The sequence below is a fragment of the Barbus barbus genome (assembly GCF_936440315.1).
Source record: "Barbus barbus genome assembly, chromosome: 22".
Taxonomy (NCBI): Eukaryota; Metazoa; Chordata; class Actinopteri; order Cypriniformes; family Cyprinidae; genus Barbus; species Barbus barbus.
The window spans coordinates 12950127-13192823 of record NC_136750.1 but is presented as its reverse complement, the minus strand read 5'-3'; the positions used below and the strand labels follow the sequence as shown (position 1 = coordinate 13192823).

The 242697-nt window shown below is 42.6% G+C and overlaps 6 protein-coding genes and 3 pseudogenes across 11 annotated transcripts; 2 read left to right on the top strand and 7 right to left on the bottom strand.

Annotated features, from left to right (window-relative positions):
- Positions 1 to 57550: 57550 nt before the first annotated feature.
- On the bottom strand, positions 57551 to 135438 carry LOC306888648 (extracellular calcium-sensing receptor-like; annotated as a pseudogene). Its single transcript has 7 exons — positions 135227 to 135438; positions 134869 to 135042; positions 60013 to 60142; positions 58993 to 59820; positions 58657 to 58856; positions 58430 to 58553; positions 57551 to 58335 (listed from the first exon to the last, which is right to left on the bottom strand). The product of its transcript is annotated as an extracellular calcium-sensing receptor-like (transcript).
- Positions 61671 to 118717, top strand: LOC306888238 (1-phosphatidylinositol 4,5-bisphosphate phosphodiesterase eta-1-like; annotated as a pseudogene). Its single transcript has 17 exons — positions 61671 to 61750; positions 62322 to 62430; positions 64002 to 64163; positions 95430 to 95492; positions 96403 to 96488; positions 98881 to 98978; positions 99175 to 99354; positions 103431 to 103537; positions 103692 to 103816; positions 103908 to 103992; positions 104098 to 104191; positions 108499 to 108573; positions 110504 to 110583; positions 111377 to 111452; positions 112356 to 112697; positions 116365 to 117648; positions 118413 to 118717. The product of its transcript is annotated as a 1-phosphatidylinositol 4,5-bisphosphate phosphodiesterase eta-1-like (transcript).
- LOC306888237 (extracellular calcium-sensing receptor-like) lies at positions 120055 to 126786 on the top strand (the record flags this gene model as incomplete). Its single annotated transcript, XM_079446439.1, has 5 exons — positions 120055 to 120245; positions 121540 to 121816; positions 121940 to 122773; positions 123808 to 124017; positions 125668 to 126786. 5 exons carry the CDS (start codon positions 120055 to 120057, stop codon positions 126784 to 126786), a joined length of 2631 nt encoding a protein of 876 aa, XP_079302565.1.
- Positions 128742 to 132477, bottom strand: LOC306888236 (extracellular calcium-sensing receptor-like; annotated as a pseudogene). The gene is made up of 5 exons: positions 132361 to 132477; positions 131999 to 132226; positions 131705 to 131829; positions 130686 to 131609; positions 128742 to 128840 (listed from the first exon to the last, which is right to left on the bottom strand). The product of its transcript is annotated as an extracellular calcium-sensing receptor-like (transcript).
- A 4998-nt stretch (positions 135439 to 140436) lies between the features above and the next one.
- Positions 140437 to 144040, bottom strand: LOC306888517 (extracellular calcium-sensing receptor-like; the record flags this gene model as incomplete). Its single annotated transcript, XM_079446872.1, has 6 exons — positions 140437 to 141559; positions 141654 to 141777; positions 141881 to 142108; positions 142243 to 143070; positions 143308 to 143599; positions 143820 to 144040. The coding sequence occupies 6 exons, from the start codon at positions 144038 to 144040 to the stop codon at positions 140646 to 140648; spliced, it is 2607 nt and encodes an 868-aa protein (XP_079302998.1). The 3' UTR covers positions 140437 to 140645.
- Positions 144041 to 149617: 5577 nt separating this feature from the next.
- Positions 149618 to 153104, bottom strand: LOC306888543 (uncharacterized protein). Of its 3 annotated transcripts, XM_079446907.1 has the most exons (6): positions 152976 to 153072; positions 152487 to 152574; positions 151782 to 151836; positions 151103 to 151245; positions 150655 to 151026; positions 149625 to 149991 (listed from the first exon to the last, which is right to left on the bottom strand). In XM_079446907.1, the coding sequence occupies exons 1-4, from the start codon at positions 153055 to 153057 to the stop codon at positions 151105 to 151107; spliced, it is 366 nt and encodes a 121-aa protein (XP_079303033.1). In that variant the 5' UTR covers positions 153058 to 153072; the 3' UTR covers positions 149625 to 149991; positions 150655 to 151026; positions 151103 to 151104. The 3 variants fall into 3 exon arrangements, 2 of the variants coding, with proteins under 2 accessions (XP_079303032.1, XP_079303033.1); XM_079446906.1 differs by having other exon boundaries at positions 149618 to 149991; positions 150655 to 151245; positions 152976 to 153104; XR_013785756.1 differs by lacking the exons at positions 152487 to 152574; positions 152976 to 153072 and adding an exon at positions 152245 to 152478 and having other exon boundaries at positions 149618 to 149991; positions 150655 to 151245.
- A 33532-nt stretch (positions 153105 to 186636) lies between these two features.
- LOC306888520 (extracellular calcium-sensing receptor-like) lies at positions 186637 to 189996 on the bottom strand (the record flags this gene model as incomplete). Its single annotated transcript, XM_079446875.1, has 6 exons — positions 186637 to 187550; positions 187641 to 187764; positions 187935 to 188162; positions 188290 to 189117; positions 189216 to 189507; positions 189776 to 189996. The coding sequence occupies 6 exons, from the start codon at positions 189994 to 189996 to the stop codon at positions 186637 to 186639; spliced, it is 2607 nt and encodes an 868-aa protein (XP_079303001.1).
- Positions 189997 to 219586: 29590 nt separating this feature from the next.
- On the bottom strand, positions 219587 to 223158 carry LOC306888533 (extracellular calcium-sensing receptor-like; the record flags this gene model as incomplete). The annotated part of the gene is made up of 6 exons (XM_079446889.1): positions 219587 to 220500; positions 220594 to 220717; positions 220873 to 221100; positions 221237 to 222064; positions 222427 to 222718; positions 222968 to 223158. The coding sequence occupies 6 exons, from the start codon at positions 223156 to 223158 to the stop codon at positions 219587 to 219589; spliced, it is 2577 nt and encodes an 858-aa protein (XP_079303015.1).
- A 13198-nt stretch (positions 223159 to 236356) lies between these two features.
- On the bottom strand, positions 236357 to 239899 carry LOC306888518 (extracellular calcium-sensing receptor-like; the record flags this gene model as incomplete). Its single annotated transcript, XM_079446873.1, has 6 exons — positions 236357 to 237270; positions 237359 to 237482; positions 237657 to 237884; positions 238022 to 238849; positions 239022 to 239313; positions 239679 to 239899. The coding sequence occupies 6 exons, from the start codon at positions 239897 to 239899 to the stop codon at positions 236357 to 236359; spliced, it is 2607 nt and encodes an 868-aa protein (XP_079302999.1).
- Between the last annotated feature and the right edge of the window lie 2798 nt (positions 239900 to 242697).

Sequence of the window (242697 nt, the reverse complement as noted above, 5' to 3'; positions counted from 1 at the left end):
CTGCAGTTCCAGGGCACAGCAGGTCCCAGCGAGTACTATCCTCAGGTTCTACCGCCTGTGATCTCAGCGGGCCTGAGAGACTCGCCCCAGCCGCCAGACTACGCGTCCCCTGCCGGTACGCTCCAGCAAGACAGCGGTCTGGCCGCTTCTCTAACACCAGAGGTCAGTCTCGAGAGACTGATTCCCTTAGTAGATCGTTTGGCGGCCTGGCAACGGCTGCCGAACGTGTCTCTCTGGGTCCTGCGCACGGTAGAGGCTGGCTATTCCATCCAGTTCGATGGGCCGCCCCCGCGGTTCAACGGGGTCTGCGTGACTACGGTCCGCCCCGAGCAGGCTCTGGTCCTGGAACAGGAAGTCAACACTTTGCTGAAAAAGGAAGCCATAGAGTTGGTTCCACTTCACGAAGTGCACACCGGCTTCTACAGCCGGTACTTCATTGTTCCGAAGAGGGATGGAGGGCTCAGGCCCATACTGGACTTGCGTCTCTTGAACCTCTCAGTCAGACCGCTGAAGTTCAAGATGTTGACGGTCAAGCAGATCGTGTCCCAAATCAGGTCCGAGGACTGGTTTGTCACGATAGACCTCAAAGACGCCTATTTCCATGTGTCCATCATTCCCTCTCACAGGAAGTTCCTGGGGTTCGCTTTCGGGGGCAAAGCGTACCAGTATCGGGTTCTTCCCTTCGGCCTAGCACTCTCACCCCGCACTTTCACCAAGTGTGTGGATGCGGCACTGGTCCCGTTGCGACTGCAAGGCATCCGCATACTAAATTATATCGACGATTGGTTGATTCTTGCTCAATCAGAGCAGTTGGCAGTTCGGCATCGAGATGTCGTTCTTGCCCACATGAAAGATTTGGGGTTAAGACTAAACGCCAAGAAGAGTGTGCTTTCTCCAGCTCAGAGAACCACTTATCTAGGCGTGGTGTGGGATTCGACCACGATGCAGGCTCGTTTGACCCCTGCTCGGATCGAGTCGATCCTCACGGCAGTCAGGAGAGTGCGAGAAGGCCAGCCATTCACTGTCAAGCAGTTTCAGAGGCTGCTTGGGCTCATGGCAGCTGCGTCCAGCGTGATTCCTTCTGGCCTGCTGTACATGAGGCCCCTACAGTGGTGGCTCAAGACCAGGGGGGTCTCCCTGAGGGGAAACTCGCTCCGCGCTGTCAAGGTATCACGGCGCTGTATCCGTGCCTTAGACATGTGGAGGAAACCCTGGTTCTTGTCCCAGGGCCCGGCGCTGGGAGCTCCTTGTCGCCGCGTCTCGCTAGCGACGGACGCCTCCCTCACCGGTTGGGGTGCGGTCATGAGTGGCCACCCTGCCCGTGGTCTGTGGAGTGGTCGCCACCTGACGTGGCATATCAACTGGCTAGAGATCCTAGCTGTGTTCCGTGCTCTCAAGCACTTCCTCCCAGACTTGAGAGATCGCCACGTGCTGGTCCGCACCGACAGCACGGCAGTGGTCTCTTACATCAACCACCAAGGAGGTCTGCGGTCGCGCCCCTTGTACAAGCTGGCACACCAGATCCTTGTGTGGTCCCAGGGCAAGCTCCTATCATTGAGAGCTCTGCACATTCCTGGGTATCTCAACGTCGGAGCAGACGTCCTGTCGAGACAGGGGCCGAGGCCCGGGGAATGGATGCTTCACCCCCAGGTGGTGAAGCAGATTTGGAAGGTCTTTGGCCAAGCACAGGTGGACCTCTTTGAGACTCGAGAGTCTGCGCAATGTCCCCTTTGGTTCTCTCTAGCTCCTCCAGCGCCTCTGGGACTGGATGCTATGGTACAGACCTGGCCGAGGCTTCGTCTGTACGCCTTCCCCCCGATCGCTCTGCTCCCGGGAGTTTTGGCGAGAGTGCGCCGGGACGCGGTAAGCCTACTGTTAGTAGCGCCGTTCTGGCCGGGCCGAGTATGGTTCTCGGATCTGATTTCCCTCCTCGACGGCACCCCGTGGCCGGTACCGATCAGGAGCGATCTCCTCTCACAGGCCGGGGGCACCCTTGTGCACCCCCGCCCGGAGTGCTGGAGGCTGTGGGTGTGGCCCCTGAGGGGGCACAACTCATAGCTTCCGGTCTGTCAACCGAGGTTGTCGAGACCATCCTCCAATCCAGAGCTCCCTCTACGAGGAAACTGTACGCCTTGAAGTGGAAACTCTTCACTTCATGGTGCGGAGACCGCCAGCTCGACCCAGTCAACTGCCCGATCCGCGCAGTTCTGGAGTTCCTGCAGGCCCGCTTCTCCGCAGGGTTAACCCACTCCACTATTAAGGTCTACGTGGCAGCTATCTCGTCGTACCACGCCCTTATCAGTGGCCAGTCAGTGGGCAGACACCCCCTGGTTACACGTTTCCTCCGCGGTGCGCTGAGGCTGAGGCCGCCTGTACGGCCCCGTGTCCCCACGTGGGACCTGGCGGTGGTACTAGAGGCTATGGGCAGAGCACCCTTTGAGCCTCTCGGGGAGATAACTGATAGACTCCTCACGATCAAGACCGTCTTCCTGCTGGCTATCACCTCTCTGAGGAGGGTGAGTGACCTCCAGGCCCTATCTGTGGCCCCTTCGCATATCGACTTTGCGCCCGGTTCGGCGAAAGTCTTCCTCTACCCCCGTGCGGGGTACATACCGAAGGTTCTGACGGTCGTACCACAGCCGGTCGTACTCCAGGCCTTCTGTCCTCCTCCCTTCAGGGAGCCCGACCAGGAAAGGCACAACTGTATGTGTCCAGTGCGAGCACTGGACGCATACATCCACAGAGCTGCCCTGTGGAGAAAGACGGACCAATTGCTCGTGTGCTTTGGTCCGCCTAAGAGGGGTCTTCCAGCTTCGAAGCCCACTCTTAGCAGGTGGATAGTGGATGCCATCAATCTGGCGTACGAGACCTCTGACCTTCCCCCGCCGCTGGGAGTCAGAGCGCACTCGACCCGAGGTGTGGCGGCCTCCAAGGCCTTCTGGGCAGGTGTCTCCATGCAAGACATCTGCAACGCTGCTGGGTGGTCCACGCCCCTGACATTCGCCAGGTTTTACAACCTCGACATCAGAGCCACTCCAGGCTCCTCCGTCCTTTCAGCCTGACACTAGGCAGGGACTTGTCAGTCTGGCGGCGCTGGTATTGCGTTCCCATAGCGTCTTCGGACGTAGCTCGAAGTTCCTGGAAGGGAACGTACCAGGTTACGTATGTAACCCAGGTTCCCTGAAGGGAACGAGAGCTACGTCCCGAGCCACACTTCCGGCATCCCTGCCAGCGCTTGCTTCATGACTTGAAGCTGATGCCGGCTCCGCCGCACGTGCTTATATAACTTCCTGGTCGTGACGTCACCCCGCCCGTGACGCCTCGCCCATCCATTAGACTGTTGTATAAAATATTCAGAGCACCGGTTACGCTGATAGCGTTCCCATAGCGTCTTCGGACGTAGCTCTCGTTCCCTTCAGGGAACCTGGGTTACATACGTAACCTGGTACGTTTTATCACCACTTGAATGCACATAGGTTTCATCAGAAATACAACAATTTGGACAAAAAACGTAGTGCATTTTCAAGCAAAATACATTCAAATGTCTTATTCTTTCACCTGTAAATGATTATATGAATAACTGAAATTGCATTCAGTAAACAGAACAGACAGACAAAGACACACACACACACACACACACAAACACGTTTATATACAAACACACACGTATACATACAGGCTACATACATACATTTACATACTGTACATTCATACGCACACATGCACACACACACACAATATATATATATATATATATAGATCAACAAGCACACACACACACACACACACGCACACATTCAGATTGATGGGTTATCGGTCAATACACAACTAGAGATGTTTCTGTGTCTGTAAAGGCATCTCTCTCACTGACTACTTCGTCCCTATCAGATTCAAAATGATCAAAACATGATCTACATATACATGATCTACATATATGACCTATACTTTCTCTGATCCTTCCATTTATGCCGATCGTCTTGTATTCAGACCCGGAAGACCCGGAAGTCCCATAACTCATTCAGGACATGCACTAGGGCTTTCCTTACCATAATATACCTAGAACACGGATTGCTGTAAAAACTCGTCAATGGCAGGGAAGCGTTGTCTCTTAATTGACGAAATATTGCGTCAATGGCGGGGAAAGAGAGTTAACCCTCTGGGGTCTGAGGTGATTTTGAGATGTTTTGACATGCCCTGATATTTGTGCTTATTTCAGCTACTTATAACATACTATTGACCAACATGTATTTTTTTTTTGTATTCAGCACAAACTATGGTACAGTAATAAGTGACCAAGATGGATGTACATTAGGGACGTCAATTTTCGATCATTTCCACAATCGATCGTCGTTAAATTAATGATCAATTAATCGACTAATCATTAAGCTTAATACTGCAAAATGCATCTATTGCAGTAGCATATAGTCACCGGCTTGACAGGATGTGCAAATGCCACTCAAAACTCCAGCTTCCTCACCCGAATGAAAGGGGTTTTTAGTCTAAGTAAAAGGCTAGTAGCAGGATCGTAAAATTAATGAATGTGATTATGATCCATTATGATTAAGAGAGTGCGCCGTAGTTACGCACGGGATCATTATACTTTGTGGGCTGTTTCATATTCTGTCAAGGATACCGCTGAATGCACCTTTTTAAATGGTTTCATGGTGCTCATTGTTTTATTTTAAAACATCGTCGCAATGTTTGCAATTGACATTATCGGGATTTAAAATAAAATGATCCCAAACAAACGCAAGTACGGTGCGTGGGGCTGTGATGTGCGGTCAGTGATCCGTTTTTAGAAACCACCGGCGTTGCATAGGCAAAACACACTGTTACCCATTTGAAACATTTTAATGCGAGTATTATGACACAAGTGAGGTACAAAGCTTTGTTAATAAGATAAATAATTGGTTAGCAGGCAAATGTTACATCACGACCATGCTTTTGGATTCATGCCGTTCGAGCACATACATTTAAATCAAGCCATACGCGGCTTTGAGTTCTGTTTTGCTAGATGGTCAAGAATTTAATATTATTTATTGTTTCTTTTTAATCCTCACTGTCTCACCCTCTAGATTCGCAGGTTTATTTTATTGTGGTTTTATTGTTGTTTTAATCGCATCTCTTACTGTGGTAAACATGTGGGGGGAAATTAAAGATTTCGTGGTCATGAATTAAGAATTCGTTACTATGACTTAAATTTCTCCCGCGTTTAAATTCATGGGTTCTCTAGGGAACAAATTAATGAAACCTGGACAGTGGCCACAGATTAATATGTCGTAGAAACGAATTAACAAGTTGTATGAATGAATAGCCTATAGTATCTGTCCTGCTAACATGCGCGCAGCCTTGTCAAAGCGAAGTGCCCGATATGCAACAACTATCTAGGGAAATTATAATTGAACATGACTTATTACATCATTTCAATATAAAATAACTTTGTATTGTATCTGTTTTAATGTACTTTTTAAAGTTTGGATCCCATTAAAAGCGTAGTTTGTACCAATTATTTTCGTGTAAGACCCAGCTCCTTCACCGTCACTTACAGACGTTTGCACGTGTTTTGCGCATGAGCCGCACGCACCCCAAAATGAAACTGCTTAAATCGATAGCTTTTATCGATTACATCGCTTATCAACAGTTAATCGATCGTCAATTAATCGTTGACATCCCTAATGTACATGTTTGCATTTTTTAGAAAAAAAATATTATGCGTGATTAGTATGTAATGGGAATTTTTTTTTTAGCTGAAATAAGGCCATAAAACCCACACTAAATATTCCTGAATAAGACTTTTGAGTAATCAGTCTTGTAGGCTAGAATATTTACTTTTTTACAATTATGTGAAAATCATTCTGCTTACTCCTTCACAGAAAACAATATATTGATTTAAATGTTTTAAGACATGTTGAGTGATTGAAAGCCTATATGTGAGGGAGTGTCAATGGCCTTGCATATTTTCACCTGAGAGACAAAGGGCCCTCCCCTAATGGTCCATAATGGCCCATCAGTGTGACTGTGACTTTGAGGCAGGAAAGAGAGAATGTGAGGAGATTGATTTTTTTTTATTTTTTATTATTTGTATTTTATTTACAACACAGTATAATCAAAACATACATAATGAAGATCAAAGACACATTATTGTGTACACTGATCTAACCACAGAGATGTGAACAGACTTTGTCATTCCTGCAACAGATTCTGTTCATCAAGTGAAACAAGTAAATCATGCCTGATATATACATGTGTTATTGAAGTGTTTCTGCTTCTTTCCATGGATTCAAGAAGAAAAAAAAACATAATCAGTAGTCAAGGATTTGTTTTGTTTTACCATAGAATATCAGTGTAGTTGAACATCTGATGTTGGTACAGTGCTCTCAGAGAAAAACAGTTTGAAGAAAGTCAGCAGGATTCATCTGTGGTTCAGGTACCTGATTCAATAAAATACAAACAACCAAAAACATTTGTGAGCATGCTAATATCAGGAGCATATATAAATACAGTATGTATCTATATATATATATATATATATATATATATATATATATATATATATATATATATATATATATATGTTTTATAGACTCACGCATGCTTTGTACTATCGTAAACAAAAAAGGACATTTTATATCTGAGAAACTAATTATTATTGTTTAGAAAAAACAACTATGATTTTGTAGTCATATAGCCTAGTATGTATGATTTTATAGTAGCTGTTATGTTCTGTATTGATAATTCACTCGTACTGCGTCGCTAGACGCTATGGGGAAAAACTCCTTTTTCTCAGAGGACTGAAGACTTTTTAATCACGCAGTGTGGCTGCACGGCCATTGGTTCGTGCAGTGATATAAAAATGAACCAGTGGCTCATCAGCGGTGCTGCACGAGCCTATGCCCGCCAAAAGCCCGCCAGAAGGGGCGGGGCCATCTGGCTATATAAGCGGGCGCTTTGCAATAGGAAATCAGATCAATTCTCCTTCAGCGACGACTTCTTCTCTTCGCTGATCTCAGGACTCCAGACGCTCGCAGCCTCGCTGCGGATTGAAGCTGTCTTTTCTTCTGGGCCTCTTCGCTGTTCCAGCCTGCTCATCCGAGCCACTTCAGCAATAGAAACAGACGCCAGCTCGTTCCCTGCTGCCATCCGGCGATCCTAAAAAGAGCTTTTTCTGTCTAAAAGAGCTGCGGAGTTGTTCCAAATGCCGCGCCGTCATTGCATGCCGTGCAGAATCTCTCTGCACGATAGTGACGACCACTAAGAGTGCGTTTCCTGCTTGGGTAAACCCCACGCAGAAGCTGCTTTGACCGAGATGGAATGTTCACATTGTGTGAACATGAGTCTCGTCACTGCGCGCTCGGATCGCTTTCTTTTCAGAGAGCGAAGCCGCTCCTTGCGCCCTCCCGTTTTCTTCCCCCCAGGGATCTGTGGGGAAAAAACGCCGGGGCAAAGGGATTAAGCGCTCAGCGGTGAGCGAGCTCACGCCGGCTCAGACCCCACGTGCCTCGCCCCTGCCAAGCAGAGAGGATTCTCCCGTCCTCTTCGAGCACGCGGATCAACGTCCCTCGGCTGGTGCGAATGACGTGGTCTCGCTCGGTGCTGTCGAGGACAAGCTATTATATGACAGCATCAGATACGGAGGAGATGTCGGGCTCTATTGTTGACCCTGCCACTTCATCGGCTGCCGAGCCTAGAGACTTGAGGCTAGGGATGGATGCCGAACTTTTCCGCATACTTATCCTCTCTAAGGCAGTCGACGAGCTGGATTTGGAATGGTCTACGCCTGAGGAGCCCACTCGTAGTCGTCTGAACGAATGGTTCCTGCCAGGGCGCCGTTCGGCCCCTCATCAGCGAGCCTCTCCGCTTTTCCCGGAGGTCCATGACGAACTGACGAAGTCGTGGCGCACTACGTACTCAGCTCGCCTTCGCTCTAACTCTTCTTCAGCTCTCTCCTCAGTGGATGGCGCCGAAGAGAAGGGCTACGAGAGGATGCCCCCTCTTAACGAGGCAGTGGCTGCGCACCTTTGCCCGCCCTCCGCTATCGGATGGAAAGCAAAGGTCGCTCACCCCTCCAAACCCTGCAGGACGACTTCTGCCCTCGCTGGACGAGCTTATTCCTCTGCCGGGCAGCGCTTCATTCCATGGCTGTGCTCCAGGTCTTTCAGGCCAAACTCCTCCAGACTATGGATGAGTCAGGAACTGATGCCGCGGCTTTCAGAGAGCTGCGCAGTGCCACCGACCTGGCTCTGAGGGCCACTAAAGCCACAGCACACGCCATAGGGAGGTCAATGGCCAACCTAGTGGTGTTGGAATGCCACTTATGGCTAAACCTCACCGAAATCAAGGAGGCTGACAAGGGCCCTTTCCTAGACTCCCCTTTTGCCAGCAAAAATAATTTGATGGCAAAAGGAGCTATAGAGATGGTTCCTCCAGCTCAGAGCTCGTCAGGCTTCTACAGCCGTTATTTCCTCGTCCCCAAAAAGGATGGCGGCCTCCGGCCCATCCTCAATCTCAGACGTCTGAACCATGCCCTCATGAAACGGCCGTTCAGAATGACTACACTGAAGCAGATCCTCTCACAAATTTGCCCAGAGGACTGGTTCTTTTCACTGGATCTGAAAGACGCTTACTTTCACATCCAGATAGCCCCCTGTCACAGACAATTCTTGAGATTCGCCTTCGAGGGAGTGGCTTATCAATACACGGTCCTGCCCTTTGGGCTGGCTCTGGCTCCCCGCATTTTTACGAAGTGCATAGACGCAGCTCTCTCCCCTCTGAGACAGATGGGAGTCCGTGTCCTGAATTACCTAGACGACTGGCTCATTCTAGCACAGTCGAAGACCGAGCTAATAGCCCACAGGTCTCTCCTTCTCAGTCAAATGGAGCGCCTGGGATTCAAGATCAATTTGGCCAAGAGCTCCCTGTGCCCCAGCCAACGAGCTTCATTCCTGGGGACAGTTTTCAACTCAGCCTGCATGAGGGCGGAAGTCATGCCAGATCATGCTCTGGCTATATGGCAGCTCGCGGCTTCCTTCAGAATTGGAGCCTCCTACCCACTCAAAGCGTTTCAAAGGATGCTGGGCCTCATGGCCTCCGCATCGCCAGTTCTTCGATTGGGCCTTCTCAAAATGAGACTCCTTCAGTACTGGCTGAAACCTCTAATTCCGCCCCATGTGTGGCATCATTGACGCATCCGCGTCAGAGTGGACCAGGCCTGCGTGTCGGCCCTGGCCCCCTGGAAGGACCTACAGTGGTTCGAGCAGGGCGTGACAATGGGTTTGGTTTACAGAAGAAAGGTTGTTACGACAGATGCCTCCAACACAGGTTGGGGGCTCTGTACGATGGCAGACCAACCTTCGGCTCCTGGACGAACGCGGAAGGCCAGCTACACATCAACTGCCTAGAAATGACGGCAGTATGTCGAGCTCTTCAGGTCTTCCTGCCAGTCCTGAAGGGACACCACGTGCTAGTCTGTTCAGACAGCATGACAGTGGTGTCATACATAAATCACCAGGGCGGACTCACTTCGAAACGCATTTTCGGGATGGTGGAGCGCCTCTTGGTATGGGCACATCTCAACCTGCGTTCATTGAGAGCAGCTCATGTGCCTGGCATACTGAACCAAGTTGCAGATATACTCTCTCGGAACAACGTCCCATCAGAGGAGTGGATGCTCCACCCACAGACGGTTCAGAAAATCTGGCAGATCTTTGGCAGGGCAGAGGTCGACCTCTTCGCCTCCAAAGACAACTCTCACTGCCAAACTTACTTTTCGAAGAGCGAGCATGCGTTGGCCCACGAATGGCCCAACCTCCTACTGTATGCTTTTCCCCCGATCGCTCTGATTCCCCAAGTAATCAGGCGAATCAGGGAACACAAGCACAGAGTGCTTCTGGTGGCCCCACTCTGGAAGAACCATCATTGGATCTCAGAGCTATCTCAGCTGCTAATAGCGGCTCTGTGGCCCATTACCCTGAGACGGGACCTCCTCTCTCAGGCGAACAAAATGATCTGGCACCCCCAGCCCGAGCTGTGGGGCCTGCATCTATGGGCTCTTGATGGGAATCAATAGATCTCCCTGAGAATATCCTATATACCATCTCGTAGGCTAGAGCCCAGTCTACGAGATGCCTCTACGCCCTTAAGTGGTCGGTTTTCTCCACCTGGTGTGAAGCCCACGGCGAGAAACCAACGACATGTGACATATCAGTGATATTGTCCTATTTACAAGAGCTGTTGGATAAGGGCCACTCCCCTTCCACGCTCAGAGTTTATGTGGCAGCTATAGCAGCTTCTCACGCTCCTATAGCCGGACAGTCGGTGGGCTGGAACAACCTGGTTGTCCGTTTCCTGAAGGGTTCTAGCTCCATCCGCCCCGACCCCTCACAGTCCCTACATGGGACCCACGGTCCTGAGAGCCCTCAAAGGCGCCCCCTTTGAGCCGTTACAATCTGCAAGCTTAAAAACACTGTCTGCTGCTGGCGCTAGCATCGGTGAAGCGAGTAGGTGACTTGCAGGCTCTCTCTGTAAGCCCCGCCTGTCTTGAGTTTGGGCCTAAGACTCTAAGGTCGTCCTAAAGCCAAGACATGGTTATGTCCCTAAGGCGCTCTACACTCCATTTAGGGCCCAGGTTATTACACTCTCTGCACACCCCCCTTCTGAGGAGGACCAGGAGTTTAACCTTCTCTGCCCGGTCAGGGCATTGAGAACTTACATCGAGCATTCCGCGCCTTTTAGGCAATCGGAATAACTCTTTGTCTGCTTTGGCGGTCACACAAAAAGGTCTCTGGTCACAAAGCAGAGGATATCTCGATGGTTAGTTGATGCTATTGCACTAGCATACTCCTCCCTGGGCCTCCAGAGCCCCATTGGAGTAAGAGCCCATTCCACTAGAGGCGTGGCCTCTTCCTGGGCGTGGTCTAGTAGTGTGTCCATGGCAGACATTTGTGTGGCGGCCGGCTGGGCCTCGCCGTCCACTTTTTCCAGGTTCTATAACTTGGATGTTCCGGCCTTACAGGCTTAAATTTTGAGTCTATTCTGTATAGACTCACTCACTTATATGGCACACGCCTGCTTTAAGCGGTCTTTTCAGGCATTGCCTGATTCCTCAAGAACGCTCTTGGCCCTATTACTAGTGCCGAGGCGTGAACGATGATCTAGGTTGGACTGACCTCTAGGAGTTTAGTCCTCTTGCCTCCTGCAGGATTCTTCCTGCTCATAATTGGTCCCTCTGAGACTTTTTGCTCAAGGCAAGTTTATATAGGTCGTTCCTCTTCATGGCATGGCGGGATTGTATTTGTTCCCCATAGCGTCTAGCGACACTGTACGAGTGGAGTATCGATAGGGAACGTACTCGGTTACTAACATAACCTTGGTTCCCTGAGATACGGGAATGAGTACTGCGTACCGTGCCATGCCATTCAGCTGCACAACTCAGGTCGTCGCTTCAGTCGAATTGATCTGATTGCCTATGGTGAAGCGCCCGCTTATATAGCCAGATGGCCCCACCCCTTCTGGCGGGCTTTGCTGCCATAGGCTCGTGCAGCACCGCTGATGAGCCATTGGTTCGTTTTTATATCACTGCACGAACCAATGGCCATGCAGCCACACTGCGTGATTAAAAAGTCTTCAGTCCTCTAAGAAAAAGGAGTTTTTCCCCATAGCGTCTAGCGACACAGTACTCGTTCCCTCATCTCAGGGAACCGAGGTTACGTTAGTAACAGAGTACGATTCTGCAGCCATAGACTCATGCATGCTTTGTACTACAAAAGGATGTTCTTTGTACTGAAAAAAAGGATATTTTATATCTGAGAAACTAATTATTATTGTTTAGAAAAAAACAACTATGATTTTGTAGTCATATAGCTTAGTATGTATGATTTTATAGTAGCCTATGTTTTATTCTGTATAGACTCACTCACGCATGCTTTGTACTACAAAAGGATGTACTTTTGACTATAAAAAAAAGGATATTTTATAACTGAGAAACTAATTATTATTGTTTAGCACGCTATTAAATCTATTTGTGAACATTAAACATTCTTCTAAACATTCTTAGATGCGTAGCATTCATCATGTTGTCATTTGAGAAAAACCCAACTAAACGTGTTCAAGTTTGTCACAATAACACGCTAACTAATGCAAAAAAGAAACATTACTTACTCATCAGATCGATCTCCTCTTCTGGGTGAAATTTTGTTCTTATTTTGAGGGAAATCCAGCGTTTACTCAGTGTGTCTTTTTCCAGAAACAAACAGTATCCACGATGGGCAGACTCCTCACTCTTTGTTTATGTTGGGCGTCTCCATGTGCGTGGGGCTCACGTGGTTATATACATATGAACGGCGCGAGGGGGCGGGATCGCATAAGAAATAATGAGTTACACGGGAAAGACTGAACATCGTGTTGGTTTCATATGGATTACTTTATCACAGAATGCTTGTTTTCGATAAGACACTTCAAGCTTTCTATATATACAACTCCCATGTTTCTGTGTTGAGTGTTTGCTGAGTTACACTTAATTTTAGTGATGTGTTTCAAAAAGCAGTTCGCAGAGACGGAGAAGACAGAGAGCGCACCCTGTTTGTTTTCTTTTTTTTTTTTCCAAAACCACAAAGTTTTGTTGTAATCGTGAGTGCACACACAAAAAGTAGACACTTAACAGTTTCGATTGATGTATAACACTTATTTGTGTGACCAAAATTAACAGAGTATTTTTAGTGTCTTTTGCACTGATCTTAAAAAAAACGAGTTGGTATCGTCAGCGATACAGCCGACCCCATAGGGTTAATGTCTAAACCGCTGGCCACAAAAGTGAGTACACCCCTAAGTGAAAATCTCCAAATTGGGCCCAATTAGCTATTTTCTCTCCCGGTGTCATGTGACTCATTAGTTTTACAAGGTCTCAGGTGTGAATGGGGAGCATGCATGTACTGGAAGTTTAACATGACACCTCATGGCAAAGAACTCTCTGAGGATCAAAAGAAAAAGTATTGTTGCTCTACATAAAGATGGCGTAGGCTATAAGAAGATTGCCAAGACCCTGAAACTGAGCTGCAGCACGGTGGCCAAGACCATTCAGCGGTTTAACAGGACAGGTTCCACTCAGAACAGGCTTTGCCATGGTCGACCAAAGAAGTTGAGTGCACGTGCTCAGCATCATATCCAGAGGTTGTGTTTGGGAAATAGACGTACGAGTGCTGCCAGCATTGCTGCAGGGATTGAAGGGGTGGGGGGTCAGCCTGTCAGTCCTCAGTCCATACACCGCACACTGCATCAAATTGGTCTGCATGACTCTCATCCCAGAAGGAAGCCTCTTCTAAAGATGATGCACAAGAAAGCCCGCAAACAGTTTGCAGAAGACAAGCAGACTAAGGACATGGATTACTGGAACCATAGCCTGTGGTCTGATGAGACCAAGATAAACTTATTTGGTTCAGATGGTGTCAAGCGTATGTGGCGGCAACCAGGTGAGGACTACAAAGACAAGTGTGTCTTGCCTACAGTCAAGCATGGTGGTGGGAGTGTCATGGGCTGGGGCTGCATGAGAGCTACAGTTCATTGAGGGAACCATGAATGCCGACATGTACTGTGACATACTGTAGCAAATTAGCTTAAAGGGAAAATTTATTATCACTTATAACTGGTTATAATTAATAATAAATATTTAGATTAGATCTTAGAATTGACTGTAGCAGAACTGATATTGAAATTACTTGATCTGTCCGTCCACCGAGCAGACAATATAATCAATATTATATTCAATCAATTCTAGGAAAGATTATTTTCCTGGCCAGGAACAATAACCCTCCTACTTATACAGTGCTAGCAGTAGTTTAGCATGTAGCAAGGAGCAGCATTCAGTGACTTTGAATCGTGAGCAGAACACAGACAAATCAATTGTGAATATAAGGGATTTAATAAATGAAACTATAGCTAACATACAACTAAACTAAGCAAAACATACTTTCCTTGATTCTATGTAAATATGTAAGGAAAAGAGAGAGAAGAGCAAAAGAATGACAGTATCTCAGATCAATTAACGACAAACCAAATGAGAATAATCAGAGAATCACAATTCACCTTAAAAAGGGGTTCAAACTTAAACACGCATCTAAAACAGTTGTAAACGGTTACTTGCATTGGTGTTGAAGCTGAATGAGAGTCTTGATGCGGTAAACAAAAGGTTCTTGATGATTTCTTTAGGAAGATATTCCTCTGGTTCTTCTGAAGATAAGAAGTTCCACGACAAGTCCACAAAGTTACTTGAAACTAAAACTGCCAGAATGTTAACTCAAGAGGAGAGTTTGGGAGCGTTTCCGTCTCAAGAAAAAGAGTTTCTGAGCACTGATTAGTCTGAGTTCAGAACTTTTGATAGTTTGTAGCCGCACCCACTTTTGGGGTGGAGTGACCAATCAGAGGCATGATTTTTTGGCGGGAGAGACATTCTTTGTCTCCGTTTATGGCACATTTCCATTTTTATTGCCGGTCTGGAGAGTTGGTGCAGTTTTACTTCAAAACATAGTAACAATTGTATGATGCAGTTCACGACCACATAGTGTACCTCATTGTTCCAGGAACAAAAAGAAGATCATTTTGATACCAAGAAAGTAACCTATAGAAGATATTAAAGCAGAGATACACTCATACACTTGAATATAGGCGTTTAGAGTCTAACTAATATAAGTAAAGGGTTGTAACTAGGTTAACATAATAGGGGAATATACATACAACACATGCATATACCAGATACATTTATAACTGCTTTATTATGGCCTAAATAAAGCAAATGTCTTTGTGTGTGTGTGATGTGTATTTGAAATTGTGGAGACCACTGGTCTAGTCAGGCCGTTGGTGCCTGGCACAGGGGGGTCATTCACTCCTTTTCAGAATGTGTTTGAAGTTTGATAGGGAGACCAGAGAGGTGACCTGCTTAGTTTCTTTTGATAGTGGGGAAAGACCATTGGCAATTTAGCACCCATATAAATGTAAATGATGAGGCCAGATCAGTCATTGATATGCCGATGTCAAAGGCTAAAAGGGTCTCTTACAACCAAGTGTAATCAACCATCAGTGAGCTTATGCAGACACTACAATACTGAAGCAGAGACTGGTATTCCAACATGATAAAGATCCCAAACACACCTCCAAGATGACCACTGCCTTGCTAAAGAAGCTGAGGGTAAAGGTGATGGACTGACCAAGCATGTCTCCAGACCTAAACTCTATTGAGTATCTGTGGGAAAATGGGAAATCCTCAAACGGAAGGTGGATGAGCGCAAGGTCTCTAATATCCACCAGCTCCGTGATGTCGTCATGGAGGAGTGGAAGAGGACTCCAGTGGCAAGCTGTGAAGCTCTGGTGAACTCCATGCCCAAGATGGTTAATGCAGTGCTGGAAAATAATGGTGGCCACACAAAATATTGACACTTTGGGCCCAATTTGGACATTACTCAATTTTGTGGCCAGCGGTTTAGACATTAATGGCTGTGTGTTGAGTTATTTTGAGGGGACAGCAAATTTACAGTTATACAAGCTGTACACTCACTGCTTTACATTGTAGCAAAGTGTCATTTCTTCAGTGTTGTCACATGAAAGATATAAGATATTTTAAAAAAATGTGAGGGGTGTACTCACTTCTGTGAGATACTGTATATAGATTTTATTTTAGGCAAGTTGTGATGATTTGAGGAGGTAAAATTGATCAAACAGACTATGATCAACTCACTGTCTGCTGCTGGCATTTTTCTAAATTAACTTAATAAAAAAACGAAACAAAATATAATCACTTTGCCATTACATACAAAACTGAATTATTTTAATAGCTGAAATAGTAGTGTAAGCTGTTTTGGGAGAAGGGGGAAAAAAAAAGGGCTCAGGTCGGACTCGGGCCGGTAATTCTGATAAGTTGTCGGACAAGGGCCGGGCTAGGGCCTGAGTGTCTCAGGCCAGGGCCGGGCCTACATTTGAGGCCTGTGCAGGGCTCTACGTCACATACCCTCGCCACAGCTGCTGTACCATCGCTGAATGGCCGGGTCCCCGGCTCGGCTCCTTAGCGAATAGCTGAGCATGCGTTGCACCTGCTGCCTATTTATACTTGTGATGTGATCAGCAGCAGCTGGATGCAATCATCGCATGCCAATGTGCATTGGCTTGTTTAGTTTACACTCGAAGTAGATTGGTCTCTCTAGCGAGATCCCCAATTCATCAGTCGACGTGACGTCTCCATTCCCTCCTTCAGGGAATGAGGGTCAAGTCAAGTCAATTATTTGTATAGCGCTTTTAACAATGCAAATTGTGTCAAAGCAGCTTTACATCGGCTTGATATAAAGCTGGGTGGCTTTATATCAGCTTTACAGTATTTAGACGGGGAAACAGTTTGTCGAAATAGCATCATTCTCCTCTGGCCAGATAAAATCAGCAGTTTAAATCTAGGCTAAAGCAGAATCAGATTGTGCAAAGGACTCATCTGGTCCCTGTGGTCTTGTCCCAATGGCCTTCTTGGAGACAGGGTCTTCGCTGGGGATCAGTCTCTGGGGCTCATCTAGGTGTCCTGGCTGTAGAGGTCATCTCTAGGTGCTGATCCACCATCTGATCTGGATACAGTCTGGATCTGGGTGGCTACGGTGACCTCGGAATAAGAAATAAACAGACTAATATTAGCGTAGATGCCATTCTTCTAACAATGCAACAAGTACATCAGGTGTTTTGGGAAGTGTTCCCGGTTCCGGTTGACCTAATTAATGCAGCCTAACAATCCTTTAATGGATTTGAATTATAGAAATGCAATAGTGTATTATGTGTAAACCAGGCTAAAGAGATGGGTCTTTAATCTAGATTTAAACAGACAGAGTGTCTGCTTCCTGAAAAGTGTTAGGTAGATTGTTCCAGAGTTTGGGCGCTAAATAGGAAAACAATCTCTCACCCGCAGTTGATTTTGATATTCTAGTTATTCTTATTAAATGGCCAGAGTTTTGAGATCGCAGCGAACGTGAAGGACTATAATGCGATAAGAGCTCACTCAAATACTTAGGTGCCAAACCATTCAGGACTTTATAGGTAATTAGCAAGATCTCAAATCTCCCTTTTCTGTCAAAGATTCTAGAAAAGGTAGTATCCTCACAATTATATTCCTTCTTAAAGAAAAATGATATCTGTGAGGATTTCCAGTCAGGATTTCGACCATCCCATAGTACTGAGACTGCTCTCATTAGAGTTACAAATTACCTGCTCTTATCATCTGATCATGGTTGTATCTCTCTATTAGTGCTACTGGATCTTTGCGCTGCGTTTGACACTATCGATCACAACATTCTTTAGAATAGACTAGAAAACTTTGTTGGCATTAGTGGAAGTGCATTAGCATGGTTCAAATCGTACTTATCTGACCCCCATCAATTCATAGCCGTGAATGAAGAGGTATCATATAGATCACAAGTGCGGTATGGAGTACCTCAAGGCTCAGTACTAGGGCCGTTACTTTTTTACGCTTTACATGTTACCCTTGGGAAATATCATCAGGAAACACGGGGTTAGCTTTCACTGTTATGCTGATGATACTCAGCTCTATATTTTTCGCCCCCCCCGGTGAAACACACCAATTTGAGAAAGTTATGGAATGCATAGTCGATATAAAAAACTGGATGAGGAGTGATTTCTTACTGCTAAATTCTGGAAAAACAGAGGTGTTAATTATCGGACCTAAAACCCCTAAAAGTAATAACCTAGAACACTGTCTAAGACTTGATGGGTGCTCTGTAAATTCTTCGTCATCAGCCAGGAACCTAGGTGTGCGTTTTGATAACAATCTCTTCTTTGATAGCCATGTTTCTAGCATTTGTAAAACTGCTTTTTTTCATCTTAAAAATATCTAAACTGAGACCTATGCTCTCAATGTCAAATGCAGAAATGTTAATTAATGCGTTTATGACCTCAAGGTTAGATTATTGTAATGCTTTATTGGGCGTTTGTTCTGCACGTTTTCCATAATTCTTGCATGAAAGGGTTAAACTTTTGTGTTTCTCTTCCCATGATGGCATTTTTAGTGTTTCTCTCTGGATGTAAAAGGATGATGTAGCACTTTGGGGCAAATATGGCCACCAGTAAAATGGCAAAAATCTCTACAGCTACTACATATTTCCCTGGTGAGCTCACATATGCTGCAACAAACGCAATCCAGACAGCACAGAAAATCAACATGCTAAATGTGATGAACTTTGCTTCATTAAAATTATCTGGTAGATTTCTCACCAGGAAGGCTAACAGGAAGCTTACTGCTGCCAACAGTCCAATGTATCCCAGCAGAACAGAAAAAACAGCCACTGATCCTATAGCACATTCATATACTATATTAGATCGAGTGTACTGGTTGTTTTTATGTGGTGTTGGAGAGGCAGCTGATAGCCAGACTGCACATATCTGGCTAGTGCTGTTAGGACCAGAATTGTGCATCTTTGTTGAACTGCTCCAAACCATTTCATCGCCCCTTTACGCTAAGTTCAAGATGACTTGAACACGGCTATTACCACCATAGTCTTAAACAGGATGCTGGAGATGCACAGGACAAAGCTTATGCCAAACACAGCATGTCTTAACTAGCATGTCCACAGTTGCGGCCGGCCAATGAACAGCAGCACACACAGGAAACACAGTTTGAGTGATGACAGCAACAGGAAGCTGAGCTCTGAATTATTGGCACGCACTATGGGAGTGTTATGGTGAAGAGTAAGGACGATCATCACAAGACTGCAGAAGCAAGTGCCAAGCAAAGATGCAGTGGTCAGAGAGATGCCCAGAGGATCCTCATAGGACATAAACTCTACTACTTTGGGGACACACTGATCCTTATCTGGATTGGACTAAAAGTCATCTGGACACTTTGTGCACTCAATAGAATCTGTGATTAAGTAAGAGAGAGAAGGTAAAAATGTAACAGGGAACGGAGTTAATTTCCAAACTCTCAAACATAATCTTCTCAATAAAATAAACACCTGTTCTGTTTGAAATCTCCTCATCTCCTCATGACAGGCAGTCAAAACAGCAAACAGGAAAGCCCTTGCGTATAGCTTGTCTGGTTCCTGGGGGGGCAACTCTCACTGCACACAGACCGTGGGGGCTGAAAGATACATCATCTGTTATCATCTGTCTTTCTCATCTCATTTACATAACGAAAATCTTGGCCTATATTAATTATTGTCATTTGTCTTATCATAGTATTGACTTTTTTATTATTTAGACTGTATATCTGCACACAGGATGACATTAACAAGCAATGTTAGTTACTTTTTTGGTCTCAAAGTTCCAATATATTGCATCCTCATCCAGTGTGAGCATCATCCCTGTTTTCGCTCCTTCATTTACTACACCAACTGTGCAGATCCTTATTGATCCATCAGAGCTTGGCTGCCAGTTCAACACATCATAGATCGCCAGAGCATCTCCATTCTGATCAAATTACACATGATCCCCAAATTCTGTGGTGAAGTTCACTTGCTGTAGGTAGTTAACCAGCTGTACAGTTTTTAGACAGGACATGTATTATATATTTATTTGAAATTTGAATTAACATACAGCAAGTATATTGCTTTTCCACATACAGCTGGTCTATATGCCTAAAGAGAATCTTTACTATATCTGTGGGTCTTACCTGCCAGAGTTTCAGGTTTGTTATGTCGGCACAGCCATTCCCCACTGAATGGCCTTCTCCCTTTCTCACACTGCATTAGGTTATGAAGTGCATGTGCCAGGGCATAAACTTCCTTATAGACATTGTATGGTGCTCTCAACCCAGAAACATGAGTGTATGGTGTGTTTGTGGTGCTTAGATCCTCCTGTCTTGTACACACCTTTTTCACTTGCTCTCCATCTTTCACTCTAGCCCCGGTTTCATAACTGCACCTGAACATGTTTTCGCAGAAGATCCTCAGCATATTATTTATTGAATCATTGCTGGAATGAGTATATAGCAAAAAGTCATGAAGCCCCTGGATCTCTCCACGTTTAACAGCAATGCCCAGTGTACCCCCCAGGAAGGACAGTAAACGTGGAGTGTGGTATACAGGTGCAGTGACCCATGTGGTATACAGGTGCAGTGAATTCTGCGACACCACTTCATCCATCAAAGGTTTTCCTGCTTTTTCTTTTTACTTTTTCCTGTCACTCAAACAGGAGCAGGTGGCGTAGTAACTAACCTAACAAGTTAGATGGGAAGAGAAGACATTACTTACAAAATGGCAGCGCGCACAGACGCAGCGGCTTCTCTCTCCCCACAGAACGGTGTTTTCGTGTTTTTTGTCTTGTAAATGGCAATGTTTTTGTACATCTTCGTCTCGTCTACCTGTCTTTAAGCGCGCATACAGTCGTGAGTTTCTGCTCGATGTCGGCAGAATCACATTTTTAGAGTTAAACTCAGCACACGCCGAAGAGCTGCGGGACCTCGGACTGCTCCGAAAGCCTACTCCATCACCGACCCCCACTACTGCACCTCGCCCACAGCGGAGGTGCTACAAGCGGCGTGAGAGGAAGCAGAAGAGGGGTAAGCGCGGAGGTATCCGAGCTAGGCTAGCGTTCAACCCACACAAGCCAGCTATCCCTACCATCGTACTGGCGAACGTACGCTCTTTGGACAATAAACTGGACTACATCCGACTACTTCGCTCTACTCAGAGGACTGTAAGAGACTGTTGTGTTTTTGTGTTTACGGAAACATGGCTTAACAACAGCGTACCGGACTGCGTCATACAGCTCATACAGGGAGGTAAGATCCGCGGCGGCGGGCTTTGTGTTTACATCAATCATGCATGGTGCCGCGACGCTGTTGTGGTCTGCAAACACTGCTCACCCTTGGTGGAGTGTATGATTATTAAGTGCCGGTCGTTCTATCTACCAAGAGAATATACAGCTATACTGCTCGTTGCTGTATACATCCCTCCCAGCTCCAACAACAGCAACAGGAGTGAGGCACTAAATGATCTGTACCAGCACACCAGTGAGCAGCAGACAGCCCATCCAGATGGTTTTCTCATCTTGGCTGGGGATTTCAACCACGCAGATTTAAAGAGTGTGTTCCCAAAAATACATCAACACACAGACTTTCCAACAAGGGGAAAAAAATACTTTGGACTTTGTTTACACCACTCAGAGAGGAGCCTACAAGGCCCTCCCCCTCCCCCACCTCGGAGCCTCAGACCACATCACTGTCATGCTAATGCCTGCATACAGACCGCTCGTTAAAGTCATCAAACCAATACACAAACAGATACAAGTGTGGCCGGAAGGGTCGTCAGAGGCACTTCAAGACTGTTTTGACACCACTGACTGGAATACGTTTAAACAGGCTGCAACACACAACAACACTACAGACCTCCAAGAGTACTCAGAAACTGTCACTGCCTACATCACCAAGTGCATTGATGATGTAACGGTCACAAAGTCCATCATTGTCAGGGCCAACCAGAAGCCGTGGTTTACAGACTTCTAAAGGCTCGGAACGCTGCCTTTAGAGCTGGAGATGAGGAGGGCCTGAAGACAGCTAGGGCCAACCTATCCCGCGGCATCAGAGAGGCCAAGAGACAGTACTCCAGGAGGATAGCCCATCGTTTCAGCGACAGCAGAGACTCTCGGAGCTTGTGGCAGGGGATACAGACCATTACGGACTACAAGCCCACACCACAGACCTGTGACAGCACCATCCCCCTGCTGAACGAGCTGAATGCCTTCTTTGCTCACTTTGAGGCACAAAACAGCACCACTGCACAGAAGACTCCACCTCCTCCCGGCGACCAGGTGATGACGCTGTCCCCGGACAGCGTGAGGAGGTCCCTCAGCAGGATCAGTGCACGCAAAGCTCCGGGTCCTGACAACATTCCTGGGCGTGTACTGAGAGACTGTGCAGTGGAACTCACTGATGTCTTCACAGACATCTTCAACATTTCGCTAAATCAGGCCGTTGTCCCCACATGCTTCAAAGCTACCACCATCATTCCAGTCCCGAAGAAGTTATCTCCATCCTGTTTCAATGACTACCGTCCAATAGCACTCACTCCTATTCTCATGAAGTGCTTTGAACGGCTAGTCATGCACCACATCAAGTCTGTCCTCCCCCCCTCCCTGGACCTCTTCCAGTTTGCATATAGGTCCAACCGCTCGACCGATGATGCCATCGCCACTGCCCTCCACCCAGCCCTCACACATCTGGACAAAAAAGACTCATATGTCAGGATGCTGTTCATAGACTTCAGTTCAGCATTCAACACAATCATCCCTCAACAGCTCACTCACAAACTGGTCCAGCTGGGGCTCAACACCTCTCTGTGCAACTGGCTGTTGGACTTCCTGACCGGGAGACCTCAAGCAGTACGGGTTGGCAGTAACACATCCAGCACCATCAAACTGAACACTGGGGCCCCCCAAGGATGTGTGCTGAGCCCCCTCCTCTTCACTCTGCTGACCCACGACTGCACACCGTCACACAACTCCAACCTGTTCATTAAGTTTGCGGATGACACAACTGTGGTGGCTCTCATTAGCAACAGAGTTGAGACAAACTACAGGAGCGAGGAGAGCCGCCTGGCCGGGTGGTGCAGTGACAACAATCTCTCTCTGAATGTGGAGAAGACGAAGGAGATTGTTGTTGACTTCAGGAGAGTACACACTCAGCATGCCCCTCTGACCATCAACGGTGCGACTGTGGAGAGAGTGAGCAGCACCAAGTTCCTGGGTGTGCACATCACAGAGGACCTCTCCTGGACTAAAAACACTGTAGCACTGGCCAAGAAAGCACAGCAGCGTCTCTACTTCCTCCGTAAACTGAGAAGAGCCAGAGCCCCTGCCCCCATCATGTGCACCTTCTACAGAGGCACCATCGAGAGCATCCTGACTAGCTGCATCACTGTGTGGTATGGCGCTTGCAACGCATCCTGCCACAAGTCACTTCAGCGCATAGTGAGAGCAGCTGAGAAGATCGTTGGTGTCTCTCTCCCCTCCCCCCAGGACATCTACAGCACCCGTCTCACCCGCAAAGCCCTCCGCATTGCAGGTGATCCCACCCACCTGACACACAGCTTCTTCAGTCTTCTGCCATCTGGGAGGAGACTGCGGAGTCTCCAGGCGAGGACCAGCAGACTGAAGGACAGCTTCATACATCAGGCTGTCAGGAAGCTGAACTCCCTCCCGTCCTTGCCCCCCCTCCCCTCTTTTACCCCACGCAACACTGAACTTTGACACTATGAGCCCCCCCTCACCAACCTAAAAACTGTGACCAGCACCTGTCACTTGTGCAGCATTGTACTGATCACTACCTCATCCAGCATTGACTGCAAACTACCTCTTCGGATAGTCTGATATAAGGACTGTTCTCCCTACTGACAAGCTCTTCTTGCACTACACATATATCTGCACAGTTTTGTTTTATTTAACTTATTTGCACTCTATCTATTCTGCCATGTGCCTTATGCCACTTTATCTCTTTTTTTATTTTTCTACAATGTCCTCAGATTGATAAGCTCGTTGCACTACAAATATATCTGCACAGTTTTGTTTTTATTTAAGTGGTTTGCACTCTATCTATTCTGCAATGCGCCTTATGCCACTTTATCTATTTCTTTATTTTTCTACAATGTCCTCATTTGTATAGCTGTATAGTTGTATGTACATATGTTTAAACTGTATTATCTGTATTTGAACGTGTTTAATGTTAACTGTATGCACCAAGGGTCTGAGAGTAACGCAATTTCAATTCTCTGTATGTATGCGCCGTACATGTGGAAGAATTGAAAATAAAGCAGACTTGACTTGACTTGACTTGAAGACATGAAAAAAAATACAATAAAATTAATAATTACAATATTAATAAAAATAGAGCGATCAACAAAAATGATCAGTGCTTTTTTTTTTTTTTGCACATGCCGATGATAAAGTAATTTCTGGAAGAAACAGATCAAGGATATATATAAGTGCAACTCAAAAAAATTGAATATTGAGAAAACGTTCACATTTCAAAAAGTGAAACTTTCATATTTCCTAGATAGTAAACTTCTAAATAGTTATTTTCTATTAATTTTGATGATTAGACCTTACAGCTCATGAAAGTCAAAAATATTTTGGATTTGCTTAAAATAAAATTTCAAGTTATTTAAAGTATGTTCATTTCTGCACTCAATACTTGGTTGGGGCACCTTTAGCACAAAATCCAGCATCAGTGAGGAGTGGCATGTAAGCAATCAGCCTGTGACACTGCTGAGGCACTACTGAGACTTCAGCTCGTCTGTATTGTTGGATCGACTGTTTCTCGTCTTTCTCTTGAAAATATCCCATAGATTCCATATGGGATTCAAGTCAGGCATGTTAGCTGACCAATTTGTGTTTTTGGCACTGTGGAAGTGACCTTGGAAGTGTTTTTGGCACTGTGGGCAGGTGCTAAAGTCCTGCTGGAAAAGGAAATCAGCATCTCCATAAAGCTTGTCAGCAGATGGAAGCATAAAGTGCTCCAAAATCTCCTGGTAGACGGCTGCATTGACTTTGGACCTGATAAAACACAATGGACCAACACCAACAGACGTCACAGCACCCCAAATCATCACTGACTTCAGAAACTTCACACTGGACTTCAAGCAGCTTTGATTATGTGCCTCTTCAGTCTTCCTCAGACTCCAGACCTTGATTTCCAAATGAAATGCAAAATTTACTTTTATCTGAAAAGAGGACTTTGGAGCACTGAGCAACAGTCCAGTTCTTTTTCTCTTTAGCCCAGGTAAGATGCTTCTGACATTGTTTCTGTTTCAGAAGTGGCTTGGTAGACCTTTTACTGAAGACGTCTGAGTGAGTGACTCTTGATGCACTGACTCCAGCTTCATTCCACTCTGTGTGAAGCTCTTCCAAGTGTTTAAATCAGCTTTGCTTGACAGTATTCTCAAGCTTGTGGTCATTCCTATTGCTTGTGCACCTTTTCCTACCCAATTTCTTCCTTGCAGTCAACCGCCACACCTTTCAGCAATGACCCCCTGTCATTTACTCTCTTTGTGGAGGGTGTCAATGATTGTCTTCTGGATCATTGCCATGTCAGCAGTCTTCTCCATTATTGTGGTTTCAAAGAACAAGAGATTCCCAAAATTTATACTGTAGGGATGGTCATTTATTGAAACTCAAATGTAAATATTCTAATATTTTGAGATACTGGATTTTTGAATTTCATGAGCTGTAACATCTGATCATCATCAAAAAAAAAACTTTTGAAATGTTTTACTTTACATGTCATGAATCTAGAAAATATGAACTGTAATGCCTTATCAGGATACCACACATCTAGTTTCAACACATTCCTGATGCATTCCAGCGGAACCCATCGCTCCGAACTCCCCTTTTCTTCCTGGGATCATAAACCAGGGTCCAGCTCAGGAAATTCACGTTTTGGCATTTTGAAAGAAAACAGAACTCATATTCCCGGAGCCTAACTTTACTGGCGCCAGAGACTCCCCTGAAACTGCCGTAATTCAAAAGAAAATAAATGTCTGGAAGAAGACTTTTTACGAGTAACTCTGACAACGGACAAATTCCAGAGCTCCCCAAGAAGTGACATTATGACCTCGCGTTTCGCCCAAGAAAGGAATGCGTTTTTCCTGTTGCGTTCTCTAAACCAACAGAAACGGACAAAGGGAGCCACAGCTTGGCTTAAGGATATTGTGTGTTTTAAAAGGGAACATAAGTTACACTAAGTTTCTGTGACTGAAATTCTACTAGAAAAGAAATACTATATACAATATATCTATACAAATATTAAAGGACGTTTCTGTTTGTGACATTTATAAGCTGTTGCATTATTTTAAATCTATGGTAAATCTGTTTCCAGAATGTATAAGTTTACCTGATCACTAGATGTTCAGTTCACCTGCTATTTGTGTCGTTTAGAATTTGGGATGGTTTAATCAATGTATTTAACCCAGTAATATCCTCTGTGGTCACGTGTATTTTTGTGCATATCAAAATATAAGTGTTTGGTTTCTTTAGAAAGCTAACCTTATGAATAATATTATGGTTGAATGAAAATGATCCGTTTTATCAACCCATGATTACAATAACGGATAGAAACTTGCTTGCAATAATTTTTTTGTTATGTGATGAATGACTGAACAAGATAATGTATGCAAAACACGCAACTGTGCAGGGCGGGGCTCCGCCCACAGAAACACTTGCGATTGGATAAAACGCCCCACAGAAACACTTGCGATTGGACCACGCGCCCAAAAGGCGGACCCCAAATCGGCCCGTTAAAACGGATGCACAACCATAAAAGTTTGGTTGGAGTTGAAAACAAAAGGAGACTCACACACGTCTCGCTCGTCTCTCGTTCTGCTGCAAAGCGCTTCTGGCCTCTAACATCACGGCGAAGGCATTGCACAGCGATCAAAGTTAAACTTCTAAGACCTGAATAGACTTCCTGAAAGCTTCCTCACGTCAGAACGAGATCCTCCAATCAGTGAAGAGCAACCGCGTCACACGACCTACCGAGCAGCCAATCCACACGCGTTCCGTCTCGACCAAAGCAAATGACGGAAATCACCTGAAGAAAAGACTCTTTGAACTGAAGGAAAGACTGAGTTGAACCGAAAGCAAAAGACAAAGTAAGGCAAAATCTCTTTACTGACTGAAACCGGGATACCTCTCTGTTGTTGTTTAAATATAGCATAGTTCTGTCTATGAGTTTCCTCAGGTTGAAAAGCTAGCATTAAAACCTAAGTCTCTCTCTCTTCAGATATAAACAACTCGCTCCCATTTGTGTGTATGTTAAATCGTCTGTTTGTGTGTCTAGTCAGTAGTGTATTAGAGTTAGTGAATAAAACTTTGACTTTATTAAGAAATCTCTTGTCTGTGCTATGAATTTTACATGTCGTAATTATTTGCCAAAAAGATCGCGTTTTACCTACGCTCATGAGTCTGAGAACTAGGTTAACTATTTGGTTATTTTAATCGTTGGCCACGAATTAAATAAACAAAGCGTTAAGAAATAACTTGCTGATATTAATGCTTGCTGGACAAGTCGTTAACAAGGCATAAGTTGGACATTCTGATTAATATCAATTAATCATATGAAGATCAACTCTTAAGAGTGATTCCCTAAAAGCTAAATAATAATAATACATATTTGTGAAATGATTAATTTCCTACAGTTTTGGTGGAGAATGCGGGCATTAGTTTGATTTGAAAATTCATAACATATTAATAATTTGTGTATTGTTCTATTTTTAACCGGAAAGAAATAGTTCATACACAGAGAGTCAAAGTTGGTTTCACTATTCTGTACTTACTTGTGGCAATGTGTTGGAATGAAAGTGCAATGTGTATTGGTGTTGTTTAAGAATTAGAGAAAAAACTGCAGTAAAATTAAAAAGTGTCCAGTGAGACATTGTACGAAGGAGAGAATAAAAGCGTGTCCCTTTAATTCTCCCTCATAAGGCCTTCATAGTGTTGTTATAGTAAAGTGCGTGTCCCATTTTCTATTCCACCAATGGTTAAAAATAAATCTCCCTGGCGAAAACATTAACTTAGCTACTTAATGCATTTTCTGCCATTTGTAATTCACTAAAGAGTGAAATCAGCGTGTGAACTCAGAAGGAGGGGCCAGATCGCGTCTGTGAGGGGGTATTTTATTGTATCTGATTTTTTAAGTGTGATAAAATAATCCACTGTGTTTTTTCTGTGAGGTCACGGGAAGTGACACAGGAAACTGGCCCGCCGCGGTCAAACTGTTAGATTGATAATTAATCCGTGGGTTAATTTGATTCGGTCTAAATAAATTGAGATTGTAGTGCTAGAAAGAAAAGAATCTCAAATAGCGCTTGTAAAGGCTGTTTTGGTTGAAACCCATAGCACTGGGTGTGTCACCACGGCAACAGCCTGACCGGAGGTCATCAGAAGACTCTCCCGGAAATGTTGTAGTGCGCACGCGCAGCCGCGAGCGCCATTTTGAAGCTATTGTAAACAAATAGCATAGCATTTGAAGCTAGTGGGTAGCATTGAAGGCTAGCGATTAGCACATAGCATTTTGTAGCCGTGGGTTCAACGCAGTGTGTGTGTGTGTGTGTGTGTGTGTGTTACCCAGTTAACCCTTTGTCTGCTGAACTTCAACTCACACTGAGTGTTCACGTCATTCCTCCCTCTCTTGTGCATTATTCATGCTATCTCTCCTCCCTTTTGAAAAGATTTTAACAAATACAGACGTCGATAAACTATTGTTAAACAAGGCAGTTAATTTTATAGGAATAAAGGCATTTTATTCAGGATTGGTTTCCTCCCTTTGGAGTTAGACACAGTTAATATCAGACCTTAACTTCATTCACCTTGATAAAGGATAATTAATTCAATTATAAGTGCGCTCATGATTTTAGGATATCAGTGGGTGAATCGCTATGAAATATTTGAAACTGATAATTTAATTTCATCCCAGATTTGAAATTAAACTCATTTGAAAATAATTTCAGCTCCGGATTCCATATAGACTGATTGAGATAATTATGTGTGCTCTGATAATTTAACAATAACATTAAGATCATAGTTATTAACTATTAATGTGTTTGATTTTCAGGTCCTGAAAATTTTAAATTTCCTTTTAGAAATGGAGATTAATTTGTTCTGAAGGTTCTGATGACACAAGGAATTAGTAACCTGTCAGATTTAGGGATGTGGAAGTTGTAAATTAATTTCATAATTAATTACGAATTTGAAAATTCTAATTTAATTTCATAATTAATTACAGTTCCTGTTTCATATGGGTTTCAGTTGCAATTGTCCTTGTAATTTTAATGACAAACCTCATTAAGATCTTGATACTTAACTGTCAACTAGGAAGACCATTATAATATTAGAATATTATAATTAAATATATATCCCTCTGAAAAGTTAATCTGAATCGATCCTATCAATTTTAATGATGACATCATGAAAAATTTAAGTAGGAATCTCTATTTATAATTTGAAATTCTAAATTCAAATTGAAATTAAGTTTGTTCTGTCTACCTTATTCTCAATCCTTTAGTTACTTAATTAACACGGGAGTTAATTTTAAATATACTTTTGCTTAGGTCTTTCTCAATACTTAGACCAGTATATTTTATCCTACTGAAATTAGTAAGCCAAACCCTTAGGTGTATCGACTCAACAGCACCACCGTGCGGCCATACTTGTTATTAATCTTGATATTGGGAGTAAACCCTCAATCTTCCTTTTTCTCTTTTCTCCCTGCCACTATCTTCTGATTTGACTACTGCTACTGGTTGCTGGGATTTTGCCTGAGGGAAATCATAAACAGAACTATAGCTATCAAGCAGGTATTTGAAAACTTGAGAATGGCGTTTCAAAATTGTTTTCATTTTGCCTTCCTCTTTGTGAAATCCTACCCCACTAGGTTGAAGCAGGTCAACGAAAAGGTAGGCGTCAGCGAGATTTCCAACACACACGAGGAACACGCTAACAGGCGTTGCGGTGTCAATCTTGCCATTACGGGACCAGTGCTGTCATTGTTAGGATTTTCCTTCACCCTGGAGAAAAATATTAGCAATCACAGACTTACAAAAAAAAAATTTTCCTTTCATAATCCTCTGACTAAGAAGCAACCTTCTGATATCAGATTTAACAAAAAAAAAAAAGGAAATATAATATCAGAAAGATATATTTTGTTTGTGTCCCTCTCCCTCACTTTGGCTTAGCTTAACCTTCGCCCTTGAAAAAAAAAGAAGGGCTTTCACAAGAAAAGGGTGAAGCACCCGATTATCACCCTGTTCCTCGCTCTGTTGGTGTTTTTCCTGTCTTTATCTGTTCTCTAGCTGTTCTATCTGTGTGTGTGTGTGTGTGTGTGTTCAATTTCTCCCACAGAGGCAACGAATTAGAAGCACACACCCCCCCAGAGGATCACAGTCACAGAGAAGCACACTCACCTGTTCTAGTACACACTCAACACATACCTACACCCCTTTGTTTGTTGATTTGTTTGGTTTGTTTTGGTTTTTCTCTTCAAGGTCTGTGTCAGTTGCGGTTGGAAAACTTCCCTCACCCGTCAGAACATGTCTCGCGCAACGGAACATGTCGGTCACTGGGAGGATCTGGAAACATGGCTAAGTGCTGCAACCGACAGCCTCCTGCCTAAAGCCGCTGAAGCACTGAAACACCAGACACAAGACCAGCTGGATGAAAACATCACAAGTCTCATGGCACAAGACCCAAATCAAAGCTACAGTCACAAAGAATTAGCCAAGATTACCGGCTCCTTAAGCCACACGCTCATCGCGACCCTCAAGTTGAGCGACAAGAACGCTGCACAGCTCCAGCAGGAGTTGACACGCGCACAACGGCGCATCGAGCAGCTACAACTGGAAGCTCAGGAACGACGGGAAAAACCCGATGAGGTGAACCAAGGCGCTGAGGAGGAAATCAAAAGGCTAAAAGAAACCCTAGCAGCTACTAACAAAGAAATGTAACAAGGCAGACTACGCTGATCGGTCCGAAAAGCTACAGTACGCGGAACAGATGCTGGCGAAAGCAAAGGCCGACTTCAGGGACAAGAACGGCAGAATCAAAGCCCTTGAAGCTCACCTGGATGAGTCAAGAAACGAGGTTAGCCGTCTAATATATCAGCTAGACTATGTCAAAGAAGAAGCTGATAGTTTCCAAGAGGAACTCAAGCATACTTATGAACTGCGCCGTGAGCCATCAAGGACACAAGACGCACCGACCTCACCCCTGCCAAGCGGGACTGGGTCACCTGTTCCTGGGCTGACACGTGAGAAAAATATGGAGGGCGTGTAACGGAAACCTTCACCACCTGCCTCTAGAGAACTTTACCTCACTCTACCTCAGCCACAGCATCTGCGGCAGCCAGCCACAGATCATCGCACGGCTTGGACCTAAAAGACCTCGACAAGCTCGCCAGGAACATTGGCAAATTCACTCCGAGTGTGCCAAAATGTCCAAGCGTATCTCCAAGACATCGATTTCCATCTGGACATGCGACCTAACGTTACGGACAAAGATAGACTCTATTTGCTCCGAACAACATCCAGTTCTGAAGTTCGCAGCTTCCTGGACAGGCAGCCTGCTTACACAAAGACTGATTACCAACTGCTCCGAGAAGCCCTCATTAAAGAGTTCTCCGACCCTGAGTCCGAACAAGGCCTAGTGGCTGCCCTGGAGACAAGACAAGGACGTCACGAACCTCCTCAAGCCTACTACAGCCGACTCAGACGACCATACTTTGGAACTCGTAACGAACCTGACATGGAAGATGAACTAAACTTCAAAACTCTCTTCCTAAGGAACCTTCACCCCGGCGTAAGCCACCATCTTGGCGTTCTCGCATGTCCACGAACAATGACTGCTCAGCAGTTGCGAGATTTGGAGCAGAAAGCCTACGGCAAACAGAAGATGGCCTCAGAAAAGAGCGGCAAAAGCCCAGCAGTTCTTGACTTCAACACTAACAGTCAAGGCCTGGCTCTAGAGGGCGCCCAACGCCAAGACAGTGCCAAGCCGCCACCCAGAGAGTGGAATGCACCCTCGTCCAACAAAGAACGAGACTCCCACGCCGGTACCAGATCTAAACAGAGGTATGAACGCTGGGATGAACCGCGTGGACGTCAACGCTCACCTGGACGGCATTGGGAAAAGACATGGGACCAGCCAAGGCCTCATGAGAGTCAATGGGAAAGATCGTGGAACCAGCCAAGCTCGTTTGGAAACTCAAGAGGAAAAAACTCATGGGAATCCAACGGAAACGCCAAGGGAAAACGACAAAGTCAACCTGGAGCGACTAGCCCAAGGAATCGACGAAAGAATTCACAACGATTCCAAGCTGACTGAGCTCAAACTGAATCCACGCAAGAACCAAAGAATCCACGCAACCACCATAGTTGCAACTCTTGAGTCATCAACTCTTGAGTCATCCCGGTTTGAGTGAACGCTGGCGTGTCTGTCTGCCGCTGCTCCCGGGTTAATTCTTTTAAACATCATACTTATTTGGATCTACTTACACGTTTGAAGTTTTTGCCTGCTTTTCCTATCCTCAAAATATTCAAATAACTATTTTATGTGAGTTCTGGCGTTTGCGGTGGATGGACTAGTGAGGTTCGCGAGGCTTGACGCACGACGGCTCGGGATCTGCCGCTTTTGGCTAAATGCGGTGCCGCTGGACGCGGCGAGGTTCGACTCGTGACGGCCTGGATACTGCTCTCGGCTGAATGCTGTGCCGCTGGACGCGGCGAGGTTCCACTCGTGACGGCCTGGATACTGCTCTCGGCTGGTTGGTGTGCCGCTGGGTGCGGTGAGGTTCGACGCGTGACAGCTCGGGATCTTCTGCTCTCGGCCGTTTGGTGCGCCGCTGGGTGCGGTGAGTTTCGACGCGTGACAGCTCGGGATCTTCTGCTCTCGGCCATTTGGTGCGCCGCTGGGTGCGGTGAGGTTCGACGCGTGACAGCTCGGGATCTTCTGCTCTCGGCCGTTTGGTGCGCCGCTGGGTGCGATGAGGTTCGATTTCGTTGCGGCCCTGGATGCTGCTCTCGGCCGGCTGGTGTGCCGCTGGGTGCGGTGAGGCTCAAATCGTACCTAGTCAGTGCTGAGTGAGGTATTTTGCAAGGATGAAGTCTTTCTTACTCACTGCTCTGGTATGGTGCACATGTGCTACTGCTTTTAGTTCTCCCTATCTTGTTGCTTCGGATGTTGATTATTATACCTGGGTAGTTATGACTATTTTCTACTCATCCTTGGATTTGCATAAACTGAACTGTTCATACCCTCTTCCCACGGACATTTTTAAATCCTGTGCTTCCTTGAAAGTTCTGCGCCGTCCCCGATATGTCCACCGAGGATCTCGTCGCAGTATTTGTAAGGGCGCGCAGTTCGCCTCCAGTATCCCAGTATTAATTTCTTCACATCGTTCATCATCAAAGACGGAATCCCGGTCTGTAAATCCACTAAATCTCTGTTCAGTTAAGTTGTCATCGTCAAATGCTGTAAGTGCTGTAAATACTGTGCCACGGACGGTGAAGATGGCCTTGCTAAATGCGAGGTCTTTATCAAACAAGTCATTTATTTTAAATGACTTTTTCATTACAAAGTCGCTTGATTTTTTTATTTGTGACTGAGACATGGCTGCAACAGAATGATTTTTTATCTCTTGGTGAACTTGCTCCTCCGGACTGTGAATTTTTTAGCACTCCACGACATACTGGTCATGGTGGTGGTGTTGCTACTGTTTTTAAAAATCATTTTAAAAACAAAACATTACACACTGATGTGTACTCCAGCTTTGAGGTACAGTTAATGAGAATTGATATAGGGGGTCCTGTGTTATGTGCACTGGTTTACAGGCCTCCAAAATACAACAAAGATTTTATTCAACAATTCTCAGAGTTTCTTGCTGATATCGTGTCTCGTTGTGATAGATCGTTGATTCTAGGAGATTTTAATATTCACCTCTGTTGTCCATCCAAACCCTTGGTGAAAGAGTTTTTACTCCTTATTGATTCCTTGAATCTGTCACAATTTGTGTCTAGCCCTACTCACAATTTGGGTCACACATTAGATTTAGTGCTGTCGTATGGCTTCCCAATAACAAATTTGAGAGTGATTAATGCTGCCTTTTCAGACCATTTGCCAATTGTGTTTGAATTTGTCTGTGTTTCTACCATCCCTACTTGCTCTCAGTCTGTAAGCTACTCTCGTTTTATTCAGCCACTCACTGCCAGTTTATTTTCAGAGCACTATCTAGCAAACTTTGCAGATGCCGCCTCTTTCGACAAATTAAACACGGAAGAGATGTTGCAGGTTTTTACTAATTCCTGTTCCATTTCTATTGATTCTGTCGCTCCCCTTAAGCCAAGGAAAGCGAAGAGAAACAACATTTCTCAGCCTTGGTTAAATGCAAACACCCGTGCTCTCAGACAGGAGTGTCGTAAGGCAGAGCGAAAATGGAAAAGGGACAAACTCCTAGTCTCATATCAGTGTTTAAGGGCGTGTTTAGCTAGTTATCAAAAATCAGTCAAAGAGGCTAAGTTTGAATTCTTTTCTAAACTTATTACTGAAAATGTGAATCGACCGAGGATGCTGTTTAAGACTTTTGATCTGCTACTAAATCCCGTACCTGCCCCGTCTCTTGATCCATCTCTGGAGACCTGTGAAAACTTTTTAAAATATTTTGACAACAAAGTACTGGATATCAGAGCTTCTATTAAGCCATCGATATTTGATCCTCCATTGAGCTGTTCACCTACAGAGTTGTTAACCTGCTTTCACCCCATTTCCTCTGTACAGCTAGCTGGTATTGTTTCTAAGGTTAAATTGTCCACCTGTCAGTCTGATGTCATTCCAGCTCATCTATTTAAGGAAGTGTTTGCAACCTTGAGTCCGGCTGTAACAGCTATCATTAATAACTCTTTGGAAAGTGGAGTTGTACCTGCTAGTTTTAAACATGCTATAGTCCATCCTCTGCTAAAGAAACCTCATCTTGACCAATCTATTTTCAGTAATTTTAGGCCTATTTCCAAATTGCCTTTTATCTCAAAATTGTTAGAGAGAGCTGTCTACAGTCAGTTGGATTCCTACATTAGTGTGTCCAAGGTCCTGGACACTTTCCAGTCGGGTTTTAGATCACTACACAGCACTGAGACTGCATTGTTGAAAGTCAGTAATGACCTTCTGCAAATTCTTGACACTGGTTCTCATGCGGTACTTGTTTTGTTGGATCTTAGTGCGGCGTTCGACACAATTGATCATAGTATTCTGCTACAGCGGCTGGAAAAGTGGGTCGGTATTGAGGGTACCGCTCTCCAGTGGTTGGCCTCTTATCTTAAAAATAGAACCTTCTCAGTGAATATTGGGAATTTTTCTTCTTCATCGGCTCCTTTGTTATGTGGCGTGCCCCAAGGTTCCATCTTAGGCCCTCTTCTCTTTTCACTATACATGCTTCCTTTGGGAGCCATTTTTAAGAAATATAAGATCTCTTACCACTGTTATGCTGACGATACACAGTTTTATCTTCCAGCAAAAACTGACAGCAGTGGCTCTTTGGATGTGCTTGACGACTGTTTTGAGGAGATTAAAGGTTGGATGGCTGATAACTTTCTACAATTAAACGAAAGCTAAAGTGAAATTTTGATTTTAGGTCACTCTAGATATTCATCTGATTTTAATTTAGGGTCCCTTTCCGCTAGTGTTCAACCCTATGTAAGAAATCTTGGGGTTACATTTGACTCGTTTCTTAAATTTGATAAAAAATTAGTACAGTGGTAAAGGGGAGCTTTTTCCATCTTAGATCCATTGCTAAATTGAAACAATTGTTGTCTCATAAAGACTTGGAGACTGTAATACATGCTTTCTTGACATCTCGCTTGGACTACTGTAATTCCCTTTATTGGGGACTGCCTCAATCGGCGATTTCTCGCTTACAAACTGTCCAGAATGCTGCAGCGAGGCTTCTTACTGGAACAAGAAAGAGGGATCACATTTCTCCAATCCTAGCATCTTTACATTGGCTCCCTGTAAAGTTCAGAATCGATTTTAAAATAGCTGTTTATGTGTACAAGGCGCTAGCGGGCCTTGCACCAAAATATATCAGTGACCTTCTGATTGCTTATTCTCCTCAAAGAGCTCTTAGGTCCAGTAATCAGTTTCTTTTAACGGTCCCACGTTGTCGCTGTAAAACCAAGGGTGGCCGGGCTTTTTCAGCTGCAGCCCCGAAACTTTGGAATAGTCTGCCTGTAAATGTGAGACTCGCTCCTTCACTAGCTAGTTTTAAGTCTGCTCTTAAATCTTATTTGTTCTCCCTGGCTTTTGAATAATGCCTGCTTAAGGCTCTGTTTTTTTTAATTATTTTATTATTGCTGTATTGTATTTGTATTTGTTGTACAGCACTTTGGTGCAACTCTGTTGCTTTTAAACGTGCTATAGAAATAAACTTTGACTTGACTTTGACTTGACCACCGTGTTCCAACTCACAAAAACTGATGAAAATGATGATGAAAGAATTCTTCCAACGGAAAGAGGAAGATCGGAGATGGGAAAAGAAAGAGAAACCAGATTCAGCCTGACTAGCGGCCGGACGAGAAGGCAGCGACCAGCTGGCCTAACCAGCCATGGAGAACAGCACTCCTTCATCTCACCCTCAGAGAACCGCAGTCACAATAACCTCAGATGGACACGAAACCCCATCTGAAAACCCAGCAACAGAGTTAGACATTAACTCAACACTCAAACCTCTAGATCACCTCTAGAACCACTCAAGTTCCTGAAAGTGCTGTCTTGGTCGTCTGCCACTCCTCCGAAGAACACCACATCAGCCCTGCTATCCTAACCGTTTCCTCCCAAAATCCAGTCCCTCAACTCCTAGGCGATCTCATTGAGAAAGGTATAGCGAAAAAGTTTTACCTCTCCATCATCATTGAACGACACATCAGAGTCGAAGCCCTTCTTGACACGGGAGCCGACATCACTTTAATGTCCACCGAGCTCCTCAAAAAGGTCCAAGAAAGAACAAAAGGGACTAACAGAACTCTCAGACTCCAGAGATGTGAGCTGGACCTCCAAGCATATTCCCACACGGGCCTCCAACTGAAACATGTGGCCCCAATCCACCTAACGGTTGGATCAATGGATCTCGTCCATCCAGTATACGTCTCACCACTCAAGACGTATCCACTTCTCATTGGGAAAGATCTGCTTAATCGCTTCGAACCGCTGATAGACTTCAAGCACCTAAAGATGTGGACACAAGTCCGCGAGCCTCTGCCCTGCCAGTCATTAGACTCCAACGAGTCGCAGTGTCAAGTCACAGACACCACCCGCAATCCAGCGACTGATGATGCAGTAGCAAAGCCTGTACCTGGATCAAGCACAAGCAACAAAGACCAGGACCCTCTCCTATGCTCACTGCAGAAGCCTGAATCAAACACAGGCCCCCTTCGAGTCATGACTGCAATAGATGTTCAAGGCACATCAGTGTCCGACGCGGCACTAGCCCTGTGGGCAGAGAACTCAGCCATCAGCCTGAAGCTATTCAGCACAGTGAAGCAAAGACATCAGAGCCTACCACAGGTCGCTAAGCACAGCCGCTTCCCTCTCAGTCCCTGGGCGACAACCATGGCCACCTCCAAGATCATCTGCGCTCTGGACATACGATGGAACAACAGACATCTGAGTCACTACTTCCTCGTCATTCCAGATCTACCGCATGACATCTATATTGGAGCGGATATCATGGTCCGGCTCAATGCTTACATTGACACTGTGAACGACATCATATGGGCTCCTCTGTCACACCAACTGACAACTGCAGTCAACCTCAAGAACCTCCAATCTGGTCAAACCATGCCCGATGCATGCGCTATGATCACGGAGCAAGAAGCCATCATACCTGCCTACAGCAAGAGTGTCAGCGTCCGCCTCAACATGCGACCTGGCCAAACTCTCAACAGTAAGCTAAGCTTATTCCAACCTTCCAGGACCTGCCTGAAACTGGGACTGACCCTGGAAGCCACACCTCTCATCGAAGTGTCATCTCGTGCTGTGTATGTGTTATTCAACAACTGTACGGCCCAAGACATCCACGTTCCCAAAGCCAATCACCTGGGATGGCTCATCAGCCAGACATTCCATGACTTTGAACTGATGGTACCTGTCATAGGCCCTATACCAGCACATCTAATCCCAGACGAACACGAATACGACGACACCGTAATGTTCACAAAACCTCATGGAATCATTGCCATCACTTCCATTCTGCCGGTGTCCAGAGAAAGCGTCTGTCGATCAGAACTAACAGATGACACTCATCTCGCTGTCTATGCTGTCTCAACACAGCCTGCGACGGAATCACCTCCACAGGTGAACACCGGGGTCCAACGCCCCTCACATGACTTAACTGCAGAAGAACCCTACACCGGGTTCAACGCACAAATTCAGCAGATCCTGAGTGAGGCGGATGCCCTTCACAACGTAGTGGATCGCCAAGGACTCAAAGACATTCTGCACAAATACCGAGACTCTTTCGCAAAGGATTCTCTGGATTGTGGACTGACGAACATCCACACGGTGCGCATCCCGACAAACCCGAATGCGCCACCCACATTTGTGCGACAATACAAGATTCCAATAGCGTCATATGAGCCAGTGCAAGAAATTGTTGACTCCATGCTGGAAAAGGGGGTCATCCGGCCCTGCAACAGCACATACTCTGCCCCGATATGGCCAGTCCTAAAACCTAACGGCAAATGGCGGCCCACCATCGACTATCGCAAGTTGAATCAACAAGTACCACTGTCACGATGGCCTATGACCCAATTGGATCAGGAAATCCCAAAAATCAAAGGCTCGACGATCCTGTCAACACTGGATGTCGCCTCCGGGTTCTGGACGATCCCTGTCCACCCCGAGGACCAACACAAGCTAGCGTTCACCTTTGGCAATCGACAGTACACCTTCACACGGTGTCCCTTCGGCTATGCCAACTCACCAGCTGAATTCAACATCTTTCTAAACAAAGCATGCCCTGACGCCAGAGCTAGAGGCAACCTTGTTTATGTCGATGATATTTTGATGAAAAGTTCAAATGTTCAAGATCACCTTAAGGAAATTGATCACGTCCTAAACCAGCTGACAACGGCAGGAGCCAAAATCGCTCTTCACAAAGGACAGTGGTGCAAAACCAAGGTAAACTATGTTGGACTGCTTGTCGGAAGAAACGGCATTGAGCCACAGTCTAACCGCACTCAAGCAATCCAAAGCATAAAAGCGCCGACTAACATCTCTGAACTGCGGAGCTTTCTGGGAGTGTGCAATTACTCGTGACAGTTCATCGAAGACTACGCTGACATTGCCCGACCACTAACCTCCCTCCTGAAAAAGGATGAAACCTTCGTCTGGACGGAAGCCCAGGACACCGCGATGAGCCAGCTCAAACAGCGCCTGTGCTCTGCCCCGTGTCTGGCTTACCCAGACCCCAGAAAATAATTTTACTTGGATGCTGGATTCTCCAATCATTGCCTCAGCGCAGGCCTATACCAGCTCCATGACAAAGACAAGCGAGTGGTCGCTTATGCCAGCAAAACGCTGCTTTCCCCAGAATGCAAGTACTCAGACTGCGAAAAAGCTTTACTTTGCACTGTGTGGGCTATCCAGCGTTTCTCGAATTACATCGGTGCACAGAAAGTCATCATCGAGACTTGTCACCAACCTGTCACCTTCCTCAACAGTCAACGCATCAGAGATGGCGCATAGCTACCTGGCTAATGACACTCCAAGGACGGGACGTTGAGGCACGATACGCCCAAAACTACAAATCATCATTGGGCAACGGGCTAGCAGCCTGCCAAAACTGTTCAACGGACATGCTGCACACACCAGCGGAACCCAAAGAACCACCACAACCTCAAATGACGAATCACAGGTACTTCGAGGAGAATGTGTGTGAAGGAATGCCCACAGCATATGTCGATGGATGCTCCTACAACCACAAGGGCAACTTACAAGCTGGAGCGGGAGTGGTCTGGCTCAACAACGACCCTTGCCCACAATTCAACTTAGGCCCTCGCTCATCACAATATGCTGAAATAGCAGCCATCCTCATTACACTGCAAATGGCCGCATCCCACAACATCAAAGAACTCCTCATCTGTACCGATTCAAACTACGCCCGTCTCAGCTTCACCTGCCATTTAGCTGGATGGAAACAGAATGGATTCAAGACAGCTAACAACAAATCTGTCAAGCACCAGGAACTCTTCCAAGCAAGCGATGCCATTGTCACTGAACACGACATTATCGTTTATTGGAAAAAGGTTTGAGGTCATTCACGTCAACCAGGACAAGACAAAGACTTCAATGACCAAGCCGATGCCCTCGCCAAAGCAGGAGCATTACACGGAGAGTCCTGGACATTTCAATCCCTCCCACCCAACCCAACGGTGGCAGCCATAACCCGCCGCCAGCACGCCACTGGCGTTCATACCCCCACCCCCTCCCTCGTTACCCTATCACATCAGTTCGCTACTGACGATCTGCTCACCCTCCAAACAGCGGATCCCACTCCGCGAACTATTGCGGCTCACATAGCCGACCCATTATCTCATCCTATTTCCACTTCCGACCTAACTGCTTCCTCTGAGCTCCGCACGCTCCACTCAATCAAGCACATGCTGCATCTGAGAGACGGTGTTCTCACATATGTCCCTGAGCCTCTCACTGCGCCAAAGCTCGTAGTGCCTCAAGGCCAAAGGGGGATTTTGCTGACACACGCACACGATGCACCATGCGCTGGACACCACGGTGCCAAGGCCACATACGAAACCCTCAAGCAAGTAGCATACTGGCCTGGCATGCAGCAGGATGTAGCGGAATACGTAAAAGGATGCCTGGTGTGTTGCCAGTTCCAACCGGCAAACCCAAACCACCGAGCCCCACTGCAAAGAAAGGGAATGACCTTCCCATGGTCGGACCTCCAAATAGACTGGGTAGGACCCCTGCCACGGTCAACACGGGGTAACAAATACTTCCTCACCGTGGTCTGTGAATTCACAAAGTGGATAGAATGTCTCCCAGCTCTCAACGATACAGCAGAAACAACAGCCTGCCTGTTAATGAACCACATCTTCTCAAGATTTGGACTGCCTGTAAGGGTCAACTCTGACCGTGGAACCCACTTCACCGCTGCAATCATGCAGGAAGTGTGGAAACTCCTGGGCATACAGGCCAAGCTCCACATAAGTTTCCAACCAATGTCCTCAGGGCAAGTCGAACGTGGCAATCGGACAGTGGTCAGCATGTTAAAGAAGTATGTGTCCGCTAATCAAAAGGATTGGGATATCAAACTTCCACTGGTATTGATGGCCGCTCGAGCCACCCCTCACCGGTCCACCGGAGTACCCCCGTTCACATTGATGACAGGGAGAAACATGACGCTACCGCTGCATCTGCTGTACCAACCCGGTGACCTGAACCTTGTCACCGCCTACACCACTCACCAGTACCTGGAAGAGTTGCATCAGCACCTGAGAGCGACTTTCGCCTTCGCGCAACAGCAACTGCAGCGAAGCGCAGAAGGTCGTAAACCTACTATGACCAAAAGGCCTCTCACCATGAGCTCAGTGTCGGAGACAAAGTGTGGTACTACCGCTTTGCCCAACCAAAGCAGAACACTTCCCATCGCCTGGCAAAAAAGTTCTTACCTCGCTGGACAGGACCCCATGAGATAGTAGACAAGCTCTCACCTGTCGCCTACCGAATCAAAATCAGCCAAGGGCGCAGCGAGCCAATACTTTGATGGGTCCATCGAAACCAGATAAAGAGGCACCAGAGCTCCAGCTGACAGGCAAAGGGGGAAGATCAAACCCACTGACACAGACCGACACCCATACGCTCTACATCACACTAACATAATTTCTGTTGTTTAGGAAACATATAGCGACCTCGCTTAAACACAACACATACACTCTCTCCTCAGCTGCACTACTAGGGCCAACCTCTAGTAGAGAGGAGTTACTCCACACATGTGACACTCGTTTGCGGCCTCACCTCATTCAGTGTCCTTGTGTCTCTTTGTGTATCTCTTTTGTTTGTCGTGTCTCTTTTATGTTTTCCCGTTTTCCTTTTCTCAATCCAATTTCTCTTCTCCTCTAGTCCCCTCATCAGGAAACCCCCTCTACAAATTCCTTAAAATCCAGGTCCCGAAATTGAGATTGACTCCCCTTTAATAAGTAGTTGTAACTCGTTGTGAGAACCGTGGTCAACCGATCCAGGTGACCGGGCCATTCTCCTCAGTTTAACCATTATCGACGCTAATAACATTTACCGGCTCAAAGATGTAGTTAATGTGGGATTTTGGCAAGGGAACACCTATGTCAAAATCCACACTCCTGAAGTTGTTGCGTATCACGATAACAACGAACAGTTGTATCTGGCCCCAAACCTAAAGATGTGTACGCTCACGAAGGACATTCACTTCCTTTGCCCGAGTAAGCCTTTTATCCGCGATAATACTGAGGGCATCTGCGGCCTAGAATCCATAAGGCCCGACACTAGCTGCCCCGCCAAAGCGACACCACGTTCTCAAGTTGAGGTAACGCAAGCCGAAATTATCGGAAACCGATGGCTGGTCAACACCCCAGCGCGAACGGCTACCCTCACATACGATCAACACGACACCGCCACACGCATTATCCTACCTAACCAAACTCTATGGATCACGGTCCCTAAGGGCTCGATCCTCCATATTGACGATTTGGCGCTGTACCACCTTACCGACGACGAGTATCAGGCTGAAATCGAAATATCACCTTTCTTCAAGCAGCACTCCTTCACCCTTGATCCAGAATTGGGAGAAAGGATCAGGGAGGAAGGAACACAGCTGATTGATTTAACCCCCGTTGATACAGCTTTAGAAGCTATCGCTCGCCTTCCGCCCGCTGGCGCGCCAATTATTCGGTCTTGGTCTGCCGCTGACACAGCGCTTTGCATCTCTACTATTGTAGGATATGTTGTGACTTTGACCCTGGCCTTCCTCCTACACAAACGAGTGAACGCCGGTCAAGAGTCTTGCAACAAATGCACGTCAGGCGTCCCGCGCATTTTCCGATGTGATAAAACTGACCAAGAACCCGAACCGGAGAACTCAACTAACCTGATTGAGATCACGCCTATACCGCCTCGTCGATCCCCGGACAACTAAACCAATCAAAATAACCCCACTTCCAGTAACCCAGTTGTCTTCTCAAGTTTCTAACCTGTACATTCCAAAATTACCCGGCACCAGGATTCAGTCAGTGATAGAGATGTTGTTTGTGTCTTGTGTGTGCCTGTTCTCCCCAATTCTCGTTCCAGTTCTCGCCGACGTTCACAAACGGGAACCTCACCGAGCAAAGGGGGAATATGTAATGCCTGATCAGGATACCACACATCTAGTTTCAACACATTCTTGATGCAAGGATGGATCAAAGCTCCCATTCCAGCGGAACCCATCGCTCCGAACTCCCCTTTTCTTCCTGGGATCATAAACCAGGGTCCAGCTCAGGAAATTCACGTTTTGTCATTTTGAAAGAAAACAGAACTCATATTCCCGGAGCCTAACTTTACTGGCGCCAGAGACTCCCCTGAAACTGCCGTAATTCAAAAGAAAATAAATGTCTGGAAGAAGACTTTTTACGAGTAACTCTGACAACGGACAAATTCCAGAGCTCCCCAAGAAGTGACATTATGACCTCGCGTTTCGCCCAAGAAAGGAATGCGTTTTTCCTGTTGCATTCTTTAAACCAACAGAAACGGACAAAGGGAGCCACAGCTTGGCTTAAGGATATTGTGTGTTTTAAAAGGGAACATAAGTTACACTAATTTCTGTGACTGAAATTCTACTAGAAAAGAAACACTATATACAATATATCTATACAAATATTAAAGGACGTTTCTGTTTGTGACATTTATAAGCTGTTGCATTATTTTAAATCTATGGTAAATCTGTTTCCAGAATGTATAAGTTTACCTGATCACTAGATGTTCAGTTCACCTGCTATTTGTGTCGTTTAGAATTTGGGATGGTTTAATCAATGTATTTAACCCAGTAATATCCTCTGTGGTCACGTGTATTTTTGTGCATATCAAAATATAAGTGTTTGGTTTCTTTAGAAAGCTAACCTTATGAATAATATTATGGTTGAATGAAAATGATCCGTTTTATCAACCCATGATTACAATAACGGATAGAAACTTGCTTGCAATAATTTTTTTGTTATGTGATGAATGACTGAACAAGATAATGTATGCAAAACACGCAACTGTGCAGGGCGGGGCTCCGCCCACAGAAACACTTGCGATTGGATAAAACGCCCCACAGAAACACTTGCGATTGGACCACGTGCCCAAAAGGCGGACCCCAAATCGGCCCGCTAAAACGGATGCACAACCATGAAAGTTTGGTTGGAGTTGAAAACAAAAGGAGACTCACACACGTCTCGCTCGTCTCTCGTTCTGCTGCAAAGCGCTTCTGGCCTCTAACATCACGGCGAAGGCATTGCACAGCGATCAAAGTTAAACTTCTAAGACCTGAATAGACTTCCTGAAAGCTTCCTCACGTCAGAACGAGATCCTCCAATCAGTGAAGAGCAACCGCGTCACACGACCTACCGAGCAGCCAATCCACACGCGTTCCGTCTCGACCAAAGCAAAGGACGGAAACCACCTGAAGAAAAGACTCTTTGAACTGAAGGAAAGACTGAGTTGAACCGAAAGCAAAAGACAAAGTAAGGCAAAATCTCTTTACTGACTGAAACCGGGATACCTCTCTGTTGTTGTTTAAATATAGCATAGTTCTGTCTATGAGTTTCCTCAGGTTGAAAAGCTAGCATTAAAACCTAAGTCTCTCTCTCTTCAGATATAAACAACTCGCTCCCATTTGTGTGTATGTTAAATCGTCTGTTTGTGTGTCTAGTCAGTAGTGTATTAGAGTTAGTGAATAAAACTTTGACTTTATTAAGAAATCTCTTGTCTGTGCTATGAATTTTACATGTCGTAATTATTTGCCAAAAAGATTGCGTTTTACCTACGCTCATGAGTCTGAGAACTAGGTTAACTATTTGGTTATTTTAATCGTTGGCCACGAATTAAATAAACAAATATGAAATAACTTGCTGATATTAATGCTTGCTGGACAAGTCGTTAACAAGGCATAAGTTGGACATTCTGATTAATATCAATTAATCATATGAAGATCAACTCTTAAGAGTGATTCCCTAAAAGCTAAATAATAATAATAAATATTTGTGAAAGGATTAATTTCCTACAGAACGTTTCCACTTTTTGAAATAATTTACCAAAAAAAAAAAAAAAAAAACTTTCACTATATTCTAATTTTTTTAAATGCACCTGTATGGTTGAAAAGGTGAGGTGAGGTGAAGTGACATACTGCCAAGTATGGTGACCCATACTCAGAATTCGTGCTCTGCATTAAACCCATCCACCGTGCACACACACACCGTGAACACACACCCGGAGCAGTGGGCAGCCATTTATGCTGCAGCGCCCGGGGAGCAGTTGGGGGTTCGGTGCCTTGCTCAAGGGCACCTCAGTCGTGGTATTGAGGGTGGAGAGAGCGCTGGACATTCGCTCCCCCCACCTACAATCCCTGCTGGCCCGAGACTCAAACCCGCAACCTTTGGATTACGAGTCCGACTCTCTAACCATTAGGCCACAACTTCCTGCAAAAGAACACAACATATAACTGAAAAGTCCAAAAATATGCATACAGTGTATTTGTACTCTTTTCATTCCATCTTACTATAGGTACTCGAAATAGTCCCAGAATGCTGGAAATTTGTGTGTGCTGCTGTTCATTGGCCGGCCGCAGCTGTGGACATGCTAGTTAAGACATGCTGTGTTTGGCATAAGCTTTGTCCTGTGCATCTCCAGTTGAACTTGGATCCCCCACAATACCAACTACTGGCGGAAGGCCAGTACAGTTGAGGTTGGAGTTCTCAGTCCCACTAACTAGGGATATGGCAGCCCAGAATGCCATTCCTAATCTCACACAGTTGTCATAAAGATGATAACCAAGAGTGATTTTAGGCAGTAGGTTTGGATTCTTATTGATCTCATCTATTGCGAAAGCCATGGTCTGTGCCTGCTGGAAGCTTTCCATATCAAATCTAAGAAAAACAAAAGTTAAATGTTCATATAAACAGTGGTTTCAATAAAGTTTTCTTTTTTTGTCAAGCTTTTGAACAAGGCAGAATTTGAGCAAATTAACTGAGGTAAAAGCAGGCAAGGAGGATATTCATATTTCTTATTTCTTATTATTTTTAATCTTTCTCTCTCCTCATTTATAGTTGTATAATTCTGTTTTGAAGCTCAGATCTGGAAAAAACTGAAGAAATTAACCATAAACAGGCTTCCAAGTAGAACATCTCCATCCTGGTAAATGCTGTTCAACCGAAAGCGCCCCTGGAGCTGACATGTGTCTGATGTGCGGACTGAAGCTGCAGAAATACAGTTAAAGAACAGGCATAGAGAATTATATAGTGTGATCCACATCTCTTGCTTTTTCTGATCCACCGACCCCCTCAGTTTACTAATTTATAATGAAGATTGTGTGGGGTGTTATTTTAAAAGCGGGTGGTGCCAAATGGACATACCTGGAAATCAGAATGTCATCTTCCAACTTTTTCATTATTTATTTTTATAATGAAAAATTACAACAAATTACCTTTGTTTTTGTGTTTACTTTGCTGTCAGGGTAGTATCGATGTTTATGTTATTTTTCTAAATCAGTCCTTTAACTGGGACTGTCCTCCTCAGTTCACCACCCCCCCCTCCCCCCAAAAAATAAAAATAAATAAATAAATAAACTAAATAAAAATGCAAACATATATACATATTATATGAGTATATCTTCTGTCCATCTCTTCCGCCAGACAGTGAGTTTTTTCAGAATGTCCACTAGATGTCAGGCTTTCTCTGAGCAATAAAAATAGAAACCCGTGTCAGTGCCAGTATACAGTGATACTATCAAATGGTAATACAAAGAAGAATGCTCTGTATAAAACTATGCATATTTTTTGTCTACTATGTGGTATCAAAAGCAATAAAGTGTGGTTGTAAGCCATTAACCTGTTAACCTGCTCCCCCCCGAGACTCCCACTTGAAAAAGACGTACCTAAATTAAAATGGTAACAGTTCCTGACAACAGTGTGCTACACACACAATTTAAGTATCTTTGGAAAGAAGACACTTTAGGCTTTATTATCCATCATCCAGAGTTGATAGTACTCAAAAAGATAAAAAGTTATAGACACTGGAGTGCCTTGAAAAATGTATTGCCACACTGAATATTTTTTTTTATTTCATATAAAAATACATGAAATCCCAACACCCCCCCCCCCCCCCCCCCCCACAACCCTGTTTAAGGAAAATTAACCACCAAATGTATCGAAGAGTTCCACAACCAATTTTAGTCACTATACATACACTGCATAGTTTTTTCAATTGTACAATAATAGACAGAATCTTAGACATCATAGAAGTGATTTATTTGAGCACTAGACAAATACAATAAGCATAATTTGAGTAATGAAATGCAAAAAAAAAAATATATATATTTCTATGTAGTACATACTCAAGTACATACTCTGATATACACTTATATGCCAGACATTCACACTGATTGCTGGTCACACAGTCAGTAATCACCCGCTGATGTGGGGAAGTCGTGGCCTAATGGTTAGAGAGTCGGAATAGTAATCGAAAGGTTGCGAGTTCGAGCCCCCGGCCGGCAGGAATTGTAGGTGGGGGGAGTGAGTGTCCAGCGCTCTCTCCACCCTCAATACCACGACTGAGGTGCCCTTGAGCAAGGCACCGAACCCCCAATTGCTCCCCGGGCGCTGCAGCATGGCTGCCCACTGCTCCGGGTGTGTGTTCACGGTGTGTGTGTGTGTGTGTGTGGATTTGTTCACTACTCACTGCTGTGTGTGTGCACTTGGATGGGTTAAACGCAGAGCACCAATTTCGAGTATGGGTCACCATACTTGACAATACGTCACGACTTTTTTTTTTTTTTTAGGAACATGATGAAATGACATGGCCAGGAAATCATTTTGCCGAGGTAATGAGTGACATCATTATGTTGTGGCCATAAGATGTCAAGTCTCAAGATTGAGACAACAACATCCTTTTCTTGTGGCCAGGTCTTTGTATGTTGAGGGAACACATATTTTCTTGTGGCCACGAGGTTAATGCATAAACAAACCTGCATGACCATAGCGACCTGAGATTATCAGAAATTAATAAATTATATTTTACTTTTAACTAACCCTGCTGAAAAAAACTAAACAAAAAACAATAGCAACACAGAATTTGCAATGGTTTTACTGGGTATAATGGGAATTGTATTGGTTTCAATGGAAACTGTAATGGGCTCTGTGGGTCCCATACTACTCTACTTGTAATCTGTCACCTATTGGTGGCTTGTTAAAACCACTAAATCCTAATATGTGTTACGTTTCTGTGCTCTATAAAGGGCACGACACAAGAGTAATCCAATAAACAGGCTTTTAATATAATCCACAAAGCAAAAACACAAGGAATTGAGGAGCTGGGGTAGCACAACACGCAGACCCAAATAATAACCGGCGAGGACAGAACAGAAATGGGGAGAATTTATACAAAAGCTAGAGAGAGACTAATGACATAATTGAATGAACACAGGTGAACAGAATGACTAATTAAACAGACTGGGGAAAACTAGGTCACAGAGGAAACAAAGAGACAGAAAACAGCAGACATGTAACAATATGTACCAAAACACACTACATGAAAACATTTTTTAAACGTCCCATATTGTCAAAACTGACATTTCCTGGCTTTTTTCATGATAACAGAGGTCACAGTAAAGTGCACACAGCCTGCATAAAGTAGCTGTGCTTTTGCACGATCCCTTGTGACTTGTAAAAATGTGACGTCCGATATACTCAGTCACTTTTGCCAATCCCCAGACAGTTTTAATGGTTAATAATTGATGATTTGTAATGGTACATGTAGCGGAAACCATTAGACATTCTGTGAAGATTTCTATAGTTTTTTTCAGCAGAGAAGAATGAAAAAAAGTGTGAAATTTAGAAATTATTATACCAGACTAGACTACTATATAATGTAGTCAGCGAGTAATCTAGAGCGAGTGATGCAATGTGCATATTCGTTTCGCATCTGGTGTGAACACACCATAACAGTTGTGTGCATGGGGGGGTTGGGCGACTGTTAAATAAACTTAATTTCGTGAGGTACCTTCATGTGCAAATGCTGCCTGCGATTTGCACATGAAGGTACCTCACGAAATGATGTTTTATTAACAAAGTTCGGGAGGAGCACGTTCAGATAATTAACACAAGAGGAGAGCACTCAGCAATCAATGGTAAGAGGTATATATATACACTCAGCAGTCTCACCTAATTCCATTGACAGTTTGCAGCCATGTCTCAACGTCTAAGCTCTTCCTCCGACGAAGAAATAAACTTTGCCAGGGATGCACCTGCGCATTCCACCGGTCCCAAGACCATACCTCCTACGCCGGACGTCGCACCTGAGCCCCAGGCTTCTTCACGCGGCCGCACACCGGCCCGAACAGCCCTGCACTCACCAAGACGCCGTGGCCAGTCTTCACCGCCCCCGGCAAGACTTCCATCTTCTTCTCCGGCTTCCTCCCGACGATCCCACCTATCAGGAATTGGACCGTAGCTGGATTAAAACAAGCACTGGGGAATTCAGACGTACAAGCTTCGTGGAAAATGAGCAAGACGGAGCTGTATGATCTGTACATTTCCTTACAGTCAACTCCCAAGACGACCCACGGGCAGAGCAAAGCCCGCAGGGCCCAAAAATCGCCTGCCCAATCACCACCATCATCTTCCCACACAGGATCCGGATCGCTTCGCCCATCAAGACGCAGCAACAAGCCTTCAGCGAGCCTGGGCCGCGCACCAGATTCCGCCATGGCACTCCCACCTCTCAATGAGGCCCAGCCCTCCACCACGGCTTCTGCTGCCACAGCGCCGCATACAGCTGGGCCCAGCGGCCTCCACACAACCACTCAGTTTCATACTCCCGATGTTTATAAACCTTTTCCTTTTCAGTGGCCTCCAGCTCCTGTCACAGACACTAGCGCGAGGCTATCACCGCTAGCAGCACAGGTCCAACCACTCCAACAGTTTCACCCAACGGGTTACAACCCTGCACACTTTCAGTGGCCTGCAGCTCTAGTAGCTCAAACAAGCACGGGCCCGCCTCCGCTTGCAGCTCAAGCCCATTTTTCATCATATAATCCTTCCATTCCTCCATATCCTCCAACTAACTTTCCTTTTCAAACCACAGCAGGTCATCCAAGCGTGAGGCCGCCGCCGTCATTTGCAGACCCGGCTTATACCCTTCCCAGTTCTGTGTTACAACAAAAATCACCTTATTCTCTGTTCACAGCAACACCGATGCCCGTTCCGTCCAACGCCGTCGCCATGGAACCACCAGCAGTATCCCAAAACATCCGCGCACAGATCCTCTCAGGTGCGGACGTAGACCTTTCCTCTCTTCTCTCTCTACTCCCCGCAGCTGAACCAGACCGCCAAATAGATTGCGGGGATTTCTCCGTTACCCTAAAAAACACAAACACTCACTCATCTCGCGTTCTTTCATTTTCTGAATTTTCAATTGCTTTTTCCCGTTACACTGAAATCATCTGTTCAGCTTTCCCCCACAGGCGGTGCGAACTGAATGATTATCAAGCAATCATAGCCGAACTCGCGCTGTCCTATGGGGGTAGGCATTTCTTTACATACCATAAACTTTTTTCAGCCAAAAGTGCCGTGTGAGTCGCACAGTGGAACCAGTGCACATACTGGGGCGCACTCGACCAGGATCTCCACAGCAGGGTGTTTTTAGGTTGCAAAAACATTTCTTGCGTGGTCTGCAGGTCAGTAGCGCACATGACCGTGTCGTGCCTGCAGGTTAACCCTTCCTCTCTTCCCTACCCGGGATCAAACACCTCTAAATCCACCAGCTACGTGCCTCGTGCAGCAACCACCAGCGCAAACCAGGATTCCGCTTTCGACGAAAGCAGACATCCTTGTAACCATTTCAACACGGGTAAATGTAACAGATCGCGCTGCCGGTTCATGCACATTTGTAGCTTCTGTGGCGGCGCTCATGCCCGCATTGTATGTCCAGTTTACAAATCTGTGAATAAAAAATCCAAAAATTATTTGGCGACTCCTGTAAATACTTCACGCATGCAATTCGAACTAGCTCATCACCCGGACGTTGAATTTACTCATTATCTGCTGTCAGGTCTAAAAAACGGATTTAAACCCGACTTAGAATGCCCGCTCTGCCAAAACATCACATGTAATAATCTTCAATCCGCCCTTATAGAACCTGAAGTTGTAAGCAAACTGATCAAAAAAGAAGTTGAGTCAGGCTTCATGATTGGCCCGTTTGACAATCCTCCATTTAATCTGTTTCGTATTAGCCCCATCGGAGTGGCTACAAGAAAATTCTCAGGTAAAAAACGCCTAATAATCGACTTGTCAGCCCAGCACAATTCCCCGTTCCCAAGCATAAACAGCTTGATCCCTCTCGATGAATTTTCGCTGAAATACCACAACATAGATCAGGCTATCGACATGATCAAAATCGCAGGTCGGGGTGCTTGGCTTGCAAAAATTGGCAATACATCTGCTTTCAAAGTAATGACCATCCATCCAGATTCATGGCACCTATTTGGAGTTCGCTGGCTCGGGAAATATTATTTTGCAGTGCGTTTAACTTTCTGATGCAAAAGCAGCCCTAAAATTTTCGACATGCTATCAGAAGCCGTCTGCTGGATTTTGTCAAACAACTACACCATTCCTCACCTCATTCACCTGCTAGATGATTTTTTAATAATCTCGTCTCCCAATGCCATCCCAGCCGCGCACATCCTCACGGTCCAAAACGTTTTTTCTGAACTAGGAATTCCTATCGCAGTGGAAAAAACCATGGGCCCTGCAACATCCATTGAGTTCCTAGGAATTAATTTGGATTCAGACAAATTCCAAGCATCCCTGCCCAAAGACAAAATTGATCGAATAATTCTCGTCTCTTCTACTCTCCTTGAAAAATCAAATTGTTCAAAACGCGAACTCCTATCTGTCACAGAATGGCCCGTCTTCCCCGTCACTCATCACTGTCACCTGTTTATCTCCAATCATCACCCACACCTGCACCTCATCAATCTTCTATCACCACACTCATAAAAGCACTTCCCTCAGCTCACTTCTTCGTCCGATCTTGAAGTGACGTTACAGCACTACACTGTCTGTTAGGATTGCTACCTGGACCGTCTCTACTCCCCTAAAAGCTGAGTATAGATACCTGTGAATACTTACCTGTCATTACTCACCTTCTGCCTTGTCCTCTTCCAGTCATCCTCCTCGTCTGTCCCCGGTGGCTTGTTTGAATCCTTGTGTGTCTCTGCCGCTCTGACGCTGCCAATCTCTAGGATCTGTCAAGACAGAGAGACTTACTGTGACTGACATTCCTCTTACTTGAACCTCACGGATTGATACTCACCACGTCCGAAGAATCTTCACTTTTGCTGATTGCTGCTCACCTTGTAAATAAACACCTTGTGATTTCACTTACCTTCTGTGTCCTGCAGTTCCATTACACTATCCCTGCTCGGCCATTTAAACTTCGCAATGCGCATCATTCCTTCATATCGCACCTCCTCTCACTCGCGTCCTCCGTCCACTCGCTAGAGGACCTCATTTCTATAACTCAAGCATGTCGCGACGAACTTAGGCTATGGTTAACATTTCTAAACCAGTGGAACGGCCTATCCTTTTTCTATAGCAACCTAGTTTCGTCCCCGACCGATATCCAACTGTTCACAGACGCCGCCCCCTCAATCGGTTTCGGGGGATTTTTTCAAGATCGTTGGTTCGCGGCTCCGTGGCCACCGCAGCTCCAGGATATATCTCAATCCTCAGCTCTATTCGAGCTTTACCCTCTCGTAGTAGCAGCTTTTCTGTGGGGGAAAGAATGGGCTGCTAGTAGCATTTTAGTGCATTGCATTAACCTGTTAGCCTGCACCAGAGCGACCTCGCACTGAACGCTCTTTGTTTGCATGTGTCATTGTTTTCTAATAGAATAAATGAAACGGGACAAAGTTAATCTTGTCAAACTCTATATCATTCTGAGGGTCTAAGCCTCAAGCATCGACGACAGATCGCTGTTTTTCGATGGAAAGCTTATAAGGAATGAGTGGCACAAATTTGCTACATTTGTGTAAGCAGTACACATCCAAACACGCAGAGTAAAAAAGCCGTACGTACCTTTATCATTGTAATAACGAGCCACAAACGCGTCCACTGCTGAAATCCCAGTTTAGTTAGAGAGGTAAGGGTCCACAGAAAAACATCCCAGCGAGCACTTTTAGTCCAGCGAAACAATAACGTTGTAATAAGGATGAATATTCCTTTGTTTACGTTTCATTTCTTCAGAGAGTTATTGTTCGCGTCCGTTATGGAATAAATTACGCTCAAAAACAGCGTCTTGGTGGTAAAAAAACAAAACGATTTTGTAGAATACGGTCTTACAAACATAATGAGACCGTCTACGGAAAAAAAAGTCTCAGAAAAGCGGAATATAGATTATTTGAATTTGGCGCTCCCTCCTGCCGGCAGTGACGCTTCTGTGACGCACGCTGTCATCTGAGCGGGGCATAACTTAGCGATCTGCTTTATCCATAAAAAACTGTTTTTTTTTTCTTCTACATTTTTTATATGTGTGTGTGTGTATTGTGTGGGGAATGTGGCCGTGTCTGCATGATTATAATCTGTATGGACGCACATCAGCGTGTTTATTAGCGACTCTATGACGGCTATCATTGTGATTCATTGATCAGCTATTATTGATTATATGGCCCATCTGTTTGATTATAATCTGAATGGAAGCACATCAGCGTGTGTTTACTGACTCTATGACCATGTCTGGCAATATCACTTCACGTCTGGCAGTGATATTTATCATTGTAATAACGAATACCGAAGAATACTTCAGTATACATACTATATACAAAGCATTTTTTTCTATTTTTTTTCCTTTTTTATTACTCAAATAATTATTTTTGTATTTTTTAGTGCTCAAATAAATCTGTCTATTATTTTATAATTGAAAAACTATGCAGGAACATGTATAATGACTAAAATAGCTTGTATAATTCTGCAATCCATTTGGTGGTTATTTTTCCTCAAACAGGGGGGTGGGGGGACTATAAATAGTTTCAGAAAAAATATTGCAGGAATCTCATTTTTCATGGTATCTTCTTCAAATTTGAAATATGAACTGATGAGACACATGGCTTTCGATCCATTACTTTTCTGGATTGCTCCAGGACTTATTTCATGTATTTGTATATGAAATAAAAAAACATTCAGTGTGGAAAAATATTTTTCAAGGCACGTCAGTGTCTATAACTTTTTATCTTTTTGAGCATTATCAACTCTGGATGATAGATAGTAAAGCCCAGAGTCTCTTCTTTCCAAAGATACCTAATTTGTTTGTGTAAGCACACTTTGTCACAAACTGTTACCATTTTAATTCAGGTAGGTTATTTTCACCTGCGAGGCCCTAAATGGGGTTGAAGGTTAAAGTGTTAACAAAGGCCGTTCCCATTCACCTGCTCTGATGCCACTCTTAAGGCGTCTCACCTGGATTTCAGCTTGCGACCAATTCATCATAATTGCTAAACACATTCCTGGGTCAGAAAACCAAATCGCTGACTCCCTGTCTCGTTTTCTGTTTCAGAAATTCAGGACGCTGGCTCCAGAGGCGGATCAATTCCCAACTCCAGTACCTCGCTATTCAGAACTAATATTCCCGTAACCCACCATGTTTCAAAACATTCCATGTCTCTTATAACATGCCTTTCACTGATTTTTCTATTCTTTCAATCACCTCTTTTATTTCCTACCTTAATAGCGTTAAGGGCCTTCAAGTCAGGTCCATCAAAGGTTACTTGAGCGGCATCCAGTTTTTCCATAAATTGATGTACGGCGCTCCTTCCCCTGAGATAAACAATTCACAAACCTCCCTCCTGATCAAAGGGATTCAAAGATCCCAGCCCACCCGTCCCGACGCCAGACAACCCATAACGCTAGACATTCTCAACAAATGTATTCACGGCCTCCGCACAGGCTACCAGCCCATCAGTACCGCTCGCACACTCGACGCCATGTTTATCCTAGCCTTTTTTGGTTTTCTTAGATGCTCGGAACTCGCCATCACTTCCAAATTCGACCCAAAAATCCACCCCACCATCTCAGACTTATCAGAACTAGATGGTGAAACAATTTCATATTTGATTAAACAAAGTAAGACCGACCAAACCAAAAAAGGTCATTTCATCTACATCTTTAACCTCTCATCGCCAATCCAACCATACCAGTCAATTCTAAGCACTAACATAGTAATTCTAAGCACTTACGTAGGGGGGGGGGAGTACTCTGGGTTCGGGCCGAACTCCGAGCTCGGAGCCCTCCCCCCAGACAGCACGCCAAATACGCATTAAACTTACCCTTTCAAATTATATGTAAGTGTGAACTCGTGAAATTAAGTTTATTTAACAGTTTAGGAGGAGAACGCTCAAGTAATCCAACCAATCAGTGCAAGAAGAGGCTGGTTTACTACATAGCCATCCCGTACCTCAGTCTAATGACAGCTTTACAGGATTTGGCCACGCCCATTTGTTGTCATGTCTAAAATTGAGCGGCCTACACGCTCCACTTCATGTACGCCAAGACGCCATCTTCCTCCACGTCCACCTCCAGTCCGAGAAATGGACTGTCAAAGGGCTGAGACAAGCCCAAATAAACAGATTAAATAAAGCAGAATTACACAATCTGTACGTTTTTCTCCAGTCTGCTAATCTCTCTCCTTAAGCTTCCATCTCATCTGCCTGAGTGAGCAAAGCCCGCAGTGCCCCAACCTTGTGTTCTGCAGCTTCTCCACACTCCTCCCGCGCAGTGTTGGGTTCTTCTTCTGCATCACACCACCACAGGCCCTCAGCAAGCCCGTAGGAATCACAGTCCAGGGGCACCTAGGTCAGACTGAAAGAGCACTTGGGGCTTGAGCCACCCAACCCCCCCATGCACGCAACTGTTATAGTGTGTTCACACCAGATGCGAAGCGAATATCCACATTGCGTCACTCGCTCTAGATTACTCGCAGGCTGTTTTTCGTGTCACTCGCGCGAGTAAACATAGTACGATCAGCCATGGTGGAGATAACTACAATTTCTGTTTTGTACCTATTGTGAAAGTCTCAAATACGATGGAAAGCCAAATGCTGACGTGTCTGTGTTCACAGCACCATCCAGAGGAGGATGAGTAACGTTAGGCTATTGATCCTGCATTAATGGTTGTGTTACATTTTACTACAGTACATACACTGATATTATTATTATTATTATGTATTATTGATAACAGCATCTCTGAAGCCATGCTAAAAAAATACACCTACCACTAAAACATCATGATTTTAATTGTTTTCTATGCTCCAGACCTATAACAGACGGCTATAATAATGCTCTCTTCCATTTTCTGCTTCAAGCAGATGTGTCAATAAGCTCTTCGCTGATTGGCTTGTTCGAGAACGTGTCATGCAAATTTTCCCCTTGAGTTGAAATTTTTGAACTTGCGTGAAAGACGCAATTGAGGCGAATATCGCGCGTTCACGGCAAACGTGACGCGCATTTCATGTCATTCATGATGCCTGGCACGAATTTGCTATGGGTGTCGAAATTAATCGTTCCTACAATGCATCGTGATGCAGACGAGGACGATTCAGTATCAGTTCAGTAATAGACCATAACCGATTATAACGTACCGACGCTTTTCTGACGTCAGTTGTCGCATACGTGCTTTGTTGCGGTAGCATACAATGGCGGAGGGAGGCAAGACGTGAGTGCGAGTAATTAAAAATGATCCAACTACTTTAAAAGCCGACATCTGGGCACATTTCGGCTTTTATGCACAACCTGGTAAGCACGACCTGGAGAAGACGTCCTGTGTCCACGCTGTGTGTAAATCATGTCACACACAAATAAATTATTCAGGTGGTAATACCACTAACTTGAGAAATCACATCAGACGTTTTCACCCTGAGCTGTTAACGCCTGTCAGTGCCAAGGCGGACCCAGCTCATCCAAAAATGATACATTCAAGAAGCATGTTTTCTTTGAACAGGTAAAATTAAAGGTTCAGTTCAGATATCTGACTGCTTGTATTTATTGACAAAATTGTATACATGTGAAGTCAAATTTAATTTTGAGGATGCAGTGCATAGTCAATGCATCGTGATGCATCATGATCTCGAATTGAACCAAATCAATGACATGATAATCATAATCGAACCGAACCGTGAGACCAGTGTAGGTTCACACCCCTAGAATTCGCCTCTATACGCATCTTTGTATCGACTTTGTAATTATTAGTGCAAGTAGATTACATACATTCGCGTTTGGTGTGAACACACCATTAGTCATTCAAGAACTAACCAGACCTTACCTTTCCCTCCTATCTTTTTCTCTATCAATGGATTCCAGCCCCAGGTGCACATGCTAGCATGAGGATGCCTCCACTAGTGGCACAAACCCTGTCATAATTTGCTTATATTTTGTATTTATTCCTTTTTTTATTATGCATATGAGGGAGATGCTGTCCTAAAATAATAATAATAATAATAAGAAGAAGAAGAATTAAAAAAAAAAAATTGCAATTAAAAACTAGTAAAAAGCATACATTAATTTATTTTACAGTTTAATGTTACTTCAGTGAATACAGTATATCATGTTTCAATACGGTATGAAAAACAGGCATTGCATGAGTCATCTGCATGTACTGTAAGTCAGTTGTTTGAATTACATACAACTGAAACTAGAAACACTTACACACGTCTACAAGCAGGGCATTGATTGATTGATTATTTTGAAGGTTCATACACAGAGATATGCAGGCAGGATGTTAAACTAATTCTTTTGTGTTTCTCTTCCCATGATGCCATTTTTAGTGTTTCTCTCTGGATGTAAAAGGATGATGTAGCACTTAGGGGCAAATATTGCCATCAGTAACCCAAAAGTAGAAGCTAAAATAGCAAATATCTCCCTGGTGAGCTCACATATGCTGGAACAAACGCAATCCAGACAGCACAGAAAATCAACATGCTAAAAGTGATGAACTTTGCTTCATTAAAATTATCTGGTAGATTTCTTGCCAGGAAGGCTAACAGGAAGCTTGCTGCTGCCAACAGTCCAATGTATCCCAGCAGCATAGAAAAACCAGCCATTGAGCCTATAGCACATTCATATACTATTTTAGAGCGAGTATACTGGTTGTTTTTATGGGGTGTTGGAGAGGCAGTTGATAGCCAGACTGAACATATCACAACCTGAAGTGCTGTTAAGACTAGAACTGTGCATCTTTGTTGAACTGCTCCAAACCATTTCATTGCCCCTTTACCCTCAGGTCGAGATGACCTGAACACAGCTATTACCACCATAGTGACACACAGGAAACACAGTTTGAGTGACAACAGCAGCAAGAAGCTGAGCTCTGAATTATTGGCACACACTATGGTGAAGAGCGAAGACGATCATCACAAGACCACAGAAGCAAGTGCCAAGCAGAGATGCAGTGGTCAGAGAGATGCCCAGAGGATCCTCATAGGACAGAAACTCTATTTCTTTTGGGACACACTGATCCTTATCTGGATTGGACCAAAAGTCAGCTGGACACATTGTGCACTCAATAGCATCTGTGATTAAGTAAAAGAGAGAAGTTGAAAATGTAAGATGGATCAAAGTTACTTTCAAAATTTCAAACAACAATTTCCTCAATAAAATAAACACTTGTTGTGCTTGAAATCTCTCCATCTCCGCATGACAGGCAGTCAAAACAGCAGACAGGAAGGCCCTTGCGTGTAGTTCGTCTGGTTCCTGGGGGGCAGCTCTCACTGCACACAGATCGTGGTGGCTGAAAAAGACGTCATCTGTTATAAGCTATGTCTTTCTCATCTCTTTTACATAATGACAATCTTTGCCTCTATTAATTATTCTCATTTGTCAATGTTAGTTACTTTTTTTGTCTCAAAGTTCCAGTATATTGCATCCTCATCCAGTGTGAGCACCATCCCTGTTGTCGCTCCTTCATTTACTACACCAACTGTGTAGATGCTTATTGATCCATCAGAGCTGCCAGAGCATCTCCATTCTTATCAAATGACACATGATCCCCAAAGCCTGTGGTGAAGTTCATTTTCTGTAGGTAGTGAACCAGCTGTACAGTTTTTAGACAGGACAGGTATTATATATTTATCTGAAATTTGAATTAATATAAAGCAAATATATTGCTTTTCCACATACAGCTGATATATATGCCTAAAGATAATCTTTACTATACCTGTGGGTCTTACCTGCCAGTGTTTCAGGTTGGTTATGTCGGCACAGCCATTCCCACTGAATGGCCCTCTCCCTTTTTCACACTGCATTAGGTTATGAAGTGCGTGTGCCAGGGCATAAACTGCCTTATAAACATTGTATGGTGCTCTCAACCCAGAAACATTAGTGTATGGTGTGTTTGTGGTGCTCAGATCCTCCTGTCCTGTACACATCTTTTTCACTTGCTCTCCATCTTTCACTGTAGCCCCAATTTCATAACTGCACCTGGACATGTTTTCCCAGAAGATCCTCAGCATATTATTTCTTGGTTCATTGCTGGGACGAATACGTAGCAAAAACTCATGAAGTCCCTGTATTTCTCCACGTCTAACGGCAATGCCCAGTGTACCCCCTAGGAAGGGCAGTAAACGTGGAGTGTGATATACAGGTGCAGTGGCCCATGCTTCACTCGCAATCCACTGCCTGCCTGTCATATTCTTCAACACCACTTCATCCATCAAAGGTAACAAAAAGGATGAAGTGGAAAAAACAACCACCATTCTAGCTGTAGAGGCCTGAATCATTCCTATTATTTTCTGAATATCTCTGGGGTTGTTATCATGGGGCAGGATTTCAGAAAAAGCAACACAATGTCCAAACAGCTGCATTTCCTGCTGGAAGGACTGAGCAGCATAAATGCCATAGTCATCATCACTGTAGATGAGACCAACCCAGGTCCATCCAAAATGCCTCAAGATCTGAACCATAGCCCGCACCTGGAAGGCATCACTGGGGATTGTTCTGAAGAAAGAGGGGTACTTTTTCCTGTCACTCAAACAGGAGCAGGTGGCGTAGTAACTAACCTAATAAGTTAGATATCAACAAAATGATCAGATGCTTTTTTAATTTTTTTTCAAGCACAATCAAATAATAAAGTAATTTCTGGAAGAAGCAGATCAAGGATATATATATATGGTTGAAAAGGACACAACATTTAACTGAAAAGTGCAAAAATATGCATACAGTGTATTTGTACTTTTTTCATCCCATCTTACTATAGGTACTCGAAACAGCCGCAGAACACTGGAAATTGCAATGGAAGGAGTTGAACTTGGATCCCCCACAATACCAGCCACTGGCGGAGGGCCAGTGCAGTTGAGGTTGGAGAAGGACTTCTCAGTCCCACTGTCAGAAAGACCACCCGGAACAGAAAATAAGCAACGGTTTCTGACGGACTGATAAAGTAGTTGCTACTTCCAAGCTTACTGGCAAGAGCCAGCTCTGAATGTGCACTCCCCATTATTGTTCAGTGTTGTGCGTTATGTGAACAAATGTGATTAATAATGTAAATATTACCTAGTTAGCACATTATAGTTATTATTGTGAATGTCTGACGTTCTGTTGGATGTTTGAGATGTGTAATGACGATCGCGATGTGATCGCGGATAGACGCTAATCCCGTTAGCTACGTTAAGCTGGGCTCACACTGTGCGATTTTTAAAAGTCTTTTGCGATTGTTGCTTGTCACACTGTACGAACATGATCCCCATGTCAGACTGTAGGATCTCAGTTGTCTTAATGTCAGACTGTACGACAGTCAAGACGCGATAAAAACGGACGTACTCAAGAAGACTTGTCCGGAGTTTTACGTCATCAATACGTGACCCGCGTTCTCTCGCTATAATGGTAGCTAGCAAACAACAGCAACGTGTAGCGTTAGTTTTATTAATTACATGCCTTGATGTTAAAAAAAAAAAAAACAACGAAAAAGACGACGTGTGTGGAGCAAGTCATGGCTGGGCAAAAGAGGACTTTATGGACTTCCAGTTCTACAGAGCGAACTTGAGGTAATTTTGTTATTCGAGTTTAAACATCCTGCCCCTTAATAAATAAACTTTAAGTAAACTTTACCTTGTACATGTATTGTTTTTACAAATAATGAATGGTTTGAAGTTGTCGCGCTAATTGCGTCATCAAGTTCAGTGCTCCTATTGGTTCTTGGTTTGACGGTCGTCGTAGGAGATGTCACACTGCAGGAAACTTGAGGAAAGTGTCTGAAATCTTCTGACACTGCCAGAATTTAATCGGAGGAAAAAAATGATCGCAACGGCCATTAATCGGCTGTCGGTGAACATGTCAAACCAGCGATCTAGACAACCGATTTTAGCCTAGGATTATAGGAATCTTTTAGGATTATAGGATTTTCAAAATTTGTCTCAGACGAACAAATCGTGGCCAAAATCGCACAGTGTGAGCCGGGCATTAGTCTGATCACGTTGTGATAACATGTTGTTAGTATTACATGCTGCATCATGCCATCTATTGGAGTTTACCTTATAATTTCATATATTATATAACAGTTGAGTATTCCTTTGTGATGTCTAATTTAGTTAGTTATTGATACATTCGGTGGTAATTTGTAATGAATATGTACAATTACATTGTATTCATATTGTATTCCTTTATTTATTCTACAGACCACAACACAATTAATAACCTGTCAAATACTGCCACCTGATCTGTAATGACTCCCAACGATGTTATTTATGGATATCAATGCCTGACAAGTACTATTAAAGAGAAGTTTGAAGATGACTTACTTCTCCCCTGCCTGATTCTCTAATCGGAATCAATGTCCATATGTGTCCGCCAGTAGAATTAAAATTTAATAAGTGTGATAGGAACTACCCTGTAACACCCACTAACTAGGGATATGGCAGCCTGGAAAGCCATTCCTAGTCTCACACAGTGTACTCCTGACAAAAAAAGTGAAAGCAAACAACAGTATACAGGGTAACCTCTCATATAAATATCAAGACCATTTTGATTTCATGACCCTTTTGAAATAAAAAAAAATAAAAATAGAGAGAAGAATGAAACTGTGCAACAGATAGGCTACTTAGTGTGACAGCATCTTAAAGATTAAATCTACGGTTTTGTCTTAAGCTGTGACAGAAGAGTACCAGCACTTTATGAGAGTTGTCGGTACACAAGAATCAAATGAACGCTGCGACACTTAAGAATAGTAAGTAATTAGGGAGTTTAGCGACTTAACATATAATAATTAAAAAATCCTCTTGTGTGGCTCTCTTCTATCATTTTGTATCCAGATAAGTACTAAACCCGTTGAATCTGTCTGGACATTGATATTGTATGTATCAGCGTCAATCCAAACGTACAAAATGCAACTACACAAATACCTTATTAGAATTACAAATCAGATCATGTTGCGCTATTAAATGTTAAATTTTTTCACTTTTCCACTACTCAAGCTGTTGTTTCACTTTCTCCATATGCTGCCACCTTCTTTTCACACGTTATCACCTCATCTTCATCTCTCTCTGCTTCTATGAAAATCTCTCAGTTTTGATGGAGCCAGTATTTTGTCTGGCTGCTTTCTCACACCATTCTGGCTCACAGTGAGCTGTTGGTGTCAGTCTCTAAAAGCTGATCAATCACAGTCCAAACTCCTGGTGAGCTTCTGTTTGCGTGGAAACACCTCTATATAGGCAGCAGAAAGTGTGTGACAACATGGCCATTTGCCAAAAGATCCATCCAGCAGCGCTGCCATTAACAGAGACTCCTTTATAATCAGTCCGGCGACAATTTTGTTTGATGCTGGATATTTAACACATTCATTTATTTTCCCAGACTAATTTATTAACAACAAATTGTTTTCTATGTAAGTATTCTTGTCTTCTTGAATGAATAATGCTTTAATAGCATTTTTATGTACCCTTGCAAAATATTCATGTTGCTTTGTTAGAAATAATTAATGTTTAATGATCCACTCAGACAAGTCATTGCTGGGAGCCAATTAAAAGTTTTTTATGCTTCATCTCATTACATGCCTACTTAAATGTGTCAGGAAATGCAAGAAACACGGTGCCCCTGCTGTATGTTTAGGGCCATTATGGCTGCTTTTTCTGAGGACAGATTTTTAAATCAATTTACCTGTTCAAATAAAAAACAAAACTGAACCTCTTTTTTTGCATAATTGGCTTTTATAATACTTAGAACTCATCCTTTATTGTTCTCTCAGATCAGTATGTCAGGCTTTGATTTTTAATAAAATGACTCATGAATAGCCATTAAAATTGAGAGAGAGAGAACACACATCGATTAGGCCTCTTTCACACCGTGCAAGCAGTGCATATTTATTTTGGTACTCATAATAAAAAGTTACAGAATTCATATTGCATGTGTACCCCTGTAAATAAATTGAGTGCTCTGACTAACATACTAAAGCATTGTAAAGTATTTGATTTCAGTTTCCCATAAATGCATTCTGCTGTTCACCTTAACCATATTACAAAGACAATACCTGTAATTATGAAATTGCATATAAAGATATACTTACAGTCCTTACATTTAATTTAATGGCAATTAAAATCCAAATGTCTGAAAACATTACATTCAGTTAAATTTTTTAACTATATCATTTCCTTAAGTACTCTTAAGTGTACTCTATTTCTTAAGTGTACTTTACAGAACGACAAAAGATTATTACCGTAGATCATAATGCTTTAAATATCAGAAATTATAAAAAAAGTGCAGCTTTTTAAAAGTGTACTTAAGAGTCATTACTTTTGAGTACACTTAAGTGGTTTGCAGTACTTCGATGATTTAAAGTATACTAAAAGTTCACATTCAATAAAAATACTTATTTTTCACAATTTTTCTGCATAGCAAATGTGCACATGGAAGAAAAGTTTCAGTGTTGAGCCTATTTTTGTCGTAGTCATTTGAAAACACATTGAAAATTATCTATAAACCTGATTATCAAGGCTTTTATGAAGCAACATAAAACCTAGAGCTATTCATCAATTCTTTTGAGGAAAAAAAGGAAAAAGAAAAGTTTGTATCAAGCTTTATGCTAGATAGAGTTTCTGTTCTGTAAATCTCATTTATTAAGGCAGTTAAGAAGTTTATATCTTAAGCTTGCTGTGTGGAAGTTCTTCCTAGAAATAATGGATGCTATTTTCTTTATTAATCTCTTAAAAAGATTACTGCAGATTTTGACACTATACTTACTGAATTTCAGTCCAATGGGTCCAATCAGCACCAGGTGGAGTCCCACATCAGGAAGAAACTAGACTCACTGATGATAGAGTCTCAAATCGGGGATAAAGAGGACACAGACAGTTTCTCTATCCGAGCGCTGCTCCGTGCCACCCATGAGGGCATCCAAAGAAACCTGCGTAAGGTAAAGTAGCTCTAACTGTGATTCTACATTCTGATATCTGTGTGGTCTCCAAATTCTGTGTAAAGAGATAATGTTGCATGAAGCTGCACTTAAAACAATAAGACACAAACCCATTTCAGCCCCTACTGAAATAGGCAGAACTAAAGAACGAAAGAAAGAAAAAAAAAGGAAGAATTAGAATACCTAATCAGTGTGCACACATTAGTCTTGCAATCCAGAAAAAATACATGGAGCATCCCTTAATTAGCATTCGTTCTGCCTCTTTTCTTGTCCTATTATTAGACTTTGCACTCTCTAAACATTCATTTTGATGTGCCGTTTGTAATGCGCAGAGGGATTTTCTCTCCCCTCCAGTGTTCCTGCATAATATTTATGAAAAAACAAACAAAAAAACTGAGAACCGTTTGCGCAAGCACTGATTAGATACCTTTTAAAGAAACAGTTCAATCATAAGTGGGAATGAAGACATCATTTACAAACCCTTATGTCATCACAAACCCATCATTATCTTTTTACAGTGGAACACAAATATTTTGTATAATGAACAAGCTGCTCTTTTGCATGCTGTGAAAATAGACAGTGACCACTGGATATTATCCTATTCCTTACATAAGGATATTGTTTTTTGAAGGACTTGGAAACTAGTCAATGGCGTTTCTACACTGTAAAAAAAAAAAAAAAGTTGAGCCAACTTAAAATTTTAAGGCAACCAGCTTCAGCAGATTTTTGAGTTTTCTGAACTTGTTGTTTTAAGTTTATACAACAAAAAGTTGAGAATCTCCTACAAAAATAAGTTGAGAGAACTCAAAAATCTGCTGAAGCTGGTTGCCTTAATTTTAAGTTGGCTCAACTTTTTTTTTTCTTTTTTTTTTTACAGTTTAGGCATAAGCCAGGGGTCTTCAACTTTGGCCCTCGAGGTCCAATTTACTGCATACTTTCGTTCTAACTCTAATGAAACACCTGGAACAAGCTAATCAAGGTCTCCAGGATTGCTAGAAAGTTACAGGCAGTTGAGTTTGATGAAGGTCGAAACTAAACTCTGCAGGAAAGTGAATCTTGTGGGCCAGAGTTGAGAACCTCTGGCATAGGCAGACTTGATGGTTGACTGGGGTGACAAGAGGGTGCCAATGCTTCCACCCCTGCATTTTAGCAAATAATTTGTGACCCATTCTGGCAAAATGAGTCGGAATGTACACAGTCTAATTTTGAGCTATACAGAAAAAAAAGAAAATTTTTTCAAAGTTTTCAATTTTCGTCGAATATCAGGTTTTCACAATAATTAGTTAATTAAGCCCTCTTCTAGCGATTCTCAGAACTGACTTTGCTGACTTTGTTGACTTCAAACAGGTGTAGCTCAGTCATTTTTCATCCAATTCCAAAAAATCATATATCATTTTGAAAGTATTTTAATGTACTATTTCACATATCTTTATATACAAATTTTTATGTACTAATTTGTATAACCCTTTAACGCGTACGATCACACCGGTGTGATCAGTCTTGGCTGGTCCCTGGAGCGTACGATCACACCGGTGTGATTAGAACCTTCAGTGAATCACGTCATCAACTGCTAAATTCAAATCTGCTTTCGCGCGTTGGCTGTCGAGCGCTTGTCATATTATCACACATATTCAGTGTTTTCAACCATATAATGCTTATTTTAGGTTTCAGACATTTAAATACACATAAGTACTAGCAAAACCATACATTTATAGTTTGTAAAATACACGCTGATGTCTATGGAAGCAGCAATAATGATCGTTACAAATATAATCTGACAACATGTTTTATTGATATCATATACAGATTGTGTAGATAACTTTAAAGTTTACTCTGCTCTTCTCCCAGTTTAACCGGAGACTTACTTTAAGGTTTTTCGGGAAGAGAGGATGAATTTACATGGTCTTATTCCCACAGCTCGGATTCAGCGCGAACAAACATGTCCTCACCCGGTATAGATCAACTAACACGCGGTCATTATAAAAGTATTTAAACTACCAAATACATTTACTTGCACATATTTGAGAATCGGAATATCAGCTATTTCATAATATTGTGAGTATGTTTGTGAATATTAATAATAAAAAAAAGGAAAAAACGAAGTAAAAGCGATCCATGTGTCATACAGCGCTATTGCTGCTGCCGTGTGTCACATGACAAGCACGACGCGTCGCCATGGAAACAATAAGGCTATACATTCTAAAATAACGGTCGCCTGAAAAAACTCACGCTAGGGGCTCAGCTAGAATATTTTAAACTCACGTATGAAAAGGTTAAGAAAGAATATATGTATATACATATATATATATATATACATATACACTCACCTAAAGGATTATTAGGAACACCTGTTCAATTTCTCATTAATGCAATTATCTAATCAACCAATCACATGGCAGTTGCTTCAATGCATTTAGGGGTGTGGTCCTGGTCAAGACAATCTCCTGAACTCCAAACTGAATGTCAGAATGGGAAAGAAAGGTGATTTAAGCAATTTTGAGCGGGCCGGTCTGAGTATTTCACAATCTGCTCAGTTACTGGAATTTTCATGCACAACCATTTCTAGGGTTTACAAAGAATGGTGTGAAAAGGGAAAAACATCCAGTATGCGGCAGTCCTGTGGGCGAAAATGCCTTGTTGATGCTAGAGGTCAGAGGAGAATGGGCCGACTGATTCAAGCTGATAGAAGAGCAACTTTGACTGAAATAACCACTCGTTACAACCGAGGTATGCAGCAAAGCATTTGTGAAGCCACAACACGCACAACCTTGAGGCGGATGGGCTACAATAGCAGAAGACCCCACCGGGCACCACTCATCTGCACTACAAATAGGAAAAAGAGGCTACAATTTGCACGAGCTCACCAAAATTGGACGGTTGAAGACGGGAAAAATGTTGCCTGGTCTGGTGAGTCTCGATTTCTGTTGAGACATTCAGATGGTAGAGTCAGAATTTGGCGTAAAAACACAATGAGAACATGGATCCATCATGCCTTGTTACCACTGTGCAGGCTGGTGGTGGTGGTGTAATGGTGTGGGGGATGTTTTCTTGGCACACTTTAGGCCCCTTAGTGCCAATTGGGCATCGTTTAAATGCCACGGCCTATCTGAGCATTGTTTCTGACCATGTCCATCCCTTTATGACCACCATGTACCCATCCTCTGATGGCTACTTCCAGCAGGATAATGCACCATGTCACAAAGCTTGAATCATTTCAAATTGGTTTCTTGAACATGACAATGAGTTCACTGTACTAAAATGGCCCCCACAGTCACCAGATCTCAACCCAATAGAGCATCTTTGGGATGTGGTGGAACGGGAGCTTCGTGCCCTGGATGTGCATCCCACAAATCTCCATCAACTGCAAGATGCTATCCTATCAATATGGGCCAACAATTATAAAGAATGCTTTCAGCACCTTGTTGAATCAACGCCACGTAGAATTAAGGCAGTTCTGAAGGCGAAAGGGGGTCAAACACAGTATTAGTATGGTGTTCCTAATAATCCTTTAGGTGAGTGTATATAGGGAAAGGGAAGTGGTGTGTGGCCAAGTATGGTGACCCATACTCGGAATTTGTGCTCTGCATTTAACCCATCCAAGTGTACACACAGTAGTGAACATACACCCGGAGCAGTGGGCAGCCAACCCATGGAGCAGTGGGCAGCCAACCCAGGGAGAAGTTGGGGGATCGGTGCCTTGCTCAAGGGTCTCACCTCAGTCGTGGAATTGAGGGTGGAGAGAGTGTTGATTATTCACCCTTCCCACCTACAATCCCTGCCGGACCTGAGACTCGAACCCTCTCTATCCATTAGGCCACGACTGCCCCCATATATATATATATATATATATATATATATATATATATATATATATATATATATATATATTGTAGCAAATTAGCTCAAAGTAAGATGAACAATTTATCATAACGGATTGTTATCAATTATATATTCATCTTCAGGAATTAACTGTAGCATTAACAGTACAATAAAATGATTTGTTCGTCCGCAGTACGAACAGTTTCAGTCGTCTATTGACTAAGGAAAATTATTTGTCTGGTCACTGAAAATAATCTCCTTCTTAACACATCGCTCATTGAGCGTGTAACAAAACCGGAACGTTAAAGTGACCTCGTTCTGTGAGCTGCAGACACAGACAACCAAGTGTGAATACATATGGATGTTTATTAAAGTACACTAAAGGGGTGCATGTAACATTGAACTAAACACAAACATACACACATTAAACAGATGCCAACGGAAGGAAGGCATGGAGATTATTTTGATTTTTAATAATAAACTTTATTCAATCATAATTATACCAAACAAATTTCAGGTCCACACAGGATCAAAAAATAATTCCTCCTCCACCACCGTACAGAAAATAGAATTATAACACCACTGTAGTCTAAAAGTTTCCATATCTTTCATTGCTTTATAATACTTAAATTCCACAACAATCCTTGATTTAACAAAAGCCTTAAATAGAGATGTAATCTCTTGACCACACCTATTCTCCATTCTGTTTTTCCTGGTTTTATAAATTACAAGTTTTGCCTGCCCAAACAAAAAATTGAGCAACTGCCATTTCACCTTTTGTTTCTGATTATACCCCACCCCCAAAATAAAACCAACCGGTGTAAACTGTTCCCCACATTTAACACATAACAAATCCAACAAGTTAAAAAGCACTTGAAGCCTTGCACATTCTAAAAAACAGTGAAAAATAGTTTCTCTAGATCCACAGAATACACATTTATCATCAACATTTGGATTGATGACTGAAACAAATGCATTAACAGCCACAGCCCCATGTAATATTCTCCATTGTAAGTCACCAGATCGCTTTATCAATGGTGGTTTGTACAGCACTCTCCAAACTGGCTTAATTTCCTCATTCAACCCAAGTTTATCCCTCCATACTGTATCAGCCCTCCCATTTAGAGTCCCTTTATTAAAGATCTTCACAAAACATTTATACATCTTTTTCCCTTTCACCTCACCCAACTCTAAATTGTCTAATTCACTGAGATCCAACAAAGGACCTGACATTCCTTTCAAATCTGGTGTAATCCCCAGTCTCGGAAAAGAATCCGCTATATCCAAAATTATATCTCCATTCTTGAAGTCCTTTAATAATAACAATTCTTCATTTGTCAACCTAGTTTTCCACATATTCAACATGAGTCGTGTGTGACGAGCTGACTTCTGACCCAAGAAAGCAGCAACTGCATTTCTATCGCTCAGCTCGGGTCCGGCCACATCAGCTAGATGCTTTAGTGTCACCAACTTTGAAGCACACAGTATCTGCATCAGTCCTGGAAAACTCCCACCAGCAATGTCCATCCGTGCTCCTTTGATGAGGGGCTCCTCTAGTAACCAGTGCAAAGATTTTATCCCCTCCAACCTGCAAACATTGAAAAGTCCCCACACTTTAAAAAGTCCACAATAAAATTGAGGCAGTCCAGCCAAACGTAGTTGTTTAACATCCATTAAGAACAGTCCCGCATCCAGTCCAAGTCCATCCACTGTATGTAAAATTGCTTCTGCCATCTTTCTCCACACCAGATCCAAAGGACCAGTAAGGAATCTCTGAATGAATTGCAAACGAAAGGTTGCATGTCTACTTGGAAGGTGCACCAAACCTTGTCCCCCATCCTCTTTCGGAAGGAAAAGGACACTTTGAGGAACCCAGTGTAGACCTTCCCAAAAAAAATCGTCTGTAACCGAGACAGTAATCCAACAGGTGGATCCACACATGATAATCTATGCCACAATGTAGAAGTGACCAAATTGTTAATTATTAAAACTCTTCCTCTAAATGATAATTGCGAATGAATCCATGTCCATTTCTTTAATTTTCCTTCTACTTTGTCAATCACCCCTTCCCAATTCTTTTGTTGGATATTTGAATCCCCAAGATATACTCCTAGATATTTAAAACCTTCCGTCCTCCAAATCATCCCACCAGGCAAATTTGGAAGCCCCTTCTCCCATTTTCCAACAGCCAGTGCTTCACTTTTCTCCCAATTAACCTTTGCAGATGAAATTTTCCTAAAATCATTAACAATAAAAACCAGCTGGTTAATATCTTGTTGCCCATTTATCATAACCACTACATCATCAGCATAAGCTGAAATTTGATGCTCTATACCGTGTTGCAATAATAAACCCTTAATCCTAGATCTTAAACTATGCAGCAAAGGTTCAATAGATAGGGAGTAAAGCATGCCAGACAGCGCACAGCCTTGTCTGATCCCTCTGCTAACTTTAAAAGGGGCACTCAAACCACCATTGATTTTCAGTAAACTCTCAGTGTCCTGGTACAACACTTTTATCATATTAATAAAGCCAGAACTAAAATTAAAGGCCTCTAAGGTATCCCACAGGTACTGATGCTCAACTCTATCAAATGCTTTTTCTTGATCTATAGAAATAAGCCCCAAATTTACCCCTAAAAGACTAGAGACACTTAAAACATCCCGTATGAGACAGACATTATCTGTAATTGAGCTGCCTGGCACACAATACGTCTGGTCAAGATGAATGACCTGCCCCATCACCTTTCTCAGTCTATTGGCCAGAGTTTTAGAAAGGATCTTAAAGTCTGAACATAGCAGACTCACAGGTCTCCAGTTCTTGATCTCCTGCAGGTCACCTTTTTTAGGTAGTAGTGTGATCACTGCTCTCCTGCAACTCCGAGGCAAGGAGCCATCAACCAAACTTTCATTTAGGACTGCCAGCAAATCCTTGCTCAGCACAGCCCAAAATTCTTTATAAAACTCAACAGGGAGTCCATCTATCCCAGGAGTTTTTCCACTCTCCATGCCCCTCAGAGCATTCAGAAGTTCCTCCTCAGAAAGGGGTCTCTCCAGCTCTGCCTTAGAGTCCTCCAAGACATCTGGCAGACCTTCATAGAAACCAGCAGATAACACCTCATCCTTTCTATATTCACTCCTATACAATTTGTCATAAAACTGTACAGCACATTTTCTAATATCAGATGTCTTTGATAATTCTTGCCCATTTTCAGTTCGTAAGGAGTTCGTAAGGAGGTTCAGATAAGATGGCGCCGCTGTGTTCGGACGCCGTTAGGTTCGCTCCACTGAGAATTTGCTTCTACCTTCCTTTTTACTTAGTTTTACTTTCTCTTTTTACACATCTCACGTCGGCACTGATCACCTACAACATAGAAACACTTTTGGACATTGGAAACCGCTACACCAACCTGTTTCAGGACACTTTATCCACGAATCCTGCGTGGCCTCTGGAGATTCTTCGGAACGCGGAGATAAACAACACCCCCCCGAGGCGACGGATCAAGAAACACCGCGGGAAGCGCGCTGGAATTCGAGTCAGACTCAGGAAAAGGGCTCACAGTCCTACTCTCCCAAGCATTCTCCTCGCTAATGTTCAATCCTTGGAGAATAAGATGGACGATCTTAGAGCCAGGATTAGTTTCCAACGGGACATTAGGGACTGTAACATCCTTTGTTTGTCAGAAACGTGGCTTTCGTCCTCGGTCCCGGACACTGCTGTAATGCCGAGTGATAACTTCTCTGTCTTTCGGGCGGACAGAACAGCAGAGGCCGGTAAATCCAGGGGTGGAGGAGTATGTTTCATGATCAACAAGAAATGGTGTGACCCCAGGAATATCTCCATTCTGTCGCGTTCCTGCTCACCTCATCTGGAACATCTTTCCATTATCTGCCGCCCATTTTATCTGCCCCGGGAGTTTTCATCGATCATTGTTACTGCTGTGTACATTCCACCACAGGCGGACACCGGCTTGGCTTTGTCTAAACTTCACGATGTGCTCAGCGGCCACATTAACAAACATCCTGACGCTGCCTTCATCATCGCGGGGGACTTTAACAAAGCCAACCTCAAGCAGGTCATGCCGAACTTTTATCAACATGTATCCTGTCCAACTAGAGGACCAAACACACTGGATCATTGCTACACTCAGTTCAAGGATGCCTACAAAGCCCGCTCACTACCGGCTTTTGGCAAATCGGACCATGCCGCCATCTTTCTAACACCGAGATACAAACAAAGGCTCGTTCAGGAACCTCCGGTGCAGAGAGTAGTGACGCGCTGGTCCTCCCACTCAGAGACTATGCTGCAGGCGGCGCTTGATGACGTCGACTGGGACATGTTCCGGGCGAGTTCTTCTGACGTCAGCGAGTTCACGGATGTAGCATTAAGCTTCGTAAACACGCTAACCGAGCAAGCTACAGAAACAATAACGATAAGGACATTCTCCAATCAGAAACCGTGGGTGGACAGAACAATCCGTGCCGCGGTTAACACACGCACCGCCGCTTACAATGAGGCTCTTCTGTCTGGGAATACGAGCGAGTACAAAGCATCGTGCTATGCTCTCCGACGCGCAGTAAGAGCCGCCAAACACAGATACAGAGAGAGAATTGAGTCTCATTTCCAGCTCAACGACTCTCGACGGATGTGGCAGGGACTGAGGACCATCTGTGACTTCGGAAACAAATCCTCCGCGGAGGTGAGAGCAGATCCGTTGCTGGCCGACGAGTTAAACATCTTCTACGGCCGCTTCGATGGCAACGGCGGTGGCGCGTTTCTGCCGACCAGCGCGTCTGGAAGCAACAGGCAGAGCAGCGATGATCCTGTAATCACCGTGTCGGAGGATGAGGTTCGGAGGGCGCTGAAGAGAGTGAACGTCAGGAAAGCAGCCGGACCTGATGGGATAACCGGCCGTGATCTGAGGTCCTGCGCCGATCAGCTCGCTGGTTTGTTCACTTCTATCTTTAATGAGTCCCTTGCTACCGCCGTGGTTCCCACCTCATTCAAAAAATCCATCATTATCCCTGTGCCAAAGAACAATAAACCCTCTTGCCTGAATGACTATCGCCCAGTTGCCCTCACATCCATAGTCATGAAGGTTTTTGAGAGACTTGTAAAGAGCCACATTTGCTCCTCCATCCCTGATACTCTGGATCCTCTTCAGTTTGCCTATCGCCCAAACAGATCCACGGACGATGCCATTTCTCACGTTCTCCACTCTTCCCTCACACACTTGGATAGCAACAATGGAAATTATGTAAGGCTGCTATTCATTGACTATAGCTCAGCTTTCAACACTATAGTCCCCATCAAGCTGGCATCTAAACTCACAGACCTCGGCCTAAACTCCTCACTCTGTGACTGGATTCAAGACTTCCTCACCGGCAGACCTCAAGTGGTGAAAGTTGGCCAGTTCACCTCAAACTCCATCACTCTGAACATAGGAGCCCCGCAGGGCTGTGTCCTGAGTCCCCTGCTCTACTCTCTCTACACGCATGACTGCGTGTCCTCTCACAGCTCCACATCGATTGTCAAATTCGCTGATGATACTGTGGTTCTGGGCCTCATCTCCAACAACGATGAGACCGCATACTTGGACGAGGTAGAGAGACTCACATCTTGGTGCCAGGACAACTGTCTCTCTCTGAATGTGAGCAAAACTAAAGAGCTGATCATGGACTTCAGGAAGAGACAGCAGCAGCCCTACACTCCTCTTATGATCAGTGGGACCCCTGTGGAGAGGGTGAGTAGCTTCAAGTACCTCGGTGTAAACATCTCCGAGAACCTGACTTGGACTACACACATCCAAACTCAGGTAAAGAAAGCCAGGCAAAGACTGTACCATCTGCGACAGCTGAGGAAATTCAGGGTCTCACCAGCAATCCTGAAAACTTTCTATTCAGGGACCATAGAAAGTGTATTGACTCAGTGCATCTCAGTGTGGTATGGAAACAGCTCCAATCAGGACTGCAAAGCACTACAGAGAGTTGTGCGCTTAGCTGAGCGCATCTCAGGGTCTGCTCTCCCCTCTCTGCAGGACATCTACCTCAAACGCTGCAAAAATAGAGCTGTCAAAATAATCAAGGACTCAAATCACCCTGGTAACCATCTATTCACTTTGCTTCCATCTGGTAAGCGCTTCCGTAGCCTGATGGCAAAAACTGAGAGACTTAGGAGGAGCTTCTTCCCCCAGGCCATCAGGCTCCTAAACTCTAACTCTGTGTCATAACATCACTTGTCTCCATGTAATATCACCATATCAATAAGCTATTCATAATTTTTCTCTACCTCATATTGCTGCTATTATATACCCTGTACAACTTTTTTGCACATTATTTTGCACATTCCTCTTAGTACTATTTAAGTCAACAACATACTGACCTGCACATTTATATTTATATTTTTTATCTATCTTTTTATTTTATTCTTTTATTTTATTTTATTTATTTATTTTTTTTCTACTTTTCTTCTCTTAATATTTGTATACTTTATAATTGCACTGTCCTTGGAGCGGACCTGACCTACATTTCACTGCTGGTTATACTCTGTATAATTGTGTATGTGACAAATAAAACTCTTGAATCTTGAATCTTGAATATAGCGACTCTGACCATTCTTTTTTTCCAGATTAAAGAAAAACTTAGATGGGGCATCCATTTGCGTTAGATTCTGAAAACGAGATCGGACCAGAGCCCCTTGTGCTTTAATGCCAAGCAAGTCTGCAAGAAGCGATGTCTTAGTTTTAAATGTCTCAATGTGTCCTTCCTCCCCAGTAGCCTCCACTAACCCTTGTTCCTCCATTATTTCAGATTCAAGTTTTTTCATTAATCTAGTGATGTCCCGAGAGACACTGAAAGTATACTGCTGACAAAGTAATTTCACTTCAACCTTTCCACAGTCCCACCACTGGCGTAAATTTTTAAAACATTGCTTTTTTAATCGAAAATTTTTCCAGAAAAAACAAAGACATCTCTAAAATTCACTGAACAACGAAGTATTAAGATGCCAGTATGCACTCTTTGGCTTCACATTGGCTATAAACACATTACATGTGACAGGACAATGATCAGAAAAACCAGTTGGGGTAATAAAACAACCTTTCACAATATTACAGTGATGTCGAAAACAATAAAACCTATCCAATCTGGCGAAGGAAATAAAATTTCCCCTATTATGTGCCCATGTATATTGTCTTACATCATTATTTAAATCCCTCCACACATCACATAAACAATGCGTTTTAATCAACACCTTTAAAGCAAGACTTGAGGGAGCATGAGGCTCCAAATGATTTCTATCCAGTCTGTAATTCTCTGTACAATTAAAATCCCCACCCAAAAATAAAACTTCATCAGAACTACAATTCTGCAGTTTTACATTAACATCTTTGAGAAACAGTACTCTTTCACTACCACTTGTAGGAGCATAAACATTAACAAAAACAGCCTTGAAATTTTCAAACTGAACCCTTATAAATAAAAGTCTGCCAGGTATCACATGTTTAACCTCACAAGAAAAAGGCAAAGCCTTTTTAGCAAATAGGATCGCCAACCCCCCTCTAGTAGAACTCATGTGAGCAAACACTACTTCACCCTCCCACTCCTTTTTCCAGTCACTTTCATTAAAACAATCACTGTGAGTTTCTTGAACATACATGACATCAATATTTTTTTGCTTGATGAGCTCAAAAAGCAGTGCTCTTTTATGCAAATCTCGGCCACCATTCAAGTTTAAAGAACCCACCCTCAACACACTCATAAAAAAATAAATATGAGCGGAAACAAAACACTCAAAACCATAAGAAAAAAAAGATTACGTGGTTTCAAAACCATCTTCATTTTGTAATTCTAATCTTAGCTTGGAAACAAGTTTCTTCAGTCTGTATATTTCCTGTACTGTAAATTGTTCCCCTCCTTCACCTTTCATTAGCACTGTCACTGAATTGATAAACATCCTTCTGTCTGCAAAAAATTCCTCAAACTGAACATTCTTTGCATTCTTAGTTTTTTGCAGAAATGATTTTATTTTGTCAAAATTATAATCACTGCGTCGACTTCGTCCTGTCTTACTATCCACTGCTTCACTGTCAGAATCATCAATCATGCTGCCTTCAGAGTCATCAAGCTTTACAGATCCTGCTGATGTTGGTCTGTTCATTTTAACCATTTCCAAACTCTTCCTTGCCCTTTTCCTCTTAGTATTAGGTATTTTAAAAAGTGTTTCATCACTAACAATATCTGTCACCATCTCTTCCTCCTCCACAATGGATTCAGCCACATCAACAACATCAGCAGCCACATAATTTTCTCTCTCCCCACTTTCTATATTCCTTCCCACAACATCAGCAGACACTGCATCAGGTCCTATCTCCCCAATGTTCAAAAACTGCCCTGCGGTACTACTGCCGTCATCTCCGACAGCAGAACTCTCAGCAAGCATTGCATTGCCACTATCGTGCACTGTTTCTCTACTCAGCCCTGGCTCAGAATCATTTACTCTCTCAGGACACGCACGCCGAACGTGCCCTTCCTGCCCATATGAAAAGCATGTCATCGTATCAGACGTTGCAAAAACAACATAATCAAACCCATCAACTTTAAATTTAAAAGACAAGTTCAACTCATCCAAATCGTTCTTTAAGATCATATATAACTGCCGTCTGAAACACACTACATGCTTAAGCAGGGGCGATTTACAGCCTAAAGGAATCCTTTTCATTTGGGACACGATTTTACCATGTCTAGACAATTCATTAATCAAGGTCTCATCTTTAATAAAAGGTGGCACATTGGATAATATTATCCTTTTTGCTGGCTGAACCAATGGCATTACCGGAGTGAAGGTGTCCTGAATTACTACTCCACTCTGAACTACACTGTTAACTTTCTCAATAGTATCAAGGAAGATAACAACAGCACTGTTCATTCGCGATGCAGACATTATGCTGTCAAAGCCAACAGCTTTGCCCACAGCTAGGCTGCAATCCTCAACAGAGCAGTTCACCACAGGCGCGAGTTTTATTCCATGCCTGCCTGAAAGCTGCTCAAACTTTGTTTGGCTTGCACCCGCCATTGCCAACCAGCACAAAGCTGGCTGACAACGTACCACAAGACCAGGTCCTCCCTTCTGAAAATTCTTTACTACTTTTACAAACAATCTTTAAATCAGAGACAGTATAAAAGAGAAAGAAAAAGCAAACTCACTCGTACCGCAACACTCTCACTCACACACGCCGACTCCGCCCACTCACCCGACACATGCGCACAGAGAGAGAGAGAGAGAGCGCTTTCGTGTGCGAGAGAGAGAGAGAGCGCGTGCGAAAGAGAGAGAGACCGCATAATGGCAGGAGTTGCACATCAGCTGACACAACCTGTTAGAACCATCAAAGAATTACATCACCTTAATCAAAAGTGGTCGAAGCCTAGAAGCGCATCTAACAGTTATCAAGCGGTTGCTTGCACTGGCTTGTTGCAATGTGTTTCTTAATTCTTGATGAATTCCTTTAGGAGCGAAACCTTTGTCATTCCAGCCACGGGTTGATTGGTCCGAAGTTAAGTCGCCAAAGTTACTGAGCTCAAAGCTGCCAGGAGCTCGGACTCCCCCCGAAGGGGAGTCGCTAAGTTTCCACTGTGATATGCGTGTCTCTAGGGCACCCAAGGTAAAGAGAAGAGAGGGTCTTTTGGGTGTGGAAGAAGTTTTATCTGGATCCAGCAACGCCCATTTCTGGTCAGTTCGACCAGTAACAACACGCATAGTTTCGGCGGGAGAGTGTTCCTTTGTCTCACTTACACCTAATTTGCATGTTTTATGACTTCTGCTGGATCAGTGTAATTCTTCCCACAGTACTGTAGGAATATTATGATGCATTTCACGAGGTCACAGTGTACATCATTGTTTGAGAAATGAAGAGCAGATCATTTTAATATCAAGAAAGAAACATCTAGCATATATTAAACCAGAGATACATTCATACACCTGAATATAGGCGTTTAGAGTCTAACTAATACAAGTAAAGGGTTGTAACTAGGTTAATATAATAGGGGAATATACATACAACACATGCATATATCAGATATATTTATAACTGCTTAATTATAGCCTAAATAAAGCAAATGTCTTTATGTGTGTGTGTGTGATGTGTATTTGAAATTGTGGAGACCACTGGTCTAATCAGGCCGTTGGTGCCTGGCACAGGGGGGGTCATGCACTCCTTTTCGGAATGTGTTTGAAGTTTGATAGAGAGACCAGAGAGCTGACCTGCTTAGCGTCTTTTGATAGTGGAAAAAGACCATTGGCAATTTAGCACCCATATAACTGTAAACGATGAGACCAGATCAGTAATTTGTGTGCCGATGTTCAAAGGTTAAAAGGGGTTCTTACAAATTGTAATCAACCATCATTGAGCATACGCAGACGCTACAAAATCCCCCTTTTTGGCTGAAGATGTTCTGGACGGAGACATCATCAGACAACAATGGATCATGATGGTTAGATGGCAGGTGGATCATGAGGTTAGATGGCAGGTGGATCACGATGGTTAGATGGCAGCTGGATCACGATGGTTAAATGGCAGGTGGTTTCTAATTTTCCTCGGCCTTCGGGTCCTCAGCTTGGGTGTTAACCTTAGTCACGTTCAGCATTGTCTGCGCCTGGGTCGCTCTTCTCCGGTGTTTCCGTTCGGAGGTCTGAGGAAGTGCAGCCGTGCACCTTTTCATAGACCTTTGTCTCTCAGGACTGGATGTGGGTCTGAGGTGGTGTTACCCGTCTCTGTCAGTCACGTGAGCTTCCACTTCTGGATATCTTGGCCTTCTGCAGCGTTCAGTCAAACTGGGTGACATTTTAGCCAGTTTGTCAAGGTATTTAAGAGTCGTCTCATGTGCAGTTTCAGGGTCTGCATGGAGGGGCTTTCTTCTTTTGCTAGAGGGGAAGAGTCCTGTGATGAGGACTGGCGATGCTTTGTTTGTGGCCATTCACTTCTTCCGTTATGTAGCAATTATTGGATGGGGGACCCCGTTCTGCTTAGTGGTGGTGATGCTGATGAGGGCTCCGCTTTTCTTGGCTCTAATTCCTTTTCAGGTGGTCTTTCAGAGCATTTGTTTAAGGTCAGTTTTGGCTTTCTCTAGTCGCTGTTCTGCAGACTGTAGATGTCTTCTCATGTCTTTCTGTGAAGCTTTTAGTTCTCGTCGGTCATGTTCAGCAACTGCAAGGGCTTCTTGGAGCTGTTCAACTTTTTCCTTTGTTTCCTGCTTCGCTCTGTCTAGTTCCTTGAGTTTATCCTGGGTTTTCACTTCGAGCTTGTCTGTGCAGCATGATATGTGCAATAGCTCTCTCAGGAACTCAGTGGTCTGATGTCTGAAATCATCTTGGACTTTCACTGTCAGCTTGTCTATGTGACTTTGGGCATGTGTCAGCTCCTTCTGACGATGGGTGCTGTGCTCGTCGCTTAGGGTTAGCCGAGCTGTGAAAGCGTAGCTTAGGGAACTGATGGCCTTGTTTAGCTCCCTGTGGTGGTGATTCTGGGTTGAGTCGTGTGTCAGGAGTCTCTTCTGAATCGTGACTATTACTCAGAATATTAAAAGTTCAATGGTCTTGTGAGTAAGACTATGTGTAATGCCTCTTAGCCAGGTGTTCACATCTCCTCCTTGGGCAATTGGGGAAGTCGTGGCCTAATGGTTAGAGAGTCGGACTCGTAATCGAAAGGTTGCGGGTTCGAGTCCCCGGCCGGCAGGAATTGTAGGTGGGGGGAGTGAATGTACAGCGCTCTCTCCACCCTCAATACCACGACTGAGGTGCCCTTGAGCAAGGCACCGAACCCCCAACTGCTCCCCGGGCGCTGCAGCATGGCTGCCCACTGCTCCGGGTGTGTGTTCACGGTGTGTGTGTGTGTGCATTTGTTCACTACTCACTGCTGTGTGTGTGCACTTGGATGGGTTAAACGCAGAGCACCAATTTCGAGTATGGCTAATGGGGTCAATACGTCACAATGGCTAATGGGGTTTGCAGTCTGTGACATGCTGGCAGACTGGAAAGTGAGGGCTGACATAGATCTGTATGGTGTTATAGGCCCATATGTGGTGAAACAGCTAAGTGTCATTTCAGTGATTGCGAACCCAAAGTGAGTGTGTTGTAGTGGACCTTATGGTTCCAATTTGCTGTTCAGAATTGACAACAACCTGACATGCACTGACATATTATATCTTGCTCTATGCCAGCCCCGTATGCCACTTGTTTTAGTGTCTCTTAAATGTCTCTGGTACTGTGGTGTCCAGCACATGGTGTGTTGTGGGCATACATTAACCTGACCCCCCTTTTGTCACTGTTGCGCCACAAGCTTTGGCGCAGTGTGGTCATCAGGGACATATTATAGAATGTTGCTCAGCACACGCAGCATGTGTTTGATGTCATGCAGCAGATTGAGGGCTGGAGCAGCAGCTAGTTGAGCCACTGTGATAGGGTGGTTGGAGGGTGTCAGAGAGGTGGCCAAGAATACGTGTCATTGATCAGTCAGATGTTTTTTTTTTCAGGCAATGCCATTCATGGATAGTCATAAGTTAAGCATCAGGGCTGTGAGTTGGGTACTCTGGAAGTAAGGTAGGTCTCCTGTTGGTTACGGCTGCCATATCATGGGTGGGTGGGTGGGTCTTAGTTGAGACCATAGCTCTCCACGCAATGCACTTGTGATGTTGTTGCATGTCTAAGACGGGTGTTGGTGCTGGACTGGCTTGTCCTAGCCAAGGAGGTGGCATGTGAGGCTGATCTTGGCATCATTTGAGTCTGTGTAAATGAGGAGTTCTCTGATGCAGTTCTTGTGAGCCAATGCGATTTAAAGGGTGATCAGGATGGCTGTCACTTGTACTGTGATGACTGGGAGTCCAGTTTGGGGTGTTGCTGTGGGAGAGGTTTCCTGTTAACCCACAAACACTTGCTCTGGACACACCATGCCTCCACATTGCATCCTTAAAAGGCCAGTGACCATGTGGCTTTCGGTGCGTTGGTCCTCTGCACCGCTGCTTTTGCTGTTGAGGGCCGTTACAGGTTGGCGGCACGTCTTTGTGATCACTTTCATGTTCTGTTGAACTGGAGAATCTCTGGGTGGTTCATGAAGTGCAGAGCAGGGCTCTTTTGTCATCTGAGTAGTTAGTGCTCTTTTGGGAGCAGTGTTCTGCTGAAATGGATAACCCCCCTTTAGTTCTGGCCATTTGTTGGTGTAGACCAGGACTAAGGCAGTAGTTGGTGAATCCAACTGTCAGATGAAACTCCTTGGGATTAGAGTAAATCAGGCATGGTGTAGAGTGCAGATGCCATTTGAGTTTAATTATGTAATGTGGTCTTGAGTGAGTCCACATGGTTGACGTTAGCTCTGCATCATTGCCTCTTGTGATGAGCAGCTTAGGCACTAGCAGTTGTCGGCAGATGCAGGATGTCTCTCAGAAAAGGGGGTGTGGCTCAGAGTAGGGCTAGGTTGCCTCCCTTCCTTTGAAGGTGTGTGGTTGAGGGTTTGGCCACGCTGTCCGTGTGTCACACTGTCGCTGTCCATTGCCCTTTCGAGTATGCTGGTATTGCAGTCTCGTATTTTTACCAGAGTAAACGTCTGGTGTGCTCTGGATGGAAGTTCTTGCACTTTACAGGGCTTCCTCAGGGGGTTGCAAGGTCTCATAGGAAACGTGTGCACTTGCTTGTGAAGGCCGGTCTGGTGTGTGCTCAGTGAGTGCCTTGAAGCGTGTGAGGCTTCAGGTCTTGTCCTCATGGCTGGCTGTGAGATTTTCCCGTGACCTGACAGTCTGTCTGGGTAACTTGTCTGGCTGGGGTGGCAGAGGTTCTCGCACTTCAGCCTGGGGTTTCAGTTGTCTCAAAGTCAGCAAAGGGTCAATGTGACCCAGCGGCTCTTTATCACTTAGAAGGTGGTATGCATGCGTTGCTGCATGTTCAGTGCACACCTTTGGGCCTTAAGAGTTAATTTCTGTTTCTGAGCATCAGCTTGGGGTAAGTGCCATAAAAGTTGGATTTAGTCCAGTGTCACCAGATCTCTAAGTCTCGCCGTGTTTTCCAACATGCTGTTTCCTGGTTTCCCTCCTTTTCAGTTGGGTTCCTCAGGAGTTTTCGTACCGGGTTTGTGTGGTGACCGGTATGCTGACAGGTGTCGGATCATCCTGGATGTGCAGCCATCAGCTGAAGTGGCTGGGTTATGCCATTACTCGGCGATGTGGCTGGTTAGCAGAGATCTGGGTGAGTGTTCAGCTGGCGGGCACCTTGTGTGGTCATCCATTTCAGTTCTCACACTTATAAGGAGTTTGTACTGTCCATTTTTTTTTCTCCTTTACGGGGCCTTCTCTGAATGAGCTCCTTTAGAATACTCAAGATATCTACTGTCTCAGGTGTTGCCACACTGTTCAACACTGAGAAGAGCTGGGATGTGTCAAGAGGGTTTCTGCTGGAGAGATTTTAGGTTTGTTGCTCAGTGCTCTGTCTGGTGCTTGGGAACGGCACCATCACGGATATGCTGTTGCTGCTGGTTAGGAACTGTGTTGACTTTCTGATGAAGCATCTATCACAGTGATGTGCCTTTCAAGATGTAAGAGCAGAAGGAGTCTGGGTCGTGGGCTGGTCTGACCTTGAGACTGAAGTCTCGCAACCAGCTGAGATATCAGGCCTGATCTTTGTGACCTGGCATTGCACTTCAGATGAGTTGGAATGAGTGGAAATGTGAACGGTCCCGCACTTGAGGCAAATTCTATGAATGCTTAAAGTCCACTGGGCTCAAAACCATGTGGCAGTTCCATGCTGGTGAAAAGAGAGCCTTTGTCCATTTGGGTTATGTACACACGGTGTACAGTCTCAGGGAGCTGATGGTCAGGCACAGGGGAGTTGGCCGTGTGTGTATTTTGGCCTGTCATGGGTGATCAGCTGTCTGCTGATGTGCTGTTTGGGTGACATGACCATCTGGCGTCAGGATGGACGTCTCTGTGGTGAGAGACTGTTTGCCAAGATCTGGGCATTTCTCTTAGTAGAAGGGCTTTCTGGTGGGTTGTTGGTTTCTCATGCCACTCGTAGTTAAAAGTCTGATAGTCTGATATATCCTGTTTGCCCTGCTGGGGAAGCCACTCTCAGGATCAGTTTCTTTTATGTCCTCAGGATCTCTGTTGCTGGCCTGTGTGCTCTCCAGAGTCAGGTAGGATTTTAACAGTCTTTATGGAGGCAGCATTGTGTTCTCCGTAGGCCATATGGGCTGCATTGCGCAGATGTCAGGTGGTCACTGTGCAGGGGAAGGCCATGGCACTTGGTTGGTGACCCACAATGTGATGCAGATTTCGGGAGGAGGTAAAGTTCTGGAGTTGAAGCCTTCCTCCCTTGTGGCCTGTTCTGTCGTCTGGCATAGACTCAAAGCTGGCTGTAGCAGGCTTCTTGTAGTCTGTGTTATCCGCTTTGACAATTTCAGACTGCTAGTGCAGGCTAGAGGTGTTCCTGATTGGATAGTTTCATGTGGTCACATTGGGCAGAGTTCAAGCATAACAGTTCATGTTTTGCAGGCAGGCAAGTGTGGTGGCCTTCTGCAGTCTCTAGCCAGCTTGTTGGGGTCTGTGGGGCCACACGGTGTGTGTGTATGCCGTGATCCCCTGTAATTGCTGGCTGGTGACGTGTGAACAGTGGGCTCTCGCCCCCCCTTCGCAGGTTTGGACTCTTGGCTGGGGGGCCTGGGCTGGCTTGTCAGGGGAAATTCTGTGCTGTGTTTCCCCTTCCTGTTCACCTTGTGGTCTGCAAGCCTATTTTAGTTCATTTGTGACGTTGAGTTCACCTTGACTTGGTTGGTTGCAGTTGCAGCGTTGCTGAGCAGAGACTTGGATTTCAACTCAGACTGCTTGCAGGTGGCATTCACAGACATTGTTTTGGTTCGCCTGGGTCAGTACTTAAGAGAGCTTCAGCCTGCTGGAGCCTCTCTGGCTTTTATTCCAGCTGCTCTCTGTGCTCAGTGTCTGTGTGGGTTTTGTAGAGGCATGTTGAAACTTTCTACTTCCTCTTGTAGCTCCTCGACCTCTTCATCCACTGTCACTTGCTGGTCTGGCAGTTCTGCACACGCTTCCGGTCCTCTGGGCCTCCTTGTGGTTGAAGCATCTTTCGCTCAGCGTTAAATGGATGATGCGGATGTAGGCAAGAACACCGATGATCCTGGCTGGCTTTTTGTGGCTGTAGCCTTGGTTTGATCATGGTCTGTCTGCCAGTTCAGGTTGTCATCCAGCTGTTTCGCTCAGGTGCTGTAGATCAGGAGTGGTCCCGGACCGGAGGACATCTGTTGCAGTGCTCAGCCAATCCTTTGGCTGATCAGGTGGGTGGCAGGGGCTGGATGACATGGACACAGGTGGAACACAGGTGGAGAGGGAAAAGCACAACGAAAACCAATGCAATTTCATACAGATTTATTGAGCTAAAATATTTGGGGCTATGTGTTGCGTGGTTAACTGGTGTGATCAGTTAGCGACGCAAACTAAACACTTAAATATCGTGGCTGATAAGGCAGGAGGGGATAATTGGTGTGAGTGAGCACCCAAAACTATGAGTAACACTGTTGATGGATGATAACCTAGGGGGTCATTTAATGACTTAGGCTATTCGGTTTATCAACGTTATTATAAAGTATTTTCTGATGGTTCAAACAGGTTAGGTCTCCAGGCCCACAAAAACAACTAAAACAGACAGAACCGAAATTAATAAAATAAATCAAAGTTCAAACCTAGAAAGGGATAGTTGGAAATCAAGGGCTTACTAGCACCTCTAGAGGCAGTGATGAGAAAGATAGCTGGACAGACCGAGCACACTATAGCAGAGAGGCTCTCTAGTCCTCTTCAAGTTTCATATTGAGTGAATGGCAATATCTTAGGTGTCATTAGGCTTGGTAGTGAGCTGAGGTCACGCAACTGCTCCCGAGCACGCAACTGCAGGGGCTCCTGATCACTCGCACTCATGACACCTGGTAGCAAACACTCAAACAACAAATGACTTGGCACAATGTTGCATCACTCAAGTGAGGGAGGGCCAACAACTAGCTGGCACAGCCAAAATTGGGTTTCGCCTGTGGGTCCCAAGTTACACGGACCCCCCTTTTGGGCCTCGAGCTATGGATGAGTTCGCTCCTCTCAAGAGGGTGGACCACCGTGTAACTTCACAGGGTAATTAACCAAAATTGCCCTTATGTGTCAGTCAGTACGGCCGATACAACACCTGAGGTACCCCATTGCTGATGTCATGTTGCGTGTTGCCTCCCGGAGTATAGGGTCAGAGGTATCTGAGGCGCCCCCCCCCAGTACATGTCGGGTAGATCAGGCAGAGGAGTCCAGTCACCGAGAGCTCCCATGGATGATTCATCAGCTCACTGCCCAAGCCCCAGGGGGCATGCTACCTAACAGGGAACATTGAGAGGGGACACCAAAAAGATTAAGCGTCTAGGATACATGAAACAGCTTGATGCCGGTTTGCGGTGGGCCACTAATAGATTTGAGGGCTCATTGTGCACCTGCGGTGGCTAGAATTGCCTATGCTTATGCCTATGCCTATAGGGGAAGGAGAGGAAAAGGGTAACTAAGTAGAATTGAAAATTAGAAACAAAGTTAGAATGTCCTAATTGCTTAGGAAAGTAAATGGAAAATTGTTTTAAATAGATTTAAAATCTAAGTAAATTCAATTGTCCTCAATATATGTAGCTAGACTTAACTACAGACTGGAGTAGATTAAATAAAATAAGCCCAAATAAAATAAATACTGCAATTAACACAGTAAAAATAAACTACACAAATAAACAAAAGCATGTGGGGGAGACCAAAGTATTTGACAGCCCAACAGAAGATGGAACAGAAAGAAAGTGTTGAGGGAGGAAGGGAACTGTTACACTTTACACACACTGTCTCTCTAAGTATTAGTCAGATGCTTACAGCTGAGGTAAAGGCTTTAGCTTCTACCCATGTAGGGTCGTTAGCGCGGTAGCTTTGGCTACCTGCAGTGGTCTGTTTACATTAGTCTGTGACGTGTGCGCCGTCTTGAGTTTGAACCGGAAAGGCCTCGCTATCACCTTCCGGGGTCAGACGTTGCTAAGAAACCGATGCACGCTTAACAGCCGGTGTGCGCGGAGCACATGAGCTGGATGTAAGCACGCATGGGAATCTCGCGCTCAGTCTGTCGTTCACACTTCATTCATAACTTACACAGTGCGTTCACTTCACAGACAATGGCAAAGCATTACACCATTAAATCGACCATCAATTGCATCACATCAAGGGATTAATATGAACGCAATGATACGCGACAATAAACAGACGACGTACCAAAAACTGTAATGAGACTTTTCTTCTCATCACACAGCTAAACTGAAGCCGCTATCCTGAAGAGATTTTATCTGTTCAGGAGAGACTTACGCGGTTTAAAACAAAACCCCGGAAGTGGGGGTTTTCTTTGCCCAATATTAAATAGATTTAATCTAAAACTCTGCGCTGCCGATCTGAGAGGTAGTCAGATATGGGGCTTATGCTGTTCAGAACTGAAAGTGGGGATTTCTTCGCCCGGGATCAGTTAAACTTAATATAAACCTATTTATACGCGCTGCCGATCTGGGGTTTCTTCGCCAGATATACGGGGCTTATACGGTTGTTGCAAAAATTACTTGATCAAGATTTTGACTTCCAGTTATCATTAATCCGACAGTGACCTGCAGTATTCTAAGATTAATTTTGCTCCGTGATCGGGCGAGGGGGCATGCATTAGTTAGCTACGCTAATGATTAAACCCACGGCAGTAATAGTCTAGTTGTATGGCATTGGAACAATGGCATAACTCTAGCTATACATGTTGCGAAGGACCAGACGGAGTTAGATCCATTTGCAGCTCTTTATTCGGGATAGTCAAACAGGCAGGGTCAATCAACAGCAAACTGAGCAATGCAGGCGAGGCAGAGACAGAGTTGTGAATACAGGCAGAAGATCGGGGCAGGCAGCAAGAATCAGAATGCGAATTACAATCCAGGTCAGGGCAGGCAGCAAACAATCAATAACGGTAAACAGTCCAAGGTCAAAACTCACAGAAAACAAACACGGGAAATAACGCTCAGAAATGACAGCCGGGGCAAATCAAGACTTCGCGGAGTGTCTATGTGATGTGGCAGCTTATATGTGTGTGTGTTAATGAGATGCAGGTGTGTGAGTGCAATCAGTCCCAGGTATGAGGCATTATGGGAAATGGAGTCCGAATCAAAATTAATACTCAGGCGATGGCTCCCTCTGGTGGTGCATAATAAGGTACATAATAAGTCCTTAATTTTAAGATAAGCGAAGAACATCGCTCGCTATCTTCTTCGCGCTAAAAGAAGTTTTCTTCGCTCAGTTTAGGGCGGATAAAATAGCATTAAGACACACTATAAAAGGTTTAGTCGTTTTATAGGGTCTAATTTATAAACAGCAGTTAGCTTGAGTCATTAACAGTGGCTGGTTTCTCAGTGAGAAACTCGAGGACTGTTAAGGCACGGAAAGTGGGCGTGTAACCTACACATTCAAAAGACGCAGTTGGATAGTTTGAATAAACACACATAAGAAACACAATGTTACTGGGTCTGCTCACAGAACCAGATTTAAAACGTTGCCCGCATTCTCCACCAACTGTAGCAAATTAGCTCAAAGTAAGATGAACATAATTTATCATAACAGGTTGTTATCAATTATATATTCATCTTCAGGAATTAACTGTAGCATTAACAGTACAATAAAATGATTTGTTCGTCCGCAGTACGGACAGTTTCAATCGTCTATTGACTCTAAGGAAAATTATTTGTCTGGTCACTGAAAATAATCTCCTTCTTAACCCATCACTCATAGAGCGAGTAACAAAACCGGAACGTTAAAGAGACCTCGTTCTGTGAGCTGCAGACACAGACAACCAAGTGTGAATACATATGGATGTTTATTAAACTACACTAAAGGGGTACATGTAACATTGAACTAAACACAAACATACACACATTAAACACAGATGCCAGCGGAAGGAAGGCATGGAGAGAGAGAGAGAGAGAGAGAGAGAGCGCTTTCGTGTGCGAGAGAGAGAGAGAGCATAATGACAAGAGTTGCACATCAGCTGACACAACCTGTTAGAACCATCAAATAAGTGCATCACCTTAATCAAAAGTGGTCGAAGCCTAGAAGCGCACAGTTATCAAGCGGTTGCTTGCACTGGTTTGTTGCAATGTGTTTCTTAATTCTTGATGAATTCCTTTAGGAGTGAAAGCTTTGTCATTCCAGCCACGGGTTGATTGGTCCGAAGTTATATCGCCAAAGTTACTAAGCTCAAAGCTGCCAGGAGCTCAGACTCCCCCCGAAGGGGAGTCGCTAAGTTTCCACTGTGATATGCGTGTCTCTAGGGCACCCAAGGTAAAGAGAAGAGAGGGTCTTTTGGGTGTGGAAGAAGTTTTATCTGGATCCAGCAACGCCCATTTCTGGTCAGTTCGACCAGTAACAACATGCATAGTTTCGGCGGGAGAGTGTTCCTTTGTCTCACTTACACCTAATTTGCATGTTTTATGACTTCTGCTGGATCAGTGTAATTCTTCCCACAGTACTGTAGAAATATTATGATGCATTTCACAAGGTCACAGTGTACATCATTGTTTGAGAAATGAAGAGCAGATCATTTTGATATCAAGAAAGAAACATCTAGCATATATTAAACCAGAGATACATTCATACACCTGAATATAGGCGTTTAGAGTCTAACTAATACAAGTAAAGGGTTGTAACTAGGTTAATATAATAGGGGAATATACATAAAACACATGCATATATCAGATATATTTATAACTGCTTAATTATAGCCTAAATAAAGCAAATGTCTTTGTGTGTGTGTGTGTGTGTGTGTGTGTGTGTGATGTGTATTTGAAATTGTGGAGACCACTGGTCTAGTCAGGCCGTTGGTGCCTGGCACAGGGGGGTCATTCACTCCTTTTCGGAATGTGTTTGAAGTTTGATAGAGAGACCAGAGAGCTGACCTGCTTAGCGTCTTTTGATAGTGGAAACAGACCATTGGCAATTTATCACCCATATAACTGTAAACGATGAGGTCAGATCAGTAATTTGTGTGCCGATGTTCAAAGGTTAAAAGGGGTTCTTACAAAGTGTAATCAACCATCAGTGAGCATACGCAGATGCTACAATATATATACAGTATCTCACAGAAGTGAGTACACCCCTCACATTTTTGTAAATATTTTATTATATCTTTTCATGTGATAACACTGAAGAGTGAACAGCTTGTATAACTTGTAAATTTGCTGTCCCCTCAAAATAACTCAACACACAGACATTAATGTCTAAACCGCTGGCCACAAAAGTGAGTATACCCCTAAGTGAAAATGTTCAAATTGGGCCCAAAGTGCCAATATTTTGTGTGGCCACCATTATTTTCCAGCACTGCCTTAACCCTCTTGGGCATGGAGTTCACGAGAGCTTCACAGGTTGCCACTGGAGTCCTCTTCCACTCCTCCATGACGACATCACGGAGCTGGTGGATGTTAGAATCAGAATCAGAATGAGCTTTATTGGCCAGGTATGTTTACACATACGAGGAATTTTTTATAGTGACAGAAGCCCTACAGTGCAACAGAAAGTCAGCAACAGGACAGGACACAGATAATAAAAGAATAATATACAAATTTACAAATATGCAATTTACAAAATAGCAAAAACACAATATATAATATAGACAATTATGTACAGGTCTGATATGTACAAATTTGAAATGAAAAAAAAAAAGTATGTGTGGTGAATAAATAATGTATAATAGTGTTGTGTGTTCCACGTTTAATGTCAAGTGTTCATGACATGGATTGCTTGAGGGAAGAAACTGTTTCTGTGTCTGGTCGTTCTGGTGCTCAGAGCTCTGTAACATCAACCAGATGGCAACGGTTCAAAGAGGGAGTCTGCTGGATGTGAGGGATCCAGAGTGATTTTCTTTGCCCTTTTGCTCACTCTGGATAAGTACAGTTCTTGGAGAATGGGGAGGGTTGTACCAATGATTCGCTCAGCAGTCCGGTCTACCCTCCGTAGTCTTCTGAGTTCAGATTTGGTAGCTGAGCTGGACCAGACAGTTATTGAAGTGCAGAGGACGGATTCAATGATGGCAGAGTAGAACTGTTTCAGCAGCTGCTGTGGCAGGTTGAACTTCCTCAGATGGCGAAGGAAGTACAACCTCTGCTGGGCTCAATATGATTGTCCCACTTCAGGTCCTGCAAAATTGTGGTGCTCAGGAATCTGAATGACTCCACTGCAGTTCATGCTGTTCATGATGGTGAGTGGGGGGAGAGCAGGGGGGTTTCTCCTGAAGTCCACGATCATCTCCACTGTTTTGAGCATGTTGAGCTCCTATTTGTAAGCAGACTCGTCATCGGCCTGGATAAGGCCGATCATTGTGGTGTCGTCTACAAACTTCAGGAGCTTGACAGAGGGGTCTTCAGATGTGCAGTCGTTAGTGTAGAGGGAGAATAGCAGTGGGGAGAGAACACAGTCCTGAGGAGCTCCAATGCTGATCGTACGGGTGCTGGATGTGTATTTTCCCAGCCTCACTAGCTGGCGCCTGTCTGTCAGGAAGCTGGTGATCCATTGACAGACGGAGGTGGGGATGGAGAGCTGTGTCAGTTTATTCTGAAGGGTGTCCGGGATGATGGTGTTAAAAGCGGAGCTGAAGTCTACAAACATGATCCTCACATAAGTCCCTGATCTGTCCAGATGCTGCAGGATGAAGTGCAGTCCCATGTTGACTGCATCATCCACAGACCTGTTTGTCCTGTAGGCAAACTGCAGGGGGTCTAGTGGAGGCCTTCAGATAAGCCAAAACCAGTCTTTCAAATGATTTTATGGCCACAGACGTTAGAGCCACAGGTCTGTAGTCATTAAGTCAAGTAATTTTGGGTTTCTTTGGGACGGGGATGATGGTGGAGCATTTGAAGCATGAGGGGACTTCGCACAGCTCCAGTGATCTGTTGAAGATCTGTGTGAAGATGGGGGCCAGCTGGTCAGCACAGGTTTTTAGGCAGCCTGTCACCAGGCTGCCTAAAAACCTGTGCTGACCAGCTGGCCCCCCATCTGGGCCTGGTGCTTTCCTTCTTTTGTTCTCTCTGAAGACCTGGCGCACGTCATCTTCACTGATCTGAATTGCAGGTATGGGGGAGAGGGGGGTTTGTGGGGGTGTTAATGGTTGTGTGGAGAGGTGTTCAGGGCGGGTGTGTGGTGTTTTTTCAAACCTGCAGTAGAACTCATTCAGGTCATCTGCAAGTTGATGATTCTCCACAGTGCTGGGTGATGGTGTCTTGTAACTGGTGATATCTTTCATACCTTTCCACACTGAAGCAGAATCACTGGAAGAGAATTTGTTCCTTAGCTTGCCAGAATAATTCCTCTTTGCCACTCTGATCTCCTTTTCCAGTGTGTATTTGGCCTGCTTATACAAGACTGTATCCCCCTTTCTGTAAGCATGTTCTTTGGCCTGATGGAGCTGTCAGAGTTTTGCAGTTAACCTTGATTTGTTGTTGTTGTAATTTAGATGAGTCTTGGTAGGAATGCACATATCCTCACAGGAACTGATATAAGATGTTACAGTCTCTGTTAGCTCGTCCAGATCGTTTGCAGCAGCTTCGAAAAGAGTCTAATTAGTAAGGTCGAAACAGCCTTGTAAAACCCGCTCTGTTTCATTAGTCTATCTTTTAACAGTTCTTAATACAGGTTTAGCAGATTTAAGTTTATGCCTGTAGGTCGATATGAGATGAATCAACAAGTGATCAGAGAGTCCTAAAGCTACTCGTGGGACAGAGTGATATGCGTCCTTTATCGCTGTGTAACAGTGATCCAATATATTACTGGTGGGACATGTGATGTGCTGTCTGTATTTTGGCAGTTCGCGGGACAGATTTGCTTTATTAAGCAAATTTGCTTTATTAAATCTAACAGAGTCCGGGTGTTTTTGTTCTCTCTCTGTGATCTGATCAGCGAGTTTCTGTAAAGCTGATCTCGCGTTCGCTTGCGGTGGAATTTAGACACTAGTGAGAATGAACGAACAAATCTCCCACGACGAATAGAACGGATTGCAGTTAATGAAGAGGATTTCAAGATCTGAGCAGAACACCTTCTTTAACACTGTTACATCTGTACACCACCTCTCATTGATGTAAAAGCACGTCCCGCTGACGCGCGTTTTCCCCATTGATTCTACGTCGCGATCTGCTCTGATCACCTGGAAGATAGGCAGATGTAACACGCTGGCCGGTATGGCATCATTCAGCCAGGTTTCCGTGAAACACAGAGCAGCAGAGTTTGAAAAATCCTTGTTTGTCCGGGAGAGCAGGAGGAGTTCATCCGTTTTGTTGGGTAGAGAGCGGAGATTCGCTAGATGGATGCTAGGCAACGGCATTCGAAATCTGCGCTGACGAAGCTTCACAAGCGCGCCGGCTCGCTTCCCCCGTCTGTGTGTCCTGAAGCGTTTGACCAGAGCTACGGCTCCGCCAACTGCAATGTCCAGCAAAACGTCCGAATAATCAAAATCCGGTAAAAGATTTTGTGGTGTGTTTTGCCGACTGTTCAGCAGGTCATCCCTGGTAAAACTGATTGTGTTTGAGAAACAAAAAACAGGAAAAACAAACAAAAACAGTACAAACACTGAAGAGCAAATCACTGTAGCTGCCATCTGTGGCGCCATCTTAGAAGAGATCTTGCGCTCCTCCACCTTCCATTTGAGGATGTCCCACAGATGCTCAATAGGGTTTAGGTCTGGAGACGTGCTTGGCCAGTCCATCACCTTTACCCTCAGCTTCTTTAGCAACGCAGTGGTCGTCTTGGAGGTCGTTATCATGTTGGAATACTGCCCTGCGGCCCAGTCTCTGCTTCAGTATGTCACAGTACATGCTGGCATTCATGGTTCCCTCAATGAACTGTAGCTGCCCAGGGCCGGCAGCACTCATGCAGCCCCAGACCATGACCTGGTTGCTGCCACACACACTTGACAACATCTGAACCAAATAAGTTTATCTTGGTCTCATCAGACCACAGGACATGATTCCAGTAATCTATGTCCTTAGTCTGCTTGTCTTCAGCAAACTGGTTGAGGGCTTTCTTGTGGATCATTTTTAGAAGAGGCTTCCTTCTGGGACCACAGCCATGCAGACCAACTTGATGCAGTGTGCGACGTATGGTCTGAACACTGACAGGCTGACCCCACCCCCTCCCCCCCTTCAACTTCTGCAGCAATGCTGGCAGCACTCATATGTCTATTTCCCAAACACAACCTCTGGATATGACGCTGAGCACATGCACTCAACTTCTTTGGTCGACCATGGCGAGGCCTGTTCTGAGTGGATCCTGTCCTGTTAAACCGCTGTATGGTCTTGGCGACCGTGCTGCAGCTCAGTTTCAGGGTCTTGGCAATCTTCTTATAGCCTGTGCCATCTTTTTGTAGAGCAACAATTCTTTTTTTCAGATCCTCAGAGAGTTTTTGCAATGAGGTGCCATATTAAACTTCCAGTGACCAGTATGAGAGAGTGAGAGCAATAACATCAAATTTAACACACCTGCTCCCCATTGACACCTGAGACCTTGTAACACTAACGTGTCACATGACACTGAGGAGAGAAAATGGCTAATTGGGCCCAATTTGGACATTTTCACTTAGGTGTGTACTCACTTTTGTGGCCAGCGGTTTAGACATTAATGGCTGTGTGTTTAGTTATTTTGAGGGGACAGCAAATTTACACTGTTATACAAGCTGTACACTCACTACTTTACATTGTAGCAAAATGTCATTTCTTCAGTGTTGTCACATGAAAAGATATAATAAAATATTTACAAAAATGTGAGGGGTGTACTCACTTCTGTGAGATACTGTATGTCTCTCTCTCTATATATATATATATATATATATATATATTAGTGCTGTCAAAATTAGCGCGTTAACGCAGGCGATACATTTTTTCTGATTAATGCGTTAAAATTATTTAACACCGTTATCACAGGGGCAGAGCCTAGGGTTGGCCACCCCACTCATAACTGCTGTTTCTGTTAGTTTTTTTCTTGACAAGAAGTGCATTTCAGTCGCAGAACGTCTTTATGAGCACATCAAACAGGAGACGTTTCAGACGCGCGCTTCAACTTCACTTCAGCGTCAGGCGTTATATATGAGTTACATTAAGAACATGTCTCTAAAACGGTTTTCAAAACTGTCCTGGAGCATCTCAGCACTGTCTCCCTCATCTAACACACCCGATTCAACTCAGCTCATTAGTAGAGACTGAAATATGTCCGACCTGAAAAGGCTCAGAAAAGGTGATGAGAGTTGAGAGAAAATACGGTGCATGTCAGATCCGCGTCACGTTAAGCAGCAACAGCTCTTAAAGAAATAGCAGCCAAAAACAACCTAATAACCAGCTGCTGTGATGTCTGTTCATCTAGAATAAAAAAAAAAAAAAGAGGAAATCAATAACTTTGTGAATTTATCTGTATTTAGTTTAGAATTTAGTGTTTGATAACTTCTGTTCTAGTCAATTTCTGTATATTTCTGCTCAGGTAGCCTAGCTATAACATTTATTATAATGGGTTTATGTGAAGATTGTTTTAAGTTCACTTAAAATGTAAGTTATTTCTAAAGTCTAATAAATGTTAAAATTGATAGCTCTTAATTATAATGTAATATTTAATGGCTATAGTCAATGGTTAAATATTAGGGGAATTTTTTAAATAGGGAAATCAGTATTACTTGGTATCAGTGATACTGGCCTTCAGTCATAAAAAAAGATGCCATTAAACAAATATTAAATATGTTGTTTGTACATTAATTTGAAGATTGAATGTGAAATTATTGCAATATAAAAGTATATTTAAAAACTTTAATGTTAGGTGGGATTAATCGCGATTATTTCAGAAAATGTGTGTAAGTAATGATTTTAATTATTAATGATTTAAAGCTTTTTTTTAAATGTGTTAATTTAATTTACTTTTATTTGATCCACATAATGTTACAAAACTTATTTTTCATTTAATACATCTTCCATTCAACAAATCATCTTTCATTATTTATTTAAATGTATTAAATGCATTATTTAAATGCATTGTGTATTTAAATGTAAATTTATTTTTATTCAAAACATCTTGCAATTAGTTTTTTTTTTTTTGTATATCAATATGAACCAATAGGGAATACTGTAGGGCACCAAAATGGTCGGATACAACCCTGGTCCATGAGTCATATGGAACACTCTTATGCCACTTATGATGTTTTTTGTCCTTTTTGGAGCTTTGACAGCCTCTAGTCCCAATCTGCTATTTTTTTTAACAACTAAATAGCAGCTTAATTAGACATTTTGTTAAACATCTAATTTTGTGTATTATGCATTTTTAAATTATCTGTGAAATTATTATAATGTATTGTGTTTGTGTCTTCCAGAATTCCAAAGATGGAATGAAGAAATCCCAGAGCCGCTCCTTCATTAGCAACCTCAAGCACAAGGTCAGAATAAAGACAATCTTTTTCTGTCTTTCTCCCTCTCGCTCTCTCTCTCACTCTCGCATTGCTGCTCTCAGAACAGTCCCAGCAGGCAAATATGCTTTTGAATCTCTTTATTTTAAGTGTATGAATTTACTGAATTCATACATTTGATTAAACACACCTGTTGACTTGATAGTGATTTATCCCCCAAGATCATATTATGATTGTATACATGGACAATGACAGCTCTGAGCTCATTCTCTTACATTCTCATATTTCGTCCTCTGCATAAAAACTCGCTGAATGCATTATTAAACTCCAGCTCGTTTATTGAATCTGGTTGGTGTGTAATTCAACACCTCAATAGCAAATCAATGAAGCGAGTAAACAAGGCTTGTGGTCGAATCCCCATAAGTTTGATCGTCGGCTATTGTATTTGAGCCATCTATTGATTTTTTTATTAAAATGCAATCAGGGTTGTCAGAGTTATGTTGTGGTTTCTCATCTCCTGTAGATCATATCCGTCTTCTCTGACATTCCTACAGGAAGCAGGCAGGCACACCTCTCATTTGCACATGATATTTCCTCCCACTCTCGACATTTGTCTTTGTGTGTGTGTTTATGAGGTCTCATAGGCTCTTCTTTTGTTAGTAATCAGCCTAAAGCCTGTAATTACTCTAGCTGTTATACACACCTCCTCATGGCCCTAAAAAGTTACATCATTTGGACACTAGTCACGTCTGGAAAGTATTAATCCTTGCTTACACACACACTGATGTGGTTATGTTAAGCATGCCCTTTAAAACAGGCCAGAGCTATTCTATTCCTCTCTGTTGTGTGTAGGAGGAATTTCATTACCTCCCAAAGCAAAGGAGTAAACATTCGCTCCATGTACTTATTTAGCTTGCTGTGCGTTTGTGTGTTTCCACAGAGGCACTCCAAATCAAGGCTGAAATGTCAGAGCGTTGAGACAGACGATGGTGGGCAGCAGGAGCCATCAGTTGGACAGTTTAACAGGTGCGACTGTATTTATGTCCTCTTTTTTGATGGTTTTTAAATAATTAGATTGTGTTTTGCATTTAATTTTATATTTTTTTAAATGCCTCATTTACAAAATTTAAATTAACAAATTAACCAGTGATGATGGCAAAGCTGATTTTTTTTATTTATTCAGCAGCCATTATTTAAGTCTTCAGTGTCACATAATCCTTCAGAAATCATTCTAATATGCTGATTTGGTGCTTTAGAAAAATTTTCTGAAGCACTGTATGCTAACAAAAAGCCATCACTCCACCACTGCGATTCAGACTTTTGAATCAGTTCTTAATTTCAACATTATTGCTGCCATGATTGCTAGAAAAAAGTGTAAAAACATATAATAACATCACTTAAAATTATATTACCACCCGTGCTAATCGGCAAATAGACCTGAGTTTTGAGAATAAGTCACTATGATCTATAATAAGTCTAATTTACATTGCAGGAGTGCTTGTGCTGAAAAGGTTTACATTGAAATGCATTGAAATATTTGTAAACACGTGATACAACTGCTTCGTAAATTCACCTCATAATGTGGCAGTCATTAAGAAATTGTTAGTGTCTTATGTTAATGAGAATTTGCCATCATTTGTATGCTTAATAGGCTACATTAACACCATGAGGAAAGTCATTTGTAATGAAACCATCACTCTGCAAGGGGCTTTTCTTATCTTTATTTTCACACTGATTTCCTAGTCTAGGCATGTGCAGTAAGCATACAGTGATTGATTAAACAGGATGCTGTTAGAGTTTGAGCTTATATTGTCACGGATCCGGAAGAGAGATGAGGCGAGGACTCAAGTGCAGGAAAATGGTGGGTCTTTTAATAATAAAACGAAACAAAAACTGAACAAAAACCAACTCGAGGGGGAAAAACAGGCAGGCAGAGAACTGCAGTACCTGTACACAAACCCACACACGACATTACGCATCCCACATGAAGTGAAGAAACAGCACAGGACTGCAGACACCAGTAGAATAAATGGGGAGACAAACGAGGAGGACACAGGTGAAGTCACTGAAACAATAATGAGATAACAAGGAGGGCGGGGTCAGACAATAGACAGGAGAGCACATGGCACAAACCACAAACAACAAGCCATGTGCTCAAACAAACACACAGTGACATCTGGTGGCCAATCAGGGCACACCAGCAGGACGTGACACAACCCCCTCTCTAAGGAGCAGATTCCAGATGCTCCACAGTAAAACTGAAATCAAAAATGTCTGGGAAGGAGGTGGGCCAGAGGTGGATCAGGGGGAGGGATGGTGGGCCAGGCCCGTGTAGCAGCAGAGGGCCTGGAGACACCTCTGTGCCAGGGTGCCAGGGTGGTCCCGGCAGAGCAGGAGACCAAGGCGGGGCAGGCAGAGCAGGAGGATCGTGAGCAGACACTGCCGCTGCCTCGGAAGCGCTGTGAGTGTGCACTGCCGCCTCGGAAGCGTTGTGAGTGTGCACTGCCGCCTCGGAAGCCTTGTGAGCGTGCACTGCCCCTTCAGGAGGATCGTGAGCAGGCACCGCCGCCTCGGAAGCCTTGTGAGCGGGCACCGCCGCCTTGGAAGCCTTGTGAGCGAGCACCGCCGCCTCGGAAGCCTTGTGAGCTAGCACCGCCCCTTCAGGAGGATCGTGAGCGTGCACCGCTGCCTCGGAAGCCTTGTGAGCGTGCATCGCCCCTTCAGGAGGATCGTGAGCGGGCACCGCACTTCGGAAGCCTTGTGAGCGGGCACCGCCGCCTCGGAAGCCTTCAGAGCGTGCACCGCCCCTTCAGGAGCATCGTGAGCGGGCACCGCCGCCTCGGAAGCCTTGTGCGCGGGCTCCGCCGCCTCGGAAGCGTTGTGCGCGGACGTGACAATATTTGCATTTCAAAGATTCAAACTGCATGTGAAGTGTTTGAAGATGCATTGAAAAATCAGTTTTGAGTACATTTTCATTTGTTTATAGTATATCACATGTTTGAACTTAAAATACCTGTTTTCTGTTTGAATATATTTTAACAATTCATTCCTGTGATTGCAATGCTGAGAATTCAGCAGCCATTACTGCAGTTTTCAGTGTCACATGCTTCTTCAGAAATCATTGTAATATGGTAATTTGGTGCTCAAGAAATATTTCTTATCATTATCAATGTTGAAAAATATAAATGTTTTTTATGTAACGCGTATTACATTTTGTAGTGCATTTGTGTTTGTTTTTATCCGTTAAGGTTGTCTCTCTGTTGTGCTGGTCTTTGATGTCATTTCCTGTAAAATAAGCTATTTCTTTAGTCACCGTTCCTTCTTATCTTTGTACTGTGTATCTGACCTGGAGCATGTCATTACATCTAATAGTCAGACGTTTCACAAACTGCCTATATTTTGTTGTGTCTCTTTGTAGAGGTGGAAGGAGAAGGAAAACTATAAAGCTGAGTAGAGATCTATCAGATCTGGTGGTGCTCACCAACTCTGTGGCCTCTCAGGAGTGTTTAGATGAGGGTGAGAAATTTTCCTATTCTACCATGTCTGATTATCGATACCTGCTGTCAAGGCTTTGCAATATAGATGTTTAAAAAATTGCTTTCACTATAAAAATATGGTGTGAATGATGTCAACCCACCAATTTCCACTTTTCGGCAAAGGCTGTCTCAAGAACATTGCTCTAACCCAAGCTTTCTTTCACCTTCTTTCTCAGGATCGCCCTATAATGTTTTGTCGTTTAGTGAGACACAAGCTCAGCACCTGGTGCACCATCGGTCTGAGCGCTTCTTGAATTTCAACCAACGACAGCTCTCTCGGATCTATCCCTCTGCCTACCGGATCAACTCCAGTAACTTTAACCCACAGACGTACTGGAATGTGGGATGCCAACTAGGTGAGGAACAACACACAGACGTCCAAACACTCATGAAATTCACATAGATACAAACATGCATACATACAAAAATCTTCATCTGTTGATGCGCATGCATATTTTCAAAGAGAATGAATTGTAACTCTTTGTAACTTTGTATACTGACAAACAGTAATTATTGTAGAGTATATCACAGAATGCTTACAAAAAACAAATATCAATATTAATGTGCTCAGAGGCATCATGCCCATTCAAAGTGAGGAGGCACGTGCCCCCTCAGATTTTTGAGCCAAGTGGATTTTGAATGCAGCTTCCAAATGAGAAAAAATAGCAGATTAATATTTTCTATATTTAAAACAATCACTCCGGTGTCATTAGATCGTTCAGCGCGTCATATCATCAGCTGCTAAATTCAAATCTGTGTTCGCTGGCTGGCACTGAGACAGACGTGTTTTTACAGCACTGCGCATTATAACCAATCACACACGATTCTGTTGAGCTTATGAATGCAATGACCGATCAGAGGTGTTCAGATGAGTCATCGCTTAAATGCCGGAGTTTTCTTCTCTCGCGCGCTGACTGAATACCTCTTTCTGGCGAATTCTCTCTCAGAAACAACAAAGTGAAAATGTGTGTCCGAATCTGTAAGATATTAATTTCATAGTGTAAACAGATTCAGTGATTTTAATGGGAGTTTTTGAGAGTGCTTGAACTAGACTCAGTGAAAATGTTCTTTGATAATGTAAATGTTCTTTGCTCTCTTTCTGTACAATGAAAGTGTTATGATTAGTAGCCTAACATGCAATGATTTTATTCACATTAACTTTCAATGTTAAATTCACATTAAAACTATGTTATGGCATGACACCCATAAACAGACAGGTTTTTATGCATAGCCTAGTTAATAATTACATTATTAGACCATCGTCCACTATTGATCAACATAATCTATAAAGGTGAATCAAGATATTTCATGATATAGTTTATGCGTTTGGGAATGTTTCGAATAAAAAGGAAAAAAAATATAAAACATAAGTGCTGTTCTGGCTGCTGTGTGTCACATAGTGAATTGTTTTGAGTTTGTTTTGTAAGAAATCAGCATCCGATAGGAATCCCACCACCTCTCCAGTGCCATGCGATAACTTACCTTAGTTTTTATATTTTATATAAAGTACTGTATGTGTGCCTCCTCAGCATATACCATATTACTATTAATTAAATTTCTGTATGTAAGGCAAGGACTGAGGGAGTGAAAATACAGGTAACCCATTAGTAATTAATAAATAATTATTAGATAATTCTTCAAGAATTACTTAGAACCTGAAACAGTATTCTAAAGTGAAAACATAGGGAGCCCATTAGTAATTAATAAATAATTATCAAATAATTATGGCAGGACTTATTTTGAACCTGCAAGAGTAGGCCTATTCTAAAGTGAAAATATAGCGAAACCTTTAGTAATTAATAAGGAATTAATTACTTATACGGGAGCTGGGCTCAGGGAAACTGCTGTTAACTAGGCATTAACACAACACAAAAACTACCTAAGACTAAAAAACAAATATGACCCAACAGCTTCATCCCAGTGTTTCAGAAAATAAATTAATTGATTAATTAACAAACCACCATTTTACAGAGTGTACTGTATCTGTAGTAAGTTGGATAGTTATGGCAAGACAGTTGAGTCGCGGTTCTTTTCCGAAGCAGATTTCCTACAGAACAAGGAAATTATTTACCATACAGGCAAAAACATAAGGGGTGAGAACCAGAAAGGCTTAAGTGACATTTCACTAACTTTACAGGAGGGCCAAAACAAAAACTTACCATAGGTTGATCTGACTTTGTGCACTGATTTCAATCGTTTATAATAAAAATTTGTATACTCATGGATGACAGTATACTTTTGCCAGTATAGTGAAGTGACATTCAGCCAAGTATGGTGACCCATACTCGGAATTTGTGCTCTGCATTTAACCCATCCAACGTGCACACACACAGCAGTGAACACACACACACCGTGAACACACACCCGGAGCAGTGGGCAGCCATTTTATGCTGCAGCGCCCGGGGAGCAGTTGGGGGTTCGGTGCTTTGCTCAAGGGCACCTCAGTCGTGGTATCGAGGGTGGAGAGAGCGCTGGACATTCACTCCCCCCACCTACAATTCCTGCCGGCCCGAGACTCGAACCCGCAACCTTTGGATCACGAGTCCAACTCTCTAACCATTAGGCCACGACTTCCCCACATTAAATATATCCATTTCACCCAAAATGTCACTTACGCCCTTCTGGTTCTCACCCCTCGTTATGTACAATTATAATAATGAGTGTGCAGCAAACAATGTGCAGCAAACAAAATGCATATTTCATTTCCATTATAGGCTAATAATAGTAGTAGTGGAATGTAACAAAGTTGGTACTATAGTGTCCTTTTATCAAGTAATTTAAAAAAATTAATAGGCCTACTTATAATTTTACTGGATTAATATTTTATTGGGTATCTGTACTTTTGGTCAAGTACTTGATTTGTGGGCCACAACCTGATTATTATAGTGACTATTTGCGTATAATTGTTCAGTAGTAGTTATTTCATAGTTATTTTTATTGAACCTTAACTAGTAGATAATTAATAGTAGTTCTTCAGGAGGTGTGACAGAATACATAAGTTATTGTTTAGCTAACTGTTACTTAACACAATCATAAAATTGTATTACATACTGATTAGTTAACACATCTTCCTTAGTAGTTAACAGTAGTGAGTTAGGTGTTAATGAATCATTACCTGTTAGTTCTTCAATAATTCCTTATTAGTTATGCAGTAAGTAAGAAACAGTATTCTAAAGTCTTACCAGTGATTTTTTTAAGCACACTAACTGGTATGGTGTGTAAAAATTTAGATCCATAAAATCTAAATTGCCAAATGTACCTATGACCCAGTTGACCCTCTGACCCTACTTTGTCAGTGTATGCGCACAAGGTGTGTGTTTTAGCAGTATCCTCTGTAATACCATATGCTCCCTGCTGCACATACCATCTGGGTCTTGGTTGTGCAGACAAATTGACAAGTTGGACCACTTGTCCAATTCTACATATGCAAAGTCATGTAAGAAAATGCACATATGCAATTTTCAGATGCACACACAAGCACTATTGATGAGAGTGTGACAAAGCTTTTACATACATAAACACATATTGTGTGGTGCAAAATTATCAGAGCCTATTAGTGAAAGTGTATTAGTTTTGCATTCCTATAATTTACATTGGTATCCCAAATTATTAGACCCCTGGTATTTTCACCAGTGCTGTAAAATGAGGATGCTGTCAAAAATAATGCCATAAATATATTTTCTTTATCTATTAACTACATTAAATCAACATTTGTTGTGAACATCCTTTGTGTTTAAAGCAGCTTTTGCTCTAGGGACACTTACGCATCATTTTTCAGGTAGCTTTGCAGGTAGGTCTCTTGAAGCATCTTGGAGACGTTGCCACAGTTCTTCTGGATTTAGTCTGTCTCCGTTTGTTCTGATCTATTGTAGAAATAGCGTAGCAGATATAATTATGTTTTCATTTTACATAATACCATTTCTTTTTTTTCATATAATTTTGAGCATTTTGAATGTGAATGATGAGGCAGCTAACAGAAAAGAAGTAGCGATGAATCATATAGACAAAAAGAAAGAGGGTGAAGAAAGAAAGTAAATCAGAAATTAACCATGACAGGAAAAAGTTGCAAACGAGGATGCAGAAGCTTCGCAAATGCAGATGTGTGTGTGTGTGCCATCATAAGGGTCCAATAAACAACAGTAAATTGGAACTCGTGGAGCCGCAGCTGAGTTCTGCCCCCTGATTGTTTATTGAATAAAATGTTTACCAGGCCATGATAAAACCTCATAGTTTGTTAGACATCCAGTTTATTTAGCTGTACACGGCTGAATAAATACATGGAATTGTTTATATGAAAATCAAAATCCTAAATAAATGAAGGAAGGATGGAAAGATACAAGGAAAGAAAGAAAAATGGACTAAAAAGTAAGTTAATAAAGGTTTGGAAAATAGAATGAAAGTTTTTCTTTCTTTTTTTTTATTTAACCCACAGTGGCATTAACTACCAGACTGATGGCCGTATCATGCAGCTGAACAGAGTCAAGTTCATGGTGAATGGAGGCAGTGGCTATGTGCTCAAACCCGGCCTAATGTGTAAAGGTACACTTATGCATTCAAAATTCTGGTATATCACGGTATAATACCACTCTGTCATGACTTAAAGACTTCACTGTAAGAATTGCTTAACACTTAAGTGTCAAATAATTCTTCAGTTACTCTAGGTATTGTGTTGGTCTCTGAAAATCTATTCCAGGCTCCTTCAATCCACTGAATGATGATCCGCTGCCGGCAAATCCGAAGAAACAGTTGGTGATAAAAATCATTAGTGGACAGCAGCTGCCCAAACCTCCCGATTCAATGCTGGGAGACCGTGGTGAGGTAAGCAGGTGCCGGCTAAGAGTACATTTCCAATCGGGTTCAGAGTTGAAATGGAGTTAATACATTTGACGTTTGTGGACTTCATCCATAGATCATTGATCCCTTCGTTGAGTTGGAGATTATTGGCCTTCCGGTGGACTGCTGTAAAGAACAAACCAGGGTTGTGGATGATAATGGTACAGCTTTGTTCTCGTGTCCTGGGATTTGTAGAGCTTATTTGAACAGAAATAAAGTTTTGGGGCATTAACCCTTGTTAACTTTCTGTGTAATTGTTAATGCAGGATTTAACCCTGTGTGGGAAGAGACTCTGTCTTTCACACTTCACATGCCTGAGGTGGCTCTAGTATGCTTCCCTGGTTTGGGATCATGACCCCTGTGGGATTACAAATTTATTAAATGTTTAATTTAGGTTCCAATACAATAGTATATAAACTGAGAAAGTTTAGTAGACTGAATTTTAGCATTTGAAGTATAAATGATAATTACTGAGTTTCCAGCAAGAGATTCCTGCCAGACCTGTTTTCTCCATTGTAAATTAAATGAGTCATATTACGGAGACTCTCACCTTTTGTCCTTAATGGCTTTTGGAGCCTGAGCCCCAGCCCCAGTCGTTGAATAGTTAGGCTGATTGGATTAGCATTTATACAGTTGAATAGTTATGCTGATTGAATTAGGACTGGTAACACTCTAGAGTCTGGGGCGGGTTCCTAAACCTGTATACTTCATTTCCGAGTGTATCCACCTCTATGTAAATCCCTCCCCCTTGAAATGTATATAAACTACAATGTATACTGTTTGAGTAAGACTTGGATGACTACAGCGACTACAGCGAGTTCTCAATAAAGAGTAACTTATCCCAAAGTCTCCTGGTCTCTGCTTTGACGAAGGAAAAAGTTTCCAACATGCCGTGACCCGGATAGAGCTCCTCACCTGAATCCAAATTGAGACTTCAAGCTCAAAGATCTGACTGTGTTCCAGACTGAATCTTTCTGTGAAACCAAAGGGTTGGTGAGTGCCACTCTATCCAAAAGAACCTTTAAGACCAGTACAAATGTATTATCCTCTGTGCCGTCAGAGAAGAGTTAACAGACAGCTGTAGGGTTTGGTTAACTAAGTTATCCTCTAAAGTTTTCTTTTAGAGAGGAAATTTATCCTCTGTTCAGGCAGGGAAGATTAGCATTACATGTTAATATTCGTTATCCTCTGTCTAATCAGGGAAGGTTGTTTAACAGACTAGTTTATCCTCTACGTTGCTAGAGAAGGTTTATCCTCTGTACAGTTAGGGAAGATTTATCCTCTGCTTTACCAGGGAAGGTGATTTATCCTCTGTGTAGTCAGAGAAGATTCATCCTCTGTTCAGGCAGGGAAGATTAGCATTACGTGCTAATATTTGTTACCCTCTGTTTCGGCAGGGAAGAATTGGTTATCCTCTGTTCAGGCAGGGAAGAATTTGTTATCCTCTGTTCAGGCAGGGAAGATTAGCGTAAAGTGCTAGTAATTTGCGTTATCCGTTGCTCTGGCAAGGAAGGTTAACAATAGTTGATGTGTTAACAAGCATACCCTCTGTTGAACAGAGAAGTTTTAGTGTTTTGATTGTGTGGTAACAAAGAAACTCACAATATGTTTAGAAAGAATGCTAGACTGATCCCCACAACTGAAAAAGGTGGTCTAGCGACTCCTTTGTGGTCAGATAGCGAATTCAAATCACTGTTAGGAGTACAAATGAACCTAATAGTCACTGAGAAAGTTAGACAAGAACTAACGCAGAAATATGAGATTCATCCAGACAAGACTTGGTCAGTAGATGAGTGTAAAAAGGTACTAGGAGCATGTATTCGCAAGAACAACGTGAAAGGCATTATATGCTGCCACAGAGAATTTGGTTTAGCGCTAGCTACACAACAGTCTCAGCGTAACTCAGAGCTAGAGGAACAGAACAAAGAGCTCCGTGCTAGAGTATCCTCTTTGACTAAGAAATTGAACCGAAACAAAGCTTCAGCAAAAACTGATGTGGAAGAAGTTAGTCAGCCTGATAACAATTATCCTGACTTAAAAGCTTTCTTTGAAACAGATGTAACCATCCAATCAGTAACTGATGTGCCTGTAGATTCAGTGAAGGTATGTGGCGCTAGGAGAAGATCTCAGGGAATTGAGGGAACTGAAAGTGTTCCTCCCAACTCTTCTGTTGTCCAAATACAAACTGTTGCCAAAGTGCTAGGACCTAAAGATATAGAGAGACTATCCCAGAGTTTACCCTCAGCACGCACAAATTTTTCTGAATTTAGAAGAGCATTGATCAGCAAAATGCGTCTCTATGACATGTCCTTGGCAGAAGTCACACAGCTAATGTCAGAAATTCTAACTGAATCTGAATTCAACAGTTTTGAGTCCGCTGTTACTTCTGAACTACAACATGCCAGTAAAGGCGATTTGAGAGAAGGTGTTTTGAAAATTCTAAAGAATATCATGGGACCCAAAATAGACTGGTCCAGAATCACTAACTGTGTGCAAAGGCAAGAAGAAACTGTAAGTGAATACACGGAAAGGTTTTGTCAGTCAGCTGCAGCATACAGTGGAATAGCTGACACTCCAGAGAAGGTACTGGATCATAAAGGACCACTAGTTCGAACATGGTTTGATGGCCTTTTATCAGAGCACAGATCTGCTTTGCCATTCTTAGATCTCACATGGTCCACTGGAAGCCTGCAAAACAACTTGGACAGGTTAGCTACTTGGGAAAGAGACTCTGATGTTAAAGCCAGAGTAAAGATTGCAGCAGCATCCTATAAGGTCAATACCGAGAACCACCAGAAACGTAAATGTCCTAAGAAGGAGGGCAGTTGTCATTACTGTGGCAAAACTGGACACTGGATGAAAGAGTGTAGGAAAAGTAAAAAGACATTAGGAGAAATTAACAGCTTTACTCAGCTCCTACTCAGTCTACTTACTTCTCTGAAGCAGCCCCTCCCCACTTCACCGAACTGTTGGAGCAGCTTGCTCAGGTGTTAACTGTTAGGGCTGTGAGTGCTTAACTTCACTAGTAATGTACAACAAAGATGAAAGATCTTTTGTAATTTAAATAACAGGAAGGTGACTGTCACTTCCTTCCATTGAGAGAACGCTAGCTAAGTACACTCACAGCCTTCAAAGCTATACTACAGCACACTCCAGTCACTCACCTATCCTCTCTGGGTTATGATGTTTGTTATGACTGATGTTCCATTAGAGGATGGCGATGTCGCACAGTAAAGTTCGTACACCAACTACAAGGACAGACTAGGACACACAGACCAGTGAGAGCCCAGGGAAGAACCGAATGCAACAGGCTTCGGGGGCCAACCCTGCGGTGAAGACTCCCTCATAGGCCTTCCCCATCCACTAGTCCATTCTTACCTCACTGTTCCTTAGGTGTCGCAGGAATTAAGAAATAGGGAAAGAAGGAACAACAATAGCAGACTCAGATCGAACAAAGGACACAACCCTAGTGTTTGCAATCTTTTAGAACAAATACTGCTCTGTCGTCTTTTGTTTTCTTTCTTACTCTGTGCAGATACCACTTGATGGCTGTCCCGAGACCCATACGTACCGACCTCCTCACCTGCGTATGAAGCCACAACCTCTAAAAGACTAATAGACCCACTGCCGAGCCAACTGTCACGGAAGACAGAACAAACAAAAAAAAATACACAACGCAGAGACTCACATACGGGAACTTCAGTCATCCATCAACATGATCAAGATTGTCATACTACTAACAAAATCCAACAAGACATTGTTGATCTTTCAGAAAAAATACACAAGATGACTGAAGATAATTCTTCATGGTTCGGAAACTTAGGTAAACCCTGGCTGTGGATCAAGGAAATAGCAATTCTTCTGTTGTTTCTCCTACTGGCGTACTATCTATGCGTCCACAGTATCAAGTGTTTCATTCAACAAATGACTCACGCGTCTCACGAGAAAATGACAGTTCCAACCAGAAAAGACTATTACCCGTAAGAACTTCACGGACCTTAATTGCATGTTTGTTTCTGTGTCAGCATGCAATTACAGAAAATCAACACAGAGCATGTGCTATGTGCCTGTAACGATCACAAGTTACACGAATGAACTTTTAAGTGTCTAAATTTGTATTTTGTGAGAGTTATTAGAACTCTCAAAGGGGGAACTGTGGGATTACAAATTTATTAAATGTTTAATTTAGGTTCCAATACAATAGTATATAAACTGAGAAAGTTTAGTAGACTGAATTTTAGCATTTGAAGTATAAATGATAATTACTGAGTTTCCAGCAAGAGATTCCTGCCAGACCTGTTTTCTCCATTGTAAATTAAATGAGTCATATTACGGAGACTCTCACCTTTTGTCCTTAATGGCTTTTGGAGCCTGAGCCCCAGCCCCAGTCGTTGAATAGTTAGGCTGATTGGATTAGCATTTATACAGTTGAATAGTTATGCTGATTGAATTAGGACTGGTAACACTCTAGAGTCTGGGGCGGGTTCCTAAACCTGTATACTTCATTTCCGAGTGTATCCACCTCTATGTAAATCCCTCCCCCTTGAAATGTATATAAACTACAATGTATACTGTTTGAGTCAGACTTGGATGACTACAGCGACTACTGCGAGTTCTCAATAAAGAGTAACTTATCCCAAAGTCTCCTGGTCTCTGCTTTGACGAAGGAAAAAGTTTCCAACACCCCATTGGACGAGACTTTGTGGGCCAGAGAACCGTAGCTTTCAGCAGTCTCATGCCAGGTATGAGAAATTCTATGTGTGGGTTCAACTATCAGTAATGTTGGACCTGTGGACCTTTAAATGAAATGAAATGAAGATCCAAACGTAGGTTCAGGAGGAGCCTAATCTTTCATATACATGCAACCTATTTTTTGGAACTGTTTTTTTTTTTTAGTGCTTTTCAAACGATTAATCATGATTAATCGCATCCAAAATAAAAGTTTTTGTGTACATAATACATGAGTGTGCACTGTGTATATTTATTATGTATATTGTGGCGGGAGGAGCAAACAACAGACACAGTGGGCGTGGCGTCAAGCCTCGGAGAGGTTTTTATTAAACAAAATATTAAAATAAAGTGTCCAAAGGGGGAAAAGTGTCCAAAATAAACAGGGATCTGGTGTCCTCGTTGTGCTGCGGGGCTTGTGAAGGAGGGCAGTGTTCAGGAGGGAAGGGTCCAGGTAAGGGGCAGAGTCCGGCGGTCGCACGTGCTCCCGTCTGGAGGTCCCGGGGCGCGGGTGACGGCGGCTTCTGTGGCGGCTTCGTCCAACTCCTTAATCCCCGGGTGCTCGACGGGATTTCACGGCCCGGCGTCCTGGCCCGACGGCCGTTTCACGGGTGCGGTACCGACCGGACTGCGGGTCCGGCGGCTCGCGTCTCTGGCGGCGGCGGGTAGTTCCCTCTACGCTCCCTTTCCTGGACCCACGAGGACACCAGCGTGCATGCACGGGGAAGAGACCGGTCTCCCGCAGAGAGGCGCGCTCGGTGTTTAAACAGCGGCGGTGATGAGGCTCTATTCTCATCAGGTGCGCCTCATCACACGCCGCCAGCCCTGGCTGTTTCAGCGCCCCTCCTCTCTCACACACCCACTCCCGTCGGGAGCCTGGTGAAGGGCGGCGAATAAGGGACGAGGTGGTGATGATGGACAGGGGGGAGGCAGCCGACTCGTCACAATATATAAATACAAACACATGCATGTATATATATATTTAAGAAAAATATGTTGTTTGTATATGAAATGTATTTATATATAATATAAATATATAAATGTATGTAAATATTTTCAAAATATATACTGTATGTGTGTGTATTTCTATATACATAATAAATAAACACAGTACACATACATATATTATGTAAACAAAAACGTTTGTTTTGGATGCAATTAATCGCGATTAATCGTTTGACAGCACAATTTTTTTCTTAATCAATAAATAATGTTAGAATTACATAATATAATTAATTACATAATATTTTCACATTGTGTCAATATCGCAGTTGAATGAAAATAACATTTTCTGTTCACAAGTGATATTTACCTTTCATCATCATCACAATCATGTTGGTTGCGGTTTGGGTAAAAATATATTGTACATTATATAAATCAATTATATACATTTTAATTAGTTACTTTTATAAATAAATAATGGTTTAATTATTTGTTTGTTGTACTTTATGAATTATTATTATATTATATAATTCAATTATATGCATATTAATGAATTACTTTTATATAATAAGTTTATTTATTTATATTCATGTAACAAAATTCCAAAACTGGTGTAATAAACATGGGACATAAATGTGCCTGTAGTTTAAGAAACAGATATAAGTGCCACATGTTAAGTGCCACATTATCAGCTGATTAAATAACTGATATAATCAGATTAAAAAGACACAAAAGTAAAAAAGCATGTCATTAGAGTAATGGAGGCCTGAGGTGCTGCCTTTGGACACGTCTGCTGCTGAACTCTCTCTGCCCTCACATAGACAGTCACACGGTCTCACCGATGAAGACATGCTTCTGTGCTAAAGCTATGACACCATGTCTTTCTTCCTGTTTTTTTTAAATATTTTTTTTAGTTGCATTCACTCTCTGAACATTCTTGCAAATGCAAAGCCTTTCTTCCATCCCATTTTCAATCATTCTTCCTCTTTCCCACTCCTGCAGGATATAGACACGTTTATTTGGAAGGAATGACAGAGGCATCCATTTTTGTCCATATCACAGTGCATGACATCTATGGGAAGGTGAGCTTATAACTACACAGACAGCTGTATGTAATCAGTCTGATAAAGATCCACAGCCATTTCCACTGGGCATGTTACCAATTTAAATTCTACTGTCTATTTCTTCATTCATTTAGCAATTAGATCAGTTCCTACCCTAGTAAGAAGTAATATATTTACAATACATTTATTTTATACTTTTTATACTAAGTATAGTTCAAATCTATTAACATATTTACTGACAGATAACCCGAGACTTACTGATATTAAGTCTAAAATGTGTTTTAATGTCACTTTTGATGAGGATTGTATGATCTTTGGATAGTATCGGTCTTTAAATGCAAAATATTTAAAGTGTACCTGAAGTATACTTTCAATATTTCCACTTTAGCACTCATTCAAATAGATTAAGTATATATTTAGTTGGACTTCAGCACTACTTCCGCACAATTAAAGACTTTAAGTATACCAGTTCAGTCTACTAAAAGTACAATTGCAGGGCATTTGAATAAGTACATAAATATGAAAATGTGTTTTTAGTATACTTAGCATGAAATAAATGTATTTCAAATACATTTAAGTATATTTGTTTTTCACTAGGGTATTCATTGCTAAAGCACCATTTTCCAGGAACTGTGGAAATTTGATTGAATAAAAAGGTGTTAAAAAGCTCACCAAACACATGTGATTGTGACATTTGTGCCTTATTTCCATCTCAAAACAGAAAAACGGATCTCAAATAGCAAAATACCTTTATTGACCCCCCCCCCCGTTAACATTTTATTGAAGCTCCTCCAACCTTTTTACTTTCCAGTGGAGTCCTTTAGTCCTCAATCCAAGCTATACCATAATGCACTTGCTAGGAGCTAATAAGGCACCCTGGCTATGTAGTGTGCTGCATGATACTGCATGAGCGTCAATGTGATATCCTGTTCTTGCTCAGTGAACACTAAGCTGTTGTAAATGTGCTTTTGTATGGAAACGCCTTTTAAAGTTAATTTTGTCCATCTGTTTTTATTTTGGTTAGTTCTGTCCTTGGTGTTAAAGCTGGATTTGTTTATTGTAAAAAAAAAAAATAATTTTGAAGGCTAGAAACATGAAAGATGGTCGAATGAATCAATGGTTTCAAATTAATATGCTGCCATCTGTTGGATTTAGTCAGTAATGAAACTGTTTGTACAATTGTTCGTGGTCTATACAAAGATTGTCCCTGTGAGGTTATGTTGAAGTCGACTGTTTGAAATGAATATATGTGACATTGCATGTATGTGTTTTTGTCTGTGAGAACAGTTTGATTTATCCTGGGACCCAGCCACACATTTTCTTTTCTTTTTTTAAATTAATTTCTTTGACATCACATATGTAAATATGGTTTAATTTATAGAAGACATCCTGGGATTTTTAGAATATAATATGCTTTCCTTTTCCTCATCTTGAGTTTACAGAAATGTATTTATTTATTTATTGTAATGGATCAACTTTGTAAATATACATGAACTCATTATAGTTATTTTAAGAAATATATCATTTTGTTCTACAAGGAAAAAATAAAGGAAATCATGTGTTACATATGTCTTGTTATCTGTAGACAAGACAAGACAAGACAAAAAAAAATAAAAAAAAAATAGATACATATAGGTTGGAAACACACATTTTTGTGTGTCACATTAGCAAGTAAAACATTTATCATTTCTCATTTTTTTTTGGTCCCAGAAGTTTAAATGGCTTAATAAATATCATATGCTGAATTCTCTCTCTATCCCTGTCTGTTTCTCAGGGTCGTCAGCTGTGAGGTTTTAGAGGCTTATTTAATAAAAGTTCCAAGTCCTCAGTGGACACACATATTGGAGTTCCACCTCATAAGCGATCCATAACCGACAACCTCGTTCGGAGGACTGCCAGTGCCCCTGCTAAGGGTCGCAAAAAAATAAAGATGTCACTGACTGAAGCTACAAGTGACAGAAAGCACAGCACTGGGGACCCTCAAACCACTTGTGTAGAGAGGAGAGCAGGAAACAGAAAAGCCCTCCAACACTGCCCAGCATCCATGCCCCTGGATAAGCTCCTACATAGTCACCTCAGCATGTCCAAACCAGATCGGGAGGGTCCTGATCCTGGAGCTGACACAGTCATTGGTCAGTTCCTTAAATAATTCCCTTGACATCCCCTTTGTTACAGAAGAGGTACGCAGACGGAACTATGGTCAACAGGTTTGTTTATTAGAACCAGCAGTGAGGCAGAAGCAGTGGAATTGAGTTGAGTACTTGACTGGGGATATCGAAAGGATAAGCTGGAGGGTAATCTTCGGTCTTGCTTACAGGAATCATGGAGCAATAGACAGATCGGCGGAGACACACCGCAGTCACGGAGCTGAATCAGAGAAGTCACTGGAGCAGGTAGCCGAGGAATCCTAGGAGCACACACACAACAGGTAAGTAAGGTAACAGGTAAGTATCACGGGCATGTAGCAGAACTAGGCTTGGGTTAACACTAGCAGTCCTCTTTGAATTAACGAGACCGGACGTCGAGTGTTTGGCGGTGTGTGTCTTTATAGGAGGCAGTGATGAGGAGCGTGACGAGGAGCAGGTGAGTGTAATCAAAACACAGGTGAGAGTGATCGCTGTGATTTTGTGGTGGCAGAGCCTGGCAGATCTGTGACATTAGCTCCCCCTTCCGGAAGGTGCGTCCCGCACCGTAATAACTACATTGGGGAAGGAACGTCCTGAAGGCCGATGCAGGGCAGGGACACAGGGGAAGCCTCCAGGCTGGGTCCAGGGACTCGTGGCGGATCAGGAGGCTCGGGGAGCCGCGGCGGATCTGGCGATTCGGGGAGCCGTGGCGGATCAGGAGGCTCGGGGAGCCGTGGCGGATCAGGGGGCTCGGGGAGCCGTGGCGGATCAGGGGGCTCGGGGAGCCGTGGCGGATCAGGGGGCTCGGGGAGCCGTGGCGGATCAGGGGGCTCGGGAGGCCATGGCGGGACTGGAGACTCGGGAGGCCACGGCGGGACTGGAGACTCGGGAGGCCACGGCGGGACTGGAGACTCGGGAGGCCACGGCGGGACTGGAGACCCGGGAGGCCACGGCGGATCAGGAAGCCCGGGAGGCCACGGCGGATCAGGGAGCTTGGATGGCCACGGCGGATCAGGGAGCTTGGATGGCCACGGCGGATCAGGGAGCTTGGATGGCCACGGTGGGTCAGGGAGCTTGGATGGCCACGGCGGATCAGGGAGCTTGGATGGCCACGGCGGATCAGGGAGCTTGGATGGCCATGGCGGATCAGAGAGCTTGGATGGCCATGGCGGATCAGGGAGCTCTGTGGCCTTGGCCCCCGGCCCGGCCAACCTGGGGAAGTTCCCTGTGGGGCGCTCTGGAGGAGCGGGCACTTGAGAGCGCTCTGGAGGAGCGAAACTGGACCGGTCCAGTGGAGACATAAGATGGCGCTCTGGAATCGCGGACACCAGAGGGCACTCGGGAGGCGCGAAGCTGGACGGGACCAGCGGAGACACCGGAGGGCGCTCTTGAAGCATGGACTCTTGGGGGTGCTCGGACAGCGCGGACTCCCGGGGATCAGGAACGGCACTCCTGGCCGGGGTCTGAGAACTGGATTCTCGGGTTTCGGGATCGGCAGTCCTGGCCGTGGCTTGAGAACTGGATTCTCGGGGTTCGGGATCAGCACTCCTGGCCGTAGTCTGGGAACTGGATTCTCGGGATTCGGGGTCGGCACTCCTGGCCGTGGCTTGAGAACTGGATTCTCGGGGTTCGGGATCGGCACTCCTGGCCGTGACCTGAGAACTGGATTCTCGGGGTCCGGGATCGGCATTCCTGGCCGTGGTCTGGGAACTGGATTCTCGGGACTCGGGATCGGCACTCCTGGCCGTGGTTTGGGAACTGGATTCTCGAGGCTCGGGATCGGCACTCCTGGCCGTGGCTTGAGAACTGAATTCTCGGGGGCGCTTTGAAAGCGCTGATTCTCTGGGGTGCTCTGACAGCGCAGAGCTGAAAAAGGCAAGCGGGACTTATCTTTCCCTGGCGGCTTGCCTTGGCCGCGACCGGCGGCGGGGTAGAGAGACTAGGGGAAGATTTTAGCGCTGACTGGACAGATGTTACGCATGGGTCTAATACCTTAGACCCCAGGTCAGCGCTGTTGGAGACCCATTTTCGGGCATGCGGGAATACCAGGGGACGTGGGCTATTGACTTCTGTGGTCTGGCATGGGGAAAGTGGGTTACCGCTGTCTCTAGGGGTAATCTCGGGAGAAACTCCGACTCGGGATCGAAGACTCTCCAGCCACCGGATGACAGTTTCCTTCCAATCCAGCTGGGAGGTGTCCGGGAGCTTCATGGGATGATGGTAGAGGATCCCGAGTCTAGGGTACTGGAGAGGGCGAGCGGCACGAATGCACTTATTAATCTCAGCGGGTCAGGACTCGAAAGGGCTAGGGAAATAAATTGACTTCGGTCCTCCATGCTGTATGTCAGGTGTAGGGTCCGGTCTTCTGTTACAGAAGAGGTACGGAGATGGAACTATGGTCAACAGGTTTGTTTATTAGAACCAGCAGTGAGGCAGAAGCAGTGGAATTGAGGTGAGTACTTGACTGGGGATATCGAAAGGATAAGCTGGAGGGTAATCTTCGGTCTTGCTTACAGGAATCATGGAGCAATAGACAGAGCGCCGGAGACACACCGCAGTCACAGAGGTGAATCAGAGAAGTCACTGGAGCAGGTAGCCGAGGAATCCTAGGAGCACACACACAACAGGTAAGTAAGGTAACAGGCAAGTATCACAGGCAGGTAGCAGAACTAGGCTTGGGTTAGCACTAGCAGTCCTCTTCGAATTAACGAGACCGGACATCGAGTGTTTGGCATAGTGTAACAGTTTGAATGAAAACTGTTACACTATGCAATAATTTATATTATTACTCTTGCTATGAGGCATAAATAGAGTGGAAGTTGACAGTTGCTTCTTCTTCACTTTCAGTCAAATCCAAATATTATGTTTTATGATAAGAAACATTTTTCCCCCCTTAGCCTCTGCTATTATCTCAGAGAAGAAATTATATGCAAATTTTCATTATTTTTCTACAGTTTCACTTCTACTAATATTTTCATTGTTTATTTAACACTTTCACATGCTCTCTAATGTTTCACAGTCCTTTAAAAGAGATAGTTCACCAAAAAATATTAATTCTGTCATCATTTACTCTGTAACAGAAAACAGCTTTGTTCCAACCCTTTATGACCTTCATTCCTGTGCAATACATTAAAAAGATAAGATATTTTGAAAAAGTAAAATCAAATTTGGGTGAACTATCCCTTTAAGTATTATATTTAGATCCTCTACTGGTTCCTTTGAAGTATTCAGACATGCAGGCTTTTCTTTCTTTAATACCTTAACTTGCCTTTGTCTTGCTCTGTCTTTACTGTTGTGCTTCTCTATAGTAGAAAACTGACTAGGAAAACCCCTGCAGGTAATCCACAAGCCATACTCGGGTTGACTCACCTAAAACATTCAAGTTTTAAGCCATTGCACCAATGTTTTTGAACAACTTATTTTGTTTCATTAAAAAAAACTAATTCATCTTTAAAAAAAGAGCAACAAATCTTGGATGTTCAACAAATACCTGGATGTTCCCCATGCACCTACACAGTGCCATTATCAAACTTCCTTCTCACAGTCGTACTTGGTGGTACATTCCATTTGTCCTGTGTTTAGAGTGGTGTGTGTTGGATTTTGGTGTTTGAAGGTCAGTGAGGGTGTTTTTCTTTTGTACTGACAATCATCTCCTGTAAAATGTTTTCCACAGATTCCTTCCTCAGTGAGAAACCCAGATCTATCTCAGTGGATCTCCTCTTTGAAACTTCTGCCTTCAAAGAACCTGATGTCCATGCACTTTCAGCTGACCACATTCAAGACTGTAACATTGAGCCCAAAGATACAAAAGAAACTCCTTACCTGGTCATTGAGGGCAGTAGGGAAAGTCTGGGTAATCCTCACCAAGAACACTCAAGAGGTGGTCTCACCCAGACCGAAGCTGATAAATTATGTTCTTCCAAAGGGCCAGCAGACCACTTTTCAGGTCCTACAGATCAGTGTAATGGTGGCAGTAGCTCACTTAGTGAAGTAAGTCATAAAGAATTAAGCTAGTTGGAAGCCCCTAGAAAGAACATTCTAACACCCAAGGCAGTACTCACGTACTCCTCGACTTCCACTTCTTCCTCATCTTCAGGAACCATCACCAAATCGCACACTCCTAGAATGACTCTGCCAGACCAGAAGAGTCAAGTGTCCCTCCAGGACAGTGCTCTCTCTCACCTTATTGATGCTGTTTCACTAGAGAACGTGTATGACACCTGTGGGTCCATATCTGCTCTGATTGGCCAATTTGAGCTCACTGCTGAGCAGAGCTCCCTAATTCCATCCAACTCACAACCCATGAAAAATTATCTTCCTCCATCTGACCTTCTTCGTCTCAACACTGAGCTTTCCAGCACTCCACTAAAGGTTATCCAAAAATCTGTGTGCACAACCTCAGAGCTAACCGAGAGACCTTCTAGTCCTGAAACGACTGAACCTGCAGTCTTTACCATCTTGCTTTCTCCTGTTCCAACAAACACCCTTTGTCAAACCAACTTTCACAATGACTTGGTTGGTTCTCCTGTGGTCAGCAAGGGATCCTCACCCAACAAGATGCCTGTAGAATGGTCTGCACATGTAAATTTAAAGCAAAACTATAGCAGTGAATGCCATTCCACTGGTTCCTTCATAAACTTTGCATTTGGAGGATATAGAGAATCCTCAATCAATAGCACAGCCTCAGACCGCTTCTTGCTGTGCCAAGACTCTGAAAGCAGCAGTCTGATGGAGGTGGAGATCAATGTAGATGGGGATCCCTTAGACAACACACTGACCCCTTTGAGTCCTTTTCACGATTTCATAAGTGTTCACAGCTTAAACCAGACCTCCCCCAATCATGTACAAAGACTTGAACCAATCCATCTCCACAAACCCTCATACAATCCCTCTCCTATTCACTCATACTCCAGAGACACATCACCCTTTCACAGACACTACCAATATCCACACCAAAGTCTGAAATGTAACACCTACCTTACTAACAAATCACAGCGAAGGAAGTTTAACTGTGATAATGACTCCGGGAGATTTACACTTGGTGACCACCAGTGTTGGGGGTAACGCATTACAAGTAACGCGAGTTACGTAATAATATTACTTTTTTCAAGTAACTAGTAAAGTAACGCATTACTTTTTAATTTACAAGAAAATATCTGAGTTACTTTTTTCCCATTTATTGACTGACAGTGCGCTGTCATTCTTTTACTGTAGTTCTAGACTAAATGTGAATGTGCATTAATTCATCCCACTCGCAAAAAACTGATTTAGTATTCATCAAAATTAATTAAAACAGTGAAATGCAAACTCAGAATATGACGCAAAAATATGCATCAGAATATGATCCAGTTCAACCATACTAAGCAGCAAAAATGACTTTAGATAAACTAACAATTGTACTTCATTGTTTTTTTTTATTGCTGAAGAGTGTTGAACCTTCTTCTCCTGCGTTCTACTGCACAGACGTGAATTTACTCTTCCTTCAGCCTGAGGTCTATTCATTACACTTGTTGGTGTGAAAGGGCTTTTACATTTGCTATGATTAGAACTTTCTTGTATTAAAAACAAGCCCTGCTCTTATTTAAAAAGTAACGCAAAAGTAACATAACACATTACTTTCCATAAAAAGTAACTAAGTAACGTAATTAGTTACTGAAGACCCTCCACCATTTCTGTCAAGGCAACTGTCATCCCGCAGTCAAAGTCGTGTACGTCATATAGCCAATCGTGCACGTGAGAGACAACAGGAGGCCTTCAAACACAGGCCTGTTGAGGGTGCCATGGAAGTAGTTCTCCGTAATAAGCCAGTCTCTGCCCAAAATCCTCCTCCAAACAGGCATTCTACAGGCTCCTATATCGCTGGTTACCTGGACCAGCTGGGTCCTGAGGCCCGAGGCTTACCTGAAGGCGCCTGCACCTCACTACGCTATGGATACGGAGATCGCTACTATAATGATGATTCTGTACTCACTCCTGACTGCTCTAACTCATCAGAACCTGAGGTCTTCTTCCTACTTAGGCTTTGACCTTTCACTTCACCTGCTGTTTTTGACTGTGCATGTATTTCCTAGTAAAAGTTGCAACTACATGTAGCAGGACACTTCCAGAACTGTGTACATATGCTATATAACATGGTCTCCTACATGTGCTACTCCTGCTGTATTTAACTAATTATTTTATATACATGTGGTCCCTGTCATGCTTGAAAAAAATATTGTTCAAAATGTGTGTTGTCTCAAGGTTTAAAAAAATAATAACAGTAAATAACTGAAATGGGTATTTCTTGCAGACATTTTTGTTGTTGTCATCTATTTGTTCTTTTTTAAACTATGAAGTACAACAAAGTCATGAAGGGGCTTCTCTTTTTATTCAGTCTTCCAACATATTATGTTATTTGTATGTCGGTGTAGTTTGTACATATGTTGGTACACTCTTCTTCATATTCTAAAGCTGTATGGTTAAAGTTTTATTTTTAGAATTGCTTTGATACAGAGAGCAAAAATAACATTTGTTAGACTTAATATTTAGTTTTCTTTTTAAAGAGACAAAATAACAAACACAAAAACAAAGCTTTTTTTCAACTCCTCTGTGCTTAAAGGCATCTAGTCTGTTGTTCTTTTTATTGTTGCTCATCGAAGATGAGTGTAAGCATTTTCCTACCAATGCAATACAATTATTAAATGTTTGCTATGAGGAAAAATATATTTTTGTGTGGTTTCTCTTATCTGCTTGTCTAATAACGATATATCCAATTGTAATTTTTATTCTTTATTCTTTCATTCTCTGTTTTGGCATTGCTTTACATATATTTACCTCCTAGATGCAAATGCCCATTCCTTTAAGGTTGCAAAAAGTTGTAAACTATGTTGCTGTATTCCACGATAGTGTTAGTCTCTGAGTAACAGCAAACACAAAAACAGCCTCATGCTGATGTTAGACAGGACTGTTTTGTCAGTAAAACTCAGATGATAGTTTATCATTAAAGATCAGGCTTTCTCGCAGATGGGGCTTTGTTGTTTTAAGTCTGAAGATAACTGTGTCTCACTGCCCCACAATTCTAAGAATACTGAATGTCCCTGTGCAGCTCTATCTAACCGTGAACGCATCAACAATTATTGTGTAATTGTCTTTAATTCTGTAACTCAGAGGAGGTGCAATTTGGCCCCATGTTGTTTTCTCTGGCCCTTGTTTTTCTACTGCTCTTTTGGGACTCTGGTCAAAAGAAAAATCTCTTCTTGCCCTATACGCACAAGGGTGCAGGAAGAGCTGGTAACGCCAAACTTTGTCAATGTCTGTACAAGTCCTATTGTTGCTCCCACTTTCTGTGCTGGTGCTTTTACCGTGTGCAGTGTGTGGGGCTGGGATGGGGTTTTCTGTGGCAGAAGAGACTCTCCAGGAAAAGTGTGTGAACTTGGATGCTGCACAGAACTTAGACAGTGATGGTTTCTACCAGGATGGTGATGTGATTATCGGTGCTCTCATTAATGTTCATAACCTTGCTGCAACTCCTGACCTGAGCTTCACCAGAAAAACTGAACTAACGCCATGCTTAGAGTAAGTGATATGCCCTTTTTCATTCTCTTTCCCATCTCTCTCCACACCTGTCAAATACATGGAGTCTGTGTATTATTGTGTTTGGCAGAATAATATTTAATAAATGTTTACCTAATTTGTTCTTTGAGATTTTCTCTGCTGTAGGATTTTAAATACGAAGAATGTATTTATTTTAATTTTATTTTATTTGGGTTATGTATTACAGGTGCTTATGTTTAAGGTTAACAGGATTGTTAATGAATATCCTTTAACTCAGAAAAGTGCCTATATATGTAAAATTGTACATGTACAAACATATTTAAACACAATGTGCTCATGTTTATTGGTTTATTGATGTTTGCAGAATTAAGCATTATACAAGTTTGTATTGTTTCGTTTTATTAATTTTTCTATTCTTATTCTTATGTACTGAATGGATGCATATAATGTGTATTCAATAATTTACTCAAATGTACTAGTAATATTTTACAATAAACGTCCTTAGTTAACATTAGTTAACTACATTAGTTAACATGAACTAGCAAGAAAAAAAATCTTCTTAAGCATTAATTAATCATAGGTAATAGTAATTTCATCATGTACTAATACATTACAAATGTAATTGAAATCAAAACTTGTATCTCTTAATATTTAATGAACCTGAACTAACAATGAACAGGTGTTGTTTTAATTAACTAACATTAACAAATATTCATAAATACTGTAACCATTGGAATGTATTGCTCGTTGTTAGTTAATGTTAGTAACTTTATCATTTTAAGTACCTTTTACCCATGTGTCATTTTAAAATATCTTGATCTCAAGTTTTACAAAATTTACAATTCAAGATTTATGAACATTTACATTTTACATTTATTCATTTAGCTGACGCTTTTATCCAAAGCGACTTACAATTGCTATATATGTCAGAGGTCGCACGCCTCTGGAGCAACTAGGGGTTAGTCTTGCTCAGGGACACATTGGTGTCTCACAGTGGATTCGAACTCGGGTCTCTCACACCAAAGGCATGTGTCTTATCCACTGCGCCATCACCACCCTAAATAAATGAAGATTTATCTTCACCTTTTTAGGCTTTTTTAAAAAAACAAAACATGCTAACGATGTGAATTGTGAACATAGTGATGTTGTTAACACATTACTAACCCATTTATGTTGTGTGTGCAGAATGCTCTCTCTCTCTCTCTGTTGCATGTTTGTGTGTGCATTATATAATTTATATATAACGTTTTCTCCAAGTTATGCTTTGTGGCACCACTTCACATTATTATACTGGAAATTGTTTGTCTGCTGTCAGTTTTCAGGAACATTTAGTGCGCTGGGTTCAGGCGATTGTATTTGCAGTTGAAGAAATTAACCGGAGCCCCTCTCTGTTGCCGGGGGTCCAACTGGGTTATCACATAATGGATAGCTGTTCCCGTTACCCCCACAGCCTGATGGCAGCTATGTCAATGATCAGTGGAGGAAACAAAACTTGTGGCACCACTAGACCCGCCAAGGTCATCATTGGAGATTCTTCTTCTACTCAAAGCATTCTTCTGTCCAGGACCCTGAGTCCCCTGCAGATCGCAGTGGTGAGGTTATTTTACCCACCAAGAAATGCTAAAATGCTAGAATTGATGTTTGGTTTTTTGTAAATATGCAATATAACATTTAAGTGCATGCTCTGTCAAACATAGTTTGAAATATGCTTTCAGATCAGCTACCTGGCCAGCTGTCCGTGTCTTAGTGACAGGCAAAAGTACCCAAATTTCTTCCGCACTATCCCCAGTGATGCCTATCAGGCACGCACCATGGCACAGATGGCCAAACGCTTCGGCTGGACCTGGGTTGGAGCCGTGGTTGCCGATAATGACTATGGACGCGGGGCTGTGCAAGCGTTTGAAGAGGAAATCAAGGGCACGGGAATCTGCTTGGCCTTTTTTCACACACTCTACCGAGAGCAGTTAGCAAAGGATGTGGCCCGTGCCGCCGCAACAGTCCAAGCCTCTTCTGCCCGCGTGATCCTGGTGTTTTCTTGGTATTTTGATGTGGAGGTGTTTCTTTTGGAACTGATCCATAGGAATGTGACAGACAGGCTGTTCCTGGCCAGCGAGGTCTGGAGCACTAACCCCTATCTTTTGGCAAATCCCCAGCTTTACACCATCACTAAGGGAACACTGGGTGTAGCTTTAAGAAGCATGCCCATACCTGGTTTTGATACGCATCTTCGGCAGCTACATCCTGCCCGCTACCCTGATGATGAATTCTTGAGGACCTTGTGGGAAAATACATTTGACTGTAGCCTTACGAAAAGCACTTCCAAGGCTTTTCAGAACGCCCTGCCATCATGCAGTGGCAGAGAGAGTCTGGAGGGGGTTCAGAGTCCATTTACCGATACTTCTCATCTGACAGTGACGTATAATATCTATTTAGCAGTACATGCTGTTGCTCATGCACTTCATTCTTTGCTGGCGTGCACCCCACAAAATAACTCTGATCCTAAAATAAAATTAAAGTGCTCCTCTCCAGACAACATCACTCCAGCACAAGTATGCATTACATGTGACTTTTTAAAAAAAATATGTTTATAAAAAGACATATTTAAAAATGTATGAATGTCATTGCGTCAGATAACAAAATATTAACACAACTAACCAACTGGCATTTATTTTAAAGAAAGTAAGCACAATTTTCAAACAAGATATTTCACAATAAGAAGTCTTTTTACAAGAAGTTTGATGTTTAAAATATCTTAGGGTTTTTATATTTATTTAAATATTTTATTTTAATCAACTGAAAATCATACTCTTTCGGTGTAATTTTATTTAAATAATTTATTATCAGATTATTCAGATTATGTCTAAAAACATTGTATGTATAAGGTTAAAAGGACTGTTAAAGAATGAGCAGTAAAAAATTGCCAGCTCAGAACATATATCATTTCAGAACTTTAATTACATACTTATTCAAATGAACACAATTTGAGTGTTTGTTTTATATGCGGCCACTTCTTCTAAGTAAGTGGACTTTTCAGTTAAAGCGTTTATTTATTCACATTTAAGTATTTGCTATTAGTTTTAAGAATCTGGATTCAAATTCTTCATTTTAAGTATTGGTATATATTTTTTCACATCATTATCATTTAACTCATTTAAGCATACTTTTAAGAACTTCATAATCAACAATGTGAACATTAATGTTCATCTATCTTGATAAGCTGCTTTTTATATTTACTTTTTATTATTATTATTGTAATTATTCATTTATTTCTTTATTTTTTATTATTATTTTGTATAATTTGTTGTTTAATTGTATTTTAGAGAGTTGTTTATAATTTTTGGTTATATTTTGTTGTTATTGTTTTTATTTTTTGTTTGTTTTATTTATCTTTTTTTGGCCTAATAACATCTAGCAAAGGGACTACCAATGAAAACTAGCCTCTGGGCTTATTTGGGTACATTTACCTTCATGAATGTTCATTAATGTACACTGTCCCTTTTTGTGAAATAAATAAATTAACAAACAACAATTTAATGGTTGTTCCAAACATATTAAATGTTCTCTCTTTTCCTGATATGTTCAGCTTTTACAGCACATTGGACAAGTTCATTTCACCACTCAGTCAGGAGAGGAGTTTTATTTTCTGGACGGCACCATCCCACCTGTCTATAACCTGGTGAACTGGCAGAGAGCTCCTGATGGTTCGCTTAAGTATGTTTCCATTGGACGAATGGATGGGAACCAGCTCATTATTAATGAGTCGGCCATTTCATGGCCTGGAGACACTGGGAAGGTGAGATAGGCTTCTAATATAAATCTAAACAATTATATATACAGGTCCTTCTCAAAAAATTAGCATATTGTGATGAAGTTCATTATTTTCTGTAATGTACTGATAAACATTAGACTTTCATATATTTTAGATTCATTACAACACAACTGAAGTAGTTCAAGCCTTTTATTGTTTTAATATTGATGATTTTGGCATACAGCTCATGAAAACCCAAAATTCTCAAATCTCAAAAAATTAGCATATCATGAAAAGGTTCTCTAAACGAGTTATTAACCTAATCATCTGAATCAACTAATTAACTCTAAACACCTGCAAAAGATTCCTGAGGCTTTTAAAAACTCCCAGCCTGGTTCATTACTCAAAACCGCAATCATGGGTAAGACTGCCGACCTGACTGCTGTCCAGAAGGCCATCATTGACACCCTCAAGCAAGAGGGTAAGACACAGAAAGAAATTTCTGAACGAATAGGCTGTTCCCAGAGTGCTGTATCAAGGCACCTCAGTGGGAAGTCTGAAAACGCAGCACAACGAGAAGAGGTGACCGGACCCTGAGGAAGATTGTGGAGAAGGACCGATTCCAGACCTTGGGGGACCTGCGGAAGAAGTGGACTGAGTCTGGAGTAGAAACATCCAGAGGCATCGTGTACAGGCGTGTGCAGGAAATGGGCTACAGGTGCCGCATTCCCCAGGTCAAGCCACTTTTGAACCAGAAACAGCGGCAGAAGCGCCTGACCTGGGCTACAGAGAAGCAGCACTGGACTGTTGCTCAGTGGTCCAAAGTACTTTTTTCGGATGAAAGCAAATTTTGCATGTCATTCGGAAATCAAGGTGCCAGAGTCTGGAGGAAGACTGGGGAGAGGGAAATGCCAAAATGCCTGAAGTCCAGTGTCAAGTATCCACAGTCAGTGATGCTGGTGTTGGTCCACTGTGTTTTATCAAGGGCAGGGTCAATGCAGCTAGCTATCAGGAGATTTTGGAGCACTTCATGCTTCCATCTGCTGAAAAGCTTTATGGAGATGATTTCATTTTTCAGCACGACCTGGCACCTGCTCACAGTGCCAAAACCACTGGTAAATGGTTTACTGACCATGGTATTACTGTGCTCAATTGGCCTGCCAACTCTCCTGACCTGAACCCCATAGAGAATCTGTGGGATATTGTGAAGAGAAAGTTGAGAGACGCAAGACCCAACACTCTGGATGAGCTTAAGGCCGCTATCGAAGCATCCTCGGCCTCCATAACACCTCAGCAGTGCCACAGGCTGATTGCCTCCATGCCACGCCGCATTGAAGCAGTCATTTCTGCAAAAGGATTCCCGACCAAGTATTGAGTGCATAACTGAACATAATTATTTGAAGGTTGACTTTTTTTGTAATAAAAACACTTTTCTTTTATTGGTCGGATGAAATATGCTAATTTTTTGAGATAGGAATTTTAGGTTTTCATGAGCTGTATGCCAAAATCATCAATATTAAAACAATAAAAGGCTTGAACTACTTCAGTTGTGTTGTAATGAATCTAAAATATATGAAAGTCTAATGTTTATCAGTACATTACAGAAAACAATGAACTTTCTCACAATATGCACATTTTTTGAGAAGGACCTGTATATAAAAAAGGTCTAATCTATTGTGTAATATGTGTTTTCAGATGCCTGTGTCCGTGTGCACATCTGAGTGTCCCCCTGGGACACGTAAAGCCATTAAGAAGGGTCTTCCAGTGTGCTGTTTTGACTGCCTGCCCTGTACGGAGGGGGAAATCAGTAACATTACAGGTCATTCTCTAACACTAATTTATAAAGTCACTAAATACCATAAATCTTTAATGTTCCTCTTTTTATTATTTTTTTCCCTAGGCTCAATAAAATGTTATCGCTGTCCCCAAGAGTTCTGGTCTAATAGTTTCAGAAATGAATGTGTGCCCCGTGAGACTGAGTTCCTCTCCGTTAGAGAAACAATGGGCATAACGCTGATAAGTGTTGCTGTTTCGGGTATCATCATCACAGCTACAGTGGCTGTGATTTTTCTGTACCATAAAAGCACTCCGATAGTTAAAGCCAACAACTCAGAGCTCAGCTTCATGCTCCTTCTGTCTCTCAAACTCTGCTTCTTGTGCTCGCTGGTGTTTGTAGGCCAGCCATCGCTCTGGTCATGCAGGATTCAACAGGCTGCGTTTGGGATCAGTTTTGTCCTATGCATCTCCTGTATTCTGGTCAAGACAATTGTGGTTCTAGTTGCTTTTCATTCCACTAGACCTGGATCTTCAGCTCTTATCAAATGGTTTGGACCAGGTCAGCAGAGAGGAAGTGTCCTGGTCTTTACCAGTGTTCAGGTGGTTATCTGTGCCATTTGGCTCTCTGTCAGTCCACCTTCACCTCACCGTAACTTTGGAATCCATGGGTCAAAGGTCATCCTTGAGTGCACAGTTGGGTCAGTTGTGGGATTCGCCTGTGTTCTGGGCTACATTGGCTTTCTGGCTGTTGTCTGTTTCCTGCTGGCCTTCTTTACCCGTAAACTTCCAGATAATTTTAATGAGGCAAAATTCATTACTTTCAGCATGCTGATCTTCTGTGCTGTGTGGATTGCATTTGTGCCAGCATATGTCAGCTCGCCGGGGAAGTACAGTGTAGCTGTAGAAATTTTTGCCATATTAGCCTCTAGTTTTGGACTCTTGTTTTGTATCTTTGTCCCAAAATGTTACATTATTTTACTCAAGCCAGAAAACAACACTAAAAGGTTTCTTATGGGAAAAGCATACATATACATGTGAGTAACTTTCTTTTCTGTTTTGTGATTCTGTTTCCCTATAATAAAGCTGTTCAGAGTCACAGCCATGTTTGTTTCTGTTATTTATTTAGTGCAAGTGCTTCTCAAATCTGTCCTGAAGATATTGTCCAATTTTCAAAAGTAAATTTTCAAAACGGACAAAATTAATATTAATATTAATAATAATAAAGCTAATTGAAAACCTGCTATGAATATGTCCTAAAACACAGAACTTATAACTTATATTATAGTTAATAACGTTCAGTTGTAAGTCATTTTTAAGTGATTAGTTAATGGAACGGAAAGTAAAATATTAAACGGAAATATTTAAACATTTGAAATTTTCATGCAGAAAAAAAGAAATAAAGTTATTGAAAACATCAATTTCTTTAACCAAACACTTGAACAAACAGAATTATCTAGTTTTTAATATATTGCACATCTCATATTTAATAAAAAGTGACATTTCATATACAGCTGTTGCTCTCAGGCAACATTGTACCATCGTGGATCACAAGTATAGCTAAACTTTCATATCTGCTGTCATACCAAAATATTATATTCAGTGTTGTTTCAAAGTAAACAAATTTAAATCATCATAACCTTATACTAATATGCACTTTATCCTTACAAGCATGCACATAGACACACAAGCACATGCATGCAAAATTTCTTACTTCACTAATGATACCTCGCTGCTTGTGAAAGCCGAGGAAACAATTAAGATTTGAAGAATTAAATTGCAGCAGACAAGAGATTTCTTAATATAATCAAAGTTTATTTACTACTCTAACACACTACTACATTAAACAACACAAAACAAAAGACATAAACACACACACATTCGTTGCAATGGATTGTTCTGATCTGAAGAGAGTCTTAGGTTCTAATGCTCGTTTCAACCTGAGGGAAATCACACGCAGGAACTCTTTATCCTTACTCTAAAAAAATAGATATAACCAGTTTCAGCCAATTTAAGGAGGTTTGCTTGCATTACTGTTTCCTCAGTTGTTTCCGATCGAGCTCAGTCTTTTTTTGGTTGAAGACGCCTCGGCTTCAACTTTGCTCTCAGTTGACGGACCGTGCGTTGATTGGCTGCTTGGTAGGTCGTGTCACGAGGGTACTCTTCAGTGGTTGGAGGGCTTCGTTCTGACTTGATGACGCTATCAGGAAGTCGTTCGGTTCCTGGCTTCAGATGTTAGTTTCTTTCAAAGTTGAACTTTGATCGCGGTTGCAATGCTCAGCCGTGATGTTAGTGGCCAGAAGCGCTTTGCAGCACGTGCAGAACGAGATACGAGCGAGGCGAGCGTGAGCTCTTCCTTTTCAGTTTTCAACTCCAACCGAACTTTTCAGTTGCGCATCTATTTTTAACGGGCCGATTTGGGATCCGCCCACGGGCGCCTGATCCAATCGGATTCTTCCTCTGGGGCGTTTGCTCCAATCGCAAGTGTTTCTGTGGGGCGGAGCCCCGCCCTGCACAGCTGCGTGTTGTGCATACATTATCTTGTTCCATTGTTTTGTCACATTAAGAACTATTCAACAGCAGATTTCTATCCGTATTGTAATCATGCATTGATGAAAACAGATCATTTTCATTCACACCATAATATTATTCAAGACATTATCTTTCGTCTGAAACCAAACATTGGGCATTTGACATGCACAAAAATACATATCCTTTATATTCATTACGTGGTTAATGCATTGATTAAACGATCCTGAATTCTAAATAATCACATCGAGCATGTGAACTGACATCTAGGGACCAAATAAATTTATACATTCTGGAAAAAGATTACCATAATACCATAAGTTCAAAATAACGCAACAAGCTTTCACATGTCACAAAAACATCCTTTAATATATATGTTGTAAATATATGGTATATAGTGTTTTTGTTTTCGAGTATAATTTCAGTCGCAGAAACTTAGTATAACTCGTTCCCTTTTAAAAATGTCTTTAGCGGATCCCGAGGCGCATTCCTGAGAGGTGCTGATAGCGCGAGATCATAATGTCACTTCTTTTGGAAAGTCTGGAGTTGTCTTTGGTTCGAGTCGGCTGTAAAAACATCATCTTCAGCTGATACCACCCTTGAATTACTGCGTGAAAGTCAGGGAGTATTGAGGGAGTCCGTGTTAGAACCTTTTTTTCCTTCAGACGCCGAAGTCTTTATTTATGATAAAACCAGCCAGGCGCTTAAAATTTTATTCTTGAAAGACATCCAGATGTTACTCTTCCATATATCCCGGGTTTATGGTCTCAGGAGATTAGGCAGTTAATTCCAGAAGACGCCAGCTTGTCTGGAAATTGGGTATGTGTTGAAAATAAGTGTGTGTGCGTATCCTGATTTAAGACCAGGTCTTACACTATGTAACTGTAAAGACACAAATCTGTGTTGTAAAACGCGCTATATAAATTATGAAACTTGACTTGATTTGACCTGGACGAAGGTGAACAAGTCGGAAGGCTACAGATTTTTCTCTCTGGGCCACTTTTTTTATTCACCAAAAACCAACTGTCCACTTATGTGGACATCATGCAACAGTGGAGTCAGATTGCATAAAGTCTGATTTCTGTAACCTGCTAGTATATCTAGTCTATTTTTTCAAAGATGTTATGAATTGTCTTATATTCTATTAAAACAGACATTTAACAAATATATCAACATAACCATTTAAAATGACATATTACAGCATTAAATGACAACTTTACACACATATTTTGCTTTCCAAACAGGGACAGCGTAGGTCAAGGAGTGAGTACAGAATAATAGAGAATATCCCAGAGGACAGTGGTGTCAGAGAGTCACCGCAGTCTCCACCAAAGACACTCACCAGATCCCAATGCCCTTATTTCTGATCACCGTCACCTGTCAGCACTAATCCGCAGCACTATAACTCTGCACTCCTCCCGTTCACTCACTGTCTGGTCTCAAACATTCTATGTTGACTAACCTGACCCACTTACCTTTTGTCTACCTACCAGTTGCTCCTGTGTTCCTATCCCCATTCTCCATCGCTCCTGTGCTCCACCGTCTCCACGCTCCGCTTTTCCCTCTGGATCCCCTAGATTAGGAAACAAGGACATTTACACTCAGATAAGCCCCAAGAGACTTTCCCATTCCTCGCCTGCTTACCCGGACTTACTGGTCATCTAATTCCTCTCTGCTGCTTTTCAATAAACCTGTTGTTTGTATTGCACTTTCATCTGTGTCCCGTGTCTATCTGCTGAAAAGTGGAAGTGCCAGTGACAGCAGTGAATGTTTTCCATGATTTGCCCATATTGTTAATAGGTTTCCACATATATGTAACTACTCTTATTGTTCCCACAATATATGTTTTATTGTTATTATATTGTTTTTAATAACTGAGCTAATATAAATAGCAAAGCATGCCATTAAAAAAAAAAACAAAAAAAAAAACACAATGTTCCGTATTGTCAGCTGTGGCTTTATGTCCCATTTTATGCCTTTGTTGCATGGTCAAGTCAAGTCACCTTTATTTATATAGCGCTTTTAACAATACAGATTGTGTCAAAGCACTTAACAGTATCAAATTGGATGATAGAGTGTCAGTAATGTATAGAAATAAGATTAAACTGAGCTAGACAATGACATCTTTGAATTCAATAATGAAATGCCTCAACTGAAAATTGAGTGTTTAGTTTAAATAGTATCTGCAAAATCAAATTGACGATAATCACTAGAAATTAAGTGTCCCCAAATGAGCAAGCCAGAGACGACAGCGGCAATGAACCAAAACCTCCTCTATGACAGAATTGAGAAAAAAACCTTGGGATATACGTGGACAGTTAAATAATTTTAAAATAAAAATGAATTTTGAAAATATGAACATGGATTTCAATTTTAGCATCATATTAAAGTAATAAAAAAAATCCTGATACTGTTTTCCATAATTCTTGCATGAAAGGGTTAAACTTTTGTGTTTCTCTTCCCAAGTTGGCATTTTTAGTGTTTCTCTTTGGATGTAAAATGATGATGTAGCACTTTGGGGCAAATATGGCCACCAGTAAAATGGCAAAAATCTCTACAGCTACTGCATATTTCCCTGGTGAGCTCACATATGCTGCAACAAACGCAATCCAGACAACACAGAAAATCAACATGCTAAATGTGATGAACTTTGCTTCATTAAAATTATCTTAGGTAGATTTCTCACCAGGAAGGCTAACAGGAAGCTTACTGCTGCCAACAGTCCAATATATCCCAGCAGAACAGAAAAAACAGCCACTGATCCTATAGCACATTCATATACTATATTAGAGCGAGTGTACTGGTTGTTTTTATATGGTGTTGGAGAGGCCGCTGATAGCCAGACTGCACATGTCACAACCTGAAGTGCTGTTAGGACCAGAACTGTGCATCTTTGTTGAACTGCTCCAAACCATTTCATCACCCGTTTACGCTAAGATCAAGATGACTTGAACACAGCTATTACTACCATAGTCTTAAACAGGATGCTGGAGATGCACAGGACAAAGCTCATGCCAAACACAGCATGTCTTAACTAGCATGTCCACAGCTGCGGCCGGCCAATGAACAGCAGCACACACAGGAAACACAGTTTAAGTGACGACAGCAACAGGAAGCTGAGCTCTGAATTATTGGCACGAACTATGGGAGTGTTATGGTGAAGAGTAAAGACGATCATCACAAGACCACAGAAGCAAGTGCCAAGCAAAGATGCAGTGGTCAGAGAGATGCCCAGAGGATCCTCATAGGACAGAAACTCTACTTCTTTGGAGACACATGATCCTTATCTGGATTGGACTAAAAGTCATCTGGACACATTGTGCACTCAATAGAATCTGTGATTAAGTAAGAGAGAGAAGGTAAAAATGTAAGAGGGAACTGAGTTAATTTCCAAAATCTCAAACAATAATCTTCTCAATAAAATAAACACCAGTTCTGTTTGAAATATCCCCATCTCCTCATGACTGGCAGTCAAAACAGCAAACAGGAAAGCCCTTGCATATAGCTTGTCTGGTTCCTGGGGGGGCAACTCTCACTGCACACAGACCGTGGGGGCTGAAAGATACATCATCTGTTATCAGCCATGTCTTTCTTATCTCATTTACATAACGAAAATCTTGGCCCATATTAATTATTGTCATTTGTCTTATCATAGTATTGACTTTTTTATTATTTAGACTGTATATATGCACACAGGATGACATTAACAAGCAATGTTAGTTACTTTTTTTGTCTCAAAGTTCCAATATATTGCATCCTCATCCAGTGTGAGCACCATCCCTGTTTTCGCTCCTTCATTTACTACACCAACTGTGTAGATCCTTATTGATCCATCAGAGCTTGGCTGCCAGTTCAACACATCATAGATTGCCAGAGCATCTCCATTCTGATCAAATTACATATGATCCCCAAATTCTTTGGTGAAGTTCACTTGCTGTAGGTAGTTAACCAGCTGTACAGTTTTTAGACAGGACAGGTATTATATATTTATCTGAAATTTGAATTAACATACAGCAAGTATATTGCTTTTCCACATACAGCTGGCCTATGCCTAAAGATAATCTTTACTAAACCTGTGGGTCTTACCTGCCAGGGTTTCAGGTTGGTTATGTCGGCACAGCCATTCCCACTGAATGGCCCTCTCCCTTTTTCACACTGAAGGACAGTAAACGTGGAGTGTGGTATACAGGTGCAGTGACCCATGCTTCACTCGCAATCCACTGCTTGCCTGTCATATTCTGCGACACCACTTCATCCATCAAAGGTTTTCCTGCTGGAAGGACTGAGCTGCGTAGACACCATAGTCATCATCACTTTTTCCTGTCACTCAAACAGGAGCAGGTGGCGTAGTAACTAACCTAACAAGTTAGATGGGGAGAGAAGACATAAAACAAAAATACAATAAAATTAATAATAACAATAATAATAAAAATAGAGCGATCAACAAAAATGATCAGTGCTTTTGTTATTTTTTTCTTGCACACGCCGATGATAAAGTAATTTCTGGAAGAAACAGATCAAGGATATATATAAGTGCAACTCAAAAAAATTGAATATTGAGAAAAAGTTCATTTTTTTGGTAACTTATTTCAAAAAAGTTAAACTTTCATATTTCCTAGATAGTAAACTTCTAAATAGTTATTTTCTATTAATTTTGATGATTAGACCTTACAGCTCATGAAAGTCAAAAATATTTTGGATTTGCAAAAATATTTTAAATTATTTTCAAATTTCAAATTATTTAAAGTATGTTCATTTCTGCACTCAATACTTGGTTGGGGCACCTTTAGCACAAAATCCAACATCAGTGAGGAGTGGCATGTAAGCAATCAGCCTGTGACTCTGCTGAGGCACTACTGAGACTTCAGCTCGTCTGTATTGTTGGATCGACTGTTTCTCGTCTTTCTCTTGAAAATATCCCATAGATTCCATATGGGATTCAGGTCAAGCATGTTAGCTGGCCAATCAAGCACAGTAATATCATGGTCAGCAAACCACTTGGAAGTGTTTTTGGCACTGTGGGCAGGTGCTAAAGTCCTGCTGGAAAAGGAAATCAGCATCTCCATAAATCTTGTCAGCAGATGGAAGCATAAAGTGCTCCAAAATCTCCTGGTAGACGGCTGCATTGACTTTGGACTTGATAAAACACAATGGACCAACACCAGCAGACGTCACAGCACCCCAAATCATCACTGACTTCAGAAACTTCACACTGGACTTCAAGCAGCTTTGATTCTGTGCCTCTCCAGTCTTCCTCAGACTCCAGACCTTGATATCCAAATGAAATGCAAAATTTACTTTTATCTGAAAAGAGGAATTTGGAGCACTGAGCAACAGTCCAGTTCTTTTTCTCTTTAGCTCAGGTAAGATGCTTCTGACATTGTTTCTGTTTCAGAAGTGGCTTTGTAGCCCTTTTACTGAAGATGTCTGAGTGAGTGACTCTTGATGCACTGACTCCAGCTTCATTCCACTCCATGTGAAGCTCTTCCAAGTGTTTAAATCAGCTTTGCTTGACAGTATTCTCAAGCTTGTGGTCATTCCTGTTGCTTGTGCACCTTTTCCTACCCAATTTCTTCCTTGCAGTCAACTTTGCATTTAATATGCTTTGATACAGCACTCTGTGAACCGCCACACCTTTCAGCAATGACCCCCTGTCATTTACTCTCTTTGTGGAGGGTGTCAATGATTGTCTTCTGGATCATTGCCATGTCAGCAGTCTTCTCCATTATTTTGTTTTCAAAGAACAAGAGATTCCCGAAATTTATACAGTAGGGATGGTCATTTATTGAAACTCAAATGTAAATATTCTAATATTTTGAGATACTGGATTTTTGAATTTCATGAGCTGTAACGTCTAATCATCAAAAAAAAAAAAAAAAAATTGAAAAGTTTTACTTTACATGTCATGAATCTAGAAAATATGAAAGTTTCACTTTTTGAAATAATTTACCAAAAAAAAAAAAAATTTCACTATATTGTAATTTTTTTAAATGCGCCTCTATGGTTGAAAAGGTGAGGTGAGGTGAAGTGACATATTGCCAAGTATGGTGACCCATACTTGGAATTTGTGCTCTGTATTTAACCCATCCAACATGCACACACACAGCAGTGAACACACACACCGTGTACACACACCCGGAGCAGTGGGCAGCCATTTATGCTGCGGCGCCTGGGGAGCAGTTGGGGGTTCGGTGCCTTGCACCACTGACGTGGTATTGAGGGTGGAGAGAGCGCAGTACATTCACTCCCCCCACCTACAATCCCTGCCAGCCCGAGACTCAAACCCGCAACCTTTGGATTACGAGTCCGACTCTCTAACCATTAGGCCACGACTTCCCGCAAAAGGACACAACATATAACTGAAAAGTGCAAAAATATGCATACAGTTTTGCATACAGCATTCTGGGAAATAGTCCCAGAATGCTGGAAATTTGTGTGTGCTGCTGTTCATTGGCCGGCCGCAGCTGTGGACATGCTAGTTAAGACATGCTGTGTTTGGCATAAGCTTTGTCCTGTGCATCTCCAGTTGAACTTGGATCCCCCACAATACCAACTACTGGCGGAGGGCCAGTACAGTTGAGGTTGGAGAAGGACTTCTCAGTCCCACTAACTAGGGATATTGCAGCCCAGAATGCCATTCTTAATCTCACACAGTTGTCATAAAGATGATAACCAAGAGTGATTTTAGGCAGTAGGTTTGGATTCTTATTGATCTCATCTATTGCGAAAGCCATGGTCTGTGCCTGCTGGAAGCTTTCCATATCAAATCTAAGAAAAACAAAAGTTAAATGTTCACATAAACAGTAGTGGTTTCAATAAAGTTTTCTTTTTGTCAAGCTTTTGAACAAGGCAGAATTTGAGCAAATTAACTGAGGTAAAAGCAGACAAGGAGAATATTCATATTTCTTATTATTATTTCTTCTTATTATTTTTAATCTTTCTCTCTCCTCATTTATAGTTGTATAATTCAGTTTTGAAGCTCAGATCTGGAAAAACTGGGAAGAAAGGAACCATAAACAGGCCTCCAAGTATAACATCTCCATCCTGGTAAATGCTGTTCAACCGAAAGCGCCCCTGGAACTGACATGTGTCTGATGTACGGACTGAAGCTGCAGAAATACAGTTAAAGAACAGGCATAGAGAATTATATAGAGTGATCCACATCTCTTGCTTTTTCTGATCCACCGACCCCCTCAGTTTACTAATTTATAATGAATATTGTGTGGGGTGATATTTTAAAAGCGGGTGGCGCCAAATGGACATACCTGGAAATCAGAATGTCATCTTCCAACTTTTTCATTATTTATTTTTATAATGAAAAATTACAACAAATTACCTATGTTTTTGTGTTTACTTTGCTGTCAGGGTAGTACCGATGTTTATGTTGTTTTTCTAAATCAGTCCTTTAACTGGGACTGTCCTCCCCGGTTCACCCCCCCAAAAGAAAATAAATAAATAAAAATAAAATAAAATAAATAAAAATGCTAACCATATATACATATTATATGAGTATATCTTCTGTCCATCTCTTCCGCTGGACAGTGAGTTTTTTTCAGAATGTCCTCTAGATGTCAGGCTTTCTCTGAGCAATAAAAATAGAAACCCGTGTCAGTGCCAGTATACAGTGATACTATCAAATGGTAATACAAAGAAGAATGCTCTGTATAAAACTATGCATATTTTTTGTCTACTATGTGGTATCAAAAGCAATAAAGTTTAGTGTGGTTGTAAGCCATTAACCTGTTAACCTGCTCCCCCCTGAGACTCCCACTTGAAAATGACGTACCTAAATTAAAATGGTAACAGTTCCTGACAACAGTGTGCTACATACACAATTTAGGTATCTTTGGAAAGAAGACACTTTAGGCTTTATTATCCATCATCCAGAGTTGATACTCAAAAAGATAAAAAGTTATAGACACTGAAGTGCCTTGAAAAATGTATTGCCACACAATGTTTTTTTTATTTCATATAAAAATACACGAAATCCCAACCTGATGTGCGTTTACAGATTAACATACAGAGTCACATTCCCCACAAAACACACACATATATGAAAAATGTAAAAACAAAAAAATAATTATTTGTGCAAAAAGCAGATTGACAGCTTTTTCAGATGACAGGTGCGTCACAGCGTGTGTCACGAGCCATCACAAATTCATTGAATTCAAATAAACAATATTCTGCATATCTGTGACATTTTTTTTAGTGGATGGTCTCATTCTGTTTGTGACACTGTATGCTACAAAACCATGTTGTTTTTTTACCATCAAGACGCTGTTTTTGAGCATAATTTATTCCACAATGGACACAAAAAAAATAACTCTCCCAGAAGAAATGAGACTTCAATCCATCCATATTACAACGTTATTGTTTTGTTGGACTAAAAGTGCTCTATGGGATGTTGTTCCATGGACCTTTGCCTTTCTAACTAAACTGGAATTTCACCAGTAGATGATTTTGTGACAAATTATTACGATGAATCTGATATGTACTACATTTTTATTATGCATGTTTTGATGTGTACTGCTTACACAAATTTAGCAAATACATTCATAGCTTTCCATTGAAAATTAGCGATCTATCGTCGATGCTTGAGGCTTAGACCATCAGAATGATGTATAGTTTGTCAAGATTAATTTTGTCCCATTTCATTTAATCGATTTAATTGCGACGACTATGACTGCAACTGATAACAATAGTGAACGGGAGGTGACATGATAACATGCCATGACCACAAGATATTAATTAGTGGAAATGCCATATTAACTGGTAGGAACATGATAAAATGACATGGCCAGGAAATAATTTTGCTGAGGTAATGAGTGACATCATTATGTTGTGGCCATAAGATGTCAAGTCGTGGCCTCAACATCCTATGTTGAGACAACAACATCCTTTTCTTGTGGCCAGGTCTTTGTATGTTGAGGGAACACATTTTCTTGTGGCCACGAGGTTAATGCATAAACAAACCTGCATGACCATAGCGATTTGAGATTATCAGAAATTAATAAATTATATTTTACTTTTAACTAACCCTGCTGAAAAAAACTAAACCAAAAACAATAGAAACACGGAATTTGCAATGGTTTTACTGGGTATAATGGAAATTGTATTGGTTTCAGTGGAAACTGTAATGGGCTCTGTGGGTCCCATACTACTCTACTTGTAATCTGTCACCTATTGGCGGCTTGTTAAAACCACTAAATCCTAATATGTGTTACATTTCTGTGCTCTATAAAAGGCACAACACAAGAGTAATCCAATAAACAGTCTTTTAATATAATCCACAAAGCAAAACCACAAGGAATTGAGGAGCTGGGGTAGCACAACACGCAGACCCAAATAATAACCGACGAGGACAGAACAGAAATGGGGAGAATTTATACAAAAGCTAGAGAGAGACTAATGACATAATTGAATGAACACAGGTGAACAGAATGACTAATTAAACAGACTGGGGAAAACTAGGTCACAGAGGAAACAAAGAGACAGAAAACAACAGACATGTAACAAAATGTACCAAAACACACTACATGAAAATTTTTTTTAAAGGTCCCATAATGTCAAAACTGACATTTCCTGGCTTTTTCATGATAACAGAGGTCACAGTAAAGTGCACACAGCCTGCATAAAGTAGCTGTGCTTTTGCACGATCCCTTGTGACTTGTAAGAATGTGACGTCCGATATACTCAGTCACTTTTGCCAAACCCCCAGACAGTTTTAATGGTTAATAATTGATGATTTGTAATGTTTGTAATGGTGCATGTAGCGGAAACCATTAGACATTCTGTGAAGCTTTCTATTGTTTTTTTCAGCAGGGAAGAATGAAAAAAAGTGTGAAATTTAGAAATTATTATACCAGACTATAGGACTAGACTACTATATAATGTATTCAGCGAGTAATCTAGAGCGAGTGACGCAATGTGCATATTCGTTTCGCATCTGGTATGAACACGCCATAACAGTTGCGTGCATGGGGGGGTTGGGTGACTGTTAAATAAACTTCATTTCATGAGGTACCTTCATGTGCAAATGCTGCCTGCGATTTGCACATGAAGGTACCTCACGAAATGAAGTTTATTTAACAGTTTAGGAGGAGCACGATCAAGTAATCCAACCAATCAGTGCAAGAAGAGGCTGGTTTACTACATAGCCATCCCGTACCTCAGTCTAATGACAGCTTTACAGGATTTGGCCACACCCATTTGTTGTCATGTCTAAAATTGAGCGGCCTACACGCTCCACTTCATCTATGCCAAGACGCCATCTTCCTCCACGTCCACCTCCAGTCCGAGAAATGGACTGTCAAAGGGCTGAGACAAGCCCAAATAAACAGATTAAATAAAGCAGAATTACACAATCTGTACGTTTTTCTCCAGTCTGCTAATCTCTCTCCTTAAGCTTCCATCTCATCTGCCTGAGCGAGCAAAGCCCGCAGTGCCCCAACCTCGTGTCCTGCAGCTTCTCCACACTCCTCCCGTGCAGTGTTGGGTTCTTCTTCTGTATCACACCTCCACAGGCCCTCAGCAAGCCCGTAGGAATCACAGTCCAGGTGCACCTAGGTCAGACTGAAAGAGCACTTGAACTTGAGCCACCCAACCCCCCCATGCACGCAACTGTTATGGTGTGTTCACACCAGATGCGAAGCGAATATGCACATTGCGTCATATTCTATTCTATTCTATTGTGAAAGTCTCAAATGCGATGGAAAGCCAAATGCTGACGTGTCTGTGTTCACACCATCCAGATGAGGATGAGTAACGTTAGGCTATTGATCCTGCATTAATGATTGTGTTACATTTTACTACAGTATATACACTGATATTATTATTATGTATTATTGATAACAGCATCTCTGAAGCCATGCTAAAAAAATACACCTACCACTAAAACATCTGATTTTAATTGTTTTCTATGCTCCAGACCTATAACAGATGGCTATAATAATGCTCTCTTCCATTTTCTGCTTCAAGCAGACGTGTCAATAAGCTCTTCGCTGATTGGCTTGTTCGAGAACGTGTCATGCAAATTTTTCCCTTGAGTTGAAATTTTTGAACTTGCGTGGAAGACGCAATTTAGGCGAATATCGCGCGTTCACGGCAAACGTGACGCGCATTTCATGTCATTCATGATGCCCGGCGCGAATTTGCTATGGGTGTCGAAATTAATCGTTCCTACAATGCATCGTGATGCAGACGAGGACGATTCAGCATCGGTACAGTAATAGACCATAACCGATTATAACGTACTGACGCTTTTCTGACGTCAGTTGTCGCATACGTGCTTTGTTGCGGTAGCATACAATGGCGGAGGGAGGCGAGATGTGAGTGCGAGTAATTAAAAATGATCCAACTACTTTAAAAGCCGACATCTGGGCACATTTTGGCTTTTATGCACAACCTGGTAAGCACGACCTGGAGAAGACGTCCTGTGTCCACGCTGTGTGTAAATCATGTCACACACAAATAAAATATTCAGGGGGCAATACCACTAACTTGAGAGACCACATCAGACGTTTTCACCCTGAGCTGTTAACGCCTGTCAGTGCCAAGGCAGATCCAGCTCATCCAAACATGATACATTCAAGAAGCATGTTTTCTTTGAACAGGTAAAATTAAAGGTTCAGTTCAGATATCTGACTGCTTGTATTTATTGACAAAATTGTATACATGTGAAGTAAAATTAAATTTTGAGGATGCAGTGCATAGTCAATGCATCGTGATGCATCATGATATCGAATTGAACCAAATCAATGACATGATAATCATTATCGAACTGAACCGTGAGACCAGTGTAGGTTCACACCCCTAGAATTCGCCTCTATACGCATCTTTGTATCGACTTTGTAATTATAAGCGTAAGTAGATTACATACATTCACGTTTGGTGTGAACACACCATTAGTCATTCAACAACTAATCAGACCTTTCCCTCTTATCTTTTTCTCTATCAATGGCTTGCAGCCCCAGGTGCACATGCTAGCATGAGGATGCCTCCACTAGTGGCACAAACCCTGTCATAATTTGCTTATATTTTGTATTTATTACTTTTTTATTATGCATATGAGGGAGATGCTGATCTAAAATAATAATAATAATAATAAGAAGAAGAAGAATTAAAAAAATTAAAAACCAGTAAACGCATACATTATTTTTTTTTACAGTTTAATGTTACTTCAGTGAATATATCATGTTTCAATACAGTATGCAAAACAGGCATTGCATGAGTCATCTGCATGTACTGTAAGTCATTTTTTTGAATTACATACAACTGAAACTAGAAACACTTACACACGTCTACAAGCAGGGCATTGACTGATTGATTATTTTGAAGGTTCATACACAGAGATATGCAGGCAGGATGTTAAACTATTTCTTTTGTGTTTCTCTTCCCATGATGGCATTTTTAGTGTTTCTCTCTGGATGTAAAAGGATGATGTAGCATTTAGGGGCAAATATTGCCATCAGTAACCCAAAACTAGAAGCTAAAATGGCAAATATCTCCACAGCCACTGCATATTTCCCTGGTGAACTCACATATGCTGGAACAAACGCAATCCACACAGCACAGAATATCAGCATGCTAAAAGTGATGAACTTTGCTTCATTAAAATTATCTGGTAGATTTCTTGCCAGGAAGGCTAACATGAAGCTTGCTGCTGCCAACAGTCCAATGTATCCCAGCAGCATAGAAAAACCAGCCATTGAGCCTATAGCACATTCATATACTATTTTAGAGCGAGTATACTGGTTGTTTTTATGTGGTGTTGGAGAGGCAGTTGATAGCCAGACTGCACATATCACAACCTGAAGTGCTGTTAAGACCAGAACTGTGCATCTTTGTTGAACTGCTCCAAACCATTTCATTGCCCCTTTACCCTCAGGTCGAGATGACTTGAACACAGCTATTACTACCATAGTCTTAACCAGGATGCTGGAGATGCACAGAACAAAGCTTATGCCAAACACAGCATGTCTTAGCTGACATGTCCACAACTGTGGCTGGCCAATGAACAGCAGCACACACAGGAAACACAGTTTGAGTGACAACAGCAGCAGGAAGCTGAGCTCTGAATTATTGGCACGCACTATGGGAGTGTTACGGTGAAGAGCGAAGACGATCATCACAAGACCACAGAAGCAAGTGCCAAGCAGAGATGCAGTGGTCAGAGAGATGCCCAGAGGATCCTCATAGGACAGAAACTCTATTTCTTTTGGGACACACTGATCCTTATCTGGATTGGACCAAAAGTCAGCTGGACACATTGTGCACTCAATAGCATCTGTGATTAAGTAAAAGAGAGAAGTTGAAAATGTAAGATGGATCAAAGTTACTTTCAAATTTTCAAACAACAATTTCCTCAATAAAATAAACACCTGTGGTGTTTGAAATCTCTCCATCTCCGCATGACAGGCAGTCAAAACAGCAGACAGGAAGGCCCTTGCGTGTAGCTCGTCTGGTTCCTGGGGGGCAGCTCTCACTGCACACAGATCGTGGGGGCTGAAAAAGACATCATCTGTTATAAGCTATGTCTTTCTCATCTCTTTTACATAATGACAATCTTTGCCTCTATTAATTATTCTCATTTGTCAATGTTAGTTACTTTTTTTGTCTCAAAGTTCCAGTATATTGCATCCTCATCCAGTGTGAGCACCATCCCTGTAGTCGCTCCTTCATTTACTACACCAACTGTGTAGATGCTTATTGATCCATCAGAGCTTGGCTGCCAGTTCAACACATCATAGATTGCCAGAGCATCTCCATTCTTATCAAATGACACATGATCCCCAAATCCTGTGGTGAAGCTCACTTTCTGCAGGTAGTGAACCAGCTGTACAGTTTTTAGACAGGACAGGTATTATATATTTATCTGAAATTTGAATTAATAAAGCAAATATATTGCTTTTCCACATACAGCTGATCTATATGCCTGAAGAGAATCTTTACTATACCTGTGGGTCTTACCTGCCAGGGTTTCAGGTTGGTTATGTCGGCACAGCCATTCCCACTGAATGGCCCTCTCCCTTTTTCACACTGCATTAGGTTATGAAGTGCGTGTGCCAGGGCATAAACTGCCTTATAAACATTGTATGGTGCTCTCAACCCAGAAACATGAGTGTACGGTGTGTTTGTGGTGCTCAGATCCTCCTGTCCTGTACACACCTTTTTCACTTGCTCTCCATCTTTCACTGTAGCCCCAATTTCATAACTGCACCTGAACATGTTTTCCCAGAAGATCCTCAGCATATTATTTCCTGGTTCATTGCTGGGACGAATACGTAGCAAAAACTCATGAAGTCCCTGTATTTCTCCACGTCTAACGGCAATGCCCAGTGTACCCCCTAGGAAGGGCAGTAAACGTGGAGTGTGATATACAGGTGCAGTGGCCCATGCTTCACTCGCAATCCACTGCCTGCCTGTCATATTCTGCGACACCACTTCATCCATCAAAGGTAACAAAAAGGATGAAGTGGAAAAAACAACCACCACCCTAGCTGTAGAGGCCTGAATCATTCCTATTATTTTCTGAATATCTCTGGGGTTGTTATCATGGGGCAGGATTTCAGAAAAAGCAACACAATGTCCAAACAGCTGCATTTCCTGCTGGAAGGACTGAGCAGCATAAATGCCATAGTCATCATCACTGTAGATGAGACCAACCCAGGTCCATCCAAAATGCCTCAAGATCTGAACCATAGCCCGCACCTGGAAGGCATCACTGGGGATTGTTCTGAAGAAAGAGGGGTACTTTTTCCTGTCACTCAAACAGGAGCAGGTGGCGTAGTAACTAACCTAATAAGTTAGATGGAGAGAGAAGATATAAAACAGAAAAAAATAAAAAATAAATAGAGTGACGATCAACAAAATGATCAGATGCTTTTTTCATTTTTTTCAAGCACAATCAAATAATAAAGTATTTTCTGGAAGAAGCAGATCAAGGATATATATGGTTGAAAAGGACACAACATTTAACTGAAAAGTGCAAAAATATGCATACAGTGTATTTGTACTTTTTTCATCCCATCTTACTATAGGTACTCGAAACAGCCCCAGAACACTGGAAATTGCAATGGAAGGAGTTGAACTTGGATCCCCCACAATACCAACTACTGGCGGAGGGCCAGTGCAGTTGAGGTTGGAGAAGGTCTTCTCAGTCCCACTAACTAGGGATATGGCAGCCCGGAACGCCATTCCTAGTCTCACACAGTTGTCATAAAGATGATAACCAAGAGTGATGTTAGGCAGTAGGTTTGGATTCTTATTGATCTCATCTATTGCAAAAGCCATGGTCTGTGCTTGCTGGAAGCTTTCCATATCAAATCTTGGAAAAACAAAAGTTAAATGTTGACATTAACAGTTGTTTCAATACATACACACACACACACACACACACACACACACACACACACATACATACATACATACACACATACATACACACACATATATATATATATATATATATATATATATATATATATATTCAACAAATTAACTGAGGTAAAAGAGCAGAGTATTCATATTTCTGCCTCTGGACTCACTTTTCGCAGTATGGCGGTTCTGGTTCTGTTTTGAAGCTCAGATCTGGGAAAACTGTGAAGAAATGAACCTGAAAAAGGCCTCCAAGTATAACGTCTCCATCCTGGTAGACGCTGTTTAACCGAAATCGCCCCTGGAGCTGACATGTGTCTGATGTGAGTACAGAAGCTGCAGAAATACAGTTAAAGAAGCAGTATAGAGAAATATACAGATTGATCCTCATCGCTTGCTTTTTTCTGAGCCACCCACCCCCTCAGCTCACTAATTTATAATGAAGATTGTGTGGGGTGTTATTTTAAAAGAGTGGGCGGTGCCAAATGGACATACCTAGAAATCAGGATGTCACCTTCCAATCACTTTATTATTTATTTTTGTAATTAAAAAACACAACAAATTATATTTGTTTTTGTGTTTAATTTGCTGGGTAGTACTGATGTTTGTTATTTTTCTAAATCAGTCCTTTAAAGCTGCAGTCCGTAACTTTTGGCTCTCTAGCAGTTAATAAACAGAATTGCATGTGTCTTGCGGAAAGAACATTGTAAGTTTATGTCTATGACGAAGCACGCAGGTACTCTGCTGTGGTACCTACCCAAACCAGTCTAAAATAGTCTGAATATAAACACTTATTATAGGTGTACTATAGTGGTTCAGGATAAGCCAAAAACACGATTTGGAAAATGGATTCATGATGTACATGCTTATTATGTAAATATGATCAAAGAAGGCTGTGAAAATTAATCTGCATTGTTAATCCTTTTGATCTTTTATTAAAAAAAATAACAAAAATCTAACCTTTCATTGGATAATAAGAATTTAAAATGGGGGTAAATATCATTATGAAATAAATGTTTTTCTCTAATCCACATTGGCCACAATTAACGGCACCCTTTTATTCAATACTTTTTGAAATCTCCATTTGCCAGTTTAACAGCTCTGCATTTTCTCCTATATTGTCTGATGAGGTTAGATAACACCTGACAAGAGATCAGAAACCATTCCTTTATCCAGAATCACTCCAGACCCTTTAGATTCCCAACTCCATGTTGGTGCTTTTTCTCTTCAGTTCACCCCACTCATTTTCTAGAGGGCTGGAATGGCCATAGCAGAAGCTTGGTTTTGTGCTCAGTGACCCATTTTCGTCTTGTTTTTGAGGTTTGTGTTTGGATTATTGTACGGTTGGAAAATCCAAACATGGCCCATTACAGAGTCAGTCACTTATTGATTTTTTATCTGTTGGTATTTGATATAATCCATGATGCCATGTGTCTAAACAAGATGTCCAGGACCTCCAGCAGAAATATAGGCCCACTACATCAAAAATTCAGCAGCATATTTCATTATACACATGGGGTACTTTTTATCCATGTGTTCCCCAAAGCCATCTTGAGTGTTTGCTGCTAAAAAGCTAATTTTTTAGTTTCATCTGACCATAGAAGCCAGGCCCATTTGAAGGTCCAGTCGTGTCTAATGACTGAATATGCTGGAGTTTGTTTTTGGGTGAGCTAGGATATTTTTTCTTGAAACTCTCCCAAACATCTGGTGATGTCTGACAATTTTTTTAAGGTTTTCTGACCACGAGACTCAGTTATTTTCTGCAATTCTGCAGCTGTTTTGTAACATTTTATGTTGATTGTAAATTCTTAATTATTGCCCTGATGGTGGAAATGGGAATTTTCAGTGCTCTAGCTCTTTTCTTAAAGCCACTTCACTAATTTGTGAAGCTCAATTATCTTTTGCTGCACATCAGAAATATATTCTTTGGTTTTTCTCATTGTGATGGATGATTAAGGGAATTTGGACTTTGTTTTCCCTCCTATTTATATTTCTGTGAAACAGGAAGCCATGGCTGGATAATTTCATGTTCATAATCACCCTGGAGTGCTCAAAATTGTGAAGATGAATGGGAATATAATTTACTCCTAAAATACTTAATTTACTCATAAGAATTTCTAGGGGTGCCAATAATTGTGTCCAACGTGTATTTGAGAAAAAAAACATTTATCTCATAATGATATTTCCCCCCATTTTAAATTCTTATTATCCAATGAAAGGTTAGATTTTTGTGAATTTTTTAAATAAAAGATCAACGGGATTAACTATGCAGATTTAATTAATTTGCACAGCATTCTTTGATCATATTTACCAAAAGTGCCGATATTTTTGGCCATCACTGTATTAACTGCCACACATTTCACAACTCAGAATTGATGCTTTTGTATAATTAATGCATTTAGTCTTATTTTATAATTTATTACCACAGAAAATATTTGATATATTGTGAAAGAAAACTGGATATAATATTTGAATGTAAGACTAATGCTGCCTTCACGTGCTATCGGAATTATCGTAAATACGAGTTTCCTAATCGGAAATTAGACGTGAACGGCCTCTCAAGTAATATTTTCTACTGGGAAATTTGGAAATAATTTTGATACCCGAGTTTCAGAGTTGGGCGGGTCATAAACTTTAAACATGGTGGAGAGGACAGCCATTGCTCCTGTCAATGCAGTTCTCGCAACAACTACATCTCTTTGTCTTGTCACTAAAGTAGTGTATTTATAGTCAAGTCACCTTTATTTATATAGCACTTTTTACAATGTATATTGTGTCAAACCCAGATAGCAAAATTGCTGTGGCCCAGATCCGGCCCACACTTGACACTTTCATCTGGCCCACATACCGTATGGAATGATGGCACTTGGGCGGTCCGCTCCTGTTTGCCAGATTTGGGCCACAATTAAGCCATAGCAATGCCGCATGTCAGCCGTAAAAAAAACAAATGAAGCAGAACTGGCCCACATCTGGCCCAGACACCAAAATTGCTGTGGCCCAGATCCGGCCCACACTTGACACTTTCATCTGGCCCACATACCGCGTGGAATGATGGCACTTGGGCGGTCCGCTCCTGTTTGCCAGATTTGGGCCACAATTAAGCCATAGCAATGCCGCATGTCAGCCGTAAAAAAAACAAATGAAGCAGAACTGGCCCACTTCTGGCCCAGACACCAAAATTGCTGTGGCCCAGATCCGGCCCACACTTGACACTTTCATCTGGCCCACATACCGCGTGGAATGATGGCACTTGGGCGGTCCGCTCCTGTTTGCCAGATTTGGGCCACAATTAAGCCATAGCAATGCCGCATGTCAGCCGTAAAAAAAACAAATGAAGCAGAACTGGCCCACATCTGGCCCAGACACCAAAATTGCTGTGGCCCAGATCCGGCCCACACTTGACACTTTCATCTGGCCCACATACCGCGTGGAATGATGGCACTTGGGCGGTCCGCTCCTGTTTGCCAGATTTGGGCCACAATTAAGCCATAGCAATGCCGCATGTCAGCCGTAAACAAAACAAATGAAGCAGAACTGGCCCACATCTGGCCCAGACACCAAAATTGCTGTGGCCCAGATCCGGCCCACACTTGACACTTTCATCTGGCCCACATACCGCGTGGAATGATGGCACTTGGGCGGTCCGCTCCTGTTTGCCAGATTTGGGCCACAATTAAGCCATAGCAATGCCGCATGTCAGCCGTAAAAAAAACAAATGAAGCAGAACTGGCCCACATCTGGCCCAGACACCAAAATTGCTGTGGCCCAGATCCGGCCCACACTTGACACTTTCATCTGGCCCACATACCGCGTGGAATGATGGCACTTGGGCGGTCCGCTCCTGTTTGCCAGATTTGGGCCACAATTAAGCCATAGCAATGCCGCATGTCAGCCGTAAACAAAACAAATGAAGCAGAACTGGCCCACATCTGGCCCAGACACCAAAATTGCTGTGGCCCAGATCCGGCCCACACTTGACACTTTCATCTGGCCCACATACCGCGTGGAATGATGGCACTTGGGCGGTCCGCTCCTGTTTGCCAGATTTGGGCCACAATTAAGCCATAGCAATGCCGCATGTCAGCCGTAAAAAAAACAAATGAAGCAGAACTGGCCCACATCTGGCCCAGACACCAAAATTGCTGTGGCCCAGATCCGGCCCACACTTGACGTTTTCATCTGGCCCACATACCGCGTGGAATGATGGCACTTGGGCGGTCCGCTCCTGTTTGCCAGATTTGGGCCACAATTAAGCCATAACAAAGCCGCATGTCAGCCGTAAAAAAAAAACTAATGAAGCAGAACTGGCCAAGTGTGGGCCGGATCTGGGCCACAGCAATTTTGGTGTCTGGGCCAGATGTGGGCCAGTTCTGCTTCATTTGTTTTGTTTACGGCTGACATGCGGCATTGCTATGGCTTAATTGTGGCCCAAATCTGGCAAACAGGAGCGGACCGCCCAAGTGCCATCATTCCACGCGGTATGTGGGCCAGATGAAAATGTCAAGTGTGGGCCAGATCTGGGCCACAGCAATTTTGGTGTCTGGGCCAGATGTGGGCCAGTTCTGCTTCATTTGTTTTTTTACGGCTGACATGCGGCATTGCTATGGCTTAATTGTGGCCCAAATCTGGCAAACAGGAGCGGACCGCCCAAGTGCCATCATTCCACGCGGTATGTGGGCCAGATGAAAACGTCAAGTGTGGGCCGGATCTGGGCCACAGCAATTTTGGTGTCTGGGCCAGATGTGGGCCAGTTCTGCTTCATTTGTTTTGTTTACGGCTGACATGCGGCATTGCTATGGCTTAATTGTGGCCCAAATCCGGCAAAAAGGAGCGGACCGCCCAAGTGCCATCATTCCACGCGGTATGTGGGCCAGATGAAAACGTCAAGTGTGGGCCAGATCTGGGCCACAGCAATTTTGGTGTCTGGGCCAGTTCTGCTTCATTTGTTTTGTTTACGGCTGACATGCGGCATTGCTATGGCTTAATTGTGGCCCAAATCTGGCAAACAGGAGCGGACCGCCCAAGTGCCATCATTCCACGCGGTATGTGGGCCAGATGAAAACGTAAAGTGTGGGCCAGATCTGGGCCACAGCAATTTTGGTGTCTGGGCCAGTTGTGGGCCAGTTCTGCTTCAATTGTTTTGTTTACGGCTGACATGCGGCATTGCTATGGCTTAATTGTGGCCCAAATCTGGCAAACAGGAGCGGACCGCCCAAGTGCCATCATTCCACGCGGTATGTGGGCCAGATGAAAACGTAAAGTGTGGGCCGGATCTGGGCCACAGCAATTTTGGTGTCTGGGCCAGATGTGGGCCAGTTCTGCTTCATTTGTTTTGTTTACGGCTGACATGCGGCATTGCTTTGGCCTAATTGTGGCCCAAATCTGGCAAACAGGAGCGGACCGCCCAAGTGCCATCATTCCACGCGGTATGTGGGCCAGATGAAAGTGTCAAGTGTGGGCCGGATCTGGGCCACAGCAATTTTGGTGTCTGGGCCAGATGTGGGCCAGTTCTGCTTCATTTGTTTTGTTTACGGCTGACATGCGGCATTGCTTTGGCTTAATTGTGGCCCAAATCTGGCAAACAGGAGAGGACCGCCCAAGTGCCATCATTCCACACGGTATGTGGGCCAGATGAACATTATGGCACTTAAGGCAGTCCACTCCTGTTTGCCAGATTTGGGCCACAATTAAGCCATAGCAATGCCACATGTAACCCAACAACAAACCAAATAAACCACACCTGGCCACAGTTGATTTTTATACAAACCCTGGTCTTTCCCAACATTCCTCATGCAGCATGGAATGGTGGCACTTTTGCAATGCACTCCTGTTTGCCAGATCTGCTCCACAAGTAGGCCAGTTGTTCAGCCACATGTTAGCCAAGAATTACATAAATAAACCATAACTGTGTGTTTTTGTGTGTGCATGCTGTGCCATATCATTGACACTAAGAGATATAAACTAAAGAGAAATTTAAAAATGCCCCCTTTTTATGTTAAGAGAAGTTACAACAGATGATTTAAACACATTTCTGAAAACATTTGCATTATTTATTAATATTGTCAAAGAACAACCAAGTGCAAGTTTCCATTTTCAAAACTGGAAAGCAATCTAAAAAAAAAAATAGCAATAATAATAAAAACACAAAATATGTGCATATAAAGCATCTTAGAACTAAACAAAAAAACAAAACAAAACATGTTTCCAGTTGGTCATCCAAAAAAAAAACAGACAACGCAGAAGTAAACACACTAGAAGACATTGGCAAATGGAGCCATCCAAAATTAAAGAATTTGACCACCTTGGCTGGGCCATCTGCGTCATCATGGCAATCTTGCAAGCCTTTATTGGATACACACAAAAACAAAATACACTGTTGAATGCTGATTTTACAATAGTGTTTTAATAGCAATAGCACATTAATACTGAATGGGGAAAAAATGGACTGGAACTACCAGTGTATTAAACAGTTTGGTAACTCTAAGGCCTTAATTGTTAACATTAATTAATGTATTAACTAGTATTAACTAACATGAACTGCATTATTTATTAAGCTTTTTTAATGTTACAGTCATTCACTGTTTGTTCATGTTAGTTCAACCATAAGTTTATCAAGCGACGAGAATACTTTTTGTGCGCAAAAAAACAAACAAAAATAACGACTTTATTCCACTATTTCGGCTGCTTGTTGTTTTTGTTTTATCGAGTCAGGCAGAGTACATCAAAATTATTATCTGTGATCATTTCATTTACAATAACTGCTTTGGGTGCGAGTGATCTAATATTTAGGAGCGCAAGCTTTAAAAATAGTTTTTGTTCGTTTATTTTGCGTTTTTCTGGTTTAATCACGGTCAGATTTTTTCTAGATCCTGCATTAAATTTATATTTAGACCTCGCTATTCGGGGAACAGACACAGTCTGTATAGATTGGACAACGCAAGTACTTCTATCATTTAAGTGGGTAGAACAAAAGTCCTCATGGCAGTTATTTGAGAATTGTCTTACTAGTCATATGGAGCGTAGCTTCCTGGAGATGTTGTCCGACAGGAGTTCCGCTCCGACTCTGCTGGGGTGCAGGTCATCAGCACGGAAAAGCCTAGGACGCTCCCAGAAAAGATTCCAATTATTAACAAAGAGCAGTTTCTGTTCTTTACACCATGACGATAACCATTCGTTTAAAGCAAACAGTCTACTGAACCTTTCGTTTCCTTGTCGATACGTGGGAAGCAGTCCTAACACGATGATCGTCGCCGCGGGCGATGTGCTGCGTACCGTCTCGATCAGGCTCCTGTAGTCCCTCTTCAGTGTCTCCATCTGCCGCAGCTTGATGTCGTTTGTCCCCGCGTGCAGCACGACAGCACCGATGTTCTCGTTGCCCTTCAGGATCGCGGGTAAACATTCGCAGAAACATTGAGAACACGAGCACCGGGGAAACAGTGAGTGTGCACTCTACCTTCAGCTGACGTAGCACGGACGTGCCGGACGATGGAGCCTCCGACGATCACAGCATCGCGTTCCGTCTCGCGGAGGGGGGCGAAGCGGTTTCGGGTGGAGATGAAGGACATCTGGGAAGATCGCATTCTGGGTGCACAGGGTCTGTGCAGAGAAACACACGGAGTAGAGGTAGACTAACAAATCTAAGATCAGATTCAATCTCTTTTAGTAGTGACACAATGTCATCATGGTCAGAGTTTGAGGCCGAACAAGTAATAATGTTAGTCGAACGATTTTGGAAAATAATCTAAATGTGTTTTTTATTTAAAAATTATTTTTTTTACTTTTTTTTTTTTTTACTAATAATGCGATTTAATATACTAGTTGTTTAAGCTCTTTATCTTCTGTATTATTCAACAAAGACAAGCAATAAATCATTGTATAATATGGCTGGGAACTGGGAATCTTTAGTCACCTCATGATCATGATTGAGTCACCTCAAAAAATTTTTTTGGATGGAATTACATACTGTATGTATTTATAAGAACTGTTTAAAAATAATAATTACACTTTAAAGTTTTAAGTTTTACACTTTAAATTACACTTTTAAATTGTAGCTTATATAAACGAACAAAACAAAAAAAAAATTCCTTGATACTTTTTTATTTTGTACCACATGAAATGTATCAGCAGCTTACCTTAATGGTGACAGTGAACTCTAAACTGTAGCATTTTATTCCCACCAGCAGTTTTCTGTAGCAAATCACATCAATGTGTTATTAAGGTGAAAAACATCCTGACTCAAAACATTAAATGAAAAAAAAAAAAAAAGCAGGCAAACTAATTTTAAAATTACTAGGGTATACTAAAAATGTGAAATACATAGAGTAATAATACCTGAACCAACTTGCTCAATAATATCTATTAGGCTATTGTTACTTTGTAATCATCTCATAAAAGCTTTTATTGTAAGAAAAAGCATGTAGTAATTTGTGCATTATTGCTAGTTAACGAAAAATGCTGTCACAAAGTAATAAAACTAGTGCAGTTACTACAGTATTACTGTATGCCCAATGTATAAACATGAATGAAAAATTACACTATAGGCTATTATATATACATTTTTCATTGTTGTGCCAAAATAAGACAAGAGTTAAATACTTTCACCGTGCAGAACTGACTGAAGGTTGGCAAGATCGGAGCAACATGAGCAAATCTAAATGTATTGGCGCGCCGTTCAATCGATACTTGTTCATTTCGCATTCGATAACCATAATAGATCTACCTTAGAGCTATAAACTGCCAAAATAATGTTACTTCGAAATTAGAAGTTATTCCATTAACTCATACAACATGGATATAACGAAGCAATCGCTAAGAAAATATAAATGTATCGATCTTACCTTGATTGTTTGTTTGCAGTATTCGTCCTCCCTCCAACCGACAATCCTCTGACCTTCTGGTTTCGAGCGCCTTTTTCGCGCCTTACGGCTGTTTAAATTTAAAGGGCCGAATCAGTTTGATTTTTTTTTTCAAAGACAACTTCAAATGCAGTAAATATTTTGTTATAAACAAAATAGAGATCGTATCTCTAATAAGTAAGTAAGCTGAAGCAAAAAAATGTGACAATTTTTTCATGAATGCAGAGGGCTGAAAAAGTTAATTATCAAAATAATAATATTTTCTCACAAGAGCTTTGTCGTTCATTTAATCGTATTTCATCAATTATAATGTCAATTAAAATTATATATTTTTTATCTTTAAAACAGATTATTTATAGCCTAAAAATGACAGTTGTATAAATGTAAATTATATTAAGCCAGAAATGTGGGCGTGAGACACACGCAATTCAACCAGTTCACACGCTGTACGCCACGCCGTGTATTTCTCACGCTGAAAAGGCAATGCCAACCGGGGGCGATTTCGGATACAGCCAAAGTGACGTTTCCTGCTGCCAGCACGTGTAGGCAACATAGATGCGCGAACAAAGTTGACGGAACATTCTCGGCCACTGTACGTTCGTTACTAGGCAACCAACAACATCGCGCGAACACACGTCCTGATGGAGATAGGTTTGAACAAAATCAAAACTAGAAACAGGTTGGCTCTGGACGGAACACTGTCATCCATTATGACAGTGAAAATGTCTGGGAGACCCCTACCCCTGTTATCAAGGCATCAAAATGTGCAACAAACACTTACAACACAAAACACTTTTCATAAGCTGGAGTGTGTACTCTTGAGCAATTTGTTATATTTTTGTAATTTGTGTATATTTGTCATTTTGAAATATAACATTAAAGAGTATTTTTGATGTGATGAATTGCTCTGTCATTTATCAGATTTACCAATTGTTATAATTTCAATTTGTGCTGGTTAATTATGAACAATGGGTAAAATTGGGGCTCCATTAGGGCTCCCCCCCTAACCGCATCAAGATTTTGATAAAACTTGAGAACCCTGAATGTAATAAAATTAAATGTTTATTTGTTTATTTAAAATATGTTTATTTCATTTTTTAAATATTATTTTTTTAATATATTTTCAATATTTGAATATTTGAATTGGATTATTTTTAAATATTTGAATATTTTAAGGGGGTTTCAAATATTACCCTTTGTGGGGTCACTTGAGACACATAGGAACAGTGAATCACAACCTTTTTGACTTCAATGTCTCCTTATAGTCCTATTCTCCACAACAAATCCAGTACATTTGTTATAAAAATAGCCAAATAATAAGAAATATCTTGATTGACTAATTTGTCATAATTTTAACTCATCTTGAGGCCTCATTGGAAGTTTATCCGTGTCTGCTTTAGAAGTTAGGCCTATATGACACTGCTAGCAAGCAAGCAAGGTTTCACCGAGTAGGCTACAACATGTTCCTGGCTCAACATCTTTATTGATCCTGGAACAGCATTCATATCGACCAATTAGAATTGAAGTTTGAAGTTATGCCAAGTTTAGGCTTTCAACCATGCTTCTAGATCAGTGTTATTATCATTTCCCTCTGATTGTAGGGTTAGGGTTAGGACTATTTTTATGGACAGGAATGATGTTCCAAGATCAACAAAAATATGTTGATACAGTACTTGGCAAAATCATTGTGCCCCAAGCTTTGCACAAACAGCAACTAAAGTATCTTCTTGCACATCCCAAAACCATAAAAAACTCTTCATAAGTTTGAACTTAGACACTTGAACTTTTCGAGACACTCTACCTACAAAACATATGTCAGCAATAGCATATATGTTATAGATGTAAGTACATGTAGCCTCACATCCAGCCTAAGGACATGTCCACCAAAGCGTTTTTAGCCAGCCGAAAATGCTATAGGCAATCTACTGAAAACACCTAGCTGTGGGCGATTGAAAGTGTTTTGGCAGTGCAGCGTTTTTGTTGTTGTTTTTTTTTTTTTTTTTTTTTTTTGAGACGCTTTGTTGCTATACAGAATATCCGTAGCACAGTTTACTTGTAACTGATTTCGCTGATAATTTGTATAATACTAATAATGTTTGTATAGTACGGATGTCATATGGTATAGACACGTATGTTCGGAAACCAGAAATATAATTTTTCCATCTACTCTGCTATTTGATGTTGTACAGAAAGAATGTTGTGACAGTTGGTCGGTGTGGTATTTTTCCCGCCCCTCCTCCATTGTGATTGGACGGTCTGGTAGAAAGTGACAGTAATGAGCGTTTTAACCAAAGTTTAACATTCTTTAACTCTCGCCGATCTATAAAAAACGCTGAGTGTTCAGCGCTTTATAGCCAGAAAAATGCATGGCGTTTTAAAAACGCGGCACTCCCATTGAAAACAATTGAATAAACATACCAATCGCGTGAAAAAAAAAACGCATTGGTGGACACGACACACAGCCTAAGTGCCTGCTGCATCTATACCAAAAAATATTGTTAAATGTTGTTAAAAAAAAATTCAAGGCAGTTTCAAAGTCTGTCCTTTTTAAGCTAAATTAGCCATTGTCAGAAGTGTTGCATCTAAGCCAGAAATGGACTTACCACGTAGGTTTACATTTTTGGGGGGCATATTTCGAATGTGGGCCAAGTTAGACTTACACCCTGATTAGCCAATGCTGACTGTGCCGTATATTTTCCAAATGTGGCCCAAATTATTATGAATTATATGGACCATATTTGCCATGCCATATGGGTGGCACTTTCGGCTCACACCTGAGGCAGTGCCACTGTAGCATATCTTTGCCAAAACTGGCCCAAATACATTCTGAGATAACTGTGCCTTTTTACAGCGTTATATGTGGGCCACTTTTGGCTCACATCCAGATGAGCCAGTGGTCATTTAGCCATATCTTTGCCAAACCTGGCCCAGATGTGTTATAAGATAACTGGGCCACATTTGCAACATTATATGTGGGCCACTTTTGGCTCACATCCAGATGAGCCAGTGGTCACTCAGCCATATCTTTGCCAAACCTGGCCCAGATGTGTTATAAGATAACTGGGCCACATTTTCAATATTATATGTGGGCCACTTTTGGCTCACATCCAGATGAGCCAGTGGTCACTCAGCCATATCTTTGCCAAACCTGGCCCAGATGTGTTATAAGATAACTGGGCCACATTTTCAATATTATATGTGGGCCACTTTTGGCTCACATCCAGATGAGCCAGTGGTCACTTAGCCATATCTTTGCCAAACCTGGCCCAGATGTGTTATAAGATAACTGGGCCACATTTTCAATATTATATGTGGGCCACTTTTGGCTCACATCCAGATGAGCCAGTGGTCACTGAGCCATATCTTTGCCAAACCTGGCCCAGATGTGTTATAAGATAACTGGGCCACATTTTCAATATTATATGTGGGCCACTTTTGGCTCACATCCAGATGAGCCAGTGGTCACTTAGCCATATCTTTGCCAAACCTGGCCCAGATGTGTTATAAGATAACTGGGCGACACTTGCAACATTATATGTGGGCCACTTTTGGCTCACATCCAGATGAGCCAGTGGTCACTCAGCCATATCTTTGCCAAACCTGGCCCAGATGTGTTATAAGATAACTGGGCCACATTTTCAATATTATATGTGGGCCACTTTTGGCTCACATCCAGATGAGCCAGTGGTCACTTAGCCATATCTTTGCCAAACCTGGCCCAGATGTGTTATAAGATAACTGGGCGACACTTGCAACATTATATGTGGGCCACTTTTGGCTCACATCCAGATGAGCCAGTTGTCACTCAGCCATATCTTTGCCAAACCTGGCCCAGATGTGTTATAAGATAACTGGGCCACATTTTCAATATTATATGTGGGCCACTTTTGGCTCACATCCAGATGAGCCAGTGGTCACTGAGCCATATCTTTGCCAAACCTGGCCCAGATGTGTTATAAGATAACTGGGCCACATTTTCAATATTATATGTGGGCCACTTTTGGCTCACATCCAGATGAGCCAGTGGTCACTTAGCCATATCTTTGCCAAACCTGGCCCAGATGTGTTATAAGATAACTGGGCCACATTTTCAATATTATATGTGGGCCACTTTTGGCTCACATCCAGATGAGCCAGTGGTCACTGAGCCATATCTTTGCCAAACCTGGCCCAGATGTGTTATAAGATAACTGGGCCACATTTTCAATATTATATGTGGGCCACTTTTGGCTCACATCCAGATGAGCCAGTGGTCACTTAGCCATAACTTTGCCAAACCTGGCCCAGATATGTTATAAGATAACTGGGCCACATTTGCAAAATTATATGTGGGCCACTTTTGGCTCACATCCTGATGAGCCAGTGGTCACTCAGCCATATCTTTACCAAACCTGGCCCAGATATGTTTTGAGATAACTGGGCCAAATTTGCAACATTATATGTGGGCCACTTTTGGCTCACATCCAGATGAGCCAGTGGCCACTGAGCCATATCTTTGCCAAACCTGGCCCAGATGTGTTTTAAGATAACTGGGACACATTTTCAATATTATATGTGGGCCACTTTTGGCTCACATCCTGATGAGCCAGTGGTCACTGAGCCATATCTTTGCCAAACCTGGCCCAGATGTGTTATAAGATAACTGGGCCACATTTGCAACATTATATGTGGGCCACTTTTGGCTCACATCCAGATGAGCCAGTGGTCACTGAGCCATATCTTTGCCAAACCTGGCCCAGATGTGTTTTAAGATAACTGGGCGACACTTGCAACATTATATGTGGGCCACGTTTGGCTCACATCCAGATGAGCCAGTGGTCACTCAGCCATATCTTTGCCAAACCTGGCCCAGATGTGTTATAAGATAACTGGGCCACATTTTCAATATTATATGTGGGCCACTTTTGGCTCACATCCAGATGAGCCAGTGGTCACTTAGCCATATCTTTGCCAAACCTGGCCCAGATGTGTTATAAGATAACTGGGCGACACTTGCAACATTATATGTGGGCCACTTTTGGCTCACATCCAGATGAGCCAGTTGTCACTCAGCCATATCTTTGCCAAACCTGGCCCAGATGTGTTATAAGATAACTGGGCCACATTTTCAATATTATATGTGGGCCACTTTTGGCTCACATCCAGATGAGCCAGTGGTCACTGAGCCATATCTTTGCCAAACCTGGCCCAGATGTGTTATAAGATAACTGGGCCACATTTTCAATATTATATGTGGGCCACTTTTGGCTCACATCCAGATGAGCCAGTGGTCACTTAGCCATATCTTTGCCAAACCTGGCCCAGATGTGTTATAAGATAACTGGGCCACATTTTCAATATTATATGTGGGCCACTTTTGGCTCACATCCAGATGAGCCAGTGGTCACTGAGCCATATCTTTGCCAAACCTGGCCCAGATGTGTTATAAGATAACTGGGCCACATTTTCAATATTATATGTGGGCCACTTTTGGCTCACATCCAGATGAGCCAGTGGTCACTTAGCCATAACTTTGCCAAACCTGGCCCAGATATGTTATAAGATAACTGGGCCACATTTGCAAAATTATATGTGGGCCACTTTTGGCTCACATCCTGATGAGCCAGTGGTCACTCAGCCATATCTTTACCAAACCTGGCCCAGATATGTTTTGAGATAACTGGGCCAAATTTGCAACATTATATGTGGGCCACTTTTGGCTCACATCCAGATGAGCCAGTGGTCACTGAGCCATATCTTTGCCAAACCTGGCCCAGATGTGTTTTAAGATAACTGGGCCACATTTTCAACATTATATGTGGGCCATTTTTGGCTCACATTCAGATGAGCCAGTGGTCACTGAGCCATATATTTGCCAAACCTGTCCCAGATGTGTTATAAGATAACTGGGCCACATTAGCAACATTATATGTGGGCCACTTTTGGCTCACATCCAGATGAGCCAGTGGTCACTGTGCCATATCTTTGCCAAACCTGGCCCAGATGTGTTATAAGATAACTGGGCCACATTTGCAACATTATATGTGGGCCACTTTTGGCTCACATCCAGATGAGCCAGTGCCACTGTGCCATATATTTGCCAAACCTGGCAAAGATATGTTTTAAGATAACTGGGCCACATTTGCGACATTATATGTGGGCCACTTTTGGCTCACATCCAGATGAGCCAGTATTCACTGAGCCATATCTTTGCCAAACCTGGCCCAGATATGTTATAAGATAACTGGGCCACATTTTCAGGATTATATGTGGGCCACTTTTGGCTCACATCAAGGTGAGCCAGTGCCACTGTGCCATATCTTTGCCAAACCTGGCCCAGATGTGTTATAAGATAACTGGGCCACATTTGCAACATTATATGTGGGCCACTTTTGTCTCACATCCAGGTGAGCCAGTGATCACTGAGCCATATCTTTGCCAAACCTGGCCCAGATGTGTTATAAGATAACTGGGCCACATTTGCAACATTATATGTGGGTCACTTTTGGCTCACATCCAGATGAGCCAGTATTCACTGAGCCATATCTTTGCCAAACCTGGCCCAGATGTGTTATAAGATAACTGGGCCACATTTTCAGGATTATATGTGGGCCACTTTTGGCTCACATCAAGGTGAGCCAGTGCCACTGTGCCATATCTTTGCCAAACCGGGCCCAGATATGTTTTGAGATAACTGGGCCACATTTTCAGGATTAAATGTGGGCCACTTTTGGCTCACATCCAGATGAGCCAGTGCCACTGTGCCATATCTTTGCCCAACCTGGCCCAGATATGTTTTAAGATAATTGGGCCACATTTGCTGAAACATATGTGGGCCATATTTGGTTTACATCCAGATTAGTCATTGTCAATTGTGCCACGTTTTTGCCATAGGTGGCCCACATTTGGTTTGTCATATTTGGGCCATGTTTATTATCTATCATATGGGCCACTTTAGGCTCAGATTCAGATTACACATTGTCATGAGTGCCGCATCTTTGCCTAAAATGGCCCAGATGTGATTTACATTTTTTGGGCCATATTTGCCATTTTACATGTGGGCCACTTCAGGCTCAGACACATTTGGTGCGGGCCATAAGAAGGCCACCAGTGCCGCATCAATGCCTGAAGTGGCCCACATCCGTCTGCTATCTGGGAAGCAACTGCACAATATCAAAAAAGGAAAATAGTGTGTCAATTTTCAGTTAAATGCATTTTATTATTGAATTTAGTGATGTCATCATCCAGCTCAGTTCAGTTTAAATAGTGTCTTTGCAATCAGGTTGACGATATCGCTGGAAATTAAGTGTCCCCAACTAAGCAAGCCAGAGGCGACAGCGGCAAGGAACCAAAACTCCATCGGTGACAGAATGGAGAAAAAAACCTTGGGAGAAACCAGGCTCAGTTGGGGGGCCAGTCCTCCTCTGGCCAAATGAACCAGCAGTTCAATTCCAAACTGCAGCAAAGTCAGATTGTAAAAGTCAGTGGCTCAATTGGTTCCAGTGGTCTTTCCCGATGGCTGTCTAAGTGGCGGGGTCTTCACTGGGGATCTGTCTCTGGCGCTCATCCAGGTGTGCGGCCTCTGCCGACGATCAGGGCCACATAAATCATCTCCCGGCGCCGATCCACCATCTGATCCGGACACGGGCTGAGAAACAGAATAGAAACAGACAAATATTAGCGTAGATGCCATTCTTCTTATGATGTATCTCCCGGCTCTCAGCGAAGGCGGACGCTTTTTCTCTTCTCTCCTCCCCTTATCTTCCCTGCTTGCTTTCTCGTCTAGTCTATTGTCTAACACTTGAGAGACTCTTTCTGCACTGCTCTCTAAACCGAAAAATCATGGATTTGATCAACTGGTCTCTCAACGCAATTGACACCATCTTTTCTACGAGAAGCCTGGGTTCGGGGGAGCCCAATTGTCCGGCCGGAACGTTCGCTACTGGCTACACGATGGACTCATGGGAGAGATGGCGGGTCGTGTGTCTGGCGGCTCTTTCCGTGGAGGACATTGAAGACATACCTATTCAGAATCATGATAACGGGTTTTCTGCTGATTGGATTAGGCTTTGCCCTGGGTTATCAGAGAATTCAGAAGATGGGAACAGCTGTCCAAAGCCTCACAAGGCTGCCCGTCATGATTGAAGCAGTGGGAAGAGCGGTCAGCACTGAGACTGAGATTATCAACCGCAATATGGATTCTATCACGGAAAAGCTCACGACAACCCCCCGGAAGAGCACTGCAGTGAGACGCTCTTGCTTCCTGCCCCCTTCCACAGACACCTGCTGATTGTCGACTCCGTCTGGGTCTCGATCAAGGCCATTTCCATGGCAATTGCTGTGTCGCTATCACAATCTGCAGACTGAGACAACTTGTTTTGAATACCAGCGTGGCGGATCTCCAGGCCTACAAATACACAAACTCACATGCACACACACATACACACATATATACAGATATGCATTCACCTCCCAAACCCCCATCCAACGCCTTTGCCGCTTTGTACCGCCAGTCTGACAAGCGGGTCTGTGATTAGCGCTGAGAGGCTGCAGGACCGGATGGCTGCTCGTCTGAGCTGGATAACCCCCCCCCTGTTGCAAGTCCTGTGTCTCTGTATTGATTGTGTTTTTTTTGCTGAGGTGTTTTTGCTGTTCTCACACTGTACTCCCGAAGGAGCATAGTATGGGGATTATTTTTTTCTCCTCTCCTTCCTCATGTTATGCTGTATTCTTCTTCTCTATTGTATTTCGTTGCCTTGTACCCACATGTGCAATGACAATAAAGTTGAATCTAATCTAATCTAATCTAATGTAACGAGTACATCATGTGTTATGGGGAGTGTTCCTGGTTCCGGTTGATCTAATTAATGCAGCCTAACAATGCTTTAACCTGTTAACGTTCACCAGAGCGACGTCGCACTGAACACTCTTTGTTTGCATGTGTCATTGTTTTCTAATAGAATAAATGAAACGGGACAAAGTTAATCTTGACAAACTATATATCCTTCTGAAGGTCTAAGCCTCAAGCATCGACGACAGATCGCTGTTTTCCGATGGAAAGCTTATAAGGAATGTATTTGCTACATTTGTGCAAGCAGTACACATCAAAACAAGCAGATTAAAAAAGCAGTACGTACCAGATTCATTGTAATAACGAGTCACAAACGCGTCCACTGCTGAAATCCCAGTTTAGTTAGAGAGGTAAGGGTCCACAGAACAACATCCCAGCGAGCACTTTTAGTCCAGCGAAACAATAACGTTGTAATAAGGATGAATATTCCTTTGTTTACATTTCATTTCTTCAGAGAGTTATTGTTCGCGTCCGTAATGGAATAAATTACGCGCAAAAACAGCGTCTTGGTGGTAAAAAAAACAACACGGTGTTGTAGCATACAGTTTTACAAACAGAATGAGACCGTCCACGGAAAAAAAAGTCTCAGAAAAGCGGAATATAGATTATTTGAATTTGGCGCTCCCTCCAGTCAGCTCTGACGCACGCTGTCATCTGATCGGGGCGTAATTTAGCGATCTGCTTTATCCATAAAAAACTGTTTTTTTTTTTCTTCTACATTTTTTATATGTGTGTGTGTGTATTGTGTGGGGAATGTGGCTGTATCTGCATGATTATAATATGTATGGACGGACATCAGCGTGTTTATTACCGACACTATGACGGCTATCATTGTGATTCATTGATCAGCTATTATTGATTATATGGCCCATCTGTTTGATTATCATCTGAATGGAAGCACATCAGCGTGTGATTACTGACTCTATGACCATGTCTGGCAATATCACTCCATGTCTGGCAATCAGAATACTTCAGTATACATACTATATACAAAGCATTTGTTTTCTATTTTTTTTTCCTTTTTTATTACTCAAATAATTATTTTTGTATTTTTTTGTGCTCAAATAAATCTGTCTATTATTTTATAATCGAAAAACTATGCAGGAACATGTATAATGACTAAAATATCTTGTATAATTCTGCAATCCATTTGATGGTTATTTTTCCTCAAACAGGGGTGGGGGGACTATAAATAGTTTCAGAAAAAATATTGCAGGAATCTCATTTTTCATGGTATCTTCTTCAAATTTGAAATATGAACTCATGAGACATGTGGCTTACGATCCATTACTTTACTGGATTGCTCCAGGACTTATTTCATGTATTTGTATATTAAATAAAAAAACATTCAGTGTGGAAAAATATTTTTCAAGGCACGTCAGTGCCTATAACTTTTTATCTTTTTGAGCATTATCAACTCTGGATGATAGATAGTAAAGACCAGAGTGTCTTCTTTCCAAAGATACCTAATTTGTTTGTGTAAGCACACTTTGTCACAAACTGTTACCATTTTAATTTAGGTAGGTTATTTTCACCTGCGAGACCCCAAATGGGGGTGAAGGTTAACAGGTTAATGGATTTGAATAACATAAGTGTATTAGTGTTATGTGTAAGCCAGGTTAAAGAAATGTGTCTTTAATCTAGATTTAAACTGACAGAGTGTGTCTGCCTCCCGAACAGTATTAGGTAGATTGTTCCAGAGTTTGGGTGCTAAATAGGAAAAGGATCTGCCGCCCGCAGTCGATTTTGATATTCTAGGTATTATCAAATGGCAAGTTTTGAGAATGCAGCAGACGTGGAGGACTATAATGTGATAACAGCTCGCTCAAGTACTGAGGAGCTAAGCCATTCAGGGCTTTAGAAGTAATTAACAAGATTTTAAAATCTATATGATGTTTGATAGGGAGCCAATGCAGTGTTGACAGAACCGGGCTAATATGGTCGTACTTCCTGGTTCTAGTAAGGACTCTAGCTGCTGCATTTTAGCTGTTAGTTTCTCAATTTGGTGTGTTTCACTGGGCCGCGAAGAAATATACAGCTGAGTATCATCAGCATAACAGTGAAAACTAACACCATGTCTCCTGATAATATCTCCCAAGGGTAACATGTAAAGCGTGAAAAGTAACGGCCCTAGTACTGAGCCTTGAGGTACTCCGTACTGCACTTGTGATTGATATGATACCTCTTCATTCACTGCTACGAACTGATGGCGTTCAGATAAGTACGATTTGAACCATGCTAATGCACTTCCACTAATGCCAACACAGTGTTCTAGTCTATTTAAAAGAATGTTGTGGTCGACAGTGTCGAACGCAGCGCTAAGATCCAGTATAACTAATAAAGAGATACAAGCACGATCAGATGATAGAAGCAGGTAATTTTAACTCTAATGAGAGCAGTCTCAGTACTATGATATGGTCTAAATCCTGACTGGAATTCCTCACAAACACTATTTTTCTCTAAGAAGGAATATAATTACGAGGATACTACCTTTTCTAGTATCTTAGGGCTGCGTGCTAAGCTAAGGCTAAACCCACATCGACCAGCTCTGCCCAGTATCTTCCTTGCCAATGTACGGTCTCTGATGAACAAGATGGACAAACTAAAGATCTGGACCCTCACACAGAAATGGCTTATGGACTGTAATGTTATGTTCTTCACTGAAACATGGCTCTGCAACGATGTCCCAAACAGCGTGGTGCATATGGATGGACGCTCTCTCTTCAGGGCTGACAGAGTAGCAGCAACCTCTGGTAAAAACAAGGGTGGTAGAGTATGCATTTATGTAAATAAATCATGGTGTAAAGACTCTGTCATTGTTGATACCTACTGCTCTGCTGAGCTGGAGTTCCTGATTATCAAGTGCAGGCCATTCTATCTACCACGTGAGTTCACTTGCATTGTTGCTGCTGCAGTTTATGTACCTCTGGACGCTAATGCTAACGTGGCTATGAAAGAACTTTGTGCTGCTATTAGCAAATTACAAACCCTGCACCCGGATGGAGCCTTTATCGTTGCTGGGGACTTCAATCACTGCACTTTTAGATCTGTTCTCCCTAAATTTCATCAAAATGTCTCCTGCACTACAAGGGGACATAAAACATTGGACCACGTTTACACTAATGTGAGTGATGCCTACAAAGTCACACCCCTCCCCCACCTGGGTCAGTCTGATCACCTCTCTTTGTTCCTGCTCCCCAAGTATACCCCAGTCATCAAACGTGTGAAACCTACAATAAGGACTGTTAAAATCTGGCTGGAAGGTGCTGACTCCACTCTTCAACATCAATTCCAGCACACAGACTGGAGTGAGTTTGCTGCCTAGGCCACCACAAACTCTCAGATTAACATTGACATTTATACCAACTCTGTCCTGGAGCACATCAACAGCTGTGTGAGCAGAGTGACCACACACAAAAAAATAAAAATTTTCCCCAATCAGAAGCCCTGGATGAACAGAGAGGTTCGCCTCCTGCTCAAAGCAAGAGATGCAGCCTTCAGGTCTGGAGACCAGGAGGCTTACAGCTCAGCCAGAGCCAACCTGAGGAAGGGTATCTGCCAGGCCAAACTCACACACAAACAGAAGATTGAAGATTACTTAAATTCTTCAGACCCCCGGCGTATGTGGCAAGGCATACAATCTATCACAGATTACAAACCACCTAACTCTGTGCCCCCCTCCAGCTCTGCCTCCCTCCCAGACGAGCTCAACCACTTTTATGCTCGTTTTGATCAAAATAATAAGGAGATCTCACTCAAAGCTGAGCATCAACCCAGTGAACTGCCTCTCACTCTCTCCACATCAGATGTTTACTCCACTCTGCGCAAGGTGAATGCACGGAAGGCAGCTGGCCCTGACGGAATACCTGGTCGTGTGCTTAAAGCCTGTGCGGAGCAGCTAGCTGAGGTCTTCACGGACATTTTCAATCTGTCCCTGGCCCAAACATCTGTCCCCACTATCTTCAAAACCTCCACCATCGTACCAGTACCGAAACACTCCACTGCCTCGGTCCCTAACGACTTCCGTCCTGTTGCACTCACCCCCATCATTGCCAAGTGTTTTGAGAAACTGGTTGCATCCCACTTAAAATCCTGTCTCCCTGCTACACTAGACCCATTCCAATTTGCCTATCGCCACAATAGGTCAACAGAGGACGCCATCTCAACAGCACTTCACTCTGCCCTCACCCACCTGGACAGTCAAAACACACATGTGAGAATGCTGTTCATAGATTTCAGTTCTGCATTTAATACTGTAATCCCCTCCAAGCTCAGCCAGCTTGGAATCAGCACACCCATCTGCAATTGGATTCTAGATTTTCTGACTAACAGACCTCAGTCCGTTAAGTTAGATAACCTCTCCTCCTCCATCATCACCCTGAACACCGGCGTGCCACAGGGCTGCGTACTGAGCCCTCTCCTGTACTCCCTCTTCACCCATGACTGTGTTCCTGTTTATGGCTCCAACACCATAATCAAATTTGCAGATGACACCACGGTGGTAGGTCTGATCAAGGATGATGATGAATCAGCCTACACGGATGAGGTGCAGCACCTGGCTGTGTGGTGTGCCACCAACAATCTAGAACTAAACACCCAGAAGACAAAGGAGATCATTGTGGACTTCAGGCAGACTAGGAGTCATGCACACACCCATCTACATCAACGGAGCTGTAGTGGAGCGTGTGTCGAGTTTCAAGTTCCTTGGCATCCACATCTCTGATGACCTCACCTGGTCCCATAACACCTCCACTCTGGTCAAAAAGGCACAGCAGCGCCTTTACTTCTTAAGGAGCCTTAAGAAAGTTCACCTGAATCCCAGGATCATTGTGGAATTCTACCGCTGTACCATTGAGAGCATACTCACGAACTGCATCTCAGTATGGTACAGCAATTGCTCCGCATCTGACCGCAAAGCACTCCAGCGGGTGGTGAAAACTGCTCAACGGATCACCGGCACCCAGTTAACTTCCATTGAGAACATTTATCATAAGCGCTGTCTGGGCAGGGCAAGAAACATCATCAAGGATGCCTCTCACCCTAACCATGGACTTTTCACCCTCCTTCCATCTGGCAGGCGTTACAGGTGCTTACGCTCTCGCACTAGTAGGCTCAGGAAGAGCTTCTTCCCCGAGGCTGTGACACTTCTGAACGCCACACCACTAATCTAACTCCTGCACCTGCTTATTATTACTGCACTGGTCACAGTACTTTACACACATGCATTTGCACTACTCATATTTTGCACAGACTGCACATTGTTAAAGTTATTACAATATAAACTGTCTAAAGTTGTTACTGTACAAAGCACAGTAAACTATTTCTATAAAATATTGCACTACTGTTATTTTGCATAGAATACATTGTTCTATCAATACTTGCACACACTCATCCAGCTGTATTTATTTATTTATTACCATTGTTCTCACGTCTCTGCTGTTCATAATGTGTATATATAATCCCACATTGCTCTGTTCATAATGTACATACAATCCCTACATTGCATTCCTATTTATATTCTGTATATACTCCGCTCAATACTGTATATAGCAATTCCACTGTACATTCTGTAAATCATATCTTCATTTACTCTGCACTTATATGTATATAAAACACTATATTCTTGCACTTCTGGTTAGATGCTAACTGCATTTCATTAGCTCTGTACTTGTACTCTGCATAAATGACAATAAAGTTGAATCTAATCTAATCTAATCTAATCTAATCTTTGACAGAAAAGGGAGATTTGAGATCGGTCTGTAATTAACTAAATCGTTGGGGTCAAGTTGTGTTTTTTTTAATGAGAGGCTTAATAACAGCCAATTTGAAGGTTTTGGGGACATATCCTAATGACAGTGATGAATTAATAATAGCCAAAATAGGATCTATGACTTCTGGAAGCAGCTATTTTAGTAGTTTAGATGGAATAGGGTCTAACATACATGTTGTTGGTTTAGATGATTTAACAAATTTATACAATTCTTCCTCTCCTATAGTAGAAAAAAGTGCTAGCACACAGTTGGTCTGCTTCCTGACCTGGGCCCCTGTTAGTCAAGTACGAACTCTAAGACTATGTGCCATATTTCTAGAGAGAAGAGCGGCACCACCTCAGGAGGGATGAACACCATCTCTTTTCAACAGGTCAGGTCTGCCCCAAAAACTCGTCTAATTGTCTATAAAGTCTATGTTATTCTGCGGGCACCACTTAGACATCCAGCCATTGAGTGACGACAGTCTGCTATGAATCTCATCGCCACGGTAAGCAGGGAGGGGACCAGAGCATATTACAGTGTCTGACATCATAGGCATCGACATTATAGGCAATATATGAACGATCATTCGAAGCATATTGTCTCGTCTAAGACCTTCCAGAGGTTCGCCTTTGATTGTTACTCATCTGAAGTCTACTTACCTGTTGTTTGTTTGCACTCCCAAGTCTCCGATCTCCAGTGTCCGGTTCCTTATCTTCAGTCGTCAGCTCTGTGTCTCCATCTCCAACTGTCGTTCAATCTTCCTACAAGAAAGAAAAGTGTTTACCTCTTCATCAAGTCCTCTAAACGTGTGTATGTGTGGCTCTTCACCTGTGTCAAGTTCCTCCTGCTCCATGTGCTATGCTGTTAAATAAAGCCTGTTTGGAACGTTATTCATCTCTCTCTGGTCTGTGTTCTCGTGACAATAAGGACCTTGAAATCTATTACGAGTGAGACAGAGAACCATGTCCAATACTATTAGCTAGCTTGTTGTTGACATTCTATTTTAGCTAGCTAATGTTAGCTAGGTCAACATAAGTCAAAATAATATGATATTACATACAAGTCTATGTCATTGTTGTTAGACAGAAACCTTGTATCTCCACATTTCTTCACTTTTTAATTTTTTGTCATAAATCCGTGCTGTTGGTCACCCTTTATGTCTGTCGGTGTTCCTGAAAATTAATAGTTTTGGACATACAAGGTTTCTGTCTGATATTGATAATATATAATTCACGAGTTCACACTTACATCTAATAAATAGAATAAAGTTTATGCGTATTTGGAGTGCTTTCTGAGGGGAGCGCGCCAAGCTCGGAATTTTGGCCTGAACCCAGAGTACCCCCCCTAAAGGTTAAGACAGGAATAGTTGTAAGTGTGGAGAAGGGGCGGAGGGATCCTGGAAAACTGCCAATGAACAGAGGTAAGTCTGCTGTGTATATATACACTCCTCTTGTTAATTAGGTTAATTATCTGAATGGAAGCAGCTCACGCGCCGGGCGAAAGGACCCTACCGGTTGGTGGCGTCCGATGGGAGTTCAGTATTCTCTGTGTCAGATGGGTAAGCCTTGTTGGTAGACGGACGGAAAAGCCAATGTTTCCTGACAGAAAGGCACTTGCAGCGTCTGACGAGAGTTCAATACCCACTGTGTCAGATGGGTAAGCCTCATTGGTATACGGACGGAAAAGCCAATGTTTTCCTGACCGGGAGGCAGTTGCAGCATCTGACGGGAGTTCAATACTCACTGTGTTAGACGGGTAAGCCTCGTTGGTAGACGGACTGAAAAGGCAAGGTTTGCTCGACCGGGAGGCTCACGCAGCATCCGATGGGAGTTCAGTACTTGCGGCATCGAATGGGTGAGCCTCGCTGGTAGACGAAAGAGAACATATTTGCTCCAACGGGAGCGCTCTTGCAGCATCTGACAGGGAGTTCAATACTCTAAAAGGGTAGATGCTATGAAGATTACTTTGTGTAATTGTTTGACAAATCCAATAAGCTGCTTCTGATGACACATCAGAAAATCCTGGTGCTGCTTTGCATCCGAAAGTTAAGCGCACAAAAAAATTGAATTTCTTGTGCCAGCGTACCCCAAATAAGTGCCATGAATCTGGATGGAACGGCATAGCTTTGAAAGCTGAGGTGATGTCAACTTTTGCCAGCCAGATTTCATCATATTTATTGCATGATCAATGTCCTACTATTGAGAGAGATTTCGTCAAGAGGAATCAAGGTGTTTTATGCTTGAAAACAGGGAGTTATGCGGAGCTGACAGATCGGTTAGAAGGCGTTTCTTACCCAAGAATTTTCCTAGTAGCCACTCCAATGGGCTAAAGCAAAACTGAGAAGGCGGGGCGTCGAAAGGGCTGATCATGAACCCTCATTTAATTCACGCCACCTATGGGGAAATCTGAACAGATTATTTCTGTGAAACGACTGAACTCAGAAAAATGGCAACTTTTGATGTCCACATTCAAGGATTTACAATTTCTGTAGCATTTGTCGTAAAGAAATGGCCATATATAAAAAATTAAGTGGACATTTGAATTGAATGTGGTTTAGCCAAACGACGATTAAATGGCACAGTGACATGTAAAAACGATCGTCAGGCCATTGGTGCTCTCTGTAGGCTTTGATACAATGCGTAATGTAAAATTAAGTTTTGTTCAACAGAACCATATTGTTACTGTAACAGCACGGCCAGGCTCTCCCCCCACTCAACTTCCACGATCAGCCTCACCTGCGTTCTGAACCACTCACACCTGCACCTCATCACTGTCATCATCAGGAGCACTATAAAGACACTCACCAGATTCACCCCAGCGTCCGATCTCGATGTTTCAATGTGGATTCCTCTCCTACGTCTCCAGAAGCCGATGAGTATACCTACCTTCAACTTACCTGTTTGTCTAACCTGTTGTTCTCCGTCCCGTCTGTCTCCCCTGTCTGCAGTCTAGCCACTCTTGGGGACTCATCTTGTCTGGCTCCGGCTATCCTCTCAAGTCTCGTCCTGTCATACCTGTGAAGCAAAGGACAATATCAGTTCAGTCGTCAGATCCCCTGTCATCCAACCTCAAGTTCACCTACTCACTTCTCAGCACGATCTCCAGCACATTCACTGTAAATAAAGGCACATTGTTATCACTTACCTCCGTGTCCGCCTGCTTCTGTAACAGAAGATCGGACCACACAGACGACATCATGAGCACTCACGATCCATTTCAAGAATTGGTAGACACCTTAAAGAGACTTCTCACCCAAACTGCACCTCCGGCTTCACCTCCCGAATCCACCAGCCATCAATTCTTCTTCGCCTGTGTTGTTCGCCAGTCCCATGGCCACCCCAGCACCCTACTCTGGTCAACCGGAGGAATGCAACGGCTTAATTATTAAATGTTCTCTAATTATTGATCTTCATCCTCAGATGTTCACCACCGAACATTCCAAAATCGCCTTTGTCATCACATCCCTCACCGGTCCAGCGCTGAAGTGGGCAGAGATGATTATGCCCCAAGCCGGTCCTGCTACTAACTAATTTTCACAATTTATAGCTCATTTTCGTGAAGTCTTTGGTCTATCTCCAGGAGATTCCACCGTGGGCGAACAGCTGCATCGGCTGTGACAGGGCTCATCCACAATCCATGAATACGCTCTCAAATTTCGCACCCTAGCGGCGGCGAGCGGATGGAACGAGCCTGCACTCCTGACAGTATTCCGCCAGGGATTGAACCCCTCTGTGCGTCTACACCTCACGGCGTATGATGACAACTATGGCCTCGAGAAGTTCATTCAAATGGCGATACGATGCTCCAACAGAATGCAAGCCTGCGTTGAAGAAACCCACGAAGTGTTGAAACCTAACGCTCCGCCCGTCTCGACATCCCCTACTAGAGACTCACCTGAACCCATGTTCACTGACTCGTTTCACCTCACGCCTGCTGAAAGGCGCCGCCGTTTGCAAAAGGGGTTATGCCTGTATTGTGGAGACAACACCCATCGGATCACAGAGTGCAACATCCGTCCATCCCTGCTGATGGTGAGTGGTATTCGACCCAAATTTCCCAAGATGAAACCCCTTACCACTCATGCCCAACTGATCATTGGTGCTCACTCCCTATCAGTCACCGCCCTCCTGGACTCCGGCTCTGTGGGGAACTTTATCTCAGGACCCCTCTGCAAACAGCTCCAGCTCCAGACCATCGCCACTGAAACCTCCTATCAAGTCCAAACCATAACAGGTAAATCCCTGTCCCGCCGTCTTGTTAAACGCTGTGTTGGCCCATTACAATTACGAGTGGGAGTATATGACATAGAAGAAATTAATCTCCTTATCCTTGAAGAATCTGGTGTTGATATCATCCTGGGCCTACCATGGTTCGTCCAACACAACCCAATCTTATCCTGGCACACTGGCGAAATATTAAAATGGGGTGACTGCTGTTTCCCGCGATGTTTCCCACAGATTCCTCAGCCTAAATCAGAGAACTCACCATGTCTGCCCATCTTTGCCACCACCATTGAAAGCCCTGTCGCCCTGCAGTCTGTAGACATTCCTGAGGAGTACCGGCAATTCAGTGACATCTTCTGCCCACAGAGAGCCTCCCAATTACCTCCACATCGGCCATGGGACTGTGCAATTGATCTGCTACCGGGTGAGTCAGTACCGAGAGACAGGATTTACCCACTTTCACTTCCCGAACAGAAGGCCATGGAGGAGTATATTGAGGAGGCTTTACAGCAAGGTTACATCACTCCATCTACCTCCCCTGCTGCTTCCAGCTTCTTCTTCGTGGCCAAGATGGATGGTGGTCTCCGACCCTGTATCGACTATCGTAAGCTGAATGACATCACCATCAAGTATCGTTACCCTCTTCCTCTTGTCCCTGCAGCCTTGGAACAACTACGCGGCGCCACCATTTTCACCAAACTGGACCTCCGCAGCGCCTATAATCTCATTTGAATCCGAGAGGGGGACGAGTGGAAGACTGCTTTCGTCACACCCACTGGGCATTATGAATATAGGGTTATGCCCTATGGGCTCGTCAACGCCCCCTCAGTCTTCCAAGGATTTATGAATGAGGTGCTCCGGGAGTACCTCCATCGATTTGTCATTGTCTATATTGACGACATTCTGATTTACTCTCGGAGCCCGGCCGAACATCGCCAACACGTTGCAGAGGTCCTGCAACAACTCCGGAAGTACCATCTCTACCTCAAGGCTGAAAAATGTACCTTTCATCAATCCAGCATTCAGTTCCTCGGATATCTCATTGATAGTGGTGGCGTCCGCGTGGACGAGAGGAAGGTGGAGGCCATCTCCTCTTGGCCACAACCCACCACGATAAAGGAGCTCCAAAGATTCCTAGGTTTCTCAAACTTCTACCGACATTTCATTGCCCATTACAGCACCATTACAAGCCCTCTCACAGACCTGCTCAAAGGTGGAACTAAGATCCTGGCGTGGAACGATCACGCCACGACTGCCTTGAGGAATCTAAAGGAAGCCTTCACGACCGCACCTCTCCTGGTCCATCCTGATCCCAATCTGCCTTTCGTTGTAGAAGTTGATGCATCCACGACAGGGGTAGGTGCGGTTTTGTCCCAGCAGCAGGGGACGCCTCCCAAACTCCATCCATGTGCCTTCTTCTCACGCAAACTCAGCCCGGCGGAGAAGAATTATGACATCGGGAACAGAGAATTATTAGCCATCAAACTCGCCCTGGAGGAGTGGAGGCATTGGCTGGAGGGGGCCTTACATCCGTTTCTTGTGCTGACTGACCATAAAAATCTACAGTATTTACATGACGCCAAAAGGCTGAATCCTCGTCAAGCCAGATGGGCTCTCTTCTTCACTCGCTTCAATTTCAAAATCACCTACCACCCCGGATCACGAAACTTAACCCTCTGGGCCCTGAGGGTGTTTTGGGGGCCTGGAGAACTTTCGACATGCCCTGACATTTGTGCTTTTTTCAGTTGCTTATAAAAATATAAATGGCTAAAGTCTAATAACACTGTAAACAGCACAAACTGGGCTACAATGTTATGTTAGCAGCATTTGTGTACATGATTGTGTTTTTGAGAAAACAACGTTTATGCGTGGTTAGCGAAAAAGTAAAATTTTGAAGTCACTGAAATAAGACCATAAAACACATACAGAACAATTGTTTACAAGACTTTTGAGAACCAGATCTTGTAGGCTAGAATATTTACTTCACAATTATGTGAAAATTATTCAGCTTACTCATTCACAGAAAACAATATATTGATTTAAATGTTTAAAGACATGTTTTGTTATTGAAAGCCAGTATGCGAGGGAGTGGTAATAGCCTTGAATATTAAGTGATTCTTACCTAAGAGACAAAGGGCCCTCCCCTAAAGCTGCTAATGGCCCATCAGTGTGACTGTGACTGAGACAGGTAAGAGAGAGAGTGTGAGGAGACTGAAAAAATTGGGTTTTTAAATGATTTGTATTTTATTTACAACACAGTATAATCAAAACATACATAATGAGGGTCAAAGACACATTATTGTGCACACTGATCTAACCACAGAGATGTGAACAGACTTTGACTCGTTCCTGCAACAGATTCTGTTCAACAAGTGAAACAGATAAATCATACCTGATATTTACGTGTTATTTAAGTGTTGCTGCTACTTTCCATGGATTCAAGAAGAAACTGTTGAACTTCTGATGTTGGTGCAGCGCTCTCAGAGGAAAACAGTTGGAAGAGACTGAAAGTCAGCAGGATTCATCTGTGGTGCAGATGTCTGATTCAATAAAATACAAACAACCAAAAAAAGAGAAAAAACATTTGTGAGCATGTTTATATCAGGAGCATCTATATATATATATATATATATATATATATATATATATATTTATATAGGTTTTGTAGTCATAGACTCATTCATGCTTTGTATTATCGTTAAAAAAAGAGACATTTTATTTTTGAGAAACTAATTATTGTTTAGCATGCAATTATACTCTATTTTTGAACAGAGTAGGCTATTAATCATAAACATGTTCTAAACATACTTAGACTCGTAGCATTCATCATATTACAGTGTACTCTCATATTACTTTTATTGTTTTATAAAGAGCATGAAAGCATACTCGCGCCGTAAGAAATTTAAATACAATGAATTGCCCATCATATTCACAATGTTTTACTGGATTTCAAACATGTTAGTCAGGAATTATAGTTTGGGGAAAACCCAACTATGATTTTTTTAGTTATATAGCCATCCTGAACATCATGTATGATTTTATAGTATAGAGGATATGATTCTGCAGTCATAGACTCACTCATGCTTTATACTATAAAAGGATGAACTTTGCACTATAAAAAATATATTTTATATCTGAGAACTAATTGTTATCGTTTAGCACGCTATTAAAATATATTTTTGAACAGATATTATTAATAATAAACATGGTCTAAACGTTCTGAGATGCGTAGCATTTATCGTGTTGTAATTTGGGAACAACCCATCTAGTAATGTGTTCAAGTTTATGTCACAATAACACGTTAACTAATGCAAAACATAAACATTACTTACTTATTCATCAAACTCTTGAGGAAATCCAGCCTTTACTCAGCGCGTCTTCAGTAGCAGCGATTAACTCTTCACTGATGCTTTGTTTATGCTCCGCGCGCGCGGGTCACGTGGTTATTTACATGTGAACGCGAGGGGGCGGGATCTCATTAAAAATAATGAGTTAGACAGGACAAACTGAACATCGTGTTGGTTTCATACGGATTACTTCATCACAGAATATTTGTTTTCGATATGACTTACTTCATTCGAAAGTGGACACTTCAGACTTTCTATAGAGATAACTCTCATGTTTCTGTGTTGAGTATCCGCTGAGTTACACTTCATTTTAGTGACGCATTTCTGAAAACAGATTGCGGAGACGGAGAAGACAGAGAGCGCACCCTGTTTGTTTTCTTTATTCTTCAAAAGCACAACGTTTAGTTGTTATTATGAGGGTATACAAATAAAAGAAGACCCCTTACAGATTCGAATGGTGTATTGCTCTTATCTGAACGATCAAAAATGGCAGAGTAATTCAAGCTCATTTCTGCCTTATCAGGAAAATCTGCCCCAAAACGCGTATTCGCGTTTGTCGGGCTCAGAGGGTTAAAGGCAGATGCCTTATCCCGAATCCATACTCCTGATGAAGTCAACGACGAACCCGAGAACATTCTACCCACAGAGGTATTGGTTAATCCCATTCAGTGGTCCTCTCCACCAGCTGCCTCTGACACTCCTCCCGCCAATCCGCCGGGCTGTCCCCCAGGACACCAGTACATCCTCAGGACTCAACGAACACCTCTCATATTCTCCTCTCATACTTCCCTCGGTACTGGCCACCCAGGGGCCAACACGACTCTCTCGTTGCTACAAGATTGCTTCTGGTGGCCCAACATCGCCAGGGACGTGCGAAGGTTCGTTCGGGGCTGTCCGGACTGTGCCATCTCCAAAAGCTCCCGTCATCTACCCGCCGGTAAACTCCGTCCACTTCCCACACCCAACCGCCCTTGGTCACATCTAGGAGTTGACTTCATCACGGATCTACCTCCCTCCGATAAATTCACCTGCATCTTTGTCATAGTGCATCGTTTCTCAAAATTCTGCCGCCTGTTTCCTCTTCCTGGCCTACCCACAGCACTCCAAAAGGCTGAGCTGCTTTTAAACCACGTATTTAGGTACTATGGCATTCCAGAAGACATTGTGTCCGACAGAGGACCTCAGTTCATTTTACGGGTTTGGAAAGCCTTCTTCGCACTCCTAGATGTGACCGTCAGTTTAACCTCTGGATATCATCCACAGTCCAATGGACAGACCGAACACAAGATCCAAGACATCGGCCGTTTCCTGAGAACCTTCTGCCATAGCCGCCAGAACTCTTGGAACCAGTTTCTGGGCTGGGCCGAGTACGCCCAGAACTCCTTGCACCAAGGCTCCACTGGACTCACACCTTTCCAATGCGTACTCGGCTACCAGCCCCCACTCTTCCCGTGGTCAGGAGATCCATCCGACATTCCCGCAGTAGACCACTGGTTCCGAGAGAGCGAGAGAGTCTGGGACGCTGCGCACCACCAGTTACAGCAGGCAGTGCGCAGACAAAAGATCACCAGCGATGCTCGACGTTCGGTTGCTCCTACCTATCAGCCGGGACAAAAGGTATGGCTATCCACCCGAGACATCCGTCTGCGCCTGCCTAGCCGAAAATTAAGTCCCCGATTCGTTGGCCCCTTCACCGTTCTCGAGCAGATCAATCCAGTGACATATAAACTCCAGCTACCATCACAGTATAAGATACATCCCACGTTTCATGTCTCACTCCTCAAACCCTTCTCTCCTTCTGTCTCCCCAGAGCCTGGTCCGGTCGAGGAACCCCCTCTCCCACTCATCATCGACGAAGGAGCCATCTACAGGGTTCGAGAGATCCTGCATTCCCGGCGCCGTGGTGGTAAACTAGAATACCTGGTCGACTGGGAGGGTTACGGTCCTGAGGAACGATCATGGGTACCAAGAGAGGATGTACTTGATCCGACACTCCTAGAAGACTTCCATGCCTCTCATCCAGAACTTCCTGCTCCGCGAGGTCGGGGCAGACCACGACGCCGGGGTCGGCCCTCAGGAGCGGGCCGTGGAGAGGGGGGTACTGTAACAGCACGGCCAGGCTCTCCCCCCACTCAACTTCCACGATCAGCCTCACCTGCGTTCTGAACCACTCACACCTGCTCCTCATCACTGTCATCATCAGGAGCACTATAAAGACACTCACCAGATTCACCCCAGCGTCCGATCTCGTTGTTTCAATGTGGACTCCTCTCCTATGTCTCCAGAAGCCGATGAGTATACCTACCTTCAACTTACCTGTTTGTCTAACCTGTTGTTCTCCGTCCCGTCTGTCTCCCCTGTCTGCAGTCTCGCCACTGTTGGGGACTCATCTCGTCTGGCTCCGGCTATCCTCTCAAGTCTCGTCCTGTCATACCTGTGAAGCAAAGGACAATATCAGTTCAGTCGTCAGATGCCCTGTCATCCAACCTCAAGTTCACCTACTCACCTCTCAGCACGATCTCCAGCACATCCACTGTAAATAAAGGCACATTGTATCACTTACCTCCGTGTCCGCCTGCTTCCGTAACAGTTACTTGCTTTTGGTACTTTATTAGAACCAATTATTATGGCTTAATTTCCATTATATATGCATTTAATGTAATTTTAAAGGCTATTGTTTGATTAGGCCTATTTTTACTACCATAAAAATAAATAATTAATCGATTAATTATCAGAACAATCAACTGATAGCTCTGTTACCAAATTAATCATTTTTGACGGCCTTAGATAAAGGGTCTATGTCCGCACCTCCCAGGATCTGTGTTCAGATGCTATGAGATACTGGAGATGGCTTCGAGGCAACAGCATTTGGTGGGATAGGCAGTGATGTTGCAATGAAAAGGGAATATTGTGACTTTAAATTAAGTAGAGAGCTGTGAGGGAGAGAAGCAATTGTCAGCGGAGGCAGCCTCACGCTTAACATTAGCCAATGTGAGAAAGGCCTTTAGTTGCTTAGAGTAATTACTCAAAAGAGTAATGCATGATTAAATGACACACTGAGAGACAATTCAAGTAAAAATCTATGTGTTCATCAGTAGTTAATACAATGTTGAGAATATTGAAATATATTTGCCTATCACTGCCTCTAGCATAAGACATTGACAAATAGTTTTATGTCATTGCACCATAGGTCTCGCCCATTGTTGTTCAGTCACTTTTTCTGCTGACATCTATCTACATTTATGGAATGCATATGGGGCAAAATGTCTTTGAACAGGACACATGAAATTTGACCATGTCAACAACCACAGTTTTGACCACATTAATGCGGAAGTTTTTAACAGGCTTCTTTAAAACTTGTAGACACACACATTCAGACCATGTTGAGGCAGCATTTTGGAATGTGTTTCCCTACTTCACTCACTTCACTTCACTGCCAAAATGGGCGGGACCATCTGGTTATATAAGCGTGCACTATGCCATAGGATCTCAGATCAATTCTGCTTCAGTGGCGACGATCTTCCCTTCGCTGGTCTACTGGACTTGAAGCCGCTCGCCATTGACACGCCTCGCTGCAGACAAGAAGCTGACTCACCTGTGCCACTCTGCTGTTCCCGCCTGTCCTTCTAGCCGACTTTAGCATCCGGCGCAGATACCAGCTCATCCTCTGCCACATCCAGCAAGCTTAAAAAAGCAAATATCTCTCATTGTTGCAAATGCCGCACCATCATTGCAGTTTTTGCAGGACTTCACTTCACTGCACGCTGACTACGGCCACTCAGAGTGTGTTTCCTGTCTGGTCAAGCCCCACAGAGAAGCCGCTCTGACCAAAATGGAATGCTCACACTGCATGAACATGAGTTTCGCCTCTCTGCACGCTCGGATCGCTTTCTTTTCAGAGAGCGACTCCACCCTCGCGCACTCCCGTTTTCTTCCTCCCAGGGACCAGTGAGGGAAAAACAGTGGGGCAGAGGGACTCAGCGCTAGGCTGCAAGCGAGCTCACACTGGCCCAGACTAGGGGTGCGCCGATCCGATATTCAGTACTGTTATCGCTCCGATATTGCCATTTTCTGTCGGATCGGGTATCGGTCAGAAGAGGCTGATCCAAATCCGATATTGTGGGTATACTATTGTGTTATTGTTATGCCCCACAAAAGCCACAAACACATTATAAAACACCATAAGGTTTCCGTGCACTATATTTCAAGTTTTCTGAACATTACATACACTGAACAAAATGTTACATACACTGAACAAAATTATAAACATTTTGAATGCACAGAGATACCGTGATGAGATCCTGAGGCCCATTGTTGTGCCATTCATCCACGACATTCACCTCATGTTGCAGCATGATAATGCACGGCCCCATGTTGCAAGGATCTGTACACAATTCCTGGAAGCTGAAAACATCCCAGTTCTCGCATGGCCAGCATACTCACTGGACATGTCACCCATTGAGCATGTTTGGGATGCTCTGGATCGGCGTATATGACAGCGTGTGGACAATATTTGAGAGAAATAGGCCTTTTGTGTACATAGAAAAAGTCTTAGATCTTTGAGTTCAGCTCATGAAAAATGGGGGCAAAAACAAAAGTGTTGCGTTTATAATTTTGTTCAGTGTAGTTTAATGTGAGGTACAGATTAATATTTAAGTCAGGTTCACATAAACTCTTCTCTCCGCTGCGGCTGTCTGTCATCCTCCATTCAGCATTCAAACTGCGTGTTGCATTTGATTACGAGTCAAGTCGATGAAACTCTCCTCAAGATTATTAAATGTTCCTAATATTATACTTGATCTGTAAATAAAGATAAATGGTTTTGCATAAAATGACTTTATCTTGCAGGATCTTCGTGCTGTTTTCAAAATCATGTTGGTGTCTGTTAAATCACAACACTGGACTAGAGAGCACCATGTTCTTAACGAGCACAGTAACTGAAATTTAAAACTGTTAAAAGAAAAGACGCAATAAGCTATTGCAAAGATTTACACTATGCATTAATATCTCTTCATTTTGTGCTTTGAACCTTTCTATGAAGACTTGTGGAGCGCTGTGCCCTGTGATTCCATGTTGCTTTAAGTGCATCATTTTGCCCACAGAATGCGCATAAGCGCTTTGTGCCTGCACGCTGAGACTCCGTGTTGCTTCAAGCGCATCATTCTACGCACGGGATGCGCATAAGTGCTCTGTTCCACTCTGTATTTAGAACCTTTCGTATCATAATTCTTTTGCACAATGAAAGATTATTAATAGCCTTTCTTGTTGGTCTTATCTATCATATGTTTCTGCCTCATTACTGTGCTATTCATTTAAAAGAAATGTCTTTTAACTTTACAGTATATATATATATATATATATATATATATACATATATATATATATATATATTTATATATAAATACATTACTTGTTTTTCATGAATGTATTTTACAACAATACAAAGTGCAATGTATATCATTTTACATTATCATTTTAGATTTAGTACTACACTTATTCACTTTTATTTGTTCCCCACTAAATAATGTTTTTTTTCCCCACTAATTTTAGATTTGATATAATTATGCGCTCATGATTTTTCTCGAGTAACTTTTGCTACTGAATTATCCACTAACCTAGTTTATAATAGTATTTTCGATATAGATTATAATTATATATGCATTTATTTGTTGTTTTTGTTTACAATAAATTTGTGTGTAACACAATAAAGTCATGATCAGGTCAACACACACTGAGGTATAAAAATTCAACACTGATAAAAAAAAAAAAATTGCCCAGGTATCGGATTGATATCGATATCGACAGCTACTCAGAAATTTTGGTATCAGATCGGGATCGGTTCTGAAAAAGTGGTATTGAGCCACCCCTAGCCCAGACCCCACTTGCCTCGCCCTCACCATGCAGAGATGACTCTTCCGTCCTCTTTGAACTCATGCGAGCGACATGGTTCTGTTCGGTGGAATCGAGGACGAGTTGCTTGATGACAGCATATTTCTAGCAGCATTAGATGCGGAGGAGATATCGGCTCTACTATCGACCCTGCCCCTTTGCCTATCCCAGTGATACCAAATCAGGGAAGGACACTGAACTTTTTCGCACCCTCTCTAAGGCGGTTGAGGAGCTGGTACTGGAGTGGTCTACGCCGGAGGAGCCCACTTGAATCGTCTGGATGAATGGTTCCTGCCGGGCCGCCGTCAGGCCCCTCATCAGCGAGCCACCACCTTTTTTTTTCCAGAGATCCATGACGAGGTCCATCGGATGGAAAGCGAAGGTCGCTCACCCCTCCAAGCCGTGCAGGGCAACGTCTGCCCTCGCTGAACAAGTATACTCCTCGGCTGGGCAGGCAGCCTCAGCTCTGCACTCTATGGCTTTGCTCCAGGTTTTTCAGGTCAAACTCCTCCAAGCTATGGATGAGTACGGATCCGACCCCCGCAGCTTTCAAGGAGCTGCCCAGTGCAACAAACCTGGCCCTGCTAGTGACAAAGGCAACAGCACAGGCCATCGGGAGGTCAATGGTCAGCTTAGTGGTGCTGAAGCACCACTTGTCGCTAAACCTCACCGAGATCAAGGAGGCTGATAAGATCCCTTTCATTGATTCTCTGGTCTAATCCCACGGGGCTGTTTGTACCTCCTTCGAGGATTTTGCAGAGCGTTTTACCGCTGCGCAGAAGTTATCCCAGGCAATGTGGCACTTCTTGCCTAAGCACTCCAGCTCTGCAACCGCCACTAGTCGCCCCAGATCTGCACCAACTCAGCAGCCAGCGAAACCTGCGCCATCACCCTCTCAGTCTACTCAGAAACCTGAGCCTTGACAGTGCTCCTGCTCAGCCAGACAGTACCCGTTCCCAAATCGCCAAGGACCCCGGCCCAAGGTGACATTGGATCCTGCTCCTCAGGCATCTTCCTGATCCACTGGACAGGGAGAGGATGGAGCAAAGTCTTGCCATCACCGGACCACCCCCAAAGCGACCTCTGTTATGCCCCCAAGCATTCCGTTCGGTTCCGGGTGCCAGTGGCAGTATGTTTGTCACAAAAACTGTTGTGAATACTGGGCCCGTTTTAAAAGCGCCCACACAAACAGCCAATGTTATAGCGGGAAAAATAAAACACAAACATTTTCAAAAAGAGAGCAAATTTCCTCTTCCACCTATCACGAATGTGAAGTCCCTTCACGGCGACCCACCACCCAAACAAATCCAACCCCTCACCACACTGGCCGAGGCCTGGCAGGCCATCCCCGGAATGTCAGATTGGGTTTTGGGGATCATAAAACGGGGTTACTCACTTAAGTTCGCTCGAAGACCCTCGCAATTCAGCGGCGTGGTTCCCACCTTAGTGCAGAGCAAGGACGCTCACGTTACTTCCTCGTCCCCAAAAAGGATGGCAGCCTCCGGCCCATCCTTGATCTCAGACACCTGAACCTTGCCCTCATGAAACGACCTTTCAGGGTGACTATGCTGAAACAGATCCTTTACGCAAATACACCCAGGGGACTGGTTATTTTCTCTGGATCTGAAAGATGCTTACTTTCACATCCAGGTAGCCCCCCATCACAGACAATTCCTGAGATTCACCTTTGAGGGAGTGGCATATCAATACATGGTCCTGCCCTTCGGATTGTCCCTGGCTCCACACACTTTTAAGAAGTGCATGGATGTGGTTCTCTTCCCTCTGAGACAGATGGGAATCAGCATTCTGAATTACCTCAACGACTGGCTCATATTAACCTAGTCAGAGGCCGAGCTAATGTCCCACAGATACCTCCTCCTCAGCCACTTAAGAATGTCTGGGATTCAGGGTCAATTTGCTCTGCATGAAATCCCTTCAGTACTGTCTGAAACCACAAATTATGTCCCATGCGTGGTGTCATGAACGCCTTCGCGCAGGATGAGCCAGGCCTGCGTGACAACTCTGGCCCCTTGGAAAGACCCACAGTGGTTCAAGCAGGGCGTTATTTACAGAAGGAAGGTTGTCTCGATGGATGCATCCAACACAGGTTGGTGAGCGCTGTGCGATGGCAAACCAGCCTTCGTCTCCTGGTTGGACACAGAAGGTCGGCTACACATCAACTGCCTCGGAATGACGGTAGTATGTTGAGCTCTTCAGATCTTCTTACTGGATCTGAAGGGACACCATGAGCTAGTTCGCTCAGACAGCATGACAATAGTATCTTATATAAATCGCCAAGGCAGGCTCACCTCGAAATGCCTTTTCGAGATGGTACAATGCCTCTCAGAATGGGCACATCTCAATCTGCGTTCATTGAGGGAAGTATATGTGCTCTGCATTTTGAACCAAGGAGCAGACATGCTATTTAGAAGCAACATTCCCACAGAGGAGTGGATGCTCCATCCACAAACAGTTCAGAAAATCTGGGAGAAGTATAGGTCGACCTCTTCACCTCAAAAGACAACTCTCACTGCCCAATTTATTTTTCGAAGAGCGAGGACACGTTGGCCCACGACTGGCCCAACCTCCTCCCGTATGCTTTTCCCCCGATTGTTCTGATCCCTCAGGTAATCAGGTGAATCAGGGAACACAGACACAGGGTCCTTCTAGTGGCCCTGCTCTGGAGGAACCAGCTTTGGTTTTCGGAGACATATCAGCTGATGATAGCAGCCCCATGGCCCATTCCCCTGAGGCAGGACCTTCTCTCTCAGGTGAACAGGATGATTTGGCACCCCCAGCCTGAGCTGTGGGCTCTGCACCTCTGGGCTCTCGATGGGAATCAGCAGATATTCCCGAGAGTGTCCTGAAAACTATATCAAAAGCTAGAGCCCCATCTACGAAATGCCTATATGCCCTTAAATGGTCGGTCTTCTCCGCCTGGTGACCCAACCTGTGGCGAAGACTCACCTTCCTGTGACATCAGCAATATTTTCTTTCCAACAAGAACTGTTGGATAAGGGCATTTCCCCTTCCATATTTAAGGTCTACGTGGCAGCTATAGCAGCTATCCATGCTCCTATAACCAGCCAGTCTGTGGGCAAGAACAGCTGAGTTGTTCGTTTTCTGAAGGGGTCCAGGAGGCTCAATCCTTAGTCACCTTAGTCCCCCACGGTCCTGAGAGCCCTCAGGGTTCCGCCTTTGAGCCACTACAGTCTGCAGACCTAAAAACCTTGTTGTTAAAAGCCTCTCTGCTACTGGCGTTAGCATCGGTTAAATGAGTAGGTGACTTGCAGATGCTCTCAGTAAGCTTTGCCTGTCTTGAGTTTGGGCCTAGCGACTTCAAAGTTGTCCTAAAGCCAAGGCATAGATATGTCCCTAAAGTGCTCTACACCCCGTTTAGAGCACAGGTTATCACACTCTCCTTCGGCAGAGGACCAGGAGCTTAACCTTCTCTGCCCTGTCAGGGCACTGAGAATTTACATAGAGCGTTCCGCCCCGTTCAGGCAGTCGGAGCAACGGTTTGTATGCTTTGGTGGCCGCATCAAAGGGTCTCCGGTCACAAAGCAGATAATTTCTCAATGGTTAGTTGACGCTATTGGACTAGCATACTCCTCCCTGGGCCTGCAATGCCCCATAGGAGTTAAAGCCCATTCCACTCGGGGCGTGGCCTCGTCTTGGGCATGGTCTAGCGGTGTGTCCATAACAGACATCTGTGTGGCGGCCGGCAAGGCCTCGTCGTCCACCTTCACCAGATTCTCTAACTTGGATGTTTCGGCCTTACAGGCTCGGATCCTATCTGCTTAAAGGGGCAAGTGCCTGCCTAAAGGGCGGGTCTAATCCTTCAGGCATTTGCGATGCAGTACGAGTGAAGTATCAAAAGGGAATGTACTCCATTACTAACGTAACCTCGGTTCCCTAAGGAATGAGCACTGCGCTGCTGGCCGTGTCATGACACTGCACGACTCAGTGTTGTCACTTCAGTTTACCTGAGATCCTATGGCGTAATTCATGCTTATATAACCAGATGGCCTTGCCCATTTCTTCCCGTATCTCAGGGAACTGAGGTTAAATCAGTAACCAAGTATGTTCTCTACCCACACAGTTAGAACATGTTAACCCTTTTACGCGTACGATCACACCGGTGTGATCAATCTTGGCTGGTCCCTGAAGCATACGATCACACCGGTGTGATTAGAACGTTCAGTGTATCACGTCATCAACTGCTGAATTCAAATCTGCTTCCGTGCGTTGGCTGGCGCTGAGCCAGATCAGACGCGAGAGTGCTTGTCATATTATTACAACAATTCAGTGTTTTCAGTCATGTAATGCTTGAGTTTCAGACATTTAAATACACAAGTACTAGCAAAACCATACATTTATAGATTGTAAAATACACGCTGATGTCTATGGAAACAGCAATAATGATCCTAACAAATATAATCTGATGACATGTTTTATTGATATAATTTACAGATTATGTAGGTAACTATAAAGTTTACACTGCTCTTCTCCCAGTTTACTTTAACGTGTTTCGGTAGTAGAGGATGAATTTGCGGGTTTTAAATCCCACAGCTGGGATTCAGCACGAACTAACTACCAAATACATTTACTTGCACATATTTAAGAATAGGAATCAGATGTTTCATAATATAGTGAGTATGTTTGTGAATATTAATAATAAAAAGAGGAAAAACTAATTAAAAATGATCCACGTGTCATACAGCGCTATTGGGGCTGCGGTGCGTCACATGACAAGCATGACGCATCGCCATGGAAACATTGCTAACAAGGCTAAACATTTTAAAGTAACCGTCGCCTACAAATACTTACCCTGGGGCTCAGCTAGAATATTTTAAACTCACATGTGAAAGGGTTAAGGGTAATTTGGAACATATAAATTTCATTTTAAAGCATAGACCCTCTAGATTTACCCTCATATTAATCCTGTCTTGATTTAGTTTATGGTGGCCTTAAGCAGTGCTGCAGTGCTGCACTGCTATCTACTGTGCTAAAGTAAATTAATAAATGTAGAATTGTAAATCAAATAATGATTTATACTGTGAAATTATCAATATTCTTATTCCATTTTGTGGAAAATTAACAACAGAGCCCAAACTGCTTAATTATTATTATTATTTTTAAATATAATAATTTACACTCAAAGATAATAGCATACAAACAATGCAATTTTTTTTATTTCTAATGATAGACTACAATTATGTTTCTACTGCAAAGCATTGTTAAAATATAATAATTTACATGGTGGCTGTCTCAATTTGGTTTCTTGAGGGACGAGCATAAATAATTAATCCATCATTAAATGAAATAAAATTTAATGAATATATAATATTGTATAGATATTTAGTGAGATGCACCTGTCTAAAGATAATTTTTTTAGTAAACTAACAAGCTAAGCACACGACTTTCATGAAGTAAATGTAGTGTTATGTGACATTGTTTAACAAGGTGTTTTATTGATATCTTTCTACAGTTAAAACACTAATTGAGTGAAACATCATATTTCAGTAAGTTGTACTGTATCTTACAACATTTTATTGTATCTTTCTGATGTCCATTTATGTGAATATAAGTTCATTACATGCTATGGCTGCCTGGTATTGAGGAGGATAAGATGATTTGTTCACATGTGCTCTGCCCTGTCACTGCCTCAGTGATCTGTCATGCCACATTAAAGAGCATTAAAAGGCATTTATTGTGTAGATTTCATGACAAAATGGATGGATCAAAAGTATATCAAAAGTAATAAAAACAATGCATCAATTAATCATGCATCAACTGAAAACAACATTAAAATATAAGAATTAATTAATTTAATTAAAATAGATATGTAAATCTCGAAGTGTAATTAAAACAATGCTGCATTTATTTTGCTCACATGCGTAGCAAAAATAAAATTAAATAATAAAATACCCCTAAAATGGTACAAATACCCCTAATACACTCCTAATATTAATAATAATAATAAAACAGAATAAATAAATAAATAAATAAAACGTCAGGCATTGCAAAGATTTTACTTATTTGTTTACAGAGGCGGAAGTGCCAATCAGAGTGTACAGTAATGAAAATCTATTTATTTTGTGTTTCTCTTCCCATGATGGCTTTTTTAGTGTTTCTCTCTGGACGTAAAAGGATGATGTAGCATTTAGGGGCAAATATGGCCACCAGCAGTCCAAAACTAGAAGCTAAAATGGCAAATATCTCTACAGCCACTGCATATTTCCCTGGTGAGCTCACATATGCTGGAACAAATGCAATCCACACAGCACAAAAGATCAACATACTAAAAGTGATGAACTTTGCTTCATTAAAATTGTCTGGAAGATTTCTTGCCAGGAAGGCTAACAAGAAGCTTACTGCTGCCAACAGTCCAATATATGCCAGCAGCATAGAAAAACCAGCCACTGAGCCTATAGCACATTCATATACTATTTTAGAGCGAGTATACTGGTTGTTTTTATGGGGTGTTGGAGAGGCAGTTGATAGCCAGACTGCACATATCACAACCTGGAGGGCGGTTAGGACCAGAACTGTGCATCTTTGTTGAACTGCTCCAAACCATTTCATTGCCCCTTTACCCTCAGGTCGAGATGACTTGAACACAGCTATTACCACCATAGTCTTAACCAGGATGCTGGAGATGCACAGAACAAAGCTTATGCCAAACACAGCATGTCTCAACTGACACGTCCACAGTTGCGGACGGCCAATGAACAGCAGCACACACAGGAAACACAGTTTCAGTGACAACAGCAGCAGGAAGCTGAGCTCTGAATTGTTGGCACGTACTATGGGAGTGTTACGGTGAAGAGCAAAGACGATCATCACAAGAGCACAGAAGCAGGCACCAAGCAGGGAAGCAGTGGTCAGAGAGATGCCCAGAGGATCCTCGTAGGATAGAAACTCTACTTCTTTGGGGACACACCGATCTTTATATGGATTTGACCAGAACTCATCTGGACACACTATGCACTTAATGGCATCTATGAGTAAAAAAAAAAAAGAAGGCGAGAATTTTAGAGGAAATCACTTTCAAATTCTATTCTGTTTTGGCCAAAAATAAATCAGCTTACCTGTTGTATTAGAAATCTCTCCATCTCCACATGGCAGGCAGTCAAAACAGCAGACAGGAAAGCCTTTTCTTGTGGCTCGCCTAGTTCCTGGGCGGCAGCTCTCACTGCACACAGACCTTGGGGGCTGACAGAGACATCATCTGTTATCAGCCACGTGTTTGTCTACCGTCTCTTTTACATAATGATAAGATTGGCCTTTCCATTAATTTATTCTTATTTGTCTTTTGATAGCTATGGACTATTTTTAAACTGTCTCTCCAAAAAGGATAACATTTAATAAGCAATGCTACTTACTTTTTTTGGCTCAAAGTTCCAATATATTGCATCATCATTCAATGTGAGCATCATCCCTGTTGTCGCCTCTTCATTTACTACACCAACTGTTTGAACCCTTATAAATCCATCAGAGCTCAGCTGCCAGTTCAGCACATCATAGATGGCCAGAGCATCTCCATTCTTATCAAATGACACATGATCCCCATAGCCTGTGGTGAAGTTCACCTTCTGTAGGTAGTGAACCAGCTGTACAGTTTGTTGAAAGGACAGGGGTTACATGAAATTAGGATTAACATATAGCACATATTTTGCATTTCCACATCAGCTCTTTTATAAGCCTGCAGAGAATCTGCATTATACCTGTGGGTCTTACCTGCCAAGGTTTCAGGTTTGTTTTGTCGGCACAGCCATTCCCACTGAATGGTCCGCTCCCCTCCTCACACTGCATTAGGTTATGAAGTGCATGTGCCAGGGCATAAACTGCCTTATAGACATTATAAGAGGCCCTTAGCTCTGAAACATCAGTGTATGGTGTGTTTGTGATGCTCAGATCCTCCTGTCCTGTACACACTTGTTTTACTTGCTCTCCATCTGTTTCTCTACCCCTAGTTTCAAAACTGCATCTGAAAATGTTTTCCCAAAAGATCCTCAACATATTATTTTTTGGATCATTGCTGGGAAGGAGACGTAACAGAAAATCATGAAGACCTTGGATTTCTCCACGCCTAATAGCGATGCCTATTGTGCCCTTCAGGAAGGGCAGTAAACGTGGAGTGTGGTGTACAAAAGATGTGGACCAAGCTTCACTTGCAATCCACTGCCTACCTGTCATGTTCTGCAACACCACCTCATCTATTAAAGGTATCAGAAAGGATGGAGTGGAAAAAACAACCACCACACTAGCAGTAGAGGCCTGAATCACTCCTGTTATATGCTGAATATCTCTGGGGTTGTTATCATGGGGCAGGATTTCAGAAAAAGCAACACAACCTCCAAACAGCTGCATTTCCTGCTGAAAGGACTGAGCAGCATAGACGCCATAGTCATCATCACTGTAGATGAGACCAACCCAGGTCCATCCAAAGTATTTTAAGATTTGAACCAAAGCCCGCACCTGGAAGGCATCACTGGGGATTGTTCTGAAGAAAGAGGGGTACTTTTTCCTGTCACTCAAACAGGAGCAGGTGGCATAGTGACTAACCTAATTAGGGGATATGAAGAGAGAAAGAGAGGAAGGCATGAGGCAGAGAAATGGAGTGATAATCAGCAACAAAAAAAATTGAATTATTTTTTTCTTACTATAGGTACTCGAAACAGCCCCAGAATGCTTGAAATTGCAATGGAAACAGTTGAACTTGAATCTCCCACAATTCCAATCACTGGTGGTGGGCCAGTGCAGTTGAGGTTGGAGAAGGACTCCTCTGTTCCACTAGCCAAGGATATGGCAGCCCGGAACGCCATTCCTAGCATCACACAGTTGTCATAAAGATGGTAGCCAAGAGTGATGTTAGGCAGTAGGTTTGGATTCTTATTGATCTCATCTATTGCGAAAGCCATGGTCTGTGCCTGCTGGAAGCTTTCCATATCAAATCTAAGAAAAAGTTAAATAAATGTTGATTTAACAATTCTGGAATGATATTATCCGTATAAATAAGAAAAAGTCAACCAAGGAAGGAATAAAACATAATTTGAGCAAATTCACAATGACAATTAACACTGAATTCAAGAACACGATATATTTTGTGAAGAATAGTATATTTCTGAGGTATATTTCCATAGTTTCAAAAATGTATCTCTCCTTCAGCTGTTCTCTTTTTGTTTTAGCCTTGTATAACTGTTATTTTCCACTCCAAACTCACTGCTCACAGTATGGTGGTTCCGGCTCTGTTCGGAAGCTCAGATCTGGGAACACTGTGAGAAAATCAACCTCAAACAGGCCTCCAAATATAACATCACCATCCTGGAACATTCCATTCAAACTGAAGTGTCCCTGTAGCTGACAGGTTCCTGATCTGAGTATCGAAGCTGCCGAAATAAAGTTAAAAGACAGATACAGACAGATGTTCAGAGTGATCCCCATCCCTATTTCTTAGTGTGCTTAATTTATGATGACGGTTGTGTGGGGTGTTGCTTTAAAAGAGCAGGTGGTGCTAACTAAGCATCCCTGGAAACCAGTGTATCACCAGCCCATCACTATATTCTAATCTATGTTAAGTAATGAGAACTTTGGGATTTGTTTAGGATTGAACTACTTCTTAAATGGGGTGGGGAAGGGGCATATTTAGAAATGCTGAAGTGACAAAAAATGGGTTTTATAGCTTAGGGATATTTTATCAATTGTATGAACTTGTCCGTGTTTTCTACTTGACAGTGGTTTTCCTCAGAATGTCCTCTAGATGTCAGTCTTGCATTTGACTTTTGCTGAGCAAATTATCTTTCTAATCTAAACAACCCCTGCTACATCAGGGGACAAATTATTATTTTTTTAAATAAATAAATAACAGGTATTCTTGATCTGTCATGTTTACAAAACATTACATTACAAAACATTTACATCAGTATTTAAACTGTGACTGTATGTATTATAAACTGACGATTTCTTTGGTGTGTGCATGGTGTGTAATAATAGTTTGTTGTCACAACAAATGAATAGATCTTCCTCAAAAGCCTGTTTTATCATTATATTGAAACATTTTAACATGATTTTTAACCAAGTATACCTAAAGCCCTATCTGGATGGGATCAGTTTTACATGGAGAGGTGGGATAAAGTAAATATTACCAGAGCTTCTCAATGATTTTAATTCCAAATGTACCATCTCAGTAATCATTACCAACAATGTCAGTAAACATTACAATTTGTGTAAACAGAAGGTGCAAAATGGTCCGGAAAAAATACCTCAGGTAATGCTAATCCCATTTTAATAGACCAGCTGTATATGAGTGATTCTATAATTAGGGGTACATGTCATGTCCTTGGACCCTATTATCAATTTTACAAATGTTTCCTTAACTTTTCACTTCAAACAATGATCACTTTTATATAAGTGGACGTTTCTAATTAATTTAATACAAAAATCCAACAAATATCCATCTTTTATCTTGCAAAAATGGCTTATTCTATACTGGAAGTTGCTGTTTTTGTGCTGTCCAATTTGGTAAATGTGAGGTTTTGCTTTTCAGATTAGATCTAAAATACATTTTTATGCATATATTTCTTATAATTCTTTGTGCAAAATAATTATTAAAATTATGAGAAAGGTGTTTTAAAAAATATTTTGCTCATGCATCTACATTAAATCATCCATTTTGTGTACATCCGAGAAATCAGTGTCAACTGTGTTACTCACTATAAAACCCCCTATAAATCAGCAATGGTTTGTTCCAGAGTTACATGTCCAACAACATTTGATGTATTTTCCTTTTTTGGAGGGAAGTTTGAAGACGGTGTGGAAAGTAATAACTTCTCCTCTACAATATTTTATCTAAATTATTGTCTACACGTAGAATAGGTTAATTGACTGTCAACTGTGTTATCAACATGTTCTGGTGAACTTGCGTCACATGTTATACTTATGTTTTTATATTCTATCTCTACATATTTATAAGTTAATCAAGGTCATGTACTAACTAGTCCAAGGTCAGCAGTTTGCACAAGGCCCTAAAATAGCCAAAATGTCAACTGTGTTACCCATCAGCTGTAACACAGTTGACAAGCATTAACACGGTTGACACTGTTGGCAATTCAGGGTCAGTTTATGCAATTTATACAAACTGAGGAAGGCCTTTGAGCTGAAACGTATGTGTCCTTGTCCTATTGGTGCTAAAATGTAGAATAAAACAAAAAGAAAAGACTATTTCGTGTAAGTGTCAACTTGTGTTATGTGTGGTTTTTATGTTATAAATCTTTTAAATGTGAACTAAACCGTCAGACAAAAAGATCTCTGGAGATGGATGTCTTTGGTAAGGATGGCGAATAACGCTAACTTCAGCATACTTTGGATTAATGTTGAATAAAGTTTCATCCTTCATGATAGCATCTCAGAGAACGCCCATTATGATGTCCCAAATTCATATTTTCAAATCAGTTAAGACAAATAACTTCAAAAACTCTGGCGAATAGACTCAAAACCCTTCAAACAAATGTGTTATTAAACATGTGGTTCTTCATTCATGTTTCATTTGACACATAATTTTTCCGTAACACAAATGATAAAATAATGAATCAAATGTTAAATTTCATTAACATATTTAAAAAGTAATTAGAGCTTAAGCTTGCCAAATAATCAATTTAGCACATTAAGGGGATATATTATTCAAGCACCTAGTTTATTTATCAAAAAAGGATACTCATTTTCTGACTTATTGGCTGACCTGGAATGTACCCCTAAATATAGAATGACAGTGACTCATATATGTACAAAAATATTCCATCATTGCCTGTTTAAAAGTAGTTTTATTTGGTTTCTCATGTATGTAGGCACCTGAAGAAGCATTAATTCGCATTCTAGACAGCGAGACTGTGGCAAACCTCAGGTGTATTCCACATACAACAACCCATACTATTAAGATCAAAAAGTAGGCTGAAAGCACTTGTTAGAGGCACCCAACTTCTGTTAGCATTAGGTAAGTGCCTATTACCAACAAAATCCAATCAGAGTTTAGTTAAATTATTAAATTGTTCGACCAGAGCTCATTGTTATATATATGACCGTGGTGCATAAATCAAGTTACCTCTCCCACTTCTGGTAGTTTTACTAAGAATTCTTATCCTGTGTGAATTGGCCATTAATATTACAGACATCCTGTGCTAAAATTACATTGCTCTGCCAAGTTAATGTGAGAGTTATGCTTACGGAGTCAGGAATGGCCCAACAATATGGTTTATTCAAACAGGTAAAACAGTAGCTGCTGTTCCAACTAAGCAAACAATTATGTGTTCAACCCAAGCAAACTAATGAATGTGCATTTGATAAGATTTAACTGAAGTACAAGGTTATGAGATAAATCATGTTAATGCTTGGCTAAAGAGACGTGTCTTTAATCTAGATTTAAACAGAGAGAGTGTGTCTGCACCCCGAACATTATCAGGAAGGCTATTCCAGAGTGTGAGAGTCAAATGTGAAAAAGCTCTACCTCCTTTAGTGGACTTTGCTATCCTAGGAACTACCAAGATTCCAGAGTTTTGCGACCTGGATGGATTTTAGCGTGATAGAAGACTAGTTAGGTACGCAGGAGCTAAACCATTTAGGGCCTTTAGGGTAATATTTTGTAACTGATACGGAACTAACGGGATTAAGGCCCCTGCCAAGCAGAAGCGGTACTTGTCCTCCATTTTCCCCTTTCTCTGGGCCTAAAAAACAAAAAAACAAAACACACCTTTTGGGGCTCAGGCACTGAGGTGATGACTGCCTCTTTCCTCTCAGACTCTGGCTCTCTTATCCCAGCAGACATCAACTCCCTGTCTGTGGTGGGCTCTGGCTGTATGTCAGTGTATGCGGGTGATGGCTGGTTGGACACCAGAATTGGCAACGTGATGATGGATGTTGGGTGGGGCTGTAGCAAATTAGCTCGAAAGGGAAATGTATATAAATAATTACAATTAGTTATAATTAATTAGAATTATTTATATCAGCTGCCAGTAGTAACTGTAGTGAATTAATATTACCATCAACTAGTTTTTTCTTCCAGCGAACATTCCATGTAATTTCATATTTCTTACAGTACTAATGCATTAGAGCAGGGGTTCCCAAACTCGTTCCTGGAGCCTCCCCAACACTGCACATTTTGCATGTCTCCTTTATCAGTCACACCTTATTTAACTCATCAGCTCATTAGTAGCAACTCCAAGACCTGAAATGGGTGTGTCAGACAAAGGAGACATGCAAAATGCGCAGTGTTGGGGAGGCTCCAGGAACATGTTTGGGAACCCCTGCATTAGAGCATGTAACAAGATTGGATCGTTAAAGATTGGACACTATGCACAAGCAGTGACAGAATCAAAAACTCTTAATTTTTGCATAAATATTTTATTAACTACACACTAACACATAATTACTCTAAGCAAATAAACATACAATCACACATACATGGGGGAAGGGCAAATGAGACTGAATGAATAAAAATGTTAGAGAAACGGGGAATGAAGCTATGAAAAGGAGTCAGTTAACCACCTGAGTGAAACCATCAGTGCCGTTTTACAATGGGGTCTACAGATTATATTAAACCTCTGATTTGTTTAGTTAAATGTATGATACTTGCATTGCCTTGGCCATTGAATGAGAGTCCAGATGCAGTCTCGGGTGAAAGTCTTGATGGTTCAAAAGTTTGAAGGTGTTGGAATTGCAATCGCATTCTTCCGGGCTTGAAGAGTGACGAACTCCAAAGATGTTACTCGGACTCCGTAGTCAGGACAGTTTTCTCCCAGGTGGAAAGCGAGGACATGGCTGCAGTCGAGGCCTGTGACTTTTGACATTAATACAAGAAGTATTTTCATATGGGCAACATTTGTGTCATGAACTGTGCTGGGAGGAACAACGGAGATGTGGATAAGCGAAACAGTTTTTTAATAGATCCAAAACAGAGGGTTAATCCACAGAAGAAACGGAAGTAGACACATGAACACAACTTGGTAGTCCAGACAAAGGAGGAACGCACAGACTGGAACATAAATAAATGACTTAACGGGGTAATGGGAGAAACACAGGTGAGTGGAATAACTAATTAGACAAGGGAGAAACTAGGTCACATTGAGCACATGGGGAGGAAAACAAACACAAAACAGTCTGTGGGCCTGACATTACCCAGAAGGCGTGTCCCGCGCCATAACAGTTCCACCGGGGAGGGATGGGGCGGGCACCCTGGAGGCTGGTGCAGGATGGAGACAAGGAAGGCCTCCAGTGCGGATCAGGCAGTTCAGGGGGCTATGGCAGAGTAGGGAGCTCAGGAGGCCATGGTGGAACAGGCAGTCCAGGGAGCCAGGGAGATGACAGGAGGAACCAGGGAGACAGGACAGACGAAGACAGGAGGGGCTTGGAGCAGGAGGAGTTAGGCAGGACCTGGCCACAGCCATAATGGCGACCCACGGTAAAGCCGACGGAGGGAGGAGCCATGGAGGAGGAAGGACTGATGACTCCAGGGGGCCAACCGACTGTGGTGGAGCAGGTGGCGGAGGAGCCCAAGGTGAAGACAGAGAGCCGATGAGCCAGGGCAATGGGGAGGATCCGGAGGGCCGAGATGGAACTAATGGCTCTGACGACCGATGCGGAGGCGTGGATCCGAAAGGCCGTGGTGGAGCCGGAGCGACAGAGAATCAAGGTGGAGCCAAAGGGATGGAGGAGCCTGATGGAGCCGGACGGACGAAGGGACGAGGCACAGCCAGAGGAGCGGAGTCCCGAGGCACAGGATGTTCGTCGCCAGACCAAGGTGGAGCTGGAGGGACGAGGGAGCCCGGCGGAGCCAGTGGACTGCCGGGCCACGGTGGAGAAGAGAGAGCTAGGAGCTATGGTGGAGCTATTTATGGGAATAAAAAATACACATATGTAAATATAAATAAACAAAAATTAGAAAAAGAAAAGTAACTGAAACAAATAATTGTACAGTTGTGCTATAGATGATAGGATAGAATGGAATAGAATAGAAGGAGATGTAGGGATGTACTAGGATGGAGGTGGTAGCAAATAAATCTAAGGTTATTGCACATTGTTATTGCATAATGGGGGGAGGGGGGGGGCATTTAACTGTTCATAAGGTAGATTGCCTGGGGGAAGAATCTGTTCTTGTGTCTGGCTGTCCTGGTAATTGGGGCTCTGCATCGCCACCAGATGGCAAAAGTTCAAAAAGTGGATTACTTGGATGTGAGGGATCCAGAGTAATTTTCTGAGCCCTTTTCCTCACTCTGGATGTATACAGTTCTTGAAGGGTGGGAAGGTGGGCACCAATAATCCTTTCAGCAGTCCGAACCGTTCTCTGTAGTCTTCTGATGCCTGATTTTGTAGCTGAGCCAAACCAGACAGTTATTGAAGTGCACAGAACAGACTCAATGACGGAGGAGTAGAACTGTTTCAGCAGCTCCTGTGGCAGGTTAAACTTCCTCAGCTGGCGAAGGAAGTACAACTTTTGTTGGGCTTTTTTTACAATGGAGTTGATGTGAGTGTCCCAATTCAGGTCCTGAGAGATGATGGATCCCAGGAACTTGAATGTCTCCACTGCAGACACAGTGCTTTTTATGATGGTGAGTGTGCAGGGGGTTTCTCCTGAAGTCCACGATCATCTCCACAGTTTTGAGCATATTGAGCTCCAGGTTGTTTAGGCTGTACCAGACAGACAGTTCTTTAACCTCCTGTCTGTAAGCAGACTCGTCACCGTCCTAGATGAGGCCGATGAATGTGGTGTCATCTGCAAAACTTCAGGAGCTTGACAGAGGGGTACTTAGAGGTGCAGTCGTTGGTGTAGAGGGAGAAGAGCAGTGGGGAGAGAACATATCCCTGAGGGGCACCAGTGTTGGTGGAACGGCTGTTTGACATGAATTTCCCCAGTCTCACTAGCTGCTGCCTATCTGTCAGAATGCTGGTGTTCCACTGACAGATAGAGCTAGGGACAGAGAGCTGGGTTAGTTTGGTCTGGAGTTAGTGTTGGAATGATGGTGTTGAAGGCCGAACTAAAGTCCACAAAAAGGATCCTCACATAAGTTCCTGATTTGTCCAGATGTTGCAGGATGTAATGCAGTCCCATTTTGACTGCATCATCCACGGACCTGTTTTCTCGGTAAGCAAACTGCAGGGGGTCCAGTAAGGGTCCAGTGATGTCCTTAAAATAAGCCAGAACCAGTTTTTCAAATGACTTCATGACAACAGACGTTAGATCCACAGGACTGTAGATACTAAGTCCTGTTATTTTGGGTTTCTTTGGAACCTTTCTTCTTTTGTTCTTCCTGAAGACCCGGCACACTTCTTCACTGATCTGAAGTACAGGAGTGGGGGAGAGGGGGCTTGCTGGAGGTGTTAATGGTTGTGTAGAGAGATGGTCAGGACGGATGTGGGATGTGGGGGGGGGGGTTCAAATCTACAATAAAACTCATTCAGGTCCTCAGGAAGTTGTTGATTTGCCTCAGTGCTGGGGGATGGTGTCCTGTACTTGGTGATGGCTTTCAGGCCTATCCACACTGAAGCAGAGTCATTGGAAGTGAACTGAACTTCAAGCTTTTTAGCGTAGGTCCTATTAGCCACTCTAATCTCCTTATTCAGTGTGTTCCTGGCCTGATTGTACAACGCTCTGACCCCTTTCTGTAGGCATCCTCTTTGGCCTGACGAAGATGTCTGAGTTTTGCTGTAAACCATGGCTTATCATTGTTGAATGTTACATAAGTTCTGGTGGGAATGCATATATCCTCACAGTAACGGATATATGAAGTTACAGTCTCTGTGAGCTCGTCCAGATTGGTGGCGGCAGCTTCAAAAACACTTCAATCAGTAAGGTCATGACAGGTTTGTAAAACCCGCTCTGTCTCTTTGGTCCATCTCTTTACAGTCTTTACTACAGGTTTAGCAGATTTAAGTTTTTGCCTGTAGGTTGGTATAAAATGAACCAGACAGTGATCAGGGAGCCCCAAAGCTGCCCGTGGGACAGAGTGGTATGCATTCTTTATTGTGGTGTAACAATGATCCAGTATATTACGTTCTCTGGTGGGACATGTAACATGCTGTCTTTATTTTGGCAGTTCACGTGAGAGATTTGCTTGATTAAAGTCCCGAAGAATGATTAAAACAGCATCTGGGTGTTGTTGTTCTGTGTCTGTGATCAGATCAGCGAGTTTCTGTAAAGCTGAGCTCACATGTGCTTGTGGAGGAATGTAAACACTCACGAGTGCAACTCCCGCGGCGAATAGAACGGCTTACAGTTAATGAAGAGCGCTTCTAGATTCGTTGATTTCTGCATCGCAATCCGCTCTAAACAGCTGAAAGCTCGGTAGGAGATTTGTGGTGTGTTCTGCCGAATGTTCAGCAGTTCTTCCCTGGTAAAACTGATCGTGTTTGAGAAATAAAAAACAGGAAAAACTAAAAAAATACTAAAACAACCGGAGAGCCAAGCACCATGGCTGCCATGTGCGACGCCATCATGACGTTAAAGATGCTTTAAGACGTTAAAGCATACCAGTCTATTAGGTCCCCCTTCCGCTTTCCCTTTACCCAGATCCCTAGACAGCTCACCCTCAGCCATGTTGCAGTGGGCGGAGTTCCTCTCCGCGATCTCACTGACCACGGCATTCTCTCTCTTGGCGACGAATTGTGTCCTCTAGCAGAAGCATCAAGCTGGTTTGTAACTCTCTTTCAAATTTGGAAAAAAATAACCTATTTAATGGCTGGTATGTAGTTGCCACATTTGGATATCATGTGGTATGAGCTCAAAAAACAATGAATATTAAGTCATTTCTACAAGCATTTATTTTTATTATAAATTTCATAGTGACGTTTCATGGGAAGCTAGCTTGTTTTGTTTAAGTGGCTAATTCTGTGCTTGTTAATTTTGACTGAATTTGAAAATATCACGTGGTGTGACCAAATATCATGTGGTGCGACCACTGCAGGGTGTTTTCCATTATAGATATATGTCCCAGATTCACAGTTTTTGTGCTTTTATTTTCAATTAATGGTTTGTATACACAAAATACTTTATTGTAATATAATTTGGAGTAAATTTTTATCCAGTTTGGGTCATTTTGAGCGGTTTATGTGTAATCTTTGTACAACATGAGAAAAATGCAAAAATAGGAATTTAGAGCGTCTCATTTCAGTTTGGTAATTATGCATTTATTATATATTTATTAATAACTATTTTAATCTATCTTACCAGATTCCACTGCCAAGCAAAGTAAAATAAATGCTCACCATAGGGAGCATGTTAATTCTGACCCTGCAGTCAAGCACAAACTTCAGATGTAATTTTCTGCTGTAAGAAAGATGTTTATAATTTCATCTCAGAACCTGAGCCAGCAACTCTAAATTGACCCTTAGCAAAGACCCACCCTTAGTTACTGTTGCTACATCAGACAAACCATCCGACAAACAATGGCACTTTTATGCCACACATCATGTTTTCATGCAGTGAAAAATACATCACAGAGCAAAGAAGACACTGACAACACGCCGACATACAAGACAGAGCAGGTTACTTTCAGTATTAAACAAAGTCTCAGAGTTCAAATTTAGTCATTTTGTTAAGAAATTCAAACAACAAATACTGTTTTGTGGCTCTTTAATGTGTCGTGACAGATCGCTGTAGCACCTCAGTTCAAGCGGCAAATGACCGATCATCTCTTACTAGTTATAGCACAGAATAAACATGAATGAACATCAGAAGGTATCTTGTTACAACTGTGAAAAGATGTCAATACACACTATTGTTAAAGTCCACCGCAGTTAATCTACTCTCCTGTCTGGTTTGTTTGTCGGACAAAAATGGCAGATTTGGCATTATGATTGCTCAGATTGCCTGTTAATCAAACTCCTGGCGAAGGGTCAATTGAGCAGCCAAGGGTGGACAAAGTTTAGAAATAACTGGGTCAAAAAATGACTGCAGTTAAGGCAATATGCTGAACTTTTCACACATTTCTTTAAACAGATTTTTAATGATGTAAGGTCTTTGTGTCATTTGGAGCGACCACTCAACATGTGATGCGACCAATAATAGCAATAACTGTATTAAATTAAAAATAAATTATCTCATTTCTGTGGCTGAAATATGAATCACTGCTATAGTATGAACGGTATTTTAAAAATATTTTTTCTCAGTTTTATGCAATTTACAGAAAAATCTGCTAGCTACAATTAAGAAGGCAACTCTGAAATTATGTAACAAAAATATGAGATCATTATGTACAAAAACTCAAAAGAAATGGAAATACTTTGTTTCTAAACACTTCAGTTACTGAGGACATCTAAATAAATATTAAGCATGTTAAGGAAATTAAATAATTTTAATATAAATCATGGTCGCACCACATGAAATTTGTTAAGGTTACGGATGATTCATCTAGATGAAAAAACACTAAAATCACTTAATTAAATTTTTTTATATAAATGTATGTGTACACAACCTTCTTAATGTTTGAACAACTACAAAATATATTATTATTTTTTGTATTTTAAAATCCTCATACGTCAGTGACCCATATATATATATATATATATATATATATGTGTTGTCAATCGATTAAAAAATGTAATTGCGTTAATCACATTAATGGACTGTGATTAATTACGATTAATTGCAAATCTAAAATACTAAGATTTACCAGTAAATTTTGAAATAAAGAAATGCATGACAAATTAGTTTGAGGAAACAGAACTTTTCACACCTCTGCCAGGTATGAGACATAATCCTTATTATTATCCATATGAGACATAATCCTTATTATTATTTTGATTTTATTCAGCCATTATCAGCCTTTATATACTGGCAATAAAACGTTTACCAAGCCACATCGCGTCAATCCCAGTTTACATTTACCCAACTATTATCAAATGTACACTTTTACTTAGAAATCACTTTAAACCACCATCGAGTGTTTGTAATAGGCTAACTTCCTTTTGCGATCACGTGTGGAATTTGGTCGTTTACTGTTGCTATTTATAGCCTTTTTTATCGCTGTAAAAGTTTGCATTTCAGATATACAAATTCATTATTGTTATGATCCAAATCTCAAGAAAATCACATACAAACCATATGTTGTCATGTTTATTTCTGCTGTGTAAAAGCCTTTTACACATGTATGCTCTGCCTCTCCATTCTTAAGTTGCCAGTAATACATTCCAAATATAATACACATTAGTAAAAGGATCTATTTTCATTTTTATTTGTCTATTTAGACTTTGGGTGGCCGCGGTTCATTATAAAAGTAGCCCAAAAACCGTAACCCAGGACTCTGTAATTTTTCCCCGACTGTATTTTCAAAATAGCCCAATTGTGCAGAAAACCGCAACCCTGGCAACACTGCTTTGCTGTACCCTTAAAACCCCTTAACTGTCACTCACAGTTTTGAACATAGAGATTACATAGAGATTATAGAGCACTATTCAAACTTAAATGTTTATAATTCATGAACGAAAACATTTTGTAACATGATTTTTATGTACCATTTCCATGGTAATGCAATGTCTGATTTTAAAATGAGTTTCAAAGGATGAATTTTGAGATTTTAAGTTTTCAACTATATCATTTCTTATGATTTCTAAAGCGTGATAGGGAAAAAGGCAACTAGGAAAAATGTCAGAACTCCTGTTATGATGTAGATTTTTCAGGTGCACTCTTGTCATAAATTAATCCATTAGTTTCCTACATAATTTTTTAACAAAAAAGGTGGAACAATATCTATTTAGGAGTCTTAGACCTTTCCAATGATATATCGTTTGTATAGATTGATTAGATTAGGATTTAATTGTAAAATAGTGAAGTAAATTTAGGTGTCCCGCTGAGGGGACGGGTGACAGTTAACACTTTAACCTTCAACCCCATTTGGGGCCTCGCAGGTGAAAATAACCTACCTGAATTAAAATGGTAACAGTTTGTGACAAAGTGTGCTTACACAAACAAATTAGGTATCTTTGGAAAGAAGAGACTCTGGGCTTTACTATCTATCATCCAGAGTTGATAATGCTCAAAAAGATAAAAAGTTATAGACACTGACGTGCCTTGAAAAATATTTTTCCACACTGAATGTTTTTTTATTTCATATACAAATACATGAAATAAGTCCTGGAGCAATCCAGAAAAGTAATGGATCGAAAGCCATGTGTCTCATCAGTTCATATTTCAAATTTGAAGAAGATACCATGAAAAATGAGATTCCTGCAATATTTTTTCTGAAACTATTTATAGTCCCCCCACCCCCCTGTTTGAGGAAAAATAACCACCAAATGGATTGCAGAATTATACAAGCTATTTTAGTCATTATACATGTTCCTGCATAGTTTTTCAATTATAAAATAATAGACAGATTTATTTGAGCACTAAAAAATACAAAAATAATTATTTGAGTAATAAAAAAGGAAAAAAAATAGAAAAAAATGCTTTGTATATAGTATGTATACTGAAGTATTCTTCGTTATTCGTTATTACAATGATAAATATCACTGCCAGACGTGAAGTGATATTGCCAGACATGGTCATAGAGTCAGTAAACACACGCTGATGTGCTTCCATTCAGATTATAATCAAACAGATGGGCCATATAATCAATAATAGCTGATCAATGAATCACAATGATAGCCGTCATAGAGTCGCTAATAAACACGCTGATGTGCGTCCATACAGATTATAATCATGCAGACACGGCCACATTCCCCACACAATACACACACACACATATAAAAAATGTAGAAGAAAAAAAAAACAGTTTTTTATGGATAAAGCAGATCGCTAAGTTATGCCCCGCTCAGATGACAGCGTGCGTCACAGAAGCGTCACTGCCGGCAGGAGGGAGCGCCAAATTCAAATAATCTATATTCCGCTTTTCTGAGACTTTTTTTTCCGTAGACGGTCTCATTATGTTTGTAAGACCGTATTCTACAAAATCGTTTTGTTTTTTTACCACCAAGACGCTGTTTTTGAGCGTAATTTATTCCATAACGGACGCGAACAATAACTCTCTGAAGAAATGAAACGTAAACAAAGGAATATTCATCCTTATTACAACGTTATTGTTTCGCTGGACTAAAAGTGCTCGCTGGGATGTTTTTCTGTGGACCCTTACCTCTCTAACTAAACTGGGATTTCAGCAGTGGACGCGTTTGTGGCTCGTTATTACAATGATAAAGGTACGTACGGCTTTTTTACTCTGCGTGTTTGGATGTGTACTGCTTACACAAATGTAGCAAATTTGTGCCACTCATTCCTTATAAGCTTTCCATCGAAAAACAGCGATCTGTCGTCGATGCTTGAGGCTTAGACCCTCAGAATGATATAGAGTTTGACAAGATTAACTTTGTCCCGTTTCATTTATTCTATTAGAAAACAATGACACATGCAAACAAAGAGCGTTCAGTGCGAGGTCGCTCTGGTGCAGGCTAACAGGTTAACAGGTTTTAACACATACGAGTATATCTCTTGCACACTGCTTTCTCTCTCTCTCGGATACACTCTGTCTCTATCGCACACCGTCGCTCTCTCTCCGCGTTCGCTTCACTTTTGGCCAGCCCGGCACCTCATAATCACACAATGGATTACCTTCCGCTCTGCGATGATGGCAAGAATTTTGGGTCAAACCTTATCAAATGATTAATTTGCATAAAAATAATATTAATGCATTAAAATTTTTAGATTAATCACATGCGTTAACGTTGAGAGCCCTAATATACTGTATATATATATATTGTGACGAGCGTCCCGAGTTCTCATCAGCGTTGCCCTGGAAACGCACGTGGAACACCTGTGCCTGCTCATCAAGGCTGAAGCGGCCGCACCTGTTCCCCATTTGCCCGCGGCCAGATAAGCCAGGAGACAGGGAGAACCTTCTCCAATTCGACTGAGATACTAACTGGCAACCTCTCCGTTTTTTTCTCTCTCTAGACACGAGCGTATGAGCGACCCAGCCTGCACCCTGCACTGCGCCGGTCCACCACGCCACAGAACCACACGGAGAGCACAGAGAGCACCTCAGCACTTACCTTCACCTCTCACCGCTGCATTTGTGAATAAATCCACGCTCCGGAGTATTTATTTGAGCTCTCCTTGTCGTGTGATTCTTCTCAGCGATCACCGTTCTCACCACACCTGTTCTTTTCTTTTTTTTCTGTGTGTGCGCAACAGGCGGCCACTCCTACCCCGAGCATGGAGGATCTTCTCAGGCAGCTCACCGAGGTCAGCCTGCATCAACAGCAGATCGTGGAACATCTTGCCAGCCGTCAAGGCCAGTTTGACCAGGAGCTTGCCGATCTGCGCACGGCCGCCCGCCAGCGCGTTCCGTTACCTGAACCACGGAAACAAGTGACCCAGCTCATTCCGAAAATGTCCGCACAGGATGATGTGGAGTCCTTCCTCCAGCTCGAGATCACAGATCACGGCCACGACGGAGGGTTGGGATCCAGATGACTGGGCGAGCGCGTTGGCTCCTCTCCTCACCGGTGAAGCCCAGCGAGCATACTTCAGTCTTTCCGCCGAAGCGGCCGGGAATTACGAGGAGGTGAAGCGGGAAATCCTGGCCCGTGTGGGACTCTCGCCGGTCTGCGCAGCTCAACAGTTTCATGACTGGGTTTACCAGCCCCGACGATCGGCTCGGACTCAGGCCACAGAGCTCACGCGACTAGCCTGCCACTGGCTCATGGAGGGAACCCCTACGGCGGCCCAGGTAACGGAACGCGTCATCATCGATTGCCTCCTGCGTGCCCTGCCCCGCGCGTTCCGCCAGGCGGTTGGAATGCGGAATCCCACAACCACCTTGGAGCTTGTGGAGGCGATTGAGCTGGCCGAGGCGTCCCAACGCCGCGATGCTGGGGAGCGAGTGCCGCCTTTTCCCCAGAGGGTGATCCAGGAGCAACGCGCGCCAGAGGGCATCTCGCGACCGATAGGCAGAGCGGCGGCCCCTGAACCCCTGGATGAGCCCATGCCTACTGCTTCGTCTTCCACTAAGGCTCAACCCTGGCTGGCAGGCTGTGTAGTGCACCAAGTACTTCTGCGCGGGGCGCCAGAGGCCGAAATAAAAATCAACGGCCGCCCACACCGGGCCTTACTTGACTCAGGCAGTGCTGTCAGCCTTGTCCACGCGAGGGTGCTACCCCCACGCCACGAAAACAAAACCCGGCTCTCAATTGTCTGCGTACATGGGGATACGCGCAAGGTACCCACCCATCGCGTGACCTTCTCAGCGAACCAGGGGTCCTGGCCCATCGAAGTGGGCATCGTACGGAAGCTTCCCGTTGACGTGTTGCAAGGCCGGGACTGGCCGGGACTCGACGCCATGCTGGCGGCAGCTGCACAGCCTGTCAGCCCAAGAGGGGGCTGTCGCGGCTGGCGATCTGGACCCCGCCGTCGCCCCGTTCTCTTGGCCACCGACAGTGGGAGAGAAGGTGAATCCCCCTCCCATAATTCTAACCTGTATTTTGATGTGTACCAACAGGTTATTGGAGCTGGAACCAGGTCCGCGTGTTAGAGGGGAAAGACCGCCAGCCGAAGCCACATCCTCTCCCACACTTCATCGTAGAGAACGGTCTGCTCTATTGTGTCGCTGAGCGAAGGGGGGAGGAAAGGAGGCTTCTCGTGGTGCCGAGCTCCAAGACAGAGGCCGTCCCCTCCAGCTCGCCCATGCCCACCCCACGGCAGGCCATCTTGGAGCCCAGAATACGACCCAACGCAAACGGCACCGCTTCCACTGGCCCGGCCTGGAGGCCGAGGTGAAGCGCTTTTGTCAAGCCTGCTCGGTCTGCCAGAAGACGTCGCCCAGGCATCCTCCCCCTTCGCCGCTTATCCCGCTTCCCATCATCGAGGTGCCCTTCGAGCGCATCGGGATGGATCTTGTGGGGCCGTTGCCGAAGTCGGCCCGGGGTCATGACCACATCCTGGTGATCGTCGATTATGCCACCTGTTACCCGGAAGCGGTACACCTGAGGAAGGTAACATCGAAGAACATCGCCCAGGAGCTCTTCCTCTTCTTCAGCCGGGTTGGCATACCAGCCGAAATTCTGACCAACCAGGGGACCCCCTTCATGTCCCGGCTAATGGCTGACCTCTGCCGCCTGCTCCGGGTAAAGCAGCTGAGGACTTCCGTATACCACCCCCAGACGGATGGCCTCGTAGAACGATTCAATCAAACCTTGAAACAGATGTTACGGAGGGTAATAGCGGAGGACAGACGAGACTGGGAACAGATGTTACCCTATGTCCTGTTCGGTATACGAGAAGTCCCTCAGGCTTCCACCGGCTTTACGCCGTTTGAGCTCCTCTTCGGTAGACAACCTCGCGGCCTGTTGGAGGCTTGGGAACACCAACAACCCACCCCACATCTGTCCCTCATCGAGCACGTCACCGAAATGTGGCAGCGAATCGACCGGGTCATGCCATTAGTTCGGGAGCAAATGGCCAAAGCCCAGCAGGCCCAACAACGGCACTACAATCGGCTGGCTCAGCCTCGGGAGTTTCAAATGGGCGACCAAGTGATGGTGTTGGTCCCCACCTCCGCTTGCAAGTTTCTAGCCACCTGGCAGGGTCCCTACACGGTGGTGGAACGAGTCGGGGACGTCACGTATCGAGTACGGCCACCCGGACGGCGTAATCCCGAGCAACTATACCATGTGAACCTGCTGAAGAAGTGGGTGGGGACCCCGGCTCAGACCGTCGCCTTGGCCACCATACAACCTGCGCTCATGGACACAAACCCGACCTCTCGGCGTCCCAGAAGGCTGAGCTTCGGCACCTGGTCGGTCAGTTTCCGGATGTGTTCTCCCCAGCGCCAGGGCGTACCCACCTCCTTCAACATGATATCCAGACGCCTCCAGGAGTCGTGGTGAAACAACGGCCCTACCGTATCCCTGAGGCTCAAAGGCAGGCTATAGAGGAAGAGGTCCAGCATATGCTGAAGTTAGGGGTGATTGAGCCATCACATAGCCCATGGTCCAGTCCTATTGTCCTGGTCCCAAAACCAGACGGCACCCTCCGCTTCTGCAACGACTTCCGACGCCTCAACGAAACCTCAGAATTCGACGGGTACCCAATGCCCCGGGTGGATGAGCTCTTGGACCGCCTCGGAAGGCCCGGTACATCTCCACCCTGGACTTGACCAAGGGCTACTGGCAGGTGGCCCTTGACTGACGCCGCCAAGCCAAAAACGGTGTTCTCCACCCCCAGTGGCCATTGGCAGTATCGGGTCCTTCCCTTCGGCCTGCACGGGGCACCGGCTATGTTCCAACGACTAATGGATGTCCTCCTGCGGCCCCACCAACAGTACGCGGCCGCTTACATCAACGATGTGGTCATCCACTCAGAGCGGTGGAGTAGAACTATTTCAGCAGTTCCTGTGGCAGGTTGAACTTCCTCAGCTGGCAAAGAAAGTACAACCTCTGCTGGGCCTTTCTGACAATGGAGTTTATGTGAATATCCCACTTCAGGTCCTGGGAGATGGTGGTGCCCAGGAATCTGAATGACTCCACTGCAGTCACAGTGCTGTTCATGATGGTGAGTGGGGGGAGAGCAGGGGGGTGCCTCCTGAAGTCCACAATCATCTCCACAGTTTTGAGCGTGTTAAGCTCCAGGTTGTTAAGACTGCACCAGACAGCCAGCTCCTTATCATCCTGTCTGTAAGCAGACTCGTCACCGTCCTGGATGAGGCCGATCAGTGTGGTGTCGTCTGGAAACTTCAGGAGCTTGACAGAGGGGTCTTTAGAAGTGCAGTCGAAGGGTGTAGAGGGAGAAGAGCAGTGGGGAGAGTATGCAGCCCTGAGGAGTGCTGGATGTGAATTTACCAAGCTTTACTAACTGCTGTCTGTCTGTCAGGAAGCTGGTGATCCACTGACAGAGGGAGGTGGGGACGGAGAGCTGGGTTAGTTTATTCTGAAGGGTTTCCGTGATGATGGTGTTAAAAGCGGAGCTGAAGTCCACAAACAGAATCTTCACATAAGTCCCTGGTCTGTCCAGATGCTGCAGGGTGAAGTGCAGTCCCATGTTGACTGCATCATCCACAGACCTGTTTGCTCTGTAGGCAAACTGCAGGGGGTCCAGTAGGGGTCCGATGATGTCCTTCATATAAGCCAAAGCCAGTCTTTCAAATGATTTCATGGCTACAGACGTTAGGGCCACAGGTCTGTAGTCATTAAGTCCAGTAATTTTGGGTGTCTTTGGGACAGGGAAGATGGTGGAGTGTTTGAAGCATGAGGGGACTTCGCACAGCTCCAGTGAACTGTCGAAGAGCTGTGTGAAGATGGGGGCCAGCTGGTCAGCGCAGACTTTTAGGCAGGCTGGTGACACACCATCTGGGCCTGGTGCTTTCCTTCTTTTGTTCTTCCTGAAGACCTGGCACACATCTTCTTTGCTGATTTGAATTGTAGGTGTGGGGGAGAGGATGGTTGCTGGAGGTGTTAATGGTTGTGTGGAGAGGTGTTCAGGGAGGGTGTGGGGTGATTTTTCAAAACGACAATAAAACTTGTTCAAGTCGTCTGCCAGGTGTTGATTCTCCAGAGTGCTGGGGGATGGTGTCTTGTAACTGGTGATATCCTTCATTCCTTTCCACACTGAAGCAGGATCACTGGAAGACAATTTGTTCCTCAGCTTGTCAGAATAATTCCTCTTTGCCACTCTGATCTCCTTTTCCAGTGTGTATTTGGCCTGTTTATACAAGACATTATCCCCCTTTCTGTAAGCATCTTCTTTGGCCTGACGGAGCTGTCTGAGTTTTGCAGTGAACCATGGTTTGTCATTGTTGTAGATTAGATTCCTGTTAGGAATGCACATATCCTCACAGAAACTGATATAAGATGTTGCAGTCTCTGAGCTCGTCCAGATCGATGGCAGCGGCTTCAAAAACAGTCCAATCAGTGAGAGAGAAACAGGCTTGTAAGTCTGTAAGCTCTGTTTCATTAGTCCATCTTTTAACAGTTCTTAATACAGGCTTTGCAGATTTAAGTTTGCCTGTAGGTGCCTGTAGGACGGAATAAGATGAATCAAACAGTGATCAGAGAGTCCTAAAGCTGCACGTGGAACCGAGTGATATGCGTCCTTTATTTTTGTGTAACCGTGATCCAATATATTACTGTCTCTGGTGGGACATGTGATGTGCTGTCTGTATTTTGTTATCAGGCTATTCCTTACCAATTACTTTTTAAATCGTTTAACCGGTCCTGGAGAGCCCAAAGTCCTGCAGAGTTTAGCTCCAACATTAAAAACTCACCTGCCTGGCTTTAACCCTAGATCTTGATTGGTTCGTTCAATTGTGTTTGATTAGGGATGGAGCTGAAGTTACTGTGGCTCTCCAGGACCGACTTTGGCCACCCCTGGTTTAACACTAGAAGTCCCAGAGATTTGTAACCCTCCTTTAGCCAAGTGGATGCTAACTGGCTAGTCTTTTGGCTATCGTTAGCATCAATTCATGTGTAAATGTGGTCATTACCTGAGCAATCTGCAGGGGGGTTGGGGGTGTGTGTGTGAATGGTTGCTGGTGGCTTGTTTGTATGTGTGGGGTTTTCAACCACTGCTGCTACGCTGACGGCGTATGCACCCAAACGGAAGAAGACCGTCTACATTCTTAGCAGCATGCACAGCGTGATTCAGACTGATAATACCACCAAAAGGAAGCTAAACACTGTCACCCTTTACAACACCACAAAGTGCGGCATGGATGTGATGGACCAGATGGTGCGGGAGTACACTGTCCGCACAGGGACACGGCGCTGGCCAGTTGCCGTGTTCTATAACATGATTGACATGGCAGCACTGAATGCACATGTGCTGTATCAAGCATGCACCGGAAGGCAGGAAAGACGGGTGGACTTCCTGGTGGAGCTTGCAAGAGAGTTGGCTAACTCTCATATGTGTGCGAAGAAGGCAAGAAAAGAACAATTGCTTCGGACACAACCCTCCACACCTAGCCCTGGAAAAAGAGCCATGTGTCAGGTCAAACACCAATGCAAGAACAATCATGCCACTGTGCGATGTGTTCACTGCTACAGATACGGATATGCCAGTATTGTGAGTGATTGCTGGAATGTACTCACTCACTTTTTAATATTATTTGTAAATATGTGTACAAATGGTTGGTTTCTTTTTTATTTTATTTTGTACTGTTTTTATCAATAAATCTCAGCAACAAAGGAAAAAAAAAACATGTGTGTTGATTTCTCCCTAAGATGGCAAAGTGAAACACAAGTTTCCTTGAAGTGACTCAGCATGGCCCCACATTGTTTACATAACAAAAGCAACTGTTCACAGCTGATTAAGGATATTAGCCTAAAGCCTTCCAGCCCATCGGCTGTCCTGCGGGTTTTATAGGTAGAAAAGCCAAATGGCTGTTCTCTGGGACTTCTAGTGTTAATCGAATTAAAATTCTTACTGTCGGTTTACAGTTAGGCTACACTGCCTATAGCCTACTGTATTAGACTAAAGCCAAGCTTTGATAGGCGCACTGAGTGTTACGGATTCACTTAGTGTAAATATCATCTATCGCTAAGAAAATATGCTATTTGCACTTAGTGTAAATAGCATCTTTCTCCTGATATGCAAATAGCCGCTGCCTTAATTTTATTTTGGATATAGGCTATGATAATGATGATGATGATGCTGATGATGATAATACTAACACTACTACTAATAATAATAAAGAAAGGAAGACTATTAGGCTAAATATTGACCTGCATTGTATGTGCAGTATGGGTTAATATAATTCTTAATTCTGTACTTTCTTAAATTCAAAACATTTTATTAATGTATTCATAATATCCTTTTTCTGAATATCCAAGGCTGCTATGGTCACACAGGTTCGTGCATTAAACGCATGGCCACGAGAAATAAATGTTGTTCTCTCAACATAAGAAGTCGTGCTCCCCCGAATATGTCCCTTACCTGCCATCTTTTTGATCATTTTGTCATGAAAAGATTTTTAATGTTTTTATATAACACATTACATATAATTATCACAGAAACAAATCCACAGCTGAACCACGGCAACAAGTAGTGGTGTTTTCTTAATCAGTGTAACCTATTTGAAGGAGTCAGTTGAATGGATTGAACTCACTCGTTAAGACAGTGACTTGGCGCCACCTAGTGTCTGTTTTAGTTTCATATTAAACGTATCATTTAATTGATTGACATATTGACACATTTCTGCCTTCAAAATTTAAAACATTAATTTCATAACATTGTATGCATTTGTAGGCTAATTGCAGTGTAAATGCATACAGTAATGATGGCTCTGATGGCTTTTCCTGACACTGATTGGATTTTTACTTGTAACAGCTCTTTATTATTTTAACTGAATTTATCAATTGGAATTAAGAATGTGGAATTCCTTATTCATGATGCATACATTTGTACAATGTACTGCTATCGATATCGTTAGTTAAACAATTTAAATTTTTACCCTTGCAGCTCAAATTTCACTTTGTATAAAGGTCGTTGGTTGTTATAGGACACCTTCAGCTGTTAGCGGTGCTATGCCCTCCTTAATGCAACTCCTGTCTGATTTTAACTCTAAGGAATTAGTAGCCTTTGGAGACCTAAACTGGAACAGGTTAAAACCAGTATCTGATGGTTTCAGAGCTTATTGTGATTCATTAAATCTCTTTCAGATTGTTGACAGTCCCACACTGCCAAACTTTAAAAACCCCGGAAAAATCATTGCTAATAGATGTGATTTTAACTAACGCTCCTCATAAGTACTCAACTGCTTCTATATTTGCAAACGACATCTGTGACCACTGTGTCGTAGCAACAGTTGGAAATACTAAAATACCTCAAATTAAACCACGCATTATAGTCAAGCGTAACATGAAGCACTTCTCAGAACAAGAATTCCTCCACGATTTATCTAATTATGACAGGGGAAAAATTTATATTAGTGCAGATGTTGATAGTGCCTGGTACCTCTTCTATGAGAGGTTTACCAATATAATTAATAAATATGCTCCACTAAAGAAGTACAGAGTTAAAGGCCGATACAATGCTTGGTTTTCTCCTGATATAGCAAATAGCCTTCATGAGCACAACGTGGCATGGGCACAAGCCAGAAAATCAAATCAGAACTCTGACTGGCTGTTTTTCAGGCAACTGCGTAATGCTTGTACTCTAAAAGTTAGAAAAGCGAAAGCTGATCATTATCTTTCTCAAACCACTCATGACCTGAATAATCCATAAAAATTTGGGAAAACTATTAAATCATTATCAGAAAACAGTAAGGGTCAGCAGCTTCCTTCAAGTATTGTGATAGATTCTCAAAAACTTGCTGATAAGACCAAAATACTTGACTGTTTCAATGAACATTTCATAGCCTCAGGATTTTTATTTGAGTCATTCAATACTCAAAATGAGTGTTCCTCTACAGTGGAGACTGTTGGTTTGGATTCTTCTAGTCAGTCTTTTAGTTTCAGTCCTATTACAGTTTCAGATTTAAATAAAGCCCTCGAGCAATTGGACACAACAAAATCTGCAGGCCCTGATAAACTGGATGCCTACTTTTTAAAGCTAGCAGAAAATGTTATTGCCGTGCCTTTGACTAATATTTTTAATCTGTGTTTGAACACAAATGTCATTCCTTCCATTTGGAAATCACCCTTTGGTTCCACTGTTAAAAGGTGGTGACCCTTCTATCTTAAATAACTACAGACCAATCTCTAAATTATCTGTTCTGGTCAAGGTTTTAGAGTCCTTTGTTAGTGATCAATTAAAGGATTTTTTTAACAATAAAAATGTTTTATCTGACTTCCAATCTGGTTTTAGAAAAAGGCATAGTACAACATCAGCAGCTCTTAAGGTTTTAAATGACTTTATTGAATCTATAGATAACAAGCAGCATTGTGCAGCCCTTTTTATTGACCTCTCTAAGGCATTTGATACAGTGGATCACACAGTGCTTAAGCACAGACTGTGTAGGGCTGGACTTTCCGAACAAACTGTCAGCTGGTTTGATAATTATCTTACAGACAGAACTCAGTGTGTGCAGGCGGAGGGCAACACCTCTTGCTATCTTAAAATAACAAAAGGCGTGCCCCAGGGGTCAGTCTTGGGGCCTTTGCTCTTTATCCTTTATATAAATAACATTGATAATAATGTGTCTAAAGGTAAATTTAATTTTTATGCAGATGACTCTGTACTGTATTGTTCAGCACCCACCGCAGACCAGGCCCTCTCCCAGTTACAGCTTGACTTTAACATGCTTCAACAGAATCTTTATGATTTAAAACTTATTTTAAATGCTGAAAAAACAAAAGTCATGCTTTTTTTCTAATTTGAAATCCAAATCAAATCTGCCTTCAATCCTCACTCTACAGGGTACGAAGATTGAATGTATTTCAAAATACAGATATCTTGGTATTTTAATAGATGAATCTCTTATTTTTACCTTTCATATTCAGCAGCTAGCAAAAAGATTAAAATTTAAACTAGGGTTTTATTTCAGAATAAAATCCCGCCTTTCATTCGAATCTAGAAAGAGGCTGGATGCTGCCACTTTTATGTCTATACTTGACTGGTGATGTTTTATACATGCATGCTTTGTCTCAACGTTTATGCATTGGACACTGTATACCATGGAGATCTGAGGTTCATCAGTAGTTTTAAAGTTGTGAACTGTATGAATATGTTGGTTGGCCTTCTCTATTAATGCGGAGACTTCAACACAGTGGGTACGGAAAGTATTCAGACCCCCTTCAATTTTTCACTCTTTGTTATATTGCAGCCATTTGCTAAAATCATTTAAGTTCATTTTTTTCCCTCATTGATGTACACACAGCACCCCATATTGACAGAAAAACACAGAATTGTTGACATTTTTGCAGATTTATTAAAAAAGAAAAACTGAAATATCACATGGTCCTAAGTATTCAGACCCTTTGCTGTGACACTCATATATTTAACTCAGGTGCTGTTCATTTCTTCTGATCATCCTTGAGATGGTTCTACACCTTTATTTGAGTCCAGCTGTGTTTGATTATACTGACTGGACTTAATTAGGAAAGCCACACACCTATATACAGTGGGGATCGAAAGTTTGGGAACCCCTTTCAGAATCTGTGAAAATGTGGATAATTTTACCAAAATAAGAGAGATCATACAAAATGCATGTTATTTTTTATTTAGTACTGTCCTGAGTAAGGTATTTTCCATAAAATATGTTTACATATAGTCCACAAGACAAAACAATAGCTGAAATTATTAAAATAACCACATTCAAAAGTTTGGGAACCCTTGGTTCTTAATACTGTGTGTAGTTACCTGGATGATCTACGACTGTGTTTTTGTTTTGTGATGGTTGTTCATGAGTCCCTTGTTTGTTCTGAACAGTTCAACTGAGCACTGTTCTTCAGAAAAATCCTCCAGGTCCTGCAGAATCTTCAGTTTTCCAGCATCTTTTGCATATTTGAACCCTTTCCAGCAGTAACTGTATGATTTTGAGATCCACCTTTTCACGCTGAAGATGATTCAGGGACTCAAACACAACAATTAAAAAAGGTTCAAACATTCACTGATGCTCCAGAAGGAAACACGATGCATTAAGAGCCGGGGGTGAAAACTTTTTGAATTTGAAGATCAAGGTAAATTGTACTTCATTTGTCTTCCAGGAAACATGCAAGTATCTTCTGTCGCGTCAGAAGGGCAGTACTAAATGGAAAAATATGATATTTCAACAAAATAAGAAAAATTTGGACATCTTCATCCTGTTCAAAAGTTTTCACCCCCCGGCTCTTAATGCATCGTGTTTCCTTCAGGAGCATCAGTGAATGTTTGAACCTTTTTTAATTGTTGTGTTTGAGTCCCTCAATCATCCTCAGTGTGAAAAGGTGGATCTCAAAATCATACAGTTACTGCTGGAAAGGGTTAAAATATGCAAAAGATGCTGGAAAACTGAAGATTCTGCAGGACCTGGAGGATTTTTCTGAAGAACAGTGCTCAGTTTAACTGTTCAGAACAAACAAGGGACTCATGAACAACCATCACAAAACAAAACAACAGTCGTAGATCATCCAGGTAACCACACACAGTTTGGGAACTGTTTGGGAACCAAGGGTTCCCAAACTTTTGAATGTGGTTATTTTAATAATTTCAGCTATTTTTTTTGTCTTGTGGACTATATGTAAACATCTTTTATGGAAAATATCTTACTCAGGACAGTACTAAATAAAAAATAACATGCATTTTGTATGATCTCTCTTATTTTGGTAAAATTATCCACATTTTCACAGATTCTGCAAGGGGTTCCCAAACTTCCGCATGCCACTGTAAGACCTTACAGCTCACAGTGCATGTCAGAGCAAATGAGAATCATGAGGTCAAAGGAACTGCCTGAAGAGCTCAGAGACAGAATTGTGGCAAGGCACAGATCTGGCCAAGGTTACAAAAAAAATTCTGCTGCACTTAAGGTTCCTAAGAGCACAGTGGCCTCCATAATCCTTAAATGGATGACGTTTGGGACGACCAGAACCCTTCTTAGAGCTGGCCGTCCGGCCAAACTGAGCTATCGGGGGAGAAGAGCCTTGGTGAGAGAGGTAAAGAAGAACCCAAAGATCACTGTGGCTGAGCTCCAGAGATGCAGTCGGGAGATGGGAGAAAGTTGTAGAAAGTCAACCATCACTGCAGCCCTCTACCAGTCGGGGCTTTATGGCAGAGTGGCCCGACGGAAGCCTCTCCTCAGTGCAAGACACATGAAAGCACACATGGAGTTTGCTAAAAAACACCTGAAGATTCTCTGGTTTGATGAGACCAAGATAGAACTTTTTGGCCTTAATTCTAAGCGGTATGTGTGGAGAAAACCAGGCACTGCTCATCACCTGTCCAATACAGTCCCAACAGTGAAGCATGGTGGTGGCAGCATCATGCTGTGGGGGTGTTTTTCAGCTGCAGGGACAGGACGACTGGTTGCAATCGAGGAAAAGATGAATGCGGCCAAGTACAGGGATATCCTGGACGAAAACCTTCTCCAGAGTGCTCAGGACCTCAGACTGGGCCGAAGGTTTACCTTCCAACAAGACAATGACCCTAAGCACACAGCCAAAGGAGTGGCTTCACAACAACTCCCTGACTGTTCTTGAATGGCCCAGCCAGAGCCCTGACTTAAACCCAATTGAGCATCTCTGGAGAGACCTAAAAATGGCTGTCCACCAACGTTTACCATCGAACCTGACAGAACTGGAGAGGATCTGCAACGAGAAATGGCAGAGGATCCCCAAATCCAGGTGTGAAAAACTTGTTGCATCTTTCCCAAAAAGACTCATGGCTGTATTAGATCAAAAGGGTGCTTCTACTAAATACTGAGCAAAGGGTCTGAATACTTAGAATTGTTGACATTTTTGCAGATTTATTAAAAAAGAAAAAATGAAATGTCACATGGTCCTGTGTTTTTCTGTCAATATGGGGTGCTGTGTGTACATTAATGAGGAAAAAAATGAACTTAAATGATTTTAGCAAATGGCTGCAATATAACAAAGAGTGAAACATTTAAGAGGGTCTGAATACTTTCCGTACCCACTGTATCTTCATATACAAGGCTATTCTAGGTCTACTTCCATCATACCTTCTCATCTACATCAGTGTTAATAATATCGGGACTTACAATCTTTGTTCCCAGGATCTTTTCCTTCTGTCTGTTCCAAAGGTTAGATTTGAATTGGAAAAAAGGCGTTTAAGTAAGTTACAGAAATCCATGAAACTTAATAAGCTGGTCTCATTGGTCGCTTTTAAGAGGATGTTAACTGACTTGGATGAAGCCACATCTGGCTGTAGATGTTTTGCCTGATGTGTTATGGATTGTGGTTGACTTAAAAGGATTTGCTTTATCAGTTGTTTTATGTTATTGTTATTTTTGTGTATTTTGTGTCTGTATGCATGTATGTATGGTTGTACTGCTGCCTATTTTGGTCAGGACACTGGTTAAATAAAGGTAATAATAATAAAAAAATTAATACGGTTTAAAAAAAAATGCCCCTGGACATCACTTTACAGGTTTGTTTCTGATGCTGTTAATGTTGTTTTTGTTTTTTGGTTACATTAAAAAATGAAGTTAGCTCAAAAAGCTGAGGGCACATGACAGGCGTTGTTTGGATGAGCATGATGCTTGTATGTTCAGTGCATGGCGTGTGTGTTTCACTAGCTCCGTTCCCATGGACACCTTTTGTTTGACCTAATTGTGGATATTTCCAGCCAAAGACGTGTGATTAATCTGTATCTAAAGCCGTGCCTACACCAAGAGAACCCATTATAATCAGCTGATGTGGTGAATGTCCACACGGGAAGTGGCGCGAGGCGAAAAATCTTCTGCAGTAACTGATGCCTCCTTCTATTCTGAATCTTCGAAGCATGCTTTCTATGCATTGAAAGTGAAACCTAAAAAAACTGCGCGCATAAGAAAGCGGGTACACGCTTTTGCGAGCTTCACCAAATGAACGCAATCACAGATTGCACGCTTCCCAGCTGAAAAAATCCCCCATGTGAAACTGAAATAATAACCCGTGATATAAGATTTTGGCCATATTGCCCATCTAAGTCATTCATCCCACTATCAACAGGCTACATTCTTGTACTTTGTTTGGGCACCACAAGATGTCACTGTGGCCTCAAAGCTTACCCTTCGACTACTCTGGCTCGATTGCTATTCCTGAGGTAAAACAATAAATGTGAAAATAAATGAATGTACAAATACATATATGTGGAAACAAATAAATATACATAAATGTGAAAATAAATAAGTGGAAATAAATAAATGTGTAAATAAAAACAAATAAATAAATGTGGAAAAAAGAAAAAAAAAACAAATAAGGAAATAAAATTATAACTAATTATTAATTTTTGCTTCTTTACTTTTCTTTGTATATTTATTTATTTACTTTTGCTTTTTTTTACATTTATTTGTACATTTCTTTCTTTATTTATTTTTAATTATGGCAGAAATGGCATTCCATACAGACCAGGACATGAGGACTTCACAAGTGTTTTTGCCAGTTCATTAATATAGATATTTAATAGAGTCAGGATGAGGCTGCATCCATGATGGACACCTTTAGTCTGAGTGAAACAGTCGATCAATTTGTCATTCATTTTGCCAAAGCGTTTATTTCCATTGTATATGTCTGTTATGTTATATATGTTATATTTACAGTTAGGTCCATATATATTTGGACACATGCACAATTCGTATTATTTTAGCTGTTGACCAAAACATATTCAAGTTACAGTTATATAACAGATATGGGCTTAAAGTGCACACTCTTTAATTTGAGGATATTCTCATCACAATTGGAGGAAAGGTTAAGAAATTACAGCTCTTTAATATGTACATCCCCTTTTTTCAAGGGACCATAAGTAATTGGACAAATGACTCAAAACTTGTTTCATGGACAGGTGTGGGCTATCCTTTCATTATTTCTACAACAATTAAGCAGGTAAAAGGTGTGAGGCCTCATTTATAAAATGTTGTGCAGAAACTATCCTAAGTTTGATCTTACGATCATCTCTCAAAAATGCGTATGTGTGAACGTACGAACAGAAAACGGGCATACGCCTCTCTTTCAGATGTGAAATCTATGAATCGCAAATGATCTTGAACTTGCACGCAACTGAATGGATTTAGCTCTCTGCCTTGTAAACGACTCATTATTCATGTCATTAACATATAAAAGATCACCAATCATCATAATTTAGAACAGCGAGCTGCAAGAACAGCTTACATTTCCAAAAACCTTCAGTACTCCTCCGACAAGAAAAAGTATGTATGTCTCCTCAGACCCTGACGTGAGGCTAAGCTCTTTTCCACGTCAAGTGGAAGTGGAAGTTTTTACAAATATGAGCGTGGGCGTGGATTTAAGCGTACACACACTCTAAGATCAGATCTGTGTGTAAGCACGCTTTATAAATGAGGCCCCTGGAGTTGATTCTAAGTGTGCCATTTTCATTTGGAAGCTGTTGCTGTGAACCCACATCATGCAGTCAAAGGAGCTCTCCATGTAGGTGAAACAGACAATTGTTAGGCTTAAAAAGCAAAAAGCAACCCAGGGGTTTTTGAAGGTAAAAAAGTGGAATATTCTGCTATGGCCAAGTCAATCCCCTGATCTCAACCCAACTGAGCATGCATTTCACTTGCTGAAGACAAAATTGAAGACAGTAAAGGTCTGTCAAAACATCACAAAAGAGGAAACCCAGTCTCTGGTGATGTCCATGAGTTCCAAACTTAAGGCAGTCAATTAAAATGAATAATTAAATAATAATGAATAATTAAAATGAATATTTTATTCATGGTTATATTTATTTGTCCAATTACATTTGAGCCCCTGAAAAGGTGTTTGTGCTGTCTGTGCATATAAATGGTTGTAATTCCTAAGCATTTTATGTTATATTTTTGTTCAACCCCATGAATTGAAGTTTAAACTCTGCACTTCAATTTAATCTTGAATGATTCATTTTAATTCTATTCTGGTGGCACACAGAGACAGAATTTTGAAAATTGTGTCAGTGTCCAAATATATATGGACCTAGCTGTGTGTGTGTGTGTGTGTGTGTGTGTGTGTTCAAAGTATATGTAAAGCATTTATGTAAAGTATACATACAGTTTTTTTTATTGATTTCTCTCTATTCAGGCTTTTCTGACAAATATTCTCCTCTCATTTTTTTCTTTTTTAAGTTGAACAATTGTATAAGGACAAACATCTTAATGGGGTAAATCTGTGAAGAAAAATGAAGTTTGTTCAGGTAGGTAAAAACCTAACCAAGATAATGGCCCGGTTTCACAAAAGGGGCTTAGCTTAAGACAGGACTAGGCCTTGGTTATATTAAGATATTTAAGCAACTTTTACAAAAATGCCTTGGAAGAAAACATTAATGTGTGCATCTTGACACAGAACAATGACACTGACCTATTTTAAGATATGTCAGAGCAAGACATTTTCAGTTGAAACAGCTCAAACATGCATTTTAGTCTGGGACTAGCTTAAGCCTTGTCTGTGAAACGGGGTATAAGATTTATATGTTAAATTTTTGCATTGCTGCAATGTAAAACTATTTATTTTGTGTCTCTCTTCCCATTATGGCATTTTTAGTGTTTCTCTCTGGATGTAAAAGGATGATGTAGCACTTTGGGGCAAATATGGCCACCAGTAATCCAAAACTAGAAGCTAAAATGGCAAATATCTCCACAGCCACTGCATATTTCCCTGGTGAGCTCACATATGCTGGAACGAATGCAATCCACACAGCACAGAAGATCAGCATGCTAAAAGTGATGAACTTTGCTTCATTAAAATTATCTGGTAGATTTCTTGCCAGGAAGGCTAACAGAAAGCTTATTGCAGCCAATAGTCCAATGTATCCCAGCAGCATAGAAAAACCAGCCACTGAGCCTATAGCACATTCATATACTATTTTAGAGTGGATATACTGGTTGTTTTTCTGTGGTGTTGGAGAGGCAGTTGATAGCCAGACTGCACATATCACAACCTGAAGAGCTGTTAGGAAAAGAACTGTGCATCTTTGTTGAACTGCCCCAAACCATTTCATAGCGCCTTTGCCCTCTGGCCGAGATGACTTGAACACAGCTATTACCACCATAGTCTTGACCAGGATGCTGGAGACACACAGGACAAAGCTTATGCCAAATACAGCATGTCTTAACTGACACGTCCACAACTCTGGCCGTCCAATGAACAGCAGCACACAAAGGAAACACAGTTTGAGAGACAACAGCAGTAGGAAGCTGAGCTCTGAATTGTTGGCACGTACAATGGGAGTGTTATGATGAAAAGCGAAAATGACCATCACAAGAGCACAGAAGCAGGCGCCAAACAGGGAGGCAGTTGTCAGAGAGATTCCTAGAGGTTCCTCATAGGATAAAAACTCTACTTCTTTGGGGACACACTGATCCTTATCTGGATTTGACCAGAAGTCTTCTGGACACACTTTGCACTCAATAGCATCTGTCATAATGAAACAATAATAAAAGAAGAAAAAAAAGTTGAAGAGAAAATTCCCTGTCAAATTATATTACAATTTTGGAATATGATTTGTACCTGTAGTATTAGAAATTTCTCCATCTCCACATGGTAGGCAGTCAAAACAGCAGACAGGAAGGCCCTTCCTTGTGGCTCGCCTTGTGCCTTGGGGGCAGCTCTCACTGCACACGGACCGTGGGGGCTTAAAGATAAACCATCTGTTCTTTAGTCATGTGCTTGTTACCTCTTTTACATAATAACAAGATTGGCCTTTATTTTATTTTCAATTGTTTTATAGCATTGACTAGTATAGACTATCTGCAAAAAGGATGACTTTTATCATGCAATATTAGTTACTTTTTTTGTCTCAAAGTTCCAGTATATTGCTTCCTCATCCAGTGTGAGCACCATCCCTGTTTCCACCCCATCATTTACTACACCGATCTTGTGAACTGCTATTGATCCATCAGAGCTCGGCTGCCAGTTCAATACATCATAAATGGCCAGAGCATCTCCATTCTTATCAAATGACACATGATCCCCAAAGCCTGTGGTGAAGTTGACTTTCTGTAGGTAGTGAACCAACTGTACAGTTTGTAGAAAGGACAGGTGTTATATGTTTATCTGAAATTTTAATTAAATAAGAGCACATATTTTGTTTTTCCACATTCAGCTCTTCTATATGCTTGAAGAGCATCTGCACTATACCTGTGGGTCTCACCTGCCAAGGTTTCAGGTTAATTATGTCAGCACATTTGTTCCCACTAAATGGTCCACTTCCCTCCTCACACTGCATCAGGTCATGCAGTGCATGTGCCAGGGCATAAACTGCCTTATAGACATTATAAGATGCCCTCAACCCAGAAACATCAGTGTATGTTGTGTTTGTGTTGCTCAGTTCCTCCTTTCCTGTACACACCTTTTTCAAATGCTCTCCAGCTGACTTGCTATCCCCAGTTTCAAAACCGCACCCAAACATATTTTCCCAGAAGATTCTCAACATATTATTTATTGGATCATTGCTGGGATGAAAATGTAGCAAGAAGTCATGAAGCCCCTCAATTTCTCCACGCCTAACAGCAATGCCCAGTGTACCCACCAGGAAGGGCAGGAAACGTGGAGTGTGGTATTCAAGAGAAGTGGCCCAAGCTTCACTTGCAATCCACTGCCTGCCTGTCATGTTCTGCAACACCACCTCATCCATAAAAGGCAGCAGATAGGATGAAAGGGCAAAAACAACCACCACTCTAGCTGTAGAGGCCTGAATCAATCCTGTTATACGCTGAATATCTCTAGGGTTGTGATCATTGGGCAGAATTTCAGAAAAGGCAACACAATGTCCAAACAGCTGCATTTCCTGCTGGAACAACTGAGCAGCATAGACGCCATAGTCATCATCACTGTAGATGAGACCAACCCAGGTCCATTCAAAATGTCTTAAGATCTGAACCATAGCCCGCACTTGGAAGGCATCACTGGGGATTGTTCTGAAGAAAGAGGGGTACTTTTTCCTGTCACTCAAACAGGAGCAGGTGGCATAGTGACTAACCTAATTAGGGGGAGAAAGAGGGAGAGGTGAAGGCATAAAAAAATAATAAATAAAATTTAATTATATATATATATATATATATATATATATATATATATATATATATATATATATATATATATATATATATATATATATATATATATATATATATATATATATATATACACACACACATAGTGCTTTTGTCATTTTTGTCATACTCAAGCGAGTAAATTGTGAAAGAAACTGAGTGAAGAAATACATATGGATACAAAGGACTGAAAAGGACAAAACAAGAAAAAAAGAAATAAAGAAAGAAAAAATGAAAGAAAATGAAATAAGAATGACGTGTATTTTTACGTTTTTTAATCCCATCTTACTATAGGTACTCGGAACAGCCCCAGAACACTGGAAATTGCAATGGAAGGAGTTGAACTTGCATCCCCTACAATACCAATCACTGGAGGAGGGCCAGTGCAGTTTAGGTTGGAGAAGGACTCCTCTGTTCCACTACTTAGGGACATGGCAGCCCGGAACGCCATTCCTAGCATCACACAGTTGTCATAAAGATGGTATCCAAGAGTGATGTTAGGCAGTAGGTTGGGATTCTTATTGATCTCATCGATCGCAAAAGCCATGGTCTGTGCATGCTGGAAGCCTTCCATATTAAATCTAAAAAAATAAAAATACAAATTTTGTGATATCAAAGAGATTAATAACAAAAAGACAAGTTAAAACAAGCTATAATACATCAGAGTTCACACAACATTTGATGACTCTTCCTGTTCTGCACACTTGGAAAAAAATAATGCTTTCAGTACAGATCGATACAGAAAAGCGGGCAAAAATAACTTAACATTTGTATTCTTATTCTTATTATTATCTCTCTACTTTTATATTCATGCAGACAGTCAAACTCACTTTTCACAGTATGGTCGTTCTGGTTCCATTCTGAAGCTCAGATCTGGGAACACTGTGAAAAAGTGAACATGAAACAGGCCTCCAAGTATAAAATCTCCATCTTTGTACATTCCATTCAACTTGAAGCGTCCCTGTAGAAAACAGGTACCTGATCTGAGGACCGAATCTGCTGATATACAGTTAAATGACATGTATAGAGAAAAATACAGAGCGAGCCACATCTCTCTCTATTTCTGAGCCACTCACCCACTCAGCTCACTAAATTATGTTGAACATTGTGTGTGGTGTTGCTTTAAAGTAGCAGGTGTCAAGTGGGTATTCCTGGAAACCAGGGCGTCACTCTACTGTCCCTAACGACAAAGACAAGGAAACAGTACTGATGGAATAATGGACACATGCACAGTGAATTGTTGCTCAGGGGTTGCTTTTTTAAACATGCTGAGCTTTGGTTTTATAAACTAAAGTATAAGGATCAACTATACATCAAGTTCAAGTTTATTTGTATAGCGCTTTTTACGATACAAATTGTTGCAAAGCAGCTCTACAGGAAATTAAGTTTCCACAATATATTTATATATTGCAGAACTTTAATATAATTAACTTATAGCAAAATTTGACAGAGAAACAGAGAAACAAATAGAGACATAATTAGCGTAGCTGCTGTTCCATCTAAGCAAAAATGATTTGTTCAACCCAAGCTAAAGAATAATAATAATGTACATTTGATCAGATATAACTGCAGTACAAGATTATAAAATGCATTATGTGAATGCTTGGCTAAAGAGATGTGTCTTTAATCTAGATTTAAACAGATAGAGTGTGTCTGAACCCCGAACGTTATCAGTAAGGCTATTCCAGAGTTTGGGAGCCAAATGTGAAAAAGCTCTACCTCCTTTAGTGGACTTTGCTATCCTAGGTACTACCAAAAGTTTTGCGACCTTAGGGAGCGGGTTGGATCTCTCCACTTTTTTTTGCACTCATTCACTGTTAAGCTAAAAAAAAAAAAGCATTTCATAACTATGAAAATCATGTTCATGTTAACTTGGAGATACCATTACAAAAAGTAACGCCTCGTTCCCTCATGGAGGGAACGGAGACGTTATGTTGTGACGACATCAGGGGTCCATGGATGCCACAACCTGAACCCCGTCACAACCTTATGGCATTGCAAATTTTGACAAGCAAGCGCGTGACAGACAAATGCCATGCAAAGGTCGTAACCTTCCCATGGCTCCAGCGCAAATTCGCTGACCTTGGTACCCGCAGGGACCACAGGTGAGTACATCGCTGTTGGAGATAGCCAAGCCGCTGTTCCTTTCACCACAGAATTTAGAAGGGATTTCGACCTTCAATGAAAGATTGCTTCAAGTCCTTTCCTATTTGTTGTTACAGCTTGACATTAATGATAGGGAAGCGAGCCTGCCGGAGAAGGGCGCTACGGAGGCCACATCCTGCCCGAAGGGAGGTAACATGTGGAGACACTGATATGGACTGACCCAGGCCTGGGGCAGTACTACATACGAAATGGAACTCTGAGGCAGCTCCTACCTAGGAATAGGGAGGAGCTGAGCCAGACAGAGAGCTCTATCAAAGGCAACACACGGGTTTACAGAGGGGGAAACCTTACCATGGAAGAATACACATATGGGATTGCTCGTAGGGAATCAAGCCATATGAACACCTAGCCCAGTACAGGGGCTGACCGGAGACCCGGCCGAGCTCTTACGGGACACAGCAACGCAAAGGCTGGGCCTGCCTCCTCTGAGGGCAGTGCTTGAAGGTTCACCACCTGATCGCGGAAGGGCGTGGTGGGAACCTTGGGCATATATCCAGGCCGGGGTCTCAGGACAATGTGAGAATAGTCCAGCCCGAGCACAAGGCACTCTTCGCTCACCGAAATGCTTGGATGTCCCCGACCCTCTTGATGGAAGTGAGCGTGGTCAGGAGCGCTGTCCTAGCAGACAGAAACTTCAGCTCGACTGAGACCAGCAGCTCAAAGGTACTCCTCTGAAGTCCAGCCAGGATGATAGAGAGGTCCCAGGAGGGTACCAGGGGTGGCCTAGTAGGATTTAACCTTCTGGCACCCCACAGGAATCTGACTATGAGATTGTGCTTTCCCAGGGACCGGCCGTCCACTGCAACGTGATGTGCTGCGATAGCAGCCACATAAGCTTTCAAGGTGGAGGGTGACAGCCTACGCTCCAACCTTTCCTGCAGGAAAGAAAGCACTACTCCAGTTGTGCATCTTCGGGGGTCTTCTCTGCGAAAAGAACATCAGATAGTGAACAGACTCAACTCCAAGGCACGCGCTCGCCTCGTAGAGAGGGCTCTGGCCTGAGTGTAAGTGTCTTCCACCGCTGGTGGACAAAACACTCAAGTCTGCTACGTCTCATCCAGGAACCACACATGGAGGTTCCAAGATCTGGACACGGGTGCCACATGGTGCCAGGCCCCTGAGAAAGGAGGTCCTTCCTCAGAGGGATGTACCAGGAGGGGCTGTCACGAGGAGCATGAGTTCCGAAAACCAGGACCGTATAGGCCAACGGTGCAACCGGCAGAACTTGTTCCTCGTCCTCGCTGACCTTGCACAGTGTCTGTGCGAAAAGGCTCACTGAGGGAAGCATAAACTTGCGTAAAACCCAAGGCCAGCTGTGCGCCATTGTGTCCGTGCCGAGGGGGCCTCGGTCAGGGAGTCATACAACTGGCCGTGGGAGGACTCATGGGAGGCAACCAGGTTTGCCTGAGCTTCCCTGAATCGAATCCAGAACAGCCGGATCGTTTCAGGATGGAGTCGCCATTCTCCGGGGAATGTTAGCTGTCGTGAGACCCCATCGGCTGCACGATTGTGCTCCCCCAGGATGTGGACGACGTGCAGGAACTCCAGAGGAGGAGACAGCGGGCGAGTTGTGACATGTGACGTGATTGTAGACAACCCTGCCAGTTGATGTACGAGACAGCCGCAGTGTTGTCCGTGTGGACCACACATGCTAGCCAAGCAGCAGCGGCCGAACTGCTGCAAGGCACAGCCAGCAACTCGAGGTAGTTGATGTGCCAAAGCATTCGAGGCCCTGTCCAGACCTCCGAGGTTGCCTGCCCATTGCATGTAGCACACCAGCCCGCACTGGAGACATCCATCGTGACAACAACATGCCGAGACACTTGTTCTAAGTGTACTTCGACCTGTAGAAAGACAAGTTCCGTCCAGGGGCTGAATGAGCGTCAACGCGTTGGCGTGATGGTCACGCGAACTGTACCGCGGCGACATGCGGCGACATCTTGGGACTCGGGAGTGTAACCTGTGCTGAAGTGGTCTCATATGAAGCAATCCGAGCAGCGAGACTGCGGCTACAGATGCCATATGCCCTAGGACCCTCTGAAGTGTTTCAGTGGTACCACCATCCTGCCTCTGAAGGAACTTAGGCAGGTCAGCATGGACTAGGCACGCTTGTTGGTGGGACGCTCCACCACACTCACCGAGTCTAACTCCATACTGAGAAAAGAGTTTCTCTGCACGGGGGAGAGCTTGCTCTTTTCCCTGTTGACCCGAAGCCCCAACTGGCTGAGGTGCCGGAGCACCAGGTCCCTGTGATCGCACAACTGTTCTCACGCACTGGCCAGGGAGAGCCGGAAGGGGAGGACCCTGTACTGCCATGACCGACCCTTGAACGCAACCCGTAGGAACGGCCTGTGTCGAGGGCGAATTGAGACATTAAAGTAAGCGTCCTTCAGGTCGACCGCAGCAAACCAATCCTGAGCTTGGATGCATCTGATGATGCGCTTCTGCATCTACATCTTGAATGGGAGCTTGAGAAGGGCCCGATTCGAGATTCACAGATCCAGGATTGGCTGAAGGCCACCGCCTTTCATTAGTACGATGATGTAAGGGCTGTAGAACCCCTGCCTCATCTCGGCTGGAGGGACCGGCTCAATTGCATCCATTGCCAGGAGGACAGCAATCTCCTAGCACAAGACAAGTGCGTCTCAGACTGCCACCGAAGTCTCGAGAGCGCCACTGAGTTTGGAAGGTCGCCTGGCGAACTGAATCGCATACCCGAGTCGGATTGTGCGAATGAGCCAGCAGGATGGGTTGGGCAGCGCAAGCCATGCCCCCAAACTCTGTGCAAGTGGCACCAAAGGGACAATCGACATACCCGCGGTGGTGCAACAGAGGGGAGCAGAGCTGGATGGTACAGAAGGCGTTGCATTCTCCGCCTCCGGAGAATGCAACGTCCGCCTCCGGAGCCAGCACTTAGAATTTCTGTGAGAATCTGAGACTTGATGGTATTGGCATACGGGGTGGTTCTGGAGCTGCAACATTCAGTGGGGTGGGTAGTGGGACTGCAGTGAGTAAATGAAGTGTACGGGGATTTAGATTGCAGAGAAGGGTTAAAAGGAAGAAGGGCCGGAACCGTTTGCGGAGGCAGCTTCACGCACGGATTAGCCTTTGGTGCTTAGGGAAGCATGTAGGAAGAGGTAGAAGGAAATGAGGGAGAAGGCCAATAAGCTTGCATTGCTGGCTGATGATGCCCTACTTGGATGTCTGTAGCAGGGGCTGCTTGCCGTTGATAGAAGGAAGGGAGTGCGAAGGATAGGAGTTTGGGAAGCTAAACCAGCGGCATTGCATGAGGCGCTGTAGTTGAAGGCGCCGCAGTGGTTTATTGAGAAGAGGAGAGAGGCAATGCAGTGTGAGGAGCGGCCGAGTCTGGGGCGTAACCCATGCTTGCTGATGGCCTGCTGCGTCTTGAATCTCGAGGGGAGCCGGAACTTGATCTGGAAAAAGACAATGTTATTTGAAAGAAGTAGGGAGCTATGGGGGAAAGGAGCATGGGATGGGACACACCTGACAGCAGAGTAGGGCAGTCAGAAATGGCTGAAAAACTAAATTGAATTTCCCACCTAAATATTATCAATATTCGAGTTCTATTCACATTTGAAAGGCATGATTTCAGTTAGGGGGAAAAGCTTTTGGCTTCTCTCCTGAGGCCACGGGAAGGTGCCTAGAGCAAAATATTACTAATGCACGTTTATTAAAGCAATAAAACAACATGACTATCTGTGAAAAGGTGCATAATCTTTATGAACCGAATATAAATCAAGTTGCTTAAACAATTGTGAACCAACAGCATCATGTATGCATGGTTTGATATAAGGAGACGAGAGCCAATTAGACATTTACATGGCTTTCTAAACATGCTTCTCTCGTGCGAGATGCGAGTCTGAAAGTGAGGTCACTCTAGAAAATGTGCAAAATATGCATTCTGTGTGCCACTGATAAGGCTGCCTGACATGCCTAAAATTCGAATGCATCGTTTGTATTCGAATGAGGATTTTTATTTTGAACTCGACATATATTCAAAATTCTAATTTATTTCGCAACCCTGCAGCAGAGGCAGCCTTACTTTTCAATAGGCCTCTGGGCTAGTGTCTGCCGTGGGAGCTGGAGGCGACTGAAAAGAAAAAGGGGTCATTAGAAAAGCCCGAGATGTGAGGGCAAGCGGAGGCAGCCTCACGCTTCCTTCAGCTATTGTAGACCACAGGAGTGGGGTTTTTGACATCCTGAAAAGCCTGCGCAGCCTGCGGAGGCAGACTCACGCTAGCGTGCTATGGGAGCTGGAGGCCACTCAAAAGGAAAAGGATTTGGAGTAACGGGAGGAAAGGACTGAGATGTGAGGGCATGTGTTGCCAGCATAAGCAACTTTGTGCTTGTTTCAGCTTCTGCAGCTGTAGGCCGTGGAGGCTTGTGATATTCGGAGAAAAATAGCTGGAGAGCCTGTGCAGCCTGCGCAGCTAGCGGAGGCAGACTCAAGCTAGCGTGTGCTGTGGGAGCTGGAGACCACTGAAAAGGAAAAGGATTTGGAGTAACGGGAGGAAAGGACTGAGATGTGAGGGCATGTGTTGCCAGCATAAGCAACTTTGTGCTCGTTTCAGCTTCTGCAGCTGTAGGCCGTGGAGGCTTGTGATATTCGGAGAAAAATAGCTGGAGAGCCTGTGCAGCCTGCGCAGCTAGCGGAGGCAGACTCAAGCTAGCGTGTGCTGTGGGAGCTGGAGACCACTGAAAAAGAAAGAGGGGTTAGATGTAGCAGGAGAAAATATGGCGGCTTTTAACAACTTTTAAAAAAAAGTTTTAAAATTATGAAAATACATGTTTTTCCTCTTAACCACATGAAAAGAAAAAAGTATTGGAACAGCTGGCCAGCCAAGCCATACATCGGTTGGTAGAGACTTGAAGAGGGGTGCTTAGTCGTATGCACAACACATGCAAGGTGGGTTGCATTGTTCAATAATGGCATGAATGGTTCTTTATGATACACCTTAGCTGTTAGTTTGCACCTATAATTGTTCGTTTAGGTACAATGATTTCCTAAGCATTAAGTTCAGACAATCTTTTACACCTTATCCATCTATCGGAGTAATGTGCAATTTAAAATACATGTAAAATGCTAGTGAAAATTATTACAGAAAATGAATCATTTCCTTGCGTGATCTGCGCAGTTGCGTCATGGTTACTGGAATGACATCACGTTCATAATGTTATCACATTGTTTGACGATTTTTTAGCAACAAATGACTTGCCTTCACACAAAAGTTTGTTTGCAACTCGGCCTGCGCCGCTACCGGAGGCAGCCTCGCGCTGACTGCTACGAGAGCTGGAGGTCCGGCTACATACGGCACTGCGGCCGGAAGAACTGCGCAGAAAAGAAGAGCTGAGGTTTTGCTCATTTGAGGCCTGCCACTGCGACCCAATGCTCTAGGAGAGCCGGGTCTTGTACGGGACGATGATGGTGGAGAGTGAGGCAAGATCGGGGCTTTGCTCGATCTATTGGCCACCTTTGCGCCTGGAGTGGATTTAGGAGTGAGGTTGGCTGATTTGCAGTGTAACGAACGGATCACACGTATCCGCTTGTTTGCCCTCTGCGAGAATGATTCGTCAGAATAAATCAGCGTTTGCTTCAGGCTTAAATACGGACTTCGATCGGAGGACATATTGGAATGGCCGAATGAGACGAGGGTGTCAGTTGAGGCGAGGTTAAACCTCGGCATTGTGGAAAGCGTGTGGCTGGTCGAGCAGAGCACCTGCTGCGATGAAGCCTGGTGCTCGGCGGTGGTGACTGACGGAAAGGGAGTGAGCCTAGAGCTTGCAGATTGCGATGGAGGATTACGAAAATCTCCGGTCCAGGTTTTTCATTCTCCAGAAAAAGATGCGTCTGTGATATGATAGCAAAGGAGCAAAACTGAATGCTAAAAACTGTAGAGAGAATGAAGGTAAGATGGCTTGGTCTATTTATAGAAGTTCTCTCTCGGCTGATAGGATAGACTGAGTGATTGCTGATGGTGAATTGGCCGTGTTAATTATCTGCGCGTGCTCCTCCCGAAATTTGTTAATAAAACATCACTTAATGAAACTGTTACATGATAAGCCTTTGTTGACTTATTGACAGCACAATAAACTGTAGCACGTTCATTGTGAAAGCTTGTTAATTACTCATTGTTTTTCCATTTTAATTAAGTTAAAATAATCTTAATGTTTTAACTGTCACACTACTGTATATTATACCTTAGGCTACTTATGGACAGACCTGTGTATATTTCAATTAATCAGAATTTGTCTCTGCAGGATGCTGAGCAGGCCTTCCTCTCTGGTCCTGATTATCATCACAGGTAAGAGTAGAAAATGGAATTGTTTTTACACAATGTCCAATGTATCCTTTTTTAAGCGTTAACAGTATTTCTGTTAACCTAGCAGTGATTATGTTCTCTTTGTCTCTTTTGGGAAAGCACGGCCGTCAGCTCTGGGTACGATTCGACGGCGGCCTCGACACCCGAGGGGGGCAGCCCCACCAAATCTTTATCCTCAGAGAACGATTGACCATTCCCCGATGATGCCACCGACATCTAATCCTCTATCGGTGCGCCGAATAAAACACTGGGCATGCCGTAAGACAGCACAGCAGAATCACCAGGGAGAACACCTGCTGCGGGAGGAGTCAAAGGTCCGTGGGGACTGGCCCGGCGGAAAGCTCTTACTGTAACCCTCAGATCGCCCAGACCACTAGCCAATGGTTATCTGCTCATGACAGAGAAGCCAGTGCGGGTAGTGACAGAGGGAGCCCCTCTGAGAGAGGAAAGAGAGGCGCGATCGCAGCGCTGCCATGGTTACACGCTCAGAACAAACGCATAAACCAGCCACGAACGCAACTTCAGTGTGCTGGGTGCCCAGACACTGAAGACAACGATCGTGGCTGTCGACGGAGGATAGGAAACGACCGCAACCAAGAGGACACGGCCGGAACGGCGTCTTTAAAAAGGCGTGAACCGACTGTGATTTGCTCTTTTAGGAAATCTGCTCTTTTAGTTGAAGTGCCTAGGGGAATCGCTGCAGACAGGGACACCGCTGTTCACACCATGACGCCAACCAGAACAGCTTCCAGACAGATGATGAATGGCTTTGTGGAGATCAACACATTCATCCACTCGGCTTCAAAGCAAAAATCTGATGAGTGGATGCACCTGTCGCCTATTTATACCCGTATGCACGGGGAGTGGCTCAGGTATGCAAAATCCACTAGCCAATATTCATTGGCGTTTTCTCTTAAAATCAGAGATGATTGGGGCTCCCAAGTGAATCCCCCAATGTCGTCACAACATAAGTCATAGTGACCGACAGATAGGGAACCATGGTTTTATTATAGTAAAAGTGTATTAAGTATATTATTATTATTATCATTTTTTTATAGAACCACAGTTTTACTACAAGTACAATGGTTAATTTGACATGGTTTAACCCAAGTGTGTCTCACATGTCGTGAAAAGTGAAGCTGCGGGCTCTTTGATCGCCCCCTGGTGGCTGGCTGCAGTACAGGTGATAAACCCTGCCCTCTCCATGTAAACGATTGGGACTTCTAATATATTACACTTCCAATATAATTTTCCGAAATATGATTTTGGTCATTTAAGGTAGTTGTTATCACGCTGATATATGTTCAATTGTTCGTTTTTGTGATAAGTTTGATTTTAGCTAGTAATTTGATGCTATAAAAACGGGGCGTGTCGTTATGATTGACAGCTGTGATTGACAGCTTCTCTGAGCGGACTGTCAGAGCTTCGAGAGGAGATTGAAGATATAGCCAACTAATAATTTTCGATTTCTGTGTTATTTCACACCGACAAAATGGGTTGTTCAGCAGTAAACTGTATGATGCTAACTTTTTTTTTATTATTATTATTAACCAACTAGCCTGAATTAACTAAAGATCGTTGATTTTGCTGTCCCACACATTGTGGTACACTACTTGTTCATTTTAAATAATTTTTAAAAATAGCCTACCTCACTACTCTTTTTCAGTATATAGTATTTTATTATGGGATGATATTAGACTCAAAATGATTAATAGATGCACGCACAATTATCCATGTACTGCATAAATTATATGCATGCATCTTACTAACTACGAACAAATGTCTTTCAATTTGAGTCTGTGGAATTCGGGATTAAATGATTGTGCAGCGATTTTAACAAATACAGATATGTTTGTGTATAAAAATGTTGTGATCTGCATTAATATATCATAAATTGCTCATGCAAAAAGGAATCCGTGTATTTGTGGATCAGGTGACACACGTGCATGTATTGACATCTTGTTTGCATTAATCTTGTTCGGTTCATTTGGATTTTGAGACTTCATTTTCGCAGTTTGCAGCATTTCCCGACGCCCACACACACAACTACCAATGAACAAAGCCCAGTGCAATTCATTAACGTGTACACGATTTGAAAAATTCGCAAATGTGCATCACTACACTGAAACAAATGCTTTTCAGCCAGTGTCTGCAGAGTTTAGAATTACATCAATGTGCAGCATTTTGTACAAATATAGACTTATTGTTTAATACAAATGTTATAGTTTGTATTAAACTATCATAATTTGTGCATGCAGCGATTTAAAATGTGCATTTGTGGATCAGGCGACGCACGTGCATTCATTCACATCTCTTCTGAGTCGATTCTATTTGATTCATTTAATTTTGAGACTTTCATTCCGCCCGTTTAGCCTTGCCCAGTCCACACACACACAGCTCGCGATCCACACGCAGCTGAGCCTAAGAAAATCAGCGACCACTAGATGGCACTAGCCCCAATAAGTAACAACAGTAGCATTTTTAGAGATTTGCTGTTTACATTAAGTGAAAATAGCAATTCTATACATGCTGTAAAAGTAGCAGATATTTGCAATAAGTGTAAATATTAATTAGACAATATTTATAGGCTACTTATAAACAAATGGCGAATTAGCATTGTCAACTTCATCTTTGTAGCCGATACTGACTCAGAAAACAGTTTAGTAATAAGTAGGCCTAAATAAAATGTGTTCTAGCTATTTTTCCCTAAACATTCATTGTTAATGTTTATGTAAGTTAATGTAATAGTTTAATTAATTGAATATAAACGTGCAATTACTAATGGCTTAAATGAGCAACTATAATAGCCCTTTAATGATAATAACAATAATAATAATACAAGGAAGGAATAACTGACAACGTGCCATTGAATTACAGGAAAAAAAACCCACAAAGGTACCATCAGGACGTTCTTGTTTGGCTAAATTAATATGAGCTATTCTGTGTCCTAAGACTAGTTAAATTAGAACAAGTTCAATAAAACATTTTTATTATATTTCTACGGGCAGAGTAGAATAGCCAAACCAAAAAGAAACAAGGAAAACACAATGTAACATTCATAAAAGTGTACACAATGGAATGAGCACAGGTGACTGGGGCTAGTGCCATCTAGTGGTCGCTGATGTTCTTAGGCTCAGCTGCGTGTGGATCTCGAGCTGTGTGTGTGTGTGGACTGGGCAAGGCTAAACAGGCGGAATGAAAGTCTCAAAATTAAATGAATCAAATAGAATCGACTCAGAAGAGATGTGAATGAATGCACGTGCGTCGCCTGTTCCACAAATGCACATTTTAATCGCTGCATGCACAAATTATGATAGTTTAATACAAACTATAACATTTGTATTAAAAAATAAGTCTATATTTGTATAAAATGCTGCGCATTGATGTAATTCTAAACTCTGCAGACACTGGTTGAAAAGCATTTGTTTCAGTGTAGTGATGCACATTTGCGTATTTTTCAAATTGTGTACACGTTAATGAATTGCACTGGGCTTTGTTCATTGGTAGTTGTGTATGTGGGCATCGTGAAATGCTGCAAACTGCGAAAATGAAGTCTCAAAATCCAAATGAACCGAACAAGATTAATGCAAACAAGATGTCAATACATGCACGTGTGTCACCTGATCCACAAATGCACTGATTCCTTTTTGCATGAGCAATTTATAATATATTAATGCAGATCACAACATTTTTATACACAAACATATCTGTATTTGTTAAAATCGCTGCACAATCATTTCATCCTGAATTCCACAGACTCAAATTGAAAGACATTTGTTCGTGGTTAGTAAGATACATGCATAAAATTTATGCAGTACATGGATAATTGTGCATGCATCTATTAATCATTTTGAGTCTATTATCATCCCATATTTTATTGTGTGTTTTTAAATTTATGTCGTTAGTTGTTGTATTTACCTTATTTTAACAAGCCTGCTTCGGGGAGTCAAATGAGAAGTTCAGGGGGCGTGGTTGATTGAGTCTGCGCTGCGGGAGTTTGGGCGGGAGTTTGATTGCGCGGCTCCACCTCACGACTGTACTGCGCAGACTAGGGCTCCAAACAAATCTCTACTGCACAGACTCGGGCTCCAAATGACGTCATTTTCTCAAGATGGCAGCAGCCATACTGAGATGTATTCGCTTCACTTTTGCATAATGGAAGGAAGGGGAGACGCGTCGTCCATCTTTTTTTACAGTCTATGGTTTAACCATAGTAACCATGTTTTGTTATGTTTTATTTGTAGTAAAACCATGGTTAATTTTCATAAGGGTAATTGATATTCCCTATTCCCTCATTCATCCCTATTAAGGAATCTTTCACCTATCTGGGCATTACCATATATAAAAACATTCATAAGATTACCAGGGACAATTTTAATATTTTAGTTAAGGTCAAGAATGACATTCAAAGATGGAAGAATCTTAACGTTTCCCTCCAAGGAAGAATCTCCACTGTTAAGATGAATTTGTTACCTCAATTAATTTTTTTTTTAATTATAAACTCCATAATTACGAAATTTGTCTGGAATGATAAATGCCCCAGAATTAAATTTACCACATTACAACATCCTAATAGCGCAGGAGGACTGGCTGTACCAAATTTTGAACTGTATTATTGGTCGTTCCAGCTTAAGGCTCTTCATACTTGGGTTGATCCTCAATCTACAGTTTCTTGGAGAGTGATTGAAGCTGACAAGGTTAAACCAAATAGACTCCAAGATATTTTATTTACTGGCACAGGGAAAAAAGGGGATAATTATAAATTTGGTCCGGTTGTGATGATAAGCAAAAAATCATTTCATGTAACTTTTTTACATCATCTGGACTTCAGTAAAACATATTCAAAATAATTTTTGTAATATTTTATATATTTTGGATTTTATGAATTGTATTTCCGGTTGTGGCCAACTCTATTAAAATCTGGAAAATGGTTGAAAACAGTATAATTTAATAAAACAAATGTCTCATTGTAATCGAAAAGAAGATTGAGTCACATGAATACAGCGATCTGTCACACCACATTAAAGAGCATAAAAACACTTTATTGTAAGACACATTTTTTGTATTTTGCTATAAAACTGACAGATTTTGAAAGCTGAATCTTTGTTTTATAGGCTATTAAAAGTACCAAAAGCACAAAGCTTATTGCTATTATTGGGTGGCTGATGCATTACAAATAATGAATGCAATCGAAGACGTGAAATATTACTTCCAAGCATACTGTCCCTGCATGGTATGATTGCTGCTAATAATCCCACACATATTCAAATCAATGTCCTGGCAACTTCTCCCGGTGCTCCCAATCCAAGCAATTTGCACACGCAATATATACTCTCATAATATTATAACTTTAATTGCTACAATTTAATTCTCATAATTTTTACTTTATTCTGAAAATATTTTGACTTTATTCTTGAAACATTTTGACTTTGTTCTCATAATTTCAACTTTATTCTCAAAATATTTACATTATTCTCAAAATATTATGATTTTAATCTCATAATTTTAGATTTGTTTTAATGTGGCACTAAAACGCTGTCATAGTAAAGTCAAATTAATATTTTAATGAATTGCAAAAGCTGAATACTCAATCAAAGCCCACTAATTAATCAGTGAAGTAACTGACGATTTCTACAATTCATAATTTATTTATTTTTTTTTTAAATGAAGTTTACAATTTTACACCTTAGTAATGTACCTATTTCTAATGAACTATTTCTTTTGTGTTTCTCTACCCATGATGGCATTTTTAGTGTTTCTCTCTGGATGTAAAAGGATGATGTAGCACTTTGGGGCAAATATGGCCACCAGTAACCCAAAACTAGAAGCTAAAATGGCAAATATCTCTACAGCAACTGCATATTTCCCTGGTGAGCTCACATATGCTGGAACAAACGCAATCCACACAGCACAAAAGATCAACATGCTAAAAGTGATGAACTTTGCTTCATTAAAATTATCTGGAAGATTTCTTGCAAGAAAGGCTAAGAGAAAGCTTATTGCTGCCAACAGTCCAATGTATCCCAGCAGCATAGAAAAACCAGCCACTGAGCCTATAGCACATTCATATACTATTTTAGAGCGAGTATACTGGCTGTTTTTATGTGGTGTTGGAGAGGCAGTTGATAGCCAAACTGCACATATCACAACCTGGAGGGCGGTTAGGACCAGAACTGTGCATCTTTGTTGAGCTGCTCCAAACCATTTCATTGTTCCTTTACCCTCTGGTCGAGATGACTTGAACACGGCTATTACCACCATAGTCTTGACCAGGATGCTGGAGATGCATAGAACAAAGCTTATGCCAAACACAACATGTCTTAACTGACACGTCCATAACTGTGGCCGGCCAATGAACAGCAGCACACACAGAAAACACAGTTTCAGTGACAACAGCAGCAGAAAGCTAAGCTCTGAATTGTTGGCTCGTATTATGGGAGTGTTACGGTGATGAGCGAAGATGACCATCACAAGAGCACAGATGCAGGTGCCAAGCAAAGAGGCAGTGGTCAGAGAGATTCCTAGAGGATCCTCATAAGACAGAAACTCTACTTCTTTCGGGACGCACTGGTCCTTATCCGAACTGGACCAGAACTCATCTGGACAGACGGTGCAATCAATAGCATCTGTGGGAAACAAAAAGAGAAAAGGTGCGAACTTAAGAGAACTTCACATCAAATTATGTTTCAATTTTCCAATCAATAATTTCCTCACTTGTCATATTAGAAATTTCTCCATCTCTGCATGGCAGGCAGTCAAAACAGCAGACAGGAAGGCCCTTCCTCCTGGCTTGTCTGGTGCCTGGTGGGCAGCTCTCACTGCAAACAGATCTTGGGGGCTGAAATAGACATAATCCGTTATTTATTCATTTATTTTTTCATGTATTGTATTTTTCATCTCTTTTACACAATAACAATCTTTTCATTCATTTATCCTCATTTGTCTTATCATAGCTTTAACTATAGACTATACATCTGCAAAAAGGATGGCATTAAAATGTACTGTTTATTACATTTTTAGTCTTAAAATTCCAGTATATTGCATTCTCATCCAGTGTCAGCACCATCTCTGTTGATGCCCCTTTATTTACTACACCAACTGTGTGAATCCTTATCGATCCATCAGAGCTCGGCTGCCAGTTCAGCACATCATATATGGCCAGAGCATCTCCATTCTTATCAAATGACACGCGATCCCCAAAGCCTGTGGTGAAGTTCACTTTCTGTAGGTAGTGAACCAGCTGCACAGTTGGTAGAGAGGACAAGTGTTAAAGTTTTTATCTGAGATGTAAAATAATAGAGAGTACATATTTTACATTTACATCTTCATCTCTTTTATATGCCTGGAGAAAAAATCCACTATACCCGTGGGTCTTACCTGCCAGGGTTTCAGGTTGGTTTTATCAGCACAGCTGTTCCCACTGAATGGTCCTCTCCCCTCTTCACACTGCATCAGGTCATGAAGTGCATGTGCCAGAGCATAAACTGCCTTATAGACATTATATGCTGCTCTCAACCCCAAAACATCAGTGTATGGTGTTTCAGTGATGCTCAGGTCCTCTTGTCCTGTACACACCTTTTTCACTTGCTCTCCATCTATCGCTCTACCCCCTTTTTCAAAACTACACCCGAACATGTTCTCCCAGAAAATTCTCACTAAATTGTTTTTTTGATCATTACTGGGATGGAGACGTAGAAGAAACTCACGAAGCCCCTCAATCTCTCCACGCCTGATAGCAATGCCCAGTGTGCCCCCCAGGATGGGTAGGAAACGTGGAGTGTGGTATACAGGTGCAGTGGTCCAAGCTTCACTGGCAATCCACTGTCTGCCTGTTATGTTCTGCAACACCACCTCCTCCATCAAAGGTATTAGAAAGGATGAAGAGGAAAAAGCAACCACCACTATAGCTGTAGAGGCCTGAATCACTCCTGTTATATATTGAATGTCTCTGTGGTTGTTATCATGGGGAATGATTTCAGCAAAAGCAACACAATATCCAAACAGCTTCATTTCCTTCTGAAATAACTGAGCAGCATAGATGCCATAATCATCATCATTGTAGATGAGACCAACCCAGGTCCATCCAAAATGCCTCAAAATCTGAACCATAGCCCGCACCTGGAAGGCATCACTGGGGATTGTTCTGAAGAAAGAGGGGTGCATTTTCCTGTCACTCAGACAGGAGCAGGTGGCGTAGTGACTAACCTAATTAGTCAGGAAAGATGGAGGGAGAAATAATGACATGAGACAGAGAAATAGAGTGATGATCATCAGTGCTTTTGATATATATGTTTTATTTTTTAGACAAACACATTTGAAAAAAGTGCAAAAATATGCACATATTGTATTTTCTTTTCTTTTTTTCATAGCAACTTACTATAGGTACTCGAAACAGCCCCAGAACATTGGAAATTGCAATGGAAGGAGTTGAACTTGGAGCCCCTACAATCCCAATGACTGGAGGAGGGCCAGTGCAGTTTAGGTTGGAGAAGGACTCCTCTGTTCCACTAGCCAGGGATATGGCAGCCCGGAATGCTATTCCTACTCTTACACAGTTGTCATAAAGATGGTATCCAAGAGTGATGCTAGGCAGCAGATTTGGATTCTTATTGATCTCATTTACTGCAAAAGCCATTGTCTGTGCCTGCTGGAAGATTTCTATATTGAATCTAGAAGAAAAAAAGAAATAAGTAAATATAAAACAATATAAATGTTGACATGTTGTAAAAAATATTTTTTTAAAAATAAAATAAATAATAATATAAGCATTAGTATACAGAAAATGCATTTGAAACCAAGCACTAGTCATGGAACCCTCCTATTGTGCGTACCTGGTTAAATGCACAGTGGTTTCAATATAGATTTTGTATTTATTTTTACTGCTGTCAGCATATTATTTAAAGTTAGCTTAGGTAAAAGGATGCAAATAGAACTTAAGATTTAATTTTTTTTGTATTTATTGTTATTATTATTATTATAAAATCTCTCTCACTCTGTTACTTTTTTTTTTGTTCCGGCCACAGACCAGACTCACTTTTCACAGTATGGTGGTTCTGGCTCCATTCTGAAGCTCAGTTCTGGAAACACTGTGAAAAAGTGAACATGAAATAGGCCTCCAAGTATAAAATCTCCATCCTGGTACATTCCATTCAATTTGAAGCGTCCCTGGAGCTGACATGTACCTGATTTGAGGATTGAATCTGCAGAGAGACAGTTAAATGACATGTATAGAAAAATATACAGAGTGATCCACATATCTCTTTCTGACCCACTCAGCCACTCTACTATAATTTATGATGAAGCTTGTGTGGGGTGTTCCTTTAAAAGAGCAGGCGATGCCAAGTTGGCATCCCTGGAAAGCAGGACGTCACTCTCCCATCCCTCCCAATACAGACAACAGTATTGATACAATTAAGGACATATGCATGCACAGTGAACTGCTGTTGGTTGTATAAAGACTTTTTTTTTAAATGCTGAGCTGCATGGCAAACAGTTGTCTTATATCAATGACCAGTTGTATCAACTTATTCATGCTTTTGGTTGCAAGTTTTATTTATTTATTGACTGATTCATTGATTTTCAGAATGTCCTCAAGATGTCAATCATGCATTTTACTTTTCTGAGCAATAAAACATACTGTGTTAGTAGTGACCATGGTAAAGTGATGCTATCGAGTGCAAAGGTATGAATAATGTTATTTATCAGGCTAAATGATTACTGTGTGCATATATTAGAGTGTGTACTAGGCAATTTTAAAAGCAAAGTAATAATAATACAAAAGAACATGGTTTGTGCTATAATCTGTCCAAAAGTCTGTTTTATCAAGAAGGAATTAGTGCTTTGGTCAGCTGTCATGTTAAATTAACTCCCTATTGACTGACCGACCGACCGACCGACTGATTCATTAATTATTTCATTCATTGATACATTTCAGTTTAATAATTAACAAGTAATTGGTATCAAATCACTCTCAGCTGCATTCAAAGACAATGAAAAACCACCTCTGCTATGGAACGCACAGACAAGGGAGTGTCCTCGTGGGTCCAGGAAGGGAGCGTCGAGGGATTCCCCGCTCCTCCAGAGATGTGAGCTGCCGGACCCGCAGTCCGGAGGAAAGCCAGCACCTGTTAGAAGGCTGACGGGCCAGGATGCCGGGCCGTCGAGTCCCCCGGAGGAGCCGCGGCCAGCAGATAGTTTACGCCGCTCAGAAGAAGCCGCAGCCACTCGCGCCCCGGCCCCCGAGAGGGGAGCGCTTGCGGCCACCAGACTCCGCCCCTTGCCTGAACCCTTCCCTCCTGAACACTGCCCTCCTTTACAAGCCCCGCAGCACGACGAGGACACCAGATCGCCCTGTTTGTTTTGGACACTTTTTCCCCCCCCTTTTGGACACTTTATTTTGCCATTTTGTTTAATAAAATCCTCTCCAAGGGCTGACGCCACACCCACTGTGTCTATCATTTGCTCCTCCCGCCACAATATATATATATATATATATATATATATATAACCATTTACTTAAACTTTAACATTTTTAAAAGCCTTTAACCATTGATTTCAGAGAATATCAAAGTTTAGTGAGACTAATGCTTTAATAAATCAAAAACAATAATAAAGGAAAAAAATTATTGTTATAAATGATATAGAGAATAATTTATTTTCTGGACTGGCATGTTTTTGTTACGGAAGAGGACTGGAGGCAGAGAGAGATGATACAAAGGTGATTTATTGACCAACAGGTGAGCAAGGAATGAGATGGCAGGTGAGTGCAATAACTGTAGCGATCTCAGAGTTACTCTTCGGAACTTGAACTTGTAACTTTTCCGTTCACAGGAGGAGCGGGGACCAGGTAAGCAGGTAAGCAGGTTAACAGCTAAGTATACAGAATGTCAAGTTTTACTGAGGCTGTGGTGGCTTCAGCAGTCCAACTTCGAATGAACAAGATCGGACATCGAGTGCTGGGCGGTGTGTGTCTTTATGGGGGATCGGTGATGAGAGGTTGATGAGGGACAAGTGTGTATGATTAGTTCTCAGGGGAGAGGGACCTTTGTGATTGGGTGGAGGTAGAGCCTGGCAGGTCTGTGACAGTTTTAGTACAGATTCAAATACAAAAATGTGTTTTTCAAATACAAAAGTGTTTAAAAAAAGAAGATAAGATTAGATAAGATAAGATTTAAATAAAGAAGATAATTTAAGTATTTGGCATTTTTGGTATACACCAAATTGAATACAACATTTTTTATGGCTGTTTAAAAACATAAGTACTGTTTGATTTCCTTTTACCAATTTGAAAGATACAAGAAAACTGTGCCTTTATTTGTGTTTCCACCAAATGCCAACCCGGGGTGTCGAAATACTATTGGGTAGTCTAGCAGTGGTGAGAATCACAAAGACCAAAACAAAAACAGACATTCTGACACAGAATGCACATTTCAAGGAAGAATAACTGGCTTTAGTATTGCTTTTTAGCTGTAGGTAGCTGTAAAGCCTTTTATGCCATGTTGTAAATAGTATATTCAGCTCCTCCAAGCATTGGACGAAGATGAGGAGGTTAATGTGATCACCATCGATACAGAGGAGTCTGTGGACTCACCGCCACAGTCCCTCGCATATGAGGAGCTGGTGGAGGTTGTTACTTTCCAGTTATCTGTCTCCTGACTCTGCATCGACTCAGTTGGGGACTTCAAGAGAGAAGACGAGTCTGCGGACTGCCATTCTCTTGTTCTGTATAATTAGGTATTTGCTACCATATATTTTGTAAATACTGTAAACTACTGACATGTATGCCAGTAAAGTTTTGACTTTATGATTGTATGCCCGTGTGTGCTGATAAATGAGCATGTTGTGTTTTCATTTACAAATTAAACTACGTGAATGATTCATCCCTCAATGAAACAGTATTTATAATTATGGTTATTATATTATTTGGCTAATTATTATTTTGGCTAATTATAATTAGCCAAAATAAAATTAAATATATATAAAATTCAACCTTTAAGCTGCATTCCAGTAAAAATTCAAATCAGCATAATCAAAGATTTATTGGCATGTTGAGC

What these genes read in the sequence shown, in the direction of transcription:
- LOC306888543 (XM_079446906.1), bottom strand. Translation starts at nt 153,057, where the DNA reads ATGTTGCCTACACGTGCTGGCAGCAGGAAACGTCACTTTGGCTGTATC. An exon ending in ACTGCAAACAAACAATCAAG is followed by an intron (nt 151,837 to 152,486) that starts GTAAGATCGATA and finishes GATTTGCTACAG; the next exon opens with AAAACTGCTGGTGGGAATAA. An exon ending in AGTTCACTGTCACCATTAAG is followed by an intron (nt 151,246 to 151,781) that starts GTAAGCTGCTGA and finishes TTCTCTGCACAG; the next exon opens with ACCCTGTGCACCCAGAATGC.